The following is a 288,358-nucleotide window of genomic DNA, read 5'->3' as shown; positions in this document are numbered from 1 at the left end:
CATCGGTTCATGTATAGCCCCTGTTCTTAGTGACATTTTATTAGCCAGCTATGACCGCAATCTTGTAACTAAGCTCAGCCAGACAAGCACTGTAAAAGTGATGCGATACGTCGATGACTTTCTAATTTTTTACAATACTAACGCCACTGACGCGCAGCCTGCTGCTGCTATAATATTTGACTTGTTCCGCACAGTTCTAGATTCTTTCGAATTGACCACGGAGCATCCGTCAGACAACAAACTCCGTTTCTTAGACTTGGAGCTAACGTTCTCAAGCAATCATGTATGTTGGGGTTACGCTCCTCGGTCTCATAAGCGCCTTCTTCCATTTTCGTCCGCGCACTCAAAGATAGTCAAGCGCGGTATAGCAAGTTCCTGCATGAAGGCGGCCCTCATCCGGTCATGTGACCACCAAGTGGATGTAAGCTTCGAAAAGCAAGTAGCCAGACTGAAGCTCGCAGGGTTCTCGGTACCACTTTTGACCAGCATCGCCGAAAGCCTCGTAGCGAACCTTAAAGGAAAGCAGTCGGCAGCTGCTCTGTCCGAGAATCGCTCACGGCAAGTGGTTGCGGTAATACCTTATGTTCACCAGGTTGCGCACAACCTCAAAAAGGTTGTCAGTAGGGCAGGCGTCAGGTTGCTGTTTACTGCCAAAAATAAGTTAGGTAGCCTGTGCCACCAAGTCAATAGGGTAAGCAATAACAGCAAAAACAGTTGTAAAAAACAGCACAGACAGAGGTTTGTTGCTGACTGTTGTGACTGTGTGGTTTACAAGATCCCTCTTTCATGCAAGCGTTTTTTTATATCGGCCAAACGGGGCGTTGCATCAACGACCGCATGCGTGAGCACTTCAACAAATTTCAAAAACGGGCAAAAGATAGTCAGTTGTCGCTACATTGCAATGAATGCGGCTGCAAGCCATCCTTCGAAGGTGTAACCTATCTGTCAAAATATCGTGATGACCGCGCACGCCTTATATCCGAAGCCTTCCACATTCACGTTAGTGGTGATGCATGTGTAAGCCTCCCGTCCATTTCTCTCCTTCCAAAGGAGATTGCCTTCTTGTCACACTAATTGCATTCCCCCTGCGCATGCCCTATCCTGTAGATTCTGTGGTTTCAGATAGCGGCGGAGCATATATATGCTGACTGACGGAATAAACACACTTTGGTTGTTAGTCAGCGCCGTTGTCTGTGTCCCTTCACTCGTCCCGTCGTTTAGCGCTGTTTTTATTGCAGTAAAGCTACATCATTTTCAGGTCGGTACAATGATATTTATTGCATTTTAATATTTAATTAATTTGTAAATATTTATGATACATAGAATGCGCTGTGAATGATGCTATTTATTTATTTATAAATAATGCGCTTTGAATGTTATGTTTTGTCACATTTGTTTCTGGGTTGCTAATCTCAAAATTCTGAGAAATAATTTAATCACGAACGTAACACTGGATATGAGAAACTTGAGTGATCGACTAGTGTAGCAATATAACTCTCAAATACGGCATGGATAAGCATATAGCATACATATACTTAAATATATGTGGAGCCCCATGGCGACGCCGACAGCGACGCTGAAAATTCGCTTGGAGCGTCTATGTAAAGGCTGTCGCATTAATAATAATAATCAGCTCATATGTCCATTGCAGGCCTAATGTTGCAGGCCTAAGCTACCGGAGTTCGTCCTTCGCGGCCGCTGAAATGCCACTCTGGTAATTATAAGGAATGGTTTAAAAAGGAGCCTGCATAACGAATGCACTCGACGGCACCGAGGGCGACATCGTTTAAGGTGCCTAGGGCTCTTGCGAAGTATCCAATGAGGACGACGTCTCTGGTTGTTCCTACTGGAGAAGAGTAGGCCCATATCGCTTACGTCTAACGTAGTAAAATTAATTGAGTCTTCTTCACCTTCGTATCATGAGATTTGTTAATCATTATTTAATTCTTAGTCCCTCTAAGATTATTTTCAGGTGCAGGCTGCACCATCTGGCATGCCCATGTCGACTTAGAAAGCCGAATACAACTCGCTCGTCGTCATAAGCAATACGCTGCCTTATAGTGACGCTCAATATCGCTAAAGCGTACGATGCCGTGGAGCACACTGTACTTATATATCGGCTAACATCCTGTGGTGTTCCGGGTTATATAGTAGTGTGGATTCACTCATTTTTAGGGGAAGAATAATTCTATTGCTACAAAAGTGGCTTTTCTTCTTCTAGGTATGAAAAACGAGAGCAGTACCGCAAGGTTCAGTCCTTTCCCGTATACTTTCTTGATATTATCATGAGCACACTTCCCCGTAATTAATAAGGAACTACTAATGCTTATGCCGACGATATCGAGTTTTTCGGATCTGCAAGCGACGTCCACACGCTATACCAACGACTGCAAGCTTACCTTTGAACCCTGTAGAGGTGGTTAGATGTTAATAAGTTTTTACTCAATGCCAGCAGATGTGCTATTCTCATCTTTCTGATACATGACCCAGTGCACCTCTCATTGTCTTACCACCTTCAATATATGCCACATGTAGTGCCTGTTAAATACGTTGGAATTATCTATGACGCCTCTCTCAACTGGTGCCCACACATCGTTTATGTGGCTGGAAAAGGTACCCGTGCAATTGGCATATTGCGTAGGGCAATCGCCGAATAGGATTGAGAAGATATACGCTCCTAATAATATTGTTACATGAAACGACACGACGCGTGACTATTTACAGTGTATTTACAACGAGGTATGTGCGCAGGAGTAACGAAAATGGTGGTTTGGTTTGCAACCAAAACGGTGGACAGCCTGCACACCAGACAGACCTGTCTTCTTCGTCGTCTGCTCCAAGCAGAATGTCTCTCTCGGAATTAGTTGTCTTCGTAACATTACTCCCGGCGGTACGAGCACCGTCTTGGTGCACTTTAAACAGGGATGTTAGAAGGAAGGCGTTATGCTTTAATTCTGCTGACGTGAACTATGTCACTGGGAGCGATCGTAGGTGGCACAATCGGCGAGACGGGAACAATCTCGTAGGTGACATCCGTAAGCTGGTGGACGATACAGTAAGGGCCCGCGTACCAAGATAACAACTTCTCTGACAAGCCAACACGACGGAATGGACATCACAGTAGAACGAAGGCACCGGGTGAGAAACGGACGGAAGGCGCTTCTGGGTAACTTGCGAGGCCGACAGCTTAGCGCGGGCGATCTTACGCGCATGATGGACACGAGCGATGGCATCACGTGCATTATTGCTTGGCGGCGCTGTAGAAGCCGGAAGTAGGGTGTCCAGTGGTAACGTCAGTTCACGGCCAAAGAGCATATAAAAAGGTGAATAACCGGCGGTGTCTTGGCGTGACGAATTGTAGGCGAAGGTTACGTAAGGTAGCGCGAGGTCCCAGTCACGGTGGTCAGATGAAACATACACTGACAGCATGTTCGTGAGGGTGCGATTTAGGTGCTTGGTGATGCCATTCGTTTGGGGATGGTAGGAAGTTGTCAACTTGTGCTGCGTTGAGGAGGAGTGCCAAAAATCGTCGATTACACGTGACAAAAATGCGCGGCCTCGATCTGTGAGCGATTGGCGAGGGGCGCCGGGGTGTAGAATAACATCGTGTAGTAAAAAATCGGCAACGGCAGTAGCAGTGCTGGTGGCGGGCGCTCGAGTGATTGCATACCTGGTTGCAACATATCGTATGTAACTTCGTCCTGCGTTAGAATTTGGCTGCGTGCTCTACTCTGGAGCTCCAGCCTACCAGTCCCACCCTATGATACTCTTACAAAGAGAAGCAATACGTTTATCTTTCAGACTTTCTAAATTTGTTGCAAATTCTGATCTTTATCTAAAATCCCGTGTTCCTCTTCTTTCGTGCAGGTTCCATCTTCTAAAAGTGTAGACGTTCTTGGAAACTTTGGAATCACCGCTGCGACGTTCTCAAACAATATTTATTTCCAAGCCTGCGTTGTTTTTGGTGTCATCTGGCCGCGGTTACATACTCGGCAAATTACATTCGTGCAGAAATTACTTGACCCGTTGGACATGCGCATATGCGATTTACTTCCGATTCTCGACAGAGCTGTTACCACGGATATTGAATTCGATAGAACGTTTTCTAATAATGAAAATTACTTCCATATCAGTATTTTAGACGTTATATTGCAATATCATCTGCAGAACCTCCAAACAAGCATCGTAATTATGATAGATGCTTTGCAGTGTTAAGAAAAGTCAGGTGTAGGTATATTTTCTCCGATTCTTGATTGGACATTTGCTACTCGGTGGCCAGATTTTATACCCCTCTATTTAGCCGAATTCATAGCAGTCCATGGTGCTGGCTCTGCGCAAATAATGCCCATCAATTACGTCAGCCGTGGTAGTCACTGATTCATTATCATTGTGCTCATCCCTCACTGCTCCTCATGACTCTCGCGTAATGAGGACGTTTCATTAATTGTTACCTGAGTGCTTGAGAAGTGTCTGTTGAATTTGGGTGCCTGGCCATAAAGGACTAATTACAGATGAAATTGCAGATTCTCTAGCCAAGGCATCGATATGCGGCCCGGCTCTCCCGTATTGTCCTTTGACTGCTCATGTCACTGCTGCTAGATTTCGCAGGGGTGTCATTATGCAGGCAGTGTCGGGCGCCACATTAACCAACTCTATGTATTACCGTCACCTTCTAAACTCTTGATGAAGGGATTTTTCAAAACAAGAAAAATTTAACTGTGCATCATGAGGCTGTGCTGCCGTGTACCTACGTTAAACTCCTATCTACACAGGTCCTGGTCTGGTCCCCTCACCATTATGCTCATTCTGTGGCGAAGCGGAAATAATAAATCATTTCTTGTTGTCTTGTAGGCGTTTTTATGCAATAAGAAAAAAGACTATTGGAAATCCCGCTTCGCAATATTGTCCTAGATTTATCTGTGCCGGTGATCTTATCTATTGGAGGGTCCATTATTGGGTTCAGCCACAGAAATGTTTGCTTGGCACTCCAAAATTGCCTGACTGAAACTAATGTTAGATTTATCCTTCCCCCTAGCCACCACAGTTTCCTTTCTTTATTTGTTTATTTATTCATTCCTTTAATTAATTATCTATTCATCTATTCTTACTTGCTTTATTCAGGGTTTTCTTCTTATTGCTTTTTTTCCTTCACAAAAAAAGAAATGCTTTCTGTACTCCAACGTTCAAATTGTCAATTATCTTGTTGTTATATACCTAATTTAACCACCCGATTCATGGCCAATACCTCTCTGTGGGTATGCGCCACAACCACTGAGGAGAACAACAACAACAACAATGTAGCTTGTGACATCGACCAGCTAGATTTAGTCGCTGAGCTTACGGTAAATAAAGGCGTGTCTTGCACGTTTTGTTCTTTTTTCTAAAAAAATATGGGTTGATCTAAAGTCAAATTATTTTTTTTATATCTCTGCGAGTTGAAAACATAGGGATTGAGCTATATTCGTGTTCGACCTATATTGCAGTAAATACTGCAGCTGTACTTTTGCTTTTGTTTAATACTTTATTTTCATAAAATCCTTGTCTACAGTCTATCTCTTGATTCTGGCCTGCTCACCACCCAGTTTTGTTTGAATTCTTCCCCAGTTCTTTTTTCTCATATTACATTGAACGACCCTATTCATGGCCAATCCCCAAGAGTGGGCATGTGCCTCTAGCTCCTATGTTTCTACTATCTACATCTACTCTCCTAGGAACCGCAGCTGCGCGCTTCGAGTGAGTAAACTTAACAGAGGTCATCTGCAAGACGTGAACTTTCTTGCGCCTGCTTGACACGCTCTCCACCTGTGTGAGGTAGGCCTAGAAGATGGTGTGCAACCACGATGACTCAGCATTAGAGTCGGTGGCATGCTGCACCCGATTCGCGTTTCCTTTAAAGAGCAGCTCGAAGAGGAAGCCAGCCGCCTGCACCTTGTGCATGCTAAGGTTTCATATGACACTGCTCTTTGCCTGATCGCCCCACACAGCGAACGACGGCCCGTTGGGGCACAGCATGTCTTTGACAACCTCAGTATAGAATTGATAGGTGACTGCTATGTTGCATGTCTGGCCATCTGACCGGAGGTTGTGGACACGATGGTACAACACGCTGGTCGGGAGGGAGACGACTCCGGGGCATTCTTCACAGCCCACAATTGAGAACATTTTGCCGGCGGCCGTCGCAATGTGCCTGAATACATAGCAATTGCACCCGCCAAGCAGCGTCTTTAGCATGTTATTGGTGGTATTCTGAAACACATGCACATTGCCCTTTGCTTCCTCGAAGAGCTGATCAAACGTGAACGCTTGGTTCTTGTTGATCTTGACCGGATCCCGACACAAAATTTGTTGTTTTGCTCGTGACCTAGGAGTTGTGACATTGCCAGCACCAGCTGCGCAGGTAAACTTCTGACACAAAAATCAAGGTGGCACTCCTCATTTTGAGTGTCAGCATTTCGCCTCTACAGTGAAGACTAAATGGGTGCTTCTGTCCTCTATCTCGCAGGTCTCTTCTTCATCATACCGTGCATAGACACCTACTGCAAGGTGGATCTACGTACAGTATCCTTCGATGTTCCCCCGCAAGAGGTAAGATATAAATATATTTACTGACTGTCCTGCTTTACCTTTCGCTAAAATTTCTCCCTGATTTCCAGGCAACAGCATCAAAATCTCGCCTTTGCCTCACTGGCAGTTTTACAAAAATTCCAATTTAGAACGGCATCTAAATGCATATCAGAGCATGAAAATAATTTCCTTTCTGTATGCAATAATTTCAATTGGTCGATGTAACTGCGCGTTTGTAGTTTCATGAAAGTAATCAATGTTGTTGATATCTTTCGCACTAGCTGCAACAGCGTGCTGCTATACCAGCCGATAAGTGAAACTGCAGATTCAATCTAGGCACCTCACCGGAAGTCCCATGCTTGGTGCTCAGCGAGATGAGTGGCGGCGCCGCATTCAAGTTCCCGCACCAGAAAGCCGTGACGTCATGGATTTCGACGGCGTCTACTAGGGCCTAGTTAATTGTTTATCGATAAAAGTGGACTCACGACAACAAGTGCGCCAGAGAGCTGGAAGAACGCCTATATGATACTCATCCATAAGAAGAGCGACGTTAAACAATTGAAATATTATAGGCCCACTAGTTTGCTTTCAATATTTTATAAAATATTAACAGGATAATTTCCGATAAACTCAGGGCAACACTTCAATGAACCAAGAGAACAGGCTGGCATCCGGAAGGGATATTCTACGATGGATCGCCTCAATGTCATCAATCAGGTAATCGAGAATGTGTGGAGTACACTCAATCTCTTCGTATGACTTTCATAGATAATAAAAATGCATTTCATAGAATTATCAGCATTCATGGAGGCATTGCGTAATCAAGGAGCACAGGGGACATACGTGAACAGCTCGGGAAATACCTACAAAGATTCGACAGCTACCACACCTACTGAAAAAAACCCTGTATTCCCCATAACTCCGATATCTAATAACATCATTTGACATATAGGAAAAACGGGTTTTTCTGTGGGATCCTATATGTTTCATACCAGATTATTGTATATGGGAGTTATGCGGTATATGGATTTTTCAATAGGGTTGGTCCTCCGCAAGAAAAGTAGAAAGTTACCTATGAAGAAAGGGGTCAAGCAAGTAGACCCAATCTCCCCAACACTATTGACTACATGCTTAGAAGAAGTGTTGAAGCTATGAGACTGGAAAGGCTTAGGAGTGAGTATCAACGGTGAATGTTTCAATGACTTTCACTCTGCAGATGACATTGCCCTATCCAGCAACACTGGGGACGAATTGCAACAAATGATAGTGGACCTTAACCAAGGAAGTGTAAGAGTACGGTTGAAGATTAATATGCCGAAGACACTGCTTAATATCCTGGCAAGGCAACAAGAACTCCTGATCGCCAGTCAGCTTCTAGAACCAGGTTACCTAGGTCAATGACTCACAGGTGACCCTGATCATGAGAACAAAGTTGACAGACTAAAGATGGGTTGGAGTGCATGCAGTAGGCATTACCAAATCCTGACTGGCAGCTTACCACTTTTATTGAAAAGAAAAGTGTACAATCAGTGCATTCTACTGGTGCTAACATATGGGGCAGAAACTTCGAGGTTAACAAAGAAGCTCGAGAACAAGTTAAGGACCGCGCAAAGAACGATGGACCGATAATTGTCAGGAGTAACTTTAAGAGACAGGAAGGGAGCGGTGTGGATAAGAGAGCAAACGGTGATAGCCGATATCCTACTTGACATTAAGAGAAAGAAGTGAAGCTCGGCAGGCCATGTAATGCATACGATAGGTAACCCCACGCATTACGCCATTATAGTTACGGAATGGGTGCCAGCGGAAGAGACGCGCAGTCGAGTACGGCAGAAAATTAGGTGGCATGATGAGATTAGACGAGAAGGAAGGGGGTTAACCAAGAGGCCCGATTTTTATTAGTCATATCATAAGAAGCCAACGAACATTGACACCAAGGACAACATAGGGGAAATTACTTGTGCATAATAAATGAAATAAATGGGTTTCCTTTGTAGCAATTGCTACGAACGGGTGGATGTCTGATTTTCCCTTTATTCATAAATAAAATAAAGAAACTATAGATTAATGGAAATGAAAGTGGATGAAAAAACAACTTCCCGTGGGTGGGGAACGATCCTACAACCTTCTCATTTCGCGTGCGATGCTCTACCAATTGAGCTACCGTGGCACCGTTTCCCCATTCACTTTCTTGGGTATTTATGTTTCCTAGTAGAACCCTGGCAGTGTTAGCCAGCGCCACCATTCACAGACCTTGGCGGCGGATGTAGAACATCCTTCTGCCGCAAGATCACGTTCAATTAAATTAATAATTGTTAATTGTGCTGGCCACATAGCTCTGACAACGTGAATGTTTCATCTTGCATGTACCAATAGGTCATACCCCCTTTTTTCACGCTATAAATATTTACTAGGTTAGCTGTTGTTGCAAGCGGCTTTGGCCCTGCTGCCTGGAACCTGACAGAGTAAATAAGCAGAGAGGGCCAAGGCAGTTACAAGGCAACGTAGAACGAAAGATGAGGCTTTTATTTACATCGTTACGTAAAGAGCGATCCGCTCAACAAGCTGCTCGGGCACGAAAGGCGAAGGCTCCTTGCTTTTGTACCCTCCCGGGAAAACCCTCGTTCTGTAGTAGGAGGCTAGCGTCAGCTGCCGCACGCGCTGCCTGTCACAGCTGCTGCTCGATCGTCAGGGCAACCAGCTCTGAAACTTCGCGTGCCAACAGCAGCGCCATAACACACGGCCTAGCGAGCAGCGGAAGCAGTTTTCAGCAGCACATGCTGCCATCTGGCGTCGTCAATTTCACCGCTCATCTTGAGGTACATGTGTCCAGATTCTGGCTGAGCTCAGAACTGGCGTGCCAGAACGTATGAGCGTCGCGCTTCTACAACGCGCATGGGTATGGCCAGAGCTTGGCTGAACGCATGGAGCTAAAGTGAACGTTTACACAAGCGCGCGTCTGTAATCCCCCAAAATGCCGTACCATTTTCGTGGCCTCTCTATCGGATCATTTCAGCATACTTCAGCTGCACACTCAAGCTGCCGTCGTGCCTCCAGGCCAGCGCTGGTTGCCCATACCCACCACGCTGGCGCCTTCCTGCGTCTAACGTCGCTTGCTCTCCCACACGCAGCTAGAAAGGGAGGTTTCGCGCTTGAGCCCAAAACGCAACACACAGACGCCTATGCGCGCCGGCACGCTTGTCCATGTACGCTGCGGGAAACATGGGGCTTTCAGCGTCTCCAACTCTCCGCAACGTCTTCGTTGTCCGAGCAATTTAGTTGAAGAACTTGGCGTTGTCTTTGGCCGCGTTACATGAGTGTTCGTCCCGGAGGCGAGTCGTAACACTATTTCTTGATTGAACGAGAAGGAGAAGAAAGGGGTTAACTGAGGGGCCCGATTTTTATGATTCATATCATAAGGAGCAAACGAAGACGCCAAGGACAACAAAGGGGAAATTACTTATACTTACTAATTAAAACAAATAAATTATAAATTAATGGGGATTGAAAGTGGATGAAAAAACAACTTGCCGCAGGTGGGGAACGATCCCACGTCTTCGCATTAGGCGTGCGATGCTCTACCATTTGAGCTACCACGGCGCGTTTTTAGTTAGTAATTTCGTTAGTACTTTCAAGTAGTAATTACAAGTAATTTCCCCTGTGTTGTCTTTGGTGTCTTTGTTTGTTGGATTCTGATGATATAATTAGTAAAAATCGGTCCCCTCGGTTAACCCCTTTCTTCTAGTTCATTACATAATGAGGGTCTCGAATCCGGTGACATTGACGGCTTCAGGTAGCACGTGTGGATTTGTTTCCTTCACCCAAAAAAGATCACGTACACGTGACGTTTGCGGCGGATAGGATATCCCAAATCCGCCGCCAAGGTTTGTGAGTGGTGGCGCTGGCTAACACTCCCAGGGTTAGTTCTAGTAGTAACGCATAAATACCCCAGAAATTGGAGGGGAAGACGGCGCCGCGGTAGCTGGATTGGTAGAGCATCGCACGCGTAATGCGAAGACGTGGGATCGTTCCCCACCTGCGGCAAGTTTTTTCATCCACTTTCAATTCCAATAATTTATAATTTATTTATTTCATTTAATAAGTACAAGTAATTTCCCCTGTGTCCTTGATGTGTTTGTTTGTTGGCTTTTTATGATATTTTTTGATTGCAGATTTCAGGTGTGTTAGACGCCAGTAGGACTAATGAATGAGATTTGGGGCCGGATGTAAAGCCTCCTCTTGAGCTTTATCCCCACCGTGCAGTATTTAGCCGATATTTAGTCGATATTCTAAATAGCATAGGAATAAGGTGGATGCTCGCGAGTGCGTTGCCGACTTGCATATTTATACCATGTGCTTTTTCACAATGGTCACTGGATCCTTTTTCTCGTTTTCTTCGTTTGCAGAAACGCCTGTGTATCAAACGCGCTCGTTGATTTGCTGCTTCTCCGAAAGATGCACGTGAGGATAATCATAGCCACGAGCGTTATCTCAAATGTCTCAGAAACAATCCACAAGCAAAAAAGAAGTGAAAAAGAGAAAAAAAAAGAAAAAGACATCGCGGCAATAAAAACGCCAGACGAGAAATTCAACAGATTTTTTTTTTCTTTTTCCACGCAGGCGTGCAGGCTTCAGCTTCTGTCTGATGTATACCTTTTGAACATCGGAGCTGAAATGGGAGTTTATTTTTCAACCATGTGGTCGCGATGACCTCTAGCTGCTTCGCTTTTATTTAAAGGTCCCCCGCTGCCCTGCCGCGGTAGCTATTGCAGAGCGGGGTGTCGGTTTTCGCGTTTGCTTATTTTTCTCAGCCGCCGCGGCGTGGTTGTTTCTCGCGACTCGAGGTATAATTTTAGGGGAAACGCAAACACTCATCTCAGCAACGAAGAAGTCGCACCGTTTTCTTTCGCCGCCACTTCAGTTCGCGTTTTGCTTTGTTTCTGAAGGTCGAACTGGAAGAGAAAGAAAATGGGATTGTGGAGGTTGGCGGGGGAGCAGCTTGGCTCCGGCACACTCTTGCAGGCTTGGCATCGAGAGATAGGACACGAGTTTTCTGCGCCCTCAGGCAGTGTAATATCCGGACCATGCACCGCCCATGACAAGTGTTCATAGCGCTTCGAGTGCGCAAGCGCATTCCAATCGCATCTAGAGTCCTTCGCGAAGGAGATTTTAGAAAAATAACTGAGCCAAAGCCTTCACGAGAGCGTAAGAGCCATGAGAGCAACAACAGCGAAAAAGCGGCCGGATTCGCCTTTCCAGTTGCAGTGAAGTAAAAAAAAAAAAACGGGCTAGCGTGAGACTCATTCTTTATGGTAGCTTTACGTTGAGTTGACACCACTCAGTACAAATGGTTTATGCTTTACGCGCTGATTTGGCGCAGGAAGGAGTACACCCTTATCCCGTTATCTGTTTCATTTTCGTGGAGTTTTTTGAAGCAACGCGAAAGTCGCTCAGTCGGCTGTGCTGCATGGCCACTTCAGGTTTCAGCCTTTCGTTCCTTCTTCCTTGTTCCATTTCAATGCACGTTGGCAGTCGAAATTAATCTAGAAATTTCCACACCCACAACATTTCCAATCGACTTTGTTGTATGTAGAGGTGTTCGAATATCGAGAGTTTCAAACCTAATCGAATACGATTAGTCGATATAAACGGCCTTCGTATATCAAATGAAATGTCGATTATTTCCAATTACTAAAAAAGAAAAAAAGATCCACGGAGTCTGTTCGGCAGCAAAGGACTTGCTTACATTATTTGATATACGAAATGCCGTTAACTCGTTGGCAGGTCAACTGAGAAGCTCAACCGCCGCGGTAGCCCTGTGGCTATGTCGTGGCACTGCTTAGCTCGTGGTCGTGGGTTCGATGCTGGCCATGGCGGCCCGCATTCTGATAGGGACGGAATTCAAGTATCCTCATGTACCAGTGCATTAGCGGCTCGTTAAAGAACCCCATCTGGTCAACATTAATCTACGGCACCCCGGTTGGAATTCTTCATAATCAAATCTTGATTTTTACACAAAAGAACCCGGCATTCTTTTTTTAAACATGGAATTTGTTGGCGGCCTCAGACGAGACATGTGTACTCAGCGGCTGATAACTATTACGCATGAGTGATCTCATCCACGTGTTTGTTCAGAAACAGAATCGTCTGCGCAACAGCGCGATTCTGCGGCATCAGAATCATTCAGACAACTATCCGTTTGCTTCAATCTTTCTCCCTGGCGCCTACGAAAACTGTCGTTGTTTTTGTGCCTTATAGTATTTGAACAAAACGAGTATTTGACAACTTCGAATAGTGAATTATCGAATCGAATATGAATCGAATTGCAGAGACTACTCGGTTCGTATTCTAAATTTCGAATATTCGCAGACCCCTAGTTGTGCAGCCCTAAGATTAACCAATAACCAAGTCAAGTGAACAATCAATGAGTATACTTCTTAGGAAGCTCAAATAGATGACTTCAAAAGTCGAAGTAGGAGAGCAACACTTAATACAACGGCGTTCAAAGCACTATATTGATCACTCTGCACCAGATTCCAATTATTCTCATTTGGTGCGCTCTTTCTTTCTTTTCATTTATCACTTATTTCACCAGTCGAACAACGCTCAATTGATCAACGTTTAACAGTGCGTAAATCAGTCGTCAGTCAGATGCTGTAAATTAATTAGGCGGGGTAAACTGCGAGACGAAACAAATAAAGGAATTGTCGTTTTGAGCCGGAAATAATAAAGCCCGTTCGCTGCAGAACTTCTTTAAGACAGGTCCTCGACGCTTGTTGTAGCGAATACATTAGCGAGTTTTAAGATAATGTAAAGTGATTGTTAGCATGTGACGCAACGCTAACGCTGAGATACGCTGCGGAACGTGGCGCAAATAAACCTTTTAGAAGAGTGGAACTCTAACGCAAGGGCGAACTGTTGCTGCGCCATCTAAATGTAAAAACATACGCTAACCGAATGTGTAATAACTGTTAAGTTAACACAGTGCTGTACCTTCATTGCTGTGGGAATGCGTTAATAAGCCAAAGTTTCTTTTCAGCTTTCTTTTCATGTAGCGGGCACAACACCGACCACTCTTCACTTTTCTGTGATCATTCTGACGTTCAAACACTTCGCATGCATGGCGCCCGTGCTAGCGTTTAAGCAGGTTGTGACATCCTCTCGACGCCAAAGTATACGAACTACAAGAGAAGGTTTCCACTCTCTCTCGTTAAGCCTACAGCACCGAGAATCGAACCACGGATTGTGCAAGCAGTGTCCCGTTGTTGCCACAATGCTCCGGGGTCGGCATATCCAGACACAAACCTAAAGCGAATGCAAGCATCTGTTGGGAATGAGAGTGCCGCACAGTCCAGGAACGATGACTCGAAGTATATGAAGCAGCAGGCTCCGTGTTCCCCTATACAAGGCTCCTCTCGCACATGCCCTAGCGTGGAGCGCTAAATCTCCATATATATAGCGTACGCACAGAAGACCCCAGTCCTGCTTGTACAGCGCCATGCGCTGTGCCGAACACGCAACGCTAATGCAAAGTGTGTGTGTTTGCCACTATACACGCCATATTTACTCTCGTCTAGGCAGAAGCTTTCTACATTATTGCAAAGGTGACCGGCTGGTGACACGAAGTGCTCTTACGAAAAAAACTCTTTGTGAGTTCGGCCCCCTGTAACCTAATTTTTTTTCTGGCAGCAGGTTAATTGGACACTAATCGAGAGTACTAAATCAGTTTATCCAGTCTTTAGAAGATCCTTGCATTACTTTGCAACATAATAAGAGTACGCTGAGAAAATGCCCAGACCAAACTTTCATCTTCTATAGGTTGCTCGCCCAAAGAGTGGCACCGCGTGTGATTCATGTTATTCGAGCCCCCCCCCCCCCTTTTTTTTTATTGTAGAGATCACGGACCGAATTCACTAATGTTTCCGTTCGTAAATACTGTTTGTCCTTCCTCGGCCGTCTAGGGTAATCATGTATCTGTTATCACAATTGGCCGAAACCTTTTAGAAACAGTTTTTTAGCGCACGGACATTTTCGTGAATACGGGCTCTTATTCATTTTGCTCTTATGCGCCCATTTAGAGCACACGCGCTTAACCTCGACCTCAGTCGCCATCTGTCCGTGCGCCCCGCACAGGTAGTGAGAGTTCATCACGGGGCAGGTGACGATGGCAAAGCCATGACAGGCGAACACCTGCGGCAAACATGCAAGGTGCTCAGGGTTATTGCGCCAGTGTGTTCTGCCAATTCCCAAAGGCCCTGACGAAAATTGGCTGTCACCTGCAGGCGTTAGAAGTTCCAGTCTATATGAAAAAGTTCCCGAAAGCTGCCAGCAATTCTCTTTGATTACTTTAGCGAACAATGCATTCGTGTGTTTTATTTGGTAAACAATTATTACCTTCAGCACTTAGCTTCCGAAGATGGCATCGGCAACCTCGTTATATTTTTGCATCGCTTATCACTTACCAAGTCTCCGTTCATTCCGGCCTATTCCAAATTTTGAGAAGTGCGATATATCTGTCTAACTTCATGTTTCCCTTTAGTGTCCGTTACTGAGCTCCCATTTATCCTTTTTTCCTTGATCCTCCCCTTCCCTGCAAAGAAGAACGCAGTGTCACATGAAGGCATTCGGCTAAGTGTACGACAGGGGTGAGGGCGACGCGGCTAATGGTAAGACAGTGCTATATAGCTCCACGCGAGCGCTTTAAATACCACTGGCAGAGTGAGCGATATATGCGTACAAAATAGTATACGAATAGAATCTGCAAAACTCGAGGAGGTATTGTGATGGCCGTATATTCCGCCATTCCCTGGTATTCAGATTGTTCGATGAAATCGCAGCGCCCATTGCCCGCCGGAAGCCGCACTTATAGCGCGGTTTTTTTATACAAAACTGTGCCGTAAAAAAAGCTAGAAATTGGAAAGAATGCACAAAATAGCTTGCACGGTGCCACCCTCATAAATATAGCTCTAAGTGACCATTAAACGCTCCTGCCGTCTCACTCTTTTTTTGTTACTTTCCTTTCGAGGCATTATTGGCTGTAACTTTATGTTCTTCTTTGATATATCGATAAGCTTTATTACGCTCGAGTGGCTGCGCTGGGCAGGGATTTTTTCGCGCAATTAGGCCTCGCGCTGCCAAAATTCCTACCCCACGTTGATTAATCTTAGCCATCCGCTTTGTCAGGGTCGTCTGTTTCCTCCACTTTGTTGCACTTTCTCCTTCCTACCTCTTTCTTTTTTTTTCCTTTTATATTGCTGTAGTGTAGCACTGGCAAGCTTTTCCATCAAAATAATGCTCTAAGCCCATGGATCTCAGTCTCTGTCCAAAATCACTGTCACGTTACGTAAGTCGTCGAATCTTCAGGCGTTGAGTCCGTGAACGCGACTGGTCAGAAGCGCGACTATCTAGACGGCTGCCAACTCGTAGTGCAGGGAGGCGTCACAGGGAGAAGAGGGCATCCTACCTTCGCCAAATTAGAAGTTTTCCACCAAACTGCGGGAAATGCTTAAACGGGTAGGTCAAGCCAAAGCCCTCCTCCCGTTATGTATAGACCTTTTTAAAGGAGTACTGAGGTGATATTTTCGACTCCTAATTTTTTTTTCTTGTGTTGGGTGAAGCCCTTAAACCTCTCTACTATAGAAAAATTGTGGCAAGCCTCGGAATGCTCTGAGTAGTTTAACATTATAGTTTTTCTACGTACCAGTTTCGGTTTATTTTCCCAGGAGTTGAGTGTGTCGTGACGTTCAAGCTGGACACGTGGGAGCAGGACATTGCGCCTTCTCCGGCTCGCTCAATGGTCGATTATGCAACTACGTAGCGCTGCACAATGAATAGCAACATCGTAGACAACCGAGCAAGCCGGAGAGAGTGTCAAAAGCGTCGCGATGTCCTGCTCTCACGTGTCCACCTTCTCTGTCACGACGCACTCCTCCTCCTGGGGAAAAAAAAAAAGAAACCGAAATTGGCTCGTAGAAAACTATCTTGGTAAACTATTTAGGGCATTCCGAGGCTCGTTACTCTAATAAAATGATAGCTTTCTTTACCTACTTTGGCCGCTTTGGATGGTTGCACGATCTCGCACAATAAACAGTGGCACCATACCAAGTGACCCAAGTTGTCTACTAAGTAAGTGCTGGCTGCTGTTTTGTCTGGTAGACAACTCTCCGTTGGGTATAGGCGGCAGTGGGTATTTGTCCCCAACTGACAACTTCACTCTGTCCATTCTTGGCCATTCTTGGCGAATTCTCCAGAATGGATGTTCCAAGGTTACGCAAGGGGTATGTAACCTTAAATACAGGGTGTTTCAGCGAACACTTTCAAAAATGTTTGAAGCTTGCCCGTGGCAGGTACCTCAACTCTAGTTTATGAGCCGGCGTACTAGAAGCGGCGGACACTACTTGCACAAAAATGAAATGCAAAACCGACTAATTAACAAGAATTCACTGATCACCTTTTTGGCTAATTATCTTATGACCCAGACTGCAATTTAAAAATTCTAGCAGTGGACTTCGCAAGGCGGATCCACTTGGAACGAACTCTCAGGAAGACACCAGTTTCGAGATATAAATTACCGAACTTTGCGGAGAAATGCGTTCCAGTTACTTGTGTGCTTCAGTGCACGAAATGACGTTTTGTTAACAAATTACTTATGCTGCGCCCGAAAGGCGTAGCATCAATTGCGATAGCAAATAAGTAGATACCTATATGAAGTAAGGATATGAGTTTTATCAGCCGCATGAACTTGTTAACATTCGCTTACCAAATTAACAAGCATGGTGTCACGCGTGCACAAGCATAGATGAACTCGATGACCTCGAAAATTCGCTGTCAAAACACTGTAGCTAGGAAACGCGGCAGCAGCAGCGAGCGAATGAGCTTTCGTGCTGCCTCTCGCTTCAACGCGAAGTAAGTGGCGAAAACACAGCGCGCACGAAGCTATTAGCACTCAGTTCCCATCGCAGATCGCTTTCAAGACAGGCACCGCATGACCGCGCCATACGCAGCAGCTAGCAGAGTAGAACCCCCCTCCCCCCTCCTCCGGTATCTTGCGCCCAACAGAAGATGGCGCTTTTCTTCCCCGCTTTCTTACCTTGCCCGCGCCAGATTGAGCCACCATCATCGGCTCACCCTCGCACGCTTTCACCTGCGCAAACAGCATACGTCGCGCGCGGACGATATTATCGCCCTTTATACGGAACATCACGGTAACGGCGACGACGACGGCAGAAATGCACCTGGAGTGGCTTATATATAATTGAAACTAATTATACGTTTATATATGCACGGACAAACTACACACATAAGCTTGTCGCACGGTTCATGTTTCTGTTATTTGAACGCACTAAAAGCATGTATATATAGTCAACTATACTGGAAACAAAATATTTATTCCCCTTAGCAATCTTGGGTGCCTAGGGTCACGTTTTCTTGAATAACGAATACATTGCATGCTGGCACAGAGCGGATAAAAGGGTCTAACTTGAGTTACGTTAAATTCATGATGAATGCGATATCATGCGCCATCACGATAACAAACTACAATGGTGCCGCGTAGCGGCTTGCTAAGAAGTAGCGGTGCTTTTTACTGTAAACGTAATATTTTCAGTACAGAATATGGGCCAAAACTAGTTCATGCAGCAAGTTGCGCAGGCATTATTGAGCTATGTGACGTCTTCCCGCTTTTATGCTGGCGTTGACAGTGGTGCATTACATCTCATTTCTATGCTTAGTTTACGTTCTTTCAATTTCTACCTCTTTCGTTCTCATTTTCGACGCCTTCTTAACTCCCGCCCGATGAGTAGCCTACTAGAACACAGTTAAATTAACCTCAATATTTTCTATGTTACGATTTCTCTCACGGCATCTCTGTACTCATCAAGACTACATCTTTTTTTTCTTCTTTTTTCTTTTTGTCATCGCTGTAAGTCGCCAGCACGAAGTTAACGACGCATATCAGGAGTTATACTGCACCAATAAAAAACAAAAATGGGCACAGGCGTCCACTTGCCCGACACTCGTCTTTCTTCAAATGTGAACAGCATGAAGAAGGATCCCGCACCATTCACTTTCCTGTCAAAATGCTGGGGGCACATCGTATACCCTCTGTACGTTAGAAGTTTTCGTTATTACCCTTTATAAAACGGTACTCCACTGAAAGCGTTTTTTCAGAAGACAACCGTTGTTTCTTGCAGCGCAACCTTCTTTTACAGCTGTGAAGCTTCGCTGCAGTAAAAAAAGAAAGAGAAAAGAAACGTCATCTGTCTTCCCTTCTTATCGTGCCTCCTAAGTGCCCCGTTTTGCTACCAATCTCCGTGTCAGACGTCTGCGGAAAAACAAAATTTCGTGGTGCCACGGTCTGACTTTGGCCCGTGATGCACGCAGGTACTTTCAGATTTGGTTCGTTAACTTTTCCTGATTCTCCTTACTCAATGTTTTTACCTTCCTATGTTTGAGGAGTTAAGAACCCTCAACCGACAGCGAGTCGAAAAACGATCAATCATGAGCGGGCTGCTATAGCGTTCCCCAATACTTTGTTCTTTTTTTCTTTTGATTTTTTTCCTTCGTTGGACTTAGCTCAGGTCTCCGTGACTCAAAACTGTTTTTCTTTCTTTTTATGCCAACAGTGCAATCATCGCATGTCAGGTTGCGAATCGTCATTTTACCTTGTTCAGATCGGGATGACAGTTTCAGAAATGGCTATTTGCTCCGTGCCCAGAAGTATCTGTAAGTGTACAAGTCTCTTGCTTGTGCTCTCATCACACGTATACCATTCCGTCTCGCCATCGTTGCCTGCCGTAGTGAAACAAGACCTCCACACGGCCGGGATCGTGGTGCCGGGTTCTTAAGGCAAACATTCGGCGCCGCAGCTGCAAACTGGTTCCCGATGAATCCGGCATATGCCCCGTAGTCCCAAGCCACCGGCTTTCTGAGGTTCTGTTTTTCGTGTGTCCCAGCGTCAGTGCGACGTAGTGCCTTTTATTTTTAATTTCTTCTGTTTACAACAGAAAAGAAGCACAAGCTAAAGGCCGTATCGCCTGACGTAGGCATCTGCTCCTACAATTCGTAGCACGCAGGCCGTACACAGCACACAAATTCAAACAGTCATGCTGAAATCAACACGAGTGTCGCGATACAGAATATTATTTTCGTGAGATAAAAAAGAAAGTCACTAGAAAGATACAAAAATACCACGCAATACACTCGAGGTACATTTTGTTTCAAATTACAACTGTAGCTTGAAAAGAGAAAAAAAAAGGCACAAAAGAAAGAGAGAAAATGCGAGAAATTGAAAATGACTGAGAATTTATACTGCGGTTTCAATCGGACAAACTCAATGTTGTTCGCAATAAGAACAGATTTATATGATTTATTCGAACCATCCGTAATATTGTCACCATAATCACGCAGAAGATTTAGCAGTGAAGGTGCCTGGCAACTGACTAAGTTTTTTCCGTAATTGGTTCTTATTTTCAGTTTTCTCATATTATATCGTCTCATATAAATAGAAAGAATCGGTGTGGGATGGATGGGTATTACCTTCAACGTATTTACACGGTGCTGGAGAGGCAGATGAAAACTTGCAGTCATCGAGGACATTCTTCTTACCTGCTCGTGTCAAGTCGGTAGAAGGAACATGATAATGACGATGTTCCTTGCTTTGCTTTATTTAAAGCGAAGCTATATTTGCCTCTTCCTTCGACTTTCCCACTGCTGCTGCTGCTGCTGTGGGCTGCTACGGTTGCTGCTGTCCGGCACACCGCGTCGGAGGGTGGTTCAGAGCGTGTGTGTACATGACAGGGGCGAGTCAGAGATGAAAGGTGACGCTAGAAACTCGTTTTCACCCCACCATGTCCAAGGTGCACAGTGCCGTCTGGAGCTCCCTGGGCGTCGCCACATTAATCTCTTGACAGCTGTAATTATCCGTGACTCCCCTCAGAAGCATTGCAGAAACTGCGGCGCTTCCCTTTCTACTAAAGTGCGAGTCCAGAGAGGACGTATATAGAATTGTATGGAAGAGGGAGGAGAAGAGGCAGTTCCCAAGCAAGGGGAGGGGGGGGGGGTCGGAGGTGACGTGAGAAGGCAAGGAAACCCTACTACTATACGGCAGCGGTTGCGGGGAAACTGGATAAGCTTAAGTTCAAGGTACAGTAGAGTACGTTGCTGCTATTTCTGAAAAATAAACGCCATGCAATTTGTCAAGCGGGCAACTTACGCAGGGCGTGCAGAAGCAGAGCCGCATTAATTAAAGCTCACCGTGGGGTCCAGGAGACACTACGGAAGCGATCGACCGTCAAATCAACGCTTCTATGCTCGCCGTGTTAGCTTTGCGGCTATGGCGTTGCTAGAGGTCGTGCATTTGATCCCAATCGCGGCAGCCGCATTTCGACGTGGGCGAAATGGAAAACGCACTTGTGCTTAGATTTTGGGAGACGTTAAAGAACATCGCGGTGTCAAAACTAATCCGGAGTCCGCCACTACGTCGTGCCGCATAATCCGATTGTGGTTTTGGCACGTACAACCCCATTATTCAATTCAAGTTTAATACTTCTGCCACGGTGGGATGTGCCATGTGAGGCAATGACAAAGTTCAACCCTCTCTTAGGTTTTAAAATATGGCGCACAACAATGCCTCCAGCAAACACCTCTCCCTGCACTGTAAAATAATTTACACACCAAAAAGTGAAAAAGGGTGTAAATGCGTCTATAACTCACACCGTTAGGGTGTCCATTATATAGATAACACCCTAAGGGTGTGAGTTATAGATACATTTACACGCTTTTTCACTTTCTGGGGTGTAAATTATTTTACAGTGTGTGTGTTCTGTGTACTACACAGACAAACAGCAGTGGTGCACGTGAGGTAACGTTTAACATCTACTCACCACCGTCATGTTAGACTAAACATTGAAGAAATTAAGCTTTAGCCGTCAAGATCCCCGCTAATTATCGTCAATCAAAGCATCTAACACGGAAAGCTTCGCTTACATCGATTCCCACAGTGCGTGGGATCGTCATAATTTTTTTCTTTTAAATGTGTCACAAAATGCAGGGATGTATCTTTTGGACGTGTTATTGTGGAACATGTGTTGTAGGTTATCGTCATGGGCCCCGCTGTTTCCGTCTGTGTATTTGGTTTTGGGTAACGAATGTTATCACGCATGCGACAGGCTAAATCTCTCCACTGTCGAACTCTGTTCTATTACGAAAGAACGATCCATTAGTGCTCGCACCTTTTGTCGCACTTCTCGCTGCGACAGAACACTTCAGTATCGTTTCTCATGTGAAAACTCCGGTACAACTAGAGCGCGACACAAAATGAGAGAACAACGACCCACATTAGCGCTAATCACAGCCGTTTTAGTCAAGTCTGCAGCTTCTATATGCAGCAATTTCAGGAATGTTCAGTCACCCGAGGGAAAAGAAATTGTCGGGATAACAAGAATGTATAAGTAGTCTGTGACATAGTTACAATGAAAGCGAAAATTGTCATGCGCCCGAAAGTAGCACGAACCTCTATTAGAACAGAGAGGGAGAGAGAGTTTTACTTTGAGAAAAGCAAATTACACATGACAGGTTAGTGAAGACAACGTAGTGCTTTACGGACAAGAAGAACAAAATGAAACAAAATATTCACACGCACGTCTTTAATCTTGTTCAGTATAATTGTTTTGACATTTGCAATAGCGGTCATGAGCTTTCGCAATAAAATTGTTTTGAGTTGTTAACGGCCGCGTTTGTATTATTTCTTTCTTTCTGTGGTCCTTGTCTGTAAAGTGCTAGGTAATATGTACTCATGGCGCCCCAACCGAATATCAACCTTAGCACGAAGCTATCTTCCTACACCTTGCATATTTGAACTGATTAGCCGATGGCTGCAATACGTCATTTATTCGGTATTCTCTCATTTGACCGGTAGCATCATTCCGCTTGCTGCATCTTAAAGCTGCGCTTAAGCAGCGGAAAAAAACGCGTGCCGCAGGGGTCGAAAGCGGCAGAACGGGCCGGTGTCGGCTTGATCGCACTGCTTGTCGTGTTTTATGTTGCGACAATCACTTGAAAGCAATGCTACTCGCGCGCTTTCAGCTCTGCGATCGGGGCTCATGATTCCGATGTGAGGCGAGAGTTGCGATGGTGCCGTGCGGCGTTTGGCCGTGAGATTAAATAAGCGCCGTTTTCATTAGACTCCACGAATTTCACTGTGCATGTGCAGCAGTTGTGCGGAATTGCGCATCAAACTGTGTCGATAAAAGACAAAATTCTGGAACCATGGCCACGCTCGCAGTTCACTTTCTGAGGCGCTTACGATATTATAGTTTGGCATATGCACCACTACCCGGCGTACGTTTTTTTTTAGCACATTTGCCTTCAAATTTGGGCTATTTCCATGCACTCCCAATACTTGGAAACGTCCGTGTGACGTGAAAAAGGTTTTCTGACCCGAAAACCGTACCGCTCGTAGGTGGCGTGTACTGTCACTACACCACACAGTCGGTTCGTTACTTGTGTGTTTCCTTGCTTGTGTGAAACAATGCTTTTTGAAAGAAACCGGGCTTTTTATTTCTTGAAGGTGCTACAGGGGTATTCTATGTTGATGTCCATTTGATAAACTAGATGTGCCAGGACGAGAAGGAAATGTAGTACGTTACCCCGTTCCCTTTATAAGGACGTGACATTTATTTTTCATAAGAACGTAGTATACACGTAAACATTCCGATACAAATCCTCTAGTTATCTCTCTGTGAGTCTATCTCGTATGCGGTGCCTGATCAACTATACCTCAGTAGCGCGCACATGAAGGACCCACCAAATTATATCGCTGAATTCTACCTTCCTTCTTGTCCTTCTTGCTCACTCTATATTTCTATGCTTCCAGCCTTAGCGTAGTCAGCCGGACGTAGCTTCGGCTAACGTCTCCATCTTTCTGATATCCTTTTTCATACTTTTATTTTGCTCACAATCAAATGGTTTCATGTTGGTGACACTGAACTGAAAGTAGTTTTTTTTTCCAATATGCATAGTATCTGCTGCCTCACGAAGGCTATGAATAGGATAAGTTCCACGTGTGTGAAGCACGAAACTTAACGCTTATTCTTTATGTTGTCTCGTACGTGCACGTTTCTCTGGCCTCAATGCAGATCCTGTCCAAGGACTCAGTGACAGTGGCCGTGGACGCGGTGGTGTACTACCGCATAAGTAACGCGACCATCGCCATCACCAACGTAGAGGACTACGGCCACTCCACCAGGCTGTTGGCCGCCACCACGCTCCGGAACGTGCTCGGTACCAAGAACCTGTCGGAGATTCTGTCTGAGCGGGAGTCCATCTCGCACGTCATGCAGGTGTGCCGCCGCTTTGCGGTTACCTCTGTACTGGTGCCACCTAGCGGAACGCAGGGTATACTATCTGCTAAATGAAAGGCTCGACCGTATACTGGGAGGTACTCGGTCGTGCTCGAACATCTTGAGAGCATCCGTAAGCTAATCGACGTGCTCTGAAAAACTGCGACTGAATTATGTGGCTCAACTGTTCATCCCTCGTCTCGGAGCAGTGTAGTACTGCAACCATGATTCGATTCTTGGTCGACAGTATACACGCATGCGTACGGCAGTTCATAACCAACTAAACACGCACTTGCATTGTGATGGAACTTTCATATGCTCCCAAGTTTGTTGTATTTAGTGTCAAGTATTGGGGGCTTGAGTGCTACAGAATTGTGAGTAAGGGCAAGGTGGACACATCGCTTGGAAGTCACCTCTCTCTGTATTCTACTTGTGGGGTCCCTTACTTTATGTTTTCGTGTATGTGCGTCTTCTACTAAAAAAAAAAGCTCATATTTCGATCGCCTCATCCACAAGAAGGGCATGAAAATGGACGTTTCAGTTTTTTTTTTTTTTTGACACTAACGCGCAGGTTGAGAGCGCCGCTCTCCGTGCAGTAGCTCATTTTGCGAGTCACGCAGGTAGGCTTTGCTGAATCGTCTGATGAGCAAACGTGTAAAATCAAATCTTTGCAAACACACTGGCGCGAGTGGGGGACATAACTTCATGTTTTCAATGTCAAACCACTGCGCCATGATTGTATTTGCTCCAGCACTTACAAATTGCAGAAAGCAGTAAGAAAATACTTGTTGTCTAAACGAGAGTTATTTTGTTTAATTCTTCGGTGATTATAGACTATGCCGGCAGTCGGAAAGTGTAGTCCAGCGAAGGATGACATGGTGCAGGCCATTCTTTTCCTTGCATTTGTTTTCTTTGCAGTACAAGCATGCGGGAAAGAAAATAATAACGGTCACCTTAACGGGAAAGTTAAATAAACTACAGGGCGTGCCCGCTATCATGCGCCAAGATTTAAAAATATGCAGATGCCACGTAGCTGGACAGAACCAAGGTAATCTTTTTTGCCGTCGCCTGGAGATGCTCAGATTATATTTTGCATCCCGCATAATCATATAATTAGCCCTAATTGTTGATTGGACTTCTGAAAAAGATAATTAGATGACAAGTGCCAATAAGAAAATTGTAGAGCAACATGAAAAACTCCCGATACAGCTTTCTGTTGCTCAATACGTGCTACTTAAAATTGTTTTTCCGAGCACGAAATAAGCCCTCGCGAATACACGCAAAGTGCCTCGAGCGGCCAGTCGCGCGGCAATTTTGCGTGTATTCGCGGGCTTCTTTCACGCCCGGAAAAGCACTTTTATGTAGCATGTGTTGAGCAACAGAAAGCTGTATCGGGAGTTTTTCATGTTGCTCTACAATTTTCTTATTGGCACTTGTCATCTAATTTTAATATTTCAGAAGTTTAATAAATAATTAGGGCTAATTATGTAATTATGTGGGATGCAAATAATCATCATTTACATAATTGCTTGCTCTGCAGAAAACTGGTAGCACTTGGAACGTCTGCTTCTGCATGTCCGCCTTTGATGGTGTCGTAACGATGGTGCGGGAAATAAGAGTTCGTCTGTACCACAATCACGCTTCCCTTACAAATAAAAATACCACAGTAGGCGGAGTCTCGTACGTTCGCGGCATGAAGATGCAATGCGTTTTTACGGGAGTAATAAGTCACGTGTCAAGACGACGCGACATGACGTGTGGACACATGTGGTTTGCCTTCCCGCCATCTATGCTGACTTGTTAAATTTGCTCTTTACAGAAAAGTGCATGACGCAAGCATTTCTGACATGCCCGGCTGTGTCTTCATGTTAGAAATAATCTCCCCTTGCAACCAGGCAGTGATTCCAACAAACATTTGACAATCTATTTATGTACGCCGTTAATATCGTGAGACGGTTATACTACTGATAATGTCAATGATAATGTTAATGAGTAGAACGTGGGGATTTGAAGTGCCCGGTTGCTCTTTGTGACAAAGCTGACACCGTTTGTTGCGCCTGCAGACGGCATTTTGTCTCAAATTTGGCTGTACAGAACGCACTGAACTGCTTCTATCGTATCAAAAAAAATATATATATAGTTACGCTAAGAAATTTTTGTTAGGGGGTTCTTTTTAATCAATGGCCGAAGCCGAACAATTGCCACGGTCTCCGAAAGAAACATTGCTCTCATGGTTCCAGATTGGAAGAAAAAAGGTTGTATAAGCGCTTTTTATTCCAAAAAAAAAAGGAAACGCCCAAGCTTATGCGTGAAGAAGCAGAAGAACAGGGAAAATGATGATGGCTATGCACAAATGAAAACGACGAAGTACACCCGTCAGCAAAAGTATACGGACCAGGGATTGCGCGATAAAACTGATTTTCTCCTTTGCCAGTGAGCACAACCTAAACTTAGAAACTGTAGTACAAACTCGGCGTTGCGGATTTTCTAATGCACTCGTCGGTTTCCGTTTATGCCCGGCAATTACGAAGAAATTCCGTTTTTTCGGCAACACTGTGGTCCGTACACTTTTGCTCATGGGTGTACGTTAATAGTGCTTGCACCACATATGTAAAAGAGCATAAATACACAGAGGAGTAAAAGAAAGTATAAGTGTACAGTTAACAACTCTGAAGAAATTATTATTGATTACCTGTAAACATTGGTTGAAAACACTAGTGCAGTGATACGTATGATTCGGCGGCTGCACAAAAGAAAATGAACCTGACCTGCAAATGCACCTCATTGTTGATGCGTTCTAGTCCCAGCTAATCAGTAATTTATGTAAAACTGATTCATTAAACAAAATATGTACGTGAAGAGTTTTATTTCCTCTGAAGGAGCCCTAATTCCTGTTTTGTCTGAACCAGGGTGAAAAATCACGCATGGGGCAGTCCCTTGAGAACGTTTGCAAAAGAGAGAAGTTAAAAACGCGTTCTTAGCCTAAAAATTGTCAGTTGAAGGAAGGGCTTTGCAAATTAACAAAATCTTGTGCAGAAAGCAGGTATTCATTAACGCAGCGATAGTATCAATAGCTCTATGCCGATCTGGGTGACTGCTGTTATCTCAAGAACCCGGCAGTGTGGAAAGAAGAATGCAGTAGGTCGCATAGTTTTTACTGCCGAGCTCTTAATTGCTCGTTTTTCCTTCTTGTTTTTGTTGAACAGGCGAGCCTGGATGAAGCCACCGACTCGTGGGGCGTGAAAGTCGAACGAGTCGAAATGTGAGTAATACTTTTAAATCGCAATTGAAACAAAGTGGCTGGCATCTTTCTTTTTTTTTTCAGCAAATGTCCTAATCATCAATAATTAGCTCAAAACAACAGTTGTTGTCGCCGCTCGTGTGCATTGTTATGGTAAGACATTCAATAGTAGATGTCCAAACCATTTTATCAAGAGAAAGTGCGTTAGAGAAATTATATTGCTACAGGGAGTATACTGTACTCGCAGACAACGTTTTGTGGCTACCCAGGAAAAATCCACAAAACCAAAGCGTATGCACACCTGCCAACTCTCCAGAATGCTTCCTAAAGTTTACGAAATTGGGGTGCTTTTACGGTTTTACGAATGTTGCATGAACTATTACGAAAAAATAAATTTGGCTTCGGAAAAAATTTCGATCGTCGGTCTACGAGCATTCTGTTAGTCTTCCTTGACTAAAAAGACGCAAGAGGGGTAGTTGCTCCAAGAAAGTTTATCAAAGTTATTGCAGAAAGCGAAATCCGCGACAGAAAAGTTGTTAATGAAGTCACTATGATCTAAAAGCTTCGTCTACAGGTGAATCATGGGTAATAAAGTGCCTATGTATTACTAAAAAAAAAAAGCGAGTACTCATGACAAGCTTTACAGAAATGTTTGCTACCCCTTCCTGCTCTCCTCTCAGAGCCATGTGCGTGGGATTTTACGAATTTTAAACTTGACGGATTGGCAGGTACGCGTATGTGTGAGAGCCCTGCTGAAAATAGTACCAAGGTTGATGATTGCTGCTCTTAACGTAGTGACTACAAATTGCAATTTCTTATATTTGCTTTGAGTGTTTGCAGTAGAAATTATGCTAGTGTTTGCGATTGTATGCTGGCCGAAACTAGAGCGTGCCCAAGTAAAGCGCGCGCTCGAAATCAAGCGTCTCAGTAGATATGACGGCATCCATTACTAACCTACACCCGCCTAACAATGAATTCATCGTCGTTCTCTGACTATGCACTACTGTCACGAGAAATGAGTGACGCCAAAAGATTTCTCATTCTCCCACGTAGTGTCGATCGTCAATCTGGGAAAGGCAAAACTATTTATTTATTTATTTATTTATTTATTTATTTATTTATTTATTTAAATAAAGCAACTTGATTTCAAACTCCCCGAAACCTAATAGTATTTGTAGCTGTATTAAACCACGTGTCAGAAATTGTAACCCGTTCAAGTCCCTGTCTATTTCTGTCTCCAACAAGCAAGATAAAAGGAATAATATGGAGCTCTTCTCACCTTGATTCTCAGCTATGGTGGTGCCGTGGATGGCAAAGCCTAAAGTGAAAGCGCTATTAAACCTATCTCGGATGGTTGGGAGTTCCTATACACGAGCAGGAGCCCTGTCCTCGTAGTTTTTCTTGTACGCAGCCACTGAAAGTTGCTCGTGAGTGTAGAAAATATTACTGCGTGATCTGCAACATGATTTGAATATACACGCAAGGAATTCTACAAATGAATGTGTATGAAGAACTATACACGAGGCCTTATTATAGCTTAAAGTAATTTTGACTTTATTCCAATCTGCTGACGTTAAATTTACGTAACCGCCGACACAAGAATCCGGTGATGGCCTGCATCGTTGTTTGAAGAGGCCGATGAAACGCTCTCTTCGTTCATAAAAAGGTCACTTTTGTTTGTTTTGAAAGCAGTTAACACTGCCTTCCTTGACATTTTTGTTTTTGAATCTAATTCGCTCTCAAGAGGCGAGGAGCGCAGAAAAGGGAAGAGGGTTTCGGTGGTTCCGAGCCAGTGAAGGGAAAGCAAATAACTGGATGAAGAAAGTGGTATTGGCGTCTGCGATTGGCCCGCTTCCCCTTGCTTGGCTTGCAGTGGCCGGCCGAAAATTGCGGCCGCGTGCACCAGGAGTTAAAAACACCGCTAAAACTGATCGTCAGTGAAAAACAGTTGCTAGAGCGAGTCGTATACGTTCCGAAAGACCTCGACTAATAATAATAATAATATATGGGGTTTTACGTGCCAAAACCACTTTCTGATTATGAGGCACGCCGTAGTGGGGGACTCCGGAAATTTTGACCACCTGGGGTTCTTTAACGTGCACCTAAATCTAAGTACACGAGTGTTTTCGCATTTCGCCCCCATCGAAATGCGGCCGCCGTGGCCGAGATTTGATCCCGCGACCTCGTGCTCAGCAGCCTAACACCATAGCCACTGAGCAACCACGGCGGGTAAAGACCTCGACTACGTTATACTCCACGCAAACGTTTTTATTATGCAAAGAGAAATTTATTCTCCCGGACAACTCCGAGTGGGTAGCCATATTTTCTTTCTTTTGGAACGGGGCGGTCTCTGGCTATTCAAATACAGAAGAAAAAAAAAGTTTTTTTTCGGCATGCTAATGCATCTTTAAAGCGTAATAACTCGCCACTTTGACGTGGCGAGTTCTCACGGTTTTGTGACTTCACGTGATAGACAGGACGATGTGGGCGAAGCCCCTAAAAATTTTGACCAATGGCTAATGGCGAAATAATTCGTACAATCAGAACAAAAAAATTCTATTGTTAGACCTAATCATGTATAATCAGTGTGCACACGTCGTATCAAATGGGCAGTTTTCACTGTTTTCGTGGCGTCGCGTGACATACAGGTCAAGTAGGGTAGACCCGAACGATGTTTGACTAATCCTGGAGGGCTAGTGGCAGAAATGTAATAGAAACATATTAGAATAGCTTTACGTTATAACGCTCATGGTGACATGTAACCTATTGATAGAAATAAATATCCTATTTTTATTTCTATCTTTTTTTACTTTAGCATCGAAGAGAGGTGGTAATGATGAAATTGTTTATTCCCAACACTCTCCACGTTAGCTCCGTAGCTGTGGCGTTCTGCTGACTCACTGGGTCTGGGGTTTTGGATCTCGGCAACGTTGGCCCAGTTCTCACGGAAGTGCAGAGGAATCCAAAAACGTTCGTGCTTTGGGGACTGTTTAAGAAAGACTCAACGTGGCCAAACTTAATTTCAAATGCTCTGCTAAAACGTTTCTGAGCCCCTGCGTTACGATGGGGCGTGAAACCCCATCAGCCGACCACGTATGAGTATTCATTATGTTTAAAGGGGCCGACTTCGTATACTCTCCAGATTTCCTTGCTAAATTGAACGATTATGAACCTCCATGATTTAAGCATAATATAAGAAATGACACGCAGCCCTGTTCAGGCACATTACGGTTGATTTCATCATATTTGATCAGGGCAGCTACCGGTCACAGAACAGTCTAGGCATTTTTTATTGTCGCTCGTGTTTATCGACAAAAGATTCAACTTCCTACTGAATGTAACATGCTCGAAAGTGCAGGGAAGCAGAGTCTGTCAGATGGCACTGAACCTACGACTGTTATTTGCCATTCACGCTACAAGCGGTAACACAAGCTACTGAATATAGTAGCATCCATAGCCCCGTTGTATGAAACTAATGCTGGTGTAGTTTGTTGTACTGCTCTAAATACGCCCATAATGTAGGTCGTCGCTCAGTTGACGCAGTGGTCACGTAGCCATATTGTCCTGTAGTGCATTGCACGGGCCCGCTTTATGAAGCCGCAGCCCAGCCCGGGACCGTCATACCAAGCCCGGGCCCACCCTGGGCCCTTGTTACTAAGCTCGGGTCCGGCCCGGGCCCGGACATTCATTACTAAGCGTAGCTATGACCAGCGTGTGCGTGACCAGGGGCCCTATAACGTAAAACTATTCCAATATAGTTTTATTCCAATCTCCTCATGTCGAATTCGCGTAACCACCGACGCAAGCATCGGGCGCTCACCCTCAGGGTTGTCTGAACAGACCAATAAAACGCCATCCTGGTTCATAGGGGGTCACTTTCGTTTACTTGAAAAACGAATAACATTGCCTGCAGTGAGCGGCTTCTCTTATCTAATTGTCTGACAAGAGGCGAGGAGCACGCTGAAGTGGAGAGGAATTCGATGGGGCAGAGCCACTGCACTGAAAATTGATAACCGGGGGAAGAGGGTGGTGCCGGCATCTGCGATTGGTCCTCTTTCCTTTACTTAGCTTGCGGTGGCTGGTCGAAAATCGCGGCGGCATGCAACGGAAGCTTAAGAAAGATGCTAAAACAGCTTCTCAGCAAAGAAGAGTTGGCAGAAAGAGGTTATAAACGTGCCGAAAGTGCTCGAAAACGTTACGCGGCCACGTAGGAAGTTTTATTATACGCAAATAAACCCATGCTTTCCGGCAGGTGCGAGTAGCCACTGCCTGAGCGAATGGCGGCAACTATATTTTGTTCCTTTCGGAACAGGGCAGCCTGCGGCTATTCAGAAGAAAATTCAGTTTCGCTCGGCGTATTAATGCATCTTTAACACGTACACGTCACTTTGACGCGGTGAGGTTTTGCGGTCTTTTGACGTCGCGTGACAGGCAGGAGAAGTGTATGCAGCTCGAAAAGTTTTCACCAATAGCTGGGGGCTAATGGCTAAAAGGCGTCGAATCAGAAATAGCTATAAAAATCTTTTGTTCTAAATCTAAAGCTAAATCTTTTGTTCAGTCAAATCATGCATAATCAGTGTGTACACGTCATATAAGATGGGGAGCTGTCACGGTTTTGCGACGTCGCGTGACAGGCAGGTGAAGTGGGTGTCGCCCGAGAACTTTTGACCAATAGCCGAGGGCTAATGACGAAAAGGCGTTGAATCAAAGATGACTATTTTTCTTTTGTTCTTTCCAATCATGCGTAATCAGTTTGCACGCGTCAGATCATATGGGAAGCTAGCATGGTTTTCGTGACGTCGCGTGACAGACAGGCGAAATGGGGATGGTCCAAAAACGTTTTTAACCAATTGCGGAGGGCTGATTGCAGAATTGGGATAGAAAACTTTGCAATTGCTTTCCGTTATAGGCGCCCCAGGTCCGGCCTGTAGGTAGTATATATATATATATATATATATATATATATATATATATATATATATATATACCTGGCGAATTTACGAGCATGCCGCATAAAATAAATGCAGCGCTATAATAATATGATAGCATAGATAGTTGTAATAGTGCAATCGCAAAGTGGTAACATGGAAATGGTCTCAAGAGCGCTTTTTTATATAAATTATGTTTCCTTACGCGGAAACAATGTTTATTTTGCGGAAAAGAAAACACTTAGAACTTCGTCTGTTTTCTCTATTTTCTTTGCTAAGGTATACTAAGAGTCAGCTTTTTCGACATGTCACTTCACCTTTGCTCAGAATGCCTTGGACCATGCAGTGCATAATGTTCGCGTGTGCTCGAAGACACGACTTATACTCTTTAATGAGTGGGCCCAACTCCGGCCCGGGCCAGTGGCTTCAAGCCCGAGCCCGGCCTGGGCCCACCGAAAACGCTTCGGACTTCCCGGGCACGTGCATGCAGTGCTCTATCAATGCGCTGCACCGAAATTGATAGCAGCCTCAATTGATCTTAGCGTCACGTTTCTCAGTCTGCCGGCCGCGCAGCTTGCACATGTCGGTGTGGTGGTCAGCCAGTCCGGGGGTTGTTTTGCAAGGCAATGCACACGTATGTAACAATGGCTCGTGGTTTATAAGCGGCCGCTCGCCGGCTCGGCGGCCAATCTGGTCAGTCACCAACCGTGTACTCCCGAATGAGCAACTTTGCCTATTCAGCCCCTGATTAGCTAGTAGTGACGGTAGCTGGTCAACAATGACCTTATAGTGACATATTTCGCTACCCTGGGCACTGGTTGACACAAGTTGTTGAACATTCGCCTCGCAGCAAGGACGTCCGGCTGCCTGTCCAGTTGCAGAGAGCTATGGCCGCCGAAGCTGAAGCCGCCCGTGAAGCCCGGGCGAAGGTAAGGCGAACGATCGTCACTGCGTGGGATGCAATGCTTTTACTTAATCGGCATTGTACTTCCCGTGGGCTACGAGCGTGTACGTTGGTATATGTGTTGTTGTCAGGGAATGTGACATCTTGTCTCTTGCAACATCTTGTAGTAACACGCCGTGCTCTTAGCCAGGTTAGCATATGTCGTTTCTCGACAAACCCATAATATCCCTTTCTTTAGCTTAATTTGTGGTGGTCGGTATTAACAGTACGCGGGAAAAAGAAGAATAGTTACACACATCAGTGCTTGCAAAATATAATATTATATCATGTAGTTCTTCGTATCATGCGCCTCTAGATGCTAAATGTGTGAGGGATTCTGAAGCGTCACTGAATAATTATGATTAGTTGTAAAGAAACTAAAGGCTAACGTGAGAGCTCCGGTGAATCACCGACTTTCTAAAGAAACAATTCGTCACCACTTTCGGTCGCTTTAGAAACAGTCGCATCATCTTCGTGCTGTAAAGGGAGCTAGCCGCATGGAGGACCCCTTCCTATATATGCGGAGTAATAGGTGTGGCCTACACTTCAGTAGGGACGTTTAAGGTCAACAATGCTGCTCCCTCACCTTGCACCGAGAGCAAGGAAGTGGGCGATGTAGGGCACTTTAGCTGGTCCTTCAAGTGCTTCTGTTGTCAAATGAGGAAGCTCCTGGAAGGACCACGTATAATGCACAAGGAAGTGTCACGCATTCTGCTGACATCTCGGCTAGAGACTACATTTATGGTCTCATGGTGACACATTTCACAAAGAAAGAAACACTCAAATCTGCTAGGCTAACTCAGCCCGTATACCAACATCACCACCACCATCACGGGGAAACTATTTGTACGTAAAGTGAGCAACTGTATACATTAGATTTTTTTTTTCGTGCTCTCCTACCTGCGTTTGGAGCAACCCAAGTGTACATAGCCACGACCGCAGCCAACACCTGTCGGTGCTGACTGCGCAGAGACAGCTGGTTTGATGACGTGAACGCTGATAGCGAGCCAGCACTAGCGACAGACGTGCGATAAAAACAAGCTGAGCCAAATTGTGGCCGTTCATTCGCTTGTTCCCGCAGTCTGCAGCAAAAGATAGTCGCCCACTATAGCGCCGAAAATTCTAGTCTACAATATATCATCAGTTGGAACGATATATCGAGTGGCGAACGTTCTTAGTAAATAATATAACTGGCTTTTCTATGTATCTTTAATGCATTTTCTATATTTAGTTCTTTATGGGGGATCCCAAACTGCAGGCCGATATTCAAGTTTTAAGCTGAATAAATCATGTGTGCCTATGAATTTTGAAACCATAGGGACGTTTAGCAGTTCGTGTCCCTAGTAAAACACACAAAAAATTGTCATTGAGCTGTCATTGACACGCATGACTCAGGATGGACTGTTAGGAATGTTCTTCGCGGAGTATTTGTAATTAGTACCTTCTTCTAACGGTGACGACAATAGTTTACGCATCTGCGTTAGTGGGTGTTTTTAGGTAGACACACAGGTTTCTTTCTCTATTTCTTTCTTTCCCCTCTCGTTTGCATTTTATGGAAGGTTTCTCATTTATATTACAGATTGTAAAGTGTTCGTTAGGTCGATGTTTAGTCTGTCGTTATGGTGAGAAATGTCTTTGTCAATATTGAAACAATTGTTAAATAAACAGAGCCCCCATACGCAAAGGAACTCTTGCGCTACATCTGTTTTCGAGAAACACATGTCGGCCAATGGTAATATTTCGCATTTCTGTCTCTTGCCCGTTCCCGCGTGCTAAAAGAGGCTAAGCGTAACGGCCTCCTCATTCGCAACGCAGGTGATCGCCGCCGAAGGTGAGCAGCGGGCGTCGCGCTCCCTCAAGGAAGCCGCTGAGGTGATCGCCGAGTCACCTTCGGCACTGCAGCTACGCTATCTGCAGACTCTTACCTCCATTGCGGCGGAAAAGAACTCCACCATTGTTTTCCCGCTGCCGCTGGAACTTATGCGCGGTCTCCTCGCCAGAGGCCACGACGACGACTGCTACTGCCCCTCTTCACGACATCAGAAGTGATGTGGCCTCCGATATCCGCGCAACATTTTTGCCCGTTACTCCTCCTCCTTACACGGTCGAAGGAGGGGTCACGTGTCTTTCTCTCTCTCTCTAACGTATGTCTATGTTGTTCCGTTTCCACAAACAAGTACGACGATCAACAACCTTGCGTCTTGTAGCCCCGAGCTACGTGTTTGGCATGTGCCGACCCTTCAGGCATGCTGCGTTAATGCGCGAATTCGTTCTCGAGATATGCGCGCAGTAGTCTCTGCCCGGAGAGGTTTTGCTCACGGACTGCTGAAACACTGTGTGCTGCTGTGTAGCTACATGCATGACTCTGTTTATGAGCCACTGAGTGGGCACCTCTTCTCCAACCTCTCCTTTCGCAAACCACCACAGGTGTGGCTCACTAACACCGGTCTGCCTTGTTTCTCCAACGTCTGTGCGTAGGTGATGCACAGCGCTTCAAGTGCAGCTCTTGGTACTATATGACACTTGTTCATAGGCGACTAGCTAAGAGGGTCAGCTACTGGCCTTGTTTGTTTATGGGTGGCACGTAGGAACAGGCCCCAGACAATACCGTCGCACAGTGCTCGAGCGAAACCGCCTTGCGCTCCACTTGAAATGTTAACAACGCGCTAAACTGCCTGAGTGTTGCAAACGATTCAGCCTGCCTCGTAATGTTCCCAGAATCCCGCCTTCTACGTCGATGAATCGCCAATTGACTGGGCCAGAGGGAAGTAAAAGAAAAAAGGGAGTCCGTCCATCGTCCACGATAACTTGAAAGCGGGCGGTGCGTCTCTTTTCTTTCTTTTTTTGTTTTTCTCCCCTAGCGGCTCACACATCCAGACCCCGAAAGAACGTAAAAATGTGCTACTGTAGTCAGCGCATTCAAGCCATCGCAGTGTTCCGCACTCATTGTAAGCCTGTCGATGGTGTGCCGCAAAAACTATATCTTGCCGTTTTATCTTTGGCGTCGTGCTTCGTAAAGCCTGAATGGCAAGCAATGGACTCTGTCCTGCATGCCGCGTCTGCCGCTGCTCCATTGCGGGGATCCCGACTCGCTTCCCTCGCTGCGGAACACATTAGAAAATGTCGACTAACAAATAATTTTAATGGCCTCCAAGTGTGCGAGTTCAACGGTATTGTCAGCGTTAGTGTTGGTGTGCTACCGATTAGAATGCCTCAGGAAGCTCAGGGCCTTGAGAGGCAGAAACTTTCGTCGTATTAGCCTTTCTCTCGTGTGGGTCATTCTCGTCAGTGGTAGTTGCGACGGCATTCCCTTTAAGGGCTGCAGCGCTCACATCTGGTCACTCGAAATAGTTTACGTAGATGGTCAGTCATTTTCACCAAGCTGTCTTGGTCAGCTATCGGGATGCTGTGGATGTTTGTGAACGCCGTGATATTGATTATTGCCTTACTGAATGTAGCAGCGTTTAAATTATTGGCAGTTGCTCAACTCAAACAACACATCTAAAAGAAGGATGCACCAATGACACCAGCCAACACTAGAGTGAAAAATTTCCACGGTGGATTGGTTGTTCGTTCGTTACGTTGGTTCCAGAAGACATAGAAGATGGGCATATTTCACTAAAACTAATGTCCAGCTACGTTATACGGAATGAATCCCGCTCCCTTTAGTCAAGCGAAAGCAATGTGTTGCCATAAATTCTTGCATCTAGTGCGCTTTCCAAATCCCACCTCATTTCACGAGGTATTTAAAAATTTAGCCACTCTTGGCTCCGGAAAATAAATAATTCTAACGCATCATCAAGTCGCTTATTGGACTTTTTTTTTTGAAGCACTCAGGCGTCTATTAAAGATATATATATATTCTTGGGTTTTACGTACCAAACCACGTTTTGAATATGAGGTACGGCGAAGTGGAAAGACGCCGAAATAATTTTGACCACCTTGGGTCAAATTATTCTAAAGCTAAGTACACAAGCGTTTTTGCATTTCGCCCACTATCGACACGTGGCCGCCGCGGCCGGGGTGAAACCCGCGACCTCGGAGCTCAACAGCACAACGCCATAGCTAGTGGGCTACCGTGGCGGGTTACGCTCCTAGTCCCGACTAAGTGCGCCCCAAGTGCGCTCATTCGTACCACCGCTGTGGCGGATAGCAAACAGGCAGACCGCTCCCAGGAAGCCAAAGTTTTCCAGTAGAGTTCGCAGGTATTCAGTGGCTTTTAAGCGATAGCTGTTTCATTAATTTCTACAGATGGCTGGCCCTTATATAGTACGTATGAAAAAAAGAGGTCAGCGAACAAAAACGTTTAAAAGAACGGCGTCCTTTCGAGCGCCAGCCTTCGAAAAGCTCGAATATCAGGAAAAGAGTTGTCAAGCGAACAAGCGCAGCATACTTCTCACTTACGAGCCAGACAATAAAAATTTAAACAGCACAAAAGCTAGAAGCCTTCAGCAATGACAGTTTCCCGGCTGTTCACAGGCCACGGTAACGAGGTTGAGTGCCGAGGAAACGAACAAAAAAAAAAGAGGGAGAAACGGGAGAAGCATTTTTTGCTCTAGTGCGAGCTTTACTTTTCAATTTTCGCTTTTTTGTTTCCTCTCTGCATCCAGTGAGGTGGGCAGAGTAAATAGCGGGATTTCACTTGGAACGTTTGTCCCCCGATATGTGCGGGGGAAAACAGATTGAAGCTGGAGAACAAGGGGCGAGTATTAAAAGACACACCTGCCTCATCGTGCCCGATGTCTTCTCGTCCAAGCGAAGCTGTAAACGCAAGTGGAACAGGCGTCGGGGTGAGATCCGCAGGGCCGCTCGTGATAAAGAGGCGCCGGTCGCTAGAAAATTAGATTAGTGGCGGACCCACGTCCTCGACGAGGCGATGTGGGGGAAGGCATGCGCTGCACGATAAACACTGCGCGCAGGCCCTTGGCTGGGTTGGGCCTCGTGATCTTCCGTTTTCACCCTGCTATAGCACACCCCGATTCTTGTACCGTTACTTTCTCTTGTCTTTTTTTTTATTCCCGTTACCATTGGATTGATTTGTCTTTGAACGCGCGTTCTAAGCTTTGGCTTCCACTACAAAAGGGCGCCAGGCACGCACACACTAAGCTTGCGAAAATTCAAAGGTAATGATGTGTTGCTTTCCTGCTTACACACGTGTTCTCTTCCTGCTCGCCTTATTTGATTAATTGCTTTCCTATGCGAATTTGATTAACTGCGGTGGTCTTTTGTTTGTTTCTTTCTTTCTTCTTCAACTTCCAGAGAAGTTGTAGTGCGTCACGATAGTTCACGTTAAGGTTCTATATTTGCAGGATAGTATCGGATGAGAGGAGCTAGTAGAGTGGCAGAGCTACCTTGAAGTTGCGTTCCGCATGAAGAAGGAATTAGGCCAAAGAAAGTTTGTCAGAGCTTGCATAAGAGAATAAGAAAGCTAGATAACTATTGATAGGAAGTCGGCTACTGATGCAGCTAATTAGAGACCCGGTGGCACACGGACATTTACCCGAACGGTTCGTTCGCCATACTATAGGCCTTTGAATGGTCCATTTGTAGATCTTTTCTTTTTTTCTTTTTTTGCTTGCACACTCATGAGGCCAAGTCCCGAAGGCTTCTGCATTTCCTCCTCTGGTACATGCATCGTGCTTGGTTTTCGAATAGCAAAAGCCACCTTTGAGAAGTGTTTGGTCGCCGCGCAAACTTTGCTGGCACGGAAGCGAACTAACACGTGAAATCACACCGCGGTCGTGGAGTACCTTAAGAGAATCAGATGCCCTTTGTGCCCATAACACTAAATCACACAAATTTAGGCTGCGGCTGCGATGGGGACTTCTGCAAAAGCGAGGCGGACGTTGTCACTCTCCGACTTGATAGCTTTTAAAGTTTAAAGTGGCTCATAGCCTCCTTTCCGCCCTGTGAGCTTCACTTTCTCTAGAAGTGATGCGAGGTCAGTGAATATGTATCTTTTCCTTGTCTTGTTTTAGTTTTCTTAACTGCATATAGGCAAATATGATGCGCGCGTGGACAGCTTAGTATGCAAAAAGTGTGCGCCCGATATTACAAATGTCATTAAGATAGGTTAGCCTTTCTGATACCGTTTTAAAGTTTGACATGTTCTCCCCGGCTTTTCTTTCTTTTTCATTTTTTTCCCCGCAAGTGTATTCTCATCCCATTCATTTATTTTCCCGAGCGGGTCACAAAACTTTCCGCGTGAAAAACGTCTGGTACACGAGCCAACGCTGTAGGAAATTGAGTTACGCGTAGACAACTTTGGGGGTATGGTGTTGTTTTATGTCAGGCTCTAGGCGGGGGATCCTCCTTATCATGTAAGCAAAGCCTGGTCATCGAAAAAAAAAAAGGACAGAATGGACGAAATATGACCACCACGCTTTCCTTAACGAAACAGAAGAAGCGTTACTGAGTTAGAATACCAGATTCTTTGTCGAGCATTATGCTCGTTTCCCCCCAAAACTACGTGATCCGGCACTTCAAACTTAATAATATTTAAAATAGCTGGTTTTCGAAATTGAAGCATAATACGTTTTTTTTTTCGTTGTGCCTATTTTCTTTTATTGATATAGTTTTTTATTGGTACTCAGCGCGACCTAATTGACGTAGGAAGGCCAACGCAGCAAGAACTAGACAAAAAATATTTCTTGGCTGCTAGTGCTTCTGGAGGTGAGACAATCCACGTTCCGGAAGATAGTAAAATAGTGACATTATTGTGCAGAACTTTTATTTATTCGAAATTGAAATAAAATAAAGAGATTTAGTCACCACTAATGGAGACGCCTACCTTTTTTCGCGTGATAGTAAAAATAATAACAAGAACGCTATCGGTTATCTCATCCTGCCGAAGCAATGAAAAAAAAATTAACGTCGTGTAACGTTTAAAAAGAGGTTGCGCTGCACATTTTGCAGACGACAGTGGCCTCCGGCTTACACCAGTGACCTCGAAGTGCAGTGCTGTAGCTTTTTCGAAGGCTTTACTGTCCTGAAAGCTTCTGCAAGGATGTCAACTTTTCGTACTTTAGGGGGGGGGGGGGGGACATGTCGTTACCGAGTTAACATTTAGTAGCCGTCTGGAAGGCAACGTATGCGTGTTAGTAGACCGCAGTCGTGTTGCCAAACGCACGCGTTCTTTCTGCTTTGTTACCCGGCGCGATACTCCAGTGGATGTGGCGTTGCGCCGCTGAGCTCGAAGTCACGTGTTCGGTCGCGATGGAGACGAAGTGCAATAACGCTCGTTTACTTGGATTTAGCTGCGCGGTAAAGAATCCCAGGGCGTCCAAAATATTCCGAAGCTCCCCACTACGGCGTGCCGCATAACCAGACGGTGGATTTAACTAAATAAAGAAAACCCGAATTAATTTTTTTTAAAGAAAACCCGAATTTTTTTTTTCTGATTCGTTTGAAGAAACCAGCTTTGGCGTTTTACCACTGCTTTACGGCACTACCACGTAGCTATCGAGCCCGCACGGGTAATGGATGCGATCTACGCACTTTGTAGTTGTGACTTCCTAATGTTGCGCGTTTGTTCTCGTCAAAGCATATAGGCGAGCGTAGTCAAGTGATACGAACAGAAATAGAAAGGCTTTGAGCTTGTCACGAAGTGTTCTCGCTGTATGAACATCAGCAACGGAACACCGACCAAACTTCGCTGAAGCGCCTTAAGCGTGGCGGACGCAAACGTTTTGTCTGCGAAGTCTCCAGCCTCTGTCGTTTTGCTAACACCCACGCACGCTACGTGCTAGGGCAATTTTTTGCGTGAGTCATCGTCGGTGGATTGTCATTGAGAGAGATGAAGCAACAGTTTTCCCAGCCTTGAGAGCATAATTACGCGCTTCACTTTGTTGCTGTGTGTTTGTCAACAAGGGAACTGCAGAGAAGGTGGTGTCCTCTCGATTTACCCTCACAGAGAGGCCCAGGGGCACTCGTGCCACATCCAGGTATGTGGCCGACGATAATGCCTGTATGCCTCGACGTAGGAAGTACCAGTGTTTATCCATGTAACTCGTCATAGGTGGCTGAGGTACATGCGGTTCGATATCACATATCGCGACCGAACGTATATCCGTGTGTTGTCATACGTGCAGCTCGGTGCATCTGTGGACGTTACCTCTGTTTTGCTACAGCGGCGCAGCTTCCTTAGCCAACCCTCCCGCACTTTCCTGACCGTGGCTGCTGCTTGTGTTGATGAATAGGTGAGGTGCCTCACGTCGTGTAGAACGCGCGCGCGAGACCGCGTCCGTGCGAGAGCATGTGCGCGAGCACCAGTTTCCGTTATAGGCCATGTATGCCGGAATGAAAGGGAAAACAAGAACAGTTGTCAACCAGTCCTGTCTTTCTGCGTCGGTACTTCTCTTAGCGTGTATGTCCTCCTATAGACCCCCGAAAAACGTCAACCTTCGTCCTCGTGGCATCATGCGTCGACGTTTCACAATGTGCACTCGCATCAACTGCGGTTTGCATTTGTGTCTTAGGTTATCAACAATGTAGCTGTTATATGTAAGCATTGCATCGCACTACAGTTGCGAACGGCACGTGTGCGTAAAACGTAGACATGGCGTGACATCACACATCGCGTCGGTGATCGCAAAGGCAATTGTATAAGCATCGCATTTAGTTTCGTACCAGCTTGGTAACCACTTTACGAAAGCTGCTCTTCGCACGGATTAAAACATGTGCGTCAGATCCGCATACTTTGTTTTCTCCTATCGAGCCTGTCACGAGTTATCAGCACTTTGCCGAAGAACATGTACCTTATTTAGTATTCATCCGAGAACGGAAAGTCTGGCATGAATATAAGCTAGATTTCAGAACTGCTCATTTATTTTATGAATTCCTTGCTGTGGAGGTGCTGTGATACCTCTCGTGAGTTTGACAGTCGTCAAAGAGAGCGTATAGTCAGCGTGTTCTTACTTAACGTAAACTAGGGGGAAAAGTTGTAACCGCCGTTCACGTTGCAGCAAGACGCGGTAATGCGCTTGGCACCGCTCAATAACTGAGCGCTGTCATTCGTTACCTCAGCGAAATCAATCCTTGTTGAGGCCTTTATATCACGTCAAGCGTGAGCGAGAATAGCATATCTAACTCGCCTATCTAGTAAGATGTCCGAGTTAAATATGGTGTTTTCCTTCAGGATGGATATTCAACAAGTAATGAACGCTATCGGGAATGGTAACCAGAGAGAATATTGTCGCCGGTGTCAATGTAACTGCCTTCAACTCAACACGGGGGGTTCGGTCACAACCGCGGGCTCGTGAGCTTCGATTTTCCACGTGAGGTGATCGACCTCAGAATTCTGGGCTTATAACCAGGAGAAGCTTTTTTGCGGCTATGCCAGAATTATTATTTTCCCCTCAACTTCAGGTCATAACTACTCAGGCAGAGTGCGCGGATAAGGCTGCGGAGTGACGTGGCATGATTTATTACCGTGATTTTAGGCCCACTCAAATCCACGATAGCGTGGACATGTGAGGCATGACTAAGCACTTATTCCTTAAGGGCGGCGCCCTCTACGAACAATCTGTACATAAACTTGAATACCGCTGGCCTTTGTCTCTGTCTCTTTCTCTCTTCCTCTTTCCGAATGTACATCGTGTGACTATGAGACGTACATTGAAATGTGAGTAATATATAACATATACGTACCTACTCGTGACACCTTAACGCTCCACATCTCGGCCAAAGCGCCTGTCTTGGAACGCGGTGTTTGCTCTGTGTCTACATGCTTCTACCGGAGAGGGACGTAACGTCGGTCGCTTCATTCTAAACCTGTAATGGAGGCGTTCGCGCTCACAGCAGCACAGGCGAATCCGTGTAGAAACCGCAGTGAGGGCCATTGCGACCAGTGGCTACTGTTACCGTGAGCTACGGTCAAAATACAACACCGCGGTATCCAATATCGACTTATCCGATTGTTACATTTCCACGGGCGTGTGGCTGAAATTTCATCCGTTAGAGCGAGTTTTGAAAACGTGCAGTTTTCGCGGAAGTTGTTGCTGCAGAGCTAGCTCATTGTAAATGATCTCGCTAAGAGATGTGCACCACTTGTCTCAGCAAACTGGCTTTGGTCGACGCACCCAGTGTGAAAGCCCGTCCGTGGTTTGCGAATCCTGGCTCTGTTGTTTCCGCACTTTTACAGGCGCCTTCGGCGGGCGAAGCCGCCAAACTCCCGACGCTGTGCGGATACGTCAGTTAAATTGAAGCACAAGTTTCTTGTTTTCGTGAGCTGGGAGGTGTGAAACAGTGTGAGGTTCTGCGGAAGTGGGAAACTTATTTTCGCCAGTGTTATTAGCACACCTGCAGGGCACGTGTGTTACCACTGTTGAGGTGTTTTCATCACTATACATAAAGAAATATAAAAATACGTTATATACACATATATATATATATATATATATATATACTACGCCGGACGAAATGCCTGTAGAGTAAAACGACATAGTGCGAGAAGTATTTTTCACGAGTTGACAAAATGCCTGGTTGTAGCCGCGCGTGTGACGCTACAGGAGGTATAGCGAATTGATTGCCGCGGTGTGAGTGCTCGAGGGCGCCTTGCGTCCTTTGAATTGTTCTCAGCTGGAGCTGTCCTGTAGCGTCTACACGTCCGAGCGTTTATTCACTTTCTCGCGCGATTGCTTGCACTGTTGTGTGACAGCGTATTCTGTGCTTCATTTCCCCGAAGATCGCTCTCGTCGTTTGATTTGTACACAGTTTGAAGCGAAAAAAAAATTACAATTTTTGCTTGTTCTTGTTTTGCGAACTCGCTAGTTTTTAGGATATCGCCCTCGTTGCACTTGTCTAAAGACCGCATGGGACGGTCACCAAGCTCGCTTCGTCTCCTGGAGACCGGTGGTTCTAGGCGTCGTGCATCCGAGCTTGCGCTGCTGGATCAGACAGCCGGCTGTTCTTCACGCATGTTCTGTAACGAAGGCGGCTGCCGCTTTGAATCACAGGCAAATGGAGTAGGACGTGGTCAACTTGTAATTTTCCTTTCTCCGGGAAAGCGAGGATGGGGGTTAGGGGTGAGGGGGGCGGGACATTTTGGCGACCGTTCGGCATATTTCAGCCTAGGACGCGTCAGTAGCAACCGGCAGCTGTGTTATAATGGAACGGCACCAATAACAAGTGGTGGTGCTGTGCCTAGCTTGCCTGCCAGACGGCGCATGCTCAGGTGCATGCGCTGCGAATGGGTGCAAACGCACTTCGGAGCGCTCCGATCCCGCTCAGTACAGACAAGTATTGCGGAAGCTGTACTGGTATTTTATCTTTGTCAATGCTTCGATCAAAATAGTGGCCCCAGTTGCTACCGTTTTGCAATTTTGACTGCGTTTGTATTGCATTTATTCAGGATTGATCATTAGGCATCTATCTTTAAAACGAATGGAGGGCGAACTGTTCTTTTCTTTATTTTTTTCTTCTTTTTTTTAGAAAGTGCGTCAGAGTGTTTTACGCCTGCCACCTTCTTCGCGGCTATCAGTGTTTGATGCGTGTGACGATAGTTTAGACGACAGTTCGTCAAGGCCCTCCAAGGGCAAGACCGTAGATGGATAGTAGCGTGTTTAATCTCATCGACAGCCACTGCCTCGCGCTAAAAACACCCAAGACGCGTTCCTGTACGGGAGCACGTCTAACCATAAATGTCGGATCGTGACAGTCTTCAGTGCCTAAAGAAGCACATTGTAGTTACAAAAGAAAAAAAAGTATATATATATATATACATACAGAATACCATTATCTCCCGACTTTGCCAACATAACAATTCACCGCTCCAATTTCATACAAAACCTGTAAGAAAATGTCGACAAGAACGTATATTTCTAGGCCATGTGTAGCCCTGTCGCTGAAATTGTGAAAAAAAAAGAAAATCACCTTCTGTTATGGCAATGCTGTGGCCAATATGCTTTACCCGAATGGTGGTTGGTGAGCGACGTGGTAAACGTGCTCGATTCATTCGATTTGCTGTTGAGCGCTTCGCGTGCTTGTGTGATGACTGAGTGCTTGCGTCTCCACTCACGCGATCAGAATGTGGGCAGTTCTGTCGGAGTGGCAAAAGAAAAGGAAATGGCATCGCCGAGCGCGTAATCGAAAAAGAAATCAATTTCTGCATCACGCTGCTTCTCCACGCCATCGCGTGTGCTAAGTCGGAGGAAATGAAAGAAAACCCGAGGCTGCCTAGCCACGAAACATTCGGCGCGACGCGTTCAAGGTATTTGCGAAGGTTAGGTATTCTTTTTCCCATAGTGAGAAATTTTCTGGTAAGCGCTAGCCCATCAAGGAAAAGAAAAGCCTGTCTCTAATATCAGGATCCCGTTTGCCTTAAGGAACTCGGCGGAGAAAGTTTAACAAATAAAGAATACTTCGATCGTTCGCTCCGTCTCTTTTGTCTACCTCCCACCGTTGTTATTGCGGTGATGGCACTTGATTCCAGCTTCTGCTCCTACGACGTAGCGACAAACGTTGTTCTGAAAAATAATTGCTGCGCCACGTAACATGCTTTACGCGCACTAGTGTCGAAAGCCAGCGCTTTCCGTCTGTTTGGTCGTGGCTATAATTTAACAAAACGACCATTCAATATCGTCATAGGTGGCGCAAAAAAAAAAAGAAAAAGAAATCACAATAAGCAGGAAGCAGGTCCTGAGGCACCCATCTGATCAAAACTTATCGGCGAAATTTTTCTTTCCATCGCACGTTCGGCACAATTTAGTTGCGCCAAAGGAAACAGAAGAAAAAAAGAAGTGCGCAAACTTGCAGGCATGCCATTTCGTGGGCCCGCCTCCGACAACAATGCCCGGTTCCGATTCGCCGACTGGGAGCGCACACCGTTTTTTCCTCCTCCGAACATCTTTTCCCTTTCACCTCCCCGTGTGCAGTGACTGCATCATGTATTGTGTGGAGAGCCCTAAACAATTCGAATACACACGCTGTGCTCGCGGAGCCGCATTACGGGGTTGGGAAACCGGCGTGTAACGCTGTTCCTACACACGCGACTGCGGCTACGGCTTTCGGAAGAGCTTAAAGTGGCACTAAACTCGTATTTTCAGCTCTCGCAATTTTTGTTGCGTTCCTGTTCTTTTGATATATATATATATATATATATATATATATATATATATATATATATATATATATATATATATATATATATATATACATATATATATATATATATATATATATATATATATATATATATACACCAATGGCCGAATCCAGCACCTAATTGTCAAAATTGTTCATGTAATTTAGATTTTCAACCTTTCGCTGACGTCGCAAGCCTGTGGTGGCAAACTTTCTACTGATTACATGTAGTCCTAAAGAAGAGGGACATCAATCGTTACACATTCCACAATGCGATCTTCTTTTGTAAGCCACATTCAGCGTAATCTCGGTCCCGGTGTACGTCGCAACAATTGGTTTTCAGCTCGACAAACACGCGCGCCTGTCTCGCTGCGTCATCTAACTCACCTTCTGCTCAGCTCTATTTTTTTTTATGGAGGGTTCCTGATTGCGCGTTTAAGACGATGCAATCATTCAAGTAATGGTGGTTTTAAGTGAATAAGCGCTGCACTGTGAAGCCAATGGTACTAGTGGCGTTAGACTACTTGTGTTACTTTGACATGTGCTGAAATCGAAGTGCGCGATTGTTTCTGAATTGCGCACCCATGGGAATGTGACCACCTCCACCAAAATTCGATCCTTTGGCATCTTCCTCAGCAACAGAGTGACGAAAGCTTTCTGTGACTGCAGCAGGAGCAATGGAATGGAATGGAAAAACTTTCCATTCCATTCCATTGCTCCTGCCGCAGTCACAGAAGGCTTTCGTCGCGAAAACTTTCCATTCCATTCCATTGCTCCTGTCGCAATTTTCTTTGCAGGAGCAAAGAAAATTGTTTTGAAGTATGTGCCCTTCTGAGCTGCAGGTTTGCATTCGAGGCAATTCTGTCGCCGCAAAACACAAAGAAAATTTATTCGTGAAACATAAAAGTGCTAATTGGACATGCGCTGTGAGAACTTAGTCAAACGATTATTAGGCGTAAGCTAGTGTGTGTGTCTTTGAGTCGGCCATTATCGCCTCCTAGTTGAAGGATCGGGTTTTGCATCCCAAAGCTGCGTGGGAGCCTACTCACGCCTCCCACATTTATCTGTGGACTTGAATAAGAACGGGACTGTGGTTGCGTGAGAAATGACGCGCCGAACTACACGTCCTGTCTTTTATTCATTTAGAAGAAGAAAAAAACACTAACACCTTATTTGGATTCAAAATCATGTTGCACAGTGCTTGTGATGACAGTGTACGGTTTATGCAAAATAATTATGTTCAATGAATTCAGCAGCCTTTATTCTGCCTTTGTAACTGATTTTGATTTGTTTGCCTTGTTGAAGTATTTCGGTTGTGCGTTGCTAATCTGTGTCGCGTCCTTTTTCTCTAGACCCCATACGGCGTTACACATCTGCAATTCCCTTGAACTTGAACATGGCTAACTAGGTTGAAACCAAAATTTTGGGGGACCGAATGCCGTGCCTTTGCTTTATTTCAGACGCTCAATACCATATAGCATGTAGCGAGCCGATACACATGCCCACTCGAATATCACGTCCAGCGTTTAGCAACTTTGCACTGCCCGTAGAGCGTACACTGTCTGAGGTTATGTATCCACGTTCATCTGTGTCAGGCGGGCTACAATGAGGTGAACGACGTGAGGACCAAGCCCGAAAAGCGGCGGAGTGATCACGGCAACATGATTCAGAACACTAACTTTAACAGCGCAGAGCCTTTATTCACCTCTCTCTTACGTAAGAGCATTTCTCTATTGGACAGTGACAGAGCGTCCACCAAATCATAAGAGCCATCGGCATAATGCATAATTAGGTGATCTCCTCGGAGAGCCGCAATCACGGACGGTGTTTAGTTAAGTAAGATCATGTTAAGATGGAACATGGTTTCTAGAAGAGCGAACACGTACGGTTGGACTGGCGGATCAAAAAAAATAAAATAAGAGTTGCGCAGAATGTACTTTTTCTTACTCAATAATTAAAGCAGAACTTGTCAAGACAAAACATGTCTCGCTCCAGTTTAAGTCGTGATTCACCGTCGCCGTGATCGCTTTCAGATTGTATGGCCCGTTCAAGTACCGACCAACCTCTACACATAGTTGCCTGATGGAAGATAATGGGCTGTCGTCTGTGGAATTGAGAATTTAAATCTCACGGAATGGTCACCTCCTCGCCGGTATTTTCCGCCGCTTTCCTCATTACCTCACTGTACACGCTCGTCAACTCGCGAACGACTTTCTTCAGCTGTATTGCGAGCATGGCGTGCGCAGGAACAGCGAAGCACGTCCTTCTGTTTGCTTTACGCCTGGAATATGTGACTGCATGAGGGCCAATAAAAACAGTGTATCGCTGAAGCATCAGTGTCTCTTGTGTGAGGGGCGCTCGGCACCTGCAGAGCGTATCGCACCGACACGAGGACAACTACCAGCCAGCTCTATGATTCAACCTTCTAGAGTTTGCTCTTACACACCACACAGTGCTCGAAAAGCTGCGTCTGCCGATGATCCCCGGCTTCAAGAACCCTGCTTGAAAAAAACAAAAACAAAAAAACAAAATAGAAGAAGAGGGTAAGTCGTCAGGGCCGGCGAGTGTGGGGCGAGTCAAGAGTTTAGAGCACAACACCTGGTATAGCCCCGCGAAATAGACCTTACTTGGCTTCAGTTCCAGAAATTACGTTGCCGGCCAATGGAAAGATCGGTGCCATCTTATGGTGAGTCAACCTTTCCTTGCTTTCCTCACGTCTGTCTATGAAAGAATGGCAGTGAAAATAGCAGTCAAATTTGTAGAAGAGATCTCAGAAACTTGCTTTCCGATGTCTTTTACATGCTTCGCTATGAAGCTTTTTTTTTCTTTGGATAAAAACACGAAGCTCATTGCTGACGTCACTTGTAGTTCATAGTTTTGCTCCTGCTTTCTTTTAAATGCTTTTAATTATATTTATTCATAATGAATTTTCAGAAAAGGAAAAGTTGTCTCTCTTTTATTTGCGTTTTATTCATATATCATCATTACTATTTTGTTTTTAATTTATTTCCGTAATAAATATTTGTTATCCACCAGACTCTTGACCAATCCCTTTGATTGGGTAGGTGCCACTGCCTTTCAAGGTTATCGTGATTATCAGAATCGACAACAACGTCTCTTTCCTGAAAGCAAACGTTCTGCAATGACGAGATTGTTTAGCCTGTTCCCTATGTTCCTGCTCCCGTCATTTTCGATGGTAGAGCTTTTTGCTTTCTTTTTTTTTTGTCTGCTGGAGTGAATTAATGACTACAGAGTCATTGTAGTCGAGTAAAAATAAAGCTTATCGAATAATTTGTTGTTGTTGTTGGTAGGGCCTTGTATTATTTTTAAGAGCAACCAAAGCGTAATTTCGTAGCCAGTTCTAGTGAGCCGCATATGGTTCAATTTTAGGAAGGCAAGTGCTGAACGTGAAGTCATTGTTGGCAGGCCAGCATAAATACGCAGTAGTGGCAGATACGCTTCCAACTACAAGTCTTTCCATAGAGCTACGGCGACAGCCTGCACACTTCCTGCTCTCGAGCGACAGCATGATGCCATGGCTCCGAGCTTACGTGCCTCTCATTACCTAGAAAAGAGACAAAGCAAAAACAGGGAACGCAGGGAGGTCAGCCAGATGGGTGTCTGGTTTGATTTAAGTAAGAAAACAAAAGAGAGGGGGTAAATAGGAAGGAGGAGAAATAGAATAAGCAGTGTGCGCATCTTGGGGGGGTGGGGGGGTGGAGGGGTGCGCAGGAGGGCTATAGGCAGTCCTTCAGGCTGCGACACCTTTAAAAAAAGCTGCACTAGTACGCGAACAGCTTTTTTATTTCGCGGTCCCAGTATTTACGCTGTCCCGTCCCGCCTCAGTCCGGAGAGAGAGGCATTGGATGTCGTACCGAAAGCAAGTGTACAACACCACAGATTCCGGATGGTTTACCCAAATCTGTAGGAGTAGCACGTCTGACTGTCGGCCATTCCAATACAAGTAAACGCCACTCCCAGCTGCAAGCGGTACAGTAACGTTGCTTCTCAGCGGGGAAGGCTAGTTGGCCCTTTTTAGCCGTAGTGAAAGGTCTAGCTTGAAATGTCTAGCCGTAGATGCCACCCAGGAGATGTTAAGCAGACCCCCACCGCTCACCTCTCACTAACTTTTAGTGTTCTTTTATTGCTTCTTGATAAATTTTCATCAGGGCCTTACGTAAAATTGGCGTCACTGATGATGACAGCCGCCCTTGATAGGTTTTCTTGAGGGCGGGAGTGGCCGCCTAGCTCTTGACAGGCGTATTGGTGACAACTAATAAATAAATAAATAAATAAATAAATAAATAAATAAATAAATAAATAAATAAATCACCCCACGGCTGCGTACGGATGGCCGAGCATGGCGGCCGTTTCACATGCTCTACCGTGGCCCGATTTTGCGTGCTTCGAATGACTAAAGGTGAGGTGGAGCAACGAAACATTCATCTGGATTTTGTAGCAGTGCATTTCATTTTTTCATTGTTATCATTTTTATCACCCGTCGCACCGCCTCACTGATCTCCGTATGACGGCAGCGTGGCGGCTTCCGAGCTAATTACAAAAGGCGTAAATAACGAAAAATGAAATGGATCGTTACAAAGTATGACCTCGGGGTCCGTGCGTTGTTAACTTCCATCACATTTTTCATTCTTCTTTTCTTACCACCCGTTATGCCGAGTGGCCGATCGGTGCGATAACGACGGCGCAGTGACATCGGATCCACGACCAAGACATTTACAATCAGCAACAGAAATGAAAAATACAATGGATCGGTAGAAGGTACGGCCCAGGGCCCACGTTCACTAAGCATTTCACTGACTTTCGACCGTAAGAAAGTTCGTGAGAAAGGCGCCGATCAATAGTTCTTGTGAACATATTGCTGGCGGCTAATGACAAATAGTTCCTACGAGCCAGATCATTTGTGGATGGGGCCCCCGAGGCTCAGCTGACAAACTGTTTTTATTCCTAGGAACTCGGGCGCTTAGTAGATATTCTGTTTGATATCGTAACTGGCTGGCAGCGATACTTACGGGACACTGCAGCGTACACGGGCTGCTTTGTGAACCCTGGCCGCTGTGCTGTTTCCGGAGGGTGTTGAGAGCCTTATCAGCAAATGGAAGCACACCCCGCGGTGATTGCGCAATGCTTTGGCGTTGCGCTGCTAAACCCGAGGGGGCGGGATCGAATCCGGGCCCGGCCACGGCAGCTACGGCATGCCTCATAATCATATCGTGGTTTTGACACGTAAAATACCTTAATATATTTTTTTCTAATGCAGGCACAATCACATCGAGATGGGCGTCTTTCTTGTCCCGATCATCCACTGTTGGCACTTTTGCAGACGCAGATGACTGCGCAGTAAAAATGCAGTGGTGCAATGAATTTGAGTCCCAAGCTACCAGGCGACAAATGTGCATGTACCTGGTCCGTTCTTGTGAGATTCTCTTCGCTTAGTGTCTCTGTCTTCATATGTGCAAGACAGAAACGTATGTGTCTTCACATGTGGAATCAGTGTTTCCTAGTTCATGCGTAAAATCTGCCCTCGTGTGCCCTTTTCTTTATTTCTCAGGCGTGGTGGGGGCTTCGCGCCGCAGAATGTTACTGCGATATTCACCAGTACACGCCTCATACATAACCCGTTTCGACGGTGGCAATACGTTGTATCGCTATATTGATACCATTCTAAACGCATTACCGTCGCCAGTCATCGTAAAATGGGCTCTGCCTACAAATCCAAATGCAGCGCCAATGGCCCTGTTTGAATCTGAGTGAGGCTATCGCTTTAAAACTGTTTTCGAAGAGGTCAAGCCAGGGAACGCGACCGTCCGTCACAATAGCACTGCAGAAAATAAAGTGTGGTCAGAGAACAAACGAAAACTACGTGTCAGCAGGTTCATCCATTGGAACTGCTGTCCTTCTGTGTCACGGTTAAATCTCCTTCTCCCTATAACATAACCAATGTAACAAAAAGCACGGGTGATATGTGCCTTGCGTCCATCGCGGCCTTTCATCAATCAGGTCTGGGTTTCTAGGACAGTTTGAACGCAACGCAACGGAGTTATAAGGTAAGCACCTTTCTATGTATACTACGGTGTTGCACTGTTTTGCTGGTGTTGCACTTAATTGTTTCCCAATAAGGGCGCCTAAGTGCGTAGGTTTAGAAATGAGAAACACCAAATCAGTTGACATTCACAAGGTCATCTTTGAAAACTGTATGTAATTGTTAGTTTCGCGGTAGTATGTGGATTACTAGAAGACAAAAGGAAGTTCAACCTTTTCAGTTGAGTCTGGCTCTCTCAGAACACAATGTAGTCCATCTTTATTCACAAAACATTAACGGGCACGAGGACACATCGTCGAAAATCCGTGACGTCACCGTGAGCTGGTGCGGACAGTTCAAGGCAGCGTCGCCACCTGTCCCTCCTTTCTGTGCTTTCATCGGGCTCACCGGGCCTCTTCGCACGGTGAGAGTGACTTCTTCAGTATTGTAGAAGGGTTTTTCACCAATTCATCTCAAATAACGTTTCCGTTTAGTGTCTCCTTTAAAAAAAACAGAGAAATCAATATAAATACTCGAAGTAGAAAATACGCCTTTCATATTCTAATGCGCGATAACTAGAAACGCGCATGGTAACCACACAAGCACAAATAGGGGAAGCACTTGCTCACCACTATGCTTTCTAAGATAATTTTAAGCTTAATACATCCAGTAGTAAAATACATCTAATAGAGAAAAATCTCTGATGAGTTGATATCATTCAGCTAAAAGAAAAATGTTAAGTTCCCAAGTTTTATCTCATCAGTTGCTTTGTGAAACCAGCGTTCTCTGACTGAAATGTAGCAAACATGGAGTATCCTCTCAAAGTTGGTGCGACCACAAATGTGACACATTTCCTAGATAACAAAAAAAAAGGTGTTGCCTAATCTTTCCCCCTCTTTTCGTGCTGTTTCCAGGTATTGCCGTAAAGAAATGAGATACGATTAATCAGGATTCTGGAGGCAATCACTGCTTTCATATTATGGTGCTTGCAGCCTCTGTCGAAAGCTGTCCTGCATTTGTAGACACTTGCCGCCCGTCATTAATAGCATCCGCGCGCCGCGAAAGGGCCATCACTTGAATTGCCCTTCTACTTTTACTTAATCAGTAGTTTTATTACCATTGTGGCATGTTGGTCATTTAAGCTGGGCTGCTTTTCATTTCCTCGCTGCGCGCAATAATCAGATACTAATACACGTCCACCCATGATTAATTCATTTTTTGGTTTCAAAACAGCTCGGGCGGCATTTTTCTCAAGGCTAGGGCTGAGCAATCAGACAGAAAATTTACCAAGAACAGAAAGACAAATCTGGCGCATTAAACGAAGTACAAATTCATAGTGACCGACTATAATGCAAAATAGTAAAATAAAATGAATAAAGTAACAAAAAATAAATAGGGAAATCAGAGATCCAGAACTAGTTTTGTTGGCTGTTTTTCTTCCTGTCTGTACTTTTTCCCGTTATTATTAGGTTCACTAATAACGCTAGGCTTAAATTTATTATTATTATTATTATTATTATTATTATTATTATTATTATTATTATTATTATTATTATTATTATTATTATTATTATTATTATTATTATTATTATTATTATTATTATTATTTAGTAACTCTAGTACTAGTAATGAGGCCCTATAATGTAGAACTATTCCAATATGTCTTTATTCCACTCTCTTGACGCCACATTTGCGTAACCGCCGACGCAAGCATAGGGCGGTGACCAGGAGCATTGCCTGAACAGCCCAATCAAATGCTGTGCTAGTTTATATGAGGTGACTTTTCTTTGCTTTCAAAATGAATAATGTTGCCCACATTGCGCGGTTTTTTGCTTGTACTTGGCTGCCAGGAGGCAAGGAGCATGCTCAAGTGCAGAGGGTTTCGATGGGGCCGAGCCAGCGCAGTGACAATAGATAACAGATCAAGAGGGTGGTGTCGGCGTCTGCGATTGGTCCGCTTTCCCTTACTTAGCTTGTGGTGGCTGGTCAAAAATCGCTACGGCATGCAACGGAAGATTAAGAATGCTGCTAAAACGGATCGTCAGCATGGATCCTCACGTGCCAAAAGTGCTCGAAAACATTACACGGTCACGCAAAAAGTTTTATTATACGCTTATAAACCCAAGCTCTCCGGCAGGTGTGAGTAGCCAGTGCCTGAACATTGGGTGGCAGCCATCTTTTATTCCTTTCGGAACGGGGCAGCCTGCGGCTATTCAGAAGAACAATCAGTTTTGTTCGGCGTATTAATGCGTCTTTAACACCTACACGTTACTTTGACGCAGTGAGTTTTCACGATTTTGTGACGTCGCGTCACAGGCAGGTGAAGCGGCCGGGTGCAGCCCGAAAATTACTGACCAATAGCAGAAGGCTAATGGCGAAAAGGCGAAGAATGAGAAATAACTATTTTTGTTTTGTTCGGTCCAAGCGTGCATAATCAGTGCGTACACGCCATATCAGAATGGTAGCTGTCGCTGTTTTCGTGACGTAGCGTGACAGACAGGCCAAGTGGGGATGGCCCAATAAAGTTTTTCACCAATCGTAGAGGGCTGATTGCAGAATTGTAATAGAAAAGTTTGGAATAACATGGCGTTATAGTACCCATGGAGCATTATTTCTCACGCACTGCCTAGTCGAAATTAAAGCGTTTCGAAGGGAAGCAGGTTCAGAAACAAACATGTGTGCGGAATAGATGTCAGAAATAGGAAGACGGACAACCACGTAGCAAGCTGTGGTGTCCAGCCTGTGCACAACATGCTTTCTGAAGGTCACCAACTTGCCCAACGCCACGTAGTTTTAAGGTGGAATCCTGGAGCTTCAAAAAGACAATACACAAACACGCTCAGTGTTGCTTCAAATCATTGCTACGAAAATTGCAGAGCCCGTGATATGCTCGCGTTGAACTAAAGTTTCCGAAAGCGTAATGAACCGTGGCGATGAAAACATTTCTCTCTCTCTCTCTCTCTACGTGCACCAATATCTGCCACTGTAGTTTAGTGGCTATGGCGTCGCGCTGCAAAGTTCGAGGTTGTGGCTTCGATCCCGGCGGCGGCGGCCGCATTTCAATGAGGGCCTAAATGCAAAAACACTCGTGTACTTATGTGCACTTTAAAGAATCCTAGGTGGTTAAAATTAATCCGGAGTCCTCCCACCACTCGGGCGTGCCTCATAACCAGATCGTCCTTTTCTGGCACGTAAACCTCCGAATATTTTTTTTTTTTACGTTCACCAAGAATTTGCTTGTTTCTCTGCACCAAATAGGAACCGTCACAAGTCTTGGAGCGCCATCTGCATGAGCAGTATTGAAGATAAATCAGGGCAAACTTCTAGGAAGCCAACAGAGGGCCTCACGGAGCTTGGTTTGAAGTAGGTGTGAGGCGGCATAGCCAAGGTTGACCCAAATAGGTCGCGAAGCTTCGGCCGCAAAGCGGTTCAGAACAAATTGTTACGTACAAGGGAGTAATAGAAGGAGAGATTGAAGCGCGGCTATATGAGGAGGGAACAAACATTAGAAAAAAAAAAGAACGTTTTTTAAAGAAAACGATACACCATTTGATTCATTCAACGAAAATAATATTCCTAATCCAGATTACATACGCGGGGTGAGAAAAGAAAAGACAAGCCAAATTTACTTTATCATTACTAATAAACACCTTTTTTCAGTGCCCACTATAAGAGGGCGTGGGGCGTTGACGCCACTATCACTTGCAATTCGATGAAGCTCTTGAAGCGCAGAAAGGCGCGCTCGTAAAGTTCACCTGCTACAGTACGCCCCCCCTCCCCTCCTCATACGTTATGCTGCTTTGTTTATCGACGTTTGTCTGAATGTAGTAGCCCGGGTAGTTTCATCGTGCATTAACCTGTTCAGTCAAAAGCAGTGAGCTACAACGACCAGATAATTTTGCTTATAATTGCGCATTTTGAGGACAGGACACGGAAAGAATGCACACAGGACAGTCGCCAACAGCGTGCATCCTTTATGTGTCCTGTCCTCAAAACGCGCCATTATAACCATGTTCCATCAAGCCAGCAACGAACCAGCCCATCTAAGTCTGCTGATCAGATAATTGTTTACTTTAGCTGTTTTCGTGCGGCTGCGCTGGCCGACAGGTTTGGCGTCTTAAAATGAGACCAGCATTCTGCACCCAAAGCTTTCGTTGGCCTCTAAAGAAAGTATGTTCTGTGCAGGGCTGCGATTCGACACCCGTATGGCTGACTTTTTTCTGCATCGCTTTCCACGCGCAAAGCTCGAAACATCAATCAAGTCAAATGGCGGGGCATTTCAAAATGCAGCTTCTGTTTACAACTTCTGTTTTTAACGGATATGGCATCACAGTATCTTTTTTCTTCGGCAGGAAGTGTTCCCTCGTCACAAAGATGGCGCTATGTCCCACGAACCGCCGGTGAACTACCATGTTTTGAACTTATACGCTTTTCTGTAAACTTCGCTACCAGAGTATAGCAGCGCTCAGTGCGCATGCGTACGAGTGACTATATTTATGCAAAACGCAACTCAGGCGCCCATCCAATTGCCGCAAACCCACTCCTACGCATACATGCATATACAGATACACACGTACACTGAGCTACGTGAAGGCTGGTGTTTTGGCCGATTCGCTTTTACCTTGCACAATCTAGTGTGGAAATAGATGGGTGAAAGCACTATAGATACCGTATAGACATGCCAAAAACGCCGAGAAATAGTATTTCTACATAGGCAGAGAGAGAGGGAGAGAGAGAGAGAGAGAGAGACAGAGAAAATGGAAGGAGAGACAGGGGGGTTAGCCAGTGTAAATACCGGCTGGCTAGCTTGTGCTGGGGAAAGGTGTAAAGTAAATAAAAGGAGAAAGAAGATAGAAAAAAGCAAGAAAAATTTACGCAGTAACGCGATGTTACGCGCAACAATAGTCAAAGGCGGTCGCACAATTGACAGGCCCTTAAAAACTTCATCAAATCCCTTGAAGCCTTGAGTGCTGAAACCCGTCTGGACAAGTCTCCTAGAGCTTGCTCTTCTGTGAAGGGGCGATTGTCCGGTTTTTCGAGCGCGGTCACGAGCACTTTTCTTGGCACGTAACATGGACAGTCCCAGAGGAGGTGCGCGATCGTCTCTTCGCAGCCGCAGGTGTCGCAAGCAGGGCTGTCGGCCATTCCAATGTGGAAGGAATAGGAGGTCGTGAATGCCACGCCGAGCCATAGGCGGCACAGAAGTGTTGCTTCCGCTCATGACAACTCTGGTGGAAGACGGAGTTGCAAACTTGGATCTAATCTGTGAAGACGTGCATTCGTGAATTCAGTGGTGTTCCACAGAGTTCGCATAAGCTCGCGTACGAGAGAGCTTAGACTTGTGGTTGCATCTGTTCTTGACAGCGGTATGGGTATAATCTGGGCACCATCGTGGGCCGACCGGGCAGCGTCATCCGCACTGTGATTTCCCCAAATTCTGCAGTGACCCGGTATCCACTGGTAGACGATGTTGTGTCCCTTGTCAATTGCGTAATGGTAGAGTAGCCGGATGTCTGCAACTAATTGCATATTAGGTCCGTGGCTGAGAGGGTACAGCAGGCACTGGAGAGCTGCCTTTGAATCACAAACGATGGACCATGCATGTTGTGATTTGGGGTCAATAAACTTCAGAGCAGCACGGATAGCTGCAAGTTCTGCAGCCGTCGATGAGGGAACGTGAGACGTCTTGAATTTGGTGGTGACAGATTGATCGGGAAGTACCACTGCTCCAGCTGAACTTTTAGAGGAGACAGAATCGTCCATGTAAACGTGGGTGCGTTTGTTGTGTTTGTCAGGTAGGAATGAAAGCACGGCTTCTTTGAGGGCGAAAGATGACATCTCCGTTTTCTTTTTGATGCCGGGAATGACAAGAAGGGCCTGGAGTAGATGCAGGCACCACAGCGGTAGAGATGGTCGTGCTGCAGGTGAGAAGTTTGACGGTAAAGTTCCATTGTTGGTGGCAATAACCCTGCTAAACGCTGAACGAGGTCGAGCGGCAGGAAGGGAGGCGAGATGATGCGATAGAAGTCTGGCGAAGTGCCTGATGTGCATCCTTAAAGAGTCGATATGAATATACATATTCATGGGGTGGCCATGCACGATGGCTATTGCTGCTGCCGTTGATGCACACCTGGGAAGGCCTAGACAAATTCGCAGTGCTTGAGCTTGTACAGACTGGAGCGCCCGGAGGTTGGTCTTACCGATCTCATCTAGTACAGGTCAGCTGTTGCGTAGGAGACCCAGGAACAATGCGTTATAGAGTTGGAGCATTGCACTCACAGACGCACCCCATGATTTCCTGCAAGAAATCTGAGCACGTCTACTATCATCACTAGTTTCCTTTTTAGGTAAGAGACGTGAGGACACCAGGAGAGGTCTCGATCTATTATCACTCCCATAAAACAGTGTGTCTTCTCGTAGGCAATAGGCTGTCCAATAAGCTGCCACCTTTCCTAGACAACTAGCCAGAGCAATGGGACGATAAGACACCACGTCTAGGGGTGATTTGCCTGGTTTGAGCAGAGGCACAAGGTGGCTGGACTTCCATGCAGCTGGAACCACTCCTTGACGCCATAAATTGTTGTACACCTCTAGAAGAGCTTGCCAGGCTGTTTGGCCGAGGTTGCCAAGAGCTGTGTATGTCACCCCCTCAGGCCCAGGCGATGAGGAACGTCTACACGCTGCCAACGCTGCTTATAACTCCTCGATGGAAGACAGATTGTCCATACGAGAATCCCGCGAGATTGGAACGTCAAGGTGGTCATGTACGGGGAACGAGGACGGTAGACCAGCAACCCTTAAACAGAAATCCTCCGTTACGTTGATCTCTCGGTGACCTTGACAGAGAGCCAGGCATTTGAAAGGGTGGCGTTGTTGTGGTGTTGTTCGAAGACCGCGCACCGTTCTCCATATATGTGATAGGGCTTTATGTGGATCAAAGAAATCACAAGAAGTCTTTCATCTTAGAGACCGCAGGGAGTTGATCCGACGCTGGATCTTCTTCTGTATGCGTCTCGCCTCCCTTAGGTCGTAGATGGACTTGGTGCACCTGTACCTTCGCATATCGGTCAAGGTTCGTGCATCACCAAACAGAGGGAGTGCGCACTCCGCGTCAAAGTCAGAGAAATGTATTCAGTATCCCAGATACCTAGAAATATGCACCCTCAGCACAATTACGGCAGACGTAAAGCGAGGGCCAGGGACCTCCTTAGCCTGGCGACTAAGATTGAGGACAACGTCGCCTTCATCGACGCTGCGCAGTACGCTGCTTGCAATCATTTTGTTTCGGTGGCTACATCGCTGCGGGGGGAGCTGCTGACGTCGCTTACGCATCAAAATGTGAAAGCCGACAAAGCCGAACAGGTGGCTGTAGCCATCGCCATGGCCACCACGAACCATTCCACTATATTCACAGACTCGCGAGCTGCCGTTAGAGCATTCATGAAAGGCTCGGTATGCAAGGAAGCCGCTCGCGTTCTCTCTGCAGCATCTTGGACAGGCAAAACGCACCTAATCTGGTTCCCCGGTCACATGGGCAGCAATGCTCATGAAGCCGTCCCCAACGCCAATAAACTTGCTCACTCCCCGGCGCGAGATCTCACCCGCCGCGCCGAAAGTGGGCAATCGGAGGCCGGGGGATGGCAATGGCACAGGGACCCTCTGCTTAATTTTAACGAGGTCTGCAAGCACTATTAACTAGGGCATTGGAAGTTTCCACTTCCACACCCACACCTAAACAGACCACAGGCAATCACCCTGCGAATGCTGCAGACGGAGACGTATCCGTCTCCATTTATTTGCTCAAAGTTCCTAGGCGGCATCAACCCGGGCTGTCCGCGCTGTGGACATCCCAGATGCACTCCTAAGCACATGCTCTGGCAGTGCCTCGACTTGTGCGGGCGCTCAGGCTCTCCCTCTTCGGAGGAAGACTGGCTCTGGCTCGTCACCAGCTCCGCCAAGGAACAGCAACTCAGGGCTGTCCAGAGAGCCCGCGATATCGCCGAGAGTCTCAACCTCCCGGCTCCGTCGTGGGTACGGCCCGCAGACGCTGCCCCCTAACGGGGACACTCATCGTTTTCTCAAGAGCAGAATAAAGTTCTCTGTCTGTCTGTCTGTCTGTCTGTCTGTCTGTCTGTCTGTCTGTCTGTCTGTCTGTCTGTCTGTCTGTCTGTCTGTCTGTCTGTCTGTCTGTCTGTCTGTCTGTCTGTCTGTCTGTCTGTCTGTCTGTCTGTCTGTCTGTCTGTCTGTCTGTCTGTCTGTCTGTCTGTCTGTCTGTCTGTCTGTCTGTCTGTCTGTCTGTCTGTCTGTCTGTCTGTCTGTCTGTCTGTCTGTCTGTCTGTCTGTCTGTCTGTCTGTCTGTCTGTCTGTCTGTCTGTCTGTCTGTCTGTCTGTCTGTCTGTCTGTCTGTCTGTCTGTCTGTCTGTCTGTCTGTCTGTCTGTCTGTCTGTCTGTCTGTCTGTCTGTCTGTCTGTCTGTCTGTCTGTCTGTCTGTCTGTCTGTCTGTCTGTCTGTCTGTCTGTCTGTCTGTCTGTCTGTCTGTCTGTCTGTCTGTCTGTCTGTCTGTCTGTCTGTCTGTCTGTCTGTCTGTCTGTCTGTCTGTCTGTCTGTCTGTCTGTCTGTCTGTCTGTCTGTCTGTCTGTCTGTCTGTCTGTCTGTCTGTCTGTCTGTCTGTCTGTCTGTCTGTCTGTCTGTCTGTCTGTCTGTCTGTCTGTCTGTCTGTCTGTCTGTCTGTCTGTCTGTCTGTCTGTCTGTCTGTCTGTCTGTCTGTCTGTCTGTCTGTCTGTCTGTCTGTCTGTCTGTCTGTCTGTCTGTCTGTCTGTCTGTCTGTCTGTCTGTCTGTCTGTCTGTCTGTCTGTCTGTCTGTCTGTCTGTCTGTCTGTCTGTCTGTCTGTCTGTCTGTCTGTCTGTCTGTCTGTCTGTCTGTCTGTCTGTCTGTCTGTCTGTCTGTCTGTCTGTCTGTCTGTCTGTCTGTCTGTCTGTCTGTCTGTCTGTCTGTCTGTCTGTCTGTCTGTCTGTCTGTCTGTCTGTCTGTCTGTCTGTCTGTCTGTCTGTCTGTCTGTCTGTCTGTCTGTCTGTCTGTCTGTCTGTCTGTCTGTCTGTCTGTCTGTCTGTCTGTCTGTCTGTCTGTCTGTCTGTCTGTCTGTCTGTCTGTCTGTCTGTCTGTCTGTCTGTCTGTCTGTCTGTCTGTCTGTCTGTCTGTCTGTCTGTCTGTCTGTCTGTCTGTCTGTCTGTCTGTCTGTCTGTCTGTCTGTCTGTCTGTCTGTCTGTCTGTCTGTCTGTCTGTCTGTCTGTCTGTCTGTCTGTCTGTCTGTCTGTCTGTCTGTCTGTCTGTCTGTCTGTCTGTCTGTCTGTCTGTCTGTCTGTCTGTCTGTCTGTCTGTCTGTCTGTCTGTCTGTCTGTCTGTCTGTCTGTCTGTCTGTCTGTCTGTCTGTCTGTCTGTCTGTCTGTCTGTCTGTCTGTCTGTCTGTCTGTCTGTCTGTCTGTCTGTCTGTCTGTCTGTCTGTCTGTCTGTCTGTCTGTCTGTCTGTCTGTCTGTCTGTCTGTCTGTCTGTCTGTCTGTCTGTCTGTCTGTCTGTCTGTCTGTCTGTCTGTCTGTCTGTCTGTCTGTCTGTCCCTTCGTTCCGCGCGACGGCGAATTGCTCGAAGCCGCTCCAATTCTTCGATTTCAGAAAATTTAGGAATAGTTCCAAAGGCTCTTGTGGCTTCTCAAGCAGCGTCGTTAATGAGCTCGTCGATGTTGCTAGGTGGACAGTGTTGGATTTTCTGGCAATTCTCCTCCATCAACAACGTGTATTTAGGCCAGTCGATGCGTTGAAGAACTGTGGTAGAGCGTGATTTGCGTATGCCATCAATTTTAACATATGTTGGAACGTGGTCACTACCACGTGTTTCGTTGTCCCCAAACCATTTCACATGCACTGGCACTGAGGCATCTTGAAACAAAAGTTAAGCCCAGGCAGCTGCTGTATGTCAATCCCCGTTGAAAAGTGGGACTGCCATCATTTAGGCAGCAAAGTTCATGGTCCGACGCGAAGGATGGTACATGGATTCCTCGACAATCCATCTTCAAGCTACCCCATAGCGGGTGATGCGCATTGAAATCTCCGGTGAGAATCCATGGTCGAGGTGTCGCTGTTAAAATTGTACTTACGTCTTGCGTTGTCAAATCGACTCGAAGGTGAAATGTAGGCACCTACCAGCGTGAGTGAAACGTTCTTACATTTTATTGCCAAACATACGTACTGATTGTCGTCATCAGGTGCCACTGGGTGTAAAAGATGAGTGAAATCGCATCTGACGTAAACGATGACTTTGCTGCGGTCGCTAGAGGTGGCAGACATGAAAGCTTCATATCCTGATGGGCGGATGGCGCTCTCAATGTTTGGCTACCAAATGAGAATGATTGGAAATTTGTGCTTGAAAACAAACGAAAGAAAGTCCGAAATGCGGGATTTAAGGCCTCTGGCATTTCACTGGAAGACGAACGCTTCCTTGACTTCTTTAAGGAACGAGTGCTGAGGGGCAGCAATGGTGCTTCTCAAGACCGAACAGTACCGGATTCAGAGCATTCAGTATTTGAAGTGCTTCTCGAACCACCGGAGTGTGTATGGCAGTCAGTAGTACTCGTAGCGTGTTCATAAGGAACCGTATCATGGTGACGACTTGTTTGTTGTCGTGTGGGCTGCTGCCCAGTCAACGACGGTGAGGCATAATTCGGCGAGCATGCTACATCTTGCTGCTCCGCTGTTGGTCTAGCCGTGGCAACGGCGGCCACTCCTCGCATGAGGCAATGATATTGGAGACTTTATGCTTAGGAACCTCGTTGCTAGTATTCCTAGTTGTCTGTGGAAGTTTGTGGACTGTCAGTGGACACTGTGCATCCTTAGCAATAGCAGTGGGTTTCCTAATGTCAACTGTGTCTATAGTATCGGGTAACGAAATGTGTAATGAGTGATGATGATCAATAAGAAGGATGTGCGAATGTAGAACTCCGCTACGTTGCGGCATCCCTAAAGCCGTGTGTCCAGTCAAGTGACTTGTAAAAATGCTAAGGTTGCTCGTATAATCAAGGTTGTGCGTTTTGCGTCATGCCAGCAACATAAAACAAGGTCATCAGACAGTCGTATGCCGAGAGCGTGTGGAATTGAAGACACCATCCTCTGCCGTTCTCGCACGCACGCAGGACAAACACAAAGCACGTGCGCAATTGTTTAAGGCACCTGATAGTGTTCGCGATTAAGCCTCATGTCAATGAAACCGTAAAGCTGCGCATAGCGTCTGCTGAACACAACACCAGGGTCAATCTGATGCGCCATGCTTGTTTGATTGCGCTTGAACTTGTGAGGAATACGGAATTTCATTTTTGGGTCTCACTTGTGCAACGCCCGTGACCTCGATCTGCAGTGTTTGGTTAGAGGCGTCAAACATAGAGTTTGGAAAGATGCAACGAAATAGGGCCTTCATATCTGGTGGCGAAAACACGCATTACTCGTTTAAGAGGCACTGCTAAACGCCATCTTTTCTTCAGCGCTGGTTTGCTTATTCCCAGCCACGCCGCAACGCGCAGGTATCCCTTGAAAGGTTTTGGTCGTGTCGCAAACCTTCCATAAGCTGTGTAATTTCTAGACCTAAAGTATAATACGGGCGTCCCGTCATGATAGCAATCAACAGACGGAAGGATCAGGGTCGCAGTACAGCATTCATGTGCGAGGCGATTCATCGGAGAGAAAAGAAATTGCCATCCAGGTTGGAACAAGTTTAGCGGCAGTTGACGTTGGCCTATGGTCTTGTTTTAAACGCCTATAGCGATCACCAATAAATAGTTAAGGAAGGCCGCAGTAGAGACTTATGAAGTGACAGACCCATCGCTTTTAAAAAAATGGCTGTGGCTTAGCTAAGGTTAAGCCCAGGATGCGAAGAATACTAGCCTTTATTTTAGTTGTTGAACCACTGTTTAGCCTGGTGAACTGCTGTTGCTTGGCTATATTTGGTTCGGCTAGACGAAGAAACAACTCATGCGTTACTCTGCTTCGCCTTCAAGAGTGGAACGCGACAGCGTTCCCGTCGACCCGCCAAGGGGTGTAAGACAATGGGCTATGGCGCAGCGACTACGCGCCCCGCATTGGACGCGGTGAGCGTCGAGAAACGCAGCGTTCGGCGCGGCAACGAAATGTGCGCCTGAGCAAGCGACGCACGCCTGAGCCTTAGAAACAGCTCGTTTCTAAGGCAACACCGCATTCACTAGAGGCGTTTTGTACCGCTTTGAAGCATCGTACTCGTGGCTCAGTGGTAGCGTCTCCGTCTCACACTCCGGAGACCCTGGTTCGATTCCCACCCAGCCCATCTTGCAAGAGTTGAGCCAAAGCCACCTAGAAAATCAGTCTCTGTAGCACGCCGCAACCTTCGCTTCTCATTCCAACGAGCAGCTCTGTCTCCAGGAGGCATCTCACCTCGTGAGTGTCTAGCAGAGGCAAGCGCAGCTGCTTATATACCACCGCGACGGCGCGAGTTGGAGCCCCGTTTCTCCTCTGTCGTGACGTCACGGTGTCACGTGGTATTGAAGGCGACACCGCCGCGCCTGAGGAGCTGGGTTGAGCTCTCGTAATATGCTTCGCATAAAAGTTTACACCCTTTGGGGCTTATCTTGTCCCACAACAACAATCGTCATCTGCTTTGCTTACGTTTGCCTTCTTCTTTCCTGTCGAGAATGCTATGTCACGCTAATAACACGCAAAGCATTCGTGACTTATGAGTACCGGACTCGCAGCGCTAAACAAAGGAAATGTGGGCAAGACGGATGAAGTTTATTGTTGCGGGACAAGATACGACCCAAAGGGTGTAAACTTTTTTAAGAGTGATGGGTGCACCCTTCGCTAAATTCAGCGAAATGTGCGCTGTTGAAGGATGCGACAAAAAGAATGCTGTGGGTCACTTTTTGGAGCAAATCACACAGTTTTTGCATTATCTTTATTTGCATAGCTGGTAAAGATTATTTAATCAACTCCGCGAGTCGTAAATATAAAGAAAAACTTTTAATGAAGAAATTGTAGAGTGTTCTAGACAACCTCCGATTCAGCAGTATTTAATTTACGTACTCATTTCTTCCGCGTCGTAAAGGAAGCCCACGATGCATGAAAGTTACCATATGACTACGCGTTTGCGCGCTACTATTTCGGTGCTCTTAATTGTGCCGTCCATTAATGAACAAAACTTGTTTAGTTCATACGCTGCCACAGTCGTTGTTTGCCAGTTGTTACGGCTGTGGAATGGCAGCATTGTAGTTTGTTTTCTCTTTAGAAAAAGTAAAAATTTGTTTACAGTCAAACACCTTTAAAACGAAGTGCTCGGGACTTCCAAAGTTGTTCGTTAAAGAAGTCACTTCGCTATAAAGGGCGCGCACCGTACCGCTCACATTGAAGCAGACTAAGTGCGTTCAACAAAAGAAAACAATTATTTAACATAAATTCGAGACAAACTCGGTGAGATAAATCAAATTTTTTTGTGTGCGCACTTTGTCTGATGGAATGTGCAACTCGAGCAAAATATTTATTACGATGAGGTTCACCGCATGCTCACAAGCGAAACGCACGAGCTGAGCAATTAGAGGGGCAGATGATCAAATTGCACTATAGCTTCGCTTGCGGTCGAAATCCTTGGCTCGCTTACAGGAGCTATATCACTGGTGTCCTCACTGACGTTCACGTCCATTCCTCCTTGGATGGTTTTGAAGACTTCGTCGGTCGTTTACATCATCACGTAGTCATCAACTGCCGCGTATTCGGCAGCCATTTATGTGTCGCCTGCGGAGGGCAACTAGTGGCGGCAAACAAAGCGTGGTATTCGTTATAAAGCAACAAATTAGCCGTCATGGACAACTAAATTCCTTCATTGTACGTGCAAACTCGTGGTACGGTCTTCGTTGTGGATTCGTGTGCACTACATATAAAAGATAGGAATTCGGTCAGGGCGTATTACTTCTTTCGTTTACAGGGCATTCCGCTGTTCGACCGTATTCATTCAGTCATTCTTTCATCCATTCATACTAGGCAGGGTGACGGGCACTGCAGAGGGACGTGGGAAATAAAGTTAAATGGAAATATCTATAGCCCAAGAGCATGAAAACAGCATTGTTATGCCATCGCAGCAAAACACTTATCATTTTACAGGGTGTTTCAGCTATCACGGCCCAGGAATTAAAAGAAACTCCTCATAGGCGCTATGCTTCTCGAACTGGCGCAATATTGTGCAGAGTCTCATGAATTAGGTCAGAATATTTTTTTCAATGCCCCATCTGGTTAATTAACAAATAATATTTAACAAACTCTTCCAACATTAACTCCAGCGGAAACCTTCAATACAAACGTTTTAGCGTCTTCAAAAACATTGTATTGTTTCATGTGTGCAAAGATAAATGCCCTGCTTCTAGCTTTTTTTCCCGGCCTTTGTTTAAAGCGCACGAGATTTAAAAAATACCACATGACATCCCGCTAACACGCCGTGCTTTTATTGCCCTCAAGTGTGCGTTGAAGAAAGGAGCCAAGGCTGTTCCGCGCACAAAGACCGAATGAACAGGCTATGGGTAACTGCGATGGGCATTAAGCGGCAGTTGAGGTAGACCGTTTCGACAAAATATTAAATTCTTTGACGAAAAAGTGGCTGCCACATGCTAAAGCGATATGGGAACAGAGGCAGCATTTGAAGCAGCGTAGGTGTTCCTTTTTTCCATCGATCAATGAAAAAATATACATATAATAGTATAATAGAAGGAGGAGAGGGTGGCAGTGCGAAAAAGGATGGAGATAAAAGTAGTATGCGAATTTACGGTGTGCAGTTGTTTTTTTTTTTGTCTTTGTAGTACGAGAGCTTGCATATCCTGATATTAGCAAGAACAATGTCGTGACTGTCTACGGCTATTGTACGATTGTACGAGATCTAAAAGATAATCGCTCGCACTTCACATGCCTTTACATTAATTAATGCATTTTTCATGAGTGATAGAACTTGAAATAAATAGTACGAACACAAATAGTTCACTGCTTTGGTAACGAAGTCTCAAAGAACAGGAAAGTAAAGTATTAGAAAGACAGCAGCAAATATGCAGCGTCGAAAGTGTTTTTCTTGATACGTCATGGGCATTTACATGTCCTGAAACAGCCCTCCGTCACTCCCTATATATGCATAACTTACACTGATCAGCACTTTTTCTGTCCAGTTTCCCAGCATGCTTCGAGGAATGGAGCGCCATACATTTGCTAGTTTGGACTTTACGAGATTGTGATGTTGTCGTTGCTTCGATGCAGACGTGCTGTTTAATGTACTCCCATAAAAAAATAAAATCTAGCGGAATGAGATCTGGTGATTTAGCGGGCCGAGCGACAAGTCTGAGGAAGTCGATCCATTTTCCTCGAAATTCTCTGTCAAGCCAAACTCGAGCCTAGCGGCTGCTATGCGGCGGAGCCCCGTCTTGTTGGAACCAGATGTAACCGAGCAGTGCTAGTGCAAGGTCACAGGTGAAGTCACTAAGTGGGGCATTTAATATTTTCCTAACGTATCTTTTCCCGGTCAGTGTTTTGTCAAAAAAGATGGGGCCCATATTCTAGCTGTCGGAAATATCACACGTAGTGCCGAAGGGTCTCTGCACTTGGTGTTGTGAATGCAGCAGCCACTAAAGATTTGTAGCGTTTCAGCAATGGTCGTTTATGAATATTAAGTTAAGCACTGCGGGAAACATGGCCTTCATTGAATCATAATCATAATCCCGTTACGAAAGTTAAGACGGCTTTGCAAACTCATGTCTTCCAACAGCTGATGCAAGGGATCATGGTAACGGCAGAGTTCTCCGCTCTTGAGTACTCGCCAAACACTTGTTCAGAAACGCCAGTCGCAGCATTCACGTTATAAATTCGTGAGGATGGGCTGTCATGAAAGCCAGAATGTCTGTTCTGAGAGCTTAATTGACACTCTCTGTGCGCTGATGCAACTTTTCGAACATGCCTGCTTCCTTGAGAGTTTCACAATTTCTTACCATGGTTGAACCACTTGCCCGAGTACCAAGGTGCCGACTGTGGAATATCCTTGTTGCTTTTCGCCTATTTCCATTCGCTGTGCCGAGGGCGGCAACCATATCCGCACGTTCTTCATTTGTAAAGGACATCGTTGCAAATCTTCTTGACTTTGCCTGCGAGAACCGTGTCCGTTAGCCACGTCGATCGAAAGAACAGTTAACAAAACTGTACATCAGAAATTTGGATCGTACTTTATCTCCATCCTTCGTCATCATGGTCGCCCTAGCCCCTATCACGATATGTATTTTTTGTATTGGTAGAAAGAAAAAAGAGCGCCTACGAAGCTTCAAAGGCTTCTTCCGTTCCCGTGTCAATTAGCACGTGGCGACCACTTTTTCTTCAAAAATGTGTTATTTTTTAAAGCGGTAATGCCCCAACTGTTCCATAACGTCCATCGCAGTTATTCATAGCCTGTTCATTAGATCTCTGTGCACGGAACAGCCATCCCTAATTCGTTCAATGCACATTTGAGGACACTAAAAGCGTGATACGTTAGCGGCTAGTCACGTGGTATTTTTTAAAATATTGCGCGTCTAAACAAAGAACGGAAAAATTTCGACAGAGCATTTATCTTTGCACAGATGAAACAATACGATGTTTCTGAACACGCGCTGCAACTTTTGTATTGGAGGTTTCTCATTAGAGCTAATCTTTGAAAAATTAGTAAATAATCTTTGTTAATTACCAACCTTGGCGCATTGAAACAAATATTGTCACCTGCTGCGTATCGCTCTGCATAATACTGCATGAGTTCGAGACGCGTTGCGCATATGAGTTATTCTTCTTTCGTTAAATTCTGGCCTGAGTTAGCTAAAACACTCCCTATATAGGGTGCCCCAGTTAAGGTTAGCCAAACTATCGAGCAAAAAAAAGAGTATTTAAAAAACACTGTGCAAGATGCGATATCAAAACCTACGGTGTGCGGTCATCAGACCTCTGACAACCGAACATCGTAGTTTTTATAATCGTGTCTTCACCGTGATTTTTTTTATCTTTTTTCTTCTTTCAAAAACCTTGGCTAACGTTAGCTGGGGTATACGGTAGATATGTAATACATAGTCAGTTATGAGCACAATAAATTTAGGTAAACTTCACATGAGAAAAAGGCAAGAATCCATGAAAACCACTATAATAAAAGGTTGCGTAAAGTTTGTTTGAAATGGTTACCGTATTTATCCAAATACCGGTCGACCTTTCTTGTTTTTTGAATTTTTTACCAAAAGTGAGCCCTCGACCTATATTCATAACCAAAGAACTTCTACCTATGTTCGCGAACAAAGCTAGCAGGAGTACCGAGCTTGAAAAAGGGGGGTACCAGCGAAACACAAAGGACGCGCACACAAGGAAAAGGTGTTAGACACGGACGGACGCTGGACTTTCAATTGTACTTGATTGAAATTTACATTGCCGCACATAACCTCCAACGCATGCACATCTTCAACTCCTCCCAAGACATGGGCACAGATAACAGCTCGAAGATGCATTACCATGTGAAAAACAGCCGACGCATGCGCAACTTCTACTCCTCCCAAGACCTGTGCATGAATGTCAGTTTTTATTAATCATAGTTTACCTACTCGATAGGTAAGCACGTCCCTTGTTTGTTAAACACAAAGACGTATCACTGACAAAAATTTCTTTCTCATTTCCGATGTGAAAAACTTCGAAGATTTCGCGTTCGTATCTGGTCTTGCCCTTCCCTAAAATGGTCACACCGCCGAACAATGGCGCACTTTTTTTGCACTTATTGCACCCGCAGTAATGAACCGTCAAATTCCTTGCCTGGTCCCCGCTTAAGGATAGGTTATGTTCTTACAAGCGCTTGTTAACACACCTACCTGTCTGACCTATATATACTACCTGTCTGGCCTTTTTCAAGTTCATCGTGCACCAACTGGCCCAAGAGCTTGCGCTAAAGTACCGAGCTAACGGAGTTCCTTCGTCACGCGGCCGTAAAAGTTATCCTCAAGATTATCCAGGCTAGCTTTAAGAAATGCTGCACCTCCAACGCGCTCGGTGGCACGGAGGCCGACGTCGTTGGGGTGCCAAGGACCCCTGAGAAGCATGCGATGAGGACGACGGCCCTGGTAGTTTCGACAAGGATCCAGCTTGCGGCATCGACCAGCCAGATTCAGCAGCCGAACTTACGGTAAAAGAAGGTGTGTCATCATTGAATTTCGTTTTTCTTTTTCATTTTTCTAAAAAAAAATGGTACAAGTCCATTTATATCCGAATTATTATTATTTATTTCTCGGCGAGTTCGGTTTATAGGGGTCGACCTTTTAATCATGTTCGAACTATATTCAAGTAAATACGGTTACGATTATGGATGGAAGAGATTCGCGAAGGCGATTGCATTTTTCAGAAGCTTGCGAAACGAAAGGTTGCTCGACGATGATAGATCGGCATGGAAGTTTGCCTACCTTGTGTTGGTGATCAAGCAAGGGCACCGCGAAAGGTACGTAAGGATGCAACCGAACTGTACGCCGCAAGGCGAAAGAAAGAGGTTCATCAAAGTTTCTTTTGGTATAATCTGGTGCACCTGCATACACTATAGAAAGCTTCAACAGCTTAAACGTTTACGTCTTGTGAACCCCTTGACTCTCTCTCCGTCAGCGTTTGTGTGTCTTGCCTCCTCCCTCCTCTTCTTCGTTTTGCGCTATTGCTCTCTCGTCACGTACTAATGCGCCCAGTCTGCTCTCGTAAACTACCTCTCTACAAAGTAATCTAGGCACCCCTTCCGACATGTCCTTTCTTCTATCTATATTTTTACGCATCAGCATTAAAAATATATGCAGGTCCCACGCACTGTAGGAATCGATGTAAGCGAAGCTTTCCGTGCTAGATGCTTTGATTGACGATAATTAGCGCTGATGTTGATGGTTAAACTTAATTTTTTCAAAGTTTAGGCTAACACGAGAGCGGTGAGTTGGTCCTAAACGTTACCTTGCGTGCACCACTGCTGTTTGTCTGCGTAGTACACAGAACACACAGGGAGAGGTGTTTGCTTGAGGCGTTGTTGTGCATCATATTTTGTAACCTCTTGAGCGGTGTCCTTGCCTCACATGGCACATCGCATTGCGGCAGCAGTCATCACCATCATCATCATCAGCCTAGTTACGCCCACTGCAGGGCAAAGGCCTCTCCGATACTTCTCCAACTACCCCGGTCATGTACTAATTGTGGCCATGTTGTCCCTGCAAACGTCTTAATGTCATCCGCCCACCTAACTTTCTGCCGCCCCCTGCTACGCTTCCCTTCCCTTGGAATCCAGTCCGTAACCCTTCATGACCATCGGTTATCTTCCCTCCTCATTACATGTCCGGCCCATGCCCATTTCTTTTTCTTGATTTCTACTAAGATGTCGACCCGCCGTGGTTGCTCAGTGGCTATGGTGTTGGGCTGCTGAGCACGAGGTCGCGGGATCGAATCCCGGCCACGGCGGCCGCATTTCGATGGGGGCGAAATGCGAAAACACCCGTGTACTTAGATTTAGGTGCACGTTAAAGAACCCCAGGTGGTCAAAATTTCCGGAGTCCTCCACTACGGCGTGCCTCATAATCAGAAAGTGGTTTTGGCACGTAAAACCCCATAATTTATTATTTACTAAGATGTCACTTACCCGCGTTTGCTGCCTCACCCAATCTGCTCTTTTCTTATCCCTTAACGTTACACCCATCATTCTTCTTTCCATAGCTCGTTGCGTCGTCCTCAATTTCAGCAGAACCCTTTTCATAAGCCTCCAGGTTTCTGCCCCATATGTGAGTACTGGTAACACGCAGCTGTTATACACTTTCCTTTTGAGGGATAGTGGCAACCTACTGTTCATGATTTGAGAATGCCTGCCAAACGCACCCCAGCCCATTCTTATTCTTCTGGTTATTTCAGTCTCATGATCCAGATCCCTAGTCACTACCTGCCCTAAGTAGATGTATTCCCTTACCACTTCCAGTGCCTGGCTACCTATCGTAAACTGCTGTTCTCTTCCGAGACTGTTAAACATTACTTTAGTTTTCTGCAGATTAATTTTCAGACCCACCCTTCTGCTTTGCCTCTCCAGGTCAGTGAGCATGCATAGCAATTGGCCTCCTGAGTTACTAAGCAAGGCAATATCATCAGCGAATCGCAAGTTGCTAAGGTATTCTCCATCAACTTTTATCCCCAATTCTTCCCACTCCAGGTCTCTGAATACCTCCTGTAAACATGCTGTGAATAGCATTGGAGAGATCGTATCTCCCTGTCTGACGCCTTTCTTCATTGGGATTTTGTTGCTTTCTTTGTGGAGGACTACGGTGGCTGTAGAGCCGCTATAGATATCTTCCAGTATTTTTACATATGGCTCATCTACACCCTGATTCCGTAATGCCGCCATGACTGCTGAGGTTTCGACTGAATCAAACGCTTTCTCGTAATCAATGAAAGCTATATATAAGGGTTGGTTATATTCTGCAAATTTCTCTATCACTTGATTGATAGTGTGAATATGGTCTATTGTTGAGTAGCCTTTACGGAATCCTGCCTGGTCCTTTGGTTGACAAAAGTCTAACGTGTTCTTGATTCTATTTGCGATTGCCTTAGTAAATACTTTGTAGGCAACGGACAGTACGCTGATCGGTCTATAATTTTTCAAGTCTTTGGTGTCCCCTTTCTTATGGATTAGGATTATGTTAGCGTTCTTCCAAGATTCCGGTACACTCGAGGTTTTGAGGCATTGCGTATACAGGGTGGCCAGTTTCTCTAGAACAATCTGACCACCATCCTTCAACAAATCTGCTGTTACTTGATCCTCCCCAGCTGCCTTCCCCCTTTGCATAGCTCCTAAGGCTTTCTTTACTTCTTCTGGCGTTACCTGTGGGATTTCGAATTCCTCTAGGCTATTCTCTCTTCCACTATCGTCGTGGGTGCCACTGGTACTGTATAAATCTCCATAGAACTCCTCAGCCACTTGAACTATCTCATCCATCTTAGTAACGATATTGCCGGCTTTGTCCCTTAACGCACACATCTGATTCTTGCCTATTCCTAGTTTCTTCTTCACTGTTTTTAGGCTTCCTCCGTTCCTGAGAACCTGTTCAATTCTATCCATATTATAGTTCCTGATGTCCGCTTTCTTACGCTTGTTGAATAACTTAGAAAGTTCTGCCAGTTCTATTCTAGCTGTAGGGTTAGAGGCTTTCATACATTGGCGTTTCTTGATCAGATCTTTCGTCTCCTGCGATAGCTTACTGGTTTCCTGTCTAATCGCGTTACCACCGACTTCTATTCCGCACTCCTTAGTGATGCCCATGAGATTGTCGTTCATTGCTTCAACACTAAGGTCCTCTTCCTGAGTTAAAGCCGAATACCTGTTCTGTAGCTTGATCGGGAATCCCTCTAGTTTCCCTCTTACCGCTAACTCATTGATTGGCTTCTTGTGTACCAGTTTCTTCCGTTCCCTCCTCAAGTCTAGGCTAATTCGAGTTCTTACCATCCTATGGTCACTGCAGCGTACCTTGCCGAGCACGTCTACATCTTGTATGATGCCAGGGTTCGCGCAGAGTATGAAGTCGATTTCATTTCTAGTCTCACCATTCGGGCTCCTCCACTCCCACTTTCGACTAACCCGCTTGCGGAAAAAGGTATTCATTATCCGCATATTATTCTGTCTGCAAACTCTACTAATAACTCTCCTCTGCTATTCCTAGAACCTATGCCATATTCCCCCACTGACTTGTCTCCAGCCTGTTTCTTGCCTACCCTGGCATTGAAGTCGCCCATCAGTATAGTGTATTTTGTTTTGAATTTACCCATCGCCGATTCCAGGTCTTCATAAAAGCTTTCGACTTCCTGGTCATCATGACTGCATGTAGGGGCATAGACTTGTACCACCTTCAATTTGTACCTCTTATTAAGTTTCACGACAAGACCTGCCACCCTCTCGTTAATGCTATAGAATTCCTGTATGTTACCAGCTATTTCCTTATTAATCAGGAATCCGAACTCCTCGTTCTCGTCTCTCCGCTAAGCCCCGGTAGCACAGTACGTGCCCGCTTTTTAGCACTGTATATGCTTCTTTTGTCCTCCTAACCTCACTGAGCCCTATTATATCCCATTTACTACCCTCTAATTCCTCCAATAACACTGCTAGATTCGCCTCACTAGATAACGTTCTAACGTTAAACGTTGCCAGGTTCAGATTCCAATGGCGGCCTGTCCGGCCTGTCTGTTCGCGGCAGCCGTATTACACTTAAATTGGATTATGGGGCTGTACGTGCCAAAACCACACTCGGATTATGAGGCACGCCGTAGTGGTGGACTCCGGATTAATTTTGACACCGCGATGTTCTTTAACGTGTCCCAAAATCTAAGTGTACGTGCGTTTTCTGTTTCACCCCCGTCGAAATGCGGCGGTCGCGATTGGGATCCAATCCGCGACCTCTAGCAATGCCATAGCCGCAAAGGTAACGCGGCGGGCATGGAAGTGTTGATTTGACGGTCGATCGCTTCCGTAGTGTCTCCTGGACACTGCGGGGTGCTTTAATTAATGCGGCGCTGATGCTGCACGCACTGCGTAAGTTGCCCGCTTGACATATTTGCGTGGCGTTTATTTTTTCAGAAATAGCCGCAACGTTCTGTACCGTACCTTGAACTTAAGCTTATCCCGTTTCCCCGAAACCGCTGTCGTATAGTAGTGGGGTTTCCTTGCCTTTTCACATCACCTCCCCCCCCCTCTCTTGTACGAAAACTGCCTCTTCTCTTAACTCTCCTACTTCTCTTCTCCTTCTTCGCCTCTTCTTCTTTCTACAGTTGTACCTGCGTCCCCTCTGGCCTCACACGTTAGTAGAAAGAGAAGCGCCGGAGTTTTTGCAATGCTTCTGAGGGGAGTCACGGATAATTACAGCTGTCAATCGGTTAATTGGCGACGGCCAGGGAGCTCCAGATGGCATTGTGCGCATTCGACGCGGTGGGGTGAAAACTAGTTTCTCCTGTCGCCGTTCCTCTCTGAGTCGCACCTGTCATGCACGCTCTGAACCATCCCCACCGACGCGATGTGCGCGCCAGCAGCAACCACAGCAGCCCACAACATCATCATCATCAGCTGCAGCAGCCTGTTTTATGTCCACTGCAGGACGAAGGCCTCTCCCTGCGATCTCCAATTACCCCTCTAAAAGTAGCACCCATACCCCGGAACATGGATCCCAACCTCCACAAAGCACGCAGAGAAGCGAGGGCTGAATACCTACAAAAAACACTAGCACCCCAAGAAACGACGGTATATGTGGACGCAGCCACATACGCCAGAGCAGCGGGGCAGAGCAACAGCAACGCGGTAGCAACGGTGATTGATTCGAACCTACGCGAGATCACCAGCGCATCACTACAAGGCTGTACGATAATCGAGGCTGAAGAAGCGGCCGTCGCTCTAGCGGCAGCGGAGGGATATCGTTCTAAACGGTCTTTAACAATCCTTACAGACTCACAAACAGCGTGCATCAACTACCTACGCGGCAGAATAGGGCACGGAGCGCTCCGCATACTCCGCTCCGGAGACCACATAACACAACGACAAACAAAAGAAGAACCAATTAGGCATACAATAGTATGGACGCCGGGACACACGGGAGTCGCAGGGAACCAAGAGGCGGACAGGATAGCTCGAGGGCACACTTATTACCGAGCATCCCACGTAGGCGACCTCGAGGAGACCGAACTGTACCCCAAAACTATTCGGCGATACTAAATTACTACAAGGGCTGCAGAAAGCGGTATCCACCACCGCACAGCTCCCTTAGCAGAGAGGACTCTGTCGCGTGGAGGCAGCTACAAACGGGCTCTTACCCGAACCTACACGTACTCAGCAAAATTTATCCGACACAGTACAATGACAAATGCCCCTGGTGCCACGAAACACCCACGCTGTATCACATAACGTGGGCTTGCCAGAAGATAGACGTGGCACCCGTTATACCAAACCCGAGTGCGGAACAATGGGAGGGAGTGCTCTCCAGCGATCGCCAGGTCGACGAAGAAGGTCTGATTCGGCGAGCACAACTGGCAGCAGCATCCAGCGGAGCCCTGGACTAAGGGCAACCGACCGTTGTGTTAGAAGATGGACGATTCCATCTGAAGACCGCAGAAGACCAGCGAATCTAGAGCTGATAAAGTTTTTCACTCACTCACACTACCCCTGTCTTGCGCCAACGAATTGTAACTAGCGCCCGCGAATTTCTTAATTTCATGGCTTCACCTAGCCTTCTGGCGTCCTCGACTGCGTTTCCCTTCTCTTGGTACCCATTTTGTAACCCTAATTGTCCAACGCTTATCTAACCAGTACATTACACGACCTGCCCAGCTCCATTTTTTCCTCTTCATGTCAGTTAGAATATCGTCGATACCCGTTTTCTCTCTGATACAAAACGCTCTCTTTCTATCTCTTGACGTTATGCCTAGCAATCTTCGTTCCATCGCTCTTTGCGTTGTCCTTAACTTATTCTCAAGCTTCTTTGTAAGTCTCCAAGTCTCTCGAAGGAAGAGGCAAAGCAAGCTTCGTTTTAAAAGGCATGAACACGTCAAGGTTCCAAACTCGCAAGTAAAGGTATGTTGTACACGAGTCCGTAGGCACCAACTAATGCGGCCCACAGCGCCTATTATTAAGAAGTCATCGCGAAAACCTATCATCAATAAAATGCGCGTGCACTGAGCGGCGAGCCTGAGATTTCTGCGTTCTCACTTATAGTTACGCTCCGCAGTGAGATCGCTACCCCTAAAATGGTTCAGTCGAGTTGAAAGACCTTGGCTCATATTCACCCACGCAAAAAGGAGTTCTTATGCAAACTCTGTTCACAAGAGCACATTCAAGCCAGTTGTGGTGCTCGATGTATTATTAACGACGCTGGCCGGCCAATGACGAAAGAGCAATTACAAATAAAAATATTTGTGAATTCAACCCATTATTCTGAAAAATGTCGCTTTAGACTACTCACTTTAGCAACATAGCATTGAGAAGAAACCGTGCGCCGTTCACTCCGTTCTAACAGATGTGAAGTGCAGAAATGCTTTCGTCAAGCCCCCCCCCCCCCCCCCTTTCATGTTTCTCATCCCGAATTTCGCCGCTTGGCGCTGGTCTTACGTCACGAACTTAGACCAACTGGCCCCAAGTCACCACCCGAAAGGGAGTACTTCCTTTAACAGCACTTCGCATGTGTTCTTATCGATCTGGCTATGCTTTCGTGTTCAGGTTACGTCGGCCTAGACCCTAAAGCTGGGTTCTTTTGCGATTCTTCGCGAGAACAAGGGGTAGTCCTATGGGGAAGGCAGCTTTGCGAGTGCGCGCCGCTGCTGCCGATTCATGCATAAATCATCATCACGCGCCGCTCCTGCCGTAACTGGCAAATGGGAAGAGAAGGATGACAAAGATCAGCCATAGCCCGTTCGGCGAGCAATGGCTTCGTTCCTTCACCGATCACCGCAGCCGGAATCGATGCCGCAAGTCTCGGCGTTCTTGTCCAGCCTTCCAGTGTGGCGGCGGCCACCTCCTGGCATCCTCAAGACTTCACCGGGCTTCTTCAGCCTGCCCAGAAGACACTCCGCAAAGACTTTGCGGTTCCAGGTGGACGAAAGGGCCGGTAAACCGGCGTTCGACGTCATCCAGCATTCTTACACGATGGCACAGGACCTGGCGTTGACTGGTAGTTCGGTCATCGTAAGTCCCGGAACCACGCCGAAATTCGAGAAGGGGGCACCACCTTCGACAACGTTAACTGAGAGCAGTTCTGAAGACAAGCCGCATCCAAGGTACTGTTGATTAACCCTGTAATGTCCAATGTATCACACCCACACCTAGGCACCCCCACGGGGGCCTTCTTCACCCTCCTCTGCCGTCACCATCACGTGGTGAGATGAGGGTGAAGGAGGATCGCCTTCCGGAACATTTGTGAGGATGAGGTGGAGGACTATGGATGTTGTGAGGTGAGCGCGAGGAGGGTGCGGTGACGATGTGAAGCTAAATGAGGAAAAGGCGATTCATATTGTTGATGTGCAGAAAAGCCACTCAGATCATATGCGTAGTGGGTTTAAAGTCCCAAGTTTTGAAGTCGGCTGGCACATATACACAGATATCTAGCACTGATATACGTCGAAGACCACTTTTACCTGAGTAAAGTCATAAATGGCTGTTGATGTTAATCGTAGCTAAAGCTATTGAAAGCTGTAGCCATTGAAAGCGGCAACGAAAACGGGAGGAGTGACTGCGGATTCTTCACGTCACTCTGAGATCAATATTTTTTCACTGATCACCAGCGATCAGCGCACTGATTTATCCGAAGTAGACATCCTGGTATTACCATTTCTTGCTCTAATTAAATGGTCTAAAGGTTTGAGTTTAAGGGCTTTCAGGCAGTGATAGCGTTTGCTGACATATGACAAAGGAAACATCAAAATGCAAAAAAAAACATGTGGGTAATTTAGCTAGGGCAAGTCTACAATACGAGCAAACCTTGCGTTCTTTATTTATTTATTTATTTATTTATTTATTTATTTATTTATTTATTTATTTATTTATTTATTTATTTATTTATTTATTTATACTGCAGCGATATTTCAGCTATAGCCGGAGTGGGTTGAGAAAAGGTACAGAAAATGCATGGGAGTATACAGCGGTAGACAGAAGTGGACATTTTTACAAAAGAGCATTGATGAAAGGAAAATACACAAGAAGTTGTACAAATGCTACCGGGCATGGGTGAGCACGATTATGCATCTAGGATGGCGATTGCGAAAATTAGGGATGAGCATGAGCGAATGGACCCAGGTAATGAATTCCAGTCTTTGATTGAGCGGAGAAAAAAGCTGAAATTGAACATGTTAGTACGTGCGTAGTAGGGTATCAAGTTTAGGTCATGATGTCGTCTCGTTGATGATCCTAGCGCGAAGTTAATGTAATTATCGTTTGAGAGCCTAACCAAAGAATTGACAATGCAATGCAAGAATTTTAATGATTCGACACGGCGACGAGAAGAGAGCGTGTATAGGTTCAAGGAAGAAAGTGTTGACGAGGGCGAAAAGTCGTGATCGTAACGATGACATATAAATCGCACAGCTTTTTTCTGTATTGCGTTTAGCTTATAATCTCTAACTACTTATGCGGGCTCCAAACTACAGACGCATAATCAAGAACAGGGCGGATTAGAGATTTATACATTAGTAACTTTGTGTCTTTAGGAGATCGGGTTAGCGTTCGCCTCAACTAACTTTATTTTTTTAGTGCTTGACTGCATATGTAATCAATGTGTTTAGACCATGACAAGTTATGCGTAAAAATGACGCCAAGATACTTCTACTCCGAAACCTTATCTACAACACGGCCATTGAACGAGTAACTAAAAAGTAAAAAAGTAACTTTTATTCTTAAAGGGTCCCTGAAACATTGTAGAGAGATTTTGTAGACGCGTGGGGTACGGCTACAGTAAAACATTAGCGCTACAATGTAAGCAAAGCGTCTCGTATTAAGAGAGCTACAGACGACTACAAGTTATTTCCCTGTCTGGCCATTCTTTTCATCCGCAACTCATTCGCCATGTGATCGGGGCTAAGCTCCGCTCTCACTGTCTCGGCTTCGTGATGTGCCGTCGTGTCGTCTACTTCGAGTTGTCTTGGAGCCAGCACACGAAGCCTCTCCAACCTCTCCGCTAGTCACCTGGCTGTCCATCCCCCGCGAGAGCTATCCAAACAGATTGCGTTGCGAGCGTGCTGTCGCAGCATCGAGTGTGCCTACACACTAAACATTTTTACACCCTTATGGGTGTTAATAGGGGTGCTTTCGGCATTTACACCCATGCTCACACCCTTCTAGCACCCTTTTCGGCCAAAGCACCCTATCACAAGGGTGGATACCACACATAAGGTGTGACTTTGCTCAAAGAAGGGTGTTAAATCGACGAATGAAGGGTGTTGAAGGTATTGATGCATAAATCTGAGTAACGTGTACACGTCCACGCATTGAGCAATATGTGTATGTATGGCATTTTTAATGCGAAAGCGTTTCATGGCTATTCAGGTAGGAAAGGTGGCGTTCTCCGCAACAACAATCCATACGGGACCCTGCTCATGCCAATTATGTCATTTCCCTTGAAAGCATTCAGAAGCGCGCCGCCCGTTTTATTCTCTCAAATTATTCACTTCATTCTAGCGTCACGTCCATGAAAAGAACACTAGGTGAACCTGACCTTTGGTTACGTCGCAAATACTTTCGTCTCTGTCTTTTTCATAGTATATGCTAATTTAATCCTTCTCGTAAAGAAAATCTTGTTACCACACGAAGTTCTCTTCTCGCATCGACCATCAACACAAAATTGATGTGCCATTCTTCCTTTTTGCCAAGAACAGCCACTGAATGCAACCGCCTTCCCGCCTCCACAGTCTCAATTTGTGACACCACTAATTCAAGCTCGCCGTTCAAATTATCTTATGGTTTGATTTTCTATTTTTGCGCTGCATTGCAATTATTGCATATTTTCACCACTTCTTTCTGTTGTGCCTACTAGGCCTTGAATGTATATAATAAATAAATGAAATGTGAAGTCATCACCGTCTTGTATGACGTCAGTAGTGATACAGAAGGTAGTAAATACAACAACGTTAAGTATGAGCAATTATGGGTAAATAATGTGAATAAGGGTGGAATAAATTGCATTAAGATTCGTACAAACTATAGCACGGTGGATTACGGGAGATTAAGGTAGAATTGTGAAGAACACGTGACAATGTATGAACTAACGTATCATGGTCGCGTGACAATTGCAAGTGCAGATGCGTGAAGCGATTAAGTTTTCCCATTCCTAAGTGACTGTCGATATTTCTTCAAGGATTCTGATGTTACTGGCATGACGGCCACTCCGAAAATGTATCATCCAGAAAAAGAACGCCGTTTCACTTACAATTCCATTATCATTATTTTTCGTGCTCACAGGAATATTAACAAGCAATTAAACACTTCTAGAAAAACTGCAGTAGCAGAGCGAGAACACGAGAGCAACTTGCGCAATTCTGCACTAATATTTCGGTGCCCTTAATAGCCCAACAAAAAGTGGTGAAATGGAAGAAGCTGTTTAAATACATTGCTGAACAAACAGGGACGTGCTGTTGGACGAGCCTCTGCTGTACAATGGCATCAACGTACAATTTGCATGGTGAATCCATAAAGAAGACTTATAGAGGCGAGATCACGTTGGAAGTTCTCAAACGCGAATTTCCACGTACCATGCCTAATTCATTCAGAGGTTTACTAAGCTACTGATCTGCTTTCTAAGTGCTTTCTAAGTCCTCAAATACAGCTTGTAAGGCAGAGCCTACATATTAAGGGCTGGTGTCGTCAAAGCTGTAATTTCTTATCCAGAGCATACGCACTTGCAAACGCAGTCTTCAGTCTCCTCATGAAAGTTTACGCGTCGCTGTCGCACGACCAAGATGTGAGCGTCTTTATCGAGCCATGATATCGCTGAAACTACGCTGTGACCTCGCAAAGTTGCTTCGTTCGGACGCAGCGAATAATCTAATCGCACCAGCAGAAGAGCGCCGATCGTCTCGTTCACGGTCCCGATTTGTGTACTGTACCCTCAGTGATGCAGCACAGACTGCGCCCCCCACCCCAAAATAAAATGCCCGGCACGAAACGTAGTAGCAACTACCCGCCTCACCGCTCTAGTTAGAGACCACAACGAAGCAGCAGCAAACAGGCGGCCATGCGAGCAAGCAAACCTGTCAGAATAAACGTTCAATTTGCGCGGCCGCCCCATGCCCAATGAAAAGCCACCGGAAGTGACGGCCAACGCTGCACCATCACTTCGGCGCGCGGCAGGACGGGAAGGCGGAAGCTGCGCCATCATGCTCGTTTTCGCGTGCGTTCGCGTCGCGCGCTGTGCGAAGTAATTTTAAACGTGTGATTAGTTTTGTGTGCGGGGTAGAAAAAGATGTGGCCCATGCTTTGTGTATTACTCCTGCCCCACTTCAAAGCAAAGCGTTCGTACGCACTGGAAGATGGATCCACGAAGGCTGAAACGAGAAGTTGCAACGTGCCCGGTCGGTAGTACTGGCATGATGGAAACTTTCAGGCAAGTGCCCGTTTATTTGGTATTTGTTTTGTTCGCTTTAGAAATATCTCACTGTGATCTCGTAGCATAATTCATAATTCGCTAATGTAAGAGCAAGAGCAGCTGCACTCCTACTAGGGCAAGTTAACTACCTCGATCGCGTCCCGTGTGACTAATGTTTGTCAAATCTACATCGGGCGTGGTGCGCCTGCATAGTTACGCTTTGTTTCTCAGCGCTTGAACGTTCATTGATGTGATTCTCTTGTGCGTTCAGCGCGGCTGCTTGTAATACGGTCGTTCGCACTTCAGTTAAATGTGGTCGACCACTTTTGCGTCGCGTAGAAAAAGGACTGGCTTAGCCACCTTTCGAAGGAACCGGCGCGGTATTGGTTCTCCCTGATGCGGTCGCGTGCTGCTGTTGCTGCTTGCCGGACGCCTTCAGCATTTTTTCGGCTCGCTTTGTCTGTGCGTGTGCGCGTGCTCGCGCTCGGCTTGATTTGTGTGTGCGCTCAGCTCAGCTCGCTTTGTGTGTGTGTGCGTGCGCTCGGCTCACCGTGTGTGTGTGTGCGCGTGCGTGCGTGCGTTCAGTACATGCCGGTTTGTATGGGCCGGCGTGTTTGCGCGTGTGTAGTGCGTACGTGTTTTGTGAGTGTGTTGTCTGTGGGTCGCTGTGTGTGCGTGCACGTGTTAGCGTGTCTGCCTGCGTGCATGTATGTGTGCTTGTTTGTGTTCATCAATGTGCGCGTGCGCGCTTTTGTGTCTGCGCTTTGAGAGTGCGTATACTTGTGTGTGCGTGTGGGTGCGTTTTGTGTGCGTGCGTATGTATTGCATGAGGCCGGTAGAGTTTTACTCGCAATAAAACTCTTCCGATTTGGTGCAGCGAGTGTTCCCGCCTGAAAGCCGAGTTTGGTTTCAAGCCACCCTGGACAACTGCTGTATGAGGCGCCGTTTCTCGGGAGGACCAGTGGGAAGGCGCCAAGTATACGCTTCGTCCTTTTCCTCCCATGCCCTGATGAATCGATATCCTTGTTTTTTATTGTGAAAGGAACGTTACATCCAGAGCATCAATAAATGATTAAGAAATCTGGTAGTGTGTTTCGCCATTACAATAATTCCGATCTTAAAGACGTGGATTTCCCATTAGCCCACATTTCTTTTGATGAAGACAACCGCTGAAATTGTTAGCGGCAGGTTATTCGAGACGTTCTACGTATATAGCAATTGTCTTCAGGAGCTTTAATGAATTTTGAAAATTTGAAGTGTTGTGCTTTAGAGGTATCATATAGAAGCTTTAGGTCTCCGGGTAATTTGCATGCCCTTCGAGAGCTGTCGCCTATAGCCCTATTGAAATTCGTGACTACAGTTTGGAGCACTGGGGAAGCTAGAAGGCTTGTCCTGGCTCTCGAGAAAGTGGCTGGAGGTGTAGGTTGAGGAGTTTGGGGTTGGTAACACAAAGTATTTTTTATGCCTTAGCAGTTGGAGTGACACAGGATAAAAAAATGTGTGTGTCAAGCACAGGAAGCTGCTCATGTGGTAGAAGCATGTGTGGGCGTGTGTGTGTGTGTGTGCGCCCATGCATGCGTGCGTGTGATGAATTCTCTCCTCAAAAGGGAGTATGTGTGTAAGTGAGCTATTTCATTGCTGGTCTGTTTGCCAAGAATTGGCAAGAAAACACAATAATCAATTTAACGTGAAATAATAAACTTCAAAGCATACTGGCGTACTGGCGACAGCAGCATACAAGCATGCAGCTGTGTGACAATCTTAATGCATGACTGCAACATCTGGAAGGAGGCTTGCTTCTTCTTCAGTAAGCAGCACAAAGTCCATATTCTTGGCTTTTCTCGTGCAAACCAAAACGAGGCTCATTGCCAATGATCTTGTCTTTTGCTCTAATAGCATTTGTTTATCTTGTACTTAGAGCGTCGTTTCTCGCAGGTCATGCAGATGGTAGCAGCAATTTCACTATGCCCAGCCTTGGCGCCCCCCATCAAGAGCAAGGCACTTGCGTTCGCCTTCAGACAGATGGTTAATGTCTTCTTGAAACCGGTTGAGAAGACAACATTGTAAGTAGATATAGTTGTGTAGGTAATATAACAAGTCAAGTTATAATTTAAAACTCAGGCTCCTTGGCCGCCTAAGCTTGATATGATGTGCAGTTGTCTGTGGTTGTAAATATTGCCGATGGTACAGTGCATACTGCAGGTATGACTGCTGATCCAAAGTATACATTTGCATTTTCTTGATGGTCTTTCATAATGAGGATTTTCTTTGTGCAAGAATATTCACAGAATGCCAGGGCATTGTAGCATCATATTCTTTATTGTGCATTCACTGCTAATTTCGTATGACCTTCCTGCTACAAATTAATACAGGAAAGAAATATTTGTTTACTCTCTGCAATGAGCTTGTTATTTGCTCATTGCATTACACTCTTCTACCTTTAATTTATTCCCATATAATTATCAAAACCTTAAAATTTCAGCTGTTTTTATTTTGAATACAGTATCAAAATCAAAATGCACCGGATTGCAATCTAGACTGTAAGGGATTTGAAGAAATTACAAGAAACCAGGACCTCTCGGGAGCGTTAAACAAACGTTTCCGCAGGTAATGTCCTAATTGTACTGAGCTAGCTGCTCACGAAAATTGCAAGCATATTTCATTTCACATAGTTTTGCAGGATATAGCAGGCCTATCATAGTCTCTGTGCACAACCTTACCTCATTTGCATCATGAAAATATCTCATGCTTAATTTGGGACAAATTTTGAAAAATGAATGTATCATAATTTTGAAACTACACAAAGTATTGGTTGAGGCTACACAGTTTTCAAACAACTTGACCATGTTGAACTTAGCCATTACAGGAAGGAAAAAAAAAACATGCACAGGAGCACTCATTCAATGAAATGTGATGCTTGTGGTTATTTTCCACATGCAAAATGTACTCTTAAGCGAGAGAGGGCAGGTAGCCAATATACAACCATTGTGACTCATGCGGGTAGTAGCAACACAGGATGAGAAATGGTTGTGTCTCTGATGTTCATTGAATACGTAAAAACTCGTATACGGTACCCCCCCCCCCCATGAGGGGTAACCGTGCAATATGTTTTGGGCAAGAAAGACGATTGCTCTAGGAGACAAGAAATTTCAGGCTCTAGTTGAGAGGCTACAGAAAGAAGGACCATGTAAATAGTCACAGATTAACATAAACTGCATCGGAGTGGCATCACAGTTTAGAGCATGAAGTGGGAGCATGAGGAAGGATCATAAGTTTAAATAAGGGGATACTACTTGTCAGTGCATTGCCAAGCTAACCCATTGAAAGAAGGGGGCGTGCTCTAAGAAAAATAGTTGACAACACATGCTAAATTTTCGAGGAAAGTATGCCAAAATGCCCATTCTTACTAAATCAGTAAATAAGAAATACACGATAAATTTTAGGATGCAGGAAGTGTCTAATAAACTGCATTGGAGAGTTGGATATTGTTGGGCTGGATGCATGTATTGCAGGGCAAATGAGAATGCCAGTGGGGATTCCCTCATTTTCATTTTGTGTGCACTCTGTAAAACAGTTCTCTTTGTCTCCTAGTGTAATAATGTGTAAAAACATTCATTTTTTAATGCCTTGTGCATTTCACTCTTAATGTGCCATATCCCGTAAGCTTCTCACCTGCAGTACTTATAAAGTGTAATGCAGATATATTGCAGATTTCATAATGTCAATTTTGTATTAAGGTCACATACACACTCTTGGACAAATGTCTGTTGTTGAGAGATGTCATTGGTAGTCTAAACTTTATTCACTCTTATTTTCTATGGTGAAAAGGCTACGCTGTATGTGCCTTGTGTTCACAATGACATAGTGGTTTAGCATTCACAGTAACATGCAATTCCTTAATTTGCAAAATAGAAACTTCTCCTACCTTTCAGTGTCTTGCCCAGTTGCCTGAGTGGTGCATTTTGCCCAGTCACATTAATTAAGTTTGTTACTTTGAGGAGCTTGTTGCTTTATCAAATTTTCCGCAAAGTACATGTATAATTGCACGGACTGAATTCTCATGATTCTCTTCTTATTTTGCTAATGCAGGATGCAAGATTCCAGCAATGCCATGCGCTGCATTTATTGGTCAAGATGCTCAGAGAATGGAGTCCCTGCACCTCGTGGTTAACCGTGAACATTTCTTTTTCTTTTGGAAAGCTAAAGGCCATTTGCTGCATCACTTGCATTTTTGCAGCTCAGATGTGTACTATATTTTTCTAATTTTGAATCAATATTGGCTGTTCAGTATAAAAAATGACGTACAGCGTGAAGGACAAGGACTGCGAGAGACACACTCCACTGACTTTCACCAATATTTTATTGCGTTGCCACATCGTGTGTGTATACACAGAGGGGTCATGCGCAGAAAATGAAAGCCAGTCACAAGGGGTGTTCTAACAGCAAGTCATTGTAAAAAGAACATGGTCACTTGAAAAAAAAAACATCACCATTTCTATCTGTTTAGATACAAAATTTCACTAGGGGTCAGCGTGATAGAGGAGGCACTAACGCACACACTACCCACTTTTCTGATGAAATCAGCTTCAATAATTTACCGGGTGAGCTGTGTCTCGCTAAAACTTCCGTATCTTAAAGAGGGGCATGCAGCCGCAGTCCCGGCAATGAATGCCCAAGTGGCCTTGAACAGTGTTATTGACGTTGTTATAGTGCTCTCTTCAACGACCATTTAGGCGCCTGCCTGTCTGTCCAATATATTTACTGCCTCAAAATGGGAATGTGGGAAACCACATTCGTTGCACACATCGCAAAACGTTTTCTGTGCCCGGCAGAGCAACAACTCTGACGTGATTTAGGCGCGTTTACACACTTACAGAGCCTTGCCAGCTTTTCCGGGGCTGAGAAAAGGACTGATTTCTGCAGGTTCCCTAATCTTTTTTAGCCTATGGGAGACATCATGAACATACGGTAGCACTGCAAACCTGTGTCTTTCAACCGGCTGGTTCCTTGACCGAGCGCGCTCATCATGTTTTGTGCACTTCAGAAGCTGTTCTGCTATGGCTGAAATTAAGGCCAAAGGGTAGCCAACCCAAGAAAGGCAATCAGCCTGTGCAGCAATGCTATGTTGCATCTCGTGTGAGCAAGATTTATTGAGGCTGTTAAAGAGGCAAAGCTTTACAATATCTCATTTGACTTTGTTGGACAGACAGGCAGGCGCTAAACAATCATTTAGGAGAGCACGATAACAACGTCCATAACACTGTTCAAGGCCACTTCGGCATCCATTGCTGGGACTGTGGCTGCGTGCCCCTCTTTGAAGGTACGGAAGCTTTAGCGAGACACAGGTCATCCGGGAAACTATAGAAGCAGATTTCACTAGAAAACTAGTTAGTGTGTGCGTTAGTGACCCCTCTATCGTGCTGACTCCTAGTGAAGTCTTGTATCTCAACAGATAGAAATTCTAATGTTTATTTTTTTCAAAGGACGATGTTCTTAGTACAGTCTCTTGCTGTTAGACACCCCTTGTGACCCATATTCTGCGCATGCCCACTTTTGTGCAAATACACATGATGTGGCAACGTAATTAAATATTGTTGGAAGTCAGCGCAGTCTGTCATCTCTCGCAGTTCTTGTCATTCAAGCTGTACGTAATTTTAACTCATTAATTGCAAACTATCCCAAGAAACTACCCTTGTTCAGTATAATTATAATGTTTGATACGACCATTTGCTGGCAAATGTTAACAGTGTGATATTTAACTTGAACTTTTGCATGACTGCCTATGCCTGTGTTCTTTTAGTAACCAGAGTATGGCTAACTTATTAAACCATATTTGCTAATTTGCATGCTCACATGCTATAGCATGCCTTAATCTTGAATTACTGCATCTAAGTGCAAATAATTGAGAAATTTACTATGTATTTTAAAACACTGTCCACATTTTGTGCTCAGCAAAATCGTTAAAACAGTGGTTTGTTTTTATCAGGCCTCCTACTGCACTTTGCACCCAGGCACTAGTAGATGTGGAATATGCACTCTTTTGATTTATAGTAAGAAAACTACCTATTTTCAAACTACATATTGTATATGTACCAGTGCCTTAGAGTTACAAAACAAAAATTTATAGAAACTGGTATTGTAGTTAGAAAAACCGCTACACAGAACCTTTAGCCCTAAGAACTCGTTTCACAAAAGAGGACAAACTATGTAGGCACTAAAATATTCTGCGTATTTTTTGTGCTCAAGTAATCGTGTTGGAAATAGAAAATTAGCAATAAGGCTCCTGGCATAAACCTCACTTAAAGCTTGGAAAGTATTGTTTCAGTCTGAAAAATGTTGGCCAGTTATGCTTTACATCGACTTTCCAAACTTTTCATAATGCTTTGTGATTACATTAGTGTACAAAATAACAGGTGTCTTTCTTGTGCGTTTGCTCTGCATTTCAATTGCTTCCCTAATTCACCTTTGCAATATACCTTTTTTAAGGCATCAAAACTTGAATTTTCGTTCACTGGAGCCTAATACTAAAAATTTAAAAATTTAGTCCTTTATGTGGCCCAAAACACTGCGAATCAACCCAGGCTCTTTCAGTGCCGCTATACATAGTTTCTTCTCTAATAACAGATTTGATCAATACATATATTTTAGGCACCTTTGTTGGGAATGTACATGTTCTTGTACTTACCGATGTGTTTGGTGATTGTGCATGTTTATATTTCATGTGATTTATGTATATGTTGTACTCTGTATTGCAGCATGCAATAAATATATTTGCGTTTTCTTGAAAATGCAGCCTATATCATACCAGTCTGTGTTGCATGTTATTTGGATGTGGAAATCGTGACAACCTTGGTGTTGATATACATGCTCAAAAGTGTCAAGTTTGCTAGGTTGTATTTGTGCAGCGAAGACAGCTTTTCCAATATACACCATGAATTACTAATATGTAATGTGATCCACACGTATAGGTGTTGTGTATGCCTATCGAAGCTTCAAGGCCGGCTGTTCGACAGTGCGTTTGGTAGCCGAACTTGAACCTTCTGGCACACGCAATAGTTGTGCGTGGATCGCTGTACATAGTAGTAATTGAAGGCGTGTACTGCCGAATCTGCCTTCCATACACGCTAGAAATAAAAGGGTGTACACCCTTCCAACACCCACACAGATGGGTGTTAATTTGGACGAGCACCCTTACACCCCAAATTTATTTTGCTGGACACCCTTCCTTTAGGGTGCTATACTGGCACCCCAACTGTAGGGTGTAGACAACAGCACCCTTAGGGTGTTCGTCTGGCGACAAACTGATTAACACCCTTAAGGGTGTTAAAATGTTTAGTGTGTAGTATTCCGGTAACCGCAGGCGAGCTGGGCATTTTGACCGTTCTCGTTTGCGCCTCCGCTCATCGGGTAAAACGCCCAGGCCGAATCCGCTTGCGCTTGCATTTACCCAAATACCGGACACACCAACACTCTATTGTGTGAGTAATCCTTCGGCTTGAAGTGACGGCCGCAAACGCGTAGATGCTGGGGCCCATCGGATACCGACAGCCCGATGTGTTGCAGCCACATCGCTCGCATGTTGCCTTGCAGAGGGACACGATCTCGGAGCTTGACATGTCACCGATCACTAGATTTGCAGCCTACAACGTAACATGGGTGATGCATGGTGCTCGCAATAAAGAAAGCGCGAGAACAGCACTGAGCGCGCAACTCGCGTCAACACGGAGGACGTTCTGACACAAGAAGACGAAACTTGCTGTGTGCCGGAAATGCTGGAGTGTAGTGAGAAATTGTCCTTGTGTATTCTCTTTGTTAAATATTTTTAATACCTACAAGTTCACGAACATTGCAATTATTAGGAATATTTGGTCACCATAAAGTCTTAAAAATTATAGATGGCGCCACCTGGGTAGTTAGTCGGATAGCTCGCCGAACTGTCCTCAGCTGGGATAACTAAAACCCAGGGGCACGGCGCCACTGTGATTGGTAGCGATGCGCATCTTTAAAACCTCACAATATATAGAGCGCTTTACGCGGAGCGCCTATATGTGTCCCTTAATGATCGGAAGGACCTTCCCTAGCTACTCAGTACGCTTCTACAATACCGTCAAAATAACTTCAGGGTCCCTTTAAGCTCACGCATGGCAACAACATTCGAGCGGCTTTATTTACAGTAAACATTCAGCTTAAGAGTTTTAGCTTTAAGCTCACGCGTGGCAACAACAGTCGAGCGGCTTTATTTACACTAAACATTCAGCTTAAGAGTTTTAGCTCAGCCTCTACAACGTCGAGCTGTTGCACTCATTCTCAAAAATAAGCACAGCAGTATAGCTGAGTAGCTTAACATGTAGCTGCTTGGCATACGTATATTCATGAATTCCCACGAAATCTCTGTTTTAATATCCCCGTAGCCAGCCTCAAACATTCGGCATGAAAAACACCGCTAGCGATTTATTAGACACATGACAGCACTCAGCGCATACATTCATGTTCTATCTAGCTCGCCTTCCAAACCCTATTGCAAAACCCAGTGCCACTGGGACCCAGTGCGCCGGATTATGGGCCCAGTGCAGCGCGCTGGATGCTGGGGCGCTGGGAAGGCACAGCGTACTGGGAGGCACTGGCTACTCGAGCGAAAAACAGCTCTAGCGTGTTAAATACGCGGTGCCTGGACGCCGAATATATTTTTTTTTGAATACAGAAAGGAACAAGGAGCGTTTTAGTGCAATAAAATAAAAGAAAAAAAATGTGAAAAAATAATACAGCTGCGACAAGGATTCGACCGTCCTACCTAGGGATCGCAAGATCGGCACCTTACCGCTACGCCATGCCAGAAATAAAAAGTTGCTGTCCGTATTCGGCAGTATGCTTGGAAGTGCCACAACATCGATTTTCACTTACGATTGCTATTTTAACTTCAAAAAAAGCCCTAAATGAACCACCGACCCGGGACGCTGTATGGGCTGTTACTGCCGATTTCGATAGCCGTTTCTTGTTCTTCACGCAAAGGATATGCAACGTTTCCTTAGTTCAGTGATGCCTTTCAGTCAACACGCCTGTCTAGTCATATATCTTCGTCAGAGAAGCGCAGGCTAGTGCTGGGAGCCTTCGGCGAAAGCACATATACCAGTGTTTATGACGCGTCACATCAGCGGTCATCGCTTCTTGTGCTGGTACTGTATAGATGAAAAAAAATACTTATTTAAGAACACCGATGCGAAAGCTTAAAACAGAGTGATTTATCCTTGTTATATTTCTTCATTCCTGAGCTTAGACGCGCCGATAGCATGAAGACGGACTCGGCGGATACGCTACGTCTAAGCTTCGGTGGGGACCAATCTCGGAGCGGGTAGCTGGCGAAAGCTAAAATGTGCGTATTTGAGCCTCAGAACGTTTTTCAGTACAATAAGCAAGTGGAAGCGAACGAATCACTTCAGCTTTGTTATCGGTGCGATAATATCAGTCAGCGATAGGCTTCCAACTCGGGGTCCATTCGCGCGCGTTTGAACGACTTCTGCATTTCATGTCCACTCCACAACACTGCGACAACAGCGACAACTCCCAGTCATACCTTACGTGCGAACTACTAAAACGCTACGTCCTCAGCGTTTACGTGGTTTCGTTCAAGAATTTAGCTATCCGCCCAGTCAAAAGGGAAATTAAAAAAAAAACGAAAGTGATTTTCAGTTTCAAATGTGCATGAATGAACAGGGCAGCTCACGCACATTTATTCCAAGCTCTGACACGAAATAGGGTTTATAACCCCAAAATATAGCGTTACTTAGGACAAGAGACTAGTATCAAGCGATAAAATTGTATAAAACATTTAATATTCAGCAGCGCTCGTCCATGCGCACTGGAACCAGCGCGGCACAAACACAACCAGCGCAGTTTCCAGTGCGAACCAGCGAACAGCAGCGAGAACCAGTGCCTGTACAGCACAAACCAGTGCGCCCCAGCGTCATGGCAGTGGAACCAGCGTCTCTTCCAGTGTGACCCAGCTCTTATCCAGTGTTCTCACTGGTGTCCCAGTGAGTCCCAGCGAGTGCCAGCGCACCCAGTGCGACCCAGCGCCAAAAAGCGCGCTGTTTTCACCCTGGAAGACGCTGGGAGACGCTGGTTTTTGCAATAGGGAAGGCATGCATTGCAAGCAATAATGGTCAGCTTCGTGCTGTTAGCAAACACACTTATTTCTGGAAAGCTATTCGCTGGAAAGCTATTCGTTGTTGGCTTTTCAATATTGTTACGCGGCGCTTTCACATGAACGGGAGAGCCATGCAGCAGAGATGCATTTTGTTGAGTGTGATTGCTGCTAAGCCTGGCCGAGTATAATTTTCTTGAGTCTGAGTCCGAGTGAGCCCTGAGCAAAAAATATATTCTGTGAGCTAGTTGGTGTGAGTTCAATGTATTTTGCCGACCTAAACACTAAGAAAAACAGCTAAATTCGCGACGGGGATGGCTTTCCGGAGCCTACATATATATATATATATATATATATATATATATATATATATATATATATATATATATATATATATATATATATATATATATATATATATACACAACCTTTAATAACAGTTGCCTATGAAGAAACTTCGTGTGACCTCGATGAATTGGTCACTAAAGTGACCGCCTAGAGTACATATGAGTATATACAAGACCTCATGGCAGGAGACAGTTCAGTTTCACAGCCCGAGCCCTCTCGCAGCACCTGGAATCTGGCGTCTTTCGGTTGTGTAAGCTTCCTTCGTGAAGTTGTTTGATACCTCATCACAAATATTGCTTCGCCTTTCCGGAGAAACTGAAACATCTCTCTCTCTCTCTCTCTTTCTCTCTCTTTTATTTTTTTTCTTTTAGTCCGAGTATAAACGCTATTGCGCATGACTATTGCGCATGACGAATGAATCCGGCTTGGCCTCATTTCACTTACTGAGTGAACTATACAGGGTGTCAAAACTACAATGCACCAAGACTTCAAGAAAGGGCAATTGCGTTACTCGAAGAATTTCTAGTGCATATTGTTTCCAGTGCAGTGGAATAGCCGCCATTAATTTTTATGTTAGTAAATTATGGGGTTTTACGTGCGAAAACCACTTTCTGATTATGAGGCACGCCGTAGTGGGGGACGCCGGAAATTTGGACCACCTGAGGCTCTTTAACGTGCACCTAAATTTAAGTACACGGGTATTTTCGCATTTCGCCTCCATCGAAAAAAAAATGTTTGGTGCAGTGATTGCCGAGAGAAAAAAAAAACGACTTCTCCTTTCCCGTGTACTTGGATAGGAACTCCCGAGCTAAAGCTTCCTGTTAAAGCAACTGATCGTGGCTGGTTAACTTGAACTCCTGTCCTTTGTGCCTCCCCTTCCAGGGGCTTGAAGCGTCGTCACTCGCCGTCGCCGACCGGCGGCCGTCGGAACAGCAGCACCTGCAAAGTGAACAGCGTGGCTCCCTACTGGATGCCCGAGGAAATCCGCCGTTACTTGCTCAACTACGATAACGACGAAGAGGAGAGCGGTGATGGAAGGGTCAAGCACCTCAAGAAGGGCGCCAGAGCCGGCGCATCAGCCCTGCAATGCATCGGCCTGGAGCGTCCCCCCCAGGGCGAGGGTGTAAACGCTGAGTGCTTGAAGCGGTTCATCAGGCATCCGTTCTGCGTGCTTGCCACGCTCTGCTTTGCTACCGCGTTCGTGCTCATCCTGGCGGCCGTGTCGTCGGAAGCGCAATCCGGCCTGGTGCACGGTGCCAAAGGGTACATCTTTGTCGCTTACTGCATCCATAAAAATAACGTGGGCACATCTCCAGCTTTGAGGGAAGCGGGCAGAGTCGAAGAGTGCCAAATCAGGGCTGCAAGGATGTAACTGACTCACCATTATGTTCCAATGCTATTTCTTTTTTGTGATTCGTGAATTGTCCCAGCGATGCTCAGCTTACGTTATCACTCGGATCGGCCGCTCATGGTAGATGCTGAGGAAGGTATAATAATCCGGCTAAATGAATCCGTTCATGATAACTGGCCCAGCATCGTAAATAAGGCAGGCTGTCTTATACGCAGTCCCCCGAAACACTCTTGTGCATTTTCCTACTCGATGTTAGGCTTTCCCGAGTTTCGTTGGTGGTATAGCGCGCACGTCAAGCATGTCAGGTGACTGACTGGCCGAATAGAGCAGCCTTTTAGCCATGTTCCGATTTACTAATGCGTACTTCGAATTTCATACTCCCGTGAGTGCTACAGCAGTACGAATACGCAGCCAAACAGGCTGTCCCGGTCACACAGGCTGTGATGCATCACCTTTTACGACATATTTACGTTATCACAGGCGTACTTTGTAGCCCCGATGAAACGTGGCTCCTTCAATGTCACCTTATGTGCATAATGAAGAGCCCGCGGAAACAATCAGAGCATAGGCTTTGTTCGTATAAAAAAGTTTAATAGAACGGCATCACATAGTCAGGGCCCAATTAATGCATAACGAATAACAACATGCACGCGTTTTACTTGAAGTCGCCCCTCGTACGGCTTATTGGGAACCTCTACAATTTTTGGCAGGGCCGTGCGGCGATGCAGAATCCGCATCGCGTGCGTCCGCACCGTTTAATCTTTTTCGCGATTTTTGTTACAGGAAAAGCAGACTCTCAGCGTTCAGGGCCCATATTTCATAATGTTTCTTTAACTTCCCAGAGACGAACGGACGCCCACGATGGTTGGTGGTAGTGGCGCCTACAGCAGAGCTGTACAGCACGGAAGAGTGCCAGGCATAGTGGCGTCGTGGTCAAAAGAAGAGCGCCAAAGTGAAATAAAAGGCGCGAAATCGTCAAAAGTCGGGACCCAGCCGAACACACGCCGGGACGAGGGCATCGCCCTCGTTGAGAAGAAAGATGAGGATGAGGAACAAGGCGGAGATCTGGTTCTGGAGGACCAAATGGTGCGGGACAAAAGAGAAACCGGCATCGACGATTCCAGCAGACGAGAACCTGCGCGGCCGCTGGTGATGGTGGGTCCTGCAGGCACAAGAACAAACGCTGCCGAAGATGTGAGTGATTTCGGGGACGGCGAGGCCATGACATTACAAAGCCAGGTAAGAATCATAACTTAGCTGCCCTTCTTGACTTGTGCCCGCATTCACAAAAACGGCTTACGCTAGAATTGCTCGCAAGAAAAAGATTCAGCCAATGCTGATGCTGGGTATATCATTAACGAATGCGGCTATGTGTGAATGGCAGAGAGCACTTACGAACGAAATGTTTTGTGAATAAGCGGTCTTACACTAGTATTGTTTATAAGAGCAGGTGCCAGCCAACCGTGACGTTGGACAAATTGTTAGCGAATGCGGTTCGCCAATGTCAAAGAGCATTTACGAAAAAAATTATGACTTTATTTATTCAAGCTCAGCTTCTCGTAACCACGGGCGGGTTTCTCACTGAGACGTTGTCCCTGTGAACACAACGGTTTCCTCGACTTGTTTTCCAATGGCCTTCAATGATACACTCGGACCTAGCGGTAGGCTAGTCTGCTATTAGTAAGTCTCATTCGCAAGTCATCTTTCGTATATCACCTCTTTTGGTCCGTTTACCGGATTGATGTCCTCCTCGATATATTGAAGCCCCAGGATGACAATAAAGTAAGCGATCAGCACCTAAATATAAAGGGATTCAAGCCCCAAAACTGCACAGCTAGTCAGTGACGAATAAAGTGCGAGCATAGTGAGCGGCCCCGCATCCATTGTTAGACGGCAGGTAATCGAGCACGCGCAAGCGGAGGAGAGCGCGCGTCTCCTGTAACCCGGCCGCGTGTTTTTATTTACGCCCAAGCCCAGTGCTCGACCGCTGCGCCATCATGCGCCGCTCGCGTTTACCACGTTTCTAGGTACTTTTTCCCCGAAGCGTCACGGCGAGCGCCCTAGATCCTTGTAGGTACTTGGTGGGATTAGGGAGATATTATGCCTGGGCCACAATCTGCTCCCCCAGCTGTCGCTAAGAGAAAATGGTTTTTCAAAACAAGCCGCCTAGGCTGTTTCGAAATAAAAGTTGCATGCGGAAGCTGACGCAACGCTGGACGAATTTTTCAGTTTGGATAAGGGGATAAAGGAATGTGATAAGAAGTTTGTCGCGGTGTTCGAGGCGCTTCGATCTACAAAAGCTGGGAAAATCGTGGGGCATGGAGGGTTTCTCGCACCACGAGCCACATCATCGCTGCGCTCAAGCTTCCCTTCCTTCTTGACATCACTATCTCTTTTCCAGCAGGAACAATGGCAAGGTAGTGGCGCCATACACGACACATATTAAACGTCCAGGAACAAGAAAAAAAATCACGCAGAAACTCCTCTGGGAGATAGACTATTCGTAAGCATCGTAAGTATTGTGCCACTACCTCATCTCCGCGCAGCCCGGTGTCATTACCAATGTTATGTAACTTGACTGGCCATTACTAACGACAACTCAGTGGCGACACGAACTGGTGCCGACGCCGGCGCAAGAAAATTGATGACGCAAGCAAAGTACTGCAGGTGGAGGCCCGAGATGCGCTGTTGATGGTTCCTATCATTATATAAGCCGTTATCGCTTTTCAGCGACTTATTCATCCGCGTGAAACCATTGGAGACATTTAGCGTGTCCGCTATTCCGGCAAACGGGGGTGGTTTGGGCGGATTGCCGGATGGGCAGGGGCAACGTGAGCGGCCGGAGCTGTGCAGCCGCCTTGGTGGCGTAGAGCTCAACCAGACAAACACAGAGCTAAAATTGCAGTAAGCTACTATATTCTGCTTCACTACTGGTGCAAATTTTCGGCAGTGGCGTAATTGTCCACGCGATTACGCCCCTGTCAAAAATTTACATTAGCAGCTAACCAGAATATAGTAATTGGCACCATGTTTGGGTAGTTGAGGTTTGCGCCAACAGCTGGTGCCACCAATCTGGCCGCTCACGTTTACGCTCCCGTTCTTCCGGCAAACCGCCCGCGCTTGCCAGAATACTGGACGCACAACAATTCTCTATTATTGAGCCATTAACGTACTCAGGCGGTGACTCCTTATGGCAATTGCGCGTAGGCCGCAGCTTGAAAGCGATCTGCGATGCCCACGAAACAGTGCCAACAGCTCATAGCTTCGCGCGCTGGGTTCTTGCCGCTTACATCGTCTTGAAGAGACGCGCGCCCGCTTAACTTCAAAGCGATCTGCGAAAGTTGCAGAATGAGGCGTTAACTGAGAGCACTGCCAGCACTGTTTTCGCCACTTCGTTGCCGTTGAAGCGAAAGGCAGCGCAAAGGCAAACTATTTCGCTACTGCAGGGGCTATCTCGAAAGCAGTCGTCTTATTACGGGACGGACGAAGGGGCGGTTTTCTCTTTGAGTAAGCATACAAATGCTTAAAAGGACACTACAGTGAAAAATGATTTCTTCTGCATCAGTAAATTACCGTTCAACAACACCAAGAACACCACTTTTGCAACGATAAGACGTTTGGTAAGCCAGAAAAGGCGCAAGAATGAAATACGGGTCGCGACGCCTACTTGAGTTCCCGCACCTGGGGGCTGTGACGTCTTGGATTTTGATGGCATCTTCTAGGGCCTACTAAATATATATAACGGTACAGATTGACTACATTGTGTTCTAAAGGAACCAAATATTAAACATGGCAAGTTTCGGGAACCTTTATTCAGCCAACGCGGCCCAAATGCGAAAACATTCTTTGGAATCCCTGACGTCACGCTGACGTACCAGCTCTGCGGTTTCGGCGCGAAATTCAAATACTTATACTTGGACCTTCATTTTCTCATCTAATAATCAAACTATTTTTTATTTGAAATGGCTGCCTGCTGGGTTCTCTAACAATGCTCCATTAGTCTAAACTGATTTATTGTTTCACTTTAGTGTCCCTTTAAGCATTCAGAATTAAAATTTACGTACACCACCTAAACTCTACGAATGCGGGCTGGCCCGAACTCACCGCGCACCCTGGCGCAGCCAGTGGCGCAAAATCATATACATAGAAGGATCTATGGTGCGTGCCATGGCCTTTCGGCGAAACAGTACCTAGAAACGTGGTACGATGCGGGCGGCGCGTGGCGGCGCAGCGATCGAACGCTGGGCTAGGGAAGCGAGCAGCTGCACCAAGCGAACGCACGCGCGCTCACCGCTGCCGGCGCTCTTCATCTCGCCAGCGGTGTGACAGCAAGACCTCGCGGCCATCGAGTGAGATTTGTGCATGTTCGTCTGTGCGCGCGTGGCACCATATTTGTTTAGTTAGTAGGCGAATGTTTCCTGCAAGTTATCCGTTCTGTAAAACAAATAAGCTTAATTTTTGAACTTGTCCGGTTCGTTTATATGGCTGTGAGTGCTTCGCCTTTACAGGAAAACTGCGACTCTTTGCGTTCAACAACCATGAGAATGCGACCGCTATGGCCTGGAATTGAACCCACAACCTTATGCTCAGCAGCAGAACGGCATAGCCATTGAGGCGCTACCAGCAGATTGCTTTGAATTGTTTCTTTTTTGCCCTACATGGTGCCGTTTTATGGCGAATAACACTCTTTAAAAAGTGATGAACACCATCAAAATCCGCTTGGAGATTTGTAATCTCAATGCCTCTTTCCCGAGACACTCAATATGACATAGGAGAAGAAAAAATACTCAAACCTCTTCGTATAATATTGCTGCCACTGAAAGGGCTTGCGGTAAAAAGCTAATATCTGAATATCATATCTCATATCACGGTAAGTGGTCGTGTCACTTACGTTAGTGCTCTTGCTCATCAAGTGCCGCATAAGGTTCATGTTGACGAATGTGCGTTAGCGCGACGCAGCTGAGTTTGCTAAGGCACCGTATTTAGGCGCCATACAGCATATACTCCGAGATTGACAGCTATTGCCTCTGAGATTCAAGTGCGCAGTTTCACCTTTTTTACCGCCGATATTGCAGCGAAGCTGTTTATCACTATGGTTCTCACTAAGGTTCTGGCGGATCTCGTCTCCATGAGCCATGGAAGACTGACAACTTATACTCCTCTCCACCGACGACGCGTCTTTCCCAAGTTGTGCATACTCCTCGCCACGAGTGCCGTGTCTCTCCCGGCATTACGCAATACCGCGGCGCGCGCTTTTCGACGGACACCTGTGCGGTGCACTAGAGCGCACACAATGATTGGCGCAGCCACGCTATAATAAAACGCATTGTCTCCATCCACCAATCGTTGCGGATCATTGCCTTGTGACGGAGAGATCACGCCGCTGCCTTTATCAGGTGCACTTTGGACTCGGCTACTCGCACCTGCCGGAGAGCACGGGTTTATTTGCGCATAAGAAAACTTTTTCCGTGGCCGTGTAACGTTTTCGAGAACTTTCGGCACGTTTAAGACCTTGTTCTGGTAACTCTTCTTTGCTGAGGATCCGTTTTAGCGTCATTCTTAAGCTTCCGCTGCATGCCGCCGCCATTGTCCACGAGCCACATTGTCCAGAGAAAGCGAACCAATCGCAAACGCCGGCACCACCCTCTTCATCCGGTTATCGATATTTAGTGCAGTGCACGGTGTAAGACTCTTACACCGTGGTGCAGTGGCTCGCCCCATCGAATCCCTCCCCTCTTCTGCACTTGAACACGCTCCTCGCCTCTGGTGAGCCAATTAGATAAGACAAGTCGCTCAGTGCAGGCAATGCTATTCGTTTTTTAAGCAAACAAAGGTGACCTGCTATGAACAAGGGGAGCATTTGATTGGTTTGTTCAGACAAACCTGCGGGTGACCGCCCGATGCTTGCATCGGCGGTTGCGCAAATTTGACGTCAGGAGATTAGAATAAAAACATATTGGAATAGTTTTACGTTATGCGGCCCCAAAAATGTCATCATGGGACATTTCAGTGTCGATGTGAGCAGACCCGATGGGGCGTGGATACTTACCTTCATTTTGGAGCGCTTTGGCCTCAAGTGTTCCGCCGATGCCACCGTACTAAAACTCGTCACCGATCGTGCATCGGCCTAACCTTTGGGAAGCACATTAACACAGTAAAAGTGCAACGACTTGTCGTGTACTACAATTATCACAAAGCAATGATTACAATGGTCACTAAATAGATGATGACAACTGGGATCTTTGAGTAAATGACTCTTTATTTGCCCAATAATAAACTCATAATAGTGAAACTCAACATGGCAAAACCAACAATAGCGCCAGCTTCGCTGGACTTCCTTCTTCACAGGGTGGAAGGGCTCTGAATTTTTCGCGTTATTGTATCTATTGCGCCCTCGAAGCTTCAGACAATATGACAAGGACTAGTACGAACGCCATAATAAATCTTGCGGTCGCAAGTGAAATTTTGCGTGATTACACATCTCGGACGCACACATGACATAAAGAGGCTTCGGACAAGAGGCCTGATTGGCCAGTGAAAACACTCAGTATAACTTGCTATCGCATGTAATAACTAATGCAATCAATATACGCAGGTGCAGGCGAAATCCGCGTGCGGAACGCCGCTGTTCGTTTACTGCACGAGTCGCCGGCTGGAATTTTACTACAAACGCTCCATTAATGCCTGTGTGTCCACTTCATCAGACAAGATGGTGGTGTGCAACCGCAGCCCCAACAGGTTTTCGTCGAACGAAAGCTGCCAGCAGAACTGCATTGAGAAAGAGCAACCAGCCAAGCAGTGCCGGAAAAGTGCCGTGTTCTCAGAATGTAACAGGTCAGAGGGCATTTCGTTTCTTTCTCGGGATGTCGGAAGCCCAGCAGCGGAGGCAGTGAATCCATTACAGCATTCGAAAAGTCTAGTCGCTCTCAGCATGTGGAGCTCAGTTTATTGATTTAACTAAATTTCTGGGCGCCGCAGCTTCATCTAAATCACATGCGTTAAGTAAATATACTCAACAAAACTAACTTCATAAGGTTTAAAAGTTGCTTCACTTGAGGGGCCGCCTAAATTTCTAGTATTTCTAGGAAGGTCATCGCCACCTTTTAGCTGCAGTCGATGCTCTTGGTTAACGCTATAAGATAAATCGGTTGCGACGACGGGGGTGATTCAAACAACGTTTAAGAACTGTAGCGCGTGAAGCTCCTTTTTTGAAGCCTTTCTACAGAAGGAAATGTTAATGACGAGCCTATAATTAAGTGCAGTGCCGGACGAAAGCATCTTCCAGCGATCTCTAATTACCCCTGTCTTGCGCTGGCTCTCCACATTTGCGGTTGTCGATTTCCTAATTGCATCCCCCTAATTTTCTGCCGTCCTCGATAGCTATTTCCCTTCCCTTGACACCCATTTGTAACCCTGATGGTCCACCGGTTATGTGCCCTACGCATAACATGGCCTGCCCAACGCCATTTTTTTCTCTTAATGTCAATTAAAATATCGGCTTTCGCCATTTGCTCTATGATCCACACCGCTCTCTGTCTCCTAACGTTGCGCCTAACAATTTTCGTTCTATCGTTCTTTGCGCGGTGCTTAACTTCTTCGATATATATATATATATATATATATATATATATATATATATATATATATATATATATATATATATATATATATATTTATATATATATATTGTGTGTGCCCCAACGAAATTAGGGCACACAATTCCAATTAGAAAGTTGTAGAGCGCTTTCCATAACGTTCGATTAAACAGTTTCTAACTTTATCTATTAGGTAATAGTGTTTTCCCGCTTATTGCAGGTGCTCTCAAAATACAAAAAAAAATGCCACGTGACATAACCGTTTTTGCATCATGACTGCAGCGCTCAAGCGTTTCTCGTACAAACGAGCATAGTATCTAGCAGGGTGCGCTGCCGCTTAAAAGGAAACAGGCAGTGGTGCAGGCGTTGATGGTGGCGACTTACGCCACCAGTGTGCTTCCCTCGCGGTCGTTCTTGATAGCGATAAGCAAGCGCAGCGGAAGCACACCTGGCTAAATGGTACGTTCGTTTGTACGCGTAGCGTTAGGCAGCGCTGCATGCAATCACGGCGAGCACGCGGACAATGTCACGTGGTATATATATATATATATATATATATATATATATATATATATATATATATATATATATATATATATATATATACTGTCTTTCGCGGGCATCTGCAGTAAGCGGAGAAACACTGTTGCCTAATAGAAAGGAAGTTATAAACTGTTTAATCGGACGTTATGCAAAGCGCTTGACAACTTTCTAATTGGAATTTCGCACCTAACTTCGTTGCTAATGAAGTTGGATATTAAATCTGGACTAATTATGGAATTAAGCAGCATACAACAAATAGTGGGACTTAATACAATAGTCAGCAACATGCATTTGGTTGCCTCGTCTTAGGGTACATGGGTATATTTTTAAACTCTGGCGAAAATTAGAAGCGACACCACGTATATTCGTTTTCGACACGGTGTATATACCACCTTGCAATTTAACGTCCACATCTGCTTTCCTCTCTTACGACTCGCGGCAGTGGCTCTGCGTATTTCGCTGTTCGACTGAGCACGAGGTCACATGTTCGACTCCCAGCCGTGGAGGCCGCATTTTGGCAGGGGCGCAATGCAAACACGTTCGTGCGCCGCGTTTCAGTATACACGTTGAAGAATCTCATGTGGTCAAATTTAATTTATATCCTCCATGTTCTTGGCAATTCTCGACGGGAAGGTCGTCGAACTCCACATGATCATCCGGTTTCCTGCTCATATGGGAGAAATACACTGGTGCTCCCTCGAACCTCAACGAATCTGCCCACGATGCTGTACGAGGACTTGCCAACCGTGCAGCCACAAGGCAAGAAGATGCTGAGGTTTCAGGTTGCACGGACCACCTCCTCACGTAGAACGAGCTAACCAAGCACTTCTACCTAGAACGCAGGGTCTTCCCTCTTCCGCACTGTAAACTAAATAGAGCTCAGGCCATTACGCTAATTCTCTTGCAAACAAGAAACTGCCCGAACCCGCTTCTGATCAACAAGATGTATCCGGAGTTATCTACACCTACAACATGTGATAAATGTAACGACACCAAAGATCTTAGTCACATGCTCTGGCGTTGCTCCGCGTTACGCAGCGACAAGGACAACACTGAAGAGCGGGTGGGACGCAGCTCTATACGCAGTCTAACGCTCGAAGAATAGCTGGCAGTCCAACGGGCCCGCAAAGTGGCCTAAAGGCGCGGCCTTTCGGTCCCAGCGTGGTAGCGGCCCGCTCCAGGCTAGGAAACTAGCGCGATCTAATGGATCACAATAACGTTTTTTTTCATCCATCCGTCCATCAATCTTCCATTCATCCTTCCCTTCGGTAAAACAAAAAAAAAAAGATACGGCGTCTGTTAAGCAAGAAATACGTCTTCAACCACTTGCTCTCCGACGCAGCTAGAAGTGTTTCACGGTATCATCTTCCGGCCGAGAACACATTTGCCCCACCGAAGAGTTGCCATAAAACCTAGAGCAGTGTTGCACTCCTACTTTTCGCCTACCCGTGGTTTCGTAACAGGCTGTGAACATCAAAAGTATTTCTAGCCGCCATGTGTAATGGAGAAAGCCGTTCTTAAAACACGTTATCTGGCTTGAATACAAAAACCAAGACCTACACACTACCAACACTCAATAAATTTGGAAGTCACGATGGCGTGTATTTCCTGAGGCAGCTGCATTCATTTCCGACAAGCGACAAGGCAACGTAGCGTTAGCGGCTACCGGCATAATAAATACGCGAATGTCCTTTGGTGGGCAGCGCAAGCACCCACTGCAACCGCTATCATCGTTAGAGACTCACGCCCCAAACTCTTATATACCAGGCGTCTCTGCGAAGACTAAGTCATCTTTAAAGATAGCCTGTGGCAGCTAGTACAAATCTAGTCCTTGAGCTGGTCTATACTCGAAAACACGGACATTACTTGCTCGAGAAATCGAAGTACTTAATCTACGAAATAATGCCAATTTACTAAATGGGTTTTTACCCATTACCTTACGTCACATATTGCAACTAAACAAATTTAGCTCGAGAGAATTCTGTGGATGACACCATTTTCGAGATATGCACCATCTAACTGGCTATAGAAATGCATTGTCGTTATACTTACTCTTTCACCAAAACGTTCTATGCATTGACTTCACTGGACCGCCAATGCGTTTCTTCGCAAAATTTGGGAATTAACATCTTGACATTGGCGTCATTCTGAGAATTCATTCCAAGTGCGTCTACCTTGCGAACACCCAGGCTACGATTTGTAAGTTGCAACATGTGCTGTATAGTAATCGATAAAAAGATTTAATTTGTATATTTTTGGAAATTATTCAAATATGCATTTCAATTTCTCAGCCAAGTAATGTCCGCCTGTTTGGGCAATATAACTGAAGGATTAGAATAATGCTATCGGCTACAGATAATTTTTAAAAGTTCTATACTTAAGGTCCCCACAGAAACACCCGATACATGTGGATCGTGACGCGTCCAGTGTCGTTATCCAATGTAATACACGATATTCTAATCTTGTGTTTTGGGTATTCGTGAAAGCTTCCGTTGCTGGGCGTATCGTCATGTTGCAGTAATGGTTAATAACCCAGTAGCGAAACTGTGAATCAGGAAATTAACTCTCTATTGGGCGAACCTGTGCCCAGGAAAAACAAGCAACAGTCAAGCACAACGATTGCGGCGAGCACAGTCGGCGATCGTCGAAAATCTGATCAACGCGTAAAGCGCTTCGGTTTTTATACATTACTCGTCGAAGGTTACAGCGTAGTCACTGGTGCCCGCGCGCCTTTTAGAAAGTACTACACAATTCGTGTAGCGCATACAATCAGATTACACAAGGTTCTATATAACAACGCACAAGGGATAGAACCATCGATAATATTGAGAAACTTCCTACAGACAGTTTCACTCGCGCGTAAAAGCAACGAGAGAACGGCGCCACAAACTCCAGGAACGGACCTTATAAGTCTACTTCGCTGAAACACAAAGCACGTTTTTAAGTTCTTTCACTGCGTTGAAAGTCTATATTTAAGTTTTGAAATATGAGACATGCGCATTATGCCTTAAGATTATTACCTAAAGTAGTTCGTGTAGGTTACGGCAACCTTGACTTGTAATGTTGTCGTTACGTACAGAGGAAAAGTGTTGAAAATCTGTGGCCTCAGATTTTAACGTACTTCTGGGGCGTCACTTTGACGCGGGGAGTTTTCATGATTAGTGACGTCGCGTGACAGGCAGGTGAAGTGGGTGCAACCTTAAAGCTTTTGAGCAATGGCCGGGAAATGATGGCGAAAAGGCGTCGAATGAGAAACAGCTATTTTTATTTTGTTCGGTTCAATCATGCATAATCAGTGGGTCATGTCATATCAGATGGGGAGCTATCGCGGTTTTCGTGACGTCGCATGACACAGACGAAGTAGTGGTGGGCCAAAAAAGTTTTTAACCAATCGTGGAGAGCTGATATCACAATAAGAATAGAAAAGTTACAGCGTTATATAACGTTAACGTTATAGCGCCCCTTCTACTCGATATCGCCGGCAATGCCTTTATCGCTCGCTACAATTAGTGGGCTACGTCAGTGAGCCAAACCTGAAAACGCCCAGGGCCTATGTTTGTAAACAGCAAAAGGTTCTACACTTGCAGGCACAGACTGCGCCGAGCGATAACGTTCAACATTTGTTAGCCGGTGAAAAGCGCTCACCGCAGAAAGTTAAACAAGTACACGTGTCAGTATGAACAGTGCTGATAGGATGGGGTCAAAGAAGTTGTTGCCACAGCCGTATTCGGTCTGCACTGCGTCGCAATGTTATAAATAATGATGAGATTTTTTCGCCTCTAAGGATAAAGTCTCACCACCAGGAGTTATCATCTTGTACCGCAAGCGAAGTATACATAATCGTTGTTTCATTCAGCCTCGATTAGACTGCTGCTGGTAATCGACTGCGCTACTTGCTGCTCAGAGCAGTGCAGCTGTTAAGCCACCAGGGGTGGTTACGGCGCAGTTGCAACAGTGCTTGAGGTCGGGGGTCCAGAAGGAGCCCGGCAGCCTTCTCATTTTTCAAGCAGGGGCTCGGCCCACTCTTGGCAGGTCAACTGTAGCAGTGCAGCACCCATTCGGCAAACGCTGTTATTTTGTTACCAGTAGTGCCTTTTTCCGGGGCAATTCAAGTCCTCTAATCTCTCGAATAGTGATTTAATCGCGATTAATCGCGGTTAAATATATATGTTTATATATATATGTATCTGAGCCACTTTTATTTTCATTAATTTATCATTTCGTTAATTAAATTAATAAGTCGAGTAATTTACCTTATGTTGTTCTCGGTGTCATTGTTTGTTGGCTTCTTATGATTATATATATATATATATATATATATATATATATATATATATATATATATATATATATATATATATATATATATATATATATATATACATATATTATAGATATGAATGCGCGCGCGCGTGTGCGGGTGTGTGTAGACTGCATGGTCGCCGCACTATGAGACCCCCCCCCCCCCCCGTACACTGAAGGGAGACTTCAAGTCCTGAGTCGCGACAGTATAGTAGACACTAAGCCTTCCTTGTAAGACAGTGAGCATGAACCATTGGTTCGGCTGTTTCCATTCAGCCGACAACAAAATTGGCTGCTTATGAGAAAGGCCGACTGGACAAGAATCTTTTCGCAACATTTACGGAATCCCGTGCATGCGTAGGTGTCACCGTTTATTGTTGTAAGTTACTCACCAACTAGTCCTCGTGCGAGTCTTATCGTGCGAAATGCTAAGCTACCTGATTACGTATTTTCATTAGCGAGGTCATTCAGTAATAATGTGTACACATCTCGCGAACTAAGGTCTAAAAACTTTGGCAGGCAGTTGTAACCGCCCAGAATGGAGAGTTCATACGGTTCCCCGTTCTGAACATTGTTTCCCTTTTTATTTACCTCCATGATTCTTGCTCTGACGTTCCCTCACCTGGCGGGAGCCAGACGGGAGACTCTCATAAACGCCTCTTTTTTTTTTTTGCCGCAGGCAAGACGTTCCGAAAACATGGTGGTTTTACGGTGACAAGCAGTGTCAGCGGTGGTCATTCCCATCGGGGCGATGTCCCGTCAATGGCAGCGACATATTCACGACGTTCAGTGAATGTTCGCGTCGTTGCAATCATGACGAAGTCAATGTCCGCCAACTCCAGCAACTCATCAAGATGGACCCACAGCACAAGCCGTGCCGCAGGCCCCGAACGGACGTGTGCGGTGCTGAACAGCTACGCTTCGCGTATTTCGCCGACAGCAGCGCGGCGTCGACGGCGGATGGTCGAAGTGGGGCACGTTGTCACTCGGTGCCTGTAGCCAACCAGCTTGGCCATTGGTGCCTGGCTGGCAGAAACCGCTTCCACAGCGCCAGGGCGTGCCGCAGGACCTGCGTGGTCGGCAGATAGGGAAAGTGAGCACTGCCGGCGTTCACATATATGTTTTGTGTTAGCTTAAGTCTTGCTTTATTTTTCAGACTTCTCGCAAGATAGGCGTGCCTAGGGCTTTCTTGCTTTTTCATCATGTAAACTGACTTGTTTGTTGTTGAAAGGAGAATAAAAAAAAAGAAACTCCTCAGACTTCCTTGAGATAGACTTTTGAATGTTTCTTCTTTGAATCTCTATTTACTGCTGTGTTTTTTAACGTTTTCACTGCATTCTAGCTGGTCGCACACATAAACTGTTTTGAGCCTTTAGATTAAATATAGGGTTTATTAGCGAGGATGTACACAAAATACCACCATGCAGTGTCGCGCCGCGCCGGCACTGTCGCAAGCTTCGTCAATGTATTTTTTTAATAAGATTCCCTATTGCAGCTGTCGAGATTTTGACAGCTTCATTCGTGCTCTGTTAGTTAGCCTTGTCAATTCGTCTAGTTGGCAGTACGAGTAATGACCTCTTGTTTCGTTACTTGGGCTTGTTTCTACTTCTTCAAAAGAAAGTCTTTTATAGACTGAACTACTTTTCAAAGTTTGTATATGCAAACCTCTATGGCATCTCTGAAAAAGACTCTAGAGGAATTCGAGCTTGCAGCACTTTATCACCTAAACTCGGGAAAAGGAGAATGTGCAACATGCGTGATGGATGCACGTACCAGAACGTTGCCTTACCATGGCCGGTACCGGCACGGCGAAACGTGCCGCACGGTGACAGATGGCACCACCGTTCCATTACAAAAAAATCGCTACCATTTATTTCGACAAGCACTTGCCATCGCCTTTGATTGGCGTTGATTCAGGCAGCACAAGCGAGCATATAAGCTCCCCTTGCTCTTGCATGAACGCTCGGATGCGTCAAATTAGTTTTATATTTCATGAATCCTTAAGGGGGTATAGTAGGGTAAAACGACCAAAAAATTTATTTTTTGATTTTATCAATAAAAAATAATACACACTGTGGGGAGCAAAACAGTGCAGCGGCGAGCGCGTAGGAGCGCTCTAAGCCATTTAAAAATGGCGCCATAAAGAGCGCCGCCTGGTATTTAAAAGTGACAGACGCGAGGGTTTGCTTACATATTGTTTTCCGTCATTTTTTCAGTGTTTACGTAATTATGTTTACTTCATGTTTACGTTTAAGTAAACATGAAGAAAGGCTTTGGGGAAGACACCAAAAAAGCCAGAAAGTTTCTGTACTCTGCTGGTGCATGTTGAATGGTTGTAGTGAAGGTGCAAACATAAAAATGCGTTTTTCTTAAAATCACTTTTTCAAAATTTTCGGAACTTGATGTACCTTTTCTGGAAAACTATACAGCCCATTACGCTGAAATTTTCCTAGAATATACTCACATCCCTTGCAAGTAATCTGAACCTAAATGTATGAAAAAATCACTCAGGTATAGCTAAAAAAACAAGAAAAGATTATTAGAAAGACCCTCCACGGTACGAGAAGTGTGACTGCAATATTTTTTTTCTTGTGACGTAAATGTAGCAACGCATTCTTTAAAGGTTCCAGTTAAACCCACTATTATACAGAATTATTGTGCGAAATTTGATGGTCATGCTGTTTTTTGTTTCTGAGGAAAGGTACATTTTATTTTACATCATAGCTTAAAGTTTGGTTCTCAAATACACAAAAAATAAAAAAGGCCTGCAGTAAAAAATCACACCACTTAAGGCCAATACTATTCTATTGAGCATGCAGAATTTCACGCTAATATATAGAACAGTTGTTGAGATATAAATATGAAACCAAGATAGTTCATGCACCCTACCATACCCCCTTACGGCACTATATAGCATGCACCATGAAAAAAATTTCCTCCCTTTACGGCAAATCTGATGGTATTATGTGACCGAACATTTTTCCATAAATAAAGAACGGCCATTTCCGTAGAACGGACAGCCGCAAAATGGAGACTGTAATGCAACATACGAGTGCTTTCATATCGAGAAAACGGAAGACTCTGTATGCTGAATCTGTACTATCCCTGTTAAAGTACAGCTGCTTCCCGTATATTTCATCTTACAAAGAATAGTCATTGTTTGGAATATTTACCATCGGGGACAAAATTGCCCAGGATGCGCGAGCGTCGACCGAAAAAGCCGCGCTAACATCTTCGTTAGGATGTGCATACGTGACCCACTGTTTAAAGCGTTCTTGAATGCAGAGACGCAATTTGGTCGACGCTTGCACTTCCAGGGCACTTTTGTCCATAATAGTACATACCCTTTAATGCAGATGTCATGAAGGCAGCTCATAGCCAAAGCAGCAGGTCACCATTGAGAAAATTGTCTTGCCAACACACTGACATAGTTGAAAAGATAAAACACTTGGTACTTTGCGATATGAATGCATGGTAAAATATATTTAAAAAATGTGCAAGAGGTCAGTCCAAGTTCTTTAGATCACAGAAGCAACTTTATTTTCTTCAATCACTCGTCTTGCACTTTTTGCTGGTGAAAGTTGTTTATGACCTCAAACGCCTTGCAAGGATAAACTTGCTGCTGTTAGGAGAAACAAACAGTATTCGTGAATTTCCAGCCTAAAGAAAGCGGCAAAAAAGAATTATCACAGAACACAACGAAGCAATAACTTCTGTGTTAGGAAAAAACGTACGTAGACCAACATTGTTGGAACATGGGATGTTGCTGTAGCCGACATTTCAACAAAGGCGCTTGTCATCAGGGTAGCGAATGTGTTTCTTGGCAGCGTCTTCTTTTGCATAGGTCAATGGCCCCAACCCTCATTGGGGGAGAAGAAGCTGGTGCATATAGCAGGTCAAGAGAAGCCAAAGTGATAATATAAAGGCAGGAAAGGTGTGCTTAGTAGTGGTGATCGTGATGGAGCAGGTAGGGGCGCTGCTGTCAGTTCTCGCAAAGAGTAGGGGTGAAAAACAGAAAACGATGTACACATGTAAGCAATCATTATTCCAGAAGACTTAGTCTTCCCACAAGTCAAAATAGGAACTAAGATGAACTGTTTGCATATTTGGAAAAAAGCAACGAAGAGTTAAAAAAAAAGAAATTTTTTATCAGGATGCATCTGGTTCAGATCAGCGTAAATTGTAAATGAAGGCACATTATGAATACACATTTTGTTGAAAGCCGATGAAGGAAAAATACATTTACCAAAGATTAAAAGATAAAGACATCAAAATTAAACTGGGTATGACCATAAAACAATAAGAACAGCCTGAGAGAAAAAAAAAAGGCATAGGCAATATGATAACGAGGTGCAAGATTGCGAAACATTGAGCACTGTTTATATTTATGACGCTGTTGATGGCTTCAAGGTTCTGTCTTCCTATGTAACCTTTGTCTTACTTGAAGAAGGAAATGGGTCATTTTTAAACAAGTCCAAGTTCAAATGCTGTTCAAAGCTTCAGCGTTTTTATAATGGAAGAAAATGTCATGGGCAGTTCTCCTGGGTGGGCATTCATTCAGCAGTAATCGCCACAGGTGTAAGCTCAAAGTTTAGTGGTCTAAATGGACCTTAGCTCCTGGTAAACAATCAGCTGCTCTTTTTTTCAACACAGATGCCTACATATTTTATATGTTACCAGGAGCGCTAGCAAACTACATTATACTTGTCACAACCAAAGTGAAGTCTGGTAACAATGAGTGAAAGGAACAAACAGCATTCCACAATACTGATTCAAGTCATCTGGAAAAGTTGCTAAAATTCGTGTACCCCCTCCTCCGCCCCACCATACAAACAATTATACACCACACTGACTCCCATGGTGCCGATCATGCTATTATAACACTAGGCATCAAGGGAGGAGAATTAAGGGATCAGAGGGAACAATTCCTTTGGTACATCAAATGTGCTTTACATTTATACTACATTCCAACTAACAAAGGACCAGCCGGTTTGTGAGATGGTGACCGATGCACACGAGAGCTCACAACATTCTTTGCAACAGAACATTGCCGATGAGGTGTTACTGCAAGCTGCTGCCAGTTTACCGGCACAAAGCTGTAATACATTTAGGACAAGTTAAAACTCTCTAATGAATTTACCTCATATGACTCAATCACAGTGCAATATTTTGCAAATAAGTGAAGTGCTATATGCCTTCCCATACAATGAAACGCCTTTCAAGAACCTGAATTCCCACCTGGGGCGTGACGAGGTTAAATGTGTGTTCTGTGCACTAGTGCGCCTGCATAGCCTAAAGCTGTGGAGGGTGCATTTAGTATCAGTTGTGAAGGTTTCTCATTTAAACTGCACACAGTAAAAATCTTCATGCAGTCTCGCAAAATACAAAACCCCTTTTTTCGTTGTTGAAAGGTAATAACACGTAGGGCCATAACACGTACACTATAATCTTCATTCCCAAAGAATGAAAGCGAAAGCACCACACGAAGTGTTATGTGCCTTCTGTCTCACATTTGCTGCCACAAATTGTTAGTGTGGGATGCTGCGGTCGGCAGAGGAACTGATTTCTGGAGCAATATAAAGTATTAAGTACTGTGATCTCAGTTCTTTCACTGCTGTTTAAGCATCATCGGGTCTTATAGTGAAAAAAATGAGGAATAAATACAACATGTATATTTCACGTTGCAACCCTCATGAGGTATTTAGTAGTCAGAATTATAAAGAATTCCAGATTTAGATCGGAAGATAGCTTTGATTCTACTGAAAGAATGACATCATATGCCAACGATTCTTGCATTTGGTGCTATATTTATTTTTATTTATTTCAGTTGGAATGTGTATGCATTGTCGGCGACATCGCTTGACATGTCTTAAATTTACAGTTTTCCCAATTTAGGCAAATTCGTATTCGCATATAACGTTGTCGATGATATCAAGAATTTACTTAGCAGGAGTATCTTTAATATTTGCAAGATACGAGGCTATTGAATGCATATTGAAGCCTGGTGTGCATGCCACACTTTAATCTCATCAGCAAGTTTCCGGAAATCATCTGCAAGGTTTCCTATGATGAATGTAAATGACGGTGAGCACGCGGGATCAACGTCGTTCCCGCCTCCTACTTTACCATCACCAGCTACGTCGCTATCACCTTCGGTTGTCGTTGTGCAACCCATGGATCCTGGAACTTTATGCGGGACAGATAGCGCCGACGTTGAAAAGTGGGGGCCATGTACGAACGGGTGAGTGGAATCAACAGATCGGACCCTACACTAGCGCCAGCGAGCCTGTTGTTCTACCTAAGTGGCACGGCAAAGGTGTGATACGAAAACCACGAAGAGGAGCTAACCAGCAGGGACCAATGCAAAGAGAAGTTGAGAGTTGTTTGGATAACGCACCTTCTCACTTAAAAAAACTTGCTGTTGTTCGGCACGCACCTTCTCACTTAAAAAAACTTGCTTATATCACGCTGATCCGCCCAAAAATTGAATATACTTCTGCTGGACCCCGATCAAGCATACATAATCAACAACATTGAATCTTTGCAAAACCGCGCTGTTCGCTTCATCTTTCCGATTATTCACGCTTCACCAGCGTCACATCGTTAAAACAACGTGCCGAGTTGGAATCACTATCACGTCGACGCCAGTTTGCTCGCCTAACCTTATTTCATAAACTTTATCACCATTCCACGCTTCACGAAGACTTCTTTTCACCACCCCCTGCAGTTTTCCCGCGCGGTGACCACGCTAACAAAGTAAAACGTATAATGTGCCGCTCTTCGCTCTACGCAAAATCATTTATTCCTCGCACAATAGAATGGAATAACCTACCATCACGCATAGCTACTGAAGTTAACCTACCATCTTTCCAAACTTTGTTGCAAGAAAACGGTTAGTGGTAGCAGATTAGATGTTACTTATGCCTGTATGCACATATTAACATATTATGCAAATTGTTCTTGTGTTTTCATGACTAAGTGCATTTACCCCTTGTTCATATCTATTTATTTTATGTGCCTTGTGTGTATGTTTATTTTATGTAGTTTTATTTCTTGTGTATATTTCATGTTTGTACCCCCTCCCCCCCCTATGTAATACCCTCATGTGAGGGCCCTTAGGGGTAATGTAAATAAATAAATAAACCAGCCGGCCGTAAAATTGCCGCAAAGCAGTAACTGGCCTCCCGTGCCAGATCCCCCACGGAGTCCTATGTCTCGTACATCCAGGACGTGCTGGCACTTTGTCGTAAAGCCCATCAAGACATGCCAGAATCTGAGAAGGTCGGGCACGTGCTTAAGGAAATTGCTCACGACGCGTTAATTCTGCTAATGTGCAAAGGCTGCTCTACAGTAGATGCTGTCATTAAAGAGTGCCGACTATTCGAGCAGGCCAAAAGCCGACGCGGCATGCAACGAATCGCCAGACTTTCCAATACTGCCGCCACGTCGACGTGTGAAGATCAACCCGCACATCAGCATCAGACGACGTGGTGCGAATCGTTCGACGTGAACTGGATGCGATGGCGCCCGCAGCTTTCTGTTAGCGTACCCCTGATGCTGCCATATTTTAGTTCCCCTCGTACCAGCTATCGTTCGCCAAGAACTTGAAAACATTGGTTTGCAGTCTGTGTGTGCTGTCGCCAATCCCAGAGCAAACGAACGCCCTTCTACTGTTTTCGCTCCACCCCGACGCTTCTCTCCGCGTTCTCCCAAACCCACTCAATGGAGAACTGCGGACGACCAGCCGATATGTTTCACCTGCCGCCGCATTGGTCATGTCGCCCGATACTGTCGCAACTCGTGGCCCTCAACACCTCGCACGCCGATCAACCTGAGTCATTTTGATGGAAACGCCCGCAATGTTTCGCCCACCACCGACTCTAACAGCGCCGACAACTCTGCTCGCAACACGTAGTACAGCCACTCACCATCACCGCGCGGGCACCAGTCTCGTTCACCGCAAACTACGTCGCCCATCATTCCGTTCGCCGCAGCCACGTCGCCATTCGTCCCCTGTGGCTTTTGGCCGCACCCTTTCGGAAAACTAGGAAATTAAGCCCTCGGAGGTGCTGCTGCATTGCCGACTACTGCAGCAAATCCTCTGTGTGTGCCCACAAGGAGAAGTGTAACTGACGTTAAAATAGACAGCGTACTCGTTGACACTGGAGCCCACGTATCTACGATGACTGCTAGCCTACGCAGACGTTTAAAAAAGGTCCTCATCCCAGCAGCTGCCCAAGTGCTTCGTGTCGCCGACGGCGGCGTGCTAGTTGTTCTTGGAATGTGCGCTGCGCGTTTAAGTATAGCCGGCCACCCTAGTTCTGTTCACTTTGCTGTGATCGACGAATGCCCTCATGACGTTGCTCTTGGATGGTACTTTTTATCCGATCATTCCGCTCTCATCAACTGCGCAACCGGCTTTCTTCAGTTGGAACTGCCGCAAGTTGCCGATGCTCCAAGCACCGCTCCACCACACTTGTGTTTGCTTCACGATGTGTGTCTGTCACCTGAAGCAGTCACTTACGTCTCTTCGACCGCAGAGCCACAGATTCCTGACAGTGAATATGTTCTTCGCCCCATCATCGACGTGCTTTTGAACCGGAACATTGCTCTTCCGCATGCGCTGGTGATGATTACTAATAAGAGCGTCGTTCTTCCGCTTCTAAATTTCAGCCTGTGCCCTCAAGTGCTTCTAGCCGGCATGTTCTTGGCCAGCGTTTCTAATACTTCCCAATTTGACATTGAAAGTCTGGATGCCGAGAGTGGTTTCTTAGTGCCAATTGCAGCTCACACCTCTGGTTCCCTAACGGACGACTTCGCGATGATGATCGCACCTAACCTCACCTCTGCACAGGGCACGGACATACGTCTTCTCCTCGAATCGTACCGCGACATCTTTGATTTTGGTGACAGGCCCTTAGCACAAACATCTGTTTTTCACCACCGTATCAACACTGCAAACACGAATCCTATTCGTCGGCGTCCCTATTGTGAATCGCATGCTGAATGTCGAGTCATCCAATCAGAAGTGGACAAAATGCTCCGCAATGGTGTCACCGAGCCATCAGCCAGTCCTTTCGCTTTGCCTGTCGTCCTTGTGAAAAGGAAAGCTGGTACCTGGCGTTTTTGCGTCGGTTATCGCCACTTAAGCAAGATTACTCGAAAAAACGTCTACGCACTCCCACGCATCGATGATGCCTTGGACTTGGATGACGCACGGAGCTAAATACATCTCGTCCATCGATCTTTGATCCGGCTGCAGCAGATTTCAGTTGATGAAATGGACCGCGAGAAGACAGTCTTCATCACGCCGCATGGTTTATATCAGTTCCAAGTGATGCCCTTTGGTCTGTGCAATGCTCCTGCGACCTTTGAACGTATGATGGACTCTCTTCTGAAAGGCTACAAATGGACCGCTTGTCTCTGTTACCTTGACGACGTTAATGTTTTTTCTCCCACGGTCGGCAGCCACCTTACCCGACTCGCTGCCATTCTTGCGGTCTTCCGAAAAGCCGGCCTCCAACTGAACTGCACGAAGTGTCAATTCGGGCGCCGTCAGATTACCGTGTTGGGACACCTCGTTGACGCATCTGGTGTCCAACCAGATCCGGAAAACGCTTGCGCCCCAGGCAGTTTCCCTGTGCCACGTTCTGCTTCTAACGTGCGCTGCTTCGAAGGCCTGTGTCCTTGCTTTCGCTGTTTTGTCAAAAACTTCGCCGACGTTGCTCAGCCTTTGACAGATCTTCTAAAGAAGAACGCGCCATTCTCTAAGGGCCTGGAGCAGGCTCACGCGTTCACCACTCTCATCGGGTTTCTGACCACCCCTACCGCACTTGCCTACTTTCATCCATCTGCACCGACCACAGTCCACACTGACGCAAGCGGCCACGGCATCGGCGCTGTTCTCGCACTACAACAGAATGGTACCGAGTGCGAGATAGCTTACGCCAGCCGCCTGCTATCACCTGCCGAGAGAAATTACGCCATCACCGAGCGGGAGTGCTTGGCTTTAGTTTGGGTTGTCGCCAAGTTCCGGCCATACTTGTACGGCCACACGTTTTAGGTCATTACAGACCATCGCGCAGTTTTCTGGTTGTCTTCCCTCCAGGACCCGAAGAAGAAGTCGTCTACGACCTGCTACGCTCTTGTGCCACTGAGCGCAAGCTGTCCACCGCTTACCACCCACAAACGAACGGTCTAACGGAACGTCTCAACCGAACAATCACAGAGATGCTGTCGATGTATGTCTTCAACGGTTACCGCGACTGGGATGCCACGCTGGCCTACGTGACGTTCGCGTACGACTCGTCCCGACGTGACACCGCAGGATATTCACCCTTTTATATTTTGTATGGTCGCGACCCCACATTGCTGTTTGACACGTGTTGCAACTTAGTACGCTCGTGAAATCATCGATCGCGCTCACATGGTACGTCAAGTCGCGCGATGTCGTTTATTAGCCTCGCAGTATGTAAAAAAAAAGAGCGTTATGACCGGTGCCATCGCAATGCTAGGTTCGCGCCTGGCGCTTGGATGCGCCTTTGGTCACGATGTCTCGGGTTGGCCTTTCCCAGAAGCTTCTCTCTCGCTACACAGGGCCTTATTAAGTCCTACGTCAAGTTAACGACCTAAATTACGAGATTTCGCCGATACAGTTTGATGCCTCCTCAAGTCCGACGCCTGTTGATGTCGTGCACTTTTCGCGGCTGAAGCCATACTTCGCTCGCAATTCTTCGCCTACCATGCACCGAAACGGCGCTTTACCACCCGGGGGCCCTATTACGGAAGGATCAAAGAAGAGAGGAAGAAGAAGATCGCCGGGACGCTGGCAGCTGCTTGTTGTTGGTGGTCAGCCATCTTAACTACTCTGACTCATTTTGTATATATATTGTAAATACACTCTTTCTATACTCCCAACATTCTCGTAACAATACCGTCTACTTATTTGACGTTTTTTGATAATGCTAAAGAAATAATTTCACACTTAAGCTGCATTGAGCTTGAGCGAGTTCTATGTTTGAAGCTGTTGATTCTTTTTCCCTTTGCCATCTTTCACCCACCTGGTTAGCTGAGTAGGTAGAAAAGCTGCAGGAGAAAGGTGGCGGCACGGAATTAAACTTGTGCCCCAGGGGACCTTTTCACGGTCACTGGAGGAACTGATTGTGGGCTTGGCTTCTGCAGTCAACTGCTGTAGCCTTGGCATCTTTCTTGAGGACCATGGTCATGTCTAAGAAACCTTGCCTCTACAGGCTGCATAAGAAGGACTATTTTCTGAGCTAAGTCTTTTTCTTAAAAGATCCCATTTAAGTTGTACTCGTAGCTTTGCGAGATAAAATTGCCGCGTGACTGGCAACTCGATGCACTGTACCTATTTTCGCGGCCTGCATTCTTGGAAAAACACTTTTATGTAGTACACAAGGAGCAACAGAAAGCTGTATCGGGAGGCTTTCATGTTGCTCTACAATTTTCTCATTGACACTTTTCATATGAATGTTTGAGAAACATATTAACTAATCAAGAGTAATTATGTAATTAGGAAAAATGCAAAAAAAATAATCTGAGTATCTCCATGCGACGGCGAACAACATTACCTTAATACTGTCTAGTTACACACCATTTACATATTTCTAAATCTTGGCTGATGGTAGTTGGGACACCGTGTAGATCAAAAAACAATATTACAATTTTCATAATCATGTTGTGCATGTTTTTGGAGGCTATGGCTGCTTCAAGTGATTCTTTCAGTAAGGTGCAAGCAGTTTTGAAGTTAAATTGTTTTGCAGCAAGGGCGTGCATTCTAGAGATTCAAGCAGCAGGTCAAGTTGTCTTCACTGTTCAGATGTTTAACTAAAAGCTGTAGAAAAAAAAAACAGGACACAACACCTAATAAACAATCCAAAATTTGAACATCTCAACTGAACAAGAAAACAGTTTTTGAAAATGCAACAAAAAGCCACCAGCTTATGTGGAGTACACCCTTACTATGTACTCCAAGTCAAGAAGTTCTTACCGCAATGCTTGGGCACCATATGCACCTAACAATAAACAACTTTCAGCAGAGCATTAACACCACTAAATGAATTCGGCTCTGAAGATTCTCTATCTGGAATCCTCGTCAACTTATTCCGGCATTTAATGTGTTGACCTCATTCGTATTCTGAAAAGCCGGCTCTCAGAAAGCAAGCTCGCAGTCACAATTTCTCAAAAGGCAACATCAGATTAAGTCTCAAGATAGGTTCGACTAACCCGCTTGCGGAAAAAGGTATTCATTATCCGAATATTATTCTGTTCTGCAAACTCTACTAATAAATCTCCTCTGCTATTCCTAGAGCCTATGCCATATTCCCCCACCGCCTTTTCTCCAGCCTGTTTCTTGCCTACCTTGGCATTAAAGTGACCCACTAGTATAGTGTATTTAGTTTTCACTCTACCCATCGCCGATTCCACGTCTTCATAGAAGCCTTCGACTTCCTGGTCATCGTGACTGTATGTAGGGGCGTAGACCTGTACAATCTTCATTTTGTACCTCTTATTAAGTTTTACAACAAGACCTGCCACCCTCTCAATAATGCTATAGAATTCCTGTATGTTACCAGCTATTTCCTTATTAATCAGGAATCCGACTCCTCGTTTTCGTCTCTGCGCTAAGCCCCGGTAGCACAGTACGTGCCCGCTTTTTAGCACTGTATATGCTTCTTTTGTCCTCCTAACCTCACTGAGCCCTATTATATCCCATTTACTACCCTCTAATTCCTCCAATAGCACTGCTAGACTGGCCTCACTACATAACGTTCTAACGTTAAACGTTGCCAGGTTCAGCTTCCAATGGTGGCCTGTCCGGCCTGTCTGTTCGCGGCAGCAGTATTACCCCTAAATTGGATTATGGGGCTGTACGTGCCAAAACCGCACTCGGATTATGAGGCACGCCGCAGTGGTGGACTCCGGATTAATTTTGACACCGCGATGTTCTTTAACGTGTCCCAAAATCTAAGTGTACGTGCGTTTTCTATTTCCCCCCCGTCGAAATACGGCGGTCGCGATTGGGATCCAATCCACGACCTCTAGCAATGCCATAGCCGCAAAGGTAACGCGGCGGGCACGGAAGTGTTGATTTGACGGTCGATCGCTTCCGTAGTGTCTACTGGACACTGCGGGGCGCATTAATTAATGCGGCGCTGATGCTGCACGCACTGCGTAAGTTGCCCGCTTGACATATTTGCGTGGCGTTTATTTCTCCAGAAATAGCAGCAACGTTCTGTACCGTACCTTGAACTTAAGGTTATCCTGTTTCCCCGAAACCGCTGTCGTATAGTAGTGGGTGTCCTTGCCTTTTCACGTCACCTCCCCCCCCTCCCCCTCTCTTGTACGAAAACTGCCTCTTCTCTTCACTCTCCTGCTTCTCTTCTCCTTCTTCGCCTCTTCTTCTTTCTACAGTTGTACCTGCATCCCCTCTGGCCTCACACGTTAGTAGAAAGAGAAGCGCCGCAGTTTTTGCAATGCTTCTGAGGGAAGTCACGGATAATTACAGCTGTCAAGCGGCTAATTGGCGACGGCCAGGGAGCTCCAGATGGCATTGTGCGCATTCGACGCGGTGGGGTGAAAACTAGTTCCTCCTGTCGCCGTTCCTCTCTGAGTCGCACCTGTCATGCACGCTCTGAACCATCCCCCACCGAAGCGATGGCCGCGCCAGCAGCAACCACAGCAGCCCACAACATCATCATCATCAGCTGCAGCAGCCTGTTTTATGTCCACTGCAGGACGAAGGCCTCTCCCTGCGATCTCCAATTACCCCTGTCTTGCGCCAACGAATTGTAAATAGCGCCCGCGAATTTCTTAATTTCATGGCTTCACCTAGTCTTCTGGTACCCATTCTGTAACCCTAATTGTCCAACGGTTATCTAACCAGTACATTACACGACCTGCCCAGCTCCGTTTTTTCCTCTTGATGTCAGTTAGAATATCGTCGATACCCGTTTTCTCTCTGATACAAAACGCTCTCTTTCTATCTCTTGACGTTATGCCTAGCAATCTTCGTTCCATCCCTCTTTGCGTTGTCCTTAACTGATTCTCAAGCTTCTTTGCCAGTCTCCAAGTCTCTCGAAGGAAGAGGCAAAGAAAGCTTCGCTTTAAAAGGCATGAACACGTCAAGGTTCCAAACTCGCAAGTAAAGGTATGTTGTACACGAGTCCGTAGGCACTAACTACGGCAGCCCACAGCACCTATTATTAAGAAGTCATCGCGAAAACCTATCATCAATAAAATGCGCGTGCACTGAGCGGCGAGCCTGAGATTTCTGCGTTCTCACTTAAAGTTACGCTCCGCAGTGAGATCGCTACCCCTAAAATGGTTCAGTCGAGTTGAAAGTCCTTGGCTCATATTCACCCACGCAAAAAGGAGTTCTTATGCAAACTCTGTTCACAAGAGCACATTCAAGCCAGTTGTGGTGCTCGATGTATTATTAACGACGCTGGCCAGCCAATGACGAAAGAGCAATTACAAATAAAAATATTTTTGAATTCAACCCATTATTCTGAAAAATGTCGCTTTAGACTACTCACTTAAGCAACATAGCATTGAGAAGAAACCGTGCGCCGTTCACTCCGTTCTAACAGATGTGAAGTGCAGAAATGCTTTCGTCAAGCCCCCCCCCCCCTTTTCATGTTTCTCATCCCGAATTTCGCCGCTTGGCGCTGGTCTTACGTCATGAACTTAGACCAACTGGCCCCAAGTCACCACCCGAAAGGGAGTACTTCCTTTAACAGCACTTCGCATGTGTTTTATCGATTTGTCTATGCTTTCGTGTTCACGTTACGTCGGCCTAGACCCTAAAGCTGGGTTCTTTTGCGATTCTTCGCGAGGACAAGGGGTAGTCCCATGGGGAAGGCAGCTTTGCGAGTGCGCGCCACTGCGGTCGATTCATGCATAAATCATCATCACGCGCCGCTCCTGCCGTAACCGGCAAATGGGAAGAGAAGGATGACAAAGATCAGCCATAGCCCGTTCGGCGAGCAATGGCTTCGTTCCTTCACCAATCACCGCAGCCGGAATCGATGCCGCAAGTCTCGGCGTTCTTGTCCAGCCTTCCAGTGTGGCGGCGGCCACCTCCTGGCATCCTCAAGACTTCACCGGGCTTCTTCAGCCTGCCCAGAAGACACTCCGCAAAGACTTTGCGGTTCCAGGTGGACGAAAGGGCCGGTAAACCGGCGTTCGACGTCATCCAGCATTCTTACACGATGGCACAGGACCTGGCGTTGGCTGGTAGTTCGGTCATCGTAAGTCCCGGAACCACGCCGAAATTCGAGAAGGGGGCACCACCTTCGACAACGTCAACTGAGAGCAGTTCTGAAGACAAGCCGCATCCAAGGTACTATTGATTAACCCTGTAATGTCCAATGTATCACACCCACACCTAGGCACCCCCACGGGGGCCTTCTTCACCCTCCTCTGCCGTCACCATCACGTGGTGAGATGAGGGTGAAGGAGGATCGCCTTCCGGAAGGTTTGTGAGGATGAGGTGGAGGACTATGGATGCTGTGAGGTGAGCGCGAGGAGGGTGCGGTGACGATGTGAAGCTAAATGAGGAAAAGGCGATTCATATTGTTGAAGTGCAGAAAAGTCACTCAGATCATATGCGTAGTGGGTTAAAAGTCCCAAGTTTTGAAGTGGGCTGGCACATATACACAGATATCTAGCACAGATATACGTCGAAGACCACTTTTACCTGACTAAAGTCATAAATGGCTGTTGATGTTAGTCGTAGCTAAAGCTATTGAAAGCTGTAGCCATTGAAAGCGGCAACGATAACGGGAGGAGTGACTGCGGATTCTTCACGTCACTCTGAGATCAATATTGTTTCACTGATCACCAGCGATCAGCGCACTGATTTATCCGAAGTAGACACCCTGGTATTACCATTTCTTGCTCTAATTAAATGGACTAAAAGTTTGAGTTTAAGGTCTTTAAGGCAGTGATAGCGTTTGCTGACATATGACAAAGAAAACATCAAAATTCAAAAAAAAAACATGTCAGTAATTTAGCTAGGGCAAGTCTACAGTACAAGCAAACCTTGTGTTAATAATTTATTTATTTATTTATTTATTTATTTATTTATTTATTTATTTATTTATTCATTTATTTATACTGCAACGCAATTTCAGCTATAGCAGGAGTGGGTTGAGAAAAGGTACAGAAAATGCATGGGAGTATACAGCGGTAGACAGAAGTGAACATTTTTACAAAAGAGCATTGATGAAAGGAAAATACACAAGAAGTTGTACAAATGCTACCGGGCATGGGTGAGCACGATTATGCATCTAGGATGGCGATTGCGAAAATTAGGGATGAGCATGAGCGAATGGACCCAGGTAATGAATTCCAGTCTTTGATTGACCGCGGAGAAAAAAGCTGAATTTGAACATGTTAGTACGTGCGTAGTAGGGTATCAAGTTTAGGTCATGATGTCGTCTCGTTGATGATCCTGGCGCGAAGTTAATGTAATTATCGTTTGAGAGCCTAACCAAAGAATTGACAGTGCAATGCAAGAATTTTAATGATTCGACACGGCGACGAGAAGAGTGCGTGTATAGGTTCAAGGAAGAAAGTGTTGAAGAGGGCGAAAAGTCGTGATCGTAACGATGACATATAAATCGCACAGCTTTTTTCTGTATTGCGTTTAGCTTATAATCTCTAACTACTTATGCGGGCTCCAAACTACAGACGCATAATCAAGAACAGGGCGGATTAGAGATTTATACATTAGTAACTTTGTGTCTTTAGGAGATCGGGTTAGCGTTCGCCTCAACTAACTTTATTTTTTTAGTGCTTTACTGCATATGTAATCAATGTGTTTAGACCATGACCAGTTATGCGTAAAAATGACGCCAAGATACTTCTACTCCGAAACCTTATCTACAACACGGCCATTGAACGAGTAACTAAAAAGTAAAAAAGTAACTTTTATTCTTAAAGGGTCCCTGAAACATTGTAGAGAGATTTTGTAGACGCGTGGGGTACGGCTACAGTAAAACATTAGCGCTACAATGTAAGCAAAGCGTCTCGTATTAAGAGAGCTACAGACGACTACAAGTTATTTCCCTGTCTGGCCATTCTTTTCATCCGCAACTCATTCGCCATGTGATCGGGGCTAAGCTCCGCTCTCACTGTCTCGGCTTCGTGATGTGCCGTCGTGTCGTCTACTTCGAGTTGTCTTGGAGCCAGCACGCGAAGCCTCTCCAACCTCTCCGCTAGTCACCTGGCTGTCCATCCCCCGCGAGAGCTATCCAAACAGATTGCGTTGCGAGCGTGCTGTCGCAGCATCGAGTGTGCCTAGTATTCCGGTAACCGCAGGCGAGCTGGGCATTTTGACCGTTCTCGTTTGCGCCTCCGCTCATCGGGTAAAACGCCCAGGCCGAATCCGCTTGCGCTTGCATTTACCCAAATACCGGACACACCAACACTCTCTATTGTGTGAGTAATCCTTCGGCTTGAAGTGACGGCCGCAAACGCGTAGATGCTGGGGCCCATCGGATACCGACAGCCCGATGTGTTGCAGCCACATCGCTCGCATGTTGCCTTGCAGAGGGACACGATCTCGGAGCTTGACATGTCACCGATCACTAGATTTGCAGCCTACAACGTAACATGGGTGATGCATGGTGCTCGCAATAAAGAAAGCGCGAGACCAGCACTGAGCGCGCAACTCGCGTCAACACGGAGGACGTTCTGACACAAGAAGACGAAACTTGCTGTGTGCCGGAAATGCTGGAGTGTAGTGAGAAATTGTCCTTGTGTATTCTCTTTGTTAAATATTTTTAATACCTACAAGTTCACGAACATTGCAATTATTAGGAATATTTGGTCACCATAAAGTCTTAAAAATTATAGATGGCGCCACCTGGGTAGTTAGTCGGATAGCTCGCCGAACTGTCCTCAGCTGGGATAACTACGTCAATTGGGAGGGGGCGGCTAAAAACCCAGGGGCACGGCGCCACTGTGATTGGTAGCGATGCGCATCTTTAAAACCTCACAATATATAGAGCGCTTTAAGCGGAGCGCCTATATGTGTCCCTTAATGATCGGAAGGACCTTCCCTAGCTACTCAGTACGCTTCTACAATATCGTCAAAATCACTTCAGGGTCCCTTTAAGCTCACGCATGGCAACAACATTCGAGCGGCTTTATTTACAGTAAACATTCAGCTTAAGAGTTTTAGCTTTAAGCTCACGCGTGGCAACAACAGTCGAGCGGCTTTATTTACACTAAACATTCAGCTTAAGAGTTTTAGCTCAGCCTCTACAACGTCGAGCTGTTGCACTCATTCTCAAAAATAAACACAGCAGAATAGCTGAGTAGCTTAACACGTAGCTGCTTGGCATACGTATATTCATGAATTCCCACGAAATCTCTGTTTTAATATCCCCGTAGCCAGCCTCAAACATTCGGCATGAAAAACACCGCTAGCGATTTATTAGACACATGACAGCACTCAGTGCATACATTCATGTTCTATCTAGCTCGCCTTCCAAAGGCATGCATTGTAAGCAATAATGGTCAGCTTCGTGCTGTTAGCAAACACCCATATTTCTGGAAAGCGATTCGCTGGAAAGCTACTCGTTGTTGGCTTTTCAATATTGTGACGCGGCGCTTGCACATGAACGGGAGACCCATGCAGCGGAGATGCATTTTGTTGAGTGTGATTGCTGCTAAGCCTGGCCGAGTATAATTTTGTTGAGTCTGAGTCTGAGTGCGCCCTGAGCAAAAAATATATTTTGTGAGCTAGTTGGTGTGAGTTCAATGTATTTTGCCGACCTAAACACTAAGCAAAACAGCTAAATTCGTGACGGGGATGGCTCTCCGGTCATCCCCGTCATATATATATATATATATATATATATATATATATATATATATATATATATATATATATATATATATATATATATATATATATACACACACACACACACACACACACAACCTTTAATAACAGTTGCCTATGAAGAAACTTCGTGTGCCCTCGATGAATTGTTCACTAAACTGACCGCCTTAAGTACATATGAGTATATACAAGACCTCATGGCAGGACGCAGTTCAGTTTCACAGCCCGAGTCCTCTCGCATAACCTGGAATCTGGCGTCTGTCGGTTGTGTAAGCTTCCTTCGTGAAGTTATTTGATACCTCATCACTAATATTGCTTCGCATTTCCGGAGAAACTGAAACATCTCCCTCTCTCTCTCTTTCACTCTCTCTCTCTTTTTTTTCTTTGAGTCCGAGTATAAGCGCTATTGCGCATGACAGCTGTTGATTCTGATTTCGAATGAATCCGGCTTGGCCTCGTTTCACTTACTGAGGGAACTATACAGGGTGTCACAACTACAATGCACCAAGACTTCAAAAAAGGGCAATTGCGTTACTCGAAGAATTTCTAGTGCATATTGTTTCCAGTGCAGTGGAATAGCCGCCATTAATTTTTATGTTACTAAATTATGGGGTTTTACGTGCCAAAACCACTTTCTGATTATGAGGCACGCCGTAGTGGGGGACGCCGGAAATTTGGACCACCTGAGGCTCTTTAACGTGCACCTAAATTTAAGTACACGGGTATTTTCCCATTTCGCCCCAATCGAAAAAAAATGTTTCGTGCAGTGATTGCCGAGAGAAAAAAAAAACGATTTCTCCTTTCCGGTGTACTTGGATAGGAACTCCCGAGCTAAAGCTTCCTGTTAAAGCAACTGATCGTGGCTGGTTAACTTGAACTCCTGTCCTTTGTGCCTCCCCTTCCAGGGGCTTGAAGCGTCGTCACTCGCCGTCCCCGACCGGCGGCCGTCGGAACAGCAGCACCTGCAAAATGAACAGCGTGGCGCCCTACTGGATGCCCGAGGAAATCCGCCATTACTTGCTCAACTACGATAACGACGAAGAGGAGAGCGGTGATGGAAGGGTCAAGCACCTCAAGAAGGGCGCCAGAGCCGGCGCATCAGCCCTGCAATGCATCGGCCTGGAGCGTCCCCCCCAGGGCGAGGGTGTAAACGCTGAGTGCTTGAAGCGGTTCATCAGGCATCCGTTCTGCGTGCTTGCCACGCTCTGCTTTGCTACCGCGTTCGTGCTCATCCTGGCGGCCGTGTCGTCGGAAGCGCAATCCGGCCTGGTGCACGGTGCCAAAGGGTACATCTTTGTCGCTTACTGCATCCATAAAAATAACGTGGGCACATCTCCAGCTTTGAGGGAAGCGGGCAGAGTCGAAGAGTGCCAAATCAGGGCTGCAAGGATGTAACTGACTCACCATTATGTTCCAATGCTATTTCTTTTTTGTGATTCGTGAATTGTCCCAGCGATGCTCAGCTTACGTTATCACTCGGATCGGCCGCTCATGGTAGATGCTGAGGAAGGTATAATAATCCGGCTAAATGAATCCGTTCATGATAACCGGCCCAGGATCGTAAATAAGGCAGGCTGTCTTATACGCAGTCCCCCGAAACACTCTTGTGCATTTTCCTACTCGATGTTAGGCTTTCCCGAGTTTCGTTGGTGGTATAGCGCGCACGTCAAGCGTGTCAGGTGACTGACTGGCCGAATAGAGCAGCCTTTTAGCCATGTTCCCATTTACTGATGCGTACTTCAAATTTCATGGTCCCGTGAGTGCTACAGCAGTACGAATACGCAGCCAAACAGGCTGTCCCGGTCACGCAGGCTGTGATGCATCACCTTTTACGAAATATTAACGTTATCACAGGCGTACTTTGTAGCCCCGATGAAACGTTGGCTCCTTCAATGTCACCTTATGTACATAATGAAGAGCCCGCGGAAACAATCAGAGCATAGGCTTTGTTCGTATAAAAAAGTTTAATAGAACGGCATCACATAGTCAGGGCCCAATTAATGCATAACGAATAACAACATGCACGCGTTTTACTTGAAGTCGCCCCTCGTACGGCTTATTGGGAACCTCTACAATTTTTGGCAGGGCCGTGCGGCGATGCAGAATCCGCATCGCGTGCGTCCGCACCGTTTAAGCTTTTTCGCGATTTTTGTTACAGGAAAAGCAGACTCTCAGCGTTCAGGGCCCATATTTCATAATGTTTCTTTAACTTCCCAGAGACGAACGGACGCCCACGATGGTTGGTGGTAGTGGCGCCTACAGCAGAGCTGTACAGCACGGAAGTGTGCCAGGCGTAGTGGCGTCGTGGTCAAAAGAAGAGCGCCAAAGTGAAATAAAAGGCGCGAAATCGTCAAAAGTCGGGACCCAGCCGAACACACGCCGGGACGAGGGCATCGCCCTCGTTGAGAAGAAAGATGAGGATGAGGAACAAGGCGGAGATCTGGTTCTGGAGGACCAAATGGTGCGGGAGAAAAGAGAAACCGGCGTCAACGATTCCAGCAGACGAGAACCTGCGCGGCTGCTGGTGATGGTGGGTCCTGCAGGCACAAGAACAAACGCTGCCGAAGATGTGAGTGATTTCGGGGACGGCGAGGCCATGACATTACAAAGCCAGGTAAGAATCATAACTTAGCTGCCCTTCTTGACTTGTGCCCGCATTCACAAAAACGGCTTACGCTAGAATTGCTCGTAAGAAAAAGATTCAGCCAATGCTGATGCTGGGTATATCATTAACGAATGCGGCTATGTGTGAATGGCAGAGAGCACTTACGAACGAAATGTTTTGTGAATAAGCGGTCTTACACTAGTATTGTTTATAAGAGCAGGTGCCAGCCAACCGTGACGTTGGACAAATTATTAGCGAATGCGGTTCGCCAATGTCAAAGAGCATTTACGAAAAAAAATTATGAATTTATTTATTCAAGCTTAGCTTCTCGTAACCACGGGCGGGTTTCTCACTGAGACGTTGTCCCTGTGAACACAACGGTTTCCTCGACTTGAAGCTAAACATTTCGACAGAATTGCCTGTCTGGTTGGGAAATTGATTAGAACTTGAGACTGACTCCAACCAAATAACTAAATTTTATTAGCCCTACGTTTCGGAGCCCATTCGGCTCCTTCTTCAGGGGGTTGTTCTTCGGGGGGTGGCGGTGTGCCTCTTTTAAAGCGTCTTTTTTGAAGAAAGGAGGGGGGGGGGGGGGAACACGGGAGGTGGGGAGACACTCCACAGACGGAAAGGTGGGGGGGAACAAAAGGAAAGGGGGGTTTGTGTTGTTGACCGCTTCTAAGGAGCTGCGATGACCGGTGCTGGGTGGAGTGCTCACGAGGGTGCCCTTGATGGGCCGCGGGGGGGGGGGGGGGGGGAGGTTACAGGGTCGCGCCGACGTTCTGTGTTGGTGAAACGAGCGGGAGTCTATCTGGCTGTGCGTCCTTTTCTTCTTTTCGTCATGTCGCCAAGGCCATGGACATAGACCGAGGGTAGGTTGCCCTTCACACGGTTTATGTTATTCTCCGTATTCTGAATGTGCCATGACTCCAGTAGTAGTCTCTTTCGCCAGTTCGTTTCTGTTTGAAGGATTTCAGTTTCCTTGAAAGCAATTTTGTGGTCGGCGACTTCAGAGTGTTCCGCGACGGCGCTGCGAATACGGTTGAATGTCCTGACGTCGTTCTCGTGTTGTCTGATCCTTTCTTTTAGATTTTTGGTTTCCCCGATGTACGACGCCGGACAGTCAGCACAACTGATTTTGTAGACGACGCCTTGAGCTTTTTCTTTTGGTGGACGATCTTTTGGTTTAGGGAGGAGGATATTGAAAGTGTTTATTGGTTTGTGCGCCACTTTGAGGCCTTCTTTTTTTAATATTCGGCTGAGCGCTTCGCTGGTACCTCTGATGTACGGGATGGACACTCGCTTCTGGGGTTGGGGAGAAGTAAACGGCTGAAGGTCCCGCATTTTGTTTCTTCTTTTTTGTTGTCTGGTTGTCTTTCGAATGAAGTCATCTGTGTAGCCATTCCTCTTAAGTTCGTTGAGAACCGTTCTCTTTTCTTTCTTTAGATCCGATTCCGATGAGGAATGAGTTTCGGCTCGGTTGAATAAAGAATTTACAACAGACGCCTTGTGGTTTGCCGGATGGTCGGATTGGAAATGAAGATAGCGGCCTGTGTGGGTTGGTTTTCGGTAGACTGAAAATTTTAGAATGCCGTCTTTTCGTGTAACTTGTACATCTAAGAATGGGAGTGATCCGTTCTGTTCGCGCTCATATGTGAACTGTATATCCGGGTCTATGGAGTTTAAGTGTTTCTGCAAGTTTTCCAGTGGCCTTCAATGATACACTCGGACCTAGCGGTAGGCTAGTCTGCTATTAGTAAGTCTCATTCGCACGTCATCTTTCGTATATCACCTGTTTTGGTCCGTTTACCGGATTGATATCCTCCTCGATATATTGAAGTCCCAGGATGACAATAAAGTAAGCGATCAGCACTTAAAAAATAAAGAGATTCAAGCCCCAAAACTGCACAGCTAGTCAGTGACGAATAAAGTGCGAGCATAGTAAGCGGCCCCGCATCCATTGTTAGACGTCAGGTAATCGAGCACGCGCAAGCGGAGGAGAGCGCGCGTCTCCTGTAACCCGGCCGCGTGTTTTTGGTTACGCCCAAGCCCAGTGCTCGACCGCTGCGCCATCATGCACCGCTCGCGTTTACCACGTTTCTAGGTACTTTTCCCCGAAGCGTCACGGCGAGCGCCCTAGATCCTTGTAGGTACTTGGTGGGATTAGGGAGATGTTATGCCTGGGCGCACAATGTGCTCCCCCAGCTGTCGCTAAGAGAAAATGGTTTTTCAAAACAAGCCGCCTAGGCTGTTTCAAAATAAAAGTTGCATGCGGAAGCTGACGCAACGCTGGACGAATTTTTCAGTTTGGATAAGGGGATAAAGGAATGTGATAAGAAGTTTGTCGCGGTGTTCGAGGCGCTTCGATCTACAAAAGCTGGGAAAATCGTGGGGCATGGAGGGTTTCTCGCACCACCAGCCACATCATCGCTGCGCTCAAGCTTCCCTTCCTTCTTGACATCACTATCTCTTTTCCAGCAGGAACAATGGCAAGGTAGTGGCGCCATACACGACACATATTAAACGTCCAGGAACAAGAAAAAAAATCAAGCAGGAACTCCTCTGGGAGATAGACTATGCGTAAGCATCGTAAGTATTGTGCCACTAGCTCATCTCCGTGCAGCCCGGTGTGATTACCAATGTTATGTAACTTGACTGGCCATTGCTAACGACAGCTCAGTGGCGACACGAACTGGTGCCGACGCCGGCGCAAGAAAATTGATGACGCAAGCAAAGTACTGCAGGTGGAGGCCCGAGATGCGCTGTTGATGGTTCCTATCATTATATAAGCCGTTATCGCTTTTCAGCGACTTATTCATCCGCGTGAAACCATTGGAGACATTTAGCGTGTCCGCTATTCCGGCAAACGGGGGTGGTTTGGGCGGATTGCCGGATGGGCGGGGGCAACGTGAGCGGCCGGAGCTGTGCAGCCGCCTTGGTGGCGTAGAGCTCAACCAGACAAACACAGAGCTAAAAATGCAGTAAGCTACTATATTCTGCTTCACTACTGGTGCAAATTTTCGGCAGTGGCGTAATTGTCCACGCGATTACGCCCCTGTCAAAAATTTACATTAGCAGCTAATCAGAATATAGTAATTGGCACCGTGTTTGGGTAGTTGAGGTTTGCGCCAACAGCTGGTGCCACCAATCTGGCCGCCCACGTTTACGCTCCCGTTCTTCCGGCAAACCGCCCGCGCTTGCCAGAATACTGGACACACTACAATTCTCTATTATTCAGCCATTAACGTACTCAGGCGGTGACTCCTTATGGCAATGCCGCGTGGGCCGCAGCTTGAAAGCGATCTGCGATGCCCACGAAACAGTGCCAACAGCTCATAGCTTCGCGCGCTGGGTTCTTGCCGCTTACATCGTCTTGAAGAGACGCGCGCCCGCTTAACTTCAAAGCGATCTGCGAAAGTTGCAGAATGCGGCGTTAACTGAGAGCACTGCCAGCACTGTTTTCGCCACTTCGTTGCCGTTGAAGCGAAAGGCAGCGCAAAGGCAAACTATTTCGCTACTGCAGGCGCTATTTCGAAAGCAGTCGTCTTATTACGGGACGGACGAAGGGTCGGTTTTCTCTTTGAGTAAGCATACAAATGCTTAAAGGGACACTAAAGTGAAAAATGATTTTTTCTGCATCAGTAAATTTCCCTTCTACAACACCAAGCACACCACTTTTGCAACGATAAGACGTTTGGTAAGCCAGAAAAAGCGCGAAAATGAAATACGGGTCGCGACGCCTACTTGAGTTCCCGCACCTGGGGGCTGTGACGTCTTGGATTTTAACGCGACAGCGTTAAGGAGCTCGTGTCGGTGTCGTCGGTGTCGGCGTCCGCGGCGTTGACCGTGAGCGATAAATCACGGCAGGCACTTCACAAATAAAAAGCAACTTCCAAGATGTGCTGGGTGGGAATCGAACCAGGGTCTCCGGAGTGTGAGACGGAGACGCTACCACTCAGCCACGAGCTCGATGCTTCCAAGCGGTACAAACGCGCCTCTAGTGAATGCGGTGTTGCCTTCGAAACGAGCCGTGGAAAGTTATACTGCGGTGTATATCGGTAATTATGAACATGTAACTTACAGAAGTCGCAATTACCCGAGTAGCGAAGTGCGTTTCCGCTGCATTTCTTCTGCGCTTTCCGCACAAGCAGAGCCATCTTGCGGCAAACACAGAAGACCCCCTCCTCTCCATGTACGGCGCTGCCCCGACAGATGGCGCGCCACGCGCGCATTGGAGCTGCGAGGACCGGTGCGAGGCGGTTCGCGGCCCCGACTCCCTCTCCCCTGACAACGCTTCGCCTTGCTCTCTCTGCAGAATCAAGCGTCCTTCCTTTCTTTAGATCGCTATCTGTCTATCTCTCTGCCCGTACCGATCACGACGTTTGGCTGGCGTGCATCATTTCCCCCTCCGGGATACCGAATTCTTCGGTTCGTTCTGCTTGCTCAGGCGCACGTTTCTTTGCTGCGCCGAACGCCGCGTTGCTCGACCATATGGCTCGGCGCTCACCGCGTCCGATGCGGGGCGCCTCGTAAGTGATGGCTGCCCTGTAGCCCACTGTCTTAAACCCCTTGGCGGGTCGACGGGAACGCTGTCGCGTTCCACTCTTGAAGGCGAAGCTTAAGCGTCCTCCAATTTTTGATGGCATCCTCTAGGGCCTACTATATATATATAGCGGTACAGATTGACTACATTGTGTTCTAAAGGAACCAAATATTAAACATGGCAAGTTTCGGGAACCTTTATTCAGCCACCGCGGCCCAAATGCAAAAACATTCTTTGGAATCCCTGACGTCACGCTGACGTACCAGCTCTGGGGTTTCGGCGTGAAATTCAAATACTTATACTTGGACCTTCATTTTCTCAACTAATAATCAAACTGTTTTTTTGAAATGGCTGCCTGCTGGGTTCTCAAACAATGCTCCATTAGTCTAAACTGATTTATTGTTTCGCTTTAGTGTCCCTTTAAGCATTCAGAATTAAAATTTACGTACACCACCTAAACTCTACGAATGCGGGCTGGCCCGAACTCACCGCGCACCCTGGCGCAGCCAGTGGCGCAAAACCAAATACATAGAAGGATCTATGGTGCGTGCCATGGCCTTTCGGCGAAACAGTACCTAGAAACGTGGTACGGTGCGCGCGGCGCATGGCGGCGCAGCGATCGAACGCTGGGCTAGGGAAGCGAGCAGCTGCACCAAGCGAACGCATGCGCGCTCACCGCTGCCGGCGCTCTTCATCTCGCCAGCGGTGTAACAGCAAGACGTCGCGGCCATCGAGTGAGATTTGTGCATGTTCGTCTGTGCGCGCGTGGCACCATATTTGTTTAGTTAGTAGGCGAATGTTTCCTGCAAGTTATCCGTTCTGTAAAACAAATAACCTTAATTTTTGAACTTGTCCGGTTCTTTTATATGGCTGTGAGTGCTTCGCCTTTACAGGAAAACTGCGACTTTTTGCGTTCAACAACCATGAGAATGCGACCGCTATGGCCTGGAATTGAACCCACAACCTTATGCTCACCAGGAGAACGGCATAGCCATTGAGGCGCTGCCAGCAGATTGCTTTGAATTGTTTCTTTTTTGCCCTAGATGGTGCCGTTTTATGGCGAATAACACTCTTTAAAAAGTGATGAATACCATCAAAATCCGCTTGGAGATTTGTAATCTCAATGCCTGTTTCCCGAGACACTCAATATGACATAGGAGAAGACAAAATACTCAAACCTCTTCGTATAATATTGCTGCCACTGAAAGGGCTTGCGGTAAAAAGCTAATATCTGAATATCATATCTCATATCACGGTAAGTGGTCGTATCACTTACGTTAGTGCTCTTGCTCATCAAGTGCCGCATAAGGTTCATGTTGACGAATGTGCGTTAGCGCGACGCAGCTGAGTTTGCTAAGGCACCGTATTTAGGCGCCATACAGCATGTACTCCGAGATTGACAGCTATTGCCTCTGAGATTCCAGTGCGCAGTTTCACCTTTTTTACCGCCGATATTGCAGCGAAGCTGTTTATCACTATAGTCGGATACAACTTTAGAAAAAAGGGGAGGCCCCGCCCAGATGACCGAAGCGCCGAAGTCACCGGCCGTCCGGCGCATGACGTCGGTCCAGAGTGCGCGCCCATTGGTGGATGCTCGTGTGCACCCGCCTCGGAGGAGTAAACGCCCCCTTTTTTCTAAAGTTGTATCCGACTATAGGTTCTGGCGGATCTCGTCTCCATGAGCCATGGAAGACTGACAACTTATACTCCTCTCCACCGACGACGCGTCTTTCCCAAGTTGTGCATACTCCTCGCCACGAGTGCCGTGTCTCTCCCGGCATTACGCAATACCGCGGCGCGCGCTTTTCGACGGACACCTGTGCGGTGCACTAGAGCGCACACAATGATTGGCGCAGCCACGCTATAATAAAACGCATTGTCTCCATCCACCAATCGTTGCGGATCATTGCCTTGTGACGGAGAGATCACGCCGCTGCCTTTATCAGGTGCACTTTGGACTCGGCTACTCGCACCTGCCGGAGAGCACGGGTTTATTTGCGCATAAGAAAACTTTTTCCGTGGCCGTGTAACGTTTTCGAGAACTTTCGGCACGTTTAAGACCTTGTTCTGGTAACTCTTCTTTGCTGAGGATCCGTTTTAGCGTCATTCTTAAGCTTCCGCTGCATGCCGCCGCCATTCTCGACGAGCCACATTGTCCAGAGAAAGCGAACCAATCGCAGACGCCGGCACTACCCTCTTCATCCGGTTATCGATATTTAGTGCAGTGCACGGTGTAAGACTCTTACACCGTGGTGCAGTGGCTCGCCCCATCGAATCCCTCCCCTCTTCACCACTTCAATACGCTCCTCGCCTCTTGTGATCCAATTAGATAAGACAAGTCGCTCAGTGCAGGCAATGCTATTCGTTTTTTAAGCAAACAAAGGTGACCGGCTATGAACAAGGGGAGCATTTGATTGGTTTGTTCAGACAAACCTGCGGGTGACCGCTCTATGCTTGCATCGGCGGTTACGCAAACTTGACGTCAGGAGATTAGAATAAAAACGTATTGGAATAGTTTTACGTTATGCGGCCCCAAAAATGTCATTATGGGACATTTCAGTGTCGATGTGAGCAGACCCGACGGGGCGTGGATACTTACCTTCATTTTGGAGCGCTTTGGCCTCAAGTGTTCCGCCGATGCCACCGTACTAAAACTCGTCACCGATCGCGCATCGGCCTAACCTTTGGGAAGCACATTAACACAGTAAAAGTGCAACGACTTGTCGTGTACTACAATTATCACAAAGCAATGATTACAATGGTTACTAAATAGATGATGACAACTGAGATCTTTGAGTAAATGACTCTTTATTTGCCCAATAATAAACTCATAATAGTCAAACCCAACATAGCAAAAACAACAATAGCGCCAGCTTCGCTGGACTTCCTTCTTCACAGGGTGGAAGGGCTCTGAATTTTTCGCGTTATTGTATCTATTGCGCCCTCGAAGCTTCAGACAATATGACAAGGACTAGTACGAACGCTATAATAAATCTTGCGGTCGCAAGTGAAATTTTGCGTGATTACACATCTCGGACGCACACGTGACATACAAGAGGCTTCGGACAAGAGGCCTGATTGGCCAGTGAAAACACTCAGTATAACTTGCTATCGCATGTAATAACTAATGCAATCAATATACGCAGGTGCAGGCGAAATCCGCGTGCGGAACGCCGCTGTTCGTTTACTGCACGAGTCACCGGCTGGAATTTTACTACAAACGCTCCATTAATGCCTGTGTGTCCACTTCATCAGACAAGATGGTGGTGTGCAACCGCAGCCCCAACAGGTTTTCGTCGAACGAAAGCTGCCTGCAGAACTGCATTGAGAAAGAGCAACCAGCCAAGCAGTGCCAGAAAAGTGCCGTGTTCTCAGAATGTAACAGGTCAGAGGGCATTTCGTTTCTTTCTCGGGATGTCATGGAAGCCCAGCAGCGGAGGCAGTGAATCCATTACAGCATTCGAAAAGTCTAGTCGCTCTCAGCATGTGGAGCTCAGTTTATTGATTTAACTAAATTTCTGGGCGCCGCAGCTTCATCTAAATCACATGCGTTAAGTAAATATACTCAACAAAACTAACTTCATAAGGTTTAAACGTTGCTTCACTTGAGGGGCCGCCTAAATTTCTAGTATTTCTAGGAAGGTCATCGCCACCTTTTAGCTGCAGTCGATGCTCTTGGTTAACGCTATAAGCTATGAAATCGGTTGCGACGACAGGGGTGATTCAAACAACGTTTAAGAACTGTAGCGCGTGAAGCTCCTTTTTTGATGCCTTTCTACAGAAGGAAATGTTAATGACGAGCCTATAATTAAGTGCAGTGCCGGACGAAAGCATCTTCCAGCGATCTCTAATTACCCCTGTCTTGCGCTGGCTCTCCACATTTGCGGTTGTCGATTTCCTAATTGCATCCCCCTAATTTTCTGCCGTCCTCGATAGCTATTTCCCTTCCCTTGACACCCATTTTGTAACCCTGATGGTCCACCGGTCATGTGCCCTACGCATAACATGGCCTGCCCAACGCCATTTTTTTCTCTTAATGTCAATTAAAATATCGGCTTTCGCCATTTGCTCTATGATCCACACCGCTCTCTGTCTCCTAACGTTGCGCCTAACAATTTTCGTTCTATCGTTCTTTGCGCGGTGCTTAACTTCTTCGAACGTACATATATATATATATATATATATATATATATATATATATATATATATATATATATATATATATATATATATATATATATATATACATGTTGTGCCTGCCGCAATTTGTGTGCCCCAACCAAATTGGGGCACACAATTCCAATTAGAAAGTTGTAGAGCGCTTTGCATAACGTTCGATTAAACAGTTTTTAACTTTATCTATTAGGTAATAGTGTTTTCCCCCTTATTGCAGATGCTCTCAAAATACAAAAAAAAATGCCACGTGACATAACCGTTTTGCATCATGACTGCAGCGCTCAAGCGTTTCTCGTACAAACGAGCATAGTATCTAGCAGGGTGCGCTGCCGCTTAAAAGGAAACAGGCAGTGGTGCAGGCGTTGATGGTGGCGATTTACGCCACCAGTGTGCTTCCCTCGCGGTCGTTCTTGATAGCGATAAGCAAGCGCAGCGGAAGCACACCTGGCTAAATGGTACGTTCGTTTGTACGCGTAGCGTTTGGCAGCGCTGCATGCAGTCACGGCGAATCACGATATATATATATATATATATATATATATATATATATATATATATATATATATATATATATATATACTGTCTTTCGCGGGCATCTGCAGTAAGCGGAGAAACACTGTTGCCTAATAGAAAGGAAGTTATAAACTGTTTAATCGGACGTTATGCAAAGCGCTTGACAACTTTCTAATTGGAATTTCGCACCTAACTTCGTTGCTAATGAAGTTGGATATTAAATCTGGACTAATTATGGAATTAAGCAGCATACAACAAATAGTGGGACTTAATACAATAGTCAGCAACATGCATTTGGTTGCCTCGTCTTAGGGTACATGGGTATATTTTTAAACTCTGGCGAAAATTAGAAGCGACACCACGTATATTCGTTTTCGACACGGTGTATATACCACCTTGCAATTTAACGTCCACATCTGCTTTCCTCTCTTACGACTCGCGGCAGTGGCTCTGCGTATTTCGCTGTTCGACTGAGCACGAGGTCACATGTTCGACTCCCAGCCGTGGAGGCCGCATTTTGGCAGGGGCGCAATGCAAACACGTTCGTGCGCCGCGTTTCAGTATACACGTTGAAGAATCTCATGTGGTCAAATTTAATTTATATCCTCCATGTTCTTGGCAATTCTCGACGGGAAGGTCGTCGAACTCCACATGATCATCCGGTTTCCTGCTCATATGGGAGAAATACACTGGTGCTCCCTCGAACCTCAACGAATCTGCCCACGATGCTGTACGAGGACTTGCCAACCGTGCAGCCACAAGGCAAGAAGATGCTGAGGTTTCAGGTTGCACGGACCACCTCCTCACGTAGAACGAGCTAACCAAGCACTTCTACCTAGAACGCAGGGTCTTCCCTCTTCCGCACTGTAAACTAAATAGAGCTCAGGCCATTACGCTAATTCTCTTGCAAACAAGAAACTGCCCGAACCCGCTTCTGATCAACAAGATGTATCCGGAGTTATCTACACCTACAACATGTGATAAATGTAACGACACCAAAGATCTTAGTCACATGCTCTGGCGTTGCTCCGCGTTACGCAGCGACAAGGACAACACTGAAGAGCGGGTGGGACGCAGCTCTATACGCAGTCTAACGCTCGAAGAATAGCTGGCAGTCCAACGGGCCCGCAAAGTGGCCTAAAGGCGCGGCATTGGCGTCATTCAGTAACATCTTGACATTGGCGTCATTCTGAGAATTCATTCCAAGTGCGTCTACCTTGCGAACACCCAGGCTACGATTTGTAAGTTGCAACATGTGCTGTATAGTAATCGATAAAAAGATTTAATTTGTATATTTTTGGAAATTATTCAAATATGCATTTCGATTTCTCAGCCAAATAATGTCCGCCTGTTTGGGCAATATAACTGAAGGATTAGAATAATGCTATCAGCTACAGATAATTTTTAAAAGTTCTATACTTAAGGTCCCCACAGAAACATCCGATACCTGTGGATTGTGACGCGTCCAGTGTCGTTATCCAATGTAATACACGATATTCTAATCTTGTGTTTTGGGTATTCGTGAAAGCTTCCGTTGCTGGGCGTATCGTCATGTTGCAGTAACGGTTAATAACACAGTAGCGAAACTGTGAATCAGGAAATTAACTCTCTATTGGGCGAACCTGTGCCCAGGAAAAACAAGCAACAGTCAAGCACAACGATTGCGGCGAGCACAGTCGGCGATCGTCGAAAATCTGATCAACGCGTAAAGCGCTTCGGTTTTTATACAATACTCGTCGAAGGTTACAGCGTAGTCACTGGTGCCCGCGCGCCTTTTAGAAAGTACTACACAATTCGTGTACCGCATACAATCAGATTACACAAGGTTCTATATAACAACGCACAAGGGATAGAACCATCGATAATATTGAGAAACTTACAGTTTCACTCGCGCGTAACAGCAACGAGAGAACGGCGCCACAAACTCCAGGAACGGACCTTATCAGTCTACTTCGCTGAAACACAAAGCACGTTTTTAAGTTCTTTCACTGCGTTGAAGTCCATTTTTAGGTTTTGAAATATGAGACATGCGCATTATGCCTTAAGATTATTACCTAAAATTTTTCGTGTAAGTTACGGCAACCTTGACTTGTAATGTTGTCGTTACGTACAGAGGAAAAGTGTTGAAGATCTGTGGGCTCAGATTTTAACGTACTTGTGGGGCTCTATAGCGTAAAACTATTCCAATGTGTTTTTATTCCTATATCCTGATGTTAAGTTTGCGTAAACGCCGACGCAAGCATCGGTCGGCGACCCACAGCGTTGCCTCAACACCCTAATCAAACGCCCTCTTAGTTTATAGGAGGTCACTTTTCTTTGTGTTCAAAACCAATAACATTGCCGAGATTGAGCGGTTTTTCGTTTCTAATTGGCTGCCAGGAGGCGAGAAGCACGCTCAAGTGGAGAGGGTTTCGGTGGGGCCAAGCCAGTGCACTGAAAATCGATAGCCGGATGAAGAGGGAGGTGCCGGCGTCTGCGATAGGTCCACTTTCCCTTACTTAGCTTGCGGTGGCTGGTCGAAAATCGCGGCGGCGTGTGATGGAAGGTCAAGAAGGCTCCTAAAACGGATCCTCAGCAAAGAAGAGTTGGCAGAGCGATGTCGTAAACGTGACGAAGGGCTCGACAACATTACACGGCCACGCAAAAAAGTTTTATTGTACGCAAACAAACCCATGCTCTCCGGCAGGTGCGAGTACAGGGGCCCTATAACGTAAAACTATTCCAATATGTTTCTATTCCAATTTCCTGACGTCAAATTTGCGTAACCACCGACGCAAGCACCGGGCGGTCACCCATAGGGTTGTCTGAACAGACCAATCAAACGCTCTCCTCGTTCATAGGACCTCCCTTTTGTTTACTTGGAAAACGAATAACATTGCCTACACTGAGCGGCTTGTTGTATCTAATTGGCTCACAAGAAGCGAGGAGAACGCTCAAGTGGAGAGGGATTCGATGGGGCCGAGCCACTGCACTGAAAACCGATAACCGGATGAAGAGGGTGGTGCTGGCGTCTGCGATTGGTCGGCTTTCCCTTACTTAGCTTGTGGTGGCTGGTCGAAAATCGCGGCGGCATGCAACGGAAGCTTAAGAATGACGCTAAAATTGACCCTCAGCAAAGAAGAGTTGGCAGAATGAGGTAGTAAACGTGCCGAAAGTGCTTGAAAACATTACACGGTCACGCAAGAAGCTTTATTATACGCAAATACACCCATGCTCTCCGGCAGGTGCGAGTAGCCAGCGTCTCAGCGATCGGCGGCAGCCATCTTTTATTCCTTTCGGAACGGGCCAGCCTGCGGCTATTCAGAAGAACAAATATTATTTGTTCGGCATATTAATGCATCTATAACGCGCACACGTCACTTTGACGCGGTGAGTTTTCATGGTTAGTGACGTCGCGTGACAGGCAGGTGAAGTGGGTGCAAACTTAAAGCTTTTGAGCAATGGCCGAGAAATTATGGCAAATAGGCGTCGAATGAGAAACAGCTATTTTTATTTTGTTCGGTTCAATCATGCATAATCAGTGTGTCATGTCGTATCAGATGGGGAGCTATCACGGTTTTCGTGACGTCGCATGACACAGACGAAGTAGGGGTGGCCCAAAAAAGTTTTTGACCAATAGTGGAGGGCTGATATCACAATTAGAATAGAAAAGTTACAGCGTTATCTAACGTTAACGTTATAGCGCCTCTTCTACTCGATATCGCCGGCAATGCCCTTATCGCTCGCTACAATTACCGGGCTACGTCAGTGAGCCAAACCTGAAAACGCCCAGGGCCTATGTTTGTAAACAGCAAAAGGTTCTACACTTGCAGGCACAGACTGCGCCGAGCGATAACGTTCAACATTTGTTAGCCGGTGAAAAGCGCTCACCGCAGAAAGTTAAACAACTACACGTGTCAGTATGAACAGTGCTGATAGGGTGGGGTCAAAGATGATGTTGCCACAGCCGTATTCGGTCTGCACTGCGTCGCAATGTTATAAATAATGATGAGATTTTTACGCCTCTAAGCATAAAGTCTCACCACCAGGAGTTATCATCTTGTACCGCAAGCGAAGTATACATAATCGATGTTTCATTCAGCCTCGATTAGACTGCAGCTGGTAATCGACTGCGCTACTTGCTGCTCAGAACAGTGCAGCTGTTAAGCCACCAGGGGTGGTTACGGCGCACTTGCAGCAGTGCTTGAAGTCGGGGGTCCAGAAGGAGCCCGGCACCCCTCTCATTTTTCAAGGAGGGACTCGGCCCACTCTTGGCAGGTCAACTGTAGCAGTGCAGCACCCATTCGGCAAACGCTGTTATTTTGTTACCAGTAGTGCCTTTTTCCGGGGCAATTCAAGTCCTCTAATTTCTCGAATAGTGATTTAATCACGATTAATCGCGGTTAAATATATATGTATATATATAGATGTATCTGAGCCACTTTTATTTTCATTAATTTATCATTTCGTTAATTAAATTAATAAGTCAAGTAATTTACCTTATGTTGTTCTCGGTGTCATTGTTTGTTGGCTTATGATTATATATATATATATATATATATATATATATATATATATATATATATATATATATATATATATATATATATACATATATATATATATATATATATGAATGCGCGCGCGCGTGTGCGGGTGTGTGTACACTGCATGGTCGCCGCACTATGAGAACCCCCCCCCCCCCCCCTACACTGAAGGGAGACCAAGTCCTGAGTCGCAACAGTATAGTAGACACTAAGCCTTCCTTGTACTACAGTGAGCATGAACCATTGGCGTGGCTGTTTGAATTCAGCCGACAACAAAATTGGCTGCTTATGAGAAAGGCCGACTGGAGAAGAATCTTTTCGCAACATTTACGGAATCCCGTGCATGCGTAGGTGTCACCGTTTATTGTTGTAAGTTACTCACCAACTAGTCCTCGTGCGAGTCTTATCGTGCGAAATGCTAAGCTACCTGATTACGTATTTTCATTAGCGAGGTCATTCAGTAATAATGTGTACACATCTCGCGAACTAAGGTCTAAAAACTTTGGCAGGCAGTTGTAACCGCCCAGAATGGAGAGTTCATACGGTTCCCCGTTCTGAACATTGTTTCCCTTTTTATTTACCTCCATGATTCTTGCTCTGACGTTCCCTCACCTGGCGGGAGCCAGACGGGAGACTCTCATAAACGCCTCTTTTTTTTTTTTTTTTGCCGCAGGCAAGACGTTCCGAAAACATGGTGGTTTTACGGTGACAAGCAGTGTCAGCGGTGGTCATTCCCATCGGGGCGATGTCCCGTCAATGGCAGCGACATATTCACGACGTTCAGTGAATGTTCGCGTCGTTGCAATCATGACGAAGTCAATGTCCGCCAACTCCAGCAACTCATCAAGATGGACCCAAAGCACAAGCCGTGCCGCAGGCCCCGAACGGACGTGTGCGGTGCTGAACAGCTACGCTTCGCGTATTTCGCCGACAGCAGCGCGGCGTCGACGGCGGATGGTCGAAGTGGGGCACGTTGTCACTCGGTGCCTGTAGCCAACCAGCTTGGCCATTGGTGCCTGGCTGGCAGAAACCGCTTCCACAGCGCCAGGGCGTGCCGCAGGACCTGCGTGGTCGGCAGATAGGGAAAGTGAGCACTGCCGGCGTTCACATATATGTTTTGTGTTAGCTTAAGTCTTGCTTTATTTTTCAGACTTCTCGCACAATAGGCGTGCCTAGGGCTTTCTTGCTTTTTCATCATGTAAACTGACTTGTTTTTTGTTGAAAGGAGAATAAAAAAAAAGAAACTCCTCAGACTTCCTTGAGATAGACTTTTGAATGTTTCTTCTTTGAATCTCTATTTACTGCTGTGTTTTTTAACGTTTTCACTGCATTCTAGCTGGTCGCACATATAAACTGCTTTGAGCCTTTAGATTAAATATATGGTTTATTAGCGAGGATGTACACAAAATACCACCATGCAGTGTCGCGCCGCGCCGGCACTGTCGCAAGCTTCGTCAATGTATTTTTTTAATATTCCCTATTGCAGCTGTCGAGATTTTGACAGCTTCATTCGTGCTCTGTTAGTTAGCCTTGTCAATTCGTCTAGTTGGCAGTACGAGTAATGACCTCTTGTTTCGTTACTTGGGCTTGTTTTTACTACTTCAAAAGAAAGTCTTTTATAGACTGAACTACTTTTCAAAGTTTGTATATGCAAACCTCTATGGCATCTCTGAAAAAGACTCCACAGGAATTCGAGCTTGCAGCACTTTATCACCTAAACTCGGGAAAAGGAGAATGTGCAACATGCGTGATGGATGCACGTACCAGAACGTTGCCTTACCATGGCCGGTACCGGCACGGCGAAACGTGCCGCACGGTGACAGATGGCACCACCGTTCCATTACAAAAAAATCGCTACCATTTGGGCTGTCAAGCACTTGCCATCGCCTTTGATTGGCGTTGATTCAGGCAGCACAAGCGAGCATATAAGCTCCCCTTGCTCTTGCATGAACGCTCGGAGGCGTCAAATTAGTTTTATATTTCATGAATCCTTAAGGCACCCTATAGCATGCACCGTGAAAAAAATTTCCTCCCTTTACGGCAAATCTGCTGGTATTGTGTGACCGAACATTTTTCCATAAATAAGGAACGGCCATTTCCGTAGATCGGACAGCCGCAAAATGGAGACTGTAATCCAACATACGAGTTCTTTCATATCGAGAAAACGGAAGACTCTGTATGCTGAATCTGTACTACCCTGTTAAAGTACAGCTGCTTCCCGTATTTCATCTTACAAAGAATAGTCATTGTTTGGAATATTTACCATCGGGGACAAAATTGCTCAGGATGCGCGAGCGTCGACCGAAAAAGCCGCGCTAACATCTTCGTTAGGATGTGCATACGTAACCCACTGTTTAAAGCGGTCTTGAATGCAGAGACGCAATTTGGTCGACGCTTGCACTTCCAGGGCACTTTTGTCCATAATAGTACATACCCTTTAATGCAGATGTCATGAAGGCAGCTCATAGCCAAAGCAGCAGGTCACCATTGAGAAAATTGTCTTGCCAACACACTGGCATAGTTGAAAAGATAAAACACTTGGCACTTTGTGATATGAATGCATGGTGTAGTATATTTAAAAAGGTGCAAGAGGTCAGTCCAAGTCCTTCAGATCACAGAAGCAACTTTATTTTCTTCAATCACTCGTGTTGCACTTTTTGCTGGTGAAAGTTGTTTATGACCTCAAACGCCTTGCAAGGATAAACTTGCTGCTGTTTGGAGAAACAAACAGTATTCGTGAATTTCCAGCCTAAATAAAGCGGCAAAAAAGAATTATCACAGAACGCAACAAAGCAATAACTTCTGTGTTAGGAAAAAACGTACGTAGACCAACATTGTTGGAACATGGGATGTTGCTGTAGCCGACATTTCAACAAAGGCGCTTGTCATCAGGGTAGCGAATGTTTTTCTTGGCAGCGTCTTTTTTTGCATAGGTCAATGGCCCCTACCCTCATTGGCGGAGGAGAAGCTGGTGCATATAGCAAGTCAAGAGAAGCCAAAGTGATAACATAAAGGCAGGAAAGGTGTGCTTAGTAGTGGTGATCGTGATGGAGCAGGTAGGGGCGCTGCTGTCAGTTCTCGCAAAGAGTAGGGGTGAAAAACAGAAAACGATGTACACATGTAAGCAATCATTATTCCAGAAGACTTAGTCTTCCCACAAGTCAAAATAGGAACTAAGATGAACTGTTTGCATATTTGGAAAAAAGCAACGAAGAGTTAAAAAAAAAGAAATTTTGTATCAGGATGCATCTGGTTCAGATCAGCGTAAATTGTAAATGAAGGCACATTATGAATACACATTTTGTTGAAAGCCGATGAAGGAAAAATACATTTACCAAAGATTAAAAGATAAGAACATCAAAATTAAACTGGGTATGACCATAAAACAATAAGAACAGCCTGAGAGAAAAAAAAGGCATAGGCAATATGATAACGAGGTGCAAGATTGCGAAACATTGAGCGCTGTTTATATTTATGACGCTGTTGGTGGCTTCAAGGTTCTGTCTTCCTATGTAACCTTTGTCTTACTTGAACAAGGAAATGGGTCATTTGTAAACAAGTCTAAGTTTAAATGCTGTTCAAAGCTTCAGCGTTTTTATAATGGAAGGAAATGTCATGGGCAGTTCTCCTGGGTGGGCATTCATTCAGCAGTAATCGCCACAGGTGTAAGCTCAAAGTTTAATGGTCTAAATGGACCTTAGCTCCTGGTAAATAATTAGCTGCTCTTTTTTTCAACACAGATGCGTACATATTTTATATGTTACCAGGAGCGCTAGCAAACTACATTATACTTGTCACAACCAAAGTGAAGTCTGGTAACAATGAGTGAAAGGAACAAACAGCATTCCACAATACTGAGTCAAGTCATCTGGAAAAGTTGCTAAAATTCGTGTACCCCTCCTTCGCCCCACCATACAAACAATTATACACCACAGTGACTCCCATGGTGTCGATCATGCTATTATAACACTAGGCATCAAGGGAGGAGAATTAAGGGATCAGAGGGAACAATTCCTTTGGTTCATCAAATGTGCTTTACATTTACACTACATTCCAACTAACAAAGGACCAGGCGGTTTGTGAGATGGTGACCGATGCACACGAGAGCTCACAACATTCTCTGCAACAGAACATTGCCGATGAGGTGTTACTGCAAGCTGCTGCCAGTTTACCGGCAAAAAGCTGTAATACATTTAGGACAAGTTAAAACTCTCTAATGAATTTATCTCATATGACTCAATCACAGTGCAATATTTTGCAAATAAGTGAAGTGCTATATGCCTTCCCATACAATGAAACGCCTTTCAAGAATCTGAATTCCCACCTGGGGCGTGACGAGGTTAAATGTGTGTTCTGTGCACTAGTGCACCTGCATAGCCTAAAGCTGTGGAGGGTGCATTTAGTATCAGTTGTGAAGGTTTCTCATTTAAACTGCACACAGTATTAATCTTCATGCAGTCTCGCAAAATACAAAACCCCCCTTTTTGTTGTTGAAAGGTAATAACACGTAGGGCCATAACATGTACACTATAATCTTCATTCCCAAAGAATGAAAGCGAAAGCACCACACGAAGTGTTATGTGCCTTCTGTCTGACATTTGCTGCCAAAAATTGTTAGTGTGGGATGCTGCGGTCGGCAGAGGAACTGATTTCTGGAGCAATATAAAGTATTAAGTACTGTGATCTCAGTTCTTTCACTGCTGTTTAAGCATCATCGGGTCTTATAGTAAAAAAAAAATGAGGAATAAATACAACATGTCTATTTCACGTCGCAACCCTCATGAGGTATTTAATAGTCAGAATTATAAAGAACTCCAGATTTAGAGCGGAAGATAGATTTGATTCTACTGAAAGAATGACACCATATGCCAACGATTCTTGCATTTGTTGCTATATTTATTTTTATTTATTTCAGTTGGAATGTGTATGCATTGTCGGCGACATCGCTTGACATGTCTTAAATTTACAGTTTTCCCAATTTAGGCAAATTCGAATTCGCATATAACGTTGTCGATGATATCAAGAATTTTCTTAGCAGGAGTATCTTTAATATTTGCAAGATACGAGGCTATTGAATGCATATTGAAGCCTGGTGTGCATGCCACACTTTAATCTCATCAGCAAGTTTCCGGAAATCATCTGCAAGGTTTCCTATGATGAATGTAAATGACGGTGAGCACGCGGGATCAACGTCGTTCCCGCCTCCTACTTGACCATCACCAGCTACGTCGCTATCACCTTCGGTTGTCGTTGTGCAACCCATGGATCCTGGAACTTTATGCGGGACAGATAGCGCCGACGTTGAAAAGTGGGGGCTATGTACGAACGGGTGAGTGGAATCAACAGATCGGACCCTACACTGACGCCAGCTAGCCTGTTGTTCCACCTAAGTGGCACGGCAAAGGTGTGATACGAAAACCGCGAAGAGGAGCTAACGAGCAGGGACCAATGCAAAGAGAAGTTGAGAGTTGTTTGGATAACGCACCTTCTCACTTAAAAAAACTTGCTTATATCACGCTGATCCGCCCAAAAATTGAATATGCTTCTGCTGGACCCCGATCAAGCATACATAATCAACAACATTGAATCTTTGCAAAACCGTGCTTCATCTTTTCCGATTATTCACGCTTCACCAGCGTCACATCGTTAAAGCAATGTGCCGAGTTGGAATCACTATCACGTCGACGCCAGTTTGCTCGCCTAACCTTATTTCATAAACTTTATCACCATTCCACGCTTCACGAAGACTTCTTTTCACCACCCCCTGCAGTTTTCCCGCGCCGTGACCACGCTAACAAAGTAAAACGCATAGTGTGCCGCTCGTCGCTCTACTCAAAATCATTTATTCCTCGCACAATAATAGAATGGAATAACCTGCTATCACGCATAGCTACTGAAGGTAACCTACCATCTTTCCAAACTTTCTTGCAAGAAAACGGTTAGTGGTAGCAGATTAGATGTTACTTATGCCTGTATGCACATATTAACAAATTATGTAAATTGTTCTTGTGTTTTCATGACTAAGTGCATTTACCGCTTGTTCATATCTATTTATTTTATGTTCCTTGTGTGTATGTTTCTTTTATGTAGTTTTATTTCTTGAGTATATTTCATGTTTGTACCCCCCCCCCTATGTAATACCCTCATGTGAGGGCCCTTAGGGGTAATGTAAATAAATAAATAAACCAGCCGGCCGTAAAATTGCCGCAAAGCAGTAACTGGCCTCCCGTGCCAGATCCCCCACGGAGTCCTGTGTCCCGTACATCCAGGACGTGCTGGCACTTTGTCGTAAAGCTGATCACGACATGACAGAAGCTGAGAAGGTCGGGCACGTGCTTAAGGGCATTGCTGACGATGCGTTAATTCTGCTAATGTGCAAAGGCTGCTCTACAGTAGATGCTGTCATTAAAGAGTGCCGACTATTCGAGCAGGCCAAAAGCCGACGCGACATGCAACGAATCGCCAGACTTTCCAATACTGCCGCCACGTCGACGTGTGAAGATCAACCCACACATCAGCATCAGACGACGTGGTGCGAATCGTTCGACGTGAACTGGATGCGATGGCGCCCGCAGCTTTCTGTTCGCGTAGCCCTGATGCTGCCATATTTTAGTTCCCCTCGTACCAGCTATCGTTCGCCAAGAACTTGAAAACATTGGTTTGCAGTCTGTGTGTGCTGTCGCCAATCCCAGAGCAAACGAACGCCCTTCTACTGTTTTCGCTCCACCCCGACGCTTCTCTCCGCGTTCTCGCAACCCCACTCAGTGGAGAACTGCGGACGACCAGCCGATATGTTTCACCTACCGCCGCATTGGTCATGTCGCCCGATACTGTCGCAACTCGTGGCCCTCAACACCTCGCACGCCGATCAACCTGAGTCATTTTGATGGAAACGCCCGCAATGTTTCGCCCTCCACCGACTCTAACAGCGCCGACAACTCTGCTCGCAACACGTAGTACAGCCACTCACCATCGCCGCACGGGCACCAGTCTCATTCACCGCAAACTACGTCGCCCATCATTCCGTTCGCCGCAGCCACGTCGCCATTCGTCCCCTGTGGCTTTTGGCCGCACCCTTTCGGAAAACTAGGAAATGAAGCCCTCTGAGGTGGTGCTGCATTGCCGACTACTGCAGCAAATCCTCTGTGTGTGCCCACAAGGAGAAGTGTAACTGACGTTAAAATAGACAGCGTACTCGTCGACACTGGAGCCCACGTATCTATGATGAGTGCTAGCCTACGCAGACGTTTAAAAAAGGTCCTCATCCCAGCAGCTGCCCGAGTGCTTCGTGTCGCCGACGGCGGCGTGCTAGTTGTACTTGGAATGTGTACTGCCCGTTTAAGTATAGCCGGCCACCCTAGTTCTGTTCACTTTGCTGTGATCGACAAATGCCCTCATGACGTTACTCTTGGATGGTACTTTTTATCCCATCATTCCGCTCTCATCAACTGCGCAACCGCCTTTCTTCAGTTGGAACTGCCTCAAGTTGCCGATGCTCCAAGCACCGCTCCACCACACTTGTGTTCGCTTCACGATGTGTGTCTGTCACCTGAAGCAGTCACTTACGTCTCTTCGACCGCAGAGCCACAGATTCCTAACAGTGAATATGTCCTTCGCCCCATCATCGTGCTTTTGAACCGGAACATTGCTCTTCCGCATACGCTGGTGATGATTACTAATAAGAGCGTCGTTCTTCCGCTTCTAAATTTCAGCCTGTGCCCTCAAGTGTTTCCAGCCGGCATGTTCTTGGCCAACATTTCTAATACTTCCCAATTTGACATTGAAAGTCTGGATGCCGATAGTGGTTTCTTAGCGCCAATTGCAGCTCACACCTCTGGTTCCCTAACGGATGACTTCGCGATGATCGCACCTAACCTCACCTCTGCGCAGGGCACAGACATACGTCTCCTCCTCGAATCGTACCGCGACATCTTTGATTTTGGTGACAGGCCTTTAGCACAAACATCTGTTCTTCACCACCGTATCAACACTGCAAACACGAATCCTATTCGTCGGCGTCCCTATTGTGAATCGCATGCTGGTGGTGGTGGTGATAAACTTTATTGAAAGGGGGAAGGGTAAAGAGGGACGTGGCTGAGTGTTAGGGCTCAAGTAAGGCCCTGGGCCTGCTTGGCCTTTTCCGCCCAGTCCACCAGTTCAAGTTGTCGGTCGACGTCCCCGGAACTGAGCCAGGCTGTCCAGTCAGTCTCGCTGCTGACAGGGGGATGAGAGAAAGGGAGCGAGGTGCATTCCCACATTATGTGTGTGAGTGTTCCTGTTTCTGAACAGAGCCTACATTTGTCGCTTTCCCTGCCCCCTGTGATTTTGTTAATGTATTTTGGGTGTGGGTATGTATTTGTCTGAAGTCGCCGAAACGCGAGCGCTTGCGTTTAGTCGAGTTGCTTGGCCGGTGGTGGGAGCGCGCGACGCCTCAAGCAATACCGATGGGCTATTTCATAATAAGTCTCGCAGGGTTCCTTGTGTCTCTCCTCCTCATGTCGAGTCATCCAATCAGAAGTGGACAAAATGCTCCGCAATGGTGTCACCGAGCCATCAGCCAGTCCTTGGGCTTTGCCTGTCGTCTATGTGAAAAGGAAAGCTGGTACCTGGCGTTTTTGCGTCGGTTATCACCACTTAAACAAGATTACGCGAAAAGACGTCTACGCACTCCCACGCATCGATGATGCCTTGGATTTGGATCACGCACGGAGCTAAATACATCTCGTCCATCAATCTTTGATCCGGCTGGAGCAGATTTCAGTTGATGAAATGGACCGCGAGAAGACGGTCTTCATCACGCCGGATGGTTTATATCAGTTCCAAGTGATGCACTTTGGCCTGTGCAATGCTCCTGCGACATTTGAACGTATGATGGACTCTCTTCTGAAAGGCTACAAATGGACCGCTTGTCTCTGTTACCTTGACGACGTTAATGTTTTTTCTCCCACGGCCGGCAGCCACCTTACCCGACTCGCTGCCATTCTTGCGGTCTTCCGAAAAGCCGGCCTCCAACTGAACTGCACGAAGTGTCAATTCGGGCGCCGTCAGATTACCGTGTTGGGACACCTCGTTGACGCATCTGGTGTCCAACCAGATCCGGAAAATGCTTGCGCCCCAGGCAGTTTCCCTGTGCCACGTTCTGCTTCTAACGTGCGCTGCTTCGAAGGCCTGTGTCCTTGCTTTCGCTGTTTTGTCAAAAACTTCGCCGACGTTGCTCAGCCTTTGACAGATCTTCTAAAGAAGAACGCGCCATTCTCTAAGGGCCTGGAACAGGCTCACGCGTTCACCACTCTCATCGGGTTTCTGACCACCCCTACCGCACTTGCCTACTTTCATCCATCTGCACCGACCGCAGTCCACACTGACGCAAGCGGCCACGGCATCGGCGCTGTTCTCGCACTACCACAGAATGGTACCGAGTGCGAGATAGCTTACGCCAGCCGCCTGCTATCACCTGCCGAGAGAAATTACGCCATCGCCGAGCGGGAGTGCTTGGCTTTAGTTTGGGTTGTCGCCAAGTTCCGGCCATACTTGTACGGCCGCACGTTTTAGGTCATTACAGACCATGACGCAGTTTTCTGGTTGTCTTCCCTCCAGGACCCGAAGAAGAAGTCGTCTACGACCTGCTCCGCTCTTGTGCCACTGAGCGCAAGCTGTCCACCGCTTACCACCCACAAACGAACGGTCTAACGGAACGTCTCAACCGAACAATCACAGAGATGCTGTCGATGTATGTCTCCAACGGTTACCGCGACTGGGATGCCACGCTGGCCTACGTGACGTTCGCGTACGACTCGTCCCGACGTGACACCGCAGGATATTCACCCTTTTATATTTTGTATGGTCGCGACCCCACATTGCTGTTTGACACGTGTTGCAACTTAGTACGCTCGTGAAATCATCGATCGCGCTCACATGGTACGTCAAGTCGCGCGATGTCGTTTATTAGCCTCGCAGTATGTAAAAAAATAGGGCGTTATGACCGGTGCCATCGCAATGCTAGGTTCGCGCCTGGCGCTTGGATGCGCCTTTGGTCACGATGTCTCGGGTTGGCCTTTCCCAGAAGCTTCTCTCTCGCTACACAGGGCCTTATTAAGTCCTACGTCAAGTTAACGACCTAAATTACGAGATTTCGCCGATACAGTTTGATGCTTCCTCAAGTCCGACACCTGTTGATGTCGTGCACTTTTCGCGGCTGAAGCCATACTTCGCTCGCAATTCTTCGCCTACCATGCACCGAAACGGCGCTTCACCACCCGGGAGCCCTATTACGGAAGGATCAAAGAAGAGAGGAAGAAGAAGATCGCCGGGACGCTGGCAGCTGCTTGTTGTTGGTGGTCAGCCATCTTAACTACTCTGACTCATTTTGTATATATATTGTAAATACACTCTTTCTATACTCCCAACATTCCCGTAACAATACCGTCTACTTATTTGACGTTTTTTGATAATGCTAAAGAAATAATTTCACACTTAAGCTGCATTGAGCTTGAGCGAGTTCTATGTTTGAAGGTGTTGATTCTTTTTCCCTTTGCCATCTTTCACCCACCTGGTTAGCTAAGTAAGTAGAAAAGCTGCAGGAGAAAGGTGGCGGCACCGAATTAAACTTGTGCCCCAGGGGACCTTTTCACGGTCACTGGAGAAACTGATTGTGGGCTTGGCTTCTGCAGTCAACTGCTGTGGCCTCGGCATCTTTCTTGAGGACCATGGCCATGTCTAAGAAACCTTGCCTCCGCAGGCTGCATAAGAAGGAAAATTTTCTGAGCTAAGTCTTTTTCTTAAAAGATCCCATTTAAGTTGTACTCGTAGCTTTGCGACACAAAATTGCCGCGTGACTGGCAACTCGATGCACTGTACCTATTTTCGCGGCCTGCATTCTTGGAAAAACACTTTTATGTAGTACACAAGGAGCAACAGAAAGCTGTATCGGGAGGCTTTCATGTTGCTCTACAATTTTCTCATTGACACTTTTCATATGATTGTTTGAGAAACATATTAACTAATCAAGAGTAATTATGTAATTAGGCAAAATGCAAAAAAATAATCTGAGTATCTCCAAGCGACGGCGAACAACATTACCTTGATACTGTCTAGTTACACACCATTTACATATTTCTAAATCTTGGCGGATGGTAGTTGGGACACCGTGTACATCAAAAAACAATATTACAATTTTCATAATCATGTTGTGCATGTTTTTGGAGGCTATGGCTGCTTCAAGTGATTCTTTCAGTAAGGTGCAAGCAGTTTTGAAGTTAAATTGTTTTGCAGCAAGGGCGTGCAATCTAGAGATTCAAGCAGCAGGTCAAGTTGTCTTCACTGTTCAGATGTTTAACTAAAAGCTGTAGAAAAAGAAAACAGGACACAACACCTAATAAACAATCCAAAATTTGAAAATCTCAACTGAACAAGAAAACAGTTTTTGAAAATGCAACAATAAGCCGCCAGCTTATGTGGAGTACACCCTTACTATGTACTCCAAGTCAAGAAGTTCTTACCGCAATGCTTGGGCACCATATGCACCTAACAATAAACAACTTTCAGCAGAGCATTAACACCACTTAATGAATTCGGCTCTGAAGATTCTCTATCTTAAATCCTCATCAACTTATTCTGGCATTTAATGTGTTAACCTCATTCGTATTCTGAAAAGCTGTCTCTCAGAAAGCAAGCTCGCAGTCACAATTTCTCAAAAGGCAACATCAGATTAAGTCACAAGATAGGATTGACCGGCTGATGAAGTGGATAGTGCATGGCAAACATCACGAACACTCTTACAAGTTTACCAGTGGGGGCTCACTCACGCGGCCATGAAATTATGTGATGTAGACACATGATATATTGAAGCTGTTTTCGTGAAGTGTTTCATGCTTCCAAGGCTAATCCAGTTGTGAAAGGTGTCTCCACTACACAAATAAGCGATAAGAATAAAAAAGAACATCAACATGCTAACAATACGCTGGCCATTTGCAAGCAACCAGCAGTCTTCTTGGCTCTTAGCTTGCCTCGTGCAAATCTACTATGCCAAAGTACTTGCTTTGCCCAGTACCAGCCAATTTAAAATGCAATGTGTTCAAACCCTTTTCCTTTGTTTTTCTACTTTGGAAACAGTTTACCATGTGTTCAGTTGGCGTCGAGAAAGGGGACACTAAACACTGTGCCCCACTGATTTCTAATATGTTTTTGGGTGCCGCTAGCCGCGTCGGATGCAGGTGAAGCCAGTGGAAATGCAGTGCCGTGCAGTAGCTTGTCCTAAAAGCAAGGCGTATGGTGCACTAACTTGTGTGTGTTATCAGATAACATTGCTGCCGTAAAAATTTTTCTTTGTGGTTTTCGACATTTTAGGAGATGTCTCTACATGTCTGGTAAAGGCTTTTGTGACAATCTGAACCCGTATACGATCGTCGAATCAAGGGCGCTTGACGTGCTATCCACCTCTTGTAGTATAGATCAGTGGTGCGGGCCCTTTATATTGGTTTTCCTTTCTGGTCGGAACCTTGTCAACAGCTCACACCTCACTTTTTGAACCTACAACATGTGCAGAGAAAGTCACATCACTGTGCATTGATTCCATGGCTTTATTTTTGTAAGCGAACCACCTACACATTCTAACAAATAATTAAAAATACAGTTGGCACATGTTTACTACTATATATAGAAAGGCTAGCTGCTAGACGTGTGAAGCATGTTAGCAGCCCTCTTGCAGAATGCAAGAATAGAAGCATGCACTGGAAAGCTACACTACAATTTAAATTTACGTGGCACTGTATGAGCATACAGTATGGTTACTGTATGCCCTAGCCATGTGTCAAGTAAAAGTTAATTGTTAAGCGCTTATGGTGTAATTCTACTTATTCAGAGTTATCAAACTGCACAATCAATGTTCTAAGGTTACACATTGTTGGCTTTTGATTGCTTATGTGATTCGTTTCCTACTTACACATGCAGTAATCCCATTGCAATAAGAAAAATGAGTTAGAAAAAGAAATGCCATGATAATTTTCCACATTTGCTGAGGGCAGGAGCAATGGCCAACAGCACGTGATTGAAGCCACATAAATGTTGTTTTCACACTGCTTAATTGTTCAGCAAGTAATAAAGAGGCACGCTGTGCTCATCTGCATGACCAATGCAATCTGTCCACTTGAGACTGGACTGAGGGTCTGCTTGGTACTGTTCGGCAGTTCAGCTTTAGTTTCCTGTTTTACAGAATTGTTTAGGTACTAGTAGCTTACTTTGCGATAAAATGGAACGTGGAGCACTGGTCATCTGCACATAAATAATGCGACTGCAAATACAACACAAGGAGAGGACTATGGGTCTCTCAGAAAAAGAACATATATCTTACGATTATACTGTGATGTGATGCCCCAATTAAACAGAAAGAAACTCATAGAAATGGACGGCGCTTGCATGCCACCAAGGTTATTGGACAGGCAGTACTTCAGGAGTGCCTGCGACACATTCAAGCAAGGCAAAGCCGTGTTTCCTCGTGTGTATTTGAACACAGCTCCACACGCGGTAGCGATTCCAGTATTGCTGCCCAGTGATTTAACTCACCGCAGTTTAAAGTGTCAGAAAATATACAGAAAACTGCATTATGGTCTTGTCGCAAACAAGAATATAACATGAAGTGCTTTCCAAGGCCGGAAACTGTCGAAAAAAAATCTTGTGTTATATTTGTGGAAATCGGTAAGCTGCATGACATGTTTCACATGATAAATTTTCATGATACATCAGTGTGCAGGGTTTTATAGGCAAAGTCAAATACATTTAGTGCAAATATCACGTTATGATGGTACGCCATGATGGTTATCTCTAATAATATAACAGATGTGGCCTTATTGTTACAACAAAAGTTGACATTATTTAATCAGAGGCCTGTAAATTTTAGCATGCAGGGGCACCACTTGGTTAAACAACAGCAATGCAATGCCCATGTATACAATTATTACCCATGCATTTCGGCCATTGTTAAAAAGAAATCAAGTTCCCCATCTAAGTCTGCCTCATACAAGATTAGAAATAAAGCATAAATTTTATACAGTCACCCTAACAGGAACACCTAATTTGAACTTCACAATAAATAAGATCTCTGTTGATGCCCGCCTCCTAAAACGCTAAACCTTGCTGCGTCAACAAATGAAATCAATAAATGAAATGTTTGCAGAGAAATTAAAGTGGTACCACTTAACTCTAAAGCTATTCAGGACTGCAGCATTGTAGAACACACCTACAAATATCGCATTTCATGTGTAACAGCTTAATTGGTTTGCTTGCACAACTTACCAAGTTCAAATTAAAGTTACTTCTTTGTTTAGCATTTCTGCCCGCTAGATCACAATCGAATGACATCAATATAAGAACATATTAACTCAGAAAGCCTAATTTGGCTTATATATTAACGCCTTCGCATACTGCCACAGGTACACTTTGTCAGATGTATTGCAATAATCAAGGGGTGCTTGTCCACCAGCACTCCAATGTCACCAACAGTGATCACCTACACAGCTAAGTAAATGGTCATGATTCAGGCAGCAAAAAGCTGAGAGGAAAGAACCACTCACTTTGAGAGCAACAATACTGCCATAACTTGAGAGATGGACCCATTGCAGGCAGCAGACCTCTTCTCAGCCCCAGCAGGACAAAAGAAACTAGTCTTTCAGTAACAGAAAATGAATAATTAGTAATGATAAGTTACCTAGTTCCTGCTAAGTATCAATACAATCTCATTTCCATGCATATCTACTCTCTGCTTTAGTAATACAACTGAATTATTCATAAAATACAGTGTATGATGGCTGCATTCATTTCGCTTGTATGTCTACACTTTTTTTTCCAAGTGATACAACATTTACAGCTTGCTTGCTTACACGAATGCCTTGACTGTCCGAACATCATTCAAAGCAAAACGTCTTGCGGCACCGCAAGCAAATGCACCAAGAAAACACACAGCAGGGCAGCCAGAGAAGATCACTGCTTTTTTGTCACTACTATAAAAACATGCACGCAAGCAAGAAAGTAACGATTACATGTAGAGAGCCGCTGCTATTATCTTGAACGTTCAGTTCCGTATTCTAACAGAAGTTCTTGCCGTATCGGACACAGTATGCTCCCAAGCCGGTACAAGCATCTATACAAGTGCGCAACTAAATAGAGTTTTATTCTATGCTTTCAGCGCAACTGTGCAAGAGCTTAGAAGTGTCACACGGAACATTGCGACCGCGATCGAGCCGATCACGCTATCATCGAAATCGATCTAGAAATCTCGATATAATCGAAATCGACGCCCAATTAGGGCGTCATTGTTGCGGTAAGACGCTGCTTACTGGCCGTTTGAAACAATATCTCTGTTCGCGACGTCGGCTTACCACACATCATTTTAACACCTATGTTATGCAAACGAAATAAAATTAAAATGGGCTGACCTCATGACCAAGTTACCAGCGCGCGTCGACTGTTGAACCTCCGCTAAGAACAGGTTATCGCGTTTCCAAGCACATACGTGCACCCGAACACAGGACAACACCTTCAATGCCACAACGTGCTGAGTTTCGCAGACGAAGTGAAACATATTCAGTGCAAATATCCCCGCGCTGTGACGGCACATGACGAGCACACAGGCGTACACCACACAATGGGCCTCTTCGATTTTCGGAGTTCTGGCAGCCCGCTGGGAGCCAGACGGCAGCCAGCGAGTTCCGGTTCTGACAGGAAGTCACGTGGGCTGGGATCCCAAGACAACCCAAACCTGCCCGAAGTTCGCAAAAGCGAACGCCGGTACAGCTGGCCAAATGTAAACATGCTACCAGCATGGCAGCGCCCGTCGAGGCCGACGCGCGCTCGGCGTAGTCGGCCCATTTATGCGTTCCCAGCTTGAAAATATATAGTTGCATTCAGGAATATGATCACTTTCGCGCGACTCGGCGCAGGACGCGTACTCGGCCAACCTCGCCTTGCGCAGCGCAACAGATGGCCTCCGACGAGGCGGATGACAAGACGCGAAATCGTGATTGTATACTCGAAAGCAATAGCTGGAGGATCCCTGCTCGCAGCGATCACGTCGACCACCGGCGACATTGATGAGTTGGCGTTGTATCATCACAAGACATGAAAAAGCAGGTTATCGGGTACGTCTCATACGCATAAAATTTCGCGCCGACCTGCTCGGGCTTCGATTTCAGAAAGTTTGTTGTGGCTGATGGTGTTTCTCATTTAAGGAGCTGGGGACGCGGCTGGCGCGTGAAAATGCACGTCGCCTGTGACCAGCGAAACGTTTCACACGAAAAACAACATTGGTCGCAATCATGAGAGCAATAAGCCAATGTACGTGTGTCTAAATGTACTTGCCGAGTGCAATCAGTGTATTCTTAGATCAACGGCCTGCAGTTCGAACAAACATATAGGTTTCGAGCTGCCACCTAAGCATACGACGGAGAGACGGAGCGAACACGGGCTAACTGCAATGCCTTCGCTAACTGCAGAGAAAGGAGAGATATACATACGCGAAATATGTGAAAAGGAACGCCACCAGAGAAAGACGAACCCAAAATGTACCGCAATGTGTGAATGAGCGTCTACAGCTTGCGTGGAACACGACGCAACATGCATGCATGAGAGCGCGGCGCGCTGTTCACCGCTGCGAAGACGCAATCAGGACACACACACACACACACACACACACAAAAGCTTCAAATGGTTCACCACGGCTCGTATCACACCGCTTCGCGATGCGGAACGGAGCGTTAGCACCAAAAAAGATAACGCTAGAAGTAAGGAAATCCCAAGATGACCGTAGACAGTTAGCTGAGCGAGGTAAATTTGTCTTCAAGCGCCCGCGTTGCAATCCGTGAAGTCCCCGTAGAGATGGCGGCGAGCGCCCATCGCCTCTTTTAGTCGTCTGCTAGCCAGAGAACTTCCAGAGAGCAGCCAGACCAAAATCGTCCTGGCAGGTTCAGGCAGCCCGCGGGTAGCCAGAACCGTCCAGCGCGAGCACAACGAACGCCCAGCGGAAGTGCGTAGCACGGTGGGCGGAGCAACCCGAGAAAAACGAAGACGCTCTGGCTGGCTCTGGCAGCCCGCGGGTAGCCAGAAGTGGAAAATCGAAGAAGCCCAATGACAAATTCGGAACTTTGCCCATTCGAACAGGCCGAGACTCGAGCAGCGTAAGCATCCATCGCTTGTGTTCTTGGCTCCCGATGCGTCAATCTCTCTTCATTGGGTCTTGCTCCACTTTTGAGTACAAATCAAGACATATTTACAGTAAACTAACCATTTTTACAACATAAAACGACAAAAGCCGGCTGACTACACATGTGCAGCTTTGTCTACCGCTCCTTAGGTCGGATGGATGGAAGGATGTTATCAGCGTGCTTTTAGAACGGGGCGGTGGGTTGCGCCACCAAGCTCTTGCTATTATACCGACTAATGTTCTACCTAGGTTAAAAAAAGAACAAAGAAAAAAAACCACGATGAACTCCCACAACCAAATTTCCTGACCCCCTATTGTGAAATTTGCTTTTGTACGTCTTCGCTTTTTTTGTCGTTTCCCTGCTTTTCTTCCACCAATCTTCCAATCAGCACGATGGATGGATGGATGGATAGATGGATGGATGGATGGATGGATGGATGGATGGATGGATGGATGGATGGATGGATGGATGGATGGATGGATGGATGGATGGATGGATGGATGGATGGATGGATGGATGGATGGATGGATGGAAGTTATGAGCGTCCCCTTTGGAATGGAGTGGTGTGTTGCGGCACCAAGATCTTGCTAATAAACTGCCTAATGTCATATCTAGGTTAAAGAAAAAGAAAGAAAGAAAACAAAACACAATGAACTCCCACAACCAAATTTCCGGACCCCCTATGTGAACTTTGCTTTTTTACGTCTCTGTTTTTGGTCGGTTCCCTACTTTTCTTCCACCAATCTTCCAATAGCCTCTTACTAATCTCTATTGCCGGGCATGTTTAATTTTCCCCTGCACTATCTGAACCCAAGGGCTTCAAAAAGGCCAGTGGTGCCTAAATCGACCGCTGGGCAGATGTCTTCACATTCTGATAAAACATGCTACATCGTTTCCCTAGCTTTCCCGAAGCAAGCACATGCTTCTTCTTCCGTCTTATATCTCGCTTTATAGGTGCGTGTTCTAAGGCATCCCGACCTCGCTTCGAAACCTTATGAGCTTCCCTATGAGTTGTCATAAATTGTTTTTCCAAAATGCCATTATTCTTTGTCCATGCTTCCAGCTTTAATCCGATTGCCTGCATTGCCAGCCTGTATATTAGCGATGTGATGGTCAACGGTCTATACTAGTGAATTCTATCTTTTTCCCCCTTACCTTTACAAATTAAATCTAGTCTACTTTGTCACCAACTGTCTAGTATTCGTCTATCTTTTAAAGTTTCTTCCACGGCTTTCACCAGAGCTTCCTTACCGCTTGGTCCTAGTTCATTAATCAGCCTAACGGGAACCTCGTCAAGCCCTGTGGCTGTGCGCTCAGGAATTTTTTCTTGGGCTTTCTTCCTGTTGAAATTTGTCAGCACCAGCTCTTTTTCCATCTAGTTTCCTTTCATGCTCTTTTTTTTTCTTCAAATACAACCTCGTCGTTGCCTGAGAAGATTCGGTTATTTTTCGGATGTCATTTAATGCCGCTTCCCCTTCCAGTTTGTTTCCATCTTCGTCTAGGATATCTTGTTGCATTGTTGTTGACTTCTTGCCTAATAAATTTATGTGGTTCCAAAATATTCTAGGTGCGGCCTTCTTCTTCTCACGTATTTCTTCCAAACAACGTTCACTTCCACATTTTATCTTTGCTTGCACCAGTATTTGAACCATAGACTTTTTCTCCCGGTATATTTCCCATTTACTGGTTACTTCATCCTGTGGCAACTGCGCCTTCTTTGCCTGCCTGTGCTCTCGAGATGCTTTCTGTCGTTCGGCGATCGCTTCTCGTATCTCCTTGTTCCACCAGCTTTTCGGTTTCCCTTTTCGTTTCCAATGAACATGTTGTTTTTCTTTCCGTATTTCCGCCGTTATTACACTTAGAAGCTCATCATATTCCCACTCTTTACTTGGCCATTTGCCAACTTTTTCCTCTGCTCTAGTGACTATATTTGCTAGTTATTCAGTCTTCAAATTTGGACTGGCCATTTTGCGCTCCTTGCTCTCTTTCCCAACTACATATCCCATTTTTAAAATGATGCGTTTATGGTCACTCCCTATGCTGCTATCCCCTTCCTCATCAATGACCATTTCTCTCAACTTATCATGAATTCCTTCTGTCATAAGACAGTAATCAATGGTCGATTGCCCGGTTTCCCACTTCCCACGTGATCTGCCCTTCACACTTAGGCCCTGTATTCACGATAACAAGGTTATGTTGCTCACAAAGGTCTAGCATTGACTTCCCGTTGTTGTCGGTATAGCCATCTAAATCCTGTATGTGGGCATTCAAGTCACCTAATGGGACAATTTCAGCACCATTCCCGAAACCCTTAATATCAGCGCTTATGCATTCCGCTAACTCTTTATTCTTCTTTGTGCAATTATTTCCGTCCACAAATACGTAACCCCCCCGCCAAGTTTTTTGTCCACTCATTGTACATGATGACCGAAGATGCTCTCGACATGTTAAATTTACTCTTTTCCATTTGGATCCCTGATGGATGAGCATTCCGATTCCCCCTTCCTTTCTTTCCGACTTAGTTCTGTTGCACCCTTCCCAAACATAATTCTTGATAACTGGCGGCTCTTCTGAGTCTCTAAGGTGCGTTTCTGTTACCGCATACACCCCTATTTGTTCTCTATTTAACTGCTCCTCAATCTCTACCCACTTTTCCTTTCTTCTGCCGCCCTGCATGTTCATGTAGCCTATTGCATGGTGAGCTCTCTTTCTTGCTTTCCTCATTTTCCTGCTATCGACAGCGATGCTCTTTTGAGGTTAGACCTTCTTCATTACAATATACTCTGGACTCCTGAGCACCCGCGGGCTCCCTAAAAAGCAGCAGCGCGACCACCAATTCGCCAGCCCACTTCATGTGCCAGCCTGTAATTGAAGTGGGTCCCGTTTCGTTTAAAACCACCACCCCTTCTCACTTCTCTGTTTATTTTGACCACCTCGAAGCCTTCTCTCGGCTCATTTTCCATACTGCCTCATTAGCAGCCATTACGGCTCTTTGTACGTGACTGTCACATACAGGCACCTCCGGCACCATGCGCACCACGATCTGCACCTGAGGGGATAGCTCATGCAAGTCGTCCACACCCTTCGCCAAGCTCTGGGATAGTCCTGTCCCTTTCCTGTTCAGGACGTCATTTAGCCCACCTGCTACTATGACAAGGTTGCGCACGTGGGCATTTCCCGCGAGGTTTTCTTTCGCTCGCTCCATGACAGAACCCAGTGTCCGCCCTGGAAATGTTTCTAGCGCCACTCTTTTATCGCCTTTCACCCTCTCCACAATTGTTTTTGAGCAACTAGCCATGTTTGAGTCGCCAGCGATAATCACCCTTTCACTCTCTCCTACCTCTCCCTTCTTCCCTTTGTCTTTTTCCGCGTGATTGAACTCGACAAGGGACATTGTCCCCTGGGCTCCTGCTTTTTCCGCGCGGCGGCCTCGAGGTAGCTGTGGCTCTTTCCATCTAACCCTTCATCACGCTGCATGAATTCCACGTACTTTGGTGACACTCTCACGCCTGTCGCGTCGGAGGTCTGCGTTCCATTGTCACGCATATTCTCGTTCACAATGGTGGTCCTGTTCAGCTTTTCCCCGCCTGCTTCAAGTGTCTTTTCAACTACCTTCCGTGCATCACGCTCCCTGTTTAGCTTATTTTTGAGCTCTTGCACCTGTTTTGACAAGCTCTTCCTGGAAAGCCTCCATTTTCTGCAGCCTAGTATCGACATCACATTGTGTGCCGGTTGGTTCGACGCCCTCTCCATTCTCATCCGTATCCTCATCTGCCTTGAGGGGCCCCCCGCGCACTGCCTGCTTTCCCGTCTTTCTCGCCATGTATTGCACGGCTTTTTACAAATACTATAATTATGCTACTACTGATGCAAATACTACAATACTATACCACTATATCAATGCAGGGCACGTGCCTTTAACAAGAACCGATACGCACAGGATCCAAATCCTCAAAATGTCACAAAGCAACTCTCAGCACTGTTTCAAAAGCAATCAATGCCGCGGAGACCGAAGGTATGACACGGTCTCGCGCGCGCTCAACCACGCGGCCACGCTCTCACCTTCCCTACCAAAAACACGCACAATAAAATCACCTAATAGCTATTAATATTGCCACCTCCAAGCTACCATTTAAAGACTACAAACACTCAACGTCCCAACCGGCTGCACGTGTTGAAGCACGCGGCGCGAAAGGACGCTCTAACAATTCTGCAAAACCAAATATGCACGAAACATACCCGCGCACCCCAAATACGAGAGACGAAAAAAGAAAGAAAAAGAAGAACCACCCAATTACTATTTAAAGGCAAAAAAACAGCAAATCAAAAGCAGAAGCTAGCTCAAAGCATGCACAAAACTTATGATTTCGTCGCCGCCACGGAGACCCGAAAAGCACGTCCATCCTCCACAAAATCCGATTAATTCGGAAAAAGCGACCGCTGGCACCATCTACCGCCGAACGGAAGAAATAGCCTCAAGGAAGCGCGGAGGAGCGAGTGAGTCGAGTCCGGCCATGGAGGAAGGCAACTGAAGAGAGCCCCTACCCCCTCCGCGCGGCGTGCGTCTAAATGTCGTACAAAAATCCCTCACGTGACCTGATCCTAGGTGCCTAGGGACAGGATCATTTAGGGACTTTTGAGAAGGCGCGATGATGGTGCCAACTGCAGTTTCACTCAAGCGCCAAGTGATGCCCTAATGCCAAAGTTGGTTCTTTATTCAATGGTGACTTCGGCCCACACCGACCACTGTTCGTGTGAAGTCTCCGCAGTTGGTTCAGTATTTGTTGGCGAAAAGTCGTGCAGTAGTAGTGGTGTGGCATGTCGGCTTTTGGTCTCGGTGAACTCTATGTGTGTGACCCCTATTTCTGAAGAATTCAGTGGCGCTGACGATCGAAATATTGAAGTGGCGTAGCGCCTCGGCAATGCAATTTGCGAACCGGCGCTGTGCAGAAGCGTCATCACATCGCACATGCACCTGAATATTTGCTTGACGGGCGTCGTAGGCGGAGGTTCGTACGTGTTCTTCGCCACGGCTTACGTTACGTAAATAATGTTTAAGGTGGTTGCTCATAACTGTTTATGCATCATTGAAATGGGGCAGCGCATGCTTTGAATCGTGTTCTGCGCTAGTGCGCCATCCGTGACTTCATATGATTTACATTTATTGTGGGCTTTACGACAATTATCGCGTAGTGCTGCGAACGTAAAAGAGCTTTGGTGACATCACATGGTCTGCCAGAATTCCAAGAACCTAAACTGCAGAGTAGATGTTTTAATATTATTAGTACTAGGGGCACGATAAACACGGTGAGGTGGAGCTTAATACTGGGCCGTTATGTTCAGCTGCATCTCTGCCCGTTTTTGGCGCTCATAGTTTTAGCAATGGGATGCAAGGTTCTGTGTAAAGTTGGTATGAATGAATGTGTATATGTGCGTCTTCAATAACTTTACTGCAACACTTTTGTGTGATGCGATGAAGCAAACAGTGTATTGCGGTGACGGGATGTATGGCAGCCCTAGTTCCAGCTTTGATGTCCCCGTTACCCTGAAGCTACTGCCCCGCCCGCTTTTTTATAATTTCAGGTGCTCTTCAACTCTCTATTTGCCGGTATTTTTTATTTTCACATGCTGAATGATCCCACCGCAATACACACATGTATTGAGGTGAAGCTTATTAATGTTGCCAAATGCTTTCACAGTGTCGGACCTAACAGTTTTAGAATGACATGGCCAATACAACAGCCCAGACCTTCACCTTAGCAATTTTATTAGGACTGTCAAACGTATCTTACAGCACAGAAAAACAATGTAAACACCTAACGAGTTGATGAGCAAGTAATACTGGAAAGCACAAGACTAGAGGCCAAGGGTGTGGTGAAGTGCTTTAAACACTCAACCAACACACCTGAAGTGCTTAAAAATTTCTAGCATGTTGGTGCAGGTTGATCAGACTTACTGTGATATTGGTTGCTTTACAATGAAAATAATAGTATTGGATAAGAGGATGCAAGCGACTCGTGTGGTGCTTGGTTATGCAAACCACATGGGTCCCAGAAATAGAGAAACAGGGTTCTTGCTTACGCATGCTACTTGCGTCCACTATTCTAAAGCTCTCTGATGTCAGCAGTATGAAGAGATGCTGTAAAAATAGGGCTTTGAACTTCACAACTCCAATTTTCTTTCTCCTATAGTCATACAACCTGAACACTACGCTGTCGTGAGAGCATCTGCCTAGCTCACCGCCACATTTTGCGACAAAAGCAGTGATCACTCAGTTAGAGTTGCCTGTCCTAATATTACTCCAAGAATTCGTTAAAAATTTCATTTTTTGAAGCACGAAGCATGTCATGCCCAACTAGAAAATTAACCACGCAATAAGCTACTAGAAGTAGCTAAAAAATCAGCCGTCTTCTGAAGTCAGCTTGACTTGCAGCTCCTAAAATTGGCTATTATTGAATTAGGGGAAGAAAAGAACAGCTTAAGTAAACATATGTCTGATCAGAAAGTTGTGGTGGTATGCTGCAGGCTAAGGCAGTGAAAGGAAGCCGTTTTGGCATTGGTCTACCTCTGTCCCAAAACCAGGCACCACAGCTGAGGTGACTTCACTTGGCTTTGTCTTCAAATTCGCTTTCCCCTGCACAGAATACTCAGTCGAGGTGAGCTCAATGCGCATAACCCACATTGGGGATGCAAAGACGCAAGGGCAAGAGGATGCCATCTTCACAAAGCAGATACCACTGACTTCAAGTTAACAAATGACACCAACTATCCCAACTGCCACACCCTCGATTAAAATCAGCGCGGGCAACTGGGGCCTTCATCCAGAGCGTCAGTGCGACTCTGCCTCAAAAGGCAGCGGCCATTATCCGGTATAACACTTGATTTAGGGGTGAAAATGTGCCACATTCACAAAATCAGGGTTTCAGGCTAGGACCATTTCCGTGATGCACTTGAGTCTGTGCATTGATTGTATGGCTTTATTGTTCTACACATTCTATCAAATCATTAAAAAATACAGTTCGCACATTTTTACTACTGTATATAGACAGTCTAGTTGCTAGACACGCGAAACATTACCATCCCTCTGACAGACTGCAACAATAGAAGCGTACACTGTAAAGCTACACTAAAATTTAAATTGATGTGACACCGTATGAGCATACAGTATGCTTACTGTATGCTCTAGCCCTGTGTCAAGTAAAAGTTAATTGTCAATCATTTATGGTGTATTTCTACTTATTCTGGGTCATCAAACTGTACAATCAATGTTCCAAGTTTACACATTGTTGGCTTTTGATTGCCTATGTGATCCGTTTCCTTCTTACACATGCAGTAATCCCACTGTAATAAGGAAAAAGAGTTAGAAAAAGAAATGCCGTGATAATCTTCCACATTTTCATAGGGCAGGAACAATGGCCAATAGCATGTGGTTGAAGTTACATAAATACTCAGTTTTCACACAGCTTAATTGTTCAGCAAGTAATAAAGAGGTACGCTGTGCGCCTCTGCATAACCAATAAAATCTGACTACTTGACACTGTTAAGGCTGCTGCTTGATAGTGTTCGGCAGTTCGGCTTTGGTTTTCTTATATACAGAACTGTTTAGGTACCAGTAGTTTAACTTTGCGATAAAATGGAACTTGGAGCACTGGTCATTTGCACATAAATAATGCGACAGCAAATATAACACAAGGATAGGAATATGGGTCCCTTAGAAAAAGTACATACACATTATGAATATAATGTGATGTGATGCCACAATGAAACAGAAAGCAACGCATAGAAGTGGACGGCACTTCCATGCCACCAAGGTTATTGGACAGACAGTACTTCAGAAGTGCCCGCAACACAGTCAAAGATGGCAAAGCAGCATTTCTTTGCGTTCAACACAATGCGTTGGCGGGCTAGTTGGTGCTAATCCATAAATACTTTGTTTAGAGCAAAACAATGGACACAAGAAAGACGACCAGCACAAGGCGCTACTCTCAACTGACATCCCTTTATTGCGTCACTCCTTTATAGATAGTAGAATCTAGAAGAACATGTGCAGTGAGCACCATGTGCAGGGACCACCAACAACCGATCACAAGAGCGCACTCATGCGATGGGATCCAAAAAAACATATTGAGCACTGCACAAGGTTAAAGAAGGCACACTAATGCACTGTGACCCCAATGACTGTATGAAGAAAGCTTCCAATAACTCTCGGGCGGTGGTACCACAGCACTTTTTCGAAATCATAGTATCACGAAACATGGCTTTGCACTTCCATATTTTACAATGTTGAGCCAAATGGGAACCTGTGCCGGTTGGTATGGATCGCTTATGTTCGCAATGTTTCGTGATACTACGATTTTGAAAAAGAGCCGTGATACCACCGCCAGAGAGTTATCGGAAGCTTTTTTCATAGTCATTGGGGTCACAGTGCATTAGTGTGCTTTCTTTAACCTTGTACAGTGCTCAATATGGTTTTTTTGGATTCTGTCGCATGAGTGTGCTCTTGTGATCAGATGTTGGTGGTTCCTGCACATGGTGTTCACAGCGCATGTTCTTCTAGATTCTGCTGTCTACAAAGGAGGGACGCAATAAAGTGATGTCAGTTGAGAGTAGCGCCTTGTTCTGTCGTCTTTCTTGTGTCCATTGTTTTGCGATAACAAAGCAATTATGTATTCCTTGTGTGTGTTTGAAGACAGCTCCACACGCAGTAGCGATTCCAGTATTGCTGCCCAATGGTTTAGCTCGCCGCAGCTTGAAGTGCCACAAAATATAAGGGGAGAAACCTGCATTATAGTCTTGTTGCAAACAAGAATATTACGTGAAGTGCATTCTGAGGCCAGAAACTATAGAAAAAAATTTCATGATGCACCAGTGTGCAGGGTTTTATAGCAAAGTCAAATACATTTAGTGTAAATATCACACTATGATGGTACACAATGGTGGTAATCTGTAATAATATAAAAGGTGCCTTAATGTTACAACAAAAGTTGACATTACTTAATAATAGCCCTGTAAAATTTAGCATGCAGGGGCACCACTTGGTTAAACAATAGTGATGTAATGTTTATGTACACAAGTATTACCCATGCATTTCTGCCATTGTCCAAATGGCATAAATGAATGGGTAATACTTGTATACATAGATATTACATCTCTATTGTTTAACGAAGTGGGTAAACTATGGGCGCTATAACGTAAAACTATTCCAAACTTTTCTATTCCAATTCTGCTATCAGCCCTCCGCGATTGGTCAAAAACTTTTTTCGACCACCGCCCATTTCACCTGTCTGTCACGCGACGTTACAAAAACCGCAATACCTCCCCATCTGATATGATGTGTGCACACTGATTATGCATGATTTGACAGAAAAAAGAAAAACAGTTATTTCTGATTCGACCCCTTTTCGCCATTAGCCCTCGGCTATTGGTAAAAAGTTTTCGGGCTGCACCCACTTCACCTGCCTGTCACGCGACGTCACAAAACCGCACGAACTCACCGCGTCAAAGTGACGTATACGCGATAAAGATGCATTAATATGCCGAACAAAAGTGAATTTTTTTCGGAATAGCCGCAGGCTGCCCCATTCCGAAAGCAATAAAAGATAGCTGCCGCCGATCACTGAGACGCTGGCTACTCGCACCTGCCGGAGAGCATGGGTGTATTTGCGTATAATAAAACTTGTTGCGTGACCGTGTAACGTTTTTAAGCACTTTCGACACGTTTACTACCTCATTCTGCCAACTCTTCTTTGCTGAGGGTCAATTTTAGCGTCATTCTTAAGCTTCCGTTGCATGCCGCCGCGATTTTCGCCCAGCCACCACAAGCTAAGTAAGGGAAAGCCGACCAATCGCAGACGCCGGCACCACCCTCTTCATCCGGTTATCGGTTTTCAGTGCACTGGCTCTGCCCTAGTGAATCCCTCTCCACTTCAGCGTTCTCCTCGCCTCTTGTCAGCCAATGATATACAACAAGCCGCTCAGTGTAGGCAATGTTATACGTTTTTCAAGCAAACAAAAGGGACCTCCTACGAAGGAGGAGAGCGTTTGATTGGTCTGTTCAGACAACCCTATGGGTGACCGCCCGGTGCTTGCGTCGGTGGTTACGCAAATTTGACGTCAGGAAATTGGAATAGAAACATATTGGAATAGTTTTACGTTATAGGGCCCTATGTCTGCCTCATACAAGATTAGAATTAAACCATAAATTATATATAGTCACCCTAACAGTAACACCTCATTTGAACTTCACAGTAAGTAGACGTCACCTATTCAAAGTTTATATGTTGAATGTAACGAACCCTCATTACAGCAGCGCAGAGCATTCCTCACATTTCCTTACGTACTCAGAATTCAGTCATCACCGCAACACATATGCTACAGCATCATCACACAGTGCAACTCACGCTTACACTACACAAATAAACCAAACATGATTAGGCCACTTGTACTGTAGTATGAGCAATACTGTTGGGATTATGAAATTCCCCACGAAGTCCTCCAGGTTGCCAAGAAACCAGAACGGTTGGCCCCGTGGTACTATTTCACGCAGTTGTGCGACCGGACATTAACGCATTTAAGGAAAAGAGACACTCCACACGAACACATTATACAAGAATTCCGTGCTCTTCAGGACCAATATCAAAATCACATGCAATTCTACACTGATGGGTCCAAAACAAAAGAACACGTGGGTGTAGCGGCCGTAACGGAAAATTGGGAAAGAAGTATTCGTCTACCAAAACATGCCTCTGTTTTCACTGCTGAAGTTTACGCTGTATGGGTTGTAGTTAAAAAGATTATCACTGGCAAGCACAAAAACACAGTCATTTACACTGATTCCTTAAGTACACTGAAGGCTCTAAACCTAAAATCTGAGTTTGAACCCCTGTTAGGAGACATACTAAACATGGTCGCGCTTAACAAATATGGAAGATCAATCCGCTTCTACTGGGTACCAAGTCATGTTGGTATACCGGGTAACGAAGCAGCCGATAGATATGCATCGATGGCAGCGAACAAAGAGATAACAAACACAACACTTCCATACAAAGATAGCATCCGCGCGATTAGAAAAGCCTTAACGGCGAAATGGCAACGCGAATGGGACCGTTGTGCTGACAACAAACTACATCTCACGAAACCCATAGTTGGCGCGTGGAAGTCATGCTACCATCAGGAGCGGTTCATCAATGTAGTATTATGCCGACTACGCATTGGGCACACACACCTCACACACAATTACTTACGAAAGAAGACACACCAACATGCGAGAAATGTCAACAGCCACTAACAGTTATGCACATATTACTCACATGTACACAGACTGAAACACACAGGCGAACACTTTTGCACAAATTATATCAACTACACATACCTTTACACCCTGCTCTAATTTTAGGTGATGATCCGCTAGTCCCATTATGTGACGTTCGTAAATTTCTAGACGACACTGGATTTTTGCATAAAATATAGATTATTAACAAAGCCTTTTCCTTCATTACCCGATTTTAAAACACCTCGTGTTTGGCGCAGCATAGCCTTAGCCGCTTTTGCGCCATTAAACCCCATTTAACTAAGTAAGTAAGTAGACGCCTGTTGATGCCAGCCTCCCCCAATGCTAAACTGTGCTGCATGCTTTACAGAGAAATTATAGTGGTATCACTAAACTCTGAAGCTATTCAGGACTGCAGCATTGTAGAAGACATCTACAAATGTCCCATTTCATGTGTAACAGTCTGAATTGCTTGCACATCTTACCAAGTGCAAATTAAAATTACTTCTCCTTGTTTAGCATTTTTGCCTGCTAGACCACAATCCAATGTCATCAATATATTAACATATTACCTCAAAGAACCTAATTTGGCTTATAGATTAACATCTTCGCATACTGCCACAGCTACACTCTGTCATATGCGTTGCAATCATGAAGGAGTGCTTGTCCACCAGCACTCCAATGTCACTAACAGTGGTCACCTACACAGCTTGATTCAGGTGGCAGGTGGCAGTCATGATTCAGGTGGCAAATAGCTAAGAGAAAAAGAAATCCACTCACTTTGAGAGCTACAATACTGCGATAATTTGAGAGAGATGGACCCACTGCAGGCAGCAGACCTCTTCTCAGCTCCAGCACAACAGCAACTTGCCTTTCAGTGAAAGAAAAGGATTGATTAGTAATGATAAGTTACCTTGTTTTTACTGAGTATCAATACAATCTGACTGTCATGCATATCCACTCTCCGCTTTAGTAATACAACTGAATTATTCCTAAAATAAAAGAGTCAATGATGATACCATTCGCTTCTCTTGTATGTCCATTTTTTTTTTCGCACTGATACCCCGTTTACTGCTTGCTTACTGACACGAATGCCTTGACTGCCCAGACATCATTCGAAGCAACACGTCTTGCTGCACTGCAAAAAGTTGCACCGAGGAAACACAGCAGAGCAGCCAGAGCAAAGAACTTTTTTTTTCTGGTCACAATGGGGCTCTTGCATTGCCCAGGGGGCGCTGCGAAAAAGGTGCTAAAAAGCGCCCTCTGTCCTAAAATGGGTCGTACCAAGCTCCGTCGTCTGCTTCGGAAAGCACGTTTACAATATGGACCCGCCACTTTCGGTTCTGTTGTATCACGGCCTGCAGCAAATATCCGGTGCCGAAGATTTTTTCAGGGGTGGCACGCTGCGTAAAGGCAAGAAATTATGCAGTGCCGAATACCTGTATGCCGTTCAAGAATTAAGCGGCGAAGTTTTAGCGCGGTGTCAATCGCAAGTGAAGCGAGTCGCGTACGAAGTGGAACTTCAGGTTAGGTTTGCACGTTGCTAGATTCAGGCGCACAAACGCGAGGAAATGCTTGATATAAATGAATCCACAGCAGCGATAAGCAGACATCATGTGTACGGAACTGCTCGAGCACACGATCGTACGCGCCGCGAAGGCAGCGGTCTTTCGACATGCCGCGAAACGGCGGGCCTCCTGCAATATTTGTTGACTGCATGCCGCTAAACAAGTAGTTATGCCTGCGTTGTCGTAGCGGCCATCTGTCCCTTTTAGTAACTGCTAATAACTGATGCAATGCATATGAGCTCGCACGTCCATGCGAATCGCGCTGCAGCGCGAGCTCGTAGCTGCTCGCTTGACGTAGCTTTTAATGACAGCGCTCGAACATCGATCTGCTGTAATCAATACTACCTTGCTGCGCTGCCTCAACATGCTGACTTGAGGTCAAGTATGAGCACATTTAACTCTCTAACCTGTGCTGCTCGTAGTGGGGTAGTGAATCGTCACCGAATCAGCCCGGCCATTTGTGGTCATTTGCACACACCTGGTCACATAACCACTTCGCATCGGTCGAATGGTTAATTGTCGCTGTGGCCGGGTCTCGAATCGTGAATTACCAGCCATGCCTGCTGCTATGTCGGTGTGCTGTCGGAACTGTAGGTGCAAAAGACCGAAATTTAGAACGCAGATAATCAAGCAAGCTTCAAGACAGGCGAAACAGTCAGCATGGCGCGAAGTTTCGCTTACTCAGCGCGACGAACTGCAGCTATGCAGCGTGCCCGACGCTCCACTTCGTGAGGCCTTGAAGGAAAACGGTAGAATCTGATGGTGGGATTCAGGCCTTCTTGCTCATGGCAGCCCACGACGCAGAAGTAATGACGGTGACGCCTTCTCGAGGCTGGGCTAGGTCTTTCCGGATCGGCGTCACCGATTCCGTCTGCTCCCAGCATTACGTCCCACGGCACACGGAGAGCCCGTTATCGTTAAACTATAGGCTGCGGCGAGCTCGCAGCGTGGTCGACATGGTCTACGAGAAGTGACGAGCTTTTTCGCACTCGCAACAGGGCAGAAAAAAGTGCGAATCGACGCAAAACTCGACCGAGAAACGTGCTTCGCCACAGCCAGGGCTCAATACGACCCAAGCTGGTACGACCCAGATGTCGTTTCCCGCGCCGCCACCAGGCGCCGCTACTATACCTCAAACTCCAGCGCAAGAGGCCCATTAAAACGTGCACCCAAGCAAGAAAGTAACTATCACAGGTAGTGAGCGACTGCTATTGCCTCGAACGTTTATTTCCGTATTTTAACAGAAGCTCTTCTATCGGATACAGTATGCTCTCAAGCCAATACAAGCGTCAATACAAGTGCGCAACTGAACGCAGTTTTATTCTACGCTTTTAACGCGAGTGAGCAAAAGGTTAGAAGTACCTCACGGAAATTGCGATCGAGCTGATCGCGCTACGACTGGAATCGACCTGAAAAGATAGGGTGATCCCTTTCCCCATTCATGCGTCAGTTTTGCCCTAAGACGTTGCATAGTGGTCTTTTGAAACAATATTTCTGTTCGCGACACCGGCTTACCACACATCATTTTAACACCTACGTTATGCAAACCAAATAAGATTAAAATGGGCTTACCTCATGGGCAAGTTACGAGTGCGCGTAGACTGTTGAACACCCGTTGAGAGCAAGTAGGATATATCCGTGTCCAAGCGCATACGTGCACCAAAACACAGGACAACTTCTTCGATGCCGCAGCGTGCAGAGTTTTGTACACGAAGTGAAAGACATCCAGCGCAAATATCTCCGCGCGATGACGGCAAATGACGAGCGCACAAGCGTACAAAACAAAGCGACAAATTCGGAACTTTGCCAATTCGAACGTGCCGAGACCCAAGCAGCGTAACCATCCATCGTTTCTGTTCATCGCTCCCGATGCTTCAATCTCTCTTCCTTGGAGTCTTGCTTCACTCTTGGGTACAAGTCAAGAGATATTTACGCCAAATTAACAACTTTTACAACACGACACGAAAAATTCCGGCTGACTACACATGAGCAGCTCCGTCTGCCACTCCTAACGGACGCGCAGCACGCGCTGCCCCCTGGTGCCGCACTCGGTGAGCGCGGAGAACAGAAGAGAATCGGTTTCGTTTTCGCATTTGTGCTCTAGTTACTGTATCGTATCAGTTCAACGAGCACAAGCTATCTTGGCACGCTGGAACGACACATGCCTTTCCTTGCCCTCTATTTTCACTACCCCCTTTCCATCGCTCTGGTATAAAATGACCAGCGCAATAAACATACAGTTCACTGTTGTCTTGAAACGCCTGCTGTTTGTTTCTTCGACCGGGACCCGGTCGATACAGTTACTGGAACTGCAATATAATTGCTTGACAATTAATTGAATTCTAAAAGAGGAGAACACTTTCTCTCCCACAAGTTAGTGCGTTTTATACAAAGGGAGAGAGAATGCAAGAAGCAAAAAGGCAGGGAGGTCAACCAAAGCGTTCGCTACTGGGCATAGCAAACCCCTGTGCTGCAATGAAGTGCAAAGCAATGCACTGTGATGCGTCCATAATCTCGAGTATAGTGATAATTTGGGCTGGTTGGTGCATGTAATGAACGGGTAAATAATGAGTTGTGTCATAACATTACCCATATATAAAGCACATGGAACTAATGGTGTTGCATTCTAGGTCAAAAAGAAATAAAGCTTGAATCGTTACATCTCGGCACTGGGCATTCTTTCTTTCCGTATTATTTTTTTCTTCTTTTTGACAGTACACACAGTACTAGCACGGTAATAGGTCCTTCATCTTCAGTCACCTTCCAGTAGTTTACACACATGTCGGTGCATGTTCGCGTTCTTTATTCTACCGTACAAGAACGAGCGCGCTTACCGGTCTTGGTTCAAGATGAAGCGCCAAATGTTTGCGATTACATCTTATCGCAAGAATTAACACATGAACAGTGAAGAATATGCGTAATCGATGTGTCTCAATGAATGGGCAGGTATTGTCAGAGACGAGATATTTTGTAAATATTATGGGAATGAGTTAAACCAACTACATTGCAGTTCAGCAATGCTCTTTGACACTTGGGTTAATTGCTTGCCGCATTCGAAAATTTCATCAGACCGTTGTACTTGGATCTATAGGCCGCCAGCCCCCTTCGAGACCATTTGCTGCAAAATGTAAATGCCGTTACGGTCAATATACCACTCCCTGCGTTTCGGTACTGATTTAGAGTGCACACAATTTTTGGCGTATACAGAGCACCAATGTCATTCCCAGTGCACCAGCACCTGAATGCTGCAAGCTTGTTTACGTATGCACGTATGTCCACGGCTCTTCGTTCACTTAAACATATATGCTGTGTTATTAACCACAAAGCGCTTAATTTGAGAACACTGCGACAACAAGCTTATATTTGCGCATATGATCAGCGAGGCCCATATGCGCGGCAAACTGCGACCGCAATAGAAGATGCGTATTATATTTATACGATCTATTATTGCAGCTTTTGGTAAAAGGCTAGCTCTCACATTTTGTACGCATCTTCATAATGCGTACAGTTTGCGTGTTCAATAAAATATTGTTAGCTGAAACTTTACGAGTACGAGCGCTCATTCAGACAGGTTAAGTTTTCTCACAATAATACGGATGTTCGCATAACAAAAATACGGCATTCTGTCTGTTTCGTCCAAAACAGTGTATAGCCGTACATATGATTACAGTGAAAATGTCCGTAAAGCTGAAAACGGAGAGCACTTTCCGTATATTAACGGCAGATTTTGCCGTATTTTTGAAATATGACATAGTTTCCGTATTTTTACCCTGCAGTTCTCCGTATAATGACGGAAATTTTTTACAGTGTAGGAAAACGCTGCCGGAAGTGGAGAACAATTCTGTGTGTTTTGAATGATGCTTCTACAGTTATCAGTCGAGTCGCCTGACGTAGCCACTTCTCTGCTGTGCTTATGTAGGTGTTTTTCTAACCTTCCGCGGTGAGCGCAGTACGATTAGAACCGCAGCGTCCTGTGCTGTACGCGGTTGTACGGGATTGGCGGCCACGCATCATTACGCAACTTCCCAAATAACAATACGAATCGGTTTTGGCAGTTCACTTAGTAAAGCAGTAAATGAGGGATCCAAAAGAACTGTGATTGTTCCGCAAATATATATTTCTCTATAATTCTTCCACAGCTAATTAAAAAAGAAAAACGCCAGTCCGATACAACTTACGTCTGCAGTGAAGCCCCGCCCACGCTTTCATAACCGCCAGCAACTGTTCCTCCACGAGGCTGCAAATAATTCGTACTTCAAACTTTTCCTGTTGCCCAAATAATGCAGTAACCACAAAAATAAAATTATTAGCGCGTAATTTTATGCGTTTTCCCGCGCCTATTATAGAGGAAATGACGAAAGCATAATTCTTTATTGAAGTGAAATAAAATGCTTACTTCGCTGCAACTATTCATTGACAAGTTTCGCTTCAGTTGGCAGTGAAATTTCATGAGTAAAATGGGCTCAGCAGTGAAATTAACTGTACCGCAGACTTTTGAAAATTAAATTAATTATGGAGTTTTATGTGTCAAAACCACGATCTGATAATGAGGCACGCCGTAGGGGGGGACTCCGGAAATTTGGACCACCTGAGGTTTTTTAACGTGCACCTATATCTAAGTAGGCGGATGTTTTCGCATTTCGTCCCCATCGAAATGCGAACGCCATGGCAGGGATTCGATTCCGCGACCTCGTGATTAGCAGCCCAACACCATAGCCACTAAGCAACTACGGCGGAGAGACTTTTGAAGAGTGAAATGCTCAGACTCCATACGCTTTGTCCATCTCTGTTGCCCACCTCATTGCTTCCACCGATGAAAAGACCCTTCAAGAACAGCAGACGCTCCGGAGGTATCAAGTAGGATGCCATATTGAAAAGGCCGCATGACGACGATTTTGTTTGCTTCTGTGATTGGCTGGCGAAGTAACACAACCCCGCGCAGTCAGTGTGCCTTGGTTGCCAACTGCTGTTTTTTAAGTTGTGTGCTACTATAGAAATCTACTATAGGGAGAGGCCTTCGTCCTGCAGAGGACATAACATAGGCTGATAATGATGATAGAAATCTTTATTTCGCACTTTCGTTTGTTCACTTGTTATTGGCAGTGTTCTTCCTGCGCTTCTTTCCTGCGCGAGTCCGTTCGATGTGGTTCCTTGTTTGCCAAGTGAAGAAGAGGTGTATCCCACAGGCGTGCTATCTGTGAGATACATCTTATTTCGTTTCTCTTTTCCGGGTTTACGCGTATTTATGGCGAACGGCGGGCGTTATTCACATTTGTACTAGCACGGCCGTGGTGCTATAGTAAAGGTGACCCCCCCCCCTACTTTGCATAGGAAAGTTACGTTGGGTTGCCCCCCCCCCCACCGAAAAAAAACCTGGGTACGTGCCTGTAAGCAATGTTAAATGATATCACAATTCTGTGAATTCCATGTAACAGCGCATCTAAAGCGGACAAAATTGATATATTAAATATGAATCTACATAAATTGAGTAACATGGAAATACAGTTTTTGCAGAATCCCTGTACACAACGTAAAAATGTCACGTTATAATATGAAATGACATATTGAATTCGTCCGCTTTCAAGGCCCTAATAGGTGGCGTTTAGCGAACTGCGATATCTGTTCTTGATGCAAAGGTATTAATTTGCAAACTTCATGCCTCTATGTTTTTGTTTCAGGCTTCCGAATTGTTGAATTTTTTTTTATGAAATTCAGGCCCTAAATCGAAATTCTGCTTCCAACAGTCACTGAAATAAACTGTATCTCTCAAATGAAACAGATTTCAAAAAAAAAATAAATCGGTCCAGTGGTTATCTCAGAAGAACGTTTTTGCGTTTTACATGTATTTGAGCAGGCCGCGTCGGAGTTGGGCCTGAGCTAAACCTTCCTCTTAGGCGCTTCTTAGACTCGGGAATGCGAAAGCATTAATGTCCAATTGAATGCCGCTCAGCAGTCCTTCGAGTTTTGCGCTGAGAGTAAAGTATTAGTGTTTTGCTTCGCGTTACGTTATCGAGTTTTGGAATTAAATTGGCGTGGGTTATTTATTTATTCATTTTTGTACAGTTTCCACGTTAGCAGGCTGGCTGTAGACCGGAATTGTTTGAACGATATTGCTGAGAAATCAAAGACGCCGCATGCCACCACCGTACTGCGCGACGAGAGACCACTGAAGCAGCAACGGCCACCAAGGCTGGCAGGCGCGCGCCGCAGCTAAGGGCCGATACGCTCGAGCCACCCATCGCCGCAAGCCGCACCGCACGCTTGCGGTCGCGCGAAAAATTGCACATATCCAGCACTTGTGCACAAATTACCATTTACAGTGTGTGCACAGTGTATACCTTACATATTGTAAACCGAAATTTGTGCACAAGTGTTTGATACGTGCAATCTTTCGCGCGACCGCACGCGTGCGGTGCGGCTTGCGGCGATGGGCGGCTCGAGCGTAAATCGGCCCTAAGCCGAGTGAGGTTGAGAGAGAGAGAGAGAGATACGCAGCGCGCGGGGGCTGCCGAGAGCGAGACGGCGGCGCCCGCACGCGCGCGTCACGCGACTGCCTTGCCGACGACAACCCGTCTCGCACAGCGGCGTCGCGTCACCGTATCTGCTTCGTCGAGGCGCACAGGTGGCGTGGCGTCGCGGCGATGCCCTCTCCCCTCATGCGCACTGGCGTTACAGCAGGTGTTCCGATTTGCCCACTCTGCTCCGTCGTGGCCCGCTCATGACGAGGCGTCGCTGCCAATAATGGGAATTTAGGTGCCGTTTCTCTGCCACAGACGCCGGCTTTTTCGCTCAATGGGCCAATTGATGCTTTACAATAAAAATGCCCCCTGTTGCCAAAATGGACCCTGACAGCGAAGAAGAGTTGGCAAAGCAACGTCGTCTACATCGGCTGCGGTTCCAATCTGATAGCTAGTATCGATAACCCAGGAAGAAATAAAGTGAAATCATTGTCTGCTCCATCAAAACCTCTGCCTTTATTCTCCAAAACATTGCACAACAAACTCATTCATGTATCAACAAAAAATATTAGAGCCTTAAACAGGATATAATCAGGAACTTGCTATAACACCCGTTGCATTTCATTGATCCACTGAGCACTCAGTGGGATACTAAAGTGATATCGCTTACCTAGATAACCATCTTCAATGGTTCTGCATTACATTTGTTTCATATAAGAGCTGCATATCAACTTCGCTTTCGAATTTAGCAAACAATTGCATGCTACGGAAGACAAAAGAGTTTTATAACCTTTAATTAATGGAGTTTTAATGGGGAGGATGCGCTTACCGGGTATGAGCCATAGCTTAAGGGTTGATTAGCCACTCATCGTCTACGTGACGGAAAATTAATTTTGAACCAATTTAATTTTGAAGAATCGCTAGCGGCAATGCCGGGCGGATGCTGCTAACCACGCCACCGAGCAAACTCGAGACATCGAACGCAAGCGACAACAGCGGACTGGGTGTATACCGTCACTGACGCCGTTCTGTCCTTCGCAGCTGAACATGTGTGCCACATCATTAAGAAACACCAAGACGTCTATCGTCAAACCAATCCAACCAATCGTCAAAACGATTGCAGCGCCCGCATTTCCAGTGGTGGGCCTTATGCCCAATATATGGAGCTTTGGAATAGTAGTTCCCCATGTTCCGTCCCAGCTACAGATATGGCAAAACCAGACTAATGCGTACTCCTACGGAAGAAGCTGCCTACCGCGAGCGTCAGTGAGCTCGTGAACTGGCTCGTCATCGTAGGGCCCACCCTGAGCTGCGCGTAGGAGAAGCTGAGTTTAAGCGGTTGTGCTGGGTGGCAGATCCCTAAGTACACGCCCGATAGGCGTAACCACATCGGCGGCGCCGGAGTGAAGAACCCGGGCTCCCTGAACGAGAAGTTCCAGAACGGCGCAAGAACAGCTTCGCTATTCGACCGTCTTCACGGACTAGCAGGGCAGTAATTTCGAAAGTGTCGTGAAAGTGTTGCTTTTATTAATACAATCCAATATAAGTTTGTTCAGACAGCGAATACATAAGCGACGAGGTGATTGACTAAAACGAAAACTATTGCTGGACAAAGCCTTCGTAGACACTACATTAGGAAAACAATTATTCTAGCACTAAGAGAAGCGATGTTTCCCCATCCTCCTTCTCAGAGCGTCATTACCACCCCCAGCGCATGCTCCCTGCGCCTGCAACGGCCCGCGCAAAATGAGCGACAGCTGGTCCTCCCGCAGGCGTCGCGGCGGTATTCCTTGCCTGCGCGCTAGGCCCAGCAAGTACATCCGACGCCTGCAATGATATGTCCAGGACAGCCGACATTGGATCGTCCAGCAGAGGTTGCGGCGGGCTTCCTTGCCTGCGCGCTTGACTGAGTGCATCCTCCCATCGAATGCCATGGTTCGCCCAGGGTGGCCGACAGCAGGTCGTCCAGCAGTGGTGGCGGCGGTGTTCTTTGCCTGCGCGCTGGGCCCAGCGCATGCTCCCGACGACTACCATGGTTCGCCCAGGATGGCTGACAGCGGGTCCTCCAGCAGGGGTCACGGTGCTGTCCTTTCTCAGTGCGCTTGGCCCAGCACATGCTCCTGACGACTGAAATGCTCCGCCCAGGGTGGCCGACAGTGGGTCGCCCAGCAGGGGACACGGCGGTGCTCTTTGCCTATGCCCTTCCGCCAGCGCATGCTCCCGACGACAACCATGGTCCGCCCGGGGTGGCCGATAGCGGGTCGCCCAGCAGGGGATGCGGCGGTGCTCTTCGCCTGCGCCCTTGGCACAGCGCATGCTCCCAACGACTGACATGCTCCGCCCAGGGTGGCCCACAGCGGGTCGCCCAACAGGGGACGCGACGATGCAATTTGCCTGCGCCCTGAGCCCAGCGCATGCTTCCGACGACAGCCATGGTCCGCCCAGGGTGGCCGACAGCGGGTCGCCCAGCAGGGGACGCGGCAGTGCTCCTTGCCTGCGCCCTTGCCCCAGTGCTTGCTCCCGACGACTGCCATGTTCCGCTCAGGGAGGCCGACCGTGGGTCGTTCAGCAGGGGACGCGGTAGTGCTCTTTGCCCCGCGCCCTTGCCCCAGCGCATGCTCCCGAGGACAGCCATGGCCCGCCCAGGTTGGCCGACAGTGGGTCGCCCAGCAGGGCACGCGGCGGTGATCTTTGCCTGCGCCCTAGGCCCAGCGCATGTTCCCGACGACAGCAATGGTCCGCCCAGGGTGGCCGACAGCGGGACGCCCAGCAGGGGACACGGCAGTGATCTTTGCCTGCGCCCTTGGCCCAACGCATGCTCCCGACAACTGACATGCTCCGCCCAGGGTGGCCGACAGCAGGTCGCCCAACAGGAGACGCGACGATGAAATTTGCCTGCGCCCTGGGCCCAGCGCATGCTCCCAAAGACAGCCATGGTCTGCCCAGGGTGGCCGACAGTGGGTCGCCCAGCAGGGGATGCGGCGGGGCTCTTTGCCAGCGCGCTTGGCCCAGCGCATGCTCCCGACAACTGCAATGTTCCGCCCATGGGTGGCCGACAGCGGGTCGTCCACCACCCAGGGTGGACGACAGCGGGTCGCCCAGCAGGGGACGCGGCGGGGCTCTTTGCCAGCGCGCTTGGCCCAGCGCATGCTCCCGACGACAGCAATGGTCCGCCCAGGCTGGCCGTCAGCGGGTCGTCCAGCAGGGGACGCGGCGGGGCTCTTTGCCAGTGCGCTTGGCCCAGCGCATGCTCCCGACGACAGCAATGGTCCGCCCAGGCTGGCCGACAGCGGGTCGTCCAGCAGGGGACGCGGCAGTGCTCTTTGCCTGCGCCCTTGCCCCAGCGCATGCTCCCGACGACAGCAATGGTCCGCCCAGGCTGGCCGACAGCGGGTCGTCCAGCAGGGGACGCGGCGGCGCTCTTTGCCTGCGCCCTTGCCCCAGCGCATGCTCCCGACGACAGCCATGGTCCGCCCAGGGGGGCCGACAGCGGGTCGTCCAGCAGGGGACGCGGCAGTGCTCTTTGCCTGCGCCCTTGCCCCAGCGCATGCTCCCGACGACAGCAATGGTCCGCCCAGGCTGGCCGACAGCGGGTCGTCCAGCAGGGGACGCGGCGGCGCTCTTTGCCTGCGCCCTTGCCCCAGCGCATGCTCCCGACGACAGCCATGGTCCGCCCAGGCTGGCCGACAGCGGGTCGTCCAGCAGGGGACGCGGCGGCGCTCTTTGCCTGCGCCCTTGCCCCAGCGCATGCTCCCGACGACAGCCATGGTCCGCCCAGGGGGGCCGACAGCGGGTCGTCCAGCAGGGGACGCGGCGGCGCTCTTTGCCTGCGCCCTTGCCCCAGCGCATGCTCCCGACGACAGCAATGGTCCGCCCAGGCTGGCCGACAGCGGGTCGTCCAGCAGGGGACGCGGCGGCGCTCTTTGCCTGCGCCCTTGCCCCAGCGCATGCTCCCGACGACAGCAATGGTCCGCCCAGGGGGGCCGACAGCGGGTCGTCCAGCAGGGGACGCGGCAGTGCTCTTTGCCTGCGCCCTTGCCCCAGCGCATGCTCCCGACGACAGCAATGGTCCGCCCAGGGGGGCCGACAGCGGGTCGTCCAGCAGGGGACGCGGCGGCGCTCTTTGCCTGCGCCCTTGCCCCAGCGCATGCTCCCGACGACAGCAATGGTCCGCCCAGGCTGGCCGACAGCGGGTCGTCCAGCAGGGGACGCGGCGGCGCTCTTTGCCTGCGCCCTTGCCCCAGCGCATGCTCCCGACGACAGCCATGGTCCGCCCAGGGGGGCCGACAGCGGGTCGTCCAGCAGGGGACGCGGCAGTGCTCTTTGCCTGCGCCCTTGCCCCAGCGCATGCTCCCGACGACAGCAATGGTCCGCCCAGGCTGGCCGACAGCGGGTCGTCCAGCAGGGGACGCGGTGGCGCTCTTTGCCGGCGCCCTTGCCCCGGCGCATGCTCCCGACGACAGCCATGGTCCGCCCAGGGTGGCCGACAGTGGGTCGCCCAGCAGGGGACGCGACGGGGCTCTTTGCCAGTGCGCTTGGCCCAGCGCATGCTCCCGACGACAGCAATGGTCCGCCCAGGGGGGCCGACAGCGGGTCGTCCAGCAGGGGACGCGGCAGTGCTCTTTGCCTGCGCCCTTGCCCCAGCGCATGCTCCCGACGACAGCAATGGTCCGCCCAGGCTGGCCGACAGCGGGTCGTCCAGCAGGGGACGCGGTGGCGCTCTTTGCCGGCGCCCTTGCCCCGGCGCATGCTCCCGACGACAGCCATGGTCCGCCCAGGGTGGCCGACAGTGGGTCGCCCAGCAGGGGACGCGACGGGGCTCTTTGCCAGTGCGCTTGGCCCAGCGCATGCTCCCGACGACAGCAATGGTCCGCCCAGGCTGGCCGACAGCGGGTCGTCCAGCAGCGGACGCGGCGGCGCTCTTTGCCTGCGCTCTTGGCCAAGCGCATGCTCCCAACGACTGACACGCTCCGCCCAGGGTGGCCGACAGCGGGTCGCCCTGCAATGGACGCGGTGGTGCTCTTTGCCTGTGCTCTTGGCCCAGCGCATGCTCCCGACGACAGCCATGGCCCGCCCAGGTTGGCCGACAGCGGGTCGTCCAGCAGGGCTCGCGGCGGTGTTCTCTGGCTGTGCGCTTGGTTGGCCCAGCATGCTCTCGACGCCTGCCATGGTTCGCCCAGGACGGCCGACGCCTGCCAAAGGTGAAGCACGATCTGGTCTCGCCATCGCTTTGTGATCGTCCTTCCGTGACAACTTGTGACGGCCGGTATAGGGCAGAATCCAGCTTTCCATTGGTACAAGTCATCAGACTTGCTTAAGGACTGGCGGACTGTCCGGTAGAAACAAAAATATTTCAAGAAATTTCCAACTTAGAAACACCACACGAATGCATTACATTGAAGTGCACTATATATAGTGCGGGATAAGGCATCTAAGATGCTTTCCTCTCAATTCTAATAGATTTGTGTCACATAAACGATTTATTTTAATAGAGACGTTGAGTCATATACCGCTACTGGTATTACCTATATTTACGTGGTTCCCCAAGCAACAGCAGGCAGATAACGAGAATGCGATCCGCCGCATTACTGCAGGACTCGGTGACAAAAACACAAGTCGAAAAAAATAGACGTTCGAGCCTGGAATTCATGTCATACACAACTCGCTTTTCCGTGAAAACACGAATGAACATGACGAGGACACGTAATAAGTGCTGCGTAATCGCCCTAAAAAATCAGTGCCTCGTGGCTCTGCCGAATGCTAACCTGACATCAACAGAACGGAGACGTGTAGCTAACGGCTAGCCCATGTACACGACAAACGCCAGAAACTTGACCCCAAAGGAACAATGCCCATTGGTAGCAACGTAAAATAAACCTTGCTTGTAGCACCTAATAACTGATTGAGCCTTCCCGCTATCATTGCTGAAACTGGAATGCGCGAAAATAGTAGCGTAGCACGTTCCAGAAACCGCATAATCGTTATGTTGCCTTCGTAGCGCCAACATATCCAGCATCCTGCAGAACAAATACTCCGTCTAACGAGAGGCATTTTGTAACGCGAAAACATCTGCTTACAATCCTTTATGTAAACATGACGTGTCATGGTTGAAATATTTGGAAGCAAAAGCTATTTGCAAAGAGAAAAATGTACCTTATTCGAGGATATTCCGCTAGAAATGACTGAATGTTTAGGCCACTTTCAAGAAAATCGCAGCATCTATATTTACAGAATTTCAGCTTGCATGGCAGATTTGCCTCGAGTGCTCCTATGTAAGTACTTGTTAACAGAGGGATCTTTTTTCGGTAGCCACCTCACCGTATTTCACAGAGTTTGTCGCAATTAAAAAAATACGTTTAAAGGTATGGCTGTAGGAAGCAAAATTACTGTTTATGATATCGTTTCCATACAAAACTATAGAAAATTTCTGAAAACTCAACTATGATGTTTATATCTGTAAACGAGTAATACAGAACGGTATCACATTTCCGCAAACTGCACCGAGTAAAATATCTAAAGCGCACAAAATTTTTGCATTATATATCATTCTCGGACCGTACATACCGCTAATTTGTGAATATAGCTTTCGCAAAACGCTTGCAGACATTGTGACAATTCCACGTAACATGTAAACTCAATCAATAATCGTGAATGAATTGAATTCTTGGGCTTTACGTGCCAAAACTACCATTTCATTGTGATGCACGCCGTAGCTGAAGACTCCGGATTAATTTTCACCACCAAGGGTTCTTTAACGCGCTATCAATGCAAGGGACACGGGTGCTTTTGCATTTCGCCCCCATCGAAATGCATCCGACGCGACCGGGATTTGATAAAGCAACCTCGTGCTTAGGAGTGCAACACCATAGCCGCTAAGCCACCGCGGCGGGTTATAATCGTGAGTGTGCAGCGCGAAGGTTAGTGAACAAAACAATCAAAAAGGACAACCGCTGACTACCAAAATAAAGTTTTATTATCAATGCGCAGAACTTACGCTAGGGTGGGATAGAGCTACCTGAAAAACAAACTGCTGAAGAGGAAAGGAGACAAATAGACGAGTGAGTCGCAAAAAAAAATCAACAAACAGCAAGAACAAGATATATATACTAAAACAAATGTGAGAGTGCATTCCAACCGTACGTCCGACTTACAAAAAACTTGAGTTCTTTTTTGTTAGAGCAGTGGATGGCTTGCTGACGCAGAGCTAATTGTGCGACTTTAACATTAAATTTCATTTCATTTCCTTTATTTACCCTATATTTATTTAATTTTATTTATTTACCCTATAAGTATCCAGAATCTGGCATTGCATAGGAGTGATGCAGGTACGATCATCCTGGTGCCTGTGAATAACTGACGTTCTTTAGAACCAAAGAATACAGCTGCGCGTGCTAGTATGCTGTGCAAAAAAAAAAAAGAACTTCATTGCCCTTGCGCACATTGCGCGCGTATTTCTGCAAAGATTGATTAAGGCATCTATCAGTGTGCCCCACGTAACAAGCGCCGCAGGAAAGTTAAATTGTGTACACAACCTTCTGTGTACAGTCACCATACTTGGTCTTCTGTCTGACGTTGCACAAGCGTTTAGTCCCTCCCTAACGCGAAATATTAGCGCAGTTCTATAAGTGTTTTCATTTCGCGGTATATAGAGGCATCGCACCAACCACTGCACTGAGTGGCAGAGCCGCGACGTGTGGCGCTATATAGACCGGTCACACAGCTGCCTCTTCCCGGCAACTGCACTTTATGAAAACGTAATCTTTGCCGGAAAACGCTTGCGACGAACGCTGCACGCGAAGGCGAGCTTTCTGGATATTTTTTTATTCCCCGCACGGCCGGTTTCCACGGATGCGCGGACGGGAGTGCCATCTGGTGGTGCTTCGAGGTGGCTTCCTTTGGTTTCCTCCTCGCGCTCTTTTCGCTCTCGCCGTCTTTCATCCGCTGCTGCGCTCTTTCATGCTTCGATGAAATCACTCATCCTTCGACGCCGAGGTACCACGCCGAGGGACGGCGGGGCACGGCGACGCTCAACACAGGAACGGGTGCTTAAGAGCTGCGCTCCAAAAACTACCTGTCACCGTCGCTTTGATCGACCATCTTCCGGTGATCCGACAACTGATGCTTGTATGGGATCACTGTAACTTTATCGTACATTCGTGTATTCCTCCCATTCGCCTAACCGCTGTCACTTCACCGGGCCTTCCTTTTCCAGCGGATAGACTCAGCTACGAACACTAAATGTGGATCCGGATCGTCTGCAGCCAAAGGGCCCCTGAAACGGTTCGGCCAAATTTTGTAGACGCGTAGGGTTCAGCTTAAAGGGAAGCTGAAGAGTCTGTCGAATTCAATAAGACGCTCATATACGGATCCGGGAACCTTAATAACCATGTAGGTCAAATTTGGTTTTTTTTTTTTCAAATAGGAGCGACGTAATCGTCGGTTGAAATTGCGCTGTAGCTCCGCCCCCCGTCGAATGCCGCGCGCTGCTGCTGACGCTGACGATGCGAGCGGAGACCGGAAACCGCGGTGTTGTGACGTCAACTTTAGTGTTTTGCTCCTTCGCAGCCTGCGCGACCGTGCCTGACCGTGCTTGTTTCTGCGTGCGTGCCGTCGTAATCTGCTTCGATCGACCCTGCATTTCTTTGTTGGTGCGTCTGTGTGTATGTAGAGTGGTGGTCAACGTGCGCAGCATCAACTGATGTGGTGGGCCGATCATGCCGTCTGTGTGTGCAGCCTACGGTTGCACGAACACCAGCGGCCGCGACGATGTTGTCTTCCATTGCTTCCCACAAGACAAGAAGCTTTTAAGGAAGTGGGAGGCTGCTGTAAAGCGAAAGAATTTCAAGCCCTCAAGAACTACACTGCTGTGCTCCAACCACTTCCGTGACGACGATTATCACCAGAATTTCCACTAGCAGGCTTTCTAAACGCAGCGCGAAAAGATCGGAGCAACGAAAACAAAGACGGCACGAGTGCGGACTGACTGATGATAACTGGTGTTGGAAGGCCTTATGAATACACGAACTCGCCCAAACCTGGATTTTGATTTACTGCGAGCTCCTTCATGTTAGCACGCTGAACGGAAGGTGCATGTTTATTTCCCGCCCTCGACGCAGGTTTCGTCGCAAAGCGCCGCGAATTTTCTATTTGCACGTGTGTTGTAAAACAGCCTGCACGCAGCTACCATAACGCAGTGCAAATGTAGAGTTTGCATGTGCTGGAAAGCCGGCGCACGCCAGGACGCTACGCTCCCCCCGTCTCTCGCGCACAGCGAGAAACCGACCGTCTCACGTAGCCGACGGAATTCGCCGCCTTTACGACTTCGGTTATGTGTAGTGTGTGGATGGCGCACAGATGAAGGTCACTACACGTACTGCATGAACCGGGAAGCTTTTCACGCGTTTGAACCGTCTTTGTAGGTTGCCGACAGCTTTGGACAGCGCACAAATGCCGACGATCGCATCCCCGCTTACGTTCCACGAGGAGGCATGCAGGAACACAACACTGCAGTTGTTTGACCGGAAACGAGCTCACTAGACCGGCGAAAGATCGGCGAGATCACTAGATCGCTTTGCAAAAAACATACTCACCAAAGAGCATTTCCAACACGAGGAGATCCCAAGACTTCGCTTTCGTTCTCGTCGAAAGCACTGCTCGCACCAGCATCGTTTGCTTCTTCGAGAGGCCGGCTCTTTGCAATCGGCTCGTACATGTAGGGAGCAACGTCGAACTCTTCAGAAAAACGCAGTCTCTCTAAATTTTCTATTACCTCTTAATTTTCCATTACGGCACCAAACTACCTGGCACCGCGCTTCATGTGGAGCGGCAGCGGCCGGTCGCTAAAGTTGACGTCACGGGTCGCCCGACCAATCACAGGCGGAAACGAGACGCGCGAGCTGGGCGTGTCCGCTGCTGCACTTTTCGTCGAAATAAAATATATTTGCGCTTTCTTTCGCTCAATTTCGATATGATATTCGAATTCGGAGGGTTGAAAACCATTATGTACACATGTTCACTCATTTTTTTCTGGAAAACCTTTCAGCTTCCCTTTAAGTAGAACATTCGCACCACTATTTAAGTGAAGCGTTGCGTATTAATGGAGCTACAGGCGATTAGAAGTTACCCTCCTCCCTAGCCATGCTTTTCCTCCTCAACTCGTTCGCCGAGCGAGCGGGGCTAAGCTCCGCCTTCACTGTTTCAGCGTCACGATGCGACGTCACATCGTCCACTTCCGGTTGTTTTGGAGCCTGCCTCCGCCCCCGCCCACGCGAGACCTCGCCGCTAGCAGCTTGGCCGTCGACCCTAAGCGAAAGCTATCGAAGCAGCGTGCGTTGCGAGCATTCTGTCGTAGCGCCGAACGTGTCTTGTATTCCGGTAACCATAGGCAAGCTGGTCATTTCGGCAAATGACTGGAGGCATAAACTCAAGCTGATGAACGAACTTTAGCGTAGACGTACGTGAGCGGCCTGATCGGTCTGCACGGTCCATACACTTGTTGGCGCAGCGCCTAACCAGCCAAACAAAGCGCTAATATTGCTCTAACCAAGTGTAAAATATTTTAAACATTTATAAAAATAACGCGTTGATGATTACACTCCTGCGAAAAATACACACCAGCAACAAAGAAGAATACACTTCGTTGCTGCTACTGTGTATGGTTGAGCTCTGTGCCACCAGGTGGCTGCACCGTGCAGACCATTCACATTTGCCCTTCTGCTCATCTCAAGGCTCATCCCGTTACGGCACAGTCAAGCGGCCAGACCCTGTCCCCTTGCGCTTGCATTTGCCCTAATACCGGACTCGCGAAACACTATTGCGTTAGTAATCTTCAAGTGTAAAGTGACGGCCACAAAAGCGCAAATCCTGGTGCCGATCGGATAGCGGCAGTCCGATGCGCAGCAGCCAGTTCGCTCGTACGCTGCCTTGCAGAGGGACACGATGTCGCAGCTTGACGCATTGCCAGTCGCTACGTTTGCAGTCCACAAGGTAACAAAGTCGAATCATAGTGCTCGCGAAAAGATTGAGACCGACTCTGACCGCGGAGCTCTCGTCAAAATGGAGTACGTTGTAACACAAGCAGACGACACTTGCTGTGTGCCGGAAGTGCTTAAGTGTACTGAAAAATTATTCTTGTGCATTCTCTTTATGTTACTTTCTTTGCATAAAAACAAATTACCTACATTCCAACTATTATGAAAATCATTTGTGTACCATAAAGTTGGAAAAATTATCGATCACGCGTCCTTGTCAGCCAATCGGATAGCTCGCCCCACTGACGTCGTATGGGTGATTTCGATCATATGGGTAGGGGCGGCTTAAAATTCCACCGAGCAGTGTGCTGCGATCGGCAGCGATGTGCATTTTTAAAACCTTATAATAAATTACCCGCTTTACGCGGGGCACTTAGATGTGTCAATTAATGATCAGAAGCACCTACTCTAACACCTCAATACGTTTGTAGAAAATCGTCAAAAGCGTTTCAGGGTCCCTTTAAGGCAAACCACTTGAGTTTTGAAGATGGTACCCATAGGATGATGTCATGATCGGTCAAGGGCAGTTAGAAAAGTAGTAGTTGACATTGCCTCTATTATCCAATTTAGTATGGGCAGGGTTGAATGTCAGAAGCGGTTTCATTGTGCAACGCTCATACATCCAGCCAAGTGAAGTCTACATAAAACGCATACGCCTGATGTCAAGAAACCGAATAGAGTTGCCTGACTCACTCTCACTACTTACTCGTCTGATTTTCTGTTTCATGTTTTCAGGCTAGCCATTTCACTTCCTTGCATAAATTCCCCGCATTGATAATAAAACTTCAATTGGCAGTCAGCGCTTGTCCATGTCAGTGGCATCGTCTACGTTTAACTTTCGTGCTGTACGCTTGCGATTATGGATGCCCAACTTGCCCACTCAGCCACCCTGCCAAGTATATCAAGTTTCTCCGCTTTAGAAGCTCTAACAGTTGCAGTTTACTAAACTTGGATGTCTGCTTGTGGTAAAGAGCTGCATATTTGTGAACTCATGCCTCTTTTTTTTTTTTTTCCTTACTGACGTTCGGTGAATTTTTTCTGAGTCTTTCTGCGTTTTACATGAACCTATTTGAATGGCAATGTCTATAAGTCTATAAGAGTGTGAATGTTTCGGCAAGAGCAGTGTGCCCTAAATCATTCATTTTCACTCTAGCAAGTCTACTGTCTTGTGATCAGTACATGCCGAAGTCCTTAGCATTGCACAAAAGGAAAAGCACAAAAGGAAAAGCTGGCCCCAAAGCTAAAGCTTCCTCTTAAAGGTCGAGCGAGCGTACACTAAACATGAGTGTTATTATGTAATCTATTTTGCGCCTCTATACTATACTAGAAAGTTGGTGTAGGGCCCAACGTTTATGTATAAGATCTTTCATAATTGTTCAAGCCTCTAGGCAAGAGCAGGGTCCCTGACGTCGTCCAAGGGCTATGTAACGACGGCGCTTCAAAGACCCCTGTACCATATGGAAGGACGTCAGTGCAATATGTATATGATATGCGCAAGAGATTGTCCCCTTTAAGAGCGTCACAAACAGCCCTTGTTTACATTACAAAGCGAGCGCGATCCTTCACTATCAGCTTGAACTCAAAGAGACTCTTTCTACCTTTCTCGTGTGCCTGTCAGTCAGAAAAACGGAGACTCTTATCAACGGTTATCAAGCACGGCCTTGCATTTTATCATTTTATTTTTTAATGAGATTATTGTCCGTTGTGCAGGCGCCCTCAGCAGTTTGCCCACCCATTTTCTTACATATGGGGCCAACTATATCGCCCGCGACACTCGTGATCCGGCTGGCAAGGAAAACATGATTTTATTGCATAAACACTTGAAACCCCGAGCGTAATAGCTATCATAAAGGTTATACGCAGTTCGCACGACTGTACGTTTTCAGCAATATAACCTTCTAGCTAGGGAAGCGATGCCAAAAGCGTCTTACCAGGCGGCAAGTCGAGCTTCTTCTTCGTGTTCTTCTGTTGAACCTTGTCCGCTCCTCTGACATCACTGTTTCGATTACTGCATTTATTTGTATTCCCGGATACGTTGATATAGTCGTTAAATAGTACGGTCCTAAGTTTATACAAGGTTAGAAATTGTGCTGGTAACCTAAAATTAGGCTTCAAGGTTTTGACACTTAGCTATAGATATTTGGTTGTGAATTGTTTTCCCGTTTTCTTCTTTTTTTTTAACAGCAATAGGTTATGACCTTGTAACTTTGACATTCCAAGCATGATGAAGCTCTGAGGTAAGTAGAGGTGTGCCAATACAAATTTTTAAGTCCGAGTTGAATTCGATATCAAAGTGATGACACAGAATCGAATACGAATATATTTCCAATATTGTCGGACAGTTATGAAATAATAAGACTTGTTACAATGCAGTGCACGAGTTACACTAAATTTTACTGAAAACATTCCTAAATTTTAACAAACAACAAAAGATCAGAGCGTTATGCACTGAAATGCACTCCTTTATGCCCACTGCCTCCATCAATGAAAGTGTTGCTACTCTACCGGACGCAATGTTGGCTATTCGCCTAGAGAACCCACGTTGTTGATATTTTTTCCACATAAGACATACTTACGAGGGGAATTGGCCACACAAAGGAGAACTTACGTGAGTACACAAGGTGTCCCAGCTAGCTTGAGCAAGGGTTTAAAAATTTGCGAATGCCACGTAGCTGGACAGAGGCAAGGTAATGATGTTTGCAGTCGCTTGGAGATACTCTAATTATGTTTTGCCGCTTAATTAGATAAATAGTCTTAATTACTTTTTCAACTTCCCAAGTATTTATTTATTTATTTATTTATTTATTTATTTATTTTCGATATCCACAATCGCCGACGAGGCAATGCAGAGGGGAGTGGGTGACAACATATAAACAAAATTATAATTAGATGAGAAGGGTCAATGAGAGAATTGTAGACAGACATGCAAAACTCCCGATACGTGTTTTTCTGAGCGGGAAAGAAGCCAACAACGCAGGTAGCACAAAAGAGATACGTAACGTTTTTGTAGCGTTTATCCAAGACGATAAAAACGGGTTAAAGAAGACACGAATGAGAGAACTACGGCGGGAAAACGTCGTATATCTCTGCTAATGTCCGGCTTAATTACTTTCTTGAGACGATCTAGAACAGGTCTGCAAGACGTATTCGAAAAGCTGGTCTAGAAATAGGATTGGGAAAGACACAAGTAATCCCTTTGGCAATACTATTCGTAACCAATTTTTAAACGTTTTTAGGACGTTATCAAAAAGCTGGTCTAGAATCAGTCTTGAAAGGTTTACGATCATCTGAAGCTAATTTTCGCGGATGACGGGCGCGATAAGACATCGTTGTTCAAAACACGCGTTTAGTTTCGCCTCACGCGACTGGCCTATGCCGCGCAGATGTCGTCAGCCGCACCCGTTGGCACGGCCTAGGCCAATCGCGTGAGGTGAAACTGATCGGTCGTTTCGAACAACGATCTTCAATCGCGCCCCAGATGAGTAGAAGCGTCGGTGTTGACTGTAAGAGCCATGGCGCCGTGCCAAGCACTGTTCCCCGCATGGCCGGCGAATCCTCTACCAAGTCACACGAAAATGAACCTGTTAGGAATAATGAATCCTTAATACCGCCTTTAGTAAGCTACGATGCTAACAACCACAATGGGAATGACATTCTGCAAAGAACAAATGGCCACGTCTTGGCAGGCGGCCAGACCAAGCCCTTCATGCCAAGAGTGCATGAAATGAGAACATTGTGACAAAGCAAAAACACTTTATTAAAATGTAATGCTTATGCAAGGTTCGAACAAACTGTGTGAGAAATGCAAATAGAAGTAAAGGTACATCAACGATGACAAAAGTCGCAGAAAGGATTCGTAATGAACTCGAAAGTGAACATTCACTAGCACATAAACAAAATTCCAAGTACACATACAAAAATGAACAGAAAAACCTGGAGTGTACTAAAGTGTCTAATTTATCATAGTAAAGTGCACGTGCTATTAGATGGACTAGAGTTATGCAGAAGTGACATCGGAGCGAATGGAAGAAGTAGACTGAAAAATGCAAGAGTATGAATCGGATGGTAACTGCCTCCAAGCAATGTTACCAATCAGCTAGAAGCTTGAAAAGAGCACAAAAAGAAATACCACCGCATACCATCATAAAACAATCCTGTGACAGAAATAAAAAAAATGGGAACAATGCAAAATTGGAAATATTGCCTTTAGGATATATCAAAGAAGGTAATGGCGAGAAAAAATAACCATACAACAAAAAAGCAAAAAGTGAAATTAGTACAGAATGCTTAAACGGGGGATTCAGTGTAACAAGTGAACACTACTGTAGTACAGCGAACGATGAGACAGTAATGCTGCATCTTGCCACTCCAGAACGTGAGAAATGAATATGCAAGCCTCATATTAGAAACTTACATAAACATGGAAATAAACTGGAATGCACTGGAAGCTGCATTTGTGTAACAAAGGAAGCAATGGTCATAATAAATAGTAAGTGTTTTATCTAAAAAGCCCTTTGCAAGAGGCAATGTTGTACCTCTCTGGCAAAAACAAAGTTGCAACAAATAATTTGCAAACCAGCAAATACATTAATTAGCACACCGACATGTCCCACTTTGCGCACATCTCCAGTCTCCTAAAGTAAAAAAAGCACTCTGAATAAGAAAAACGTTTAACACATGTATCTCAGGGAAAATTTGCCAGTTCACTCACACTTTCACATCCAAAAACATTTGCCACAAAGTACAGGCACAGTTCCGCTGATGTTTTCCAATTCACCCCCACTTTCACGTCCAAAAATATTTGGCACACAGTCCAGGCAGAGCTTCATAAACAGCTTGAGAGCACCCTACTTATTATTGTGCAGTCCCGCTGCTGGAAATAGAACTGCCGCACATACTGGTAGTGGTTTCAATGTAGACACACTTGCTGCCGTGGACAGGTATACTCAGATATCTGCACTGGTGCTCCATTTTGTCGAAGCAAACACATTGATGCACTATAAGCTGGTAATTAAAATGTTTTGAATGCACAAGTATTGGCTTCACAAGAAAGACTTGCCCACATACCACCACTGGCATATATATGCACTTGCTCTTCACTCAGTAGCATTGAACTTAAAGTGTTCCCTATGTGGGAGCCATGTGTAAAACCGGTGTCACACGACCACTCTCGGTCGCGATCACGCCCGATCCGGATCGAAATTATCGATACGACTTGCTCACTCTCGTAGCTTGCGCAGAGGAGCCAATCACGACCGAGAAATTCGATTTGTAATGGACTGGATAGCGGCTAAAAGAGCCCCGTGTGAAACCGGTATCAAATAATGCACAGACGTACGCTAGGAAAATGTGTTGCGCAAGGACAAAGAACTGCGACATGCCCTGTTGCGCGAAGCGCGCGAACAGAACATATGTATATAAATATTTAAAAAAAACTGCGAGAGCGCTTCGCGAACTCCATGCGCACACATGGCACCCGCACGAACTCGGCAGGCCGCCGTAAAGCGCGAAGGGTGCACAGCGTACATTGTGACACATGTCCCGAGCTGCAAACAATCGTACTACCTAAAGCATAAAAGTTATTTTATACCAAGGGCATACTCGACACACGTATGCAGTATCCACAAGCGAGTTATGCAGCGTACATGCTGTATCCATTCGCCAAATAGTAAAATTGATAACAAGCACAAAGCTACAAGGGACTCAATACATTACTACCATTTGAGGCGTCAAATAAAATCGAATTTGGCCGTTTCATATATTGGACACAATATATGGACACATGTGGTACCCGGTAATACCATGAAATACCCATCACGTGGGTAAAGGGGGCGAAAACACAATCGAGAACCTGAAGCGCAGACGATAAAAGCATGGTATGGTGCACGCAAAATTCTGTCAGTGCGCTGTAGCGCGAGGGAAGAAAATAGGGCGAGCACTTGACCTCACCTTTTGGGATACCGCACTAGTACTGAATCATTAAAAAAAAGTCTGTTTGAACCAGTTCCCTTGTCTGCAACACTCTTGCTAAACGGGAGACTAAAATACCACGATGAGGACTCTATTGCGGAGATCGGCAAGGTGCGCACAGACAGAAATTTTGCCGCGTTTCTTCGCATTCTGCAAAATGCTTTCTTGTTAGGATCACGCATAGCGGCCGATCCCGACGCTAGGGACACACAGGCACGATTTCGTCCCTCCAACTTTCGTCCTTATACTGCTCTTAACGCCTTAATTACAGCGTCAGTGAAAAGGCGCCTCGCATAACATGACGATGAACTTGAAGAGCTGATTAGTGCCCTCCACTCCGCGCCCTCCAATTGAAAACACTACTGATTTCCAAATTAAACTACACAAACAGATCGCACTACCCCAAACTAATCACGGAAAGTCCTTTTCTTAACGGCAAAACTCTGCAACACTTACATGACAAAGGGCAGCGGCAGCGCATTCAGAACAGCCGCTGTCATGCCACAGCGCAATGCAAGTGCGATAACGCTATTATGCCCGGCTCAAACAGATCGCACAACCCAAACTAATCACAGAATGTCATTTTCTTGACAGCAAAGCACTGCAACACTTACATGACAAAGGGCAGCGGCAGCACATTCAGAACAGTCGGAAACAGACCATAGTGCCATGCGAGTGCGATAACGCAACTATGCCCGGCTTCACGAATAACATGGCCTCCTTGGTCACATCACAATTGAAAACACTACTGATTTCCAAATTAAAACCACACAAACATATCGCACAACCCAAACCGATCACGGAATATCGTTTTCTAGACAGCAAAACACTGCAACACTTACATAGCAAAGGGCAGCGGCAGCAGATTCAGAACAGCCGCAAACACACCACAGCGGAATGCGAGTGCGGTGACGCGACGACGCCATGACGACGCGACTATGCCCGGCTCACCCGGCAGCCCGGCATCACGAATCACGTGGCCACTTTGGTCACATGATTTGACGACGGTATCGCCACCTTGCGCAAGGTTGGATCGCGTTGGTGGGCTGTTGAATATTGTAGAAGCCGCTAAAGAGGCTGACGCGCCGTGGCGTGGCGGTGGCGCCTTGAGCCGTTTTCAAAACGTATTCACCCCTCGTTTTTAAGCTGCCTGGTTTCCAATGTTATCAAAATGTATTCACCCCCCGTTTTTAAGCTATCTTGTTTAGAACGTCTTTGATGCGTCGATTTTGGTCAAAAATCCGTTTCAGACGTTGAATCCCTTAATACGACGCTTTCAAGACTTTGTGCGCTACCTGGGAAGTGCACGCAAAACTGCCGCGCGACTGGCCATTCCAGGCATTTTGCGTGTATTCGCGAGCTACTTTTACGCTCGGAAAAACACTTTTCTGTAGCACGTATTGCGGAACAGAAAGCTGTACCAGAAGTTTTTCATGTCGCTCTACACTTTTCTTATTACTATTGACCTTTTTCATCTAATTAAAATATTTGAGAAGTTGAATAAGCAGAATGAAATTTTCTGACAAACCCGCCCCCTTCCAAACTTTATCACGGAACAGAAAGTTTTAGAAAGCAAGCTCAAAAAGAGCGACATGCATGAAAGGGATATGGTGAATGTGAAAGCAAGTTGAGGACTAGTGAGTCTATTGGTGGCACGAAGGGAGGGGTGGGTTGTCTTGGGAGCGATCCCTTCTCCCTTGTACAGGCACAAAACGTCTTCGCTGTCGCACCAAGTAACAAATAGGCGAAAGGTGCGGCTTACTTCCGCGTCAGCTCGCGTCAGATTGCGGGAAAAGCGACTACATTTGTTGGAAGAACTAAAAATAGTTTTGCTGGCCGCAGTGGCGATGGCTGAAGCCATAGCATTGGTCGAAAAGGCGAATGGTACAATGAAGAGGTACAGAAATGGAGAAAGCGTAGATTGAGGAGCAAAAAATTACAGAGGACCTATTTACAATACCTATAGTATTTACAGTAGTGAATATTAGTGAATATGAGTGAAATTTACACGGACACTTCGCCTCCCATACAAGGGACACACCGGCTAGTGGGCATTAATGGAGCGAAGCGACAAGAGAGTCAACTTCAAGAGGCTCAGGCCGAGTGGTGATCGCATCTAGAAAGATTCCGTAACTTTTCGGGGGCCTTCTATTTCGTTCACGGCCGGTGTCGAGGCATTTTCGAACTTAACGCACAAGCTCATTCGCGTCGCTGCTCCTCCAGGCTCGTATGCCAATGACCGGCACACAGCGATTACGGGAGCGCGCAGAAAGAAAAATCTTATTGAAGTTAAAAGTTACAATCATGCCAAAAGGTGCCTGAAGCAACCGCACATTTTTCTCAGTTGCAAAAATGATGACGTTGTCGTTCTATAGAAGACGACCGCCAACCCTTGCTTTGTGCCTGTCACTGGTTGTGAGCAAAACGTTCACCACTGATGAGATCCTCCATGAATAAGAGATGAGCAGCCTGACCTTGTTGCTTGCAAGTGTAGCTGAGGCTTGAAGAGTGAGACGATTAAAAAAAAATTCCGCTTTAGAACACCCTCTTGCTGCTGGAAATAAAGAAATGATTATTTGGTTGAAAATTTAGTCCAGTGTTCAGGAATGCTATGCTAGGGGCAAGGAGTGTGCCCCTTTCGGAGGGAAACGTAGAAAAAGGTGTTGCTGGCGCCAGTTCGTAGATTGAAATATGTGGCGCAAAATATATAATTAGAGATGTAATTAGAGATGTAATGAGCGTAATGAAATTATTTATTCAATAAAGCCATTTTGATTTCTCGTAGAGGTAACGGCCGCCTCATCGATTAATTTGGATAAAGAGCTAAAACTGCATGATTTGCCACAAGGATATATTTCAAAATTTGTTGCAGCTAAAAAAACACCCTGTATATGAGGAATAGATGAGTTGAATGATGCACTAAAAGATGAATGCCATTCTTGAATACGGACTAAATGCAGCAGTCGCAGCTCTTATGCCATAGAAGACAAGGAACTGAAGAAGAACACGAAGAAGAAGAAGCTCCACTTGCCGGCGGGTAAGACGCCTTGGGACCTATTCCTAGCTTTACGTAAGTTAGACGAAATGATTACAACAGCTGTTATTCTTACTGACTCCCTTTCTGTATGCTCTTGCCTTACCGCTACTAATGATTCACCCATGCTAAAACTCTTCCCCTTGCTAGTTCCTGCTCATGGGCAATTTGTACGCTTGATTTGGATAAAGGTTTGTTTTTTAATGAAACTGCCGATTCACTGGCAAAGACGTCACTTTCCGGCCCTGTTCTTCCTATTCTACCAGTGACAGCACAGATCATGGCGGCAAGTTTTCGGATGTGATCAATTAGAATAGCCTTATGAAACCCAGATCTGACTGCTCCTCCAGATTATGAGCACGTGGCATTTCTCTGGCGTGGCGAATCCTGTAACGCAAAGATGCTTGAGATCTCTCTCACCAAATTACGTTGCCGCATTCCCTCCCTGAATTTCTATTTACACAGATCGGGTTTGGTTCCCTCCCCCCTCTGCTCATATTGTAATGAGGAGACGATGCATCACTTTCTACTATCTTGTCGCCGCTTTAATGCGGCAAGAAAAAGATTGTTGGAAATACCTTTTCGAAGAATTGGCCTGGACTTGACAGAACCTGCCATTCTTTCGTTCGGGGCGTCCACTTTTTGATTCAGCCGTAGGGGTGCTTGCTTCGCTGTCCAAACATTTCTTACACAATCTAAACGAATGCCCTGCTAAATTCTATTTTTTGTACTATTAAATAATTTTTACTCATTCCATATGACTTTCCTGATTTTATTTTAACAGGTAATTCTACGCTATGCAATGCCAATTCCATAGATATTAGGCAATTTATGCTCCATATTAATTTGGAATATTCCACCCATTTCTTGGCCAATCCCACGTCGTGGGTAGGAGCCACACTTGTGACAGGCTACAACAATAACAACGACGACTCACTCCTATAGTTCGAAGCTTATATTATAAGAAAGCACGTTTCTGCCAATGTGTGACCGTTTTTCGTGATTATACTTAAGATGCCGGTTGCGATACCGATGGATTAAAACAGGCAATGCAAGCATGTTTTTGATGCAGCACGAAATAGCTCCATTGGGCAGTTCGCCAGCGTTGCGAGTCACAAAGCAGGCCATATTTGTGAGAAAACGTGTAGGCGAAGTTATTGTAATGTTCACGCGAATCGGTGCCAATATACCTCATTCAGATCCATTAGGATGATACCAGTAATGTTCCCGAACTTGTAAGCCCTCGGACTCGAGATGCGACTGTGCTTTGACGACATTGCGTTTAATATATAACCGACCGCGAAATCAGGCTTCCTCGAGCTCAAAGTAATAGAAGAGAATCGCGCCTGATATATAATATCGTCTGTCCCAGCTAACGTTACCCAAGCTGTTACACACCAAAAAAGTGATTTGCTGAACACGATGCAGGATACAATTATAAGACCCACTGTTGGACAGAATGCCACTCGGGCCCAAGGCCAGTGGCGCGAGAGCTTTATTCACGTCAGCTTCTTTCGAGCGTTGGCGACTAGGCCATCGAAAAAGACGACGTAAGTCTTACAGCTATGGGGTGCGATCGCGCAAACAGCTCGCTTTTCCGTTCGTTCGGTCTGGCTGCGACGTCACAAAGTGGGCCGTCCGCAAGATTTGTGAGAACGGGAGGGAGAGCACAGCCAATAAACGAGCGAGCCCAGCCCCGGAAGTTTGCGTCACCAATTTGGGCTTCGATCGGGGACGATATATTAAGTGCAGAATGTTTGTGATGCTTTAATAATTAAACACGTAATATACGAAAAAAACTCTTACTGATGCAACATATAATCTCTGGCGGAAATGTGATGCGAGAGAAGAAAACTAATTTAAGCGGCATATATTTTGGTTTAGTCCGCTAGGTGGTATCGCACACGCCAAAACAAATTGGCAGGAGCGCGCAGTTCAATTGGCGATCATTGTTCATCGACTGCGAATCGTCACAAAAATCTAAGACTTGACTCGCACATGTTGCCGCACCAACGCAAACTGTTGGTCGCGTTCATGGAGGGCCACCCGTATCTTGTGCGGACATCGCGCGCGTTGACCCAAGAGCGTCCCGTCGACACAGGGCCGGTATTTTGTAGCGACGCCTTTTCTGATTCTATGCTTTTTCAGGTTTTTTGCGCTAAGCCCGTGGTCAGAGCGACGGTCTGCCCCCATTATCAACGGGATCAGGCGGCCGTGTGTGATGGATGATAAGAATAGCATAGAATAAGGCATAAGGCATCGCTACAAATTAGCGGCCTGAGCCACTACATCGGGAATGCGGCCACGATCCGCAAAGGCCGCCTTTGCACTAGCCTTGCCGGCCGTTGTCAACGGGGAGCTCACCCAACCCTGTTGCCGGCCCACCCCGGTTATTGTTTCCGCAACTATGTGAATGGTCTCGCTCACGGAAGCCTGCCCTATGGATACGAATTCTTCGCTGCCGATGGATCTTTGGAAGGTGGATCGATGGATCTTTGGAAGAAACGGAGAGCAGAAAGCACCTTGTCTTGCGTCGTGATGCCACCGGTCCGAAGGCCACCGATGACGTCTTCCGATAGCTCGCGGAGCCACCGCACAGTGCTCTTCGAGAGCCTGAAGTGCTCGCGGAATTCTTCCTCGGTAAGCTCGTCAAATGCGTCCCGAAAGATGCGTCGCCGAGGCTGCCCGAGAGACTCCAAAAGCGCGATAATAGGAGCGGCCATCGTGACTCGTGAGCGCCAAACCACCGAACAATGAACGCGATTCTCTGAGCAAAACGTGAAACGGCGAGCATTCTCGACAAATGAGCTCAGATCAACCAACATTAAAAAGAACACTAGTTATATTTATCACAGCGCAGGCACAACATTTAATTTCACTGTGATCACAGTTGTTTTCCATAATTAACATCGCTAACGTTCTGCAATGGCGGATCGCGCTTTAATCTCGAAAAACTGGACCCCCGGCAGGGCCAGCTATGTTCGGCGAGCGACGACATTACGGGCAGACGACAGGCGCATCGTCTGCTACTAGCGCTGCTATGGCAACGGCCATTCATTCTTCGAAGCGAATGCCCTTGTCGACCGTTCCACGATAGTGGCCGATTTCACTCGGTTTTGGAATGATGGACAGGAGTGTGACGTAAGCGCATTTTGTGGTCCCGCCCCGGCGCAATGACAGCCGTGACGAAACGCGCGGGCGCCAACGAATCACGAGAGGGCAAGCGAGAGAACGGAAAAGCGAGCTGTTTGCGCGATCGCACCCATGGTGTTCGGTCGTCAGAGGGCTGACGACCGAACACCATATAGGTCGTGAAATCGTAATTTCGTAGCTCTAACCCTAAGTCTTTTTTTTTTCGTTAAACACCTTGGCTTATGCTAGCTGGGACACCCTTAACCAGAGTATTCTGGGCGCTTTGAAAGATGAAAACCGCCTTTGTATATAACACACGTAATGTACTAAAATTTTTGTGTGCGTGCGTGCGTGTGCGCGCACGTGTGTGTGTGTTCAAAAGCTGTATTTACAGAGCCCTTGGGCGACTTAATATGAACCTTGCTCCTGAGCGATAAACGCTTGACATTAAGTGACGTAAGGGGTAGATGGCTATTTGCTTCACCAGCTGACGAGCAGGTTCTCATAACAGGAACTGTCGTGCATGATAAGAGGCTTATTTAGCTCACTCATGTGCGACACGACGTATAATAAGCCGTCAATCAGACTGCCATCTTTTTGTCAGTTTTGACAAGCCATCGGTGCCATATACCGACAACGGCATTTCTACCACCGTGAACAAGAATAAAAACGGAGAGACCGACGAAAATTACACACAAGAAGACTATTTACTTGTTATAATGCGATTCCATTAGCTACCGTTTCGAGTACGTCTGAGTGTAGGCCTTAAAAAATGAGGGCCTGCCGTTACTTTGATGGTCAAATGCTTTGGAAGTACAGCCACCAAGATATTTCCCGTCATTTACACTTACCTTTCTGGGCAGAGCACCCCAGCTTGATATTTAGTGCTCTTAAATTCTGCAGTTCTTCAGAATGCATCCTGCACTTGCGCATTTGAGTTAAGAATTACTCTCTGACACTTTATTTCTGCGTGCATTCTGGCTCTCTTTTACCCATGCTTCAACCACGGTACGTCTTAATACATGTACTTATAGAGCATTCTCTCGCGGTTTCGTGAGCATCTTACTAACTACGTCCTGTGAGATAGCATGTTGGTTTAGTCTTTAAGACGCTGCACAATATTCGTTACGGATATCTACAATATCTCTAAACATACCCCTATAGACATAAAATTGATATCAGATACCAGAGGCTCATACGTCGGTACCACAAGCCGTTGTATTATCGTTTAAGTGCTCACACACAACTTTACGTCTCGTCAGGCAGGTCCTAGGCGGTTCTCGCAGAACAAATATTTCTTTACACGATGGATCCCACACTCCAAACTGTCATTTGGCAGCTTTGTGTTGATGTCATTGAACCATGTTCGTCATATAATCGTAGGAAATCATTCTCCTCAAATGTCTGTGGTTCGCTGTTGAAGTGCTCGAAATTAGGAAAGGACTCATGCTGCTATGGTTAAAATTCGGTTACACTAACGCATACATCTTATACAAATGTTCATCCATGCAAGGAAAGCATCTTACATGCGTTAAGGTGCAATATTTAGGTACGAGATACTGTGTCTATGCAGTCATCGAAAATACAAATACAAATACACATACAAATATGCCTTTATTTCCATAAACGTACAATTTATGGCGGATTTAAGGAAAAAGTTGCTCGCAGCAACTTGACGGGCCTTGAACCAGGTCTGAGGGCAGCAGGAAAAGGCACAGGCACTGATTTGGAAGCGAAAAAACAATACAATCACAAGACGTTTCAAATATAATTGTTCCCACCGAAATAAACAGCATGTACTGAATTTTTTTAGGCACATGACGTCGTCCACAAACTGGCTCCACATCCGTCCCTCTAGCAACCGGCGTAACGGATCACGCAAGCACAATCACCGGGCCACACCAAGAACTATAGTCTTCGTGCTACCCTGGCCACGTAGCCGCTGCTGGACGACCCGCTGTCGCCTGGGCGGTACCCTCATTGGGGGTCATCCGACCTGTGTGCACCCTCGGAGGCGTCGAGTGCGTGCGGTGGGCCCAGCGCGCCGGTGAAGAGCGCCAAGCCAGCCGCTGCTGGACGACCCGCTGTCGCCTAAGCGGTACCGTTCATGGGGGTCACCCGACTTGTCTGCACCCTTGGAGGCGTCGAGTGCGCGCGGTGGGCCCAGCGCGCCGGTGAAGAGCGCCAAGCCAGCCGCTGCTGGACGACCCGCTGTCGCCTATGCGGTACTGTTCTTGAGGGTCATCCGACTTGTCTGCACCCTCGGAGGCGTCGGGTGCATGCGGTCGGCCCAGCGCGCCGACGAAGAGCGCCAAGCCAACCGCCGCTGGACAACCCGCTGTCGCCTATGCGGTACCGTTCTTGGGGGTCATACGACTTGTCTGCACCCTTGGAGGCATCAAGTGCGTGCGGTGGGCCCAGCGCGCCGGTGAAGAGCGCCAAGCCAACCGCCGCTGGACGACCCGCTGTCGCCTATGCGGTACTGTTCTTGAGGGTCATCCGACTTGTCTGCACCCTCGGAGGCGTCGGGTGCATGCGGTCGGCCCAGCGCGCCGACGAAGAGCGCCAAGCCAACCGCCGCTGGACAACCCGCTGTCGCCTATGCGGTACCGTTCTTGGGGGTCATACGACTTGTCTGCACCCTTGGAGGCATCGAGTGCGCGCGGTGGGCCCAGCGCGCCGGTGAAGAGCGCCAAGCCAGCCGCTGCTGGACGACCCGCTGTCGCCTATGCGGTACTGTTCTTGAGGGTCATCCGACTTGTCTGCACCCTCGGAGGCGTCGGGTGCATGCGGTCGGCCCAGCGCGCCGACGAAGAGCGCCAAGCCAACCGCCGCTGGACAACCCGCTGTCGCCTATGCGGTACCGTTCTTGGGGGTCATACGACTTGTCTGCACCCTTGGAGGCGTCGAGTGCGCGCGGTGGGCCCAGCGCGCCGGTGAAGAGCGCCAAGCCAGCCGCTGCTGGACGACCCGCTGTCGCCTATGCGGTACTGTTCTTGAGGGTCATCCGAGTTGTCTGCACCCTCGGAGGCGTCGGGTGCATGCGGTCGGCCCAGCGCGCCGGCGAAGAGCGCCAAGCCAACCGCCGTTGGACGACCCGCTGTCGCCTAAGCGGTACCGTTCATGGGGGTCACCAGACTTGTCTGCACCCTTGGAGGCGTCGAGTGCGTGCGGTGGGCCCACCGCGCCGGTGAAGAGCGCCAAGCCAGCCGCTGCTGGACGACCGGCTGTCGCCTATGCGGTACTGTTCTTGAGGGTCATCCGACTTGTCTGCACTCTTGGAGGCGTCGAGTGCGTGCGGTGGGCCCAGCGCGCCGGTGAAGAGCGTCAAGCCAGCCGCCGCTGGACGACCCGCTGTCGCCTATGCGGTACTGTTCTTGAGGGTCATCCGACTTGTCTGCACTCTTGGAGGCGTCGAGTGCGTGCGGTGGGCCCAGCGCGCCGGCGAAGAGCGTCAAGCCAACCGCCGCTGGACGACCCGCTGTCGCCTATGCGGTACCGTTCTTGGGGGTCATACGACTTGTCTGCACCCTTGGAGGCATCGAGTGCGTGCGGTGGGCCCAGCGCGCGGGTGAAGAGCGCCAAGCCAACCGCCGCTGGACGACCCGCTGTCGCCTACGCGGTACCGTTCATGGGGGTCACCCGACTTGTCTGCACCCTTGGAGGCGTCGAGTGCGTGCGGTGGGCCCACCGCGCCGGTGAAGAGCGCCAAGCCAGCCCCTGCTGGACGACCGGCTGCCGCCTATGCGGTACTGTTCTTGAGGGTCATCCGACTTGTCTGCACTCTTGGAGGCGTCGAGTGCGTGCGGTGGGCCCAGCGCGCCGGTGAAGAGCGTCAAGCCAGCCGCCGCTGGACGACCCGCTGTCGCCTATGCGGTACTGTTCTTGAGGGTCATCCGAATTGTCTGCACTCTTGGAGGCGTCGAGTGCGTGCGGTGGGCCCAGCGCGCCGGTGAAGAGCGTCAAGCCAGCCGCCGCTGGACGACCCGCTGTCGCCTATGCGGTACTGTTCTTGAGGGTCATCCGACTTGTCTGCACCCATGGAGGCGTCGAGTGCGTGCGGTGGGCCCAGCGCGCCGGTGAAGAGCGCCAAGCCAGCCGCTGCTGGACGACCCGCTGTCGCCTAAGCGGTACCGTTCATGAGGGTCACCCGACTTGTCTGCACCCTTGGAGGCGTCGAGTGCGCGCGGTGGGCCCAGCGCGCCGGTGAAGAGCGCCAAGCCAGCCGCTGCTGGACGACCCACTGTCGCCTATGCGGTACTGTTCTTGAGGGTCATCCGACTTGTCTGCACCCTCGGAGGCGTCGGGTGCATGCGGTCGGCCCAGCGCGCCGGCGAAGAGCGCCAAGCCAACCACCGCTGGACGACCCGCTGTCACCTATGCGGTACCGTTCTTGGGGGTCATACGACTTGTCTGCACCCTTGGAGGCATCGAGTGCGTGCGGCGGGCCCAGCGCGCCGGTGAAGAGCGCCAAGCCAACCGCCGCTGGACGACCCGCTGTCGCCTACGCGGTACCGTTCATGGGGGTCACCCGACTTGTCTGCACCCTTGGAGGCGTCGAGTGCGTGCGGTGGGCCCAGCACGCCGGTGAAGAGCGCCAAGCCAGCCGCTGCTGGACGACCCGCTGTCACCTAAGCGGTACCGTTCGTGAGGGTCACCCGACTTGTCTGCACCCTTGGAGGCGTCGAGTGCGTGTGGTGGGCCTAGCGCGCCGGTGAAGAGCGCCAAGCCAACCACCGCTGGACGACCCGCTGTCGCCTACGCGGTACCGTTTATGGGGGTCACCCGACTTGTCTGCACCCTTGGAGGCGTCGAGTGCGTGCGGTGGGCCCAGCGCACCAGTGAAGAGCACCAACCCAGCTGCTGCTGGATCACCTGCTCTCACCTGTGTGCTGTCCTTCGAGGGGGTCACCTGGCCTGTGTGCACTCAAGGAGGCGCCGGGTGGGCCCAGCGGTGGACCCAGAAAGCGGGCGTCAATACAGCTGGTGCTAGACAACCCGCTTCGCCTGCGCGGGGGTCGCGGGTCCTGTGTGCATTCTAGGAGGCGTGAGATGTACCTCGCAGGCAAGGAGTGCCAGTGCAGCCACTACCGGATTACCTGCTGTAGCTTCCGTGGTACCCTCTTTGGGAGTACCCCATCCTTTGTGTTTTGTTGGAAGCGCCCGGCGTACCCAAAGAAAAAGATGAACGAAGCGAACTTTACGAATCCGGAATGACGCATTGTCGCCGCTGCGGTAGCCTCAGTGGTGGTCGCTTGTGCTTTGCGTGTGGTTGGTGACGCCGAGCGCAAGCGGCGAACCAAGATTGCAGACATGGAAAGTCAACGTGACCAGTCCTGGATGATCCGTTATCTTCGCGTTTATCCGTGGTGGCCATCGCTCGTCGTTTGCGTGCCATTGGAGGCCTCGTGCACAATCGGCAAATTATTCAAGCCCAGAACGACAAGACTGATACATAGCAATGATATAGAACAATAAGACTGACAAGCTTCAGATGGAACGGTTGCACGTTTTGCCGATACGCATGTGAAGGAGCCTCTCTCTGCGTTGATGCAGAAAACATTTTCATACAACTTATTAATAATAAAACAGCGATTGTATTCGATAAATATAAAAATAGTTTTTCTAGATTTAGGCACTATTCATTCATGTACTCAAGCCAGCATTCTTGTCCCCAATATGTAATTTTTCTCCCAATTATTAAAATTGGGATTTCACTGCTTGAAACTATGGGCGCTATCATCATCATCGTCATCAGCCTGGCTACGCCCACTTTGCCAAAAGCCTCTCTCATACTTCTCTAACTACCCCGGTCATGTGCTGATTATGGCAATGTTGTCCCAGCAAACTTCTTAATCTCATCCGCCCACCTAACTTTCTGCCGCCCCCTGCTACGCTTCCCTTTTCTTGGAATCCAGTCCGTAATCCTTAATGACCATCGGTTATCTTCCCTCCTCATTACATGTTCTGCCCATTTCTTTTTCTTGATTTCAATTTAGATGTCATCAAATCGCGTTTATTCACTCACCCAATCTGCTCTTTTCTTATAACTTAACGTTACACCCATCATTCTTCTTTCCATAGCTCGTTGCATCGTCCTCAATTAAAGTAGAACCCTTTTCGTAAGCCTCCAGGTTTATGCGCCGTACGTCAGTACTGGTAAGACACCTCTGTCTTACACTTTTCTCTTGAGGGATAATGAGAACCTGCTGTTCATAATCTGAGAATGCCTGCCAAACGCAACCCAACCCATTCTTATTCTTCTGATAATTTCAGTCTCATGATCTGGATCCGCAGTCACTACCTGTTCTAAGTAGATGTATTCCCTTACCACTTCCATTTCCTCGCTACCTATCGTAAACTGCTGTTCTCTTCCGAGACTGTTAAACATTACTTTAGTTTTCTGCAGATTAATTTTTAGACCCATCCGTTACTTGGAGGCGACCACAAACAGAAACTTATACGAGTCCCGTGCAACTAAAAACTTTCTACCCCGATATATACGAGAGCGATATGTGCAAGCTATGCAAGTCTGTTAGAGCCACCCTTCAACACATGTTGTGGGGATGTGAAATATACCAAAATAAAATGGCAGTCTCCCCAGAAAATCTACGGGCGCGGTGGTCGGCCGTGCTGCTCAGCTCAGAACTCCAAGACCAACTTTGGGCCGTCCAGCGAGCCAAGGAAGCCGCACGGGAGCAGCAGCTCCCAGTGGCCATCTAGGCGGCCCCAGGCCCGGGCCTCCCAATCGCCGGATTCCAAATAAAGTTATCACACACACACACACCCTTCGGCTTTGCCTCTCTAGGTCCGTGAGCATGCATTGCAGTTGGTCCCCTGAGTTACTAAGCAAGGCAATATCATCAGTGAATCGCAAGTTACTAAGTGATTCTCCGTCAACTTTTATCCACAATACTTCCCAATCGAGGTCTCTGAATACGTCCTGTAAACACGCTGTGAATAGCATTGGAGAGATCGTATCTCCCTGCCTGACGCCTTTCTTTATTGGGATTTTGTTTCTTTCCCTATGGAGGACTACGGTGGCTGTGGAGCCGCTATAGATATCTTTAAGTATTTTTACATACAGATCGTTTACGCCCTGATTCCGCAATGCCTCCATGACGGCTGAGGTTGCGACTGAATGGGCGCTACAACGTAAAGCTATTCCAAACTTTTCTATTCCAATTCTGCAATCTGCCCTCCGCGATTGGTGAAAACTTTTTTGGACCACACCCACTACGCCTGTTTGCCACGCGACGTCACGAAAACCGCGATAGCTCCCCATCTGATATGACGTGTACACAATGAATATGCATGATTTCGCCGAACAAAAAAAATTGTTATTTCTGATTTGACGCCTTTTCGCCATTAGCCCTCGGCTATTGGTGAAGGATTTCGGGCTGCATCATTTCACCTGCCTGCCACGCGACGTCACAAAACTGCAAGAACTCACCACGTCAAAGTGACGTCTACGCGTTAAAGATGCATTAATATGCCGAACAAAACGAAATTTTCTTCTGAATAGCCGCAGGCTGCCCCGTTCCGAAAGGAATGAAAGATGGCTGCAGCCGATCACTCAGGCACTGGCTACTCGCACCTATCGTAGATCATGAGTTTATTTGCGTGTAATCATAGCCTCCGATATATGGTGTAATAAAACTTTTTAGGCAGGATCCCGTAAAAGCTATTCAACAATATACCATATTCCCACTATCAATGAGGTGATAGAGAAATGCGCGGATTCTAACCAACCCTCATATATATATATATATATATATATATATATATATATATATATATATATATATATATATATATAGCTTTCATTGATTACGAGAAAGCGTTTGATTCAGTCGAAACCTCAGCAGTCATGCAGGCATTACGGAATCAGGGTGTAGACGAGCCATATGTAAAAATACTGAAAGATATCTATAGCGGCTCCACAGCCACCGTAGTCCTCCATGAAGAAAGCAAAAAAATCCCAATAAAGAAAGGCGTCAGGCAGGGAGATACGATCTCTCCAATGCTATTCACAGCGTGTTTACAGGAAATATTCAGAGACCTGGATTGGGAAGTAGTGGGGATAAACGTTAACGGAGAATACCTTAGTAACTTGCGATTCGCTGATGATATTGCCTTGCTTAGTAACTCAGGGGACCAATTGCAATGCATGCTTACTGACCTGGAGAGGTAAAGCAGAAGGGTGGGTCTAAAAATTAATCTCGACCCGCCATGGTTGCTCAGTGGCTATGGTGTTGGACTGCTGAGCATGAGGTCGCGGGATCGAATCCCGGCCACGGCGGCCGCATTTCGATGGGGGCGAAATACGAAAACACCCGTGTGCTTAGATTTAGGTGCACGTTAAAGAACTCCAGGTGGTCAAAATTTCCGTAGTCCTCCACTACGGCGTGCCTCATAATCAGAAAGTGGTTTTGGCACGTAAAACCCCAAATATTATTATTAAAAATTAATCTGCAGAAAACTAAAGTAATGCTTAACAGTCTCGGAAGAGAACAGCAGTTTACGATAGGTAGCGAGGCACTGGAATTAGTAAGGGAATGCATCTACTTGGGACACGTACTGACCGCAGATCCGGATCCTGCGACTGAAATAATCAGAAGAATAAGAATGGGCTGGGGTGCGTTTGACAGGCATCCTGAGATCATGAACAGCAGGTTGCCATTATCCCTCAAGAGAAAAGTGTATAACAGCGGTGTCTTACCAGTACTCACGTACGGGGCATAAACCTGGAGGCTTACGAAAGGGGTTGTACTTAAATTGAGGACGATGCAACGAGCTATCGAAATAATAATGATAGGTGCAACGTTCAGGGATAAGAAAAGAGCAGATTGGGTGAGGGAACAAACGCCACTTAATGATATCTTAGTTGAAGTCAAGAAAAAGAAATGGGCATGGGCAGGACATGTAATGAGGAGGGAAGATAACCGATGGTCTTTAAGGGTTACGCACTGGATTCCAAGGGAAGGGAAGCGTAGCAGGGTACGGCAGAAAGTTGGGTGGGCGGATGAGATTAAGAAGTTTGGAGGGACAACATGGCCACAATTAGTACATGACCGGGGTAGTTGGAGAAGTATGAGAGAGGCCTTTGCCCTGCAGTGGGCGTAGGCAGGCTGATGATGATGACGAAGATGATTATTACTATTATTATTATTATTATTATTAAAGCTTTTTGCGTGGCCGTGTAACGTTTTCAAGCACTTTCGGTCCATTTACGACCTCGTTCTGCCAACGCTTCTTTGCTGAGGACCCGTTTTAGCGTTATTCTTAAGCTTCCCTTGCATGCCACCGCGACTGTCGACGAGCCACCGTCAGCTAAGTTAGGGAAAGCCGACCAATCACAGACGCTGGCACCACCCTCTTTATTCGGTCATCGAATTTCAGTGCAGTGGCTCGGCCCTGTCGAATCCCTCTCCGCTTGAACGTGCTCCTCGCCTGTTGTGAGACAATTACATAAGGGGCCCTATAACGTAAAACTATTCCAATATGTTTTTATTCCAATTTCCTGACGTCAAATTTGCGTAACCACCGACGCAAGCACCGGGCGGTCACCCATAGGGTTGTCTGAACAGACCAATCAAACGCTCTCCTCGTTCATGGGAGGTCCCTTTTGTTTGCTTGAAAAACAAATAACATTGCCTACACTGAGCGGCTTGTTGTATCTAATTGGCTGACAAGAGGCGAGGAGAACGCTCAAGTGGAGAGGGATTCACTAGGGCAGAGCCAGTGCACTGAAAACCGATAACCGGATGAAGAGGGTGGTGCCGGCGTCTGCGATTGGTCGGCTTTCCCTTACTTAGCTTGCGGTGGCTGGTCGAAAATCGCGGCGGTATGCAACGGAAGCTTAAGAATGACGCTAAAATTGACCCTCAGCAAAGAAGAGTTGGCAGAATGAGGTAGTAAACCTGTTGAAAGTGCTTAAAAACGTTACACGGTCACGCAAGAAGTTTTATTATACGCAAATACACCCATGCTCTCCGGCAGGTGCGAGTAGCCAGCGTCTCAGCGATCGGCGGCAGCTATCTTTTATTACTTTCGGAACGGGGCAGCCTGCCGCTATTCCGAAAAAAATTCAGTTTTGTTCGGCATATTAATGCATCTTTATCGCGTACACGTCACTTTGACGCGGTGAGTTCGTGCGGTTTTGTGACGTCGCGTGACGGGCAGGTGAAGTGGGTGCAGCCCGAAAACTTTTTACCAATAGCCGAGGGCTAATGGCGAAAAGGGGTCGAATCAGAAATAACTGTTTTTCTTTTTTCTGTCAAATCATGCATAATCAGTGTGCCCACATGATATCAGATGGGGAGGTATTGCGGTTTTTGTAACGTCGCGTGACAGACAGGTGAAATGGGGGGGTGGTCAAAAAAAGTTTTTGACCAATCGCAGAGGGCTGATAGCAGAATTGGAATAGAAAAGTTTGGAATAGTTTTACGTTAGAGCGCCCAAGCCAAGCCGCTCAATGTAGGCAATGCTATTCGTTTTTTCAAGCAAACAAAAGTGTCCTCCTATGAACGAGAAGAGTGTTTGATTGGTCTGTTGAGACAGCCCTGCGGGTGACTGCCCGATGCTTGCGTCGGTGGTTATGCAAATTTGACATCAGGAGATTGGAATGAAAATCGGAGCGATCGGTGGCAGCCATCTTTTATTCCTTTCGGAACGGGGCAGCCTGCGGCTATGCTGAAGAAAATTCAGTTTTGTTCGGCATAGTAATGCATCTTTAACGCGTACACGTCACTTTGACGCGGTAAGTTTCTGTGTTTTTGTGATGTCGCGTGAGAGGCTGGTGAAGTAGGCGCAGCCCGAAAACTTTTGACCAATAGCCGAGGGCTACCGGCAAAAAGTCGTTGGATCAGAAATAACTATTTTTGTTTTTTTATGGTCAAGTTATGCATAATCACGGTGTACACGTCATATCAGATGGGGAGCTATCACGGTTTTCGTGACGTCACGTGATAGACAGGTCAAGTGGGGGTGGTATGGTATGAAGAACTTTATTTAGGTCCTGAGGGATCAGTCTGGGACTGATGCGGGCCACTCCCACGTCGGCACAGAGAGGCCGAGCCCCTCTGCTATCACACGAGCCCTCTGGACAGCCCTGAGTTGGTCCGCCAGCACTTCACTGTGCAGCATTCGCTGCCACCACTGTTCACCTTCAAAAGCGTTTTTCACCAATCGCGATTGGCTGTGTCCAGAATTGTAATAGAAAAGTATGGAATAATTTTACGTTATAGCACCCCGAGAGTGTTGCTATGCGCCCAAATTCACATGAACAGATTTTACTCGATTACCGCGAGCACTGGCTTTCATAATGCTGGCATGATGAAGTGCGTGCGTGCTTGTCCCGAAGCGAATGTTACGTGCTCACGCTCCCTTCCCCATTTCAACCGTGCCGTGTGCCCAAAACTCGGTCGATCACGTAACTTGTAGCACTGGGCGCGCTGAATGACTGCATGGATGGAGCCCCTAGCCTTCCCGGCTCGTCACTCTGGCACCGACTGCAGATCACGTTATCTCCAAACACCGACCGCGCGGACAGAGCGCGCTCCATGACGAGACGTCTAATACGGGGTGTGCTGGAAGGCAGCATGCATGAAGCCTCCAACCCTCTCGGTTGGGCCTGGCATCCACTCCATCGTACCATGATGGTACCCTTAGCAGATAACTTGACACCAACGGTCTGCGCGCTAGTCAAGCGAAATCGACAAACGCATTTCCCTCGCACTCGAAGACAGCATGGCGGCACCGCGGCAACGGCAAAAATGACATACCATGTCCGTTTAATTCCTAGCGCAATAAGAAGTTTGAGGCACTCCTGTGTGAAGGATTTGGTACTAGGTCCTTCGTAGCGATAGCCGCGTGCCTTACAACACTTCGCGGGAGTTTATTTGACGTGCCGAAAGAGCAATCTAGAAAATAAAGCACTGCGCGAAATGAATGTCACTTGAACGCATGTACTCTAAACTCGGGCAATGCAAATGCTAGCTTCAAATTAGGTTATTAAGCCCAGCAAGTGTTTTTCATCTGCATACATATTACAGCACAGGGACTCAAAAAAATCCTCATTACGGAGGGCTGTAGAACTTCATGCATGGTGCGCATATTGTAAGGATTGGGGTTGGGCATCAAATTGATGGTAGCTGGCCCATGCCGTCGTGCAGATCATCCATGCTGAGGACGTTGTTTAAGGTAGAGAATGCACCATTTCGGAAATCGCAGCGCCGCGAGAAAACCTAACGGGAGCGCGACGCATTATGGGAAAAGTGAGCGAGCGCCGACCGACCGCCCGTCGTGGCTGCCTCCTGCGTTCGCATAGCTGCGGTGTGTGTGTGTGTGCGTGTGCGCGTGCTTCGTTTGGTTTGAGATTTCGTGTACTTTTTGGTGGTGGGCGGTTGCGGCTGCGTCATATTAACTGTTACGCGCCTGTGGGTTACTTAGTGACCTCAGCCACTACTGCGCGCGATGTCGCCGCAGTGCCGAGGCGGCGGTCAGACTTGTTGTGTGCCAGGTTGCAACAACAGCACGCTGAAAGACAAGAACGTCTCATTTCACGCGTTCCCTGCAAATGAAAAAGAAAAAAAGGAGTGGGTGAGAAGAATCAACCGCCAAGGAAGTGCTGGTCGTTTCTCTTTATGGCAACCTTCTAAGCACCACCGGATATGCGGAGCTCACTTCAACGCAAGTGGACGCCGTGGTTATCTGGACCGGCTGCCAGCGATTTTCCCCCATAAAGTCATCAATCAACTGTCTCCTTCCTTTAATACCGGTAAGTATATATATTCAGGTGGGTATTGCATGTTATCATAATTTCAAAATTTTTTCCAGCCGCGAAACGCAAGAAGACGAGCTCCCAAACTGTATCTGCCAGCCCGGTGCTCCTTCTGAACGAGTTGGAGATCGGCTGCGTAGTTGACGTGCCCCAATGCGAGAACGCCTTTTAACTGCTTTGTCCATGGTCCTTTCGGTAACCTTGCTTGAAGAGGATGTGCATTTTGAGTGGCTCGTAGTGGTACCTGCAACGTGGGTATAAGCAAGTGTCAAAATGTTTTCTTTGGCACTCCACATATAAACAGAGCATGGAAGCATACACAGCTGATCATGGGATCACCAATGCGATCTTGAAATAAAAAAATATTCATTCATTGTGTCTTAGTCACTTGTGGCAAGCATGCTTGAAAAGCAACGCTGAACCCGTTTCGTTTACTACGCGCGGTCGTGAAGAATGTTGCACAAGGACGGGCTCCGTAAACCACTAGCTAACTTAAAATTCTGAGGCCGCCCTAGTACAAGGTACTGGCGCGTTCAATACTTTTCAGGTTAGCCAAATCATCTGCCATAGTTTTTTTAGACCACGTTCGCGTTACTTGTAGCCACCGAGGCACGTTCATATTTTGGGTGCGTCTATATCTGCACTCCACGGTAGTAAGTAATGGACACCGCGACCGAGATAGTACCAGCTGTCAAACTCGTTTAATAGGGCACAAACAGCAACTGCTATCTGTACCGCAATGCTATGCTCAGCTGCACAGAATGTAACAGTGCTAATACAACAGCTTGTTGGTTCTCCTTCGTACTTGCTGCGCGCTATTCAAACAACACTAAAGGCAAAAAAAAAAATACGCTGGCACAAGCTAAGCGCCAACTCAACTACTTATTTCTTGCAAGATGTACATTATTGAACGTATGCGCTATCCGTTCCTTTCGACGATATACTCGTTTCAGAAACGTCCGTAGAATAAATAGCACACTGTAACCAAAAGACTGAACGGGCAGTGCTCGATAACGCGGTATTTTGCTAAAATGCAGCGCATACATTTTCACAAGAAGGTGTCACACTGTTGCAACAAACATTAATGTAGTGCACGCTACGTACTACGCCTGCCATCGGAACAACCGCACAAACTTCAAAGGTTTGCAACGGGCGACCAGTAAATAAATGCAGTGTAAGCGCGTGCTCACCCGCAAAACACGCCTGCTAGCCGTTTGTGGTCGCGCTTGTGCCTTCTGTAGCATAGCTATAAAACGCTGACAATGCTGTTGCTACGCAATGCAAGCTCCGAGCGTGAGACACTGGCACATGTGCGCGCTTCACCTGCGAAAATACTCGCTTCGCGCTCGTAGCATCCGCTGCATAACCACGAAAAAGTTGTACGGAAATGTAAAGATCACTTGCGTGGCGCAAACATGCAACAAAAGTATTACTAGTATTAAAAAAACGTTTTTTTACCTGCTGTTGCGCGACGTCCATGTCGTACCACTCTTGCGCCGGATCCCCCCGCCAAGTTGGCTCACAATTCCCAGCCTGCTTTGCGGCGGTCGCGTAGGGGGCACGCGCAACTATCCGAAACGGTCCATTGTTCTAATCGAGAACGAGGAATATGGGATTTATTCACAGTATCAACAGGAGAACGTTACAGTTCATCAGTCCAGCATGACTGAATGAGAATGCACACTCAGCAGCCGCGCCATGGCTGCTTATAAACACTCTGTGCTCCCTAGGTCCCTAGGTGAGGGAAAACGGCCATTCAACCTTCGACCAATGCGGAGCGGCTAAAGTCATCGTAGCCCACCCGCCTTTGAGGGGGAGGGGTTATACACTAATTTCCGCACATGTTTCACTGACCACACCAAAGTGAGAGGATTTTCGCAGACACGGGTCTTGCTCTGAGAAGGCGCCTCTTGGTCCCAGAGTTGACCCCGCAGACAGTGGCCGCTGCGTCTGTCCATTAACTGACGACTTCTAAGACCCGTGAGACGGCACCGAAAACACCTCCTTCCAGGAGTTCTCCCACTCCAAACAAACCATGACGGTGACGGTGAATCCACTAACAATACTTGTTCCGCCGACTGCGTCTAGACATCCTGGCCGCACTGGCTTGGGGACGCGGCGTATTGTAGTCCTTACAAAGCGAGTCACCGCAGCAGACATGCCGGCGCCAACGGGTTGTTGATGAAGCGCATTTTTGTTTTCACAAAGCGAGTCATCGCAGCGGGCCAGGCAGAGTTCAATGGTAGCTTCTCCGAAGTTCGCCAGCTCCTGCAGGACGATCGTAACGGCTCTTCCACGGCCCAGAAAATCTCGACTGACCAGTGCTGATAACCGCTGGGCTGGAAGATAATGGCTGGTGTCAAGGGGGGGGGGGGGGGATGCCTTGGTTTGCAGCGACCAGCTGTGAAATGATGACACAGCCCCAAAACATCCAACAAGGACTGGCAACTGCAAAACGAACCCCACAACACGGCTCTGCGCCGAGATGAAGTATCTTGGATCTCACTTTAGACCCACTAGGCTTCATAGAAAACATAAGGGCAGAAACAAAAAATGCTGCATTTCACTACGCCAATTTTTGGAGGAATTTCGTGCTGACAAATTGAGCAATCATGGAATGAGTCCGGCTAAATGAGAGGGGATCTTCTCGGCTTAACAAAATTAACAACAACAACCTCAAAATTTAGGCGGGATCCCTAAACAGAGAATTCAAATTAGCCTGCTCAAACCATCCGCATTGCTATGCAACTTTCCCTTCTTATATCTAACAGAGAACTTGTACTCTTGGAGAGTGAGGCTCCATCGGAGTAAGCGGCCATTTTTGTGTGACATTTGTTGAGCCACGTCAGAGGACAGTGGTCGGTCTCGAAGATGGACCTCGCTGCGTACAAGTAACACAACTTTTGGATTGCCCAAACTAAACAAGCACATTCCTTCTCTGAAGCGTTGTAGGCTTCCTCTCTTACAGTTAGATTACGGCTTGCATAGAGGATAGGATGTTCCTCATTATAGTCACCGACCTGACTAAGCACCACGCCCATACCTCTGTCGCTTGCGTCGCATTGAACTATCAATTCCTTTGTGTAGTCTGGCGTGCGAAGCACAGGACGAGACACCAATAGCGCTTTCAAACCTTGGAAAGCGTTCTCTTTGTCCTTATCCCAGTGCACGCTATTCGGTGCTCCCTTTCGGAGGGTGTCCGTTAAAGGACTTGCTATTTGCGAGTTATTCGGAATGTACCGTTGATAGTATGCCACAAGTCCCAAATGTGAACGAATGTCTGTTTTACTGCGCGGCTGAGAAAAATCTCTAATAGTAGCTATTTTCAACTCAGCCGGCCGTCTCGTGCCCTTACCGACAACATGGCCCAGACAAGTAACCTGCGAACAGCCAAACCTACACTTTTCCGCTTTCATTGTTAAGCCGGCTTCCCTCAACTGTGAAAACACTTGCTTGAGGTGCAATACGTGTTCTTTCCAGCTGTTCGAAAAAATTGCTACATCATCAAGATATGGCAAGGCGATCTCCTGCAAGTCTTTTAGGACAGTGTCTTTTAACTTAGAGAAGCTAAACGGCGCGTTCTTCAGCCCGAAGCTGAGGGCGAGAGGGCAAAAAGTTCCTACAGGTGAGATAAATGCGCCATAGCGGCTGGCACTTTCTGAAAGGGGAACTTGCCAGTATCCCCGCACGAGATCTATAGTTGAAATGTATTTAGCAGCGCTAAGTCTTTCAATTCGTTCCTCAATGTTGGGTATCGGGTACAGCTGATCGCTAGTGATGGAATTTAATTTCCTGTAGTCAACACACGGACGAGGTTCCTTATTAGAGGTTTCTAAAAGTATTAGCGGTGACGTGTAGTCACTCTCAGTGGGCTCAATAATTCCCAACTCTAGCTTGCGCTTTATCTCTGCCTCCTCAATTTTTTTCTGGCGTGGAGACACCCTGCAAGGCTTTGATCTTACGGATTCGGTTGATATCAGCTCTATTTCATGCGTTATTAGTTCGTTTCAACCTGGCCAATCGTTGACTCTATCGAGATATTCCCCTCACAACCCTCCGAGTCTGAGAGCGTCCGAGCTTACCGAATGTTTTCCTACTTCTTCTATACTGATTTCAGAGTTGGAGGTCGCTCTACACTCATTAAACTTGGTACTAGTTTCATCCTGCTCTTTGATGGCACAGTTAACGACTCAGCTCCGCTCTATACGTACGCCTTCATCAAATTGCAGTGATACATCCTCACCTCCTTCCTGCGACCGCATATTGTCACAACATAGTTAGTATCTGAAAGTTTGTGTAACACTTTAACGGGCCCGTCCAAGTGAACTTCAAGCTTTTTCTTCCTTGACGGTTTGAGGATGATTACCTGGTCTCCGGCGTAAACGTACGAAGCCTCGCATTCTTGTCGTAATAGAACTTGGCGTTCTTTTGAGCTATTCCCATGTTCTTTTCGACTTGTTCTTGGGTTGCATTTAGCCGTTGCAGCAGATTTAGCACGTAATGCACCACTGTTGGACTCTCTCCTCTTTGCTCCCACATGTCTCTTAACATTCTCCGTGGAGAACGGAGTGTCCTCCCTGCAGGCACTAGTTTTGCTGGCGAGAACCCTGTATCCTTATGAGGAACCGTTCGCAAAGCAAACAAAGTGGCCGGAAAACAATTCTCCCAGTCCTCCTTGTGCTCGTAACAGAGCGCCCACAAAACTCGCTTAAGCACTGCATGCCACCTCTCTACACTATTTGCCTGAGGGTGATATATGGAACTGTGCATCAACTTTACCCCGCACTTTTAAGAATGTGGAAGTCCGTGGGCTGGTGAACACTGACCCTTCATCCACCTGAATTTTGGCTGGAAAGCCAACTCGTACGAATACTTTCAAAAGTGCCTCTACTACTTCGGTAAAGATAGGCTCTTTCAGAGGGAGTTCTTCTAGAAACTTTGTGTCGCAAAGCAACTCTCACCACTGCTTCAAAAGCAATCAATGCCGCGGAGACCCAAGGAATGACAGGCTCTCGCACGCGCTGAACCATACTCAACCCGCTCTCACTTTCCTACTAAAACACGCACAGTAAGACCACTAATAGCTATTAGTCTTGCCACCTCCAAGCTACCATTTAAAGGCTACAAACACTCAACGTCCCACCCGGCTGCACGTCTTGAAGCACGTGGCGCGAAAGGACGCTCTAACCACCCTCCAAAACCAAATGCACACGAAACACACTCGTGCACACAAAATACGAGAAAAAAACACCCAATTACTATTTAAAAGTAAAAAAAATCTGCAAATTAAAAAAAAGCAAGCTCAAAGCATGCACAAAAACTTATAATTTCGTCGCTGCTACGGAGCCCGAAAAGCACGTCAATTCGCCACAAAATCTCAAGCCTCACCCCCCCCCCCTTCTTTTTATTCAGTGCCATAAAAACATTTATGCAAATAATGATTGACATGCCAAATTTGATCGACATATATCATGTCCCCTCAATGCTTTCCACAAGCAGGTACAATATGACACCTAAAGAAAAGCATTTGTAAACGTACTAAGAAAGAATGAAGTGTTAATTAGGCGGGACAGGCTGAGATTCCATGTAAACGCTGCTTGACCGAATATGTGCAGCAGCTCGTCTGTCCGTGTTCTGGAAAAGTGCCCTGATCAGCCGCTTCAATTCATCAGGCATAAAGCATGCTGCAAGGGGGCCCCTGCCATCAGTCCATCGGTCCATGACTTCTCTCAAATTAAAGCGAAGGAGGTTTTCGAGCTCGCAGAATTTCCTCCACGTGGCCACATAGTCACAGGCAAGAATCCTTGCATCCGATGACCAGGCAGGAATGTCAAATATGTTAACAGCTTGGTCAACAACCTTCTCAAACACTTGAGCTAGTTCTTCTGAAAGTGAAGATGCAAATTCTTCCATGCCAACCACACTTTTGACAACATGCTCAAGCACTGAGTTGAGGAGGCTGCCCACAGTTTCTAAGTAGCTTGTGATTGGGAAGACATCTAGCCACTCTCTTGAGCTGCTCTATGTGGAACAAGCAACGCCGCAGAGCTGCATCGAGGCCCTGCTTTTTTTCTGATATTGGCACCTCACTCAAGAAATCCAAAATGTGCTTTCGTTCACTGTCAACCTACTGGCAAAGGGCAACCCCTCCAATCCAACGGATCCTCGACGCGACATTCACAAGTGTAGTGCGTCCATGAAACCACACACCTAAGCAGGGTAGTTCATGGGCCATGTAGAGGCAGTTGTGATGCATTGCTGTCTGCACTGGGATGGCCTCGATTGCGTGCTGGTGGTGTACAAGAGCGACGCAGCAGTAAAGCTCACAAATTTGGCGTACGGCACCCACCTGCTAGGCTGCTCAGTGCAGCTGCCATCAGAACTGTCTTTGTCTCCATCTACCTTTGTCTTCGGCTAGGCGGCCAGCTCTTCCACGAATTTGCTCACTTGCCACGTCGGGAATTGGAATGGGCTCCCATATAAGCAGTGTTCTTGTGACGACATCTGCTTCCTGCTTAATGGTGGCTCTCCAACCACGACGGCGTTGTGCATCTCATGTTTCACAATAGCTCTTGCTTGCAGAAGGATGTTCTGGTTCTGCTTGTTAATGCACAGGGCCTCTACGCTAGAGGCACGGTTGTAAAATCCAGTCTTCTCAGACGAAAGAAGTTCGTCACAACTAACTGGTTGTGGAAATCAAGCAGGGCAATGGCGGGATAGCTGTGCAGACGGCTGCCGTCGCGGGGTGCGGCAGGTTTGAGGCAGCACTTGGCAACCGTGTCGAAAAACTCGGTACCGATCACACTACCCATGGCCTTAATCAGGTCTACACCGATAACATCGTGCGCTCGCAAACGGTTTGTGAGGAAATAAAGAGCGTTGACAAATTCGCGAGTACGTCCTTCACGAGCGGCGCTTTTGACTCGTTAAACTTGATGCGAAACGTCGAGGAATCCAGCGATGTGACGATGACGGACTCGTACTTGACTATTGGTGACGATGTCAGCCAGCAGCGAGCGGCCGAATCGGACATTTTCTCGCGGAGCTGTCCTTGACTCTGAGCAGCTTCCACAAGCCTGGCGAACGCCTCCGCCTCTTCCTTCTGAACTGTGGCAACCGTAAGCTCAGTCGCATGAGGCATCCGGCCCACATTCCAGATTATGTAACGCTTCGAAACCTCTGACAGCTTGCAGATGAGCCGTTCACTACGAATAATGTGCTCCGTGTGCAGCGCGTCGATGAGCTGCATCTCAGGGCGGCCGCCTTCGAGCTCGCTCTCGACGCTACCGACTTCCTCCAGAAGCTGTGAACAGGCCAGGAGATCTTCCGACACGAACTGCGCCTCCACCTCTTCCAGCAGTTCGTGAAGGTGCGCATAGCGACGTATCTGCGACGACTGCTGCTCGATGGTAGTCAATTCGCGAGAGAGCACCTCGAACTCGGCCGTGGACCGCACTAGCCGCGGCTTGACGTGGTTCTCGAGATATTTAAATACGTCTTCCACATCTTCGACAGCTGCCTTCAGGCGTCGCAACAAATGCTCGGCGTCTCGGTAGTACGGCAAGAATATGTCATACTTGGAAACCAGCCCTTTCTGCATGTCCGTCTTCAAGTCGTCGATCTTGCGAGACAGTCGGGACACTGCAGCCTTTAGGTTACCCTTTTCTAAGGGCTCCTTAGGTTGTAGGCCTTCCGCTACGAGCGACATGATAGCTAAAACACCGACGATCGAAAGTCAAGGAAGATGACGATGATGAAGCCTCAATCAATGGCACCAACCCACTATGGGGGATAGGCCACGAATCGGGTGGTAATATGATTGAATAAATAAAAGAAATTGGTTAATAAATAACTAACACAAAAGAGTAAAATAGATATATTATGCAAGATGAAAAATAAACTGTGAATACATTAGTAAAAGTAGTGATCAATACCTTGCGTTGATAGGAATGCTCAAAAGGAAAGAGAATAAAAAAACCATATACTTAAACTTGAGTAAGGTAAATTTTGAATAATAATACTAGTAAGATTTAAACTGTGCATTTGTGCTTTTACTTTCTGGATTTTCTAGACTGAAGCGTAAATGAGTTCGCAAAGCGCAGCGCTATGTCGTCTGCTACCAGGAGCTCGCACGCACGATGGGCGCAACAGGAACGCAGTGCCAGCGCTTCTTAACTAGCGAGCGCGACAAAACCATGAACTGGTTCCTAGGGGCACCTTTACTAGCCGACTATATCCATTTTCCTTCTTTTTCCGCCCTTCGTCATCGGCTCGGACATGACTCGCTGGCCGCCGCGCTGCCGCTATCCCTGCGATCTGCCCCAAGGCGCGTCGCGTGTTAAATTTAAGAAATTTAATTTGAAATCGAACATCACGATATACGGGCCCTGCATTGCCTGCGCGAAGTAAAATCTCAGAGTGTGGTGCTGACGGTGCGCGCTGTGCCATGAGATTGAGGAACAAAGTGTCGCACTTCCGGGAACTAGAGAAAAAAGGGCAGCCAAATAACAGATCTCTACAATATCTTCCCATCCTGACTGTATAGTTTTACCAGCCGAACGAAGGAAGCGCTGAACCAGCCTAGGTTGAACCCTTCTGATTGCTGAACGGTGATGTGCGAGCTATTCACGCTGGCGATAGCATTGGGAATTCGATCTCACCATGCAAATATCTCCTTGGCATTGGCTTTGAAGCGGAGGTCACGGGAAAGCTGACCCAGCCCTTCTACCGGCCAACACAGTAATTACGAGAGCAACTTTGTGGACAGCGTCGGCAGCAGAGATCTATAAGCCATTCCTATGAATGCTTCGCGTCCGACCGACCTTTAGGAGCTGCAGGCAGGTGGCGATGTACCGCAGCGCGCAATATTCCTTCCTCTGCGTGTAATGACCACCGGTACGCTTGCACCCGAGTCTCCTCCATTTTATAGCGTAGCCTGCAAAAGGTCTACTTAGAAAGCCGGCAAGGGCGGTGCAACTCATTATCCGTCACTTCGAACGCGTATCGCACTTCCAGCCGTGCTCGACACCGAAACACACCGAAAGAGCAACGCAAAGCAGACGAGCAAGGCAAGTAATGGCCTCCGAAGCAACCGACGCGCGCGCGCGCGTCGCCCGCGTGTCTCCGGGGTCGTGCCACCGGCACGCGCGGCCAGGGTCGCAAGTCAACAGCCAAGCCACAGCAACGCAACCGAAAGCGGACCATCCCTTAGCCGGTTCGTACGACCAGTTCGCTTTAAAAATGATTGACAGATGCGTGACGTATTCATAAATTGCGATGGTAGTGACTACGGTGACGGGGGGCCCGGTACTTTAACATCTGCGCTACAGTGGCGGGGCCCGGCACTTTAATATCTTCACTACAGTGGTGAGGCCCGGCACTTTAACATCTACACTACAGAGACGGCGTCCGGCTCTTTAACCACATTGACATATGAGAAAAATACGAACATATATATGGACATGATATATGAACGGTAATCGAGGTCCCATGACCGTGATCGTATATGACAAAAGGCGGAGAAAAGCGTTTCTGCGATTTTGCTAAGTGGCATGTTTGGGGCCCTCCTGCATACACGATACATTCTTGTTGCGCATGAATATTTTCTCAGCGATCGAATCTCGATACATATTGCGTGAAGGTTGGGGGAAATGTGACTTCTTCGTAGCGCGTAGCTCGTGGAGAAATGTTTAGGAATTTTTGCCGGAATAAAAAGACAACAAAAGAAATATTACTCAGTGTTTGAAACAATACAAGTTGTTAGGGTTACATGAGAAAATACTCAAGCATGGCAAAAAAAATTCCAGACTTGGAATTTTGCGAAGTCGCAGAAGTATAGCATGCTCCATTTCTTCTCACATAAAACGTTTTCCCAAAAAAACTAGAGTGTTTCATGCAGATATAAGGGTTATTCCTTTGTATCAACATATTCGCCCACCACATATAAAAATTCTATAGAAAACAAAAAAATGGTAATTGGACTTTGAATAGCGTAATCTGAACACGCCCATATGAGAAAACTTTGCGTAATTTCGAAAATTTCACACGATTCCGACAAAACCACACCTTACGTTTTTCGTACACGTGACAGACACACATTTAAAGTGCAGCCGCTTCAGGCACGCGTCACACTCAATGGTGTTATCGTGAACCCTTTGCCGACATGCACTACATGTCCAAAAACTGTGATTACGCTTCTGAGTAATTGTTGCAGTGAGCGCGGCCCACCCATCATCGGTGAAATAGTTCCGGATTTTACATATCTCAACTCTGTCGTCCAGAACTGCTGAAGGAACTTTCTCAGAGGCGACTTCAATTTCTTTTTCACCAATCTTGTGTCCCCTGATAGCCTTTGGAGACATGAAGCAACATACCCTCCAAAAAAAAGCACAAAATTTCGGCAAAGCACTACAATCATATTTATTAGCTATAAACCACTGATTTGCTGCCTGTATTCTTGCTTGGCGTTTTCTTTTTTGCAGTTTGTTATTCTATGTAACTGGTGATAATTTTTATGCATGCTGTAAAAAAATTCATTTTTTTCTGTTTTTAATGGGCTAATGTGTGGCGTTCATCCTCTGCATTGATCCCCCTATGCTTGAACCGAATGTGTATTATATTTCGCATCCGGACTGATCCACTAGCCTGCGGCTATTGGGTCCAACAGACTTTTGCGTATGCACTGTAACACCTATGATGATGATAATAAATAAAGAAAGAAAGAAAGAAAGAGAGAAAGGAAGAAAGAAAGAAAAGTTTACTGGAATGGAAAGGGAACGGTACAAAGCGCATTAAAAAAGGCATGGCATATGTTCATGCTTGTGTAGCAACAGGCAATGAATACTGTGCTGGATTAAGAAAAAAAAGCAGCGGGTAATTGCTCGCTTAGAAGACCGATAAGCATCCAGTGCGATGCAGCTTGAGAAATAATGATATTGAAGCTTCGAAGACTTTAGAAGAAAAAAAAAGAAAATACTGAATCATCGCGACGGCACAGGACAAGTCGCCGTATAGACGTCGAAGTCCCTATCTATAGCGATATTATTTTTGAACAGCTCTGATAGTGTACATGCAACAATGGTTGCTTGCGTACGGTCAAATGCTCATATACTGCGGCATTAACATCACGGCACGGTGCGAAAACGCTCTCGCAGCGAAAGCGAAACATTGTGCGCGGACATGCATGCAGACGCGCAGTCGGTCACCGCGAACGCATGCGATCGCTGCATTGAAGCTTCATTCTGTGATGCTCCATTTGGTTATACAGACGGCCCACTATGAGAACATATTTCACATAGTTTTCTCTCAGCGATTGCTACCTTTAACGCAAGAAACCGGTTCGGGGGAGTCGATCGCGGCGACCGCGCGCACTGTCCCAGCTTACCGTACGTATAGTAAGTAGGTAAAGAGCGTCTGTAAACCATTATGTGCCGTCTGTTTGTCCAATATTAGTATTTTAAAGGTGAGATGATTCTGTCATTTTGAGAGTACTTGCAAAAAAAAAAATTGGCTGAAGGCTTAGCTTGGTTAAGCCTGGAAGATTGCGAAAGCAATACCCTTGGCTGCGCCTTGGTTCGGCTGATGGTGTGGACATGGTTGCCCTTTGTTAAACTTATGACTATACATCATCCGACATAGCGCAAGGCAGCGCGCCGACCACTGCGAGGAGCCGAGCTGTAGCCCCATTTATCCTCCTAGCATGACGTCACACCAGCGAGCGCCCTCTCTCGGTAGCGCCGCAGCAGCGGCGCGCAAGGCTTCGCCTCCACCATCGATGCCGCGAGCTGGGGCCCCGTCTCTCGGTCTGGCATGACGTCACACGGTCACGTGACGCGCAGCTGTGTAAGGAGGCGCCACGACCACCGTTGGGCCGAAAGTGCGAGCAGTATTGCTTTCGCAATAAAATGTCCAGGAGAGCTCCCGCGTAGTATGTTTATTTAGCGCCGACAGCCAAACCTATGCGGAGTGCGCCGCGTTATCCCTCAGACTACGCAAGTGAGGTGCTTCCGACAGCTGGCGACTACGTAAGTCCTCGCCCCCAATACCGACATCGTTTGTAGTGACGGCCCCGTTACTGTAGTGCTGATGTTAAAGTGCCGGGTCCCGTCACTGTAGTGCAGATGTTAAAGTAACCGGCCCCGTCATTGTAGTCACTACCAATTGCGATACCGCCCCGCTGCCTCTGACGACCTACGACGTAACCAAAATTTTGGTCAACCAGGTGAGGCCAAAAGAACAGTTCCCCAACCGAACCGTTATAAGATTCGGCCCCAGACCACGGTGTTCCAGACCATAGAGTTTCATACAATAATTACTAGAGGGAACTCTGGCGCTAGTGTCTACGGGAGCTTCAATCAACGTTTTCAGAACTCTAAAAACGTTGGCTTCAATGGGAGCGGAGCCAGCATGAGAATTATGGGAAGTATACGGATTTGCCTAAACTTCGTTCTTCTGGCTTCAAACGGCTTCGTGACTTTGTGAAATAGTAACTTTAAGCAATGTACCGCGTAATTAATAATTATTATTGAAATTGCCTGACGGCAGTATTCGAACACAAGACCTCTGGTACAGAAGCCCGATATTGAAACAATTACGTCACGGACGCATGCATCGACTGACGATATGAAACACCCTTATGAATTTATCGCGGGCTACCCAGTGCCTTGAGACGCTTGCGCGTTTCGATTTGGCTACCTTGAGAAGCTCACTCGTTGCAATTAGTAGCAGCTGTGCGTGTTTGCAGCGTCTCCTGCACTTCGAGGAGTGTAGATTGCTCTGAAATTTACGACAATGAAGGCATATAAAGCGTAATAAACAAAGCCACAAGAACGTCTGAATCCAGAAGCACGAAGATCAGACAAATCCATGTATTTCCCATCATTCCCATGGTAGCACAACAATTGCAGCGCCAAAGCGTCAAAGTTCCGTCCGTCTAGTATACTGTAGGAAGCTCTATGTTACAGACGCCTCGAAATGCGTTCCATTACTTGGCATCGAAGCTGTCTCCGACTGTCTCCTTAGTTGTCTGCGTAGACAGTCTCCAATGCTGGCGAGAATTGCAACACACCCATGATAACACAAACCAGCATGGAAGCCAGTAATACCAGGTAATACCGTCGTGTTGCTAGCGTATGGACAACTTTCACGGGGAACTGCTGCCGTGGTATGGTATGGTCGACCCTTTGCCCCGCAGGAGGTGCGACAAAAGAAAGTTGATGTTACTACAATAATTCCTCATAAAATGGGACAGGCTTCTGCGCAAGCCTATTTTTCCCAGTGACTCTAGGCAAGCCCTCTCAACTTGCTCCAAGGTTGCATTACGCAAACCCACAAATACGGGCGCAATAGTAAGTTGCGAAAGTTTCGGCTATATGCTGCTGTTGTCACACGGCAATCATGCAAAGTTCAGAAAAGCGTCTGTTGTTCTGATGGTTAGTGCGGAGCTCCAATTCTCTTCAGTGACATCAAATTAAAGTTACTTTTGCCAGCTACGTGACCAGACTTTAAAGCTGAATGGGTCATCGATCACCTGTAACTATTATATCATCATCAGCCTGTTTTATGTCCACTGCAGGACGAAGGCCTCTCCCTGCGATCTCCAATTACCCCTGTCCTGCGCCAACCGATTCCAACTAGCGCCCGCGAATTTCCTAATTTCATCGCTCCCCCTAGTCTTCTGTCGACCTCAATTGCGTTTCCCTTCTCTTAGTACCCATTCTGTAACCCTAATGGTCCAACGGTTATCTAACCGGCGCATTACATGACCTGCCCAGCTCCATTTTTTTCCCTTGATGTCAATTAGAATATCGTCTATACCCGTTTTCTCTCTTATCGAAACCGCTCTCTTTCTGTCTCTTAACGTTATGCCTAGCAATCTTCGTTCCATCGCTCTTTGCGCGGTCCTTAACTTGTTATCAAGCTTCTTTGTCAGTCTCCGCCCCATATGTCAGCACTGGTAAAATGCGCTGATTGTGAACCTTCATCTTCAATGATAATGGTAAGCTTCCAGTCAGGAGCTGGCAATGTCTGCCGTATGCGATTCAACCCATTTTTATTCTGTGAATTTCCTATTCGCAACTTTCACGTACGGTGGCGCCGTCATGCGGCGGCGGCCGGAAATAATCGAAAGATTATACTCGCCGCTGGCTGCCGCCCGTTCGTGTAGCGTATTGGTGTTGTCTGCGCTTTTCCTTCCCTTTTGTTGATGTTTTAACGCGTTCAAAGCTCCCGTGGGATCCTGAAGGACACTTTACATGCTCAGAATGAGCAAACATAGAAGTAACCGTATTTGCTGCGTGCCGCAATGGGTGCCGAGCGGTAGTTATGCGGTTGGTGCTGTGAGCCTTCACTCATTCCCACCGGCTGCGTCCATGAAGAAGAAATTGATTATTAAGCTGCGGATCGGCAAAGGTTTCACAGAAGCGATGAAGGTTTGCAGTGCGCACTTCATGCCAGAGGACTTTTTTTTTTTGGAATACGACAGATGAGTGACAATTCCGAGCACTTGAAATCACGAATAGACGCACGTCCATAAAGACGCAGGCATAGCACTATATTATGTGCAGGGAAAGAAATAACGCACAATTTTAACTCATATGTGTTGTAGGATGATTGATGCTTGCGTTCTTGCCACTCATGCCCTTGCGGCTACGTTGGAGCGCAAACATTCTCCCTGAAGCCTTGTGCCTGCTTCAAAATTTCTTGTTCTCGTTCATACATTCGTGCTGTGCAACGCCGGCTTGGCATTCCACCATTTTCGAACAGAGAGACGAGTTTCTCATTTGTGCATCGAAGCAAAGTGACGCAGGCGTAGAGGGACCTGGAATTCGTACCTCGTCTGCCACTTCGATGCGCGGTTGCAACGTGTGCACAGGTGCGCATGACTTCACTCGTAAAGTAACAAATCCTAGTCCAACAAGCGTTAAACTACTGTGCAGTGTTTGCGTAGCGAACCCTCAGCTGATCTGCGTGTATATTATTTTATAAAGATAACTGGAAGAATGAAGCGAGCATTACCGCGGACCAGTAAATGTCGGCAATGTATCGCTTGATCTGTCTATAGGCAAGACGCGGTAGGACTCACGCAGGCTGTAAAACTACCGTAAGACTGTAGCTTGCACAGCACGCATAAAGCGCAATAACCAAATTGCAAGGGTGAACGGTTATCGTATTAGCTCGCGAAAGCAGTCAGATATGGTTTTTTGTTTATTTCTGACGTTCAACATACAGCTTTGTGAACACAGGCAGGGATAACTAGACAAGAAATTTTCGCACACAAAATGCTGCTTTAGGGCTGCTTTTCACGCCGTCGATGTAAATGACTTCGGTCGCGCGACACCAGGAAGGTTTTTTTTTTCTCGACACGGCGGCTTATTCAAGCGGTCTAAGTACCAACTTGCAGAGAGCACCACACCGTATAAAAGTTCATGGTACCCACTCAAAGAGGTCAAATTAATAGAATAGCAATTAAAAAGCACGGTCACTTCTCTTAATAACACCGTCGCGGTAAAACTGAAACCACAGCTCATGTGGCTTGCTTCGAAGTCGCGAAGTTTTTATGCAAAGGCCTTCAACAGTCACAGACGTCGACGTGCACGCTTTCATGCCGCAGCACACAAGATGATCAGCGAAGCTGGCTTCGAATCCCGGATTCTGCTCGCCCAATATGAGCCATTACGCAGGCTAACGACAGCGGGCGTGTAAATTGAAGAGGCATTTCAGCATGACGAGGCGAAACAACATGCCACTGAGCAAGACGACCGCAGCACTGCACCGACTGCTCTAGTTCTTAATCTCTCGGACAGCCATGTTGGATTTAAGGTGGCGCCCCCTATAGGCCGTGAAAGTTGCGAATAGCTTCCTACTAAATTTTTAATAGGAAACTCTATCGTTGTGGTCGTCTGCCACCAGTGGGATGGCCTGCACAGCGCAAACACTCGTTCTTTGTTGCATCATGCCAACATATGCTTCATCATATAAAACTAACTTCATTCTTCTCCAGCACAGAAGTCAACTGAATACACTTTCAGATCGGATTATAGTTATTGGCTGTTACTGGCTCAAGGGCCAGGTGCGGCCAAAAAGCGCCAAGGCAATGTTTCAGATCTCGTATTATGCACAATCAGTACCTGCGCTGGTAGCTCGAAATTTTTTTGAGCAGGCAGGTCGGAATGATTGAAATGGGTGTGAGGAGTAAGCATGTGTACTGCATGTTTGCTCCGTTTTCACTAGTTTTCTTGTATAAAGTGTCTTTTCCTGAATTTCTCCAAGCGGGCTATGATGTTTATTTAAGATCCCGCTGGTGGGAATTGACTGCAGGCTCTTAAACGCTAAGTCTTCATTTTTCTCATTAACACAACTCCCCAGCACGCACGCGACCCGGGAACTCCTCGTGCAGGTACGCACGTGCTTGGCACGAGCGTCACGCGGGCACCTGGCGTTCCATGTTCCACAGAAGTGCATCTCGGGCTCGGAGACAATTGCTTGGAGAGGCAGGACCTGTGGAAGTCTCCGTGTGTCTGCGATCTACCTGTGAGCAACAGACCATTCGCATCCTCTGTCATCTCGACAGCGAAGTGCCCATTATGCCTGCCTCGAAGCCACGCTCCAAACACGTATTTGGCGATATGCGATGTCGGCGCGATGTGGTCGAGCAACCCCGCCAGGGCCGCGTCGTCGGCCTCGGCGGCTCTTTCCCACAGCCGCTTCATCCGACGCCGAGCATGGCAGCAGTGAATTTGTCCTATGTTGTCTCGGAGCACAAGGATCTGCAGGTATTTCTCATAATTTGTTCTGCTTAACTTTCACATGCAGAGAGCTTCCTGCGATATTGCTTGCCTCCCAGTCTTTGCTGACGGAAATAAGGTGTTTACACACAGCCCTCGCTTGGTTATCTATGTAAACATTGCAACCTCAGGTCGCAGTACGAAATTGTTGCCGTTACCTTAAAACATGAAGGTAGCGCTTGCTCACAAAGGAAACGATAACGCGCTCATAACGACGATGTAGCTGTCAGCCAGACTGAGAAGCAACTTGTCGAACAGCTGTAATGTTATTGGTAATGCGTTGGCTCTTTTGCAGGCTACTGCGATGGCCCTGGACTCTGGCGGACAATACGCCGTTTTAGCAGGGTTAGTATGGGTTACATATAAGTTAAACACTAGTTTACCTGTGACATAAATTTGCGACTTTAGCAGGGAGTGTTAGTAGATTATTAGTATGCCAAAAATTGTCCAATATGTGTACCGTAAGATTTACTTGTATTTAAGTGTTGTTTTCCTTCACTGAAACAGAACAAAAAGAAAGAGAGAGAGACTAAAAGAAAGGCCGCAATGTTAAAACTTGTTTGACTTTCCGAAAAAGTACCTTCACTCTAGATTACGTGGAGGTCGCGGGTTCAAATCCCCACCGCCGCGGCCTCACCCCAATGGGGGGCGGAATAATGCCAAGATACTGGACACTCATTTGTGCTCACTTGGCGAGCACTGAAAAGGAAACCTCGAGCTTGAAGTGATTATTTTCACTGCATGGTTATTGCTTGTCCAGAAATTTGTGACAAATCTTGCTTGACATCTGCAGGCGTCGATATATTGCTCTTGTGAACTTGGACTCACCCGATATCACTGTCAAAAAGAGTGTGCGCCAGAGCAAGTTTGAAGTAAGCACTGCAGAATGGAATCCACATCTTGCAGACGCATTCTTGCTGGCTGTAAGTAACTGCATTTGTTCACGTTGCCATTTAAACGAGCAAAGCTTATATACATATTGACACATGTCGGATATTATGTCTTCCACTCGAGCCTTAAGTCTCTTGTGCAGTTATCTTAAGAGTAGTTACCAGCATAGGACTTATGGGTTAAAACGTTGTCTTGGCCACTTTCACATAGACTGAAAACAAATTATTACGCTGCACTAGCCTCTGTCACTGTCACTGTCAGCGCTTCTTTTGTTGAGAGCTAGCCGGAATCTCATTTGCGATGTTTCAGTTTCATGCCACTTGTGAAGGTAGCATGTTGAATTTTCTTTCATGTGGAGCCTTTTTACAGCGAAGCTGTATATGGCTATGGGTCCATGTATTTTTTGCGTTTTTGCGTTTGTGTGTTTTTGCGTTTTTATTCCATGAAAAAGGTGAGCGTAAGCTGATCCAGGATATAGTGCAATACTGGGTCCACGAGTGGCAGAAGGTGAAGCAGGCTTCAAGCAGTCCGCCTCTAATAATAAGAATAAATGAAATAAAGAAGTCAAGCTGCATATTTTTTGTTTGCGCATCAACAATAAAAAGGTGAGCGTGGATCCATCCCGGAGATAGTGCAATCCTGCAGGCCGACCTGTGGCGGAGGTGAAGCAGGCTTCAATACACTCCTCTAATAATAATAATAATAATAATAATAATAATAATAATAATAATAATAATAATAATAATAATAATAATAATAATAATAATAATAATAATAAATGAGATCAATAAATCAAGATGCATTGTTTCAAGTCGATGGGTATTCTGGAATAGTTTGTGAACAGCTCATGGACTCATGAGCAGGAGGCCATGACACTTGCCATGTACACAAAGGATAAAATGTATGTACAACCATACGCCCTTGACTCGCGAGAGGAGAATGCCGCTGACTGTGGGGATGTCTGTGTTGTACAAACGAATGACGAAATTGTGGTACCCACTGTGTATGTATCTCCGGGCGCCCCCTAGTGTGATATCGAGAAGTTTCCATAGGTTTAATATGTGATGACACTATCCCTGTGATCATCGTTGGAGACTTCAGTGTGGACATTTCAGAACTAGACAAGAAATGTTTCACTCAGTTTGTGCTAGAAGAGTTTGTTTTGAAGTGCCACACGAATCCAAGTCACTCAACTACTCAACATCAGTTGAGTATAGGTTTAACTTTGGCCAAAAATCTAGCTAAGGCTATTACTGAACCAATCAGTATATCACAGTAATCACAAAGCTATCGTCACTACCATTACCGAATGATGAAAATTATTACATGTACCCTTGTCTAACCCTGTGTGATGTGCTACAGCTTCATTGGTCATCCAAGACACCTAGTCGTAGTACGCGTTCTGTGGACGTACTGATTGGCAGGCCCATCGCCTGCTTATATGCCCTTCTGATCGTTGTGTTGATTTTCTAGAGTTCCGTCTCGTTGAGTAGTGCGTATGGAATAGCGTAAGTTATTCGAGACACGACGAAGGCTTGGACAAGCCGAAGCGTGTCCGCCTCCCCCATCCCTCTTGTCTTGGTTGTTATTCGCCGGATCATGTGCGTAACTTGGGCTGTTGTATTCTTAAGCTTTTGAATTATTATTGTATTGGTGCGATCCGACTGGAAAACCATTCCCAATGTCTTTACGCTCTGAGACAGAACGATGGTGTGTCCCTCCAGTTGAATGTTGATAGTGGGCGAGTCGGATGTGTGCTTCTTTCGCGGTGAGACCAGGAGTAGCTTCGACTTTTGGGAGGTGCAGCTGAGCCCGCATGACTTAGCATAGTCGCTCACCACGTCTGCAGCTTCCTGCAAGCGGTTCTTCACTTCCCCGATGGACCCTGTGGACGACCAGATGGTAATGTAATGCTAAGAGGCCTACCGCCGCTCCTGGATAACATGCCAGGGATCCGGCATGGCCTATATGCCGACGACATTACAGTTAATTTCCTTTCCCCTTGTCCTCTCGTAACTTCAACGGTAGTCAAGGAGGGAAGGGGTTGAAGGTCCGAAGTCGGCGCCCCTCGATGATTCGAGTGCACGGTGGCAGCGCCAAGGAACAGCCGTTGTACCGTTGTCAGATGGGAGGAGGACTTGGCACCTTTGAAGGCACCGCGTCCATGAGCATACATATCTCATCAACCCATCATCATCCAATACATTGACCCCGGTACTCCCCCACAACCCGGGTTGACTGGGTGGGGGGACTTGGTTCGGGCCAACGGTCCTTCCCGGACAAGGGGGCTGTTGTGGTGCAGCAACACAAAGTTACCGCACGCAACACACAAACAGCCGTGCTGGTCGTACAGGACTCAAGCCTGACTGACCTTCGGACTGCCTCGGCGCAAAAGAGGCCAAGGCATACAACCATGCAGAGCACCAAAGCCGTCCGCGGAGCAGCGCGACCAACCAAGGGTGCGCCGCCACCGGTTCTAGCTCTGGGTTCCACTGAACCAAACAAAACCCCGTAGATCGACTGGCGCACACGGCCGAGTCGAGCGACCTTAGGAGCATGCATCATAACTTAATGGAAAGCTTTCCGCCTGACTCATCAAAAATTACCGCAGGACGGGCCCACACTTCGAGAAACTTCTTCTCGCCCAAGCGGTGCCGCTCCGGGTGAGATGGAACCAGACCTCCTTCCGTGCTTTCGCAAGCACTTCGGGAAGGCCCGGCGCCCTCCCCCCGAAAACTGCATCGCGGCGTGCCAACCATACTTGGTAGGAGCACTCAGCGAGGAGAAGCACGAACTGGTTGACCGCCTGATTAGGCAAAGGGTGCAAAAATCGGACTGTCTGATAAGGAATGCCTGGGAGATTAAAAAGACTAGCAATCCTACGGAGAAGAGCTGCAGGAAGCAAACACTGCGCAAACGCATGAACCGTGTCCTCACGAGCGCCACAGAACGGGCACACTCCACGAACCGGGACGGCTGTGAAGGGCCTGTAGCCCAACGGCAGGCACCCTCGCGCCAGGCGATACATGAAAGTGGCACGCCTAGCGTCGAGGAAACTGGCCGTGATGAGCTTCCAGTTTGGCCTGTGAATGGACAGGTCATACATATGGCAATGCGGGGGGAGGCCTGGGGTGAGGATGTCTACTAACTCTTGGAGTGGAGTTGAAACTACGTCGATGTCGGGGCGAACCGTGCGGAGGCTGACCAAAGAGTTGGCAGCCGCCGCATAAATGGTGGATGGGGTTCCTGAACGAGGAGCACAGTGGGAAAAAGTGCTTTGCGAAAACAAGCGGAGTCGGGTGCTAAGGAAAAACGAGGTAAAGCTTCGAGTCAGGAGCATATCCGAGTTAAGAGCGACCTGGGTCCATCTGACGTGTAGTGCGGTAGCCACGATGCCCAGGTCGGGAATTCCGAGTCCTCCCTTATCCCTGGGTAGCTTGAGCACCCGCCTAGCTACACAACCAGTTGTACCCTTCCAAAGGAAGCGAAAGAGAACCCTCTCCAAGATGAGCTTGGTTCGGGTTGAAACAGGAGACACACACGCCACATACGTCAGGAATGAAAACAAAAGTGAGCGCAGGATTGTCGCTCGAGCAGTCAATGGGCATGACAACGCGCTGAACTGCTGAATTCTGGTTTCAAGCTTCTCCTTAGCCTGTTGCCAGTTTTCAGGAGACAGACCATCTGGTTCAAATTGGAAGCCTAGAATGCGCAGCCGCGTTTTCACGGGGAGACCATGAACGGGCTGCGGACTGGACGGAGTGGAGTTCAAGTACATGGCTGCACTTTTCGACCTATTCAACCTTGCACCACTCGCCCTGCAGTAACTGTCCATGACCTCCAAGACGCCGCAAACTGAGGCTTCGTCCGGGACGACAATGGACAAGTCGTCCGCATAGGCAAATAGTGCAACCGGAGGGGAACCTGGTGGGAGTAGGAACCTGCCAATTCTGCGGTCACAAGACAACCTCTGCAGAAGCGGTTCAAAAGCGAGCACGTAGAGGGCAGGTGAGAGGGGGTCCCCCTGCCGTACACCACGCCCCACAATGAACGCCTCCGAGACGCGGTCCCGTATGACAACAGCCGAAGTCGGTCGAGAATACAAAGCTTGGACCATCTGCCGAAAACCCACACTAAAACCAGCCTCTTCCAAAACACGGAAAAGGTACCTATGGCTAATAATGTCGAAAGCCTTCTCCTGATCAAAGGAGCAAAGAATACCTGGAAGTTTCCTGGTGTTTGCCCACAGGAGAAGGTCCCTCAATGCTATACCGTGAAGCTGAGTAGAGCGCCCCTGGACACTGCATGCCTGGTACGGACCCAAAACAGTGCTGAGCGCTGGTGTGAGTCGCGTACACAGACACTTTGCTATGAGCTTATAATCGCAGTTCAGAAGCGTGATTGGACGCCATGCTCGCAGATCAGTGCTCCTCGACTCGTCCTTACAAAGGAGAGTGATTAGCCCTTCTCGTTGAGACGCTGACAAAGTCCCTTCACTGAGTAGCCGGTTCACCAGTGATGTGAACGGCTTCCCTAACATTGTCCAAAATTTAACATAAAACTCGGCTGTAAGGCCATCGGAACCTGCACTGCGATTACGCTTCATAGACTTCAAGGCAGAAAATAGCTCGTCCTCATCTATGGCTAAGTCGCACACTTGCGGCGGCTCAGCTGGTAAAGCAAACGGAAAAACAGCTGGAGAGGCAACTGGTTCGGCATACAAAGACATGTAAAACTGCCTCGCCAGTGCAAGCACTCCGTCTGGTGAGTCGACTATGCTATTATCGCGTGGATCTATTAGGGAAGAGAGAGTTGTGCTCTTCCTTGAAAGGTGTTTACGTAGGACATTTCTGCTGCACCACGCTTCCATTTCCCACAGCTCTGCTCGGGTTGTGGCCCTCAAGCCATCCCAGCGTCGCTGCAGGAGAATGCGAAGTTCCTTTCGGAGTGAGGCCAGCGCCGGAGCAACTCCAGGCCCGCCGGACAGTGGCCTCGAGAGCAGGAGGATCGCGTCGGAGACGATTTTTATCTCCTCACGCTCCTCGCGCGCTCGACGCCTGCCCCAAGACATGAAGCACTCACGCACACTGACCTTCACGTTATCCCATTCCGTACCACTTAGATTCGCTGTGTTGTGAAGCGATCGAAATAGTATGGATGATACCTCTGCGGTTGCCTGCCTATCTTTTAGGAGACGTGGATTTAAGCGCCACGGTCTCTTTGCTCTTGGTACTAAGCTAGAATCGGCAAACCGCAGAAATAGGAAGCTGTGGTCGCTAAGAGCAGAAGGAATTAACCACGAAGAATGCATACTGGGAGCCAGTGACGACGAGATGTAAAAACGGTCGATGCGGCTCTGCCCACCCCTCCCTGTCCATGTCATTCCTGACTGTCCAGGGCGAAGCACGCGCCAAGCATCGACCAGTCCCAGCTCATCGACGAGGTCTCGCAGTACAGCATTACCACGCTTATCTTTCGTTATTGGAGTCCCTCTACGCGAGAGGCGGTCAACCAGTTCTTACACACAGTTGAAGTCGCCTACTAGAACTAGTCGAGAGGGACAGACCAAATAGGGTTCTAATGTACCGAAAAACTCTTTTTGTTCTCGACGAAGTGACGTTTTATTCAAACGCCGAAGCATCTGTCCGGGTCCAAGCCCGAAGCTCCGCTCTCCTCCACACAACCAAACATCACTTTTTAAGCCCACAGTTGTACAAAGGATTCGCAAACCAGCCAATCACACATGCGAGTTCCCATCATTGTAACCAATAGCACAACCACCTTCGTGCCGCACACAGCATTGGTGGAAACCGTGGCGCTCTTTAGAACACGCCAGGGGATAGGATTTCTCAAACACACGTGCCACCTCCCTCTCCCCTACGTTGGGCTGCGAGCATCGGCCCCTGATGTATTCCCTCTTTTCACCTGCAAACGGCCGCCATGCAAGCTGCCGAGAATGTTCCGTGAAACCGCGGATTATTAACTGCATATCCGCCGGACAGCGGCTACCCTGCCAGTACTGGGAAATCTGTCTCCCGTGCAGCTGTGTGCCGGTTCGCTTGAAATACAAGCACCATAATTGGGACCCGATGGCAATAGCACATAAAAGCATTCCTCGGCCGTAGCCGGCTAAGTGATAAAGCTACCGCCATTTTCACGGGAATCCTTAGCAGGGGCACGCGGATGCCAAACATCAAACCGGCTGGGCAGCGTCGCGTCGCCCAAATTCCGTGACCGAGACGGTCGACGGGGCATTTGGGGAGCGCATGGACATTAGTGGTGGCGGTGACCTCAACCACCCCCCTTCTTTCATCTTCGCGCTCGTCTCCCCGAACGCTCACCTTCAGCTCCGGCCTTCTACCCTTTTGTTCCGAGCGGGGGTGCAGTGCTAGTACCTTTTCTACGGTGCAGCCACTAATCCGCTTTCTCTTCACGCGTGAGTGTTGCCCGCGTCCCCTCTTCGCGGAACCCATATGCGTGCCTCATTTCCGGTTATTGGCCGATACAGCAGGTGTGGGCTCGTCCTACGCTTTGCTGTAGTCGCCTATACTGGGCCACAAAATAACAGCGAGGTCAAGTACCTAATCTCAAACTGACTATTACCATCTGGCTTATATTGAAAATTCACAGTGCTGCCCTCTTCTTCAGACTAGCTTCTTTGCCTTGATTTATCGTCGGCGTCAAAGAGTTTAATTGCCATTGATGCGACCACAAAAGCTCTTCAACAAAATGTCAGCACTGCACCATAACACACATCTCATGCCAACTTCCATCTTGTGTCCTTCTTCACATTCGGGACACATGTATTTATTCCAATCTAGATTTGGCTCTAATCGAATCATTTCGCTTTGGAGTCATTATTACATACAGTACCACAGTCCACATGTTTACAACACCTCAAATGAGTTTAGCAATGGAGATGCAAAACATTCGTGCAACTATTTACGAAGAAACAGCTGCCATATTCTGCACAATTTCAGTTTTTCTATTCTTTGCCTTAGCATTGGTGCCCAATATTCTGTCACTGATACTGCGGAAACATGAACGCATGATTTTTCGGCCCCGATTTGTAATTGCTCCAGCAATTGACCACTTGCAGAAGTCGGAGCGCCACCTAGCGCGAAAAACGGGAAGCTTGCGCCTCGCCGCTTGGTTGGAAAACATCCCGGCTCCAGCCTTGCTTTGGTACGGCGGCATCGAGTGGCGACGTTGTGTTTGCAGAGCTTCTTTCACGTTTTGTGAAAGCGTCGACGTTCTTTGGTACTTGCCATATATGACCTGCCTTAAATATGATTGAAGAGGACTTCATTCTCTTGCCGTTTTTGCAAATGGGACGGACAGCTGACTTCTCAGAGCGCTGGATAATGAGCGACAATGCGTGGGGTTATCTTCATGCCAACACTTCGTGCGTTTGTCAAGCACACCGCCGATGGGCTTTAAAAAAAGAGGGTTAAGTTAAGCACATAAAACTTAACCTAAACACCGTGGACCTTCCACTTGGCCTCATAGGAGCTACGTACACACCATCCATGAAGTCGGGCATCTACGTGGTTACAGCATGGTTCACAAAAGCCATTGTCGACATTGCCGGAGAGCACTGTGAATGTGTGGCCGGATGAGTGCTTTATGCCTGTCGCATTCCCCGAACTCTTAGTTGTTGCATGGAACAACAGGTGTACACGTTCTAGCTTGCAAATTTGATATTCATCTCGTGCTGTTTCGCCAAACTGCTGTGTTGCATGCTTGTGGTTTACGAAGCCGTATCCCAAATTTCGCATGCGGTAGGTTATTCAATTTGTTTTTGCGAGCGCTAAGGTCTCAAAGCTTACGCCAACCTATTTTATTATATGTTATATTAGCTTAAATATGGGCAGCGCGTGCGTCCGCAGGCCTGTACGCTCCCGCTCACTCGCGAATACTCATCAAGGCAGATAGTTTGACGAATGGGTTCGAAGTCATGTTGGAAGAGAGCGCAACACAACTGACATGTACGGAAAAAAAAAGACGAGCGCAGACTCACAAATGACATGACGTACATAGACTGGCCGCATCTGTTTGCGCCGTTCTCCACAAATCGCTTAATCGTACTCGCATCTACTCAGGGTCACTCAGTGACGAGCGCGAAGGAAAACTGCATTCTTTATATTTAAAAGCCTCAATGGGCCCTGCCAGCACGTCGCTGGCCTTCTGTTCAGCGTTGCAGAACTGGCAGGAGATGACAAGGGAATAGAAGTAGCCTGCATAAGCCACAGATCCTAGAATGCAGTGTTAGCTGCCACGGCGTGCCGTCCGGGTTCGACCGCTTCACCGCTGCCGTCCGCAAACTTCTCCACATTAACCTTCGCGGGCGGAAATCTGAAGAAGTTACTATTTCCATTTTCATAATAATAGCTCGTGCAGCCGAAAGCGACTCAGTTGGCCGGCATGTCACGCCCGAGCAGCGCAGTTTGCTTTCCAACCACGGAGACGGCGCTCACGAAGCGCCGCCCCGCGGCCGGTTTTTGCGCATGCGCAGTCGTACTTCTGCAAGTGGTCAATTGGGCACCGATCAGTTAATAATCATATTCTGGCATGAACGTAATCCACATTCCGCGGCAATGAAGGCTTGCCGGACACACAACCGCCATCGCAGCGCAAGCGCAGAGACTACATGCACGGACTACATCCCGGGATGCACATTTTAGTATGAAGTGTTCTATAATTTCTACAGATTTACCACACACAGTACATGTGTCTTCTTCTTCCTTAATCTTTTTTTATAGCTCCTTCTTCTAAGACATCCTGACCTATCTTCAAAGAGAAGGGCACTGCCTTTTGAGTTATCATAAAACGCTTCTTTCCTGTTCTGTTCCCAGTCTCGATATAGTTCAACACTATGCTTCTTTTCCATTGAATTTATCCAATTTTTACCTTCCGCGTTTTCAACCTGTCGTTTAATGCTCTGTCTTTCTCCGTCCTCGAGTCTAGCATACCTACTGGTTAGCTTCCTAGTTCTTTTCCGCCATTGTGAGTCAACGCTCTTTTCTGTAATGGTATTTAAATGCCTTAGCTGCCCACCTGTTATCGTCCAATTTCCTCAGACGTTTTTCTTATAGGCCTCGTGCACTGCAGCTTCACGCCGCGCATGTAGCGCCCTCTGTCGCGGGTGACGGCGATTATAGGTTGGGGGTGAATGCGAAGTGGACGCGTTGACAACGTAGGGGAGCATGGCGCCTCGTCGCGTGGTTGTGAAAACCGGGTCCAGGAAAGGCAATTCGCCGTATTGCTGCGTTTATGGCTGTCACAACAGCTACAGGAACACTGCTGGAAAATTGCCGCCGATCAAATTCTACCGTTTTCCTTGGAAATCGTATGAGACTGAAAGAAGACAGAGGTGGATCGCAGCTGTCCGCCGAGCAAGGTAAACACTATCGATTAATGCCAGTATAATGTTGCACATTGGGCTTCTTGGTATATCATGATGGAGGCAAAGTAGTTGCGCATCAAAAACAGAACAAAAGAACACAGACAACACACAGCAAAGCGCCAAATGTGTGTGTCGTCTGTGTTCTTTTGACCTGTTTCTGATGGGCTGCGCCTTTTGCCTTTATAATGCCAGTCTCTGCGCCTTATGTATTCAGACACGTTACCTTCTTGTTATCTTCTTGCTTTCTAACAGCTCAGAGGGAGAGCTGTGGCAACTGAAAAGGAATGAAACGCGAATATGCAGTGCTCACTTCGTGGGAAACGAGAGAAGCAACATCGCTCAGCACCCAGCGTACATTCCAACAATATTTCCACCTTGCTACAAAACATGTCTCAGTTAAAACAAGTCACATGTATTTAAAATTATAAGTGTATGTTAATAAAAAATCAAACCTCCTTACGGCAGCCTGGCCCTTGGTGATTTCGGCAATCTCCAATATTTGATCAATGTTTTTTTTTGACGAATTGTTTGTAGAAATCTTTTTCAGGGATAGGCATCTTTGAGACCATGTTTTCACTTTTCAGAATAAAAGGAGAGGTCGAAGTGACCTTTAGCGCACTGTGTATGCTGCCCTCCTTATCTAGTTTTTTTTTAGCAACTCTCGGTCGAAGCTGTCGTCTGCTAGATGTGCCGTCGACGGCACCTGGATCATGTCCCTGCGCTCCTCAAGCTCCTTAATGGCACAATTTACACCTGCAAACTGCGAGAAAAGAGCTGCAGGGTTCACCATCTGCAGAATTGGTTTTCGCGAAGGTCGACTTGCAAAATTGATTGCGTCAATCAGCGGCAAAGTCGCATCACACACACACAAAAAAGTAAAAAACGAACTTCCCGTACGGGAAAAGACTTCCTTGATTGATTTTTTGACATCGACGTTGGGACGCGATGATGGTTTCTTCCATGCGCATGGAACATCCGTGCACGATGTATATTCGTATTCATTTACGAATATTGCCATGGCCGCGGCGTGCTTGCACCAGCCTCCGCAGCCAGCTTTGCATGTACAGCTTGCGTGCAAAATATTTCTTCAATTTTCTGACAACTAAAAAAGAAAAAAATGAAGCGGTTAGCGATATTGAGGCACTTATTTATTTATTTATTTTTTTGAAGAAAGGATTGGTTCACCTAAAGACGCACATCGTAGTCCACGCTTTTCATCTGGGCGACACATTTGCCGACGATGTCCGACGGGCCTCTTGCGTTCACCGATTCTTCTCTTACTGCGTAAACGTGCCTGCTATAGTACAACCTCGCACCCATGCGTAAGCAGCTCTTCTTGAAGTAGCCATCGATATTTTCTATCTTTAGAAAGCCGCAAAACAACACACGCCGATCACTCGTCAACGCCATCTCCACCCATAGCGCAGTGCGCGGCGCGGCCGTAAACAGTAGTGCCCCCAACCTGAAATCTCCGAGGATGGCCGCATGTGGCGCTGCATGTACCGGTACAGTGGCGCCGCGTAACCAGAGCTCGAGGCCTATAGGATTTTACTCTGAGCTTCCGATGCTTCGAACGATGCCCAGCCTATATCCCCCTGTACTGCTTCGTTTGTGGTTTTCCCGTGGGCAACTAGTGCTAATCTTCCAACAGCTCTCTGATTTACTTCTATATTAGTCTCGACTGAACTTCCGCACTCCTCGCTCGCGTGCGCTTCGCTCCTTCTCCCGCGCTAGGCTCCACCAACTCCCGCCGCGTCGCTATGCTGCGCGATGCTATTTTTATACCTGGCTAACTTGTTTTCTCATCGCTACCAACGGCGTCGGGAAAACTCATTCAGGGTGACTCCCAAACGGGAAAACCAGGAATTCTCAGGGATTTTGAATAGTCTGGGAATACTCAGAGAAAAATGTGGGAGTTTGTGCTTCTTTCAGGGAAAAATGGCTGTAATCTCATTGAGATGGAACGAAAGTCACGGTAATGCTGCCTCGAGTAACAGAGAATTGTAACAAATCGTCTGTGACGCCGCGTCGTCGGCTAGAGGAGTTGCCAGTGTACACTCAATGACCGATTATCCGGACGCCCGATTTTTGCGACATGCCCGATAATTCGAAACGTGCCCCATAGAGTCAATGCATAAGAAAGTATGAATTTTTGGACGCAAGAACCCTTCACGGTCCGATTTTCCCGACTTTTTGGCGTCAGAAAGGGCAATAATCAAAGCCACCATCGCCGCCACATTGATTATCTCGCCGCCGACAATCGTGTTTTTGATTAATTGAAACGACGTGTCAGCATTTCGCATTATTGGCGGTGCCTCCAGGACACCAAAGCGTCAACGGCAACACCATAGCTAGAACTCGGAGTGGTCCGTGGGTTGGGGCTCGCCGAAGCCTGCGCGTGCCAGGGTTGTATAAGATGGGCTGTACGCTATCGCGGACAGCCAATTTTTCATACGAACATTCCCTGGCACGTTTCGGCCTCCGCGGCCCCACACTAAGGGCCGCCGTGCTTCCAGCTTTGATCCCCCCGATACCTCTTTTGTGCCCCGGAGATCCTGCGCCGCCTGCTTTATTATAACCTCAGGTGCTCTCCTGAGGCCTCCGTTTGCTGGTTGCACATGCCCGGTCATAGAATCAGATGTGTTCATGTTTCTCGCGCGTGCGTGACAACATACTTGTTAATTTAGTTAGTATGCATATGTTTACAAGTTTATACGGCCGATATAACTACTAACATCATTCGTATAGCTGTCCACTAATTTGCTATCGCAATCGATGCTTCGCCTTTCGGGCGAAACTGCGACTTTTTTAGCCCTTTATTGATTAATGTTGCCTACAGGGTACATATACCAGAAAGAGTTTTTCTTGTTGAGTTTCGGTATTGAGTACAGTTTTTCTGTCTTGCCTTCGTCGAATACTGAGTGGCAATCAAATAGTCTCCCGTTGTAGTGGCGTCACAGACGTGATACAGAGCAAATGAAATGTATACATGTGACTCACACGTCACGGGAGCTGTCTGTACAAATTCCTAACGAAGCCATAGGTTTCTTGGGTGAAGCCCACTTCCAGATTTCTGCCCGATGTTCCCTCCTGCAGCTGAAAGAAAAATTCCGCAAGACATACTTTTTTCTTTTCACTGATTATATGCTCATGATCCATGCGTTTTGCACATTTACATAAAAAATAAGCATTCTCCATGTATTTATATAAGTACGTGCAGAAAAAAGAATATCTACACTTCAACGAATAAACGAAGCTATAGCGATAAGAAAAGAAAGGCAGGTTAAGACGAGGAATAAAAATTGTCTCGATATTCACAATCGGGGATCGCGATCGCCACCTGTACAAAGGAAGATGCCTGACTTATTTTTCTTCTCGGAAGGAGATTTCTCTTGCGCATCAGCGAATCTGTAGTGCAATTGACTCCGCGCGAAATAGCTTGAAATGCTTACCGTACATTTATCCAGCTATTGCGTCAGGAATTCTCATTGTTTACGGGTGAATTTGCAATGTCAGTATAATTCTCCGTAAGTGACACCTTCGATATTGTTAATTCACTTCGTCGTTGTCCAGATTCGTGGCTAATATGCTCACACTGTGGGCATATGCGCCATGTACATTGACGACAACGACAACGAATGCCCGCGAGCTCGCGCTCTGCCCGTCTTTCGTCCATCGTGGTAAAGACGTGATCCGTTCCTGATCATTGGCAATGGCGTCCTGCCCAGAAGAACGCTTAAGTGCTGCCCGCGAACGTGCCGCAAGAACGGTCGAAAAGATCGCCGCAAAGCTGGAGGAGTGCATGGGTGATTCCTCCAGTAAGGCTACAGACGATGCGCTCAAGTACGATCGGGGAGAAGAGGAGGAGAATGCCACCACACAGAAGGAGATTCGGCGTGACGAGATATATTTGAAGCTCCTAGAGCAACGGGAGAAGCTAAACTCTGTCACGAGGCTTCGAGTTGAGTTGGCTCAGTGTTCGATTGAACTTCTGAAAAGCTTGCTGGAGTCAGCCGCGGATGGCGAAAAAGGAAACAGCACGTAAGCCAGATTGCGTGTGGGGGGGCATGACGGGTGCGCAGAAACAGCGGCTCGCCACGTAACAAGAGCAAGAAAAAGCCGCCAAGACGGATGAGCGCGTTTTCGTCGAGCACGACGTGCTGCAGGCGGGCGGCACCGCTTTTGCGAAGAGTCACCAATAGTTCGCCGCCGTCATGCGCCTCGCCGACCGCGAGGACAGGGAACCCGCACGCACTGTGCCGTTGTCCGAGACTTGTCTGCGTATCACGGTGTGGAAGTTCTTTCGCTTGTGCGTGTGTTCTTATCTATGCTGCATTTAAAGTAAATGTGGTAGTTAATTCCCCCTACTCTCTCCCTGGCTTCATTCTATGTTTGCTTTATTGGGTGTAACTATGAGTGAAGGGAGTGAATTGTCAAGCGTGTTTGTTTTAGATACATTAAAAGCCTGGAATAATGACAGCAGCGTACCAATGCAAATTACAAGATAGTGTGCCTAAACGCTCAGTCAGCAGTCATCGGTGGATGATGATGATTTAGTGACATACCCTTTGAAGCGGTGCGGTAACAACTATTCACCTACCCTGTTCGAGCTAATCAGATTATCTATACAGGCTTATAAATCGAGCCTTTTGCCTAAACCTTTATCTTTTGTACCTTCCTTAAAAACTCTAAATCTAGCTACCTTGTGCTGTTACCTGATACAAGCTTAGTTACCTGACACAGACTTAGTTGCCTAAGCCTGTATCGGCGCCGGTCCTCTCAATATCTTCCCTGCTTTTTTCTTCCACTAATACGCTAAACTTGATTTTCTCAACTGCTGACCGCTTAATGTTTCCATACGCTTTGAATCCCAGCGCTTCTGGAAGGTTAACGTTACCTAGAGGTCTTACTAGGGTGAACACCTTCGCATTCCAATATAATGGGCTGAGTTGTCCACGGATTTTTTCTGCAACAGACGCAAGCCTCACCATGTTGCGCATATTTGGTCCGGAATTTTTTTGTCCTTACGAAACCAGATCGGGCCTCAAATAGCAAGACACTGTCTTCTGTGTTATCGTACAGATTTTCCTTTCTAATTTATTCCTTTCCATTCTTGTAAATTTCCATGCTTCTTTTTTTTCGATCCTTTGCATCCATTTTACTGTCTCTAGCTGTTTCTCTCACGTTCTTGTTTATGACTCGTCATTGTCTATTGACACTTTCGATTACCTTGTACTGTGTTGCCAAATTTCTTGACCTGTTGCTCCATTCCATGTGAACGCTTTCGAGGTACAGACATATTTGTGCACTCTAACCACCCCCCATATCATGCATTTTCCTGCGTCTTTCTTCAAAACTTATTTTGATGTGCGCTTCACTGACTTCAAAAGATGCCCAACCCATGAATACTGTACTGCTTCATTTGAGATTTTACTGTAGGCCCCGAAATCCAACCGGTCTGCCGACCTTTTGTTAAATGTATACAACGTCGGCAAGGTATGTGATTTTAGCGACAAAATAGCATTGGTGAGCGTTAGTATTGACACGTGTACTTGTCTTTATCGGGCGGCAAGTTTTTGTCGCCTAACAAATGTAATCGCACAGCGAGGGACGCGCCTGAATGTATCCGATGTTTCTGGAAAGTTATCGATGCTTCTACCTGGCTGTCTGTTGTCGCCGAACCTTGTGTTATCTGATTTCATCGCGTAACGCGAATGGTGTAGAACTTTGTGGAAGGCACACGGGTCCGAACGATTAGTCTGTAACATTCGACGACTGCTCTATAAAAGCCGACGCACTTGACCCGCTGATCAGATTTTCGACGATCGCCGACTGTGTTCGCCGCTGTCGTTGTGCTTCAAGTGTATCCTGTTTTGTGGGCACAGGTTCGCCCAATAAAAGCTAGTTTTGTCTTTCACAGTACTGCTACTGTGTTCTTTCTTCCCTGTCACTACCACGTGACATCTGGTGGAGGTGCTAGTGCGTTCATGTACCGAACGCCCCCGCAAAGCCGCGATCCAAGCCCGAAGCCCGAGGACAAAACCGACACCGCCCAAGACCAGCGTGCTAGCCGCAGACTGCAAGGACTGCCCCCAGAGCACGGACTTCTTCCTGAGGCGACAAAGAAGATCGTGGTCAAGACAACCTCGATGGCTGCCCCAGCGTCCCCCGTTATCTTACAACAACCCCGGGACCCACCGACCTTCCATGGAGCAGCGACTGAAGACCCGGAATCCTGGCTGGAGACCTACGAGCGAATCGCGACATTCAACAACTGGGACTCCGACGACAAGCTACGGCATGTCTACTTCGCCTTAGAAGACGCCGCCAGAACGTGGTTTGAGAACCGGGAGTCGACCTTAACGACATGGGACCTCTTCCGTAGCGGCTTCCTGCGCACCTTTACGAGCGTCGTGCGCAAGGAAAGGGCCGAAGCCATGCTGGACGCCCGAGTGCAGCTACCGAACGAGAACGTTGCTATCTTCACGGAAGAAATGAAACGTCTCTTCCGCCACGCCGACCCGGATATGCCCGAAGAGAAGAAAGTCCGCCTTCTCATGCGTGGTGTGAAGGAAGAACTTTTCGGCGCAATGGTACGAAGCCCACCGAAGACCATCGACGAGTTTCTTCGCGAGGCCACCAGCATCGAGAAGACACTCGAGATGCGAAACCGGCAATTCGACCGCCGCACGACCTCGACAAACTACGCCGGAGTTCAGTCACTGGCCACGGACGATCTGCGCGAGACCATCAGGGCCATTGTGCGCGAAGAACTGCGCAAGGTCTTGCCTTCGTCGCAGCCTCAAGTGGCCTCGATCGCCGACATCGTAAAAGAAGAGGTGCACCGATCGCTTGGAGTTCCTGAGGTGCAACCAGAACCGCCGCAGCCTCAGCCGCAAGCGATGAGCTACGCCGCCGTCGCCCGCCGTCAAGGTCCCCTTCCACGGCCGCGTCAGGGCCCCGTAACGCCGCAATTCCGTCGACCACCGCCGCCGCCGCCAGCACGACCACCCGTCGCCCAGCGCACCTACGCGAGGAAGACGGACATCTGGCGTGCTCCTGACCACCGCCCGCTCTGCTACCACTGCGGAGAAGCGGGTCACGTCTACCGACGATGTCCGTACCGGGAGATGGGACTGCGAGGTTTCGCCGTCAACGCACCGCGTCCACAGCTTGGCGAGCGCCCACGTGACATCGCCGATTACCTCGCCGCTACTCAGTGGAGCCCTCGACGGCCGTCCCGTTCGCCGTCACCAGGACGCTACCTGTCGCCGCAGCGCCGACCATATACCGGCCCAGCCCGGGGCCGCTCTGCGAGCCCATATCCGGAAAACTAAAAGCAGCAACCGATGGAGGTGCGGTTGCTGTCCGTCGAACTGACGAAGATCCTCCGCCGCCGACGAAGACGACAAAGAAACGATCTCGACGACCTAATGACGACATGCCGCCGACCCGACGAAGTCAGGAAGCCAAGACTACACCGACGAAAGACGGCTTGACGACGCGACGTTCCAGCTTCAGTTCAACACGACGCAGCCGTGATCCGACGCCAAGACCCAACTGCAACGCCAGACAAAGAACCACCGACCTCGATGTACTTTTAGACGGCCACGCAGTCACTGCCTTAGTCGACACAGGGGCCGATTACTCCGTAATGAGTGGACACATCGCCGCCCAGTTGAAGAAGGTTAAGACTGCATGGGAGGGCCCCCAAATTCGGACCGCTGGAGGACACCTCATTACGCCGACTGGAATCTGCACGGCAAGAATAACCGTTCATGACCGGACTTACCCTGCCACCTTCGTTATCCTCCAACAGTGTTCACGAGACGTCATTCTCGGTATGGACTTCCTGAACCAACACGGCGCAGTCATCGACCTGAAGTCGAAGTCAATAACGCTGTCGGAAGATAAAGCGATACCGCCGGAGAGCCCTCGCAGTCACCACGCCTTGAGTGTGCTCGAAGACCAAGTGAGCATCCCGCCCCGCTCCAGCATTGTTATTTCGGTCGGCACCGAAATACCCGCTGACGTAGAAGGTGTCATCGAAGGCGACCAACGCCTCCTGCTAGACCGTGAAATTTGCGTCGCAAGAGGGATCGCTCGACTGCATGGAGGGAAAACTGAAGTGTTGCTGACAAACTTCAGCCCGGAGTTCAAGCACATCAACAAGGGCACGACGATCGCGTACATCGAGGAAATTGTGGAAACCAGTAATGCGTTTGTCCTCTCGGATTCCGCCACATCTACCCCGACGACCACGGTTCCCGAACCAGACTACGACATTAATCCGAGTCTCCCAGTGATTAAGCAACAGCAGCTCAGAAGTCTGCTCCGACGATACAAACACTGCTTTTCGACGACATCGAGGATTCGACAAACACCAGTCGCCAAGCATCGCATAATCACCGAGGAGTACGCTCGACCACTCCGCCAAAGCCCTTACCGAGTTTCGCCGCGAGAACGCGAAGCTATAAGAGAACAAGTCGACGAAATGCTGCGCGACGACATCATCCAGCCGTCGAAAAGCCCGTGGGCATCCCCTGTTGTCCTGGTGAAGAAAAAGGACGGAACCCTACGTTTCTGCGTCGATTATCGTCGTCTGAACAAGATCACGAAGAAGGACGTATACCACCTTCCACGGATAGACGACGCATTGGATCGGCTTTGCAACGCTAAGTACTTCTCCTCGATGGACCTCAAGTCTGGCTATTGGCAAATAGAAGTCGACGAAAGAGATCGCGAAAAGACCGCCTTCATCACCCCAGACGGCCTCTACGAGTTCAAGGTTATGCCATTTGGACTGTGCTCGGCGCCTGCAACGTTCCAGCGCGTGATGGACACGGTTTTAGCGGGATTGAAATGGCAGACCTGTCTCGTTTACTTGGATGACGTCGTTGTATTCGCCGGAAATTTCGACGATCACCTTAGGCGGCTTGCCACAGTACAAGAGGCCATCAAGTCATCAGGGCTCACTCTGAAGCCAGAAAAATGCCGCTTCGCTTACGACGAGCTTCTGTTCCTAGGCCACGTCATCAGTAAATCCGGAGTACGCCCCGACCCGCAGAAAACAGCTGCCATCGCAAAGTTACCGCAGCCCACCGACAAGAAGGCAGTGCGTAGATTCCTTGGCATGTGTGCCTACTACAGGCGCTTTGTCAAGGACTTTTCACGCATCGCCGAGCCGTTGACACGTCTAACTAAATGTGATGTTGAGTTCAAGTGGGAAACGCCGCAGGCCGACGCATTTGAAGAACTCAAACGACGCATGCAGCCGCCGCCGGTACTTGCGCACTTCGACGAGTACGCCGATACAGAAATCCATACTGACGCCAGTAGCCTAGGCCTCGGCGCCGTCCTGGTCCAGAGAAAAGATGGACATGAACACGTGATAGCTTACGCTAGCCGGTCGTTGTCAAAAGCGGAAGGCAATTATTCTACAACCGAAAAGGAATGCCTCGCCATCGTTTGGGCTACAGCGAAATTTCGCCCTTACCTATATGGCAGGCCATTCAAAGTCGTCAGCGACCATCACGCCTTGTGTTGGCTAGCGAATTTAAAGGATCCCTCAGGACGGCTGGCACGGTGGAGCCTCAGACTACAAGAATACGACATCACCGTAACATACAAGTCCGGACGAAAACACTCAGACGCCGATTGCCTATCCCGCGCCCCCATTGACCCGCCGCCGCAAAATGACGAGGATGACGACGCCTTCCTTGGAATAATAAGCGCGGAAGACTTCGCCGAACAACAACGAGCGGACCCGGAACTTAAAGGCCTCGTCGATTATTTGGAAGGGCACACCGACGTTGTCCCCAGGGCATTTAAGCGCGGATTATCTTCCTTCACGCTTCAAGACAGTCTACTCGTGAAGAAGAACTTCTCGCCAGTCCGCGCCAACTACCTTCTTGTTGTCCCGTCAGGACTTCGTCCAGAAGTATTACATGCCCTACATGACGATCCGACCGCTGGACACCTCGGTTTTTCCCGGACACTCTCGAGGATACAACAAAAGTATTATTGGCCGTGCCTGACCGCCGACGTCGCCCATTATGTCAGAACATGCCGAGACTGTCAGCGACGTAAGACACCGCCGACAAGGCCAGCCGGATTACTACAGCCAATCGAGCCTCCTTGCCGACCATTCCAGCAGATCGGGATGGACTTGCTGGGACCCTTTCCGACGTCAACAACCGGAAATAAGTGGATCGTCGTGGCGACAGACTACCTCACCCGCTTCGCTGAAACTAAAGCACTGCCGAAAGGTAGCGCAGCCGAAGTGGCGAAATTTTTTGTCGAAAACATCCTGCTTCGACATGGCGCCCCAGAAGTCCTCATCACCGACAGAGGAACGGCCTTTACAGCGGAGCTCACCCAAGCCATTCTGAGATACAGTCAGACAAGGCACAGGAGGACCACGGCCTACCACCCGCAGACGAATGGCCTTACGGAGCGGCTGAATAAGACCCTCGCCGACATGCTAGCGATGTACGTCGACGTCGAACACAAGACCTGGGATGCCGTCCTGCCGTACGTAACATTTGCTTACAACACGGCGGTGCAAGAAACAACACAGATCACGCCGTTTAAGCTGGTTTACGGCAGGAACCCGACGACGACGCTCGACGCCATGCTGCCCCACGTCACTGACGAAGAGAATGTTGACGTCGCTGGCTATCTCCAGCGCGCCGAAGAAGCCCGACAGCTCGCCCGCCTACGGATCAAGAACCAACAGAGAACCGACAGCCGACACTACAACCTCCGACGACGCTTTGTTGAGTACCAGCCCGGCGACCGTGTTTGGGTTTGGACACCGATACGCCGACGAGGACTCAGTGAGAAACTACTCCGACGCTATTTCGGACCCTACAAGGTCATCCGACGTATTGGCGCTCTGGACTATGAGGTCGTGCCAGACGGCATTTCGCATTCGCAGCGACGTCGCGCACGACCTGAAGTGGTCCACGTGGTGCGTCTTAAACCATTTTACGGACGCTAACAAACTTTCCTTCTTTCGTTTTTGTTTTTTTCTTTGCTATGAGTGCTTACTTATTACTTTCGTTTGTTTGCAGCATCGGGTCGATGCTTTTTTAAGAGGGGGGTATTGACACGTGTACTTGTCTTTATCGGGCGGCAAGTTTTTGTCGCCTAACAAATGTAATCGCACAGCGAGGGACGCGCCTGAATGTATCCGATGTTTCTGGAAAGTTATCGATGCTTCTACCTGGCTGTCTGTTGTCGCCGAACCTTGTGTTATCTGATTTCATCGCGTAACGCGAATGGTGTAGAACTTTGTGGAAGGCACACGGGTCCGAACGATTAGTCTGGAACATTCGACGACTGCTCTATAAAAGCCGACGCACTTGACCCGCTGATCAGATTTTCGACGATCGCCGACTGTGTTCGCCGCTGTCGTTGTGCTTCAAGTGTATCCTGTTTTGTGGGCACAGGTTCGCCCAATAAAAGCTAGTTTTGTCTTTCACAGTACTGCTACTGTGTTCTTTCTTCCCTGTCACTACCACGTGACAGCATTAGCCCCATTGCTTCTTTCCAAATTCCTCGCATCGCCTCGTACGTAATGTATCCCCAAGTTGTTCTTATTTTAATTTTTGCTGCATTTCGCTTCTCCTTCAATTTTTAGATTCTCAGTGGATGCTTGAGTAGGTCTTTCCTTCGTTTATGTATACTCCCAGGTATTTATATTCCTTGGCTATGGGCATGAGCTTGCTGTTGAATTGATACCACTTCATTACTCGTCTCTCCATTACAGATCATAATTCCCGATTTTTTCTGCACTAAACTTAAGGACCAGATTTGTCATTGCATGGCCTCATATGCTCGGACGTCTCTGTAAATCTTAAGACATGTTTTAAGAGTTGAACTAAAGAAACAAAGGACTAGCGAAGATAGACAAGGTCTTCCTTAGCCCTTTATTTTTTTTTTTTCACTTCAGCTGTTCAAAGTCATCTTGGCTATGAACTAACTAGTTCAATTGAATACCACTCCGTAAATCCCTTGCATTGTCCGCTAGTAGCACTATGTCGTCTGCATATATCAGCCCAGGGACAGTCTGTTGCACCCCTTTGCGATTACGGATGTAGTATAAATCAATACCAGACAGTCAATCCAGTCGCCCTTAACATAAAGCGTGAACAACCATGGAGACAAAGGGCATCTTTAATTGTTTCAGTTCTATGAAATTCCACTAGTACTTTGCAATTTTGGTCTTCCCATACTCTTTGTGCTCGGTTGTTCTTATAGAACTCCCTCTGCAGCTCCCCAAAATTATCTATGCCCTCATGCTACAGAATATCCCGCAGGGATTCCATCTCTACGTTTTCGTAAGCTCCTTTATTATCTAGAAATGCTATCCATAAACGTCTATTCTGAGGTTTAAACTCTCTATGCACTGAGTTAGTACAAAAATATTATCTTCCAAGCATTTGCCTGGTCTGAACCCATTTTGTAGTTCCCCCAACATATCATTTCTTTCCAACCCAATTCGACAAATCTTATTTATGACTTACATTGTCATTCTATATATCACGGACGTTACTGTAACTGGTCAGTTCGAGCTCGTATTGTCCTTATTACCATTGGCTTCGTAGATGCTGTTCATCTTGCTTTTATGCCACTCAATCGGGATTGCCTTTGTGTTAATCACTTGCTCTATGCCACTAGTCCGCTGTACCTTGCTCATGGATCCAGCTGTTTCACTAGCTGTATCGCGATTTAATCTGGTCCCGCTACCGTGTTATTAGGGATATTTTCTTCTGCTTTTTTTCAGTAAATGTCTTCTACGGTAAATTTTAATAGCTCAAGCTTCTCTGTTGATGGCTCCCGGTTGTCTTGACTATGCTTTCTTCCTTGACGAAGTTATCACTAACAACTCTCACCGCAACACATTGTCTCCGTCGTGGAGGTTACCACCTTCATCTATTATAGCCGTTTGCGAATTTTAGTTGGAGCTCTGAGTGCTCTTACATGGTTCAAGAATATTTTTCGTGCGCCTTTGTCTCTTTTGCGAACGTTATGCGCCCAACGGTCACTAGCGCATTTAATTTTCTCTTGCAGGATCTCACTTGCCATTCTTTTCTTTTCTCGGTGTTTGTTCCATCTAATGAGCATCTCTTCTTCGAGTAATCCCAACTTTTTCACTTTTCTTTGGTCCCTAGATACCTTCTTATGCTTTTTCATAGCTTGTTTATTTTCTTATTCCACCCCTTACGTGGTTTCTTCTTTCCTCTTCGACAATGTTTTAGCCGTGTTCAGCTTATCTCCTGCTGCATGGCGTCTACCAGTTCCTTGTAATCCCAGTCTGTTGTAGAAAACTCAAAGGGTGTAAACTTTTCTTAGAGTGTATCACTGTGCGACAAGTGTATACACCCCAAAGGGTGTAAACATTTTTGAGTTGACTTTAAAACAAGATTACACCCTTTGGGTTGTATGTTGCCACACAAAATAAACGTCATCTGTCTTGTCCACATTTCTTTTTTTAACGCTGCGAGCCCCGTACTTCCCAGTAACGAATGGCATGAGCGTTATCAGCATGACGTAGCATTCCCGACAGGAAAGTAGCGGGCGCGGTGTTTTCAAGAAAGGAAACGCAAGCAAGGCAGGTGACGATTATTGTTATGTGGCAGAAATACATCCCACTGTGCGGACCTCGCACAGTGGCCTGCGCCGCTGCCCATTGACTGGCGTCTTCAAAGCCGCATGAAAAGGCACCGCAAGGCATCTCCTTCCAGGAAATCCCCCTGCTTCAGTCGAACCGTGAAGGCGTTGGCGATTTCACTAACAATAGTTGGTCCACCGATCGCGTTTAGTCATAGCGGCGTCGAGGGGTTGTTGACGCGCCACCTCGTGGTCCCTACGAAACGAGTCACCACGGCGGGTGTTGAAGGCTTTATGGTATCTTCGGGAAAGCTCGCCATGCTCGCAGCTGCAGCTGGCTGCGAAAACTTGCATGTTGCCACCTCGGCAGGCCATTCCTAACAGCTCTTCCATGGCCCGGAAAATGTCGACTGGCCAGTGCTGACAACCGCTGGGCAGGGAGAGAACGGCTGGCGAGCAAGAATATGGCTTTGCTCTCTGCAACCCCTGCGCACTTGGAATGCCTACAACCATCTCACAACAACAGGCACAGAAGATTCGATCCCGGCAACACAATACCGCTCAGCGGTCAAACACCCGAAATCAGCTGTTAAACCACCAGGCTTCCTATCAAAATTTCAATGCAAGCCACTCAACTGGGAACCCCAAATTTGCCCCGAAATTTCGTGCCGCCAAAGCGAGCATTCACGTTCCCCTTGAGTTCGACCAAACCTGACCGTCGGGCTGCACAAGAGTAAATGTTTGCGCAGAACTAAACCGAAGGCTCTCAACCACCAATACCCTAACATAACTTAAGCAGCCTAATTTCGCTAACAGCCTGTTCTTACCATATCTCGGTGGCGTACTTATCTCACGTACTGTTGCCACTGAACAGTCTGGCCAACTTTACAAAAACGTAATCGCAATCGCGCTAGCTTTGTGGCCTCTATTCAGAACGCGTACTTGCGTCGTACGTAAACATATTGTCACGTGGTAGTGACGGTGAAGAAAGAAACAGTACGGTGGAATACAAAACTAGCTTTTATTGGGCGAACCTGTGCCCACAAAACAGGCTACACTTAAAGCACAACGATAGCGGCGAACACGGTCGGCGATCGTCGGAAAAACTGATCAGCGAGTCAAGCGCGTCGGCTTTTATAGATCAGTCGTCGAATGTTCCAGATTAACTGATGGGACCCGCGTGTCTTCCACAAAGTTCTACACCATTCGTGTCACGCGATGAAATCTGATAGCACAAGGTTCGGCGACAACAGACACGCGGATAGAAGCGTCGATAACTTTCCAGAAACGTCGGATACATGCAGGCGCGTCCCTCGCTCTGCGATTACAGTTGTTAAGCGGCGAAACGTGGTTGCCCGATAAACATAAGTACACGTGTCATTACCCCCCTCTTAAAAAGCATCGACCCGATGCTTCAAACAAACGAAAGTAACAAAGAAAAGCACTCTTAGCAAAGAAAACAATAAACTAAGGAAGTTCATCAGCGTCCGTAAAATGGTTTAAGGCGCACCACGTGGACCACTTCAGATCGTGCGCGGCGCCGCTGTGAGTGCGAAATGCCGTCTGGCACGACCTCATAGTCTAGTGCGCCAATACGTCGGATGACCTTGTAGGGTCCGAAATATCGTCGCAGCAGCTTCTCACTGAGTCCTCGCCGGCGTATCGGGGTCCATACCCAAACACGGTCGCCGGGCTGGTACTCAACAAAGCGTCGTCGGAGGTTGTAGTGTCGGCTGTCGGTCTTCTGTTGGTTCTTGATCCGTAGGCGGGCGAGCTGTCGGGCTTCTTCGGCGCGCTGGAGATAGCTAGCGACGTCAACATTCTCTTCGTCAGTGACGTGGGGCAGCATGGCGTCGAGCGTCGTCGTCGGGTTCCTGCCGTAAACCAGCTTAAACGGTGTGATCTGTGTTGTTTCTTGCACCGCCGTGTTGTAAGCAAATGTTACGTATGGCAGGACGGCATCCCAGGTCTTGTGTTCGACGTCGACGTACATCGCTAGCATGTCGGCGAGGGTCTTATTCAGCCGCTCCGTAAGGCCATTAGTCTGCGGGTGGTAGGCCGTGGTCCTCCTGTGCCTTGTCTGACTGTATTTCAGAATGGCTTGGGTGAGCTCCGCTGTAAAGGCCGTTCCTCTGTCGGTGATGAGGACTTCTGGGGCGCCATGTCGAAGCAGGATGTTTTCGACAAAAAATTTCGCCACTTCAGCTGCGCTACCTTTCGGCAGTGCTTTAGTTTCAGCGAAGCGAGTGAGGTAGTCTGTCGCCACGACGATCCACTTATTTCCGGTTGTTGACGTCGGAAAGGGTCCCAGCAAGTCCATCCCGATCTGCTGGAATGGTCGGCAAGGAGGCTCGATTGGCTGTAGTAATCCGGCTGGCCTTGTCGGCGGTGTCTTACGTCGCTGACAGTCTCGGCATGTTCTGACATAATGGGCGACGTCGGCGGTCAGGCGCGGCCAATAATACTTTTGTTGTATCCTCGAGAGTGTCCGGGAAAAACCGAGGTGTCCAGCGGTCGGATCGTCATGAAGGGCGTGCAATACTTCTGGACGAAGTCCTGTCGGGACAACAAGAAGGTAGTTGGCGCGGACTGGTGAAAAGTTCTTCTTCACGAGGAGATTGTTTTGAAGCGTGAAGGAAGATAGTCCGCGCTTAAATGCCCTGGGGACAACGTCGGTGTGCCCTTCCAAATATTCCACCAGGCCTTTTAGCTCCGGGTCTGCCCGTTGCTGCTCAGCGAAGTCTTCTGCGCTTATCATGCCAAGAAAGGCGTCGTCATCTTCGTCATCTTGCGGCGGCGGGTCAATGGGGGCACGTGATAGGCAATCGGCATCGGAGTGTTTTCGTCCGGACTTGTAGGTTACAGTGATGTCGTATTCTTGTAGTCTGAGGCTCCACCGCGCCAGTCGTCCTGAAGGATCCTTTATACTCGCTAGCCAACACAAAGCGTGATGGTCACTGACGACTTTGAATGGTCTGCCATAAAGATACGGGCGAAATTTAGCTGTAGCCCAAACGATGGCGAGGCATTCCTTTTCGGTCGTAGAATAGTTGCCTTCCGCTTTTGACAGCGACCGGCTAGCGTAGGATATCACCTGTTCGACTCCGTTTTTCCTCTGGACTAGAACGGCACCGAGGCCTAGGCTACTGGCGTCAGTATGGATTTCTGTATCGGCGTACTCGTCGAAGTGCGCAAGTACCGGCGGCGACTGCATGCGTCGTTTGAGTTCTTCAAATGCGTCGGCCTGCGGCGTTTCCCACTTGAACTCAACATCACATTTAGTTAGACGTGTCAACGGCTCGGCGATGCGTGAAAAGTCCTTGACAAAGCGCCTGTAGTAGGCACACATGCCAAGGAATCTACGCACTGCCTTCTTGTCGGTGGGCTGCGGTAACTTTGCGATGGCAGCTGTTTTCTGCGGGTCGGGGCGTACTCCGGATTTACTGATGACGTGGCCTAGGAACAGAAGCTCGTCGTAAGCGAAGCGGCATTTTTCTGGCTTCAGAGTGAGCCCTGATGACTTGATGGCCTCTAGTACTGTGGCAAGCCGCCTAAGGTGATCGTCGAAATTTCCGGCGAATACAACGACGTCATCCAAGTAAACGAGACAGGTCTGCCATTTCAATCCCGCTAAAACCGTGTCCATCACGCGCTGGAACGTTGCAGGCGCCGAGCACAGTCCAAATGGCATAACCTTGAACTCGTAGAGGCCGTCTGGGGTGATGAAGGCGGTCTTTTCGCGATCTCTTTCGTCGACTTCTATTTGCCAATAGCCAGACTTGAGGTCCATCGAGGAGAAGTACTTAGCGTTGCAGAGCCGATCCAATGCGTCGTCTATCCGTGGAAGGGGGTATACGTCCTTCTTCGTAATCTTGTTCAGACGAGGATAATCGACGCAGAAACGTAGGGTTCCGTCCTTTTTCTTCACCAGGACAACAGGGGATGCCCACGGGCTTTTCGACGGCTGGATGATGTCGTCGCGCAGCATTTCGTCGACTTGTTCTCTTATAGCTTCGCGTTCTCGCGGCGAAACTCGGTAAGGGCTTTGGCGGAGTGGTCGAGCGTACTCCTCGGTGATTATGCGATGCTTGGCGACTGGTGTTTGTCGAATCCTCCATGTCGTCGAAAAGCAGTCTTTGTATCGTCGGAGCAGACTTCTGAGCTGCTGTTGCTTAATCACTGGGAGACTTGGATTAATGTCGTAGTCTGGTTCGGGAACCGTGGTCGTCGGGGTAGATGTGGCGGAATCCGAGAGGACAAACGCATTACTGGTTTCCACAATTTCCTCGATGTACGCGATCGTCGTGCCCTTGTTGATGTGCTTGAACTCCGGGCTGAAGTTTGTCAGCAACACTTCAGTTTTCCCTCCATGCAGTCGAGCGATCCCTCTTGCGACGCAAATTTCACGGTCTAGCAGGAGGCGTTGGTCGCCTTCGATGACACCTTCTATGTCAGCGGGTATTTCGGTGCCGACCGAAATAACAATGCTGGAGCGGGGCGGGATGCTCACCTGGTCTTCGAGCACACTCAAGGCGTGGTGACTACGAGGGCTCTCCGGCGGTATCGCTTTATCTTCCGACAGCGTTATTGACTTCGACTTCAGGTCGATGACTGCGCCGTGTTGGTTCAGGAAGTCCATACCGAGAATGACGTCTCGAGAACACTGTTGGAGGATAACGAAGGTGGCAGGGTAAGTCCGGTCATGAATGGTTATCCTTGCCGTGCAGATTCCAGTCGGCGTAATCAGGTGTCCTCCAGCGGTGCGAATTTGAGGGCCTTCCCACGTAGTCTTAACTTTCTTCAGCTGGGCGGCGATGTGTCCACTCATTACAGAGTAATCGGCCCCTGTGTCCACTAAGGCAGTGACTGCGTGGCCGTCGAGAAGCACGTCGAGGTCGGTGGTTCTTTGTCTGGCGTTGCAGTTAGGTCGTGGCGTCGGATCACGGCTGCGTCGTGTTGAACTGAAGTTGAAACGTCGCGTCGTCAAGTCGTCGTTCGTCGGTGTAGTCTCGCCTTCTTGACTTCGTCGGGACGGCGGCGTGTCGTTGTTATGTCGTCGAGATCGTTTCTTCGTCGTCTTCGTCGGCGGCGGAGGATCTTCGTCAGTTCGACGAACAGCAACCGCACCTCCATCGGTTGCTGCTTTTAGTTTTCCGGATATGCGCTCGCTGACCGGCCCCGGGCTGGGCCAGTGTACGGTCGGCGCTGCGGTGACAGGTAGCGGCCTGGTGACGGTGAACGGGATGGTCGTCGAGAGTTCCGCTGAGTGGCGGCTAGGTAATCGGCGATTTCACGTGGGCGCTCGCCAAGCTGTGGACGCGGCGCGTTGACGGCGAACCCTCTCAGTCCCAGGTCGCGGTATGGGCATCGGCGGTACACATGGCCGGCTTCTCCGCAGTGATAGCAGAGCGGGCGGTGGTCGGGGGCTCGCCAAATGTCCGTCTTCCTCGCGTAGGTGCGCTGGGCGACGCATTGGCGTGCTGGCTGCGGCGGCGGCGGCGGACGACGGAATTGCGGCGTTGCAGGACCCTGGCGCGGTCGCGCAGGGGGGCCTTGACGGCGGGCGACGGCGGCGGCGTAGGTCATTGCCTCCGGCTGCGGTGATTCTGGTTCCACCTCAGGAACTCCAAGGCATCGGTGCACCTCTTCTTTTACGATGTCGGCGATCGAGGCCACTTGAGGCTGCGACGAAGGCAAGACCTTGCGCAGTTCTTCGCGCACAATGGCCCTGATGGTCTCGCGCAGATCGTCTGTGGCCAGTGATTGAATTCCTGCGTAGTGGGTAGAGCTCGTACGGCGGTTGAATTGCCGGTTCCGCATTTCGAGTGTCTTCTCAATGCTGGTTGCATCGCGAAGGAACTCTTCTACGGTCTTCGGTGGGCTTCGTACCATTGCGCCGAAAAGGTCTTCCTTCACACCACGCATGAGAAGGCGGACTTTCTTCTCTTCGGGCATATCCGGGTCGGCGTGGCGGAAGAGACGTTTCATTTCTTCCGTGAAGATAGCAACGTTCTCGTTCGGTAGCTGCACTCGGGCGTCCAGCATGGCTTCGGCCCTTTCCTTGCGCACGACGCTCGTAAAGGTGCGCAGGAAGCCGCTACGGAAGAGGTCCCATGTCGTTAAGGTCGACTCCCGGTTCTCAAACCACGTTCTGGCGGCGTCTTCTAAGGCGAAGTAGACATGCCGCAGCTTGTCGTCGGAGTCCCAGTTGTTGAATGTCGCGATTCGCTCGTAGGTCTCCAGCCAGGATTCCGGGTCTTCAGTCGCTGCTCCATGGAAGGTCGGTGGGTCCCGGGGTTGTTGTAAGATAACGGGGGACGCTGGGGCAGCCATTGAGGTTGTCTTGACCACGATCTTCTTTGTCGCCTCAGGTAGAAGTCCGTGCTCTGGGGGCAGTCCTTGCAGTCTGCGGCTAGCACGCTGGTCTTGGGCGGTGTCGGTTTTGTCCTCGGGCTTCGGGCTTGGATCGCGGCTTTGCGGGGGCGTTCGGTACATGAACGCACCAGCACCTCCACCAGATGTCACGTGGTAGTGACGGTGAAGAAAGAAACAGTACGGTGGAATACAAAACTAGCTTTTATTGGGCGAACCTGTGCCCACAAAACAGGCTACACTTAAAGCACAACGATAGCGGCGAACACGGTCGGCGATCGTCGGAAAAACTGATCAGCGAGTCAAGCGCGTCGGCTTTTATAGATCAGTCGTCGAATGTTCCAGATTAACTGATGGGACCCGCGTGTCTTCCACAAAGTTCTACACCATTCGTGTCACGCGATGAAATCTGATAGCACAAGGTTCGGCGACAACAGACACGCGGATAGAAGCGTCGATAACTTTCCAGAAACGTCGGATACATGCAGGCGCGTCCCTCGCTCTGCGATTACAGTTGTTAAGCGGCGAAACGTGGTTGCCCGATAAACATAAGTACACGTGTCAATATCTTCAATCGCCCACCGACTCCTGAAACAAGCCTCCCAATTCCGGGACGTTGAAATAGTGTGGATTCCAGGACACGAGTCCCTCCGTGGAAATCACCGTGCGCACGCTGTAGCCCGAGCTTATGCCTCCCGGGCGCCACAAGAGAGGGATACGGCCGCATCCACGGAGCCCGTACCTTTACAATACAACGCCGTACTACAACACCACAGATTGAACAGACGACAATACCCACCTCCACACAAGACCCTCTCACGTGAAGACGCCGTAACATGGCGACAACTACAAACCAACACATACCCCCATTTAAGCAGACTACACGCAATACACCCTACACTATATTCATACAAATGTCCCCTTTGTAATGATTACGCCTCCCTACATCACACCACATGGGCGTGCCCCAACGTGACCCAACCCCACACCCGAGCAGTGGGAGGCCGTGCTGACTAGTTCGGACCCTCGTAACCAGCAGCAACTGGTGCGGCGGGCCCGGGAGACAGCAAGAGCCGCAGGAGCCCAGGACTAAGGGCGCCTCCCGCACAAGCAGAAAGACACCTGCTTGTCCTTTCTTTTTTTTAATAAATGTTTCTCCTCCTCCTACTCACATTTGTTCCTTTAGTCCATACAGGGCACGTAACTTAAACGAACAACTAAACTTGCGCAACTTACGCACTCCGCAGAGACCTTAAGCAAATGTGTCTTCTAACTAGTTCTACGCACGCGTACTAGAGAAGTCAGAATACGGCTGCCCTTAACACAAACGAGCAACCCAGTCATTAACAATCTGCTTTCTTCCGTCCCCACAGGACACACGCTAATGGACCTAAGAGCTCTTCCCAGTACAAATGATGCACTAACTGAAAATCTACGCGCTTAACCTTAGAGAGAGAGAGAGAGAGAGTGTGAACTTTAATGAGCACCAGCAGTTTAGAAAATTCAAAACACTTATAAAATAAGGAGGGTAATTAATACACATGCGCGTTACCATAGGCCTCTCAACAATTATCTTGACCTTCAGGTTACTCACAAGAAAAAGAAAGCCTATCTACTCATTAATTAACACCTCGCGAGACTATATGTTTACATAAAACAGCCCTTTCAAACCTCGGAGCTTCTCAAACGAAAACACAAACAAAGCTCATACCTTACACATTGAAAGAAATCCAAGTCTCAAATCGCGAAAATTTCCAAGTGCTCAAAAATAAAACAAAACAACAAGCTTTACTTCTACGGAAGCTCTCTTGGCCTCCCGTTCCAAACATCTTCGACTGACTCATACTTTTGAGCCGTACTCGAGGTGGTCGCGGTTTGAAAGCTGTTCTGGCTGCCCAGGAACAACAAAAGGACCGACGCACTATCAGCTCCTTCAAGACGTTACAGCCGCCTGCCAATTGGCATCCTAGCGCCACGCTTTCATCACTAAATCGACTGACCACGTCGCGACTCCCTATCACCCCGTCTCGTCTTGCCACCTTGCGCTCCTTCGCCCTACATGCTGCACTTCGAAAAGAACGGCGGAACGACGAGGAACTTAACAGCCCAGTGCCCTTTGTCCACGTCCGTGCAGAACATGCTTCTCGGTCTCTTTTTTGACTGATGGCTCGAACGTCTTTGATGCGCCAACATCGTCAACGACGACAGTACCTTTCTTTTCTTCGCGCCCTGCCTTTTTGCGCCTGTCGCCGACTTTGGCTGCGCTACATTATTTACCGCCTTTCGGTCTTTACGGCGCTTCTTTCTGCGGCGCTTTTTCCTCGAACTATCTTTCATGCCGCTTTCGCGTGCCTCGTGCTGGCCGGTACAGATCTCGTCGGCCCGGATCACTCTCCTACCCGCATAGTCTGAGTGCTTTTCATTTAAATCTACGCTCTCTCTGCCTCGACTGGGGGACAGCTCAACCGACTCTGGAACAATGCAGCAGTCTTTACTCGAGCTATGCAACTCGCACTCTTGCGAACGGCCCTCTACTGCATTGCCCGGCTCACGCTGTGCATCGACACACAGCTCGTCGGTCTCGATCGCTGTCTCACCCGCACTGTCCGAATGATTCTTCACTAAACCATCCCTTTCTTGGCTATCTGGACTGGCGGAGAGCTGCACCAATCCCTGAACAATGCAGTTGTCTTCTCTTGAGCTACGCAGCTCGCAATCCTGAGAAGTACCCTCAACTGCATCGTCCAGCTGGCAATTCACTTCGGCACGCAGATCTCACTCGACATGGGTGTTCGTGTCTGTCGGGTCAGCATTACTCTCTACTTCGTTAACGACCTTGTTAACATTACAAGCGACGCACACACGCGGTAACTGTGCCAGTTCATTCGCAGCTGGCCTAGCCGTCTCTACAGTACTCTGTTGGCACAGCACCTCGTCACTCTCACTCTGGCCTTTAACGGCCTCTGCTGCCACTAAGGCATCGTTAGCTGCTAGCACTTTGAGTTCACCTATGAACGTGCTGCTACTCTCACAGGTTCTACTACTTTCTTCGGCTTTCGACCAAAACCTGCTATCAACTTCCTACTTTCGCTGCGTCCAACCTACAGATTTCTCAAGCGGCTGTGGACTTGGTGCGTTTAACTGCGGCAAATCTTGTTTCTGTTTGTTCACTGCTGCCATTTCTTTTTGAACCTCTTGCCGTTTTTGCTCACGCTCTTGGCGTTTTCGTTTGCGATCTTGGCGTTCTTTCTTAATTGATTCCTGTTCCCGTTTTTTGCTTAGAATTCGTTTACCCCTTAGTTCTCTGAATTTCAAATCATTGTCACTTTGCAGAATGCTCTTACGAATCTCTGATTCCGTCAAGTCCTTCTCTACGTCTACCTCGAGCTCTTCACACAACCACAACAGGTCAGCTACCATCAAACACAATAGGACCATGGTCGCTACTTTAAGCTTTGGCTCTGCTGTCACACAATACTTGCTGCGATACCCACGCAAATCAAAATACAAGCAATAGATCCCCAACGAATCAAATCCACAAACACAGAGGAATTAAAGCCTGGTAAATCTTACAGCCAAAACCAAACGCTTACCCACCGAAACAGCACCATATCACCAGTCCTTCTCTGCCCTATCCAGTCATTTGCAAGAGGTGGTCAATCCCAAGTCGCCTCCAACTTGATCGGGATACCGGTCGGTCACCATGTGCCAAAGTCCGTGAGCTGCCGTTGCTGTCTCCGAGTCGTAGGCTGATCTAGGAGCCGTAGGCCGATGTCACCGCTGCCATCCAGATGTAAGCTTTGTCGGACGATCCCACCGCTGTTACCAGTTGTAGGAGTTGTCGGACGATCTCGCTGCTGCCACCATCGGTAAGGTTCGGAGGTCGTAGAGAGGAATTTGGGAGGAACTAGGTGAACAGGGTTTATTAGCAGTATCTACATTTTAAACAAGTGATATATTTACGCAGTCTAGCGTGACTCTCCAATGGAGCACGCAAAACGAAGCATTCAGCATACGAGCACACAGCTCACGAGTACGATCACGAGTACATTTACGAGCACAGACGAGCATGAGCACACTCTAGCCGCCGACAACAGCTGGTTATGTACACTTCGCGTTCCCTAGATCCCTTGGTGAGGGAAACGGCTCTCCAATCGGACTGTCCATAGTCGTTGGGGCGTAGTCGACCCAACTTGGAGGAGGAGGGCTCACACACTTGGAGGAGGAGGGCTCACGACCTGGAGGAGGAGGGCTCACGCACTCTGGTTTCTCAGAACCCGAGTTGAGCGCGTCCTCGTAGTAAGGTGGTCACGCCTGACTCCATCCGGCGCCTCTAAATTCGAGTGGACCTCGCACAATGGCCTCCGCCGCTGTCCATTGTCTGGCGTCTTCAAAGGCCCGTGAAAAGGCACCGCATGTCCTTCCAGGAAATCCCCCTGCTTCAGTCGAACCGTGAAGGCGTTGGCAATTTCCCTAACAATAGTTGGTCCGCCGATCGCGTTTAGTCATAGCGGCACCGAGGGGTTGTTGACGCGCCATCTCGTGGTCCCTACGAAACGAGTCACCGCGGCGGGTGTTGAAGGCTTCCATGGTATCTTCGGGGAAGCTCGCCATGCTCGCAGCTGCAGCTGGCTGCGAAAACTTGCATGTTGCCACCTCGGTAGGCTATTCCTAACAGTGCCAAAAGTTTCGAGGTAGTGAGTGAGTGAGTGAGTGAGTGAGTGAAACAACTTTATTTGGTCCACTATAGACGTAAGCAAACTCCACGTCACCTGGCTAGGCCCACTTGGGGACCATCAGGTGAAACCTGACGGCCCTCTCGCGAGCCCTATGGACTGCCAGGATTGGAGAGGTCTGATCCTGGGCCCTAATTAGCTTCATCATTTCGTCTTGAGTGAAAGGGGGACCGGCAGAGGCGCAGCCCCACAGGACATGTTCGAAGTCCGCATAATCACCACACAGAGGGCAGTCCGGGCTTGGGAACCGTTCGGGGTACATTGTGTGCAGCGCTGCGGGGCTCGGGTAAGTGCTTGTTTGCAGAAGTCTGAGAGTGACTGCCTGGGCCCTGCACAGCGAGGAGTGCGGCGAAGGTAGGAGTCTTCTTGACAGATAACTATATTTGCAGATTTCGTTGTACGAGCAGAGAGGCTCGGGTCGCCCAAGAGACGACGCGTTGCCCAGCGCACGGTCAGTCAAACCTCATGCAGCCGAGTGCGCCTCCTCGTTGGGGTTGATCGAGGCACCCTCAATGGTTCTAAGGTGCGCAGGGAACCAGGCCAAAAAGTGATACTTCATGTCTTTGGCACTTTGGATGATACGTAGGGCCTGGGGAGCCACCATTCCCATCTGAAAGGCCCTGACAGCAGCCTTGGAATCCGAATAAATCGTGTCATGTACACTGTCCATCAATGCAAGAGCAATAGCAACCTGCTCTGCAACGCTGGAATTAGAAGTGCGAACGGTAGCGCAGCTAAGGATTTTAGAATCACAGTCGATGACCACTGAAGAGAAGGCCTCTTCTTGAACGTACGAAGCAGCGTCTACGAAGCATGTTCGGTCCTTGTTCAAGCGGGCACTGGCGAGCAGAGCTTTACCCCTGGCTCGTCTTCGTCCTTCGGTGTAGGTGGGATGCATATTTCGTGGCATCCGGTGTATGTAAATCTTGGACCTTACGTCGCTGGACAGCTTCACAGCGTCGAGACTGACGACCGTGGGTTTACGTCCCGGCTTGCCAAGTATGGCTCGACCCGCTGGGGTACCGGAGAGTCTGACAAACTGGGAAAATTCTTGGGCTTCAACGATTTCTTCGAACGTGTTGTGAATTCCCAAATTGAGGAGGTCTTTTGTGTGCGTTCGGATGGGAACGCCGAAGGCAAGCTTGAAGACTCTTCTGATTAGGGTATTGATCTTGTTGCGCTCCGATACGAGCCAGTTGAGCATAGCCCCTGAATAAGCGAGGTGGCATAGCACGAAGGCGTGAATAATCCGGATCAGATTGTCTTCCTTTATTCCGCGGTACCTGTTGGCGATTCTTCGGATAAGGCCGAGGGCGCTTTCGGTCTTGGAACAAATGCGTTTGAGGGCGGCTCCATTGGCCCCGTTCGACTCGATAAACATTCCTAGGACCCTGATAGTGTCTACCCGCGGAACTGGGGAGCCCTTACCGGTGAATAATGTAATGTGGCTCTCTGTTGCTGGCTTCCAGTACCGGTGTGAACCGCCTCTGGGCCTCTTCTTGTAGAGCAAGAGCTCGGATTTAGCGGGCGAGCACCTTAGCCCGGTGGGGATAAGATACCGCTCCGTCACATCGATGACCTCTTGCAAAGCACCCTCGACCTGCCCTTCACATCCACTGGAGCACCAGATGGTGATGTCATCCGCGTAGATCGTGTGGTTAATGTTTGGGATTTTGTTCAAGGCCCTCGACAGGTTGATCAGGGAGATGTTGAACAGCGTCAGGGAGATCATCGCCCCCTGAGGTGTTCCCTTTGGCCGAAGCTATATTTCGTGGGTCAAAAACTTGTCTATCTTGAGTCTAGTGGACCTTGAGGAAAGGAAGGAGCGCACGAAATTGTACGCCCGTTTGCCGACGTTACACTCTGTCAGGCTCTGCGAATGAAGGCGTGCGATATGTTGTCAAAAGCCTTTTCCAGATCCAAGCCGAGAATTGCCTTAGTGTCGGCGGAGGTAGAGTCAATGATCTGGTGCTTGATCAGTCTCATGGCGTCCTGAGTCGAAAGCCCTGACTGAAAGCAAACCATGTTGTGTGTATAGCATTCGTTAGACTCGAGATGGTCAGTGAGGCGGTTAAGCATGGCGTGCTCGGCAATCTTTCCAACACACGACGTCAGAGAGATGGGCCTTAGATGGTCGATGCTCGGAGCCTTAGCTGGCTTTGGTATGAGTACTGTGTAGGCTGCTTTCCAGCTCTTGGGAATAACGCCGCTGCACCAGATATCATTCATCTTGTGCGTAAGAAACTCGATTGAGGCATCGTCGAGATGCTTGAGCATTTTGTTGGTGATCATGTCGGGCCCAGGGGCAGATGTGCCGTTGAGGGATGCGAGAACTCGCTTGACCTCAGCCACGGTAAAATCCTCGTCCATAGATGGTACGCCACGCCCATCGTACTCGGGAAACTGGGGGGGCACCGGATCGTCCGTGGCCGCCAGGTACTTGTCTATGAGGTGCTCCGTGACTGCCTCATCTGGAGTCGAGTCGGTGGCCAAATGGACAGCTTTCGCCAAAGCTCTCTTCTTGTTGGACTTGGTGTTGCCATCGTGCAGTAGGTGCCTAAGGAGACCCCAGCTTTTACCGTTCTTGAGCTGGCCCTCCACCGAGTCGCACAGCTCGTCCCATTGCTGCTTGCATAGCACCTTGCAATGAGCCTCTATCATCTTGTTTATATCGGAAATTTTCTTGCGTAGTCTTCTGTTATGGCGCTGAGTCTTCCATCTCGCCAGCAGTGCCTGCTTGGCTTCCAATACATGCGCCAGCCTACTGTCCATCCTGTCCACCTCCAGATCGGTTGTCACCTCCTTGGTGGCTCTAGCCGCATCCTTCTTTATCTCGTCGCCCCAAGAGTCTAGGTCCATATCATCGTTAAGGACGCGCTCGGAGTGGTTGGCTCGGAACAAGTCCCAGTCAGTGAACCTAAAGGTCCTCGTTTTGTTACGGGCAGCCTTGATCACAGCTTCGATGATGCAATGATCCCTACCGAGGTCCATGGCTGCGTTGGTCCACTTGACGTTTTCCAGGTTCTTGACAAAGGTATGATCCGGAGTCGTATCTCGGCACACCGAGTTCCCTCTCCTGGTTGGAAAGTCTTTATCGGTTATCAGCGTAAGATCTTCCTCCGTTGCCGCGTCCCATATGTCTCTATCCTTCTTCGTATTGGTACAATAGCCCCACGCCTGATGCTGAGCATTAAAATCCCCCATGACGACTAGAGGCTGACAGCTGGCCAAATGCACGGCCTTCTTGAGAATACCACCAGGCCTGGCTCTGTGAACGCTGGGTCTGCAGTAAACATTCAGTATGAAGATGCTGTTTCTTCTTAAGCGCTGCGTAGGGGGGTCGACAAGGAGTTCGGCCATGATGTACTCAATGCCATTGTCCGCGGGACCAAGGTCTCGCTGAAGGCACGTGAACTTTTTACTGACCAGGATGGGGACCCGCCTTCCTCCTTCAGTGGAAGCCACCGTAAGGAAACCGGGGAGCTTGATAGGTGATGATGTGATCGTTTCTTGCAAGGCGATTACTTGGGGTTTGTCCTTTACGCTCTTTAGGTATTGTCGCAGGGTCGCCCGTTTGCTGACGAACCCTGCGCAATTCCACTGCCACATTGTTATGACGTTAGTTGCGTTATCCATGTTTGGGCTTGGGAATGAGTTGCGAAAGTGCCGCATTAATAATGGCACCCTCCGTCGGTGAGGCAATGACGCTGTGCAACTTTGGGACTTGTGCTGTAGATGTGCTTGGCAAAGATCCGTGGCTGGTCCCCTCCAGCCTAAGTATTCTAGCGCTGAGGGCGACCAGGCCCAGCTGAGGGTGCGTGATCATTTCTTGTACGTGAGAAAGACCTGTCTGTATGTTGGAGATGGCGTTCTTGACATCAGACAGGAGTTCTACCATCTCGTCACCCCTTGAGTCATCCAGGGCACGCCGCTTCACTGCAACCGTCTTGGGAGGGGCCTCCACTGTGTCCATGGCCGAAGAGCGTGCGGCAGGCTGAGAAGCTGGCTGTGTGAGCGCCAATCTTCGTATTTCTGCCATCTCGGTGGCTAGCCGACTGATTTCCTGCTTGAACAGTGCGTTTTCCTTTCTAAGACTATCATTGGCATGGCTCAGCTCTTCGAGCTCATTCGTAAGACGCAGGCCGTGTGAGTCTTGAGAGTTGGACGCCTGCGTTTGGTTGCCACGGGCCCTATCGGCCCACGTTAGAAAGGACTTGCCTTTACCGCCGTTCGGGGTCTTCGAACGTGAGCTGTTGGATGAGTCGCTCCCAGTACGGGACTTGGAGCAGCTTCTGGAGCTGGAGCGCGCTGGAGAAGGCGATGTGAGTCACGATCTCGAGGTAGAGCGACTTCTGGAGCCCCGTCGACTTGTAGAGCGGCTCCTCGAGTGCAAGCGACTTCTGCCCCTAAGGTTGGTGCTGGATGAGGCTTGCGGATCGGAGGATCGAACGATCGACGGCGTGGGGAGCTGCTCTTGCTGCCTGGCACGCTCGAAGCGTCGTCGGCGAACAATGTACGGCGTCTTGAATCTATGCGCACACTCTTTACCGGCTGTAAGGTGCGGACCACCGCAGATCTTTCATTTTGGGGTGCATTGATGCTGCTCATCAGGATTTGGCAGGCTGCATCCCCGACAGGTGACGTCGCTCGGTGTTGGACATACATCGGCGCGATGCCCGAGTTTTCCGCAGGCATGGCATACGTCCACTTGCTTTCGATATAGGAACATTTCATCAGGAGCGTTCTGTACCTGACAAAATTCGGTACCCGCTGCCCGTCAAAGGCGATGATGATGGTCCCAGTCTGAGCGATTCTCTTGGCTGCTAGTGCAAGAGGGTCGTTCTGGTTAACAATCTTGCCATCCACCATCGCAGGGTCGTCTTGTAACGGTATGCCACATATGACTCCCTTGCACGTGGAGTGCGGGGCTGTCTCGTACGCGCAGAATTCGTGGATCTTGCCTGTGATTCGGATTTGCTTGATGCGGGCATATCGATGGGCATTCTCCCGTCTGAGATTGCTGGCCACCATGATGTTTTGCTGTAAGTTCGGGCACAGAGTGTCTTGTGTGAGCTCGTGCTGGCTGATGCCGGAGGCTGCAAGTATTGCGTCAGCCATCGTGGCCGCTCCAATTTTGGAAATATTCAGCCCACCTCTTGGTCTAATAACGATCTTCGTGTCTTCTTTGGGAAGAACAGGCATTCGGCTTGCCCTAGTAATCTTGGGCTTCAGCGCTGCGCCGCTAGACTTGTAGCTATGGGGAGCCAAAGGCGTTGCCATGGCGTTCGGGTTAGCTTCCCGCGATTTGGCGCCAGCTCTTCTAGCACCTGCGGTTTGCCATCCCTGCTCTTGAGTGACTTCCTCCGGGAGAATATTTTCTCCCTCTACTCTTGATATTCTATGATGGTAGCGGACGAGTGGCACTGAGCCGCCCCGGAGGCCAAGGCGTGGTCTCTGAAGTGCTCGTTAGACGCCGCCAACGGATGCACAGGAATGTCCTTAAAATGGTGAAAAGTCACTCACTGTGGCAAAAAGGGTATCCACGTGGTCCTTACAACTTCACGGAAAAGCTGTGCACAAATAAAAATTTGCTCGCGACGATTAAATACGAGAAAAGCTGGGAAAATGCGGGAACCGAAGAACGCGTCTTGACTCCTTTCGAGGTAGTAAATAAAATCGAATTTGAAATAGTTGAGCATGAGAACTAACCCAAGGAGTGACATGTAAGCTTGAGGAGCGTGCGCTTAAGGATCGATAGCGAGGGATTTTGAAGCGGCTTCAATTGGAACCTTCCTTCCCCCGCCATCGGGGGCCGTGGGCACCGACTGTGCTCCGTGTGTTAGGGTGCTGTTTGGTACGTGCTGGCCATATTGTAATCAATAAACGCATTAACTATGCTGGATGTCTCGTGTTCCTGGGAGGGCACCCTTACGTACGGCCAGAGCCGGTCAGGCTTTTCGGCTCGGTGCTCGAACCTGTGGCGGGTCTATCGCCGTTCGCCGTCTTGTTGCATCGTGAAGCTCCCCCTCTCGGGGGCCACTTGGCGACGCCGTGCGGGGAGACGTAGAGTGAGCCCACAACGTCTAATGATTCGCACCACGTCCTCTGATTGCGACGCATGTTGCTGTGTGGGTTGATCTTCACACGTCCACGTTGCGATAGTATTGGGAAATCTGGCGAATGGTTGCAAGACGCGTCGGCTTTCGGCCTGCTCGAATAGTCGGCGCTCTTTAATGATTGCATCAACAGTGGAGCAGCTCTTGCACATGAGCAGATTAAACGCGTCGCCAGCAATGCCCTTAAGCATGTCCCCGACCTTCTCAGCTTCTGTCATGTCGTGGTCAGCACGTCCTGGATTTAAGACTCTGACGGGGATTGGGCACGGGAGGCCAATTCCGGCATTGCGGCAATATTACGGCAGGTTGCTTTGCCAAACAACTCTGTCAATTTCTCTTTGCATTGGTCCCAGCTGGTTAGCTCCTCTTCGTGATTTTCGTACCACACTTTTGCCGTGCCTCTTAGGTGGAACAGGTTATAGCTAGTATAAGCGTAGGTTCCATCTGTTGATTCCACTCACGCGCTCGTACATGGCCACCCACTCTTCAACGTCGGCGCCATCGGTCCCGCAGAAAGTTCCAGGATCCTTGGGTCAGGGCCGTAGCATGCGAGGGGGACGTAGGAGGCGGTAACAACGTTGATCCCAAGTGCTAACAGTCATTCGTGATGCGGACGGTGATGCGAGGTCCACTACGGAGCTCCGTTTCCAGCCGTGATACCCTAGTGTTCCTGTATATGCTCCCGCAGGGAGCAGAGTTGCGCATACCTTTTCCGGCGCCGCTCGCACCGCTATTGGCCGAGCGCGAAAAATGACGTCAAATGATCCGCGCCGCTGCGAAGCCAACTTTACGGGCGCATCGCCGACTCGTGCGAACTCGTCGTTTCCGTCATTGCAATCAGCGGACCGTCGATCGTGCGTTGAGAGGAGCAGCTGCGGGTTTCAGGTACGGTATTCGACGATGTGAAGTCAAGGACCTTGGTGAAGTGATACGAAACACATCGTACTGGCACTTGTATTCCAGTATGACGGGGTGCAGCGCACCACACTGCACAAACCTCACGGAAGTCAGCCATAGGAGTAAATGCTTCAGCCAAGCAAACTAGCTGGAGACACACTGATACTATAGTGAGAGTGTTGTTGCTAACAAGTCTGGGCTTCTTGACTTTGAATGCACCCTTCAGAGTTTAAAATTGAAATTAATAATATGTACCTCCCTCGTCAACCGCAATTTCTGAAGAGCTAGGACATCTTTGCAGAAAGCATACAAGGGAACAAGGATAAAACGGGTGCTAAGTTGGCATATGCATATTTAGCTCTCGAGCTGTGATAATTGTAATATATTCCTTCTCCGTGTGAAGTATTGAGAACAGTAAAATTGATTCTAGTCAATTTATTGTCCTGAAGTGCACAGGCTTATTTATTTTGTTAACTAATTGCTGCCATAGAAGCTAAGCCGCAATTGTATGTGTGCTAGCTTGTGAGCATCATGTATCAGCCAGTGGAACAAAAACTTGTCGTTCATTTAAACACGCTAGAAATCTACGTTGTGCTTTGGTGAATGATGTTTCCTGTGGGCGGGAGTGGCGTGAATGCACTGTTCAATGACGTAAAACTTCCTTGCCTCTAATGCGATAGGTCACAAAGCTTTGTAACCTGGCTTTTTGGCCAAAACCTGCTTCAGTGATTTCATTGATTTGATACAGTGTCTTCAACTACTGGCTTTTCTCCGAGTGGTAAGAGACCAAGAAAAATGTGTTGTCAGATTACAGTCTGCACTGTGAATAATTACTCTGCAAGTTTGCCGTATTGATGTGATTAGTGCAAAAAAATAACCTGTTGTTACTCTTAATAGCTTGTTGCCTTTCCAGTTTCCTTGAATTCTGCCCCCAAGGTTCCAAGAACCAGCACACTTGGCCTGCTGCCAGCAGCCGTTCATGCATTCCCTTGTATGAAATAAATTTGATCTAGAAGCTCTTGCATCTTGAATCTTTTTCTACTTGTAGATTTGCTGCTACTATATAGCTGATTAGTCTGCGGTATGAATGAATCGTAAAAGTAAGCTTTGCTTAAAATGTGCGCATGTGAACATTTGAAATGCGCTTAAATCTGTGTCTGCACCGCATGTATCGAAAACGTGCAGCTGTTGTGAACGATGGTTAGTGATAAATGACGCTCTGTTAACGGTCACTGACATAACTGCAGGCACGATAGCTCTCTTGGCGACGGTCATTAATCGGCTGGTTTCGGCAGCCAAAATGCGCTAAGTGTCCACCTTACGTGTGTGAAGTTTTAAACACTCTTTAAAACATTTCTTGCTTTCTGACAGTGATAAGACAACTTCATATGCATGCTGAAAATCATTGCGCCGCCTTTTGTGGCAACGTACTGCGCGTTTGCGAGCGAACTTTGGAGCTGTTCGAGCCACGGGAGTATTTTATTTTGGGGAATCGAAGGTGGTCCTACCCCCTATTTGTACGTTCATGTGTGTGTTTGTATATGCGTGTTTACAGAGGTACATACAAAGTTTCGGTTGGTTCGAAGCCCACCTCCTCCGACTGCACGAATGACTCGTTCGAGCGTAGCCTGTATTAAGAAGTGCCCTTTGCTAAGCGCCTGCGAACAATTGGCGCTTGTAGCTCGCGACCGCTAGAGAAAAAGGCGGAACACCGCGCGGCATTTGGCTCCTGCGCGCACGAGGAGTGGCTTCGCTGCAGAGCTGGATCACGACGGCGGACCTATGAGCAACTCTGCTCCCTGCGGGAGCATATACAGGAACACTATGATACCCCGCACCTCTCAACATTATGTTACGGGGATGTTGGGAGTATAGAAGATTGTATTTATATATATATTGTATTGAAGATTGTATATATATATATATATATATATATATGAATATAGATATACAGAATGCGTCACACGCAGCAGCCAGCGTCCCGCGATCTCCTCCTTCCTCTCCTTTCATCCTTGCATAACAATATTTCAAACATTGCACACATCCTATAGATATCTATATAACGGGTAAGCTAAGTCCCATCCAGATCACGTTCTTTAACATTGAATGGACATCAGAGCTCGACAAAAGTTGTCTGTAATATATGTTCGTTTTAGGGATACAGGAGGTTCATAGAACATTGGATGGATATTTCCCGTTCAGACTCTAGACAGCTACATACCTGCAAGTGCCACAGCAGATGTACTATCGAATACAAATAAAATGCGAACAGCCGAACTTGTGGCCGAAGCACAGCTGAACACACAGTGTGCGGCGTCGGCCATTGATCTTTGTACACATGCACGTGCATGTGGTATTGACATGGAATGCAGGGCTGTTTGTCCTACTGCGATTATGTCAGCTGTATTTTGTTTGAAGCTTCTACTCTCACCCTGGCATTACAATGCTATTCCTATCTGCGATTACTTTTAAGGTGGCTAGCACTGTTGTTGCTCTTCCAGTGCTTTAAAGTTTGAATAACAGTGCAAGGACAGCAGAGGGGACAGAAGAGAGAACAGAGCGCTTTTTTTTTCTTTTCAGGAAGCATAGCAAGCTATACAGCCACACACTAGCACGCCAACCATGCGCAGAGCACCACGACAAAGCCATGCAAAGCGCTCTCTCTTCTGTCCCCTTTGCTGTCCTTGCGCTGTTATTCAAACTTTAAAGCATGTTTTACGAACAAGCTCAATCTTACACCCTCCAGTGCAATACATTTTTGGTGCTATTCAAATTGCGATTAGACACTGGCAGTTCTCATGGTGGTAACAAAAGGGAAGCAACGGACGTTAGAAAACTGGATGCATGCCAGCTTTATCAAGCTACAGATGCGGTGATGGTGCTAGCCACCAAAACAGTGTGCTGCCAGGTGGGAATGTCACTGCCGCGGAGAGATGAGAAACAACTTTCGGGCAAAACAAGGGTGGCGTTTGTCATAGTAGGGCGAGCAGCGATACACTCTGTGCAAGAACCACATGCCCACGCACGAGCACAATGCCTGACCGACGACTTGCACTGTACGTTTAGTTATGCTTTGGCCACACGCTCTGCTGTTCGCATTTCATTTGCCCTCAGTGATACATCTGCTGAGATACACTAATGCCACAGTTTCCGCATTGTCGGCAAGTAGCTGATGACCTTGTTTGAGATGTTTTATTAACATCTAACCGTGTAAATGTCAAAATATAAATTGAAACACCCATGCGGTATCTTTCTTATTAAGGCGAGATCCTTAAATGGCTCATGGTTTGAAAAAACTGATGTCGGGCGTTATTGCACCAAAATTCAATGGGACGAAAATTACGGCTCGAACCCTCGACATTTGATGTTAAATGGGGCAAAACGTAGTAAGGCCCAGTACATTAAGGTACAGTTAATTAGGGCACTCTAACCCACTTTCTTTGTCGGGAGTCGAATCCACCTGGAGATATGGGCAAACCAGCCGCATCTCCAATTAGGATTACAATTGATATCGTGAAGGACGAGACTGGAACCCACGACCTTTTGTGGGAGTCGGGCCCTCGTCCTTTTGTGGGAGTCAAACACACGACTTTTGGTGTTAATTAAGGCAAAGTTAAGGCACTCGAAACCACGATCGAACATCGAGATATGGGCAAACCGGCCATATCTCGAAGTTGGATTCCTAATTGGCATGGTGAAGGTCAAGAGTCGAACCCACTACTATTTAAGGCGAAGCTAATTAATATAGATTTAATGAAGTCATTCGAATCTTCAACATTTCGTGTTAATTAGTGCGAAATTAACTTAAGGTACCGTTATTTAGAATATAGTTCATGAAGACACTCCGACCCTCGACCTTTGGAGGGAGTCGAATCCACGACATTTGGTGTTAATTATGGTTAAGGCAATCCACGACCGTCGGTGATAATTAGGGCAAATTTAATTAAGGCGCAGGTAATTAAGGGCGAGTTAATTAATGCCCTCACAAGCGCGACCTTTGGTGGCAGAAAACAACAGGAAATGCGCTCGAATGAGAATGGCAAGTAATTTAATAAATGTCTCGTGAGCACCCAGGGTGTTGCCTTCATCCTCATTAACGTATGCTAAAGTAACAGTCAACTTTTATTTAGAGTCCTAGTGCTCATCAAAATGTGAAACCTGGGCTCACAAAATCGTAGATGTGTTTTGATCCTTATGAATTATTACAAATCATGCAAGGGCTACATGGAAAGGTGAGTTCAGTAAGCACTAGGTAAAGCACACAAGTGATTCGCGCCATGTCATGTCAACGTTACTTTTTATTTATACAACTCATAAAGCTTTATCACCAAAATTATTGGCACCCAACATGGCACATGTATGAAAATATTCATTGCAAGTTCTAGCGCCATACAAACAGCTTAAACATGGATCTAAAAAAAGTAAAGAACTTCCCAAATAGCCACAAACATCCAATAGATGTGCCGGATTGATCCAAACATCTAGCAAAATATGGGCTGTCCTATGGACATCCTTTAAATGCACATAAATCTAAGGGACGTACAATGACGTCAAAGTTCTAGATGCCCATTGAACATCCATTTAGTTCATTCATAAGACGTACAGCCGACAAAGTGCTGGATGTCCACAGAACGTCTCTAAAAAGAGTACTTTAGACATGCATTGCACCTCCATAAAGGTTGTAGTTTAGGCGTGCATGGTAGGCCCTCCAAAACTTTCGCATTACATACGCCATTCTATGATTTTGACGTGGACAATGCTACGCAGTTGGTGCCTATAGTTGCTGCGACTATATTGCGCAGTATCATCAGTTCACATGTAATGAATGTCCATAAGACGTCGCATTCTTTTGTTGGACATCGATCGATCGTTGCTACTTCATGAACTGGGTGTTTGCGCATGAAATGTACATTTCTTTAGTAGAACGAAATACACAAGCAGTACGCGAATTGAAAGAAGAATGTACATGCGCCCAAAACTTTCGTGTTGCAGATTCTGAGTTTTTGTAGACTTCTTTCTTTCCAACCTTGGAAAAGTAATCGAAAAACAAGGTAAAGTATATTCAGCAATTAACTGATACATAACAGAAGAAAATCGCATGAAAATTGAATGAATGAATATGAATTATATGAAAATTATATCATACATTTTAAGACGGCGACAAACCTCACGTGCGCAAGTTATTGCGTGGCCTCCGATGCTTGACACTTTGTCTCGGAGGCCATGTGTGCCGAACGCAAGGAACCAGAAGCATGCCATAAATGTCGCACTAAATGAAAAATTATGTTTAAAGACGCTAGAAAAGTGAAATGTTTTAAAAAGCTATTACGTAGCATTATTGTCCAATTATCAATTATTCTCACTGCCGCGTGCCTGTTATACGTCACGATAAGCGCAGCCATCAAGCAAGCGTATGCGGGCATATGCCAGTTTGTGTTTTGGTGCTGGCGCTGAGCCGTGATCTTCTATGCCGTGCTCCCTGAAAGGCTGCAGAACATAGCAAAATAGCGCCAGCCTTTCCGTTCTCACAACGAACCACTTTTAGGTTGTGGTGCTGATGCTGTCACACCTCATTTCTTATTCTCGCCATGTCTTCAGTGGTGTCAGGTCGTCAGCAGGTACATGCTTTTCAAGGTATGTCGGCGTATTCTTTTTGTACTTGTTTTATGCAGGTAATGAGAGCTTAGCATGGGCCGAAGAAGCTGATGCACAACGGAAACGCACAACGGTTCCGGCAGTACCCTTCAAGGCATGTCGGCGGTTTTTCTTCTCGGAATAATATTAAACTGAGCTAGTTTGAACAGCTGAACTGCAACCCGAAACAAATGGTGATAGACAAGCGACCTTCTTGTCTGTCTCCCTTCGTCTCGGGTTTCTCCGCATGTTTTGTGCACAACGGCACAATGGTTTCAGTGGTTCTGGCACACGTTTTCAATAGTGGTGCTCGATGTTGTGAGGTATAAAAAAAACATTTTTGTAAATCGTGAAGACTTTTAGTTTCGATACATAGTGTAATTGTTATTATTACTTCCTTTTTCACAAGAATACGCGTACACATGTCCTTCTGGTAACATTAGTTAATGAGTTCAGTTAGTCACCGTTCATGCATTGCTTCTGTTCTGCCTGCCGGTGGAGGTCATTTGTCATAAGGGCTGTCTGTAGAGCTACGTTATATTTTGCGCGCTTTGTTGCTCCTCTGTACTTTTACATAGCTTTTGTGTATAGCGTGCAGTATTACGTGCTTGTATCATTTGTAGACACAAGCCATGTACTTTCGCGTGTTCTTGAACAGAAAATCTTGTTGCACATTATATAAAACTTGGCTGTGCTCTACTGCTTGCAAGGACAAATTTCAATGTCAGTAGTACCATTTAAGCAAATGCCTTAGATCTGCCCCCATGATAAAGGAGATGCTAAAGGTATGGATTTCTACTCTGGGATTTTAGCCTAATCACTGAATTTATAGAAGCTGAAAACCGGTTACTTTAGGCGTTTTAAGCTACTTTGTAAGTCTTAACCCCTCATTCAGAAGTGTGCCTTAACTTCTAGCCCATGCTTGATTTGGTCAAGGTAAAGCCTGACGCGAACGCGCCCAAGGAAAGGCAATGAGTATCTTGGACATTTTCACGCCTGTCGTTATAGCAACAAAATCAAGCATGGGCTTCAAACGAGGGTGAATATCTGAATGCGAGGTAAGATATAAGCGATGTGTTTGCATAGTTATAAAGACTCTGTTCTCTTTTTCAAGTTTAGGATGCTCATGCCAGCCAGCACGAGATGTCTTCCAAGTACGATTTGCCCTCCAGCCCCGCATAGCATAGTACCGTGTACCTTTCGGAGTGCTGACAAATTTTCTTCCTCTTTTGAAACTGGTAGCGGTATAACTTCTAATCACGGTGATAACTACAAGGCTAAACCTATCTTCAGCGCCCAAAAATAATGTTACCTTTGAAGTGGAAACCTTAACAGGAGCACTCACTTTAACATGTTTCCTTGGTGGTGCTCCTGCGGGAGCCAATGCAATCAACGACTGCTGCTATGTTGAAGCTGGTGAACACCAACCAGATAACGCTACGGAGATGTAGATGTAGCAGCTCGTCTCCAGCATCAGCTGAATCAATGCTTTGGCCTTTCGTGGCACCTGATTGCGTTATAAGTAGCGCTGTATGTTTTCAAAAATGTGACAAATGTAGAATCCTGTTACCTGGTGTCAGGCTGAGTGTACGGAAAGTATTGAGACGGTTTAAAAGGACAGGGCTGATTTGATACTGCTACAAGTGGCTCAGCACTCTCAGCAGCATGGTATGTCCTGGTGCCACTGCAGTTGGTTGACTACTGCATACCAAGTGTGATGTGGTACCAGGTAACCACTAAATGCAATTGCACTGACATTGCTTATGATCCATGAATCTGCACACGAATTGGCTGTAGTGTCACTCGCATGGAAATATAGTTATTCTGCTCAAATAATTCATAGAACATACCATGGTTGTACTTGGGCTGCATGCTTACATAATCGAGAAAAATGAGGCGAAAATTAAAATACTTCTTCATTATAACAGTCTTCATTTCTAAGAGTGAGAACAATATGTTAAAACTGTTTTTTTTTTATGCAGCAGTTGTGTTTCGAATACTTCTCCTTTATGGAGTAGCTAATTTGGCACCTTTTTGCTGCAAGGGTTTTCTTGCTTCTCCACAATTTAACACATGTGCTAACGTATTGATGGTTTTCAGAATGTTTTTCATATATCGGATATATTTCTATTTTGGGCTTTCAGCTGTTGCTCTCCTTTATGTTTCACTACGTTGTTTCTATTCTTTCTTTTTTTCCTTTGCTGAATACAAGTCCAGTCAAATAGTGCTTTGATGTTTCCATATGTGAATTCTGCTTTTGTTTTTGTTCATGAGAATTAAGTCTCATAATGTGCCTTCGGTGTTTTATTTTACTGGAAAGAATGCAGCTAACACTGCGCTGTTGCCCACGATTTCTTAATCGATTTTTATCAGAGAAGTGTTCCTTTTCAAGCGTTTCTTTTACTTTGTTATTTTATTTATCCTTTAGTGTGTTTATGCTTAGCTGTTATGCAAAAGCGATATTTTTGTATTGGTTCGTGCGTTACGTGCTCATTGTGCCTTTCAGAAACCAAGAGATGGCACTATGCTGTATTTTTACTGTTCACTTTATTTTCATGTGACAGCTGCAGTATGCCATTGTATTTCACTGCAAATATTGTGTACATCATTACGTACTTGTCAAATGGTTGATACCATTAAGAAGTTTCGCAATAACAATGCTGGTGGTGACAAATGAGGTTTTCTTCGCTTAGTAACAGTGACACTTTGATTTGTTGTCCCAAAGAGTTCAGGACTGTCCGAGAAGCTGCGTACGCCAATAATCACCGGCTGTAATAGCGTCTCAAGCAGTCTAGGGCAGTCTAGGACAACAAATTGAAGAGGCCCAGTGCATGCATGCATGACGAATAAAAGAAATGGCCAAAAATTGTACAAGGCACATCCAGTATATATATATATATATATATATATATATATATATATATATATATATATATATATATATATATATATGTATGTATGAGATGTTGCAGATAGAGCCATATGCAGTGGATACGTCCTGTGGATGTAAGGGGTTAATATGGATATCAATTAGATATAGTAAATATATATTGGATGTTGTGGATATCTATTAGATGTAATAAATATATCTACAGGATCTTGTGCACGTCTATTAGATGTTGCATACATCCAGCCCTGACATCCCCACAATGTACCACTTGCATGTTCTGGATGCATTTGCGATGATCCATAGTGCATCCATACAATCATTTCTGGATAAATCTGGACATCTAATGGACGTACTGAATGTCCAAGGTGTGCCATAATATGCACATCTAATGGATGTATCTGGCTATCTGGGGATGGGGAAAAGCAATGTAAATGCCCGGCTACAGTGCTGAAACAAGCAATAGTGCGATTTTTCCTTTCCCAGAATCTCATTGTTAGGCATTAGAGACAATTTGCTTGTATTTCTGTGGCATGGCGCGTACATCTAGTTCCATTGCACACCGTACTATCAATGCACAGAAGCTGTGGATGTGCAAGAGATGTCCAGATCACAAAAACTGGCTGTGGCTTAGCTAAGGTTAAGCCCAGGATGCGAAGCATACTAGCCTTTATTTTAACGCGACAGCGCAAAGGAGCTCGTGTCGCAGAAAAGCCGGTGTCGTCGGCGTCGGCTCAGGCGTGCGGCGCTTGCTCAGGCGCACATTTCGTTGTCGCGCCGAACGCTGCGTTGCTCGACGCTCACCGCGTCCGATGCGGGGCGCGTAGTCGCTGCGCCGTAGCACAGCCACCTAGAAACAGTCCCTGTAGCACGCCGCAAACTTCGCTTCTCATTCCAACGAGCAGCTCTGTTTCCAGGAGGCATCTCACCTCGTGAGTGTCTAGCAGGGCAAGCGCAGCTGCTTATATACCGCCGCGACGCCGCGAGCGACGGCGCGAGTTGGAGCCCCGTTTCTCCTCTGTCGTGACGTCACGGTGTCACGTGGTCAGCCTTGAAGGCGACGCCGCCGCGCTTGAGGAGCTGGGTTGAGCTCTAGTAATATGCTTCGCATAAAAAGATTCGATGTCCTTTGGATGACCTTTGACTGCCATGTACTAGTGGAACATATTAGAGATGTGAACTAGACGTCGCTGAAAGTCTTGGATATTTGGTCGTTTGTGGTACATCCAATAGATATTTGTAGTTTGCTGGGTTAAGTTGTATCCGACTATACCTAAGTGAAAATCTCTCTGCAAGAGAAGAAACAAGCAACGCGACTACACTAGGGAGAAAACAGCTGCAAGATAATAATAATATTGAACGACACATTTCGTCTGGCTTTACAAAAAGAGAATCTCGGATGCTGATTAGTGGCCATGAGAAACAATGTCACCTCATCTGGCTTTAGGCTACCAAAGAGTGGCACACTTTTTTATTTTGACAGCCTTTTCCTTGCAATGCTCGTACTAACACTTATCAAAACGTTTTCACAAGTTGCAGCCTTTGTCGTGATGATCTCAAGATATTTTGCGAGGTCAATTGGCGATCTCTTACATGTGCTCAAACCACACAGTCATGCAGACAGGCTGGTGGCTGTGCCTAAAGTTCGTCATAATAGGTTCGATCTTTCACCGCAGTGCCAAGGAAGTGCGTTTCTTCTTGTCTGCGAGCTACTGCTAAATGTACTAATCAATTAAGAATGATTTTTTCTCGTAATATAAGTATATTTTATAGCAAAAACATACTCGCCTCTAGACACGCAAAGTGCTGAAATCAGAAGCCTAAAGCAAATATTATGAAACAATCACTGGGTGTGCACCTGGTTTCTTTATTTACAAGTAATAATAAGAACAAGAAGAGAAACAAAAATAAAACGAAGAGACATTACAACTAAAACGCCGCGAATACTGTGATGAAAAAAGAAGTGAACTACGAAGACGACGTTCGTTTGCTTTGCAGAGATAGAAGACTTGCATTTCTTGGCCAATTCCTCATATTGAGTAGGAGTCACATACGCGATAGGAAGAAGCAGAAGACTGTTGCGGTCTGCTTATATGCCCATCATTTATTTTTTTCTAAATTCCTTCCATTCTAGCTTGTTCAGTGAGTTGTCTTTTTATTTCTTTTAAAATATGAAAGCCATTCATCTCTTTTCACTTGAAAATTACACGTTAATCTTTTATTTGCAGTTTCACATTTTCAAGTTCATTTTTCTGAATTAATTAGCTGTGCGTACGATCACCCGAGTCTTGCCCCATTCCCCATAGAAAGTACTAGCCATGTTTTGAAAGAGCATTGTCATCATCATCGTCGTCGTCAGCATCATCATCATCACCGCCATGTTTCATTCTTTTCTGCACGAGACATCACGCAAGTTCGTGTTCCGCCTCTGGAGAGGACAATGACGGCTTGCGTGACCTTCCTCGTCGGGTTTAGCACACGGTCCATCGCCACCACTCGAGCTGCCTTACACCGAGCCGTAGCTTCTGGCGCCTCTGCAGCTGCAGCTGAACGCTGGTCCTTCCAGCTATTCCCAAAGTCCTTACGCTACCGTGGTTCCTACCCAGCGGCGCTGCAGACTCCATCGTTGCCCTCTCTCAAGTCTTCGTCGTCCAAGCCAGAATGCGGTGCAAGGTTGGCCCTGCTCCAACCCGAGTTTGTTGCCGCACCATCCGCGCAGCCAACTGTGACTCAACCAAAGACTTCGGTAAGCGTTGGGTTGGAGCTTTCCACATCGTCACTACAGCGTGGCTCACGAGGCCCCGTGGGCTTGGAGGTTGCCAACACCACCAATTTCCATCGCGGCCACGATCCAGCCCGATGTCACCTGTCGTGAGACCTATAAACGCTTCAGCCATGAAGCCTCCAACAGGATTGTGACGCCATCGCTTTGGTTGCTGGACGAAGCCCGCATCACGAGCAGTACTTAGTGTTGGGACCTCGGTGCGTCATGTTTTGTTGATGGGTGACTTGCACCGTTGGCCGTGGTGTTCTCGGTGAGACAGAATCGATGCGTCCTTGTGACTAGGGCCTGTGATCTGTGATCGCCGTGTTTTCTGGCCGATGATGACTGAATCTCTACAGCTACAGCTTAATATTTGTAATTTTCTTTGTGTTTTTTTCTTCATATTTTAAGTGTAAGCATTGTCTATAAATAAATGTTAATTAACGAATTTTCGTATTTCTTTCGTGTTCAAAAGCATACAACCTGCGAATTTTATTCCCTGGGTCCTCTGTAACCCACAGTATCTGCAGTTCTAATCGCCGTTCGCCTAAACGTTTAGATGGTTCAGCTGTTTCAAAACCGAATCAAACAAATCAAAGGATACGATAAATATGCGTAAGGGCTTCTTTTTTTATGGAACAGTAATAAAGCTATAACAGCTCACCAAAAATCAGCATTTCAATTGTCGCAAAAGTAATTTTACCAGGTGTTCTACCGTGCGGATTCGATGAGCAATAATAGCCTTTGATGATCAAGATTCACAGGTAGCGTCGACAAAAGAAATAGCCTTCACGGATCATTTATAGGCTTCTGAACTAAAATTTGGTGATACACTTTTCAACCATCAAATGTTAAGCCGTATGTTCCAAGTTGGCGCTGTGGTTTTCAGTAAGCTAATAACAGATTAAGCTTTTAAGCAGAGTAAAAGCCCTTATTTAAAGCACCATTACGCAAAGAATTCTGCTCCATTTTGCGCCAAAAACCGGAGCCGGGCGTGTCATGACTGCGCGCAACTACGTCTCAAAGCGACACCAAAGGAAATAGAAAGTCGAGAGAGAGTGAAAAAATGGGCTTCTGTAATAAGCAGTTGGCTATTCTTGGTGAGGGCAGAGCATTTGTAACTGAGGGAGGGAGGGAGGGAAAACTTTTGAGTCTTTCGAGAGTTTCGCGGTTACGAGGTCTCCGTCGTCTTCATCTTCTTGGCGCTGGCGACTGGAGACTTCTCTTCAGCAAGGGTGGGCCCCTATTCCAGGGCTCCACTGAGTCGCGCTGCATCGCTCGCGTGCTGCACTAGGGCCCTTTGGGCCGTGAGCTCGCTGCTGGTGAGCCGACTCTCCCATTGCTCCGCACTCGGGTGTTCGTGTTTGTGGAATGCTTTGTTGCGTTCGCACTCCCAGGTGATGTGGTAAAGTGTAGGTTTGGCACCACACCAAGGGCAGGTGGCCCTGTATTGTGTCGGAAACATCTTATTGAGCACGTGTAAGTTGGGGAAGGAGTTTGTCTGTAGTCTGCGCCAGCTGGTCGCTTCCTCCTTTGAGAGGTCTTTGTGTGGTGGCGGATATCTAATTCTAGTTCCTCTATGTAAGTGCAGGGTCTCTGCGTATCCCCCCTCGCAAGCCTGTAGGTGGGTCTCCGGGGCATTCGACCACCCAGCTCGGAACGCTTCACCTCGAGCTAGGCTGTCTGCCCTTTCGTTCCCCACTATGCCTACGTGACCCGGGATCCAGATTAGTTTGTGTCGGGGCTTTTCCTTCTCGGCGGAGGTGGCTCCGCTGAGTATTCTGAGGGCAGTTTTGCTGATTCTGCCTCTCGTGTAGTTTCTGCACACCTCTTTTGAGTCCGTCAGTATGTTGAGAGATCGGCCTCTTCTATAACCTTCCGCTGCCGCCAGCGCTACGGCAATCTCCTCGGCCTCCGCTGTGCCAGTGACCTTTGCTGTGGCATACGTGATCGGGTTTCCTTTCCTATTAACCACTACCGTCGCGGCTACGCGTTCTCTTCCGTGTGGATATACGGCGGCGTCCGTGTATACTGTATTGTCTAGCTGGGCTAGCGTTCTTTCAACATATCCGGCCCTAGCTTTTCGCCTGTTTTCGTGTAAGTTGGTATCCATATTTTTTGGCAGTGGTCCCACATTAATGGTTTTCTGAGGTGGTCCGGTACGTCCGCGTATCTGTCTGCCAGTCCGCTCGTATCCCGACCCAACCTCCTCAGGAGCGCTGGTCCCGTAAGGTTGCTTCTGAGTCTCGCGGTTTGCGTACCCAGCAGAGCCTCGGCGAGCTCGCTGAAGGTGTTGCTGATGCCCAGCTGGAGCAATTTCTCGTTCGACGTGTTTCTCGGTAGACACAGAGCCGTCTTGTACGCCTTCCTGAGGATGGTGTCTGCTTGCTCTCTTTCTGGCTTGGTCGTCACGTGGTACGGCAGGGAGTACGTGACTCTGCTGACAATTAGGCTGTTGACTAGCTTCAGAGTGTCTTCTTCTTTCATTCCGTATCTCTTTTGGGACACCCTATTGATCATGCGGCCCACCTGTTCCGCCGCCTTGCTCAGCAGGCTAATGGTGTGGCTGCACTTCCGGCTGCCTTGTAGCCACATGCCCAGGATCCTAATCATGTTCTTCTCCGGGATGTTGTGTCCCTCGAGGGTCACCTCCAGTGTCGCTTGCGTTGGGTGCTTGCCGACCCTGAGGAGCTCCGACTTCTCCGTGGAGCATCGCAGTCCCCTTTCTCTGGTGTAGTTTTGCACGCAGGTCGCCGCTTCCTGCAGTTTTTCTTGCTTCTCTCCGAGGGATCCTTGGGTGACCCAGATTGTGACGTCGTCGGCGTATATCGCGTGCTGGATGCCTCGGATCTCCTTAAGTTTTCTTGCCAGGCCAATCATTGCCACGTTGAAGAGGACGGGCGATATGACAGATCCTTGGGGTGTGCCCTTGCACGGCGTGGGGAAGACGTTGCTTCTCAGCTCGCCCAGCCCCACCGTCGCCATTCTGTTGCTCAGGAAGTCCCTGACGTAATCGTGCACTCTCTTCCCGCAGTTGGTGTTGTTGATGCCCTCCATGATGGCCGCGTGGCTCACGTTGTCGAAGGCCCCCTTTATGTCGAGGGCCATGACGACGTTTTCGCCCGTTTTCGGCATCGTCTCGAGCACTTCCTCCTTGAGTTGGAGCAGCACGTCTTGCGTTGAGAGGTTGGCTCTGAAACCGTGCATGCTGTCCGGGTACCATCGCTCGTTTTCCAAGTGCGACTGGATTCTCTTCGTGATCACTTTCTCGTACAGCTTGCCCAGGCACGACGTTAGGGATATCGGCCTGAGATTTTCTATTTGGAGTTTCTTCCCTGGCTTCTGAATCATTACAACGACGGCATGTTTCCACTCCGCCGGAACTCTTCCTTCTTGCCAGAGCTTGTTGAGGTAGGCCGTCAGTTGGTCGATGGCCTCGTCGCCGACATTTCTGATTAGCGAGTTCCGGATTTTGTCCGCCCCCGCCGCCGTGTTCTTGGTGGCCGATCTTATCGCCTCGACGACCTCTTCTCTCATGATGGGTCGGTCCGTAGTAGGGTTTCCTTCGCCGCGGTATTCTTCCTTGTAGCTCTAGACCTGCTCTTTGCCGTAGCATTTGACCCGGACTTCCTCAAGGAGTTGTTCGTCTTTGCCTTCGTACTGGTGGACTAGCCTCTGTATCGACTTGCTGCCTTCGGATTTGTTTTTGCTCGGGTCCATGAGGGCCTTGAGGATCTGCCACGTTCTGGCCGTACTGAGGGTGCCGTTTAGCGAATTGCTAAATTGCTGCCACCCCTGTCTGGCCAGCTGCGTCGCGTACTCCTCCGTTTTCTTGGTGATGTCCGCAATTTTCTTTTTTAGCTTTCTGTTGAGTTTCTGACGCTTCCACCTCTTGGTGAGCCCGCGTCTCGCCTCCCATAGCCTGAGGAGCCGCTTGTCCACCTCCGGCGTCTGTTCCGTCCTGTCTACTTCCTTCGTGTATAGGTCTTGGATTCGCCTGAGTTGTTGGCTCCACTCTTCAGCCGAAAC

General features: G+C 47.2%; 5 protein-coding genes, 2 long non-coding RNA genes and 1 other non-coding gene across 14 annotated transcripts in view; 5 read left to right on the top strand and 3 right to left on the bottom strand.

The window, feature by feature from the left end:
• Positions 1 to 6,436, bottom strand: part of LOC139054726 (uncharacterized) — an 11,366-nt gene extending 4,930 nt beyond the window's left edge. The window contains exons 1-4 of the mRNA XM_070532241.1: positions 6,411 to 6,436; positions 5,968 to 6,361; positions 3,333 to 3,501; positions 2,400 to 2,408 (exon numbers count right to left, since the gene is read on the bottom strand). Coding sequence (XP_070388342.1) covers positions 2,400 to 2,408; positions 3,333 to 3,501; positions 5,968 to 6,361; positions 6,411 to 6,436 — 598 coding nt within the window. The remainder of the gene's footprint in view (positions 1 to 2,399; positions 2,409 to 3,332; positions 3,502 to 5,967; positions 6,362 to 6,410) is intronic.
• Positions 1 to 39,788, top strand: part of LOC139060167 (band 7 protein AGAP004871-like) — a 447,387-nt gene extending 407,599 nt beyond the window's left edge. For all 6 annotated transcript variants that reach the window (XM_070539099.1, XM_070539121.1, XM_070539127.1 and 3 more), the window contains 5 exons: positions 6,503 to 6,585; positions 23,700 to 23,903; positions 27,110 to 27,165; positions 32,923 to 33,001; positions 34,831 to 39,788. In XM_070539099.1, the coding sequence (XP_070395200.1) occupies positions 6,503 to 6,585; positions 23,700 to 23,903; positions 27,110 to 27,165; positions 32,923 to 33,001; positions 34,831 to 35,064 (656 nt within the window). In that variant the 3' untranslated portion in view covers positions 35,065 to 39,788. The remainder of the gene's footprint in view (positions 1 to 6,502; positions 6,586 to 23,699; positions 23,904 to 27,109; positions 27,166 to 32,922; positions 33,002 to 34,830) is intronic.
• TRNAR-CCU (transfer RNA arginine (anticodon CCU)) lies at positions 10,093 to 10,164 on the bottom strand. The gene has a single exon. It is a non-coding gene; the product is annotated as a tRNA-Arg (tRNA).
• Positions 39,789 to 77,572: 37,784 nt separating the features above from the next.
• On the top strand, positions 77,573 to 107,816 carry LOC139054653 (uncharacterized). The gene is made up of 5 exons (XM_070532025.1): positions 77,573 to 77,973; positions 93,640 to 94,020; positions 94,951 to 95,347; positions 100,704 to 100,942; positions 107,228 to 107,816. Exons 1-5 carry the CDS (start codon positions 77,621 to 77,623, stop codon positions 107,634 to 107,636), a joined length of 1,779 nt encoding a protein of 592 aa, XP_070388126.1. The 5' UTR covers positions 77,573 to 77,620; the 3' UTR covers positions 107,637 to 107,816.
• Positions 82,063 to 86,806, top strand: LOC139054652 (uncharacterized). Of its 2 annotated transcripts, XR_011511397.1 has the most exons (4): positions 82,063 to 82,286; positions 83,146 to 83,244; positions 84,204 to 84,331; positions 86,358 to 86,806. It is a non-coding gene; the product is annotated as an uncharacterized lncRNA (long non-coding RNA). The 2 variants fall into 2 exon arrangements; XR_011511396.1 differs by having other exon boundaries at positions 82,063 to 83,244.
• A 13,695-nt stretch (positions 107,817 to 121,511) lies between the features above and the next one.
• LOC139060156 (uncharacterized) lies at positions 121,512 to 143,056 on the top strand. The gene is made up of 5 exons (XM_070539082.1): positions 121,512 to 121,912; positions 126,331 to 126,711; positions 127,643 to 128,039; positions 135,720 to 135,958; positions 142,462 to 143,056. Exons 1-5 carry the CDS (start codon positions 121,560 to 121,562, stop codon positions 142,868 to 142,870), a joined length of 1,779 nt encoding a protein of 592 aa, XP_070395183.1. The 5' UTR covers positions 121,512 to 121,559; the 3' UTR covers positions 142,871 to 143,056.
• Positions 142,722 to 173,764, bottom strand: LOC139060161 (uncharacterized). Its single transcript, XR_011514629.1, has 3 exons — positions 173,390 to 173,764; positions 171,030 to 171,120; positions 142,722 to 142,851 (listed from the first exon to the last, which is right to left on the bottom strand). It is a non-coding gene; the product is annotated as an uncharacterized lncRNA (long non-coding RNA).
• A 7,366-nt stretch (positions 173,765 to 181,130) lies between these two features.
• LOC139060152 (uncharacterized) lies at positions 181,131 to 278,751 on the top strand. Its single transcript, XM_070539068.1, has 5 exons — positions 181,131 to 183,476; positions 230,622 to 230,997; positions 231,305 to 231,354; positions 231,803 to 231,932; positions 278,717 to 278,751. Exons 1-5 carry the CDS (start codon positions 181,252 to 181,254, stop codon positions 278,729 to 278,731), a joined length of 2,796 nt encoding a protein of 931 aa, XP_070395169.1. The 5' UTR covers positions 181,131 to 181,251; the 3' UTR covers positions 278,732 to 278,751.
• Positions 278,752 to 288,358: the final 9,607 nt, after the last annotated feature.

This window comes from Dermacentor albipictus, chromosome 1 (genome assembly GCF_038994185.2).
Source record: "Dermacentor albipictus isolate Rhodes 1998 colony chromosome 1, USDA_Dalb.pri_finalv2, whole genome shotgun sequence".
Lineage (NCBI taxonomy): Eukaryota > Metazoa > Arthropoda > Arachnida > Ixodida > Ixodidae > Dermacentor > Dermacentor albipictus.
Note: the sequence above shows the minus strand (reverse complement) of the source record. Positions and strands in the feature narration are given on the sequence as shown.

Bases quoted from the DNA above. Each gene is read 5' to 3' on its own strand.
- LOC139054653 (XM_070532025.1), top strand. From the start codon at position 77,621: ATGGCTTCGTTCCTTCACCGATCACCGCAGCCGGAATCGATGCCGCAA. The intron at 77,974-93,639 runs GTACTGTTGATT...CTCCCCTTCCAG, and splicing joins GAAGACAAGCCGCATCCAAG to GGGCTTGAAGCGTCGTCACT. The intron at 95,348-100,703 runs GTAAGAATCATA...CAATATACGCAG, and splicing joins CCATGACATTACAAAGCCAG to GTGCAGGCGAAATCCGCGTG.
- LOC139060156 (XM_070539082.1), top strand. From the start codon at position 121,560: ATGGCTTCGTTCCTTCACCAATCACCGCAGCCGGAATCGATGCCGCAA. The intron at 126,712-127,642 runs GTACATCTTTGT...TTAACTTCCCAG, and splicing joins CTGGTGCACGGTGCCAAAGG to AGACGAACGGACGCCCACGA. The intron at 135,959-142,461 runs GTCAGAGGGCAT...TTTTTGCCGCAG, and splicing joins GTGTTCTCAGAATGTAACAG to GCAAGACGTTCCGAAAACAT.
- LOC139060152 (XM_070539068.1), top strand. From the start codon at position 181,252: ATGCGGCGGGGCTCTTTGCCAGCGCGCTTGGCCCAGCGCATGCTCCCG. The intron at 230,998-231,304 runs GTATTTCTCATA...GCTCTTTTGCAG, and splicing joins CGGAGCACAAGGATCTGCAG to GCTACTGCGATGGCCCTGGA. The intron at 231,355-231,802 runs GTTAGTATGGGT...TGACATCTGCAG, and splicing joins CAATACGCCGTTTTAGCAGG to GCGTCGATATATTGCTCTTG.